The sequence below is a fragment of the Garra rufa genome, chromosome 21 (assembly GCF_049309525.1).
Source record: "Garra rufa chromosome 21, GarRuf1.0, whole genome shotgun sequence".
NCBI lineage: Eukaryota > Metazoa > Chordata > Actinopteri > Cypriniformes > Cyprinidae > Garra > Garra rufa.
In genome coordinates this window covers 12521894-12765686 of record NC_133381.1, presented here as the reverse complement: position 1 = coordinate 12765686, position 243793 = coordinate 12521894, and the positions used below count along the sequence as shown (strand labels likewise).

Here is a 243793-nt window from a genome sequence, read left to right as displayed (position 1 = left end):
TAGTTAATATTCAATTTTATGGCAACCTGCCTGTTTTGCAGATGGAAATTGAACGGGGAAGGAGAATTGTAAAGATCCGACCCCTCACTTCCCATAAAATGGGGTGACAGAACTCACAGGATTCATTTTAAGAGGCACAGAGTACAAAATATCAGAAGGCTGGGACGGGAATATTGTTCCCGCACCTAGTGAAGTACACCCTGAGAGGCTGGGTTAAATTTAATGTAGTTTGTAAGGCTAGCACACAATAGAAATGTGTGCTTCTCTATTACATGGTGCAGCCTCAGTCCAAATGAATCGATGCAACATCAAAACTCATCATCAAACCCAAGTGTCAACCATTTGGAGGTTACTCTGTCTTTTCAACAGACAAGGCCAAATGGTGTTCTCCAAATTGCTAACAATTATCTATTGGAGAGTCAATGTGAACACTGGACTGTCAAAGCTTTAAATTAAAAGCCAAAAGGAGGGGAAAAAAACTCACTGGGTTGTGAATACATGTTGTTTTATGGGAGATCTAGGTGTGTGTATTCTTCACAGAAACCGTTTCCAGACTCTTATCTTGTGGCTCCTGTGGAGCTGCAGATGTTTGCCAAACCATAGTTGATAACATTTTCAAAGTCCTTGAAGCTGATATGACCATCAGAATCCTGATCTGCAAGCCTGTAAAATTGAATAAATGAACAACAAATAAATTTGTTAATGTTCACGTATAAACAAATAACAATAGCAGAGTAAGATGGAGGAAGATGCCTCTATTAAGAACAGTATCCAAACTATCTTATGTGTTTAGCATGTACAAGATGATAATGTATGATACATTATGTTATTAAAGAAAAAAGAAGTTAGGTAAAAGTCTATATTTCTCATTAAAAGTATGCAATGGTAGCATAAATTCAGATTACATGATGCCACTCAATTGGACTATACACTTTAAAGGGTTCTTCAAGCGATGCAGTCAAAGGTCATTTAAAGAACCACCTCTTTCTTACCTTTTTATAATCTGAAGAACCTTCTTTCGCACAAAGAAAACCTTTTGTGAAACAGAAAGGTTCTTGAGATGTTAATGGCTGTTTATGGAACCATTCTATGGCATCATGAAGCACCTTTATTTTTAAGAGTGTAGATTACAATAAATTATGGAGTTGTTTGAGTTTTAAACGTGCATCTAATGCAAAATAATTATTCATTAATAACTTGATGAATTATAATAATTAAATTAAATAATTAAAACACCTACAACAACTTACCAGTGGTGACAATATTTTTTTAGTATTATATATGTAACATATAATTAATCATGCAATATTCAGCATTAAGTTAATTCACAGATATAATTTTAGATAGAATAAATGAAATAATGGTGTTCAAAAGATTAAAGATTGAGTGAAAGGAGCAAAACTGCAATTTAGATCTTCAACCCGTTGTCTCCCATTGAAGACCACTATATAGAAAAAAATCCTGGAATGTTTTCCTCAAAAACCTTAATTTATTTTCGACTGAAGAAAGAAAGACATGAACATCTTGGATAACATGGGGGTGAATAAATTAGCAGGACATTTTTATTCTGGTTAAATTAACGAATCATTTAATATTTAGACTATGGTCATCTTACTCTTCTCTATATCTTCCACCATCTTACCCTACAACTTTTTAAGTCAAATCAATACAAGACATTTAACAGCATCCTGTAGATAAAGAAAACATGTAGGATCTGATTAGTTTGTACATTTGAAAAGCATTCAGTCTAAAGCTGAATTTCTGAAGGGATTCATAAAAGAAGGAGTGAGGGCAAAGTGCTCTGTAAAATTAAGCCAGAAGTCTGAAAAGCTATTGAATATCTGTCAGTGTCTGATATAAACTTAAACTGAATAGGAGGAGAGTAAGGCCCTGATCACACCGAACGCGTTTTTGCAGTTGGAGGCGCCTCTTTTGAATGGTTTTCTGTTGGCAGTGAGCGTTCTGCGCGCTGCTTATGCGCCCCGGGCGCCTCGCGTTTTCGCCGCCTGCTGCGCCTCGTGTTTTTGCAGGAGCGCTCTGAGCGCCTGAAGTTGAAAAAAAATCAACTCTGAGCGGAAAAACGCCCAACGTCATTCGCGTTCTTTTCCATTGTCCAATCGAATGAATGGAGAGGCGGGCCTTCTGTTGTGGTAACGAAAGTTTACCGTTGCTTAAAAAGTCCGGAGACTGCAAGAAATGGAGGAGAAACCTTTGGTGTCTGTCGTGGGTAACCCGGAGCTGTATTTTTTAGGGTTTCTGCCAGTATGACAGTTTACTTAACAGCAAAAAACTAAGATTTTAGAGCGCTCGTGCTATAATCCTTTGGTTTGACTGACAGGACAGCTGTTTTGGTCATTGCTTAGCAACATAAAAAAATGCAGCACACTGCTCTTTTATTAAAAGTCACCAAAAAAGGCAGTGCTGTGCGCCTCGCGTTTTTAGAACTAAAAGACGCGTTCGGTGTGATCGGGGCCTAAGTAATATGCAATGCTTCAGCGCTCTCACTCAAATTTGACATGACATCCTTTCTTTGATCTATATCCCAGGCACTTCATCACTAACACGGCCCGCAATAGTATTCCGTTTGAAATGGACTAATGCTGTTGATGCAATCTGATAATCCATAAAAGTGATAACAAATGAGTTGCATGAACGTCTTCTGGTTTAGCAGGTGTAGTCAAGTAGTGTTCATTTTGTCTTTTTTAATTTAGTCTTAGTCCTGTGTCAAATGTGACCTTGGATCACAAAACAAGTCATAAGGGTAAATTTTTTTAAACAGAGAATTATACATCATCTAAACAAAACATCTTCATGAAACATGATCTTTACTTAATATCCTAATGATTTTTGGCATAAAAGATCATTTTGACCCAATGTATGTTTGGACAAATATACCTGTGCTACTTATGACTGGTTTTGTGGTCCAGGGTCACAAATGTACTTTTTAGTTATCATATTTAGTCAACCTTGTTTAGATGGCTAAATGTCTGAGCAGTTTAGTACTTTAGTGAAAGTATTTTCGCTCAAAATTGTAATTGTAATGATTGTTGTCATTTGAGAAATTTATTTTTGCATTTTAGGTATTTCACTTTCACCAATAAGCACAAATCAATAGAATGTGGATTGTACCTCATATATGGTACTGATTTATTATAGACTATATTTTTTAAATTAATATGCAATCTGAAAAACTGGTATAATAAACAATAATTCCAAATTGCAAAAATGTTTCTTTGTTGAAACAACAGTCATTAAGCAAGTGCATTTATTCAGCAATCACAATTGCAAACAATATAGTCAAGATCTCATGACAGTACACAAACTGGCTAAATGACACTTTCATTTAAGCCAAACATCTCACGTGGAGATCACTAAACTCCAGCGTACTTGTTTGTCAGTGTCATTAAGCAAAACACCCAGTGGAAGACGTATTGTTTTCACAAAGCTCCTCTGATTTAAGGATTTAAACTCTTGATATCTGGCAACCGCACACATGAAAGCTTGCATAGTAGAGGCATGTACAGCAATCCGCAATAATAGAGGATTTGAACTTACGTCACAGTTTGGTCAGTTACCCAGACATGTGGCCATATTATATGTAAACAATAGCATGGATTGCATGGTTAATGTAGAATACGTTGTTTTGCTAATTTATGCCATCTAAACCATAGAAAAAATGTGTGGAAGCTGCTAAATCACATAGAGAAAGTCTTAGTAAGCAGGAAAGGGCTTAAAAAAAGACAAACTGAAGTTAATAGGTGGTAAAGATATGTACGAGCAGTATTAATTAAATTATTAGCCTAATATTTTACCTACCTGACCAGAAATTATAAGAACAAACACAAATGTTGTCAAGATTCTTGCCCTGGAAATCCTGATTCAGTTTGGCCAACCACAAACGCCTTTTGTTCCTCAGAAAGTTTTTGCACTCTTCTCCTTGATTTGTTAAAACTTTCGGCAGTCTATAGAACTCCAAATGTTTTTCCCAGTCCGACCGATTAGTACAGCCCAAAACACGACAATAATTGACCATTTTCAGCTGTGAAAAAACAGCAAAATTTGCGAGTTCCATTCAATTCAGTGGCACTGTTTACGTTCAGAGCCGCCAACATGGCCACTTGAACATGCATTGTAAAAACACTCTACATTTTTTATCTACATTCTACATTGTCACAGTTATCATTAATTGACCTTATTGTCATCTTGTCATTGTCTCATTTTAGTCATGGGAAAAAAGGTCATCAATTAACATTTTTTGCCACAGTTTTAGTTAACGAAATGAACACTATAGTCTATATGGGCCAACAAAGTTTAATAACTGTAAAGGCGGTTAATGTATCTCAGCTCTCAGATGTGAAATTGACTGATGTTCACTCTAACCTTCCAAGTAAGTGATGTCTGATTGACTTGAGTGAGTCTATGTCGGCCTTATTTCACTTCCTGGTGGTTGTCGTTCCCTGGACAGGTGGTGGATATGTGGAGAGCGGCTCATTTTCAGCTGACTGAGTCTTTTATCAGTCCTGAGGGGGAAGTCATGTGGCAGTAAGAGAAGCCTTGACTATAACTAAAGGTCTTATACCAAAGCCATGAATTTCAGGAAGTTCCAGCTTAAAAATTAAATAAGCTTTTCCAGCTGGAACGGTTACCAAAAAGTGACTGATACTCACAGTAAAAGCAAAGACAATGACGCACAAAAAAACAAGTACCATGGTTATAGCCTCGCACACATTTGTCTTTAAGTGCCAGTGTCCAATGACTGTCTCATCAGTCTGTGTCTTGGTTTGATGCTGCAACCAAGTGACTTGCAATTGTCCAGATCTATCACACACTTACAGCTTCAGAGAGCAAAGCGCTCCTCTTCTCTCTCAATGTAAGCGCACATTTCACATTGGCGAATGAGTCATTCGTGACATAACGAGCAGATAAAGACGGTGTGAGCAAATTGAATCGTGTCCGAGGAGCAGAGGAGGACATTACAGAGCAACGGGCTGACCATTTCTTCCTCTCAGTGCTCACTTCCTGTTTCAGAGATGAAATTAAAACAGTTATTCTGCAGGAGAGAGCTCCTTATTTCCTGCTTTTTGGCCATCCCTGGTTCAGCTGTTTATAGTCTACAGTGTATCACGCAAGTCTCCGAGCGCAGAATCAGATTGCAATCACGTAAAACTCATTAAGCGGATGTTTTTACCAAGACCGAGATTAATGCGGATAAAAACCGCCACAGGAAAACTGCTCCTCCAATTGCAGATGAGGAAGAGCAAACAGCAAACATAAGGGTAGAGATATAGAGGGAGCTGGAATTTTCCTGCTTCTCTCTCACTGGGGTGATTTCTCTATTACTCTCAACAGCAGACTGATCGTGTGCAAACACAGCAGATGTGAGGGAAATTTGGTAGCAACAGGGAGGAGAATTAAAACAACATTAAGCATCCAGCAACTGGAAAATCACACTTCCCTTTTCCATGCCGGTGACTCCCGTTCAAATGGAAGTGTAGCACGCATCTAATTAGATTCTAATGAAGTCCTCCCCATGGAGGAGGACCGTTGAGACATCAAGCATGCCCCTCTCCTGAGCCAGAAAGAAAGATGGCAAAGAGTGAGAACGACTGCCTCAAACTTCACATAGCTTTTGAACACCTGTGCTACTTTCACTGATTAAACGAATAAGGCAACATATCTCTCTTGCTAGCCCGCAATCAGGAGGTTGCAATTAAAGTGTGACAAGGTTGAGCATAATCACGTGTGAAGAGGATTGCGTGGACTGACAATCTAATTTATGTAGCAAAGCGGACCGATTTCTGCATTGCCATGTTTGATTGAGTGATGTGATATTAGAACTAAGGCTTTGCATCAAACAGACTGACAGGTTGTCATATGAGAGGGCACAGTGCTGGACATGGAGGGACCGTATAGTCTTCATGGTCTTTATCTCAGCGAGAAGAGACACATGAGTGATATTTTAGCTGTCCCTTCTTTCATGCGCTGCTAGTTGTAGTTAACGTAGCAGTGTCAATCAAAGCAGGTCCGTGTTGCAAAGCCCTTTCGGTGGAGTTTGTTGTTTGAATGAATGTACCAATTCTACAGCTGTGTAATGATATAGACTTTCTGATATAATCTGATTTTGATTCAATTCTCATTTCAATTTAATTCTGAATCAGTTGGGTAAGACTGTGTCCTAACCACACGCAACGCGACAAGAATCCAACGACAAGCAGTTTGGCTGCCAACACCAGATGTGGCAAAATCGCTAAAATATCACAGCCATTCAGAAGCGCAGAAGCACACAGCACTCCAAACGAAATTACAAGTTTATAATCTAATTCATATTTACATCAATAAAACTACATACTGAGTGACTGATCCCATCTTAGTCATGGAAAACACTTGTTAGTTCACACTGAGTTTGCAGTTTTAAAGGCACATATGTATGTTTTCGCTGCTAGAGGTTGCATATTCAAAACAAACAAAAAACAAAGGCATAATTTGATGACGGCTTTGGAATGTGGAATCATGGGAGTTGTCTTCATCCCCACAGTCTATAAAGTTTCTAAAATTTTAAATATGGATATTTTTCATACACAAATGCATCGATTCGCTTCAGAAGGCCTTTACTAACCCCTGGAGCTGCATGGAGTACTTTTTATGACGGATGGAACCACTTTATTGGACTTTAAATTCAACAGCCATTCACTGCCATTATGAAGTTTGGAGGAGCCAGGACATTTCTTCAATATTTATCTGGAAGAAGAAAGTCATATACACTTGGGATGGTTTGAGGGTGAGTAAATCATGGGGTATTTTCATTTTTGGGTGAACTATGCCTTTAAGCTTCCAACGCTGGTTGTTTCAACAGGGTTTTCTCTCAAAAGGTAGCCAACTACTCTAAAGAAGGGCTTGTTGGTCTCTAAACGGGTCTGCCGTTCCATGTGCACAGGTGTCTTCCTCCTCAGGCTCTTAACTGCTTGGGTGCTTATTAGCCTTCAGCCAGATATGAGGAATATCTTGGGGGCTGAGCGGCGATGAAGACTCATCGAAGCATGCAGATCCTCTAATTACCACATTGTCGTAGCTCGAATACCGTCGTAATCAGAATAATGGCGCATGGCTCGGGGATGTTGTTCTTATTACCACGCAGTGTGGCAGCTGTATCTGTGAACGCTCAGCTAATCAACTCAGCTGAGAATCTGCCAAGTCATCCGCCCAGGCCACAACTCCTACGAAACACTCACCGTGTGTGATCTGTGCCGCTTCTGATAACGCACCACAGAGGGGCGAGATGGAACCTGAGCGTAGCGGGCACGACGAGCCAGTCTTCTTAGTCACACAGGATTTGTGTTGGGACAGAAATCAGCATGGAATTGTGAGCGAGTGGGCAAGATTTGCTCGGCAGCAATGTGTTGGACGGCCATAAGTGAGATAAATATTGCCTAGACGATTCGTTTGTCTCACACCTCCGTGCCAGGATTCCCTGTGGAGGACACTGCAGCCTTCCCGGGAGATGGAAAGAGGCGGGTGATGACATCATCAGCATGGCCCACAGGAACAGGTGTATTCTTCTGATTGGTGTTCAGATGTTCTTTTTTTTCCTCTCTTTATTTATTTAATTTTGGAACAAGAGAAGATGGGGAGGAGAAGCATGGCAGACCGCGAGCGCTACTCTGTCACTGTCAAGAAAACGCACACTTTGCTCCGGTACTGACGCTGCATAAACCTGAAGGAAAAGATGCTCTATTGGCCTAACTTTTCTCTACACCAGCACAGTTTTTATTCTAAGACACAGAACAATATGAAAAGTGCTACGACAGGAGTTTTCAAACTTTGATGCAAACGACCCCAACATAAGTCATCTGTATAAGCATGAAAAGACACTGAAATTTTCAGTTTAATTCATTGCATTTGTACACCGCTTTTTACAATGAGTATCATTTCATAGCTTTTAGTACAGATTTGGCTTTTAAATCTACAACAGAATACAATAATCATGATTAGTCTCATGATTAATCATGATTAATTAATTACATTAACACACAATTTGACATTATATATAGTTTAGGTCAAAAGTTTACACCCCCCTTTCAGAATCTGCAAAATGTTAATTATTTTACCAAAATAAGAGGGATCATACAAAATGCATGTTATTGTTTATTTAGTACTGACATGAATACGATATTTTACATAAAAGATGTTTACATATATAGTTCACAAAGGAAATTTATAAATATAAATATATAAATATAATTGTTGGAAATAATTCAAATACACAAAAATGCTGGAAAACCAAAGGATTTGCGGGACCTGAAGAATTTTTTCTGAACAACAGCAGGCAGTTTAACTATTCTGGACAAACAAGGGACTCATGAACAACTATCAGTAAACAAAAAAAACACAGCTGTGGATCATTCAGGTAAGAACACAGTATTAAGAATCAAGTGTATGTAAACTTTTAAACTGGTTCATTTTTTATAAATTCAACTATTATTTTCTCTTGTAGACTATATGTAAACATCTTTTATGTAAAATATATCTCATTCATGTCAGTACTAAATAAACAATAACATGCATTTGTATGACCCCTCTTATTTTGGTAAAATAATTTACATTTTGCAGATTCTGAAAGGGGATGTAAACTTTTGACCTCAACTGTTTTTTTGTTTTGTTTTACAGTTTGTAGCTTTTTAAAATTATGGTTGAACCACTGATGTCACATGGACTATTTTACTAATGTCCTTCAGAAAGCTCTCGGATTTCACCAAAAATATCTTAATTTGTGTTCCAAAATTCTAACAGGTTTGAAACAACATGAGGGTGAGTAATAAATGACAGAATTTTAATTTGTGGGTGAAGTATCCCTTTAAAGTATCAGTAGATAATTGTCATCTTCTCTAACACATTGTTTCAACATCCAAAAAGGAGAAAACTTAGACATAATCAGGTTCTACTTCAAATAAATCAAGTGACAGATCTTTGGATATGCATATGGCACAGTAGCTCAACAAGCAATCAAAGATGCATGCCACTGTAGAAAAGAAAACCTTCTGCTCTTTCATGCCGGTGGGTTGGGAAAGAGCCACTGCACTGCTGAGATGTGCTCTGATTGTGTCTTAATTGGGACACATCATGGATCCTACGACTGTTTCATTTCATTTTCTCTTCTTTTGTCCTAATAAGAGTGCACAAAGAGGGGTGGAGCTGGGATCCTGAAGCGCTGCATTTTCACCTGTGATAAATGGAGACCTGCTGCACCGTGGGAGAGATGTTACGGCCACGGCTCAATTTTATATTAACAAAATCACTTCCATTAAAACCACTGCACATTGCTGTCATGGCAACTGCTGAAAGTATCAATGGGAGTTGTGAAATGTGCAGCAGAAATTTCTTCCCCGCCTGTGGCCCCCAGACGTGATATTGATGCCGCTGTCAGGGGCGGCTGGCTTCCAGCTCCACAGCTACCTGTCGAGCCTACAAACAAGATGCGGGTTAATTCTGGCAGCGTACGACAAGAATCTACACATCTCGTCCCCATGCATACACACATAATCCCTCAAGCTGCTTAAGCACGTATAGCTCATATGTACCAAAGCAATGTTTTTTTAGACAATACAGACGATTAGCGAAGCTGGAGTGTTTGAGTTATTGAGTGTGTAATATTGCAAGCCACGACCTGTACAGACAGGAAGATGAAAACCTATTTTATCTGTATATGTACATACCAGGGCTCAACAATAAAGATGGGCCATAATGAATAGGCCAACCCCATTTTTATGCCTTGCAAATGTATGCACATTGACATGATTATTATTTTATACTTTCAAAATTTCTTGAAATTATTAAGCAGGGCTCGACATTAACGCTTGTCCGCTTGTCCGGGACAAGTGGATTTTGTTAAAGGGCAAGTGAAGGAGAATTTTACTTTTCCGACCGGACAAGTAACCTGATTAAAACATCAATAACAAACAATAACTAGCGTAGCACCGAAACTTTGGTGAGAATGATTCTGATTGTATTACTTACAGTGTAAACAGTGACTGAAAACGGACAGTATCAGGTATGAAGCTCGTGCAGCCTATCTGAATCATGGAAAATTTAAAACTAATAGCCGCAACAGCATACACAAAGAAACAAACATAGCCTACTGCGATACAAAAAAAGATAAATATTGTATAACATATTATATAGGTAAGCACCATTACGATTGCAAACGTGACAATGATTTTATACAACAGTAGTTCAATAAACTAGTAGTTAATATTAACTGACTTACATTTTAGACACATCACTGACCGTATTTGTTAACGAAATATTTATAAGACACAGCAGAACAGTCGCGAATCTGAGAAACACACAGTGCTGTTTCAATACTGAATGATTTAGCATTTAATTTAATGAATCGGGTTTGTCAGAGAACGAACTGGTTGAATCCGTGACTCACTCATTAAGACAGTGACTTACTGCCACCTATTGGTGGTTCAGTTTCATATTTAAAAGTATGGCATTTTTTCAACATTTTAGATTTATATGTTAAAAAAAGTACATTAATCTTATAACATTATTTATGTATTTGCAATTTTACTGTGTAAATGCATTTTTGGAACCTCTTATCTTCATTAAACAGTCTAAGTAAATACATTTAAATAGCATTTTCGATGCTGGGTTTTTCCTATGCAGTGGAAAGATGGAGTTTGTTGATGCTGATTTAATATGAATGGTAACCATACAGAGTCTTGTTATTCAAATTGAATGTATTGATAAAATTTCAGAATTTAATGTAAATGATGATGCATTTAATAAGGTTAGGAAAATAAAGTTAAAAAGTGTCCTAGAAATCAATTAAAGGCAAATATCACAAATATTCTGATTAAAGCAAGACCTTATAGAGCAGCGATGAGACTATTGCTTCAGAATAGATTAATTTACGGCAAAAAAAGGCTCTTTTTTTGCCTCGGACAAGTACATTTTTTACTCGAACAAGTAAATGTCTGATTTACTTGTCCGAAGGGCAAGCACATGTCAAACCTTAATGTCAAGCCCTGTTAAGTTATACATACAGTCAAACCAAAATTCATTCAGACACCTTTAACATTTTTCACATTATCACAGTTTATTTGCTATAGTTTAGAAAATGTTAATAAAATATGACAAGAACTCAGAGTAAAATCTTGATAATGTCAGATAACTTTGATAGAAAGGTAAGTAATGGATTACAATCAACCAAACAAAAAACTGTTAGTATGACAATATTTACACAACTATCAATACTTTTTTGACCAATTACCCAGCAATACTTAATTTTACACAGTCTGTGGTGTAAAAAGGTCACATTAGCAATTAAAGAAAAAAACACTTACACAAAACATAGTCAGGTCAAAGTGTCTGAATAATTTTTGGTCCCAAATTTATATGAGTTTTACTGGTAGTCCACTATGAAGAATTTTGGGGTATAATATGTCACAGTTGACTTTATTTTGCTATCCTCACTTGCATAAATGAAATATAGTGTCCTGCACCCACTAGTACAAAAACATTAAAAAATGATATCTGGTGTAGGGGTGGGCGATATGGTAAAAATATCATATCACGATTTTTTCAAGAAATATCACGATTCACGATTTTATCACGATTCTTTGTCATGTTGGTTTTACTTTTTTACAAGTTGTCTGAGTAGTACAGCCAAATAAATTTTTCTATTTTAAAACCAAAACCTTACAAAGTAACAAAATATAAAATAAAAAGAATGGCAGATATTTAAGCCAAAGTGGGCGAAGACAAAAAATCTTTGTCATTATTTTCTTTGTTTTTAAAAAATAAGAACAAAGATAAGCTACATGTTACAAATACACATAAAACAAACAGTGCTTTAATTTTCAGGTACAGTCCATGTATTTATCAGTAGCATTCAAGAAATTTAATTAACAAATATAAAAATAAAACACTATATACATTATATACATAAATTATACATAGAAGCAACATTTAAAGCAACTGTATTGAAGTTCTTCAGTCAAGAGCAGTGAGTGATTTTCCTTTGTGTTTTGTTTTATTAGTGTATCATCACCCAAAAATGACAATTCTGTCATCATTTACTCACTCTCGCATTTTTTTAAGCATAAAACATGCTGAACATAAAACTTATTTTGAATAATGTGGGTAACCAAACAGTTGCTGGGTCCCCAGTTACTTCCATATATTTTATTTATTTATTTTAAGTCAGTAGGGACCAGCTACTGTTACCCACATTCTTCAAAATATCTTCTTTTGTGTTAAGCACAAGAAAAAAAAATTAATAGAGCTTTAGGACATGTGAGTGACAACATTTTTGGGTGTTCTGTCCCTTTAATGACAATCGACAGCATGTTTAGCTCTGTCGCAGAGCTGCACGCATCTATACAGACGCGCATCCGTTTTTCTCTTAACTGTTTACTTTCACTTTAGACAACCGACTGTGTTTATATGTAATCCTTGCGTGGTTTTGACAGTATAAGCAAATTAAACGCCAAAGATAGCTCAGTTTAGTAATCAGGTGCTGTTTGACAGGCTTTTAGCGCACGTGCTTCAGGTTTACGCGCTCATGAAGCGCATGCCAGAACAGCGCGCGGACCAAATGGCGTTATTTTACCGGCAAGACTTTGAAGCACATTCAAATAATGTACTTTTGTGATCGCGAATATGAATGAATAAGTGCAGTGTCCCGTGAGTGAATGTACAGTATATTAAGACGGAGGCACACTGTAGCACGATACTACGATATTTATTCAAAAGCAGATCGTGGAGACATTTTAATCGTCCACGATCAAAAATCGTCATATCGCACACCCCTAATCTGGTGTCTGAATAATTTTTGGTTTGACTATATATATATATCATTAACAATGCGATCAATATTCTATTTATTAAAGCCAAGTAATCTCATTCATTTAGTGTTTTTAAGCATTTTACATTTATTCCAAAATAATAACTAAAGTCAGTAACAATTTAATATATTTTATTTGTGAAAGTATGTCCAACTATTCTTTTTAATAGTTAACTTTTAACTATTTTTTATTTTTTATTATTTTTCATATTTAAAGCTCGGTAAACATTGGTCACAGACAGATATTTAATTTCAATTTCACCAAGCTGGTAACTCATAAAACAATCCCACAGATCAATTTTTCATACCATTTTAAGACTTATTTTGACATTAAGTGGTTATATCTAAGTGTTTTGAAGAATTTTGATTTGTATTTATATGTATTTTTTTGTTTTGTTTTTATAATTGTCCTGCCTGAACCATTATTTCAGGTCAGGATCTGAATCAGTTTGCTCAAAAAAAAAAAAAAAAAAAAATTGCGAACCCGCTCCAAAGTCCCGATCTAAATCAAATTATTTGCGAACCCTCTGAAGTCCCAACCTAAATCAAAAGATTCATGATTTGAAGTCATGAATTGAATCAAATTATTTGTGATATGTGCTCCGAAGTACCAATCTGAATCAAATAACTCACAATATGCGATTTGAAGTCCTGATCTGAATCAAATGATTCACGATCCGACTGGATCGAATTGAAACAATGAATCATTTTGCAAAACAATGGTTTAACTGATTCAGAGTTTAGGAAAGCTAATCACTACACATGCTTTTTAAAATCATTACAAACAATTTCGAAATTTCGTTTTTTTGCTAGTGAATCGCTTGAAATGAATGATCGAAGTGACTCACTCAATTTATTCGGTTAATCTGTTCCTCTTTTCACGTCTTGAGCCATGTTTCCACGACACTGTTAGTACTACTACTTAGCTTGCTAGTTTTATGACAATAAAATAAGCAAAAAACATGTTTTTTGAATTATCGCATTTTGCGTGAAAAGATATGTACTTACTAAAAAAATTAAACACTTATTTCATAGATACCTCTATGCACCTCTTTACTTTTGTTAAATTAGTCTTCCCATTAAAGTAATTATACTGTTCATTGAGACTGATTCGCAAACGCAGAATGCACATGAACACAAGAGGCTGAACAAGAAGTCATATCGCATTCACATGACTTTCCCCTATTCATTCTCAATTACCCCCCACCAAACTCGCGGCACGTTTTAGGGGGTCTGTTAAAACTCAATGGGCTCATGGGAGGCGAGAGATGTGGACTCCTGTTGTAATTTTACATGCTGGTGTCACTTTTGGTAAGTGTTTCTTTGGAAAAACAAGTGATTTATACACTTTTTATTGTTATATTTTGTAATATTGGCATTGTTTTATACACAAGCAGGCATGCTGTACAAGTAGAAATCTAAACTACTGGCCTGACCAGACCTAATCCTTTCTGTCGAGAGTGGTTGCACAGAATACACTCAAAACACAGCATGCAACAGCTATATTTCCATCTGAATTTCTCTATTTGTCCCTCTTCTCTACAGCACAGGTGGTCTGCAAACACCAGTCGCCAGGGAAGAAAGAGAGCAGCGCTAGCAGGGACAGTCTATTCTTAACAATCCGACAGGAGTGCACTGAAAACTAAGCTGTTGTTCCAGTAGTCCCACACACCCAGAGAGAGCGCGCATGCCAAACACCACTCACGGCCTGTCAGATGAGCAGTCTCTTTCTCTTTTGCTCACACGCATCTAGCCAACACAACAGAAAAGCACTGCACACACACCCACCGAAAACCAATCACCTCTCTGTGCACCCGACATTAGGATATAAAGCACTAAAATATCTAAAGGAGAATGCCACAGCTTGATTCATGCCATGCTTAAAATCCTGACACGTTTTCAGCACAAAGCCATGAAGGCGAAACTAGGCTGTAAAGGCACAGCTTGCGGCTGTAAATTAGAATGTGCTTACAGAGAGAAGAGATTGATGACTACGTAGTGTGCATCTTGTGACTCGCTCACTTAGTTAATAGGGCGTCGCTGTGACTTTCCACATCTGCACTCATCCCGGGCACAGCGGCTTCTTAAACGGAATTAAAAGAGATGTCCGTGTGACATCCTTAAAAAGCTTGTTGACCAATTGGTTGAGGAGGCAATTTCCTCAGCGAGCTTTACAGGTGGTAAATGGCTTACGTAACTGGGATTGAAAGTCACGACGACGGGGCTTTGTGGAGCATGCAGAGGAAAACGAGAGGAGCCGTGTTGTTTGTTCCAAGGCTATGGATTTCTAATAAATGTTTACCGCTCACTTTGGCCCCAAAACTCTCAACAACAATCCGTTTTAGTCACGGGAAGGGGAAAGTCAATTTATTTAAATCCAGCTCTTATCCTGAAAACTCATCCTGGCTTCAAACCCGTCCCAAGCCACTGGCTCCATTTGGCATCGCTGTCATTTCCAGCCGTCTTCTTAATAACTCCTTGACTTAACCCACTTCCCGACGCAGGGGCCCTCGTATTCAATCATCGTCTGCTCCAGGAGAGACCAATCCTCTGTTTATATTACTCCACAATTTATCCCACTTTAAAAGACTGCTCGGAGAGCGAGAAAGGAAAAGAGAGAAGGCACTGGAGGCTCTTTACAATAAGCCTGATTCATCGTGAAAATTTTCTCATTGTTTAATCAGCCAGCGTAATGAGAGAGAGTCGCAGTCTATTCAGACGTCTATTGACTCTTCTGCTCTATTCAAACACTTTTGCTGCTTTAGTTGTCTCTGCACTTCATAAGCTTTTCCAGAAAAGCCTCTAAATGGAATGTGAGTCAGAGAAACCGGCATTTTCTGACAAGTGAAGACACATTCGGGACAACAAAACGAACAAGGCTGCCGAACGTAGAACCTGCTCTGGTACAAATGAATCCATTGAATCGCTGCCAGTATTGTTCGTATTGTCGAGCTTGGAACACAAACCACGTACGACAGAAAGCGGGCAAAACGCAGGCTCACTGGGTAATCAATCCATTTCTGTGTCTCTGCAGAGACTTGAGCAGACATCTCCTGCACCTACTACCATTTAGGCCAACAACCAGGGTATCAGGCAGGCAAAGACATGGTCCTGGTTCTCGTGCTGGAGATGCAGCTGGAACTGGCCCGAGTTTCCGCTGCCTTGAAAGTTATGTCATAACGCAAATGTGCTTAAAAGCATATTTTAATTTAGTGCCTTTATGTTGGGGAAGGGAAAAACAAAGTGGATGGAGACACTGTGCAACACTTTTATGTACATTCTGTACATAAAGTCAGGATGTTGGTCACTTTAAAACACACTGTATGCCTCAACACGTTTAAAGTGTATGTTTAACTACTAGGGCTGACACAAATTTCACAAGATCTGATTCCGATTCAATATCGATTATTTTGGATATACAGTCAAGCCCAAAATTATTCATACCCCTGGCAAATTCTGACTTAAAATTACTTTTATTCAACCAGCAAGTTTTTATTTTTGACCGGAAATGACACAGGCTTCTCCTAAAAGATAATGAGACGATGTACAAGAGGAATCATCGTGGAAAAAAATATTTCTCAGCTTTTATTAACATTTGAACAAAAAGTGGCATGTCCAAACTTATTCATACCCTTTGCAAACTGTCACAGTCTATGGGAAAATCCAAAGTTCTATACCATTCTAAATAGTCCAAGCTGTTCTAAAGCATCCTAATTACCCTGATTCATTGGGATCAGCTGTTTTAATCAACTCAAAAGGTGAAAAACAGAAGGGCTGTATCCGAAATCGCCCCCTACACCCTCAAATAGGGCACTTTTTGAGGGGACAGCCATTTTAAGTGGCGTTCGAAAACCATAGTGGACGTTCTCGAGTGCACTCATTCAATCCCACAATGCATTGCAAAAACGAGTGTACAACCGATATACACTCAATGGCTGTGTCCAAATTCAGGGTCTGCATCCTCCTTAGGATCCTTCCTACCCGGTTTAAGGAGGAGGGGTCCTCCGAAGACCGCAAAACCTGGAAGTAGGTGTCTGTGAATTTGGACAGCCTACCCTTCTTTCAGTTCCCTCCCTTACCCGTTGCTCATATTCGGTCGCCTAGCAACCGTGACAGTGCTAAGCAAGAAGTAAGGTTATCTGTACTGCACAAAACCAAAGTCCCTTTACGGCAAGTCATGTCACTCGGCGGCCATCTTTGAAACGCCTCTTGGGCATTCAAGTGCAGCTCCTATCTGTTTGAATGGGGAAACATCAAATTCTCCAAAACTGTTCACCAAGCTTACGATTAAATTTCATATTTTAAATCTCCAACGAAATCCAACAAGAACTGCCTCATAAATATGGTTCGTTGAGCTCCAATAGCGTTAAAAAACGCTTATTTTTCCTGCTAAATGAGCCAGTGCGCATGCGCAGTACTGAGCGCACGTCTTAGAGCACCGATCGTTTCTATAGCAACCGGGACTTCTAACGGCAGCTGCAGTGACGCGCTGACTTTACTAATCAACGATTGGCTCTTTCATTAAGAAGGCGGGGCTTCGCGGCCATAATGAGCGTTGCATACGAGTGACATGTCTTGGGTATTCTATAGTCTTTGACAAAACAAAAGAACTGCTAAAAGCGTTAAAAACAGCTTCAATCACTAACAAGAAATTAGCTGTGTGTAAGGGGATATTCACACAGGCAGTAAGAAAGAAGCTAGTTTACGAAAGTGACATACAAATGTAAAAAAATAAGCTTAACGCTAAAACCAAAGGCCTAACTAGACAACCGCTGTAACAAAATATTTTTTGAAACGCCAGTTTTTTTTAAACTTACATCATTACCGTTCGCTTTGTCCGCTATTATTTGAAAATTCTGGAAGGAATTCTGCCGAAAGGAATTATGGGATAGGTAGGACAGGAAAGGATCCACCAGACCCATCCTTCCAATTCGGGGAAAAGGAGGACGTATTTGTGGGCCGCATTTGAAGGATCCTACGAATTTGGACAGCCTTTGTCGCAGCGCTGTGACGTAACATCCTTCAAATGAGTCCTCCGAAGGATGTAGACCCTGAATTTGGACACAGCCAATGTCTAGAGATAACCCATAATGCACTGTGAGAGTCGAGCGCCGATGAAATTCCCGCGTCTCACCAGAAGATGGCGCCCGCAGCTGAATCATCCATCCATTCATTTTACAACACGCTCGTCCACAACGTAATACAGCGTACAACACAGGTACAAGTTAGTTGTAAATTGATTATTACATTGTTTAACTAGGGTTTATACATAATTTCCATGACAGAGTTCAAGATAAATCCTTCAATCTTACTACTGGAACTGCCTGTTTCAAATGATTATTACACAGCAAGCAAACCATGCAAAAGTGGCAATCCTTCCGGTGCACTTAGTGTCCGAATTCACTCACTCGTTTTCATTCACTCCTTCAAGTGAACTGTATGAGTGGACTAATGTAGGGAATAGTGCGATAATGTAGGATAATGTAGGGTATAGGGGGCGATTTCGGATACAGCCAAGCTCTCTGCTGTTGGTTTGTGGACATGGCTAAAACAAAGGAGCTCACTGAGGACCTGCGGCTGCGCATTGTGGCTGCTCACAAAGGGCTATAAGACCATATCTAAATGTTTTGAAGTTTCAGTGGCTACAGTGCAAAGTATTATTAAAAAATACAAGACATTCAGCACTGTGAAAAATCTCAGAGGACGTGGTCGGAAGCCAAAAGTGACACCTGTGCTGGCCAGGAGGATAGTGAGAGAGGTCAAAAAGAATCCAAGGATCACCACAAAGGCCATCCTGATGAATCTGGGCTCTGCTGGTGGCAACATCTCAAGGCAGACAGTCCAACGGACACTGCACACCGCTGGGTTCCATGGACGCAGACCAAGCAGGACACCACTTCTCCAGTTAAGGCACACAAACCTGGCCTTTGCAAATGCTCATCTGGACAAAGAAGAAGACTTCTGGTCTTCTGTTTTATGGTCAGATGAAACAAAAACTTAATTGTTTGGCCACAATGATGTAGCCTTCATTTGGTGTAAAAAAAGGAGAAGCCTTCAACCCTAAGAACACCATCCCCACTGTCAAACATGGTGGCGGGAAACTAATTTTTGGGGGTGTTTTTCAGCCGGTGGACCAGGGAACCTAATCACGGTAAACGGCTCCATGAAAAAGGAGCAATACATCAAAATTCTCAACAACAACATCAGGCAGTCTGCAGAGGAAAAAAAAAAGGAAAAAAATCGAAAAAAAAAATCTTGGGATTCTTCGGATTTAGGAATCAATATCGTTTCGTAAAAATGAGAATCAATATTTTTTACCAGCTCTAGTAAATACTGCACAGTAGCTTTGATTTGGGTTTGTGTTGGATTTGGATTGTGTTCCTGAGTTCCTGAATTTTAATAGAGGTAACAAAAAAGATGCAGAACTGCAATTTGAATTTTAATCTAAAAGAAAATAAAACGAAAGAAATTTATAGAATTAAAAATAAGATGAAAATGTGTAACTAGAGTAATACAGATCGAAAAGACAAACATTGAATACTGAGTTTGAAAGTTTAAAACTTTAAAAGTTCAAAGGCCTTAGAAGACACAGAAGAGAGAAACCAGACAGATGAAGGGACAGAAAGACAGATACAGTATATACAGTAAATGAACCCTGTTGACTGTTGTGAGCCATCTTGTTTTGTATCCATTTTACCACATTGCATACACAAACTTTCAAATCCACACCAATACCGGCACCCTGACGGTGGAAAAGCGGCAAGTGTGCACTCTTGAAGACAAAAAAGCAGAACTCCTGCTACCGAATTACCATAATATCAAAAGTCGATTTTTGCTCATGTCTACAGAAGGAGACACGGTTACAAATCAAGTGTAAAATTTTTGGGTTATACAGCAGGACTTTAAAGCTCAGCGGAGAGAGTGGGCGTGGAGTATCTGGGCCCAGTCAGGTACAGATGAGAAATCCAGAGGAGAAATGAGGTTCCATATGAGGAAGCCCTGCTGGGGATGAAATGACCCTAGTATTGAGGAGGTAAGGATGGCAGCTTTCCATGTGCGTCGCTCTCGCTGCTGATTAGTAGGACTGATGCTCTCCTGCGTGAGCCGGCCTGTGGACTGATGGGACATCACCAGGGTTCCACATCGTCTCCATTAACACTTCATCTCACTCACCTGAGGGGAGCCGAAATATGAAATCAAAATATAAAGAGCAGAGACGAGAGAGAATCTCAGAGCAGACAAAACATGCACAGTCAAACTCCTCCACTCGCCCATGTACAGTTTATCCCCCCCCCACACACACACACGTTCTGTGGTTGGAACTCCGAATACATGCTCTCCAACAGTGCTCCGGTTACATATTCAGATCAAACGCTTCACAGTACTCTCCAGCTGAAGAAAGCGCACTGATCCTCCAAGCTTCCAGTGCTCTTGTGTTCTTGTTGGATGTTCCTCTGTGCTTTGTGACTGAAAAAGAGAGTGCTTTCTTTGTGTCTTAAAATATGCCTCGGCTGCTTCTATAGCAAGTCGCGATTTCTTTTGTCAGACGCAACTGAATGAAAGACCTTTATCTTTTTGGGAGGGGCGGGGGGCCCGTCGAGACGCGTCACACGCGACTTTGTCAAAATCAGTGGAAATGTGGCGCGCTGTTGGGAATTTGTGTTTTTAATTTGATTTCTCTTTGCTGTCTAGACGCTGCTGCAAAGACGGTACAGTCGTAGCATTTCCTGACTCTCTACGGAGGCATATGCCACTTTTTATCGTGCCAGGGCTGACTAGAGATGCACACTACAGAAATTCATTTTAGGGTCATTTTAGAGGGCCTATCTGAAGCATCATATTGACAACAGCCAATCACATTACATTTGCGGTGCTGCATGAACGCGATTGGCTAGCATCTGCACTAGGGTATTTGCATAAGGTGATCTGATTGGCTGACACCTGCGCTGGTGCTTGAAAAGTTAAAAAACTTTCAACTTCTGCTGCAAGCAATGCCAGTGGCATGACACATGGGATCCACAATTCAGTTAGGCAACACATGACGTCACCCATTCAAGGTATTAAGGTGTTAACGCCGACGCCTTGTGAGAATGCACCGTAAGGAGTTTTTGTATAATCGAACTGATTGAAAACATTAAAACTAGATGCCTAGGGCCCTATGAATTCAGTTTTATTTATTTATTTCAAATTTTTCTTCAGTATAGTGCCTTGCGTAAATGCACCTTAAGGAGTTTTTGTATAATCAAACTGATTAAGAGTGAAAACATTTTTTAACTAGATGCCTAGGGCCCTATGAATTCAGTTTTATTTATTTATTTATTTATTTTTAAATTTCCCCCGGGTTTTTATTGTTTTTATTTTTCTAGAGTGGTTTAATGATTAATGATTACATTTAAAACATATTAATGCATGTCTAATTCATCTAACAAAAAGCATGTCCAATTAATTGAAATTATGAAATGTTTAACCAAATGTGAATTTTTAAGGCCCTTTTGAAATACGCTTTATTTATTTTTTTTACCAAACTCAGTTTTTTCCATGAATTATTTGAATTCCATTTGAATGGTTTCATCTAATTTTAATAATTAAAAGTATATCTAATTAATTTTTTTTTAAATATTGTATTAATTTTATTTCCCCCAAAAAATACATTTTCTGGTAAATATTCCTTAAAAAATAATATTTGAATAATAGTAGTAATATCATTACAATAAGTAATACATTTCTGTCACAATTTCTTCAAGTTAAACCAAACTTATTTTGACAGGTTGCTGTGAAGACCTTTAAAGGAGAAGTTCACTTCCAGAACAAAAATGCACATATAATGTCACCCCTTGTCATCAAAGATGCTCATGTCTTTCTTTCTTTGGTCGCAAAAAATTATGTATTTTGAGGAAAATATTTCAGAATTTTTCTCCATACAATGGACTTATATGGTGCCCCAAGTCTGAACTTCCAAAATGCAGTTTAAATGTGGCTTGTTGGCAAACAATCCCAAACGCTGTTGTAAACAATCCCAGCCGAGGAAGAAGGGTCTTATCTAGCTAAACAATTGGTTATTTTAATTTAATTATTTTCAATTTAAATACTTTTTAACCTCAAACACTCATCTTGTCTTGCTCTCCCTGAACTCTGTGTATTCTGGGATAAGACAGTTAGGGTATGTCGAAAAACTCCCATCGTATTTTCTCCCTCAACTTTAAAAATCATTTCAAAATCACCCTACATCGCTACAGAAGTACCAACCCAGTCTTTACAAAGTGGACATGTAAAAACACCCTTAACAAAAAAGGTAAAACAGCAATGTAGGACGATTTTGAAGTTGAGGGAGAAATGAGATGGGAGTTTTCGACATGCTCTAACTGTCCTGAACCAGGGGAAAAAAAAAAAAAAGAGTTCAAGGAGAGCAAGACAAGGTGAGCGTTTAACATTAAAAAGTATATACATTTTTTTTTTTTAAAGAAAATAAGCCACATTTAAACTGCATTTTAGAAGTTCAAACTAGGGGTACCATTAAAGTCCACTACATGAAGAAAAATCCTGAAATGTCTTCCTCAAAAAACATAATTTCTTTACGACTGAAGAAAGAAAGACATGAATATCTTGGATGACGGGGTGAGCACATTATATGTAATTTTTTGTTCTAGAGGTGAACTTCTTGAAGTTTCTGTATGATATGACGATAGTTTTTTTCTCAAATGAAACTGTAAAATGTTCATGAAGTCACTCTCAGAGCAGTTGTAGAGATTGTCTATGTGTATACTGAGGCGGCAGAGGCTGAATACACCGCATCACGTGCACTTCAGTATTTGTGTCGTAAATTAAATAGTATGTCCTTTTTTGCAGCATAATATTTACAGACACTAGTCTATATCGTGTTTTGATTTAAGTGTATTGGCCTACTTTTGATTTATTTGTCCAAAACGTGGCAAATTGCGTGACATTCCAAAGTTATACAGTAAATTCTATTTTCGTGACTGAATTCCACGATTTTTTTTCCACGATCATTGCGAAAAACACAGGGCCCTAGATGTCTTAGAAAACCACAGTCTGAACAACAAAAAACTAAGCTCTAAGAGAGTTGCGGGAGGTCCTTTGCAACCCTCGTTATGGACATCCCAGGCTACAGAGAGTGCCGCCGTAGCCATAAGAAACCCCCCGTGGGATGCGTACAATTGCAAATCATGCTAAACATAATTTGCGGGTTGTTTTGGCCCTGAGGACGAATGCACTCATAATTCATGCTATTGTCCATACAGACGCATTCGTTTGATGTTTCTCCGATATCTCTTACTCACCCCCTCTCAAAAAGTCAACACATGCTTGGGAGGAAATTCAAATGTGGAGCACTGCAGCAAATGTCAGGAACAATGTAAGCCTTTGAGATCAGCAATGTGAGTGGGGGTTTGTCAGGGAGGAAAGCCAATGATGGTCTCAGATATAGATGCTGATAGACCCTAGGGCTTCTCGGCATGGACGTGAGGGGTATACAATAAAGCATAGACAGCTGTAAAGTCGCTATAAGAGGATACAAAGAATTAGATGAAAATCCAAGCAATTATATCAATGCAGTAATGAATTAACTTCACGAAGAATACATCTTTAATCAAACAAGAGCAGTCTGTATGGATTTTAAATGAGGTCACAGACATAAAAAGATGTTTATGACAGTCAAGAGTGAAGTAAAAACAAGGCATATCAGGGAGATAAACACTTGCTGCTTTAAAATGGAAAACTGAAGGGAAAAGCGTGTTTTTTGCAAATCCTCTGCTATGAGAACTCATTGTGCCGGGTGACTGATGGTAATTAGTTGAAATTAGGTTGCAAGCTGGGCCACAGTATATCAGAGCAATGCTGTTCTTTTTTCCCTTCCTCTAATTTGTTTACAGTCTTTAAGCCTCTTGAGTGAGCTCTGGATTTTTTTTTATATATATATAAAAGACTGGAACTAAAAAATAAACAATATAAAAATGCAATTTAGGGCTGCAACAAACAATTATTTTGACAATTGATTATTCTGCAGATTATCACCTGGATTATTCAGACCTTGTTTAATGTGGATCTTCAAACAATATGCAAAAACAAAGACTATACGTAATATATAAAACACATTGTATGCAAATACGGCTGAAATATAAAAATCTGCAAAAAAAAAACTGTTAGCTTAACAGTTTAAAGAACCTATTTATAAACTATACTATAGTAAACTATTAACACACTGATTTAGAATAAAATTATTTACACTGAAATTATTGTTTCATGTCATAAATGACATAAAAGCTTAATTATGGTTAATTTAAAAATATTTTTAAAAACATGACATCCAACCATTCTGTCTTGGCCAAATTGATTGTCCTACTGCAAATACAAAATTCTAGACATTATTACTTAAAGTTGTTGCACTGGATCTGGAAAGAACATACACTACCAGTCAAAAGTTTTTGAACAGAATGCTTTTTTGAAGTTATCTCTCCTGCTCAACAAGCCTGCATTTATTTGACCCAAAGTACAGCAAAAATGGTACAATTTTGAAATATTTTTACTATTTAAAATATCTGTTTTCCATTTGAATATATTTTAAAATGTAATTTATTCCTGTGATTTCAAAGCAGCTGAATTTTTAGCATCATTACACCAGTCACATGATCCTTCAGAAATCATTCTAATATTCAGATTTGCTGTTATATTATTATTATTATGTTGAAAACAGCTCAGTAATATTTTAGATAAATGCTGATCTTTAGATTTTTCTATTCCTCAACGAATTCTGAAAAAAAAAAAAAAATGTACTCAACTGTTTTAAATATTGATAATTACAACAACAACAACAACAATAATAATAATAATAATAGTAAATGTTTGACAGGAGTAATGATGCTGAAAATTTAGCTTTGATCATAGGAATAAATTACATTTTATAATATATCCAAATAGAAAACAGTTATTTTAAATAGTAAAAATATTTTAAACTTTTACTGTTATTGCTGTACTTTGCTGTACTGAGCATAGTTTCCACAACTCTCCAAAAAGTGCTAGATTTTACAAATCAGACTTATTGGCAAGAAAATACATTACAACATATTCAAATGACTCTCCAGAAGGGAAAAAAACACTGCTGAGCTGGGCGAAGCTCCAGAGAAATTAAAAGTCTGTGGCAACACGATCTTTAAATGGAGGTCAGAAGAGAGAATCTATATCTATGAAATGAGCATCTGTTCAAAATCAAAGCAGATAGGACAGTCCTCATCATAACAGTAAGGTGGACATATTGGCATAAAGATCACAAATGAGAATAAGACTGAGAATGCATTATACATAATTAATGAGAGCTATGCTTTGTTCCCATCAGAGATCTTTTTAAGAAAGGTTCACCTAAAAATGAAAATTCTGTCATTAATTACTCACCCTTATGACCAGGGCCATAAAGCGCTCAGATTTCATTAAAAATATCTTAATTTGTGTTCCGAAGACGAACGAAGGTCGTAATGTAAGGTGAGTAATTTTATGACAGAATTTTCTAATTTAACTGAGTAAGATCATGGGATATATGTACAAAAAGAAAAAGTGACTAAGGTTTGTAAAAAGAAAAAGTTTGTATGTGTCTATGCATTATGCCTCCGAGGTTAAGACTTCAATCGTTCACAGTATCTCTACCTGAACGTTACCTGTTCACAGCTGGCCTGTTGCATCCCGATAGATTGAATTTTTCAGAGGGACAATGTAATCACTTCTACCTGAGGTTGCCTTATCATACATCAAACACAGATAAGAGCAATGACAAGCATTTCTAATGAATGAGCTCTCAAAAACGCTATGACTGGGGGGAACTGACTGACTATGATGGACGACTAGAGTGAGAGGCTTTTAGAGGTTTCTACCATTTTATGCTGACTTTCCCAGCAGCCAGCTTTACTGTGAGACTTACAAGATATAAAATCAACAGCCTACTTGAGTAAAAAAAGTAGAGAGAGAGGTGTTGTGCTTGTCTATAAAGAGGACCATTCAGTTGGTCCTGACAGTGAAGGCACAGTAGAGATAGAAGACTGGGAGCTTGTGCATATGGCATTGAATGATGGGATAGATTCCACATTCCGTCTGATTGCACGAAAATTGAGATGCACTGCAAAGATAGCTACGCTACGGCTGTGACGAACAGATGTCAGAATGTGAGTCATCACTTCATCAAATGAAGTCTACAAAATGCATCTGTGAATCATTCAGGGATGTGCAAAACTACACATTTTCAGCGAGTTGCTGAACTACTAGTGAACTAACTGGTCTTAAAAAGCACAGAATGCTTATTAAAAACTGCTACTACAAATTCAAAAAGCATAAATAAATTATATACATTTTTTCAGAGAAAGCATATATATGCTGACCAGAATTAGGTGCAAACACAAAGTAGATATGTTCCATAATTTTGAGGCAAATGTGTTCAAAATTCTGCAAATCTATGTGCAACTTCAAAGAATGTCTCTACCGAGGACCATTTTTCTATAAATAAACACTTTTTTGTGAGTTATTCCATAACATTTAGTTTTTATATGCGTACCACTGTTCAGAACTGTGCTAGCTAACCACGAGCTGATTAGCATCTATGAGCTAGGTTCAAAAGTCTAAATCTAAAATTGTCACTACCGTAACAGTCACAACCAAAACATTTGGTGACGTTTCGGTAGTGACATCTTTGTTTTTTTGGGTGTTATCCCATAAAATTGCCACTACCGAAACAGTCACAACCAAAACATGTCATCATTGTTTCTGTAGTGACAAAAGGGAACACATAATCTTTTATTTGGGGTAAATAAACTAAATTTTAGTACGGTTATGCAATTTTTTTGTATTTTAGAATGTTTTAGTATTGTTTTAGTATGTGAGTTAAAATTCTGTAATGTGATGTGGTCGCTACCGAAAATGTGAATGTTTTGTCAAAAGTAAGATGTTATGATAGTTTTTGGTTTAATGTATATTTAAACTAATCATTTCTTAAGTTTGAAATCAGTATGATCAACTTTTTGCCTTTTAAAAAGAAAAATTGGATTTAAAACACAACAAATCTCATGAATCACACTTGAAATATTATTAAAATTGTAATTGTTATTGATTTACCTATGAAAGCTTTTTAATAAAATAGAAAAAATATATATATTTACAGGTCAATATAACACTTCTTATTAAATTATATATCACTCTTTCGGTAGTGGCAAATTTGGGGAGAGGACAAATATTCAAAAACGTTCTGAAAATACAATATGAGAATTAACTGCACAGTTACTGGAAATGTGTACCTTGGATATTATACAATTTGCATACAACTCTGACTTTAAATTATAATTCTGTAGAATGGCGATTATTTAAAACTGAAAACTTCTTGTTCTTGCTGTGACAGTAGAAGTTCTACCATAAATAGATGTCACATCAAGCCTTATTTCAAGCCTAGCAAACATTCAGTGTTAGACACAATAAGCTGTGATAAAACTTTGACGTGTTGTTTCACAGAGAGGAATTACACCAACAGACGCTCGAGCTGATCAGAGATCTGCTGAACATGCCAAGTGAGCCGCTCAGCCCGCGTTTACTTAACCACAGCTTTCTTCTCAGAAGTATTTACATTTTCTGCACAAATGGAAATCCAGATATTGCGCTGAAGGGTAAACAGCCCCTGCTAGAGAAAAACACGGGTGATTGAGCCCTTGTCTGATTTGATTACAGGTTTTATACATCAACTACAACGGGAGGACCAGTCAGTACAGAGTGCTCACAAGTCTGCCGCTTCGCAGAGCAAAAGCTGAGGGATCCTGTGCTGCAATTCATTCATTAGCATGCTAATTACATCCATTCACAAATGAAAATACCCACAAATGCCCACTGCCTTGTCAGAGACGGAACGCATAAATCCATTAACTGCAGCGTTCGGTGACGTGCCGCCTCCTACATATCTCTTACGTGATCTGCTACACTACCACTCCCATCCACACTGATCTAAGTTTACTGCTGTATGATGTGGTAATATTTGCCAACAAATTGGCTTTGCAAACTTGACAGAATATGATTAGCACTCAGCGTGAATGGGGCTGGTGCTTCGCTGAACACCATCAAATTTCTGCTGACAAGCAAACATTATGAAAGCATTTAAATGCTATTTTAATTTTGGGGCTTTTTTCTTTGTTATTACTCAAGCATTTTTATTGTGAGCATAATATAAATTAACTTTGGAGATTTAAAAAAAAACTATATTAAATGAACTGTAGAGCAAAGCTATTTCTGGCGAAATTTGATCATAAATCCTTTTCCTTAAAAAGAGCGGTCCAAAAAACAGCAATGTGGCTCTTCAGTGGTTTATATCAGCACTTTAGGTTCAGAAATGTACCTTTTTATGTTTATGTTCACATTGCTCTTTTCTATACAGTGAAAGTGAATGGACAAAAGGACTATCTTTAATAATTTTATGGTACGCTTACTATGTTTTTTGTCATTTTTAGAAGCCAACACACCCATCGCCACTAAATTACATTGCATGAAAAAAATATTCTAGCTAACAGTAATAAATAGGGCAGAGTTTTGACACAAATTTCATGAGTCAATTCTGATTTACAAGCTTGAATTTTGATTCGATTTCCATTTTGACTTGATGCAATATTGATTATTTTGGATATGCACTCTTAAAAAGGTGTTTCAAAAAGGTGCTTTGAAAGGTTCTTCAAGCGATGCCATAGAAGAACCATTTTTGGTTCCACAAAGAACCATTCAGTCAAAGGTTCTTTAAAGAACCATCTCTTTCTTACTTTTTTATAATCTGAAGAACCTTCTTTCGCCACAAAGAACCTTTTGTGAGACAGAAAGGTTCTTCAGATGCTTAAGGTTCTTTATGGAACCATTTAGACAAAAAAAGGTTCTTCTATGGCATCGTGAAGCACTTTTTTTATTTTTAAGAGTGTATATCAGGAACAGTACATGTCAAATTTTCCTTCCAACTAATGCTGAATAATACAGTCAAACTAAAAATTATTCAGACACTAGATATCATTTTTGACATTTTTCTACTAGTTGGTGCAGGACACTATAGTTCATTTAAGCAAGTCAGGATAGCAAAATAAAGTAAACTTTGACATATTATACCCAAAAACTCTTCATACAGTGGACTACCAGTAAAATTGATAAAAATTTGATTTGACACTTTGACATGACCATGTTTTATTATATAACTTTCAAAGTTATCTGACATTATCAAGATGCATTTGTTCTGACACAGTTTGAGTTATTGTCATATTTTATTACCATTTTCTAAACTATAGCGAACAAACTGTGATAATGAGAGAAATGTAGAAGGTGTCTGAATAAATTTTGGTGTGACTGTATATATAGTCAGTAATAGTCAGTTGGTACTACATTACTATAATATTGAATGTTTGTATGCAAACGCTTAAATTACACTCAATGAAGTTTTTATAATAATAAAGTTACAATTATGCAATTATATTTCTACTCAAATTTGTTTTTTGAAACAAATAATTAAATGGTGGCTGTCATAAAAACTTAAAAAAAAAATTATTTAAACATAAATTAAACATATAAGAACAGTAGAAAATTACAATGGATACGTTATATGGTGCTTATTTATGCAGTTTATGGTCACCGAAAAAGTTTTTTTCTGAGGTAAATTTGAGATTACATGATATTGTTTACAGGCTGTCTTCGCACAGTTGAAACACTGAATACATAAGACAGGATATGGATTTCGGTAAGTTGTACTTTTAAGTTTATTCATGTTTATTTCATGTTGAAACTTATTAAAATGTAGGAGATGATCAATTGACATTTGCTTATTGAACTGAGGCGCTACAGCGATCCGTCACGCCACATTAAATAGCATCAAAACAACATTTACTGTTTTGAAACTATAATAATATACAGAATTTGAAATCTGAGACTTTCATATCAAAAGGTATAAAGCACAAAGCTTATTGCATTTTATTGAATGGGAGGCGCGCTATAATGTTTTGCTCGGTAACTGAAAACAGGCTAGACTAATCAATTCTTAGGATTTAAGAATCAATATCATTTCGTAAAAATTTTAATCGATTAATATCGAGAAATCTATATTTTTTACCCAGCCCGTGTAATAAACGATGACAGATTGACAGATTTTTCCTATTTGGATGAACTATTCCCATTCCATATGTTTTATTAAACATGCTATAGGTATAGTCTAGGTATAGTCTGCTTATACTTTTCAGCTTTTTGCCATTTTGGTGAATGAGACAGACAGCTGACAAGAGTAATAGTGCGAAAAGAGAAGAGCCAGAATCTAACCTAGGTTACCTTTGCATCAGCACCACCATTCAACAAACTCCCCGGCCTCTGAATGGACATCATATGTCGACAAAGTAAAAGCGAAGCCCTCAAACATTCAGAGTGGATGGTTTTATAAACTTCCACTGAAGAATAAAAACATCTCTGTGAACTTAAAAAGGGTCATCAGACTGTGAAATCTCTTTCTGGCTCTACTTGGAACCTGTATTTTTAAGAGTGCAGGCTATAATTGTCCCTATCGTACTCTTAATAGCCTCTATTTATAGGCCTCTAACCTAAGAAATATAGCTAACGGATAAATAATAGCATCCAATACCAGTGTGCGGTGTCCTCTGACCTCTTTCATCTGTTCAGATCTCTTGTACCATCTACAGAGAGCCCCTAAAATGGTTCAGGTGTTTACTTCAAATTGCCTGTGACACAGGCAATGCAGTCCGCAGGCAAATGTGTAATGCATTCAAGTTGTAAAACACACTGCCCTCAGGCAAACACACAGTTTTCAAAGGCTTTTGATTAGCAGGTAACTGATGAGGACACTTCTCTCTAATCGTAGAAATGTTTCTGCTGGGATGGAAAAGCTAGTTAGAGAGACAGGCTAGATATTAAGAGATAAAAACTCAAGTATCTGCTTAAAACACAATGCCTTGATGTGACTTGATGTGAACAATCAGCAAATGTGACCCTGGACCAAAAAAACAGTCTTAAGTAGCACGGGTATATTTGTAGCAATAGTTAAAAATACACTGTATGGGTCAAAATGTTTCTTTCATGCCAAAAATGATTAGGATATTAAGTAAAGATCATGTTCTATGAATAATTGTGTACATTTCCTACCATAAATATATCAAAACTTAATTATTGGTAATATGCATTGCTAAGAACTTCATCTGGACAACTTCAAAGGCTATTTTCTCAATATTTTGATATTTTTGCACTCTCAGATTCCAGATTTTCAAATAGAGGCATCTCAGCCAAATATTGTCCTATCCTAACAAACATCCATACATCAATAGAAAGCATATTTATTTAGCTTTCAGATGATGTATTAATTACCAAAGCCAATTTTTTTTTTTTTTACATGATTAATACTATGAAATTCATAAATAAGTTACTAAATCTTTACTAAACCATATGCAACTCATATACAACTATTACAGAAGGCTCAAACGCTCAGATGCTCCAGAAGGAAAAATGATGCATTAAGAGCCAGGGGTGTAAACTTTTGATGTGTAGATTTTTCTTTTTTGACTAAATATCAGATATTTTCATTAAGTACTAGCTACAGAAGATACTTTCATCTTTCCCAGAAGACAAAATAGGGGTGTGCGATATGACGATTTTTGATCGTGGACGATTAAAATGTCTCCACGATCTGCTTTTGAATAAATATCGTAGTATCGTGCTACAGTGTGCCTCCGTCTTAATATACTGTACATTCACTCACGGGACACTGCACTTATTCATATTCGCGATCACAAAAGTACATTATTTGAATGTGCTTCAAAGTCTTGCCGGTAAAATAACGCCATTTGGTCCGCGCGCTGTTCTGGCATGCGCTTCATGAGCGCGTAAACCTGAAGCACGTGCGCTAAAAGCCTGTCAAACAGCACCTGATTTTTATTAAACTGAGCTATCTTTGGCGTTTAATTTGCTTATACTGTCAAAAACACGCAAGGATTACATATAAACACAGTCGGTTGTCTAAAGTGAAAGTAAACAGTTAAGAGAAAAACGGATGCGCGTCTGTATAGATGCGTGCAGCTCTGCGACAGAGCTAAACATGCTGTCGATCGTCATTAAAGGGACAGTACACCCAAAAATGTTGACACCCAAAAATGTCCTAAATCTCTATTAATTTTTTTTTCTTGTGCTTAACACAAAAGAAGATATTTTGAAGAATGTGGGTAACAGTAGCTGGTCCCCACTGACTTAAAATAAATAAATAAAATATATGGAAGTAACTGGGGACCCAGCAACTGTTTGGTTACCCACATTATTCAAAATAAGTTTTATGTTCAGCATGTTTTATGCTTAAAAAAATGCGAGAGTGAGTAAATGATGACAGAATTGTCATTTTTGGGTGATGATACACTAATAAAACAAAACACAAAGGAAAATCACTTACTGCTCTTGACTGAAGAACTTCAATACAGTTGCTTTAAATGTTGCTTCTATGTATAATTTATGTATATAATGTATATAGTGTTTTATTTTTATATTTGTTAATTAAATTTCTTGAATGCTACTGATAAATACATGGACTGTACCTGAAAATTAAAGCACTGTTTGTTTTATTTGTATAGTATGTGTATTTGTAACATGTAGCTTATCTTTGTTCTTATTTTTTAAAAACAAAGAAAATAATGACAAAGATTTTTTGTCTTCACCCACTTTGGCTTAAATATCTGCCATTCTTTTTATTTTATATTTTGTTACCTTGTAAGGTTTTGGTTTTAAAATAGAAAAATTAATTTGGCTGTACTACTCAGACAACTTGTAAAAAAGTAAAACCAACATGACAAAGAATCGTGATAAAATCGTGAATCGTGATATTTCTTGAAAAAATCGTGATATGATATTTTTACCATATCGCCCACCCCTAAGACGAAATAAGTTTACCCTGATCTTCAAATTCCAAAAGTTTTCACCCCCTGGCTTTTAAAGGTCCACTGAAGTGCCTCGAAACACGCAGCGTTATTCTATGTGGTGACGTACTTTTAACTGAAACAAAAACATATCACGCAGCCCCGCCCACTTATTTTGAATAGCCAATAGCGTTCCATTACTATCTGCTCGGGCCAGAGCCGTTAAGCCCGCATTTGTAGCTTATGACAGCCACAGACTAATAAATTACCCCACAGATTCAATATGAAACTCTTGCTAAAACAAAATAGTGATCATAATCATGCTAAAGGCTGTGTAGTTTAATGCATGCCATCCGTACATATGAGCGCATATGATCTGCTCCGGGTTAATGCGTCTCTGTGTAGGGGGGGGGACAATACGGACTCTAGAGAGCATTTGATTGGACAGAACGTTTGATGAGAAACTGAAGTGCACGGTGATATCATCCAAATCCTTGATTCATATTGGCGGAAGTGACGAGACTGTAAGTTTTGAATGCCCATATCTTGTAAACGCGAATTTTGTCGTTGTTTTGAAGCACACTAGCTTATAAATAATCTTAAGGCTAATATATTCATACTAAAAGACAAAAAAATTTAATTTTGATTTCAGGGGGACTTTAATGCATTGTGTTTCCTTCTGAAGCATCAGTGAGCATTTGAACCTTCTGTAATAGTTGCATATGTGTCCCTCAGTTGTCCTCAGTGTGAAAAGATGGATCTCAAAATCATACCAAAGCCACATTTCAATTTTTTTTTAATAATTAATAATATGAAATTCAACAAGATCATATTTATATATCACAAAACAAACAGCAAAGTCTAAGAAAATACTGTTTCTGGCCTTCTCATGCCTCATCTTACTGTCCTGTAAGACATATTAATGTAAAATGATGAGGTTTACTGGCAATGCTTCAGCATGTGTAATATCTTGTAGCTCAGCAAGGAGCTGAAGGAAGCTTGTGTGCTGTGAAGTGTCCTGAAATGTGATGGAGCTGACATCAGCGGCATCACTAACATTGTTAATATTGCTAACGCAGAGTTCGGCTAGGCTTGAGAGCCCTCGAGCATCACTGACCTTGACCCTGCTGAACAGCCGGCTTCCAGCAGCAGATGACAATTTCCCCTGTACTCTGCCCAAGGGGTCTACCGGCTCCATTAAGCCGGCACATCTGTAACAAAGCTCTAATCACTTCAGTAGAGGTATCTAGTGGCATCCTGGACATGATTATAAGATCAGGAGCGCTGAGAGATTGTAATCATTTAATCCTCTCAGAACACAGAGCTGTCTGATTTCTACAGCTCTCCAGTGTTTCCTATTATAGAATTCATTACTGGGAGGGGGGAAAACAATTTAGACCTGAAAACCACAAAAAACACGAAGCCTTCTTCATCTTATCTGGTCCTAAAACAAACATTTCGAGGGAACATCGGCGGGAACATCTGTGCATATTTGATCAGGCAAAGCAATAAAACTTCATATTGATTTGATTATGAATTGGCATAGAGGAAAATCCTGTCGTCAAGTCATGCAGAAACAGACTGTTCTCTTTTAGTGGAGGCAGAGCATTGTATCTCTCTCCATAACTCACTGTGCCATCAACTCCCAATGACAGGGTGGAAACGAAGCCCTTTGCACTGAGAGCCATCTGCCCTTGTGTACAATGACACAATGGGGAAGCACAGATCTGTGAAAAACACACAAACACTCCCTCTCTCTTTTCAGAAAAGTACTAAACACAGAAGGACTCAGGTACTGGTGCCAGGGATGCAGTAGAAACAGACGTTTTCTCTTCTGCAACTGCAACAGCTATGCATAACAACTATGCATACCAGTTTGTTACTAGTCGTAGTGTAAATGAAAACTAATAATACATATATAACGTATACATATACTACTAATAATAACTTTATACATTGGTTTACAGCTAAACTACTTTCGAAGCTACTATTAGAGCTATTTACAAACATCAAAAAGCTCATGTTGTAGCTCACAGATTTCATTCTTTTCATATATGATGTTTATGACAATCATAATCATTTACAGTTGATGTTAAAAGTTTACATACACCTTGCAGAATCTGCAAAATGTTAATTATGCTTATGGTATTTTTTCATTAGTACTGACCTAAATAAGACATTTCACATAAAAACCTTTACATATAGTCCACAAGAGAAAATAAGTTGAATTAATAAAAAATAACCCCGTTCAAAAGTTTACATACACTTCATTCTTAATATTGTGTTCTTACCTAAATGATCCACAGCTGTGTTTTTTTGTTTAGTGAGCTGTTCATGAGTCCCTTGTTTGTCCCGAGCAGTTAAACTGCCTGCTGTTTTTCAGAAAAAATCCTTCAGGTCCCAAAATTATTTGGTTTTTCAGCATTTTTGTGTATTTTAACACTTTTCAACAAACAAGGTATGGTTTTTGTGATCCATCATTCACACTGAGGACAATTAAGCTACTCAGATGCAATTATTACACGAGTTTCAAACGCTCTCTGACGCTCCAGATGGAAAAATGTTGCATTGAGAGTCAAGGGTGTAAACTGTTGAGCAGAATGAAGATGTGCAGATTTTTCTTATTTTTCTTAAACATCATATTTTTTCATTTAGTACTAGCTACAAAAATACTTAAATGTTTCCCAGAAGGCAAAATAAGTTACATTTACCCTGATCTTCAAATTCAAAAAGTTTTCACCCCCAGCTCTTAATGCATTGTGTTTTCATTTTGGAGCATCAGTGAGCATTTGAACCTTCTGCAATTGCTGCATATGAGTCCCTCAGTTGTCCTCAGTGTGAAAAGATAGATCTCAAAATCATACAGTTATTGACTGAAAGGGTTCAAATCCACAAAAATGCTGAAAAACCAAAGAATTTGTGGTACCTGAAGGATTTTTCTAAAGAAAGGCAGGCAGTTTAACTGTTCAGGACAAACAAGGGACTCATGAATAACTGTCACTAAACAAACAAAAAAAAAAAAAAACAGATCAGATTAAGAATAAAGTGCATGTAAACTTTTGAATGGGGTCATTTTTATAAATTCAACTATTATTTTCTCTTGTGGACTATATGTAAATGTCTTTCATGTGAAATATCTTATTCAGGTCATTATTAAATAAAAAACTTGCATTTTCTATGATCCCTCCTATTTTGGTCCAATATTTAACAATTTGCAGATTCTGCAAGGTGTATATAAACTTCTATTCTGTATATCTATTCAGGATGAAATAATCCTAACAGCAATCTTAAGTGCATTGCCCTGTCATTTGTGCAAGTTTTAACAAAAAATATCAATTAAAATAAATATTTATACAAAAAAAAAGAAAAATTGACAATTATTTATGTATTGCCACTTTAAAAACTTCTATTGAATATTTACATAACATTTAAAAATCAACTTAAAAATGCAAGAAAATACAAAAGAAGCTTTTAAATAAACCAAGATGGCAAGATGAGATTTTATACAACTTGGCTGTCTATGCGGTAGAAACAAAAACTATTTTTGAAATTGGTGCTACAAAACTAGAGAAAACAGAAAATATCTACGGTGTTCACTTTTGCCAAAAAACTGTCAACATCCATAATGCACTTTGGATTTTTGCGCCATGCAAGAAAAATACAAAATAGGTTTTTAAATAAACCACATTTCTATTGGCAAGATGGGCTTTTATAAAACTTGGCTGACTATACAGTAGAAACGCAATTTTTGAAATTGGAGCTACATGACTAGAGAAAACAGAGAAAAATGACTATGATGTTTACTTTGGCCAAAAAACGTCAACTTTGAAATTTTGCACCATTCCCCTGTCAATCCAACTGTCTCTGGTCCATAATACAAAAATGCAGAAGTTTGATCTGTAATTTTAATAAAAGCGCAGGAGCTGTCAAAAGTCTGCCGGATAATGCAAAATGACATGTTTTGCGTCATCCAGTGGATTTTTGCTGACAAATCAACAGGGATATCTGGGTGCAGGTACTGTAACATTGAGAAAGAGTAGGCATTGTTCAACACAAATCTGGTTAAAAATTGGCAAACTAATCCTTTAGAACCAAATTAGGTGGACAATTACAAACTAACAAGTAGTTAAGTCTTTATTATAAACCTTACATACTAATTTAAAGAGATAGTTCACCTAAAAATGAAAATTACATAGTCATTTAACCAACTTTAGATGCTTTTGGCAGTGTGGGCAGGTGCCAAATCCTGCTCAGGGTTCAACGCTAAGGATTTTTTCTACTGGCCCAATCGGGCCAGTGGTTCAGATTTTTACTTGCCCTGCCAAAATTTTCACTGGCCCAACCAATAAAAAATAAAAAAGTTAATAGTTATTTCTTAGCCACATTTTAACCAATGTGTCAAAAGCCAAATATAACTATATATTTCCTTAAATACAATTGACAATTTAAAAAAAATTATAATTGTGATGTAACTAAATTTATGCACAACAGTATGTCCAGGTTGATGTTCCCAGATCAGCAGTTAACTATACATAAATGGAGGATTCCTATTTATGGAATGTTGTTGCAAAGAATAAAATTAAACAATATTAGTAAATAGTGTTATTAAGCAGAATTTATGTTAAAAGTTTTTTTTTTACCTTTGTTTTTACCTTTTCATATGTTTAATTAGGCTCAGAGGTGCCATGAGTGCAATCAAATTCATAAATTCATGTTATAAAATTTTGAATACAGAGATCTGCCAGCAGGTGGCGGCAAGAGACTGATTTAATTACTGAATCATATTCATTTGATTCGTTTGAACGGATGGTTCATTCAGGAATAAAGCAAGTGACTCTTTATAAATAGGAAATTGAATCATTTCACTAGATTTGTTTAAAAACGCACGTTCATTCATAAACGAAACACTGTGTTTGAGTGGAGATGCGCAGCGGCTCAGTTGTGACTTGTTTCAGACTACTTTTGACGACGAAACAGAGCAAAATCAGGCAATAGTGTTATAGTCAGACAATGTAAGTCACTTAATAATAACTTCTTGTTTATTTAACTGTTGTATTAAATCAGTACCTCATTTACAAACTCAAAAACTATTAAAAGATGTCACTCATCTTAGTTTGCGATATCACAAAGCTCTATTATAATCAACGGCGCTCTGTATTACTAACTGCAAAATCAATCTCTTATTTACACTCTCTCTACACTTTGTTTATGAAAGGATTCGTGAGAAATGTCTGTGATGCATTACTCAACGTTGCAAAAACACGTAGAAACCTTTGAAGCTCTGCTGAGCGCGAACACAAATATGCTGATCGGGTCAGTCGCACATGGTGCTCCTAAATATTTTTTTTCACAGTCACACGTAGTAATTTTTAGTCGCAAATGCGAGTTAGAAACAGACGTTTTCTTTTTAGCTTCATAATTTGATGTTGCCGCCATGTTGCCGTCTCTTCGCTGTACTGGTTGTTACCAGGTTACGGAAAAAAAAAACAGTGCTTACAACATCCTATCAGATAAGAGGAACCGAAAAGCACAACATCACAGAGAAGGTAGCATTTAAAGGCTTAAAAACACAAGCTGTTTCTCAATTCTAAGACTGTATTTGCACGAATTTGACAAACAGTCGCAGGCAAATTAAACATAGTGACAAGTCAGCACTGGCCCAATCGGGCCATCGGGCAGTCCTTATTGTCGAGCCCTGCTGCTTGATAATGAAATCAGCCTCTTTTAAAAGCTGGTCAGCAGAAGGAAGCATGAAGTGCTCTAAAATGTCTTGGTAAATCTGTGCAGTTTTCAAAAAACAAAGCGGACCAACACCAGCACCATTGCACCCCAAGTCATCACAGACTGTGGAAACTTCACACTGGACTTCCAGCAACTTGGGCTATGAGCTTCTCCACCCTTCCTCCAGACTCTAGGACCTTGGTTTCGAAATGAAACACAAAACAGAAAAATCTGAAAAGAGGACTTTGGACCACTGGGCAACAGTCCATTTCTTCTTCTCCTTAGCCCAGGTAAGACACCTCGGACGTTGTCTGTGGTTTAGGAGTGGCTTAACAAGAGGAAATCGACAACCTGTCTGTGTGTGGTGGCTCTTAATGCCTTGACCCTAGCCTCAGTCCATTCCTTGTGAAGTTCACCCAAATTCTTGAATCGATTTTGCTTGACAAGCCTCTCAAGGCTACGGTTCTCTCGGATGGTTTTGAACCTTTTTCTTTCACAGTTTTTCCTTCCACTCAACTTTCTGTTAACATGCTTGGATACAGCACTCTGTGAACAGCCAGCTTCTTTGGCAATGAATGTTTGTGGCTTACCCTCCTTGCGAAGAGTGTCAATGATTGTCTTCTGGACAACTGTCAGATCAGCAGTCTTCCCCATGATTGTGTAGCCTAGTGAACCAAACTGAGAGACCATTTTGAACGCTCAGGAAACCTTTGCAGGTGTTTTGAGTTGATTAGCTGATTGGCATGTCACCATATTCTAATTCGTTGAGATAGTAAATTGGTGGGGTTTTGTTAAATGTGGGCCAAAATCATCACAATTAAAAGAACCAAAGACTTAAACTACTTCAGTCTGTGCACTGAATTTATTTAATACACAAGTTTCACAATTTGTTTATTGAAGTAAATGAACTTTTCCACGATATTCAAATTTATTGAGATGCACCTGTATATGACTTCCTTCAACACAAACAGAGTTACATTAAAAAATGTCCTAGCTCTTCCCAGCTTTAAAATGGCAGTGAATGGCTGCTGAGATTTTGAAGTCCAATAAAGTGCATCCCTCTATTATAAAAAGTACTCCACATAGCTCTGGAGGGTTAATAAAGGCATTCTGAAGTGAACTGATGCATCTGTGTAAGAAAAAAATCCATATTTAAAAAACTATACAAACAGTAATCTCTACTGTACACACGTTCACGAGAGAGTGACATTCCAGCAAATGACGTAGACGAACACAGTGGCGAATACGAAAATGCAAAAGACAGACTAAAACAATACACCGGTCACAAATAAGAAGTACAAAACGAGGATATGTAAAGAACAATGTCAAAGGATTTTAATATGATAAGCCAAGAGGAAACTGGTTTTCTTTTGCTGTAAACAAAACTTGGTTCTCTCAAGACTAGCATATTCTCACAGGAGCTTACGCTACGTCCTACATCATCTGCAGAAATCCCACTTTCTCGTAAACATGTGCACGACATTTAGCAGAAGCTAGAGATTATGGCCTAAAAAGTTTTAAATCTGTATATTTTACTTACACAAATGCATTGATTCATTTCAGAGAAGTACTTTTAATGATGGATGGATGCACTTCATTGGATTTCAAAATCTCAACAGCCATTCACTGCCATTATAAAGCTTGAAAGAGCCAGGACATTTTTTTAATATAACTCAGACTGTTTTTGTCTGAACGACGAAAGTCATACACCTAGAATGGTTTGAGGGTGAGTAAACCACGCGTTAATTTTCATTTTTGGGTGAACTATCCTCTTAAACACCGGTACAATCTTACCCTAGACAGCAGAGCTTACAGGCTCACAGTGGCTTTGACCACCCTGAAATTGGAGTCCAAGTGTCCCAGCATTGAGGCAGAAGGCTAAGCACTAAGTGCAGGGCCTTGTGTCTGGGAGCAGGAGCCAATTGATCCCCCACTAGCCACGTACCACCAGGGAAACGATCTGAAGGGGATACGTGGAGCTCAAAGTGTGCTGATGTTTTTAGACAGCCCCATCAGCCTGTCACTCTCCTTAATGCGCCTACCACCACACACCAGCTTACACCAACACCGCTGTGGCAGTCAGCCCACACAGCACAGCACGAGAGGATCCTGACTTCACCCTCACGTTCAAAGAGATGTCTGAAGAGAAGCCGGCTCGGTTTCCGCTCAAAGACAGTGAGACAGAACACACCGTGTCTTTCCATCCCTCTACCCACCGCACAAAACAAGGGAGGGAGTTAACTCAAATGTCAACACCAACTAGGAGCATTTGTTACTGGTTTACCTGAGAAAATTTAAGGGAAAGAAACTCCTGCTATTGTTTAGGCCACGTCCTGCCGGCTCGAAGCATGTAGCGGGCAGTGATGCTCTCTTTCTGTGTCGCCGGCAATGCAGAAAATATGCCAGTCAGGCAGACGCCACGGAAATGGAAAACGAGCTCATCCCTCCTCTGTGATAACCGGTGGCCCTGTTCAAGGCTCCCTCGCTGTATAATCTGTCTCTGATCTCCTGACTGAAGTCTGCCTGTTAGATAGGAAGGCCCGCGTGACCACTCCATCTCAACATGTGAGGAACCTGTGGAGGGCCTGGGAATTAAAAAAAACAACCATACCATACTTCTGCATTCCTTGACGGGCCCCTGCTTCAATTTTGATCTCAACAGCCTATATGATGAAAAATGGACTAGTCGAAGAGTGTTACGACATAAAAGTCCAATATGGATGAGGAAGAGATCCGAGGGGCAGCCTTGGTTTTCGCTCCGGGTATTTCAGGTCTTTCCACGGACATCCGACACGCCCTTTGGCTGTCTGAGGGGGAACGGTTTGCTCTTAAAGAGTGTCTCACATCCTGAAGGTTACACATGTCTCTTTCACAGCCTCTAAGTGACAGAGATGTTTACCTCAGATGCTGAAAGGATTCCTTATCTTAAAGGCCACTGTAAATAGTACTGTGCTCAGGCGGATGAAATCCACTGCAACAAACTTGACAGGAATAAACGATTCGCCCTTTTCTTTTCTTGAAGGTAAAACTAGTCATAGTTGTAGGCAACGTATCAAATATCTGACAGTTATATCACCTATATTTATAAAAGTTATATAATGGCTCATCTTATAAAACAGACAGCTCAGGCAAGGTTGGTTGAGTTACATTTGAAGTTGTTTTTGTTACCTGTGCATCTCTTGAATTATACCTGAATTAGACTAATGATACATATTACTCAGTAGAAGAACGGTTTAATGTATTTTTAATATTCATAAATAAACATTAGCATGTTATAATTATTATTGCCACCATTTCACAAAAGCAACAAGCCACTTGATGCTGTGTGTTACAGTAAATTTACCACAATTAGTGAAGAAACTTTATTTATATTGCATTTTATTCAACACAGATTTCAAAGCAGCTTTCCAGGTTCAAGACACTTATGCTACACAACAACCCTGTAACTTAGGAGTGACCCTGGACCACAAAACTAGTCTTAAGTAGCACAGGTATATTTGTAGCAAAAGCTAAAAATACATTGTATGGGTCAAAATTATACTTTTTTAATGCCAAAAAGTCATTAGGATATTAAGTAAAGATGATGTTGCATGAAGATATTTTATAAATTTCCTACTGTAAATATATCAAAACTTTTTGATTAGAAATATGCATTGCTCAGAACTTCATTTGGACAGCTTTAAAGGGGATTTCCTCAATATTTAGATTTTTTTGCACCCTCAGATTCCAGATTTTCAAATAGTTGTATCTCAGCCAAATATATATATATATATATATATATATATATATATATATATATATATATATATATATATATATATGTATATACAAATAATTTAAATATATATTTATATTATTTACACTGAAGAATATGCAGTATTTCATACATTTGATTATTTTATACCATGTATGTAGCATTTATTTATTTGTTGTAGTGTAGTCCTATTGCTTATAATTATTTTTTAATTTTTTTTTTAAGACTGTTTACTTGTCTTTAGTGAGGTTTTTTTTTTTTTTGCCTAGTACTAGTGTTTTAGTGATACTGACACTGGTGACTAGACTTTTATCAAAGACCTAATTTAAAGCAACAACAAAAAAAATCGTGATATATATGTATCGTTACAATTAAATTACTCATATGTTACCCTGGACCACAAAACCAGTCATAAGGGGCATGTTGAATACATAAGCTTTCCATTGCTATATGGTTTGTTATGATAGGACAATATTTGACCAAGATACAACTATTTGAAATAGTCTGAAATATGAGGGTGCAAAAAAATCTAAATATTGAGAAAATTGCTTTTAAAGTTGTCTAACTGAAGTTCTTAGCAAAGCATATTACCAATCAAAAATTAAGTTTTGATATATTTACGGTAGGAAATTTACAAAATGTCTTCATGGACTTAATATCCTAATGATTTTTGGCATAAAAGAAAAATCGATTATTTTGACACATATCATGATAAAGGATTTTAGTCCCTACCTGTAACCATGGTATCACTATAATTTCCAGTCTGAAGAGTTAATGTACAACATTTACAATAAAAGAAAGAAGATTACAATATCCACAGTACTACTGTATAAAAATGACTTAATATCTTCTTAGATATCTTATATCTTAAACTACCAATCAAACTCTTGTCCCTATGTGACATACAGGTATAGAGACATACACTTACAGAGACGTACACTACTGCACATTTTGAGCTTTGATATAAAAAAAGGAAGATGTGTTTACTGTGAATACTAAGCACTCTCACCGCTGAAGGTGTACTTGCTTCTTTTTCTCAGATAAAAATACATTTTGCTGCGCTATGTGGGGCTATTTATAAATTCCGGGCAAATGACTACACGTACGAGCTACTGATGAACTTGTTCCATTTCCTCTTGTTCTTTTTCTCCTCAAGCGAGAAAACAAACCCCGGTTCCGTGCAACCTCTGTGGTGAAGGTAGCAAGTGAGCTGTGTGTGCCAGGAGAGTAGTAAACCCATTACAGCTGAGGACTCACACTGAAGTTGTGGTGCTGGAGGCGCACAGTTCCTGGTGTGTGTCTTGTAAACCAGTCCTCTCACTGAACCCTCTACGACACACTTGCCTCCCCCTCCTGTTCACACACACACCAGCAGCACTTCCACTGGGACCCCTGTCTTTATTATCACAGCCCGGCAGCTTACTGTTTCCATGGCTCTGCAAGATGGATTAATCACACCATTTAATGTGTTTATTTCCCCCTGTCCAGGAGGCACAGGACTTGTGTGGAGGAGGTAGGCCTGTTATAACCGGCTATGTGCCGTCTTTAATTGGCGTGAGAGGGGACATGCTGCGCCGTGGCCCAGAGTGGGACGCACCCATAAAAGGTGCACTGCATAAGGGCACCTGGGATCCAAGGTACACTCTCACACACACATACACACACACCTCGTCTTCTACTCCTAAATCGCATCCATTGATGTGCTAAATAAAAATCCCCCCAAAATAAGCACAGCAGTGGAATGTCATACCAACAAATGGCTGGAGGTCTGTTTCCAAGACAACAGCTAAGAATGCCCACGGAGCACATGTGAGAGAGCTCACTATGAATAATTTCTACTTTGACTTCCTTTGAAGGCATTACAGTAAGGGCTACACCTTTATATGAGCTTGAGTACCCATTTGAAACACTGAAATAAACACATAGCTGTATAATATAATATAATAAAATATGTGATAAAATATATAACAAATACTCACAAAATGCACATAAATGCATACGTCTAAAAAAAAATATGTTTTTTGAGGGACAAAAAAATCAGAAATAACAAACGATCAGTTAATTTCTAAAAAAAAAATAAAAAACGAGCATTTGAGGTTAAGTATATAAATTGTACATTTCTTTTTTAGATATTACACGCTCCATAGCGTGGAATGCCGCGTGATTCGTAAATTTGTGGATGAATAAATCAAAAGTTAGGGTGACCATACATCCTCTTTTTCCCGGACATGTCCTCTTTTTGGACTTAAAAATTCAATGCATTGTGTGCAAGGGATGTGCACGAGTACTCGATTAATCGATTACTCGAACCAGTGTTAATTTCGTTGACGAAGACTATGACGACTATTTCGTCAACGAACATTTTTTACAGACGAAAACTAAATAAAAACTAAATAAAAAGTCAGATATGATGACGAAGACGATGACGAAATTTAACTGACACTTTAGTCAACGAATAAAAACGAGAGGAAAATGTTGGGGTGGGACGATTGGAGAAGAGATCCAATAAGAACTACCCTTTTGTTTTGTGGGGAAATCCAATCAGAGCGAATCTTTTGAGGGCAGGTTGATCTAAGTTGGCAAAGCCATTTTCAAAAGCAGCGGTTTTCAAGTTATGAGGACGTTTGTTATACATTATATTAGTTATACTTTATACTTGGTTACACAGACTTGGTTACAAAGCTTTGGTTAATTTAAGTTGACTTTTCTCGTTAGCAACACGCTAACGTTTTGTGCACGCAATCCGAGGGCAGCGGTATGTCTCATGAACAGACAGACAGACAGAAGTGTCAGAGCTTGGTCTAGGACGAAAACGAAGAATTGACATCTGGTCAAACTTCACATATGACAACAAGGACAACAAGAGAGTCTTTAAACCATGTGGAGTAAAAATCGCTGGGAAAAACACCACCAATTTGAACATAATTCAGGGACAATGCATATCTTTTTCAGGAAGCATGTATAGGCCTATTGTTCAGGGAGAGCAGGTCTTATGGTTATTTTTTGTGGAAAAAAAAAAACTCATGTTTTTGACATTTAATAAAATAAATGTTTTTTTTATTACAACAATTAGATATGTGCCTGTATTCTCTATATGCTTCCATATATTGTAATGTACTTACAATTACGTGAATTATGAAGAAAAATCTGCTAATATTTAGTCTATTAAAACTAGACTAAGACTAAAAGACTAAAGACTAAACTAAGACTAAAACTCTTATGATATTTAGTCAACTAAACTAGACTAAGACTAAAAGATTTCACATGACTAAAATAGGACTAAAACTAAATGGTGTATTATTCCAAAGACTAAGACTAAGACTAAATCAGAATTTGCTGTCAAAATTAACACTGACTCGAACCCATCAGTGACGATCGAGCATGAAAATGACGATCGATTGGCTCCAAAAATGCATTTAAAAAAAAAATTAAACTACTTTCATTCTTTCTGATTGGTTATGCTGGTATTTGGGCGGTAGTCTGATATTTGATTGGTTATGGCTGTGAGAAGTTGCGGTCTAGAGACAAGACCGGAGCACAGAGCGAAAATGCCTTCTAAAGCACCCAGCGATGTCTGGCAACACTTTGAAAAACTTAACGCAGTGCCACACTCGTCTACAACTCCACAACGAGTTCGATGCGTTACCATCTTGCACATAAACACAAAAAAGCAGATGATTCCGATGCCACTACCAGCAGTCAGATGAGCATAAGAGATTTCACCATCAGACAGAAATGTGACAAAGGCAGGGCAGAGAAGGTGACGCAGCTAATAGCAGAAATGACAGCAGAAGACTTGTTGCCTATTAGTTTTGTTGAAGGTGAAGGTTTTAAACGTTTAATGAATTACGTTGAGCCCCACTATACTGTCCTATCGCGCAAAACGGTCACTGCAAGGATTGATGCTCTATACCCGGGGTCGTTCATGCGGACCGTGAAAGCTTTTGACATAATTAAATAAAAAAAATGCCGTAAGCTAATTTCTAATAACAAAATTTATATCAAGCACACCAGGGTCAGCGTTTGGGTGCAATCTTCCGCGCAGTGATGAGAGCAGAGCTCGGCGCATTGCGTACAGACAGATGTAGCTTTCAGTGAGTGAAAATGGAAAACACATTATGTTGGGGTTACGTCGCAAAATATTGTAAATATATCTTTTTATACTGCATTTTTATACATATTTATGTTTTAAACTATGAAGGTGAGCCAATGGATATTACACAAGCAAAACAAAAACTGCGTAATATGTTAAAGTGGAAGTAAAAACAGCGCTTTCAGCATCTGACGTGCATATTCTCTCAGAGACAATGATACACGAATATACTTCATATGCTGATAATAATTTACTTCCCTAATATTTCTCTTGTGCACCGAACATAGTAGGAAAAAAAATAAAAAGAAATGTATTTTGTGTAGGCTTAAGGGTTGTTTAAAATAAAGCTCTTAATTTTCATTGATGACTGAAGTATTGTTAGGGGTTGAGAAAGTCTTAATTATGATTTCAGGTTGTCTTAAATGTGGGGACTAAAAGACAAGAATTGCGATGAAACGTTATAAGGCTATCCATTGAATAAATATGAGCGCTGCACCTTTCAAAGTCAGCTGTGGCGCTGCTTTGTGTATCATTCTAGCGCCTGCTGGAAGAGAATGATCTGCCATTTTAAATCAGCTTGTACATCTACTGTTGTCAAAAAGACCAATGTAAACAAATCAATCCATGTTTTAAGCAGCAAACATGTAGAGTTGTAAATGTGAGCTGATGGATCGACAAGATAATGTTATACAAATTTAAACAATTAAGGCAGTAAAATATATGTTAATTAGATGTAGAAAAAGCGCTTCAGCTTCACCTCATGCTGTTATTTCTTGTACATGTTTACTGTAGACTGTGACGCAAACGCCCCGCCCCTTGCTTAAACTCCACCCCCGATTAATCGAGTACTCGTTTCTCAAACCTGTGGATTACTCGAAATGAAATATGATCGGAAATGCCCATCCCTATTGTGTGCATTTTTGTATTAAAGCCTTGCTTGGGACTGTTTTCTTAATCCTGCTCCCGCAAACATTCTAATATTGAATATAATTTTTGCGCATCACAGAGTCGCTATCAATATGCAGAGTATTTAGATAGCTTTAGATGCAGCTCGTGTTGGATGTAGGGTTGCCAAATCCGCATTTTTTAAACGGAACTGGGATGATTTTAAATTTTACCCCCCTCCCTCCTCTTACTCTTGTATTACTTTTGTTGTTGTTTTTTTGCACACAAAAAGTATTCTTGTAGCTTCATAACATTACCACTGATGTCACATGGACTATTTTAACAATGTCCTTAATACCTTTCAGGGCCATGAAACCCTTCAGTTATATTGCAGGGTCAGAACGCTAATGGATTTCATTAAAAATCTCTTAATTTGTGTTCCGATGAACGAAGGTCCTACAGGTTTGGGATGATATAAGGGTGAGTAATTAATGACAGAATTGTAATTTTTAGGAGAACTATCCCTTTAGATGTTCAGGCTGTTCATGCAGCAGAAAGCAACTTCAGTGTGAGCTGTGCTTCATACATTGCTACACTATTGACAAACAACTGACCTATTTGTCCTTGAAAATTTAGCTGGTTTAGGTTAATGTGACCATAACTTTGCTTCTTACAAACCCCAGTACGCAACCTAAAGGTGACAGTGATTAAATATCACTAGCGAAAGCACAAGTTATTCCTGAAAGTTATTGCAATGCAAGGACAAAGAGAAACGTTTTACTTCTTAATGCTGAAAACTAGACAGCTAAACCGTAATAATGCCAAAAATTGGAAATAATTTTTCATCCCAGTTTGAAAACCCCTGAGCACTCACAAAATAATTTGCTAATTTCATTTTGAACTGTTCTGTTTTGTTGAATTATTACATAAATGCATACAAATAATCTAAATGCTTTTACAGTATTTCTATGTTTGTTCACAGAGCGTGTGACAGTAAACAGCACAGGCTCCAATAGAAGCTCTGTTTTTGACTCTCTGATGTTTCCTCGCCGCTCTGTGCTCTCAGGTCTGAACAACCCTGCTCTCTCCTTCTGCTCACGTCTGAACAAGGTAATTATACCTGCAGGTGTCTGATAGCTTTATTCATGGGACAATCCTTCCAGTTATCCTCTTTGATCAGTGGGAGAAAAAGCACTTTTGGGCTGTCATCTTCATCTCCAAAGCATACTCGCTCTCATGCTACGCTTGCCGATGATGAGAGAGACATCAGTGTGGCAGCTCAGGGGGCCGAGTATAATCTGAATCTGACTGGAAGCTCTTAGAGAAACACAGGAAGTGCCTCCAACGTGAACTCCAACGTCGCCAAACTTAATTTTAAAATCTCTCCCTGTTAGAAAACCAGGGCGGTATGTACAGGTAGAACCAAAAAATCCTATCTTTAATTCACAGACATCAAGCTATTTTGGTGTCATGTTGACCCAAAGAACAGAAACATGACCAAAGTCATTTTTTCAACCAAATATTTTCTGATTCAGTCTGTCTGACAACTGTAACATGAGTTGAAACCATCTTTTACTCATGTAATGTAGAAAAGATCCACTCAATTATTCACAATCAGAATGTTTTGGCTAGTCGGTCTTGGCAGACGGACCAATTCCCATTCCAGTTGCGAAATGTAGCTTGTCATGAAAAAGGACCCAGTGGAACCACGGCAGAGAGTCAATCATCCCTTTTCCGCAAGAGACGCCACAGCCAAAACAGGAAGTGATGCAATCCCGGACACAAAATACCCATTCGACCTGTATCTATACTGCAGCACAGCTGCCCCTGATCATCATCCCAGAGTTGTTTTCTTGCCAAAACAACCAACTAGCATTATCTGGAGTAAGTATTCATCGCCGCTACTGACAGACACAAACAGAATCCTCAGCTTTGCTTTTCAATCTCTACGGTAAGTCAGACAAGACTTACGTAATGTGTGTCACACAAACACGCCGCCTCAAATCCCGGCTGCAAAAACTTTAATGGCCTATGCCTTTGAAGACAGACCTTCCATGCGGTGGTTGTTTAATAATAAAAACGTGACAGCGGAAAGGCTTTGGAGAAAGCGAGAGAGACGATCCCGCTATTCCCATGAGCCTCAGTTTAGAATCTCTGACAGCCAATCACAAGACTAGAAGCTTAGGGCACAGACATGCTTCTAGTTCTCTAAACTAACAGACTGTTTGAGTGAAAAGGCTGCAGCTACATACAAGACAGTGAATTCATGTCTCAGAAATGTAATAAAAATCATCACAAATAGCATAAGTTGATTTGTGTCCTCTAACCAGCAGTCCACAGTGACCCTCAGGGCATTATGGGTTGCCATTTCTGCATTGATCAGTCAGAAAACTGCCTGTGGAGATCAAAGGTACTCTTTTGCGCCTATGAAGATTGGTTTTGAAGGACTTTCTGTTGAACAAGTACATTTTTGCAGGGTGCTGGGGTGAAAATATAACAGGGGTCCAAACAACAACTCCTTTGACTTTCGTGGGTTTTTATATCTACAAAAGAAAGTCAGTCATACAGGTTTATTTATGATTTTTGGAGAAATGCCTAGTTCTTTCATGAAACTCTAAATGGCGCAGGCTTATGGGTCGTTAAAGTAACTGATGATATTCACACCGTTAAATAACTTGGCACAAGCTGAATGGTTAACATGGCGTACACAGCAAAAGAGCTTGCTGCTTTACATGTAAATTGCTGGTTAGTTCCACCTCCCCAGCTCCACCTGTATAGATCTGCTACAGGTTATTTTATAAGCTATTTGTGCAGCAGCATGTCTTAAATATTCACAGCACCATGTCGGCATATGCTTGGCAGTAGCAAGTTCCTGTACTTGCTTGCAGCAGCAATAATCTACAAATACAGCAATAACCAACAGCAGCAGCAATTCAGCAGCAGTGTAGAAGATCTATTCCACCAAGATTAAATACATTAGCACTGTAATATCCATTACCATGCTAAAATCTTCAAAGAGACATCATGACAGAACTATTCATTTAAAGGTCCACTTAAGTGCTTTAAATCATGCAGCGTTATTCTATGTGCTGATGCAATTTCAACTGAAACAGAAAGACAGGGCAGGACATATCAAGCAGTCCCACCCCTTTTTTTTTAAATAGCCAATAATGTTTTGTATACATCATAGCTTGGGCCAGAGCCATTGAGCTCAGTAAAGCCGCATTTGACAGCATATGACAGCCACAGTCTCATCCATTTCGCTATAAAATATAGCATTCTGTGTAGAATTCAAATGGGTCCAATACGGGTCTGCACCAACTCAGGTGCACATGATTTGCACCGTGCTACTGTGTCTCTGGACCGCAGCAGACAGTGATGCAAAACCAGACTTCTTTCGCCCCAATGTAAAGCATATTTACACTCTATGAATCGTTCCCTATCCCCTATACAGCGCACCCAAATGTGCTATTCACCGTACAGAAAGTACTAATTCTGTAAACAAGTGACCAATCTTAGCCACAGCTTCAGCATCTATTCATAGTGTAGGAGGCGGCACTTTTCGGATTCTAGAGAGCATTTAATTGGACAGAAAGCTTAATAAGAAGCTGAAGTGCAGGGTGATGTCATCAAAATCATTGATTCATATTGGTGGAAGTGAAAAACTATGTTTTGAATGCTTTTATCTTGTAAATGCAAATTTTGTCATTGTTTTTGTCTAACATACTCATAATACAAGTAAAAAAACATTAAGCTTGAAAAAAAAAAAAACAGGAAAATTAGCTCTTTTAGAAGTCTGCTTGACTTTGAGAGACAGTTCTTATATGCTTACTGCCTCTACACTCCCAATAGTTGAAAGAAACGATTCATTCAAATAAGAATAATGGACCATGTCAACTGAAGCCCTATACTCATGCCTCTATTAAACATAATGAGATCCAAGACATCCGAGAGAAGTTCAAGGAAACTCCTCCACTTGATAACAGAACTATACACAGAGGGAGGAAAGGAAATGTACGATGGAATAAGTCCTAAACAAAGACTTCTTATATTATAAAAATCTGCCTGTTTTCTCTAACTGAAGGGAGGCGGATATTAAAAACAAGACCTATGCTTGGCATATCACCGTAAGAGCTTTTGAACAGCCATTCACTTTAAGTGCAGACACAAATGCCATTCCTTAAAATTATTCTTACTTTTACAATAACAACTCCTCCAAATAACCAACATGGTAAAAGTAATTTATACAAGTGGACACTCTTTCAAAGATCAGTCTAGAGGGGAATGCTTTCATAATGTAGTGGAGTGTTTTGCTAAACATTTTTATCTTCATTACCTTTTTAAGTCCATTCGCAAATCACAACTGTTCAGCAGAATGCAATGCAGCAATATTTCATATAAGGCTGGAAAATCTGTCACTCTGACAAAACTATTTGTGAATGCATCACGGCGGCATAATTCTGTTGCACTCTGCTAAAACAAGCCCTGTTGTCTTTGACGTACAACATATTGGAGAACCAACAGTTTAAAGCCTGCAGTGTACTTTATAAATGATGACTATAAAGAGAAATGTACGATTGCCAACATAATTGGTCGCTTTCACAGATATTGCAGCTCTGTTGCCTCTACCCATGTTGCTTCACAGGGCAAGCTATTCATTACAACAGAGTAGGGGTTTTCAACAGGGGGGTCCACAGCAATACTGCAGGGGCTCTGATAATTATTGTTTGGTGAAAAAAAGTGTTAATTGAGAACAAGTAATCAAAGCTAAAGAATCAAGCATTCAGACACATACAATTTTAGGGCAGTCACTAATGATTGTTCTGGTAATCGGACGATTATTCTGACGATTAATCAAGTAATCGGATAATTATAATTCATTTTTGGAGGTAATATGCTGAGATGGAGTCTGAGATTCTTAACACATGTAAATGATAACAGTTTATGTGGAGCAAAATTTACTGTGAACGGAGCGCTATGAGACACACGTACATAACACACGCATTTACTGTAAATGAAGTGCATATTTTAAAACTGCAACGCATATATTTATTTAATTTAATGGTAGCATTTGTGTATTCAGTCAAATACTGCATTTCATGGATTCTCAAATTGCAAATTGGATTTTTAAAAATTGAGTATTCAAATTGAATCAAGGAACTGTGATAGCCCTATACCATTTTATATCCCATCTTTCTATTTGCCTAAAATAGGTGACCAATTCCCTTCTGAAGCAGTTGTGAAATGCCTATCTATGCATAAAAGAACATAACATGAGCATAGCACAACATAGCAGCAACATGAACAGGGGTTATATAAGGTCCTTATGGGAGGTGAATGCGGGACCAACACAAGTGCTGCAGTGAGCTTCCTTCCATCCCTGCAATCCCATCCCATCAGCATCAAACACATACACACAGCCAACACACAGTAAACGGCCAGGATTTACTTAATGCCCCTGGCTCAGAATGGCTTGGAGCTTGGGCACTTCCTGTATCCTCTCATCCTGGAGAGAATTTGCTTGTCCTGTGGCTTCAGCCCAATTCAACATCCTGATTTAGTACCAAGAGAAGCATAAGCATCGATAAAGAGCAGCTTATGGTGTTTGAGACAGAACTGGCTCCCACTGCTTCCTCTTCCACAAAGGGAATGAGAATATTGACACGGAAGTATCCAAATAGATGATTCCTTTATTCAATTTTGCCCGTGTCAGTTAACCGGCAAAAAACCTGAAGTAGTGATTTCCACAGATAAGAATCCACACAAACTGTTACCATTTACATGTGTGGAGTGTCTCAAACTTTATCTCTGCATATTGTTGTTTGGGTTTATTATAACGTTCATCTGGGAACACAACATGCACCATTTCATCAGATTTGTAAGGTTAATCATTTATAAACTATTTATGTACTATATTTAAAATGCATTTATTTTATACTAAGTATAGTTCAAGTCTTTTAACATATTTACTGATATATCACTTAAGACTTACTGATATAAAATTGTAATTAAACTTTATTTGGAGTACTACTTGTGCACAATGCACATTTCTTAATATTAAGCCTAAAATATATTTAATGTCACTATTAATGAGGATTGTATGATCTATGAATAATATCTGTCTTAAATGCAAAATATTTAAAGTGTAACTAAGGTATACTTGCAATAGTTCCACTTTAGCACAATCAAATATACATCAGTATATCTTTAGTTGGACTTCAGCACCACTATTAAAGTGCATTAAAGGTATTCTTCAGCGACAATATCAAGTTGCTTTGAACAAGATTGAATCATAGTATAGTTGCATGTAACCAAATAAAATACGGAAAAATACGACGTTTTACCTGCGAAATCGGTCATAAATCACACAGTTTACAACACCTGGACGGAAATTACCAAAAATATTTCCGGAAACTGCCGAGGCATTCTTCGGTACTGTGACGTCACTATAAGGACAACTCCAAACAAAGCAAAATGGCGGACAGCGACAGCAGCCTATCAAGCGATAGAAATAGTTATATTTCCGAGTCGTTTACAGAAGATGAGCTGTCTGATATTGAAGAAAATGCACAGCCATATCAGTTTGAACCAATATTGAGAAGAAATGAGCAAGATCGCGGCGATAGACGGCCTGAATTGCCAGAGGAACAAGTGGAAATCCGACGAGGCAACTCGAATTGGTACGTAAATTTACCGGTAAATTTCAATATTGTTAATGCGTTTTTCTCACTTGCCGAACATTAACTTGATAGCAAGTTCATTGTCGAAACATCAACTGCAATCGTGATCAGTTATAAAAGCGTACCTCGTTTGGTAGTTACGTTAAATAGAAGTAGAAGGTGTATCACCGTGATTGAAAGTTTTCGTTCATTTTTATATTTAGTTTTACTTTTACTCACTTCTTATTTGAATGCCATATCAGTAACGTATTGTATTGGAACAAAATTTTATTTACAACTGCTTGTAAGACAGCATCCAAAACTATGATGGATTTCACAACTACAGTGATTCAATGGTTTGTATGATTTTGATTTGTACTGCATCCGGGTTCAGGGCAGGCTTACACGGCAAACCCAGCAACCACTTCATTCTTGTCGATGAAGAGAATGACTCTAACGTGAAATGCATAGAGCAGACTAACTGGGTTGTCGCCATCTTTGGCCCGTTCCACTCGGCTCTTGTGGTCTGAATTCCATGAATCCAGAGTCTTCTTTGGGCCATGTTCTTAGGAAAAGTATGGAGACTAACATCATTACTCTTCCTATTGGCGCATCCGCCAACACAGCAATGCGAATTGCTCATTTCACGTCCAAAATATCAAAAAAATGTCGACTAAGTATCTCGCGTTCGTTATCTTGTGTAATCAAAACAAAGATGGAGTCCTTATAGTGACGTCACACAACCGTTACTTACGAATGAGACCGAGCGTAGCCGATGGCGAAAATCGATTGGTGAAGGTGCAATACCGGGCTCTGATTAGTCTGTAAAAATAGTCTTTTCAGACGTCAAATTTCGGTAAAAAGCGACAAATGGTTAAAATCAACGATTATCTAACAAAAAACAACGAAAAAACGGTACCTTATTTTTTCACTGAAGCTTACCTTTAAGTACAAAATCAGTTGTTCCAATTTAGCAGGCTTTAAATACACTAGTTTAGTAAACTAAAAGTACAAATTTAGGGTATTTTTATTAAGTACATAACATGTAAATGTATTTGTAGTATACTTTGCATGAAATAAATGTATTTTAAATACATTTTAGTATATTTATTTTTCACTAGGGAATACATCAATATCTTTCTCAATATGCTAACTGTTCATCGTGCTTTCAAAATAAGACAAATTTAAACCCTCGCTCTGAGTTTATGTGAACATTAAGTTTTGATGTTCACATATTCAAGAAATTACAGTAGTGTTAGCAACTATGATGTAAAAAAAATGGTCAAATATTAAAGAATAAGTTGCCATTTGAATTCAATGTTGTTTAGTCAGTATTAAACAATGATTAGATTGCACAGTAAAGTGTAAAAACAATCATCAGGCTGCAGTCATGTTATATAATGTACATTAGCTCTAAAATAATCGTTAGTAACAGCCCTATATCCAAAGTATGAACCCTGTGATGAAGTGTCACAAGCAAAAAAGAGCACAGACAACATCAATCCTGGTAAAAAGGGCTACAGTGACCTTGCGCTCATATCAGGAAATAAACCTCGATAGATTGTGTGATTTGAGCTCGGTTGGAATGTACCCTCGATAGACGAGAGATCATTTTCTTTGATAGCCTTAATTAATTCATTGATTTACTCAGCGCTCCAGAAGCTCCTTAAATCACTCCTTAGATTATGATCTCACCGGTAGACATCAAACGCGTGAAATTTGATGTCTTATGTGCAGTAACGGATATGCCTGCAGGTGGAAATTAAATGAATAACATTCAAAAGCATATTAAACACAGAAAGGTGCCATTTAAAAAGAGAGAGAAAAAGTCACGCTTGTTTGCTACAATGCTTCTGACTAAAGGTAAGTTTTTAAAGCGATTTTCGTCACGCGTGCTTATCGGCCATCTTCGGGGAGTGCCACCAATGTTACCTCAACTCCTTGAACACCTCCTCTCGCTTGCTCATACTTTCTGAGGCGGGTTCTGACGGACGTATCAACCCATCTTTATTAGCCTAGACCCCGGGAGAGAGAGTAATGGGCACAGCCCAGCAGCGTGCTGCTATCTCTCTCAGACAGCAGACTGTGGCCCCCTCCGTGGCCCTATTTAAAAGGCACTTATATTTTCGCTTCAAGGAACGCAGTTTTCCACTATGGCAGGAGATCCTTCATAGCCGCACACACACCCAAAGTAGGAGGAGAAAAAAAAAGTGGAGGGGAACACTTGCTCATTAGAATTCCAACAAGGTGGATGATTGCCAGTGGAGACTAATGTAATTGTCATGGCAACTACACAATGTACAAAGATCCCAGTGGAATTACTCTGATTCTCCCCTTCCCCCTTTCCTTAAAAGCCATTGGTTTAAAAAGAAACCGAAGACGTTTCGTTTGGAAATCTCAGATGAACTGACAAGCTCTAAATAATTTCATAGCAAGGAAAAAAAACAAAACCATCAGGTTTCAGACAACAATCAATTATATATGGCTGTCACATTATATACAGAAACGGTACGTACACGAAAATTAAATGGCTAAAAGAGCACGTCTTTAAGACAGACATGGAACAATACAAAAAGAAATGGATTTTCTGCATTTACACAGGGTGTATGTTTAGCCTCCCTCTGCAAGTGAAGCCAGCCAGACGTATGCAGAGGCTGGAGGAACAGCCACAAGCAGAGGGCACCGCTCTCCTCACCCATTCGCCCACTCCAAGGGGAACCAATGTGATTACTGCATTACCCTCTGGCAACCCTGCTTGAATTCTGAGTCTGCCTTTAACCAGCTCGCTAGTTTAAAGACAGAGAGAGAACAAGACAGAGCAGATAAAGGGTCAACAAAGGAAAATCTGAAATGAAAAGCATTTAAGCATTTTTTTTGTCTCACTCCTAATCACCGTTCTGCATCTGTGCATGGCTGATGAAGTTTTTAGTACAGAGGAGAAAATAATGCAAGCCCTGATACAGGCTTTGCCCTTTTTCAGCAATTTGTTATTTCAATGAAAACTGAAATTAAATTAAACAATTCCACCTCCCAAAATATTGGGTATATTGCACTCTCAAACGGTCGTGAGAGAGTTTGCTTGATATGTGTGAAGGAATAACATTAACGTCTCCAAAAGCCACTCTTCAGCTCACCATTAGCAGCTTTCTGAGTGTCCAGCACAGAGCTGAATCGGCAGCGTTATTGTGCCTTCATTAAGCTTATTGTGTCAGCAGGAAAAGAGAAAAAAAGGAGCTATTTTAAGGGATTTATGCACTCTGTGCTTCTATGGGCGGGCAGTGAAACTCCAGGCCAGCAATACCTCCTTTCAGAGCGCTACAAAGGAAATGTAATTACCTTGATATGGTGGCAAAGGGAAAGGGCAAACTCTCAATATGCAGTAAATGCACTCATGCTGAGACCAGGCAGGGCTAATTTGCTACTGATCTGTAGGAGTTTTTCCTCATTTCTCCCCCCGCCACCTATTTCTCTCTCTCTCTTCACCACTCTTGGGGAAAAAAAAAAATTGCATGAAGGAGTCGTGACCCTATTCCTACATGTGGCTGGTCTCCTCAGCACTGGAGCCACCTAAACAGGCCGGTATTAAAGACCGGAGGCATGAGGCATGCATATTTAAAAACAGAGGTATGAAAATCTTTTTTTTTTTTTTTTAGAGGAAGAGTGAAAGCGAGATACTCTCTGTAACCTCTTGGTTGGCCTTGGGCGTTCACGTTGTGGGGTAATTTGCATGAATATTTTTTAAAGGCACATAAAAAGCACTCAATGGTTAATAAGACGAAACTCCTAGAGAAGTTTAATTTGGGAATGCTAATTAATTCACTTTTTCATTAGCCTCCATTTCAGATTAGGGAGACTCTGAAGACAGAAGCAGGGAACACAACGTTTTTGGAGAGTACGAGTAAACCGGCACTCATTGCTGCAATTGAAGGAGAGATGCAATTACATTTTTCACTGATAAAGGCAAGTGGTTTCATTATTCTACAGGCTTTTCTTTTTGTTTTACTTAATTTCAAAGTAAAACTGACAAATTTGTCATAAGAAGCCACTATTTTAACTGACACCCTGTATATACTAGGACTGGGTACACATTTTGACTTTCAATTGACATACAACCAGAGCTGCCCCTGTCGACTAACCGTTAGCTTGGTCGACCAAAATTTTATTAGTTGCCAAGTCAGAGAAAAAAAATCTACAGGAAGTGGCAGACAGATCCGTAACGGACAGATCGTTAACGGCTTGTCTGTGTGGTAATATAGTGCATCGAGCAGGATATCCAAACACTATCATTCATCGACCTCAAATATGGCTTTTTATCTGAAATATGTAAGTTAGTAGCAACTTTACATGGTCGCCCAATCTAATGTTAACCTAAAAAAACGTGTGGAAGCTGAATAGTAGCGCTGATGGAGGCGCCGGTGCAGTCACTTGCTCTTAAAATACTCCGTCATTTTTGATCATACAGATAAAAGTAATACATCTTTTGAATCTGTAAGCACTCTATGTTTATTTGTGTGAACTCAGAATAACAACAAAACGTTGCGCTTTTGTAAAATAATTAAAGCATACAGGATGTGCTTTCTGCCGTCTCGGTCTCTGTGAATTTAAGCACAAAACTTCGAAACTCTGTGTATACTTGCCTTACAGACATGAATTGGTTCATTTAAAAGTAGACATTTCACTCTTTTCAAATAGAAAAAAATATTCTCAGATTATGTAATCCATATGAAACATATACAAGTGCATCCACTACTGCAGAGACCACAATTTAGTGTCGCGAACTTCTCTTAAACTAAAAAAGAAACCACTAGTTTATCAATAAATTATTAAAACATAAATGCAGTCTCCTTGCTGTATTTCCCTGACACATTCATAATTATTATTATTATTCATAATTATCTGCCTGTGCGCTGTGGCATATAGGCTATGTAGGTATTTAAAGGCTCATTATTATGATTTATATGGTTTATTAATAAACGTGCGACTAATAGTCGACTAATGCTTAAAATGAACGACTACTAGTTGACTAGAAAACTCATACTTCGAGGGCAGCCCTACATACAACATAATCAGTGTAGTCTGATTCACAAACAGCGCTTACAAGATTATTACATTAAATCAAAAATAAATAAATCAATAAACGTAGTTAAACCAATGAAGTCAAATTCTCCAAACAAATGACTCTGAGTCCATTATGATGACTTCGATGCAGTATATACTAGGGCTGGGTCCAAACAAAAAAATTGTGATGTTCAATCAACTTTTCTTTGTTGATTAAAAAAAATACCATATGCAATGGTTGCCTGATTCCTTAAAGGGAACATAAGATGCAAAATTTACTTCTAAATGGTGTTTTCAAATAAATGTGTCTTAGCAGTGTGTGGACAACCACCCAAAAATGATAAAAATCCATTCATTCCTTTCTTTAATCCCCAAAAGATCTAAACAAATGAATTACCAGTTTGAACTGGTCTAAATTAAAACACTGCCCATATAATTTACAGCATTAGAAGAATAAATGGACATTATTACCCAAATATACCAGAAATAAATCTGAATCAAAACCAGAACTGAATCTAACTTATAAACCAGTAATCAAATCAAATCTGGAAATGTATATTGATACCCCACCTTACTATTCACAACTAAACAGAACTTACTAAAATTTAACACATTATGCTTGCTGAGACAGTGGCAGATCCTCAAACAGGTGTGCTGGTTCAGATTCCTGTGCTGGAGGCGAATAAAACAAAAGATTTCTGTTTTAGCAACCAACATAACACCCTTTAGCACCTGCCTGCTCCAAGGGCATTTTCCCCAACTTCAGTTCGTCCTGTATAGTCACAAGAAAGAGGAAGATATATGTGAAGTGATCAGGTTTAATGTATGTACAGTAACTCAGTCGACAAATGCACATAAAAGCTCCACTAAATGAGAATGAAAGGATGTACAGTGCAAAATGGGCTTTTCCTGTAGACTTATTAGTAAGGACAAATCTGTCAGCACAACACGGCTAAAGCTGGGACATCAGAGAGGAGAACAATGAGAAACCTGAGATTCCTCAGCGGGCGAGAGAACGAGAGCGATGTGGAGGGGGAGGAGGATAAAGTGAATAAGAGGGAAAAAACGCTGCATTCTTGTAACTCAAGAACTGTAAGAATGTGTGTGCAGCAGGTATTTATGGAAAGGTGATGGCAGATAGTTGCTCTGGAAACGGCAACAACAAAAGCGGAAAGCAGAGAGTAGCGAAAGAAGAAGAAGGAAAAAAAGAAAAACAACCGCAGGCAGCGCTCAAGGTGTGATGGCACCAGCTCTGCGTACCACGTCGTCATGGCAACAAGCAGCGGGGAGAAATGGCGGTGTTAACATTCATTCAGAGAGGCAGCACATGTCCATCAATCTCTAGCACATAAAGAGGCAACAGCACGTCTGCTAATGGTGTGAAGCCTGCAGGGCGCTCCATTGTTCTGCTATAATTATGCCAAAAAGGACAGGAAAAGGGTGTTGCTCTTTTCTTCACAAAGGGGTCGCAACACAAACACAGATTCAAAAGAGAGGCTTCAGTTCATCTCCAGGTATAAAAGAAGAGCAAACCTGACAACACGCACACACGTACTTGCACACACACGGGGCACCCCATGCACCTTCTGAAAGAGACACCAAAAGCGGACGTTCCCGCTTATCACTTTGTTGCGATAATCTTTTCTAAACACAGCCCTGGGCTTGCAGATAAACTCCAAACACAACATTCAAGGTGAGCTCTCTCTCTCTCTCTTCCTTGGAATTCCATTTTTTTCCATTCGGTCCGTTTGCTGCCACACTCTGTCAGCGGTGGCAGGATGACGGGGCGGAGGAGAACCGGAGGAGGTGGAGAGAGGAAAACAAGATGGCACAGCGGCGTGAAGGTTATGACTTTGAACGTGCGCTAGCTGGGGACCGGAGCGCGCACACACCGGCACGCAAAGACACAAATACACACACACAGAGTGCTCTGAGCGTTCCTGTTTGTTCCAGGTGCTTCTCTACTTGTGCTAAGTCAAATATCTACATGGCTTTTCATAGCGGGAGATATGCATCAACTGGTGAAGGTCAACACCTGAGAGGGCGAAAAGGGAATCACCAGCATTTGGCTTAGCCAAACAGAGCTAAAACAAGTAGTCTGCATTAGGGGTGGGCAATATACCGGTAGGGTTGGGTATCGTTTGAATTTTATCGATTCCGATTCTGATTCTGCTTATCGATTCCGATTCTTATCGATTCCAAATTCCCATTCTAATAAGATAAAAAAATCTATTAAAAAGTTTTGAGTCAAACATTTAGATGTCAAACATATTTATTCTGTCTTTTGCCTATGGTTTTACCAAAAAAATATCACTAGACTAATATAAATTTCAAACATTAAATTGGTGAAGACAAGTAATAAAATAGGAACAAACAAATCAATTAGCAATAGCATAAATAAATAAAACCGAACAAATGTCAGGTACAGAAATTAAAATCAAAAGGTTTAAAAACACTGCAGTTTTCTTTTCATAAATAAAATATTGATTAATCCTCACTAAATTTATAAAAGATATTCAGTCAATGATTTTCTTTGACCAAAATTGACCATATGCACGGAGCGTTCTTTAGAACTTCCACATAATGATAAGCTAGCTCATAAACTTCAGCTGAAGCTTATTTTATATGTGTTATATATAGGTGGAAAAATAATAATTGCAACATCGTAAATCATGACAGTGGCATGAACATTCACTTTCATATTATTAAACAACATATAATTTAAATGCCGAGCATGGTAATCCCAGGAGAGTACCTGCATAGTTGTACATTTAAATGCTGACAGCTTATCATAACGTGTTTAGGCTAACGTTAGCTAGCTAGCTATACTTCATTTCAAGGACACAGTATAAAGAATAGTGTAATAAATTGTAGTACTTTTACCGCACTGAAGTATATAGTATAGCAAGTGCAGAAAGTCATTAAAATAAATAAATAAATAACCACTTTCTAAAAGATATATTCAACACAACCAAAAATTACGGAATTGAAAAATTTAGTTGTTGGACTGCCAATCAGACTACACTTCTAAATAAATAAATAAGTTTTCCATTAATGTATGATTTGTTAGGATATGACAATATTAGAAAATCTAGAATCTGAGGATGCAAAAAAAATCCAAATATTGAGGAAATTGTCTTTAGTTTTCCAAATGAAGTTCTTAGCAATGCATATTACTAATCAAAAATTAAGTTTTAATATATTTACGGTAGGAAATTTACAAAATATCTTCATGGAACATCTTTACTTACTATCCTAATGATTTTTTGCATTAAAAAATTTTATAATTTTGACCCATACAATGTATTTTGGCTATTGCTACAAATATAACCGTGGCTACTTAAGACTGGTTTTGTGGTCCAGGATCACATATTAAGAAGATTGGGTTCATAAAAAATGAACATTGTGAAGAAAAACAGTGGTTTTGGCATTTTAAGAATATCTAGATGTTCTAATAAAGATGTGATTAATGGCATAACAGATTAATATTGGATCATTACATTAGTCGATTATCAAAATTATCATTAGCTACAGTCCTAATGCCAAATGAGTGAATGTCAAAAGTGGCTAGATACAAATCGAATGTCTAAAGTCACGCTACATGATTTCTCGTGACATAAGCCCTTAGCACTTTGGTTCTGACACCACTGCGGCATTTAATTAAAAAAAACAAATGCCACAATGCCTCCTGCACTCATAAGTCACCCTGCCAATGCAGTGCTGGCATGTCATTGCAATCATAGCAGCACAGTGACTCACTGAGGATCTGAGGTTATCAACTCCTAGTAAGTCAGCTGAGCTTAAGGTCAGAGGGACACAGTATCTGTGCTGTCAGTGATCACGGTTTGTGTGGTGTGAGAGGGTGTCCGTATATTAACCGGCTTTGCAGGACAACCGCGTTGCTCTCAACAGTAGCTGCAACTCGCAGCAGTGGCCAACTGCAGAGGATGAGTCACATCAAACAAAGCACTAAATCTGTCCAAAAAGCAAACAAACACACGTTTGCGCACAAGGAGACGTGTGTCGCATCTCCGAGCTCTTGAGCCCTCAAACAAAGGATGAAAGAGATTAATTGCCCCCATCTCAGAACTGCGTATGGTATCCACGTCACCTCTTCAAAAGGAGTAGAAAGTGAGAAGAGAGACTCAGCTGAGGGCTGATAATAATGTGTCACTATGACTGCACACGCAGGGACAAGCTGAAACCTCCAGATACATCATAGTACGAAAGTAATGCGGAGATCTAAGTGGGAGATTGTCGAATGTCATATTGGCTTTGGGATCCGACGATAGCTCTGGGTCTAGTGATAACTGTTTGAAATGGGTGTGAACACACAGCATGCACAGCACGCACAGACTCGGAATCCCACCTGTTCAGAGCAGTTTTGAGCGAGACGGTGAAGATGAGGTGCACAGAGACGCGTGGCGCAGCCATGGGGCCTGAACAGGGGCTGAGAAGCTCCACAGGGAGGAACTGTTTTCACCCTAATGAGCAGCCAGATCTCAACACCGCAAGCCTCCAGACTCTCAGACCTGTGCTACTCTCACATGAGACTGTATCAAACATTTTCACTCACACTGGAGGGGTTCGAGTAACAAAGCTCTGGCCAAACGCAGAGCTTGTTGCTGAGGCTGAAGTGGGAGGCCTGCTCTGAGCGATGGGTGCAAAAATCTCTTTCTGACTACACATTCATGGCGTAATTACATCCATCTGCCTTTGTAATCTACTTTGGAAAAGAAAATCAAGACGGAAGATGATGGAAAGATGAACGATTGAGAGGAGGATCAGAGAACCCTCTGAATGATGCATCTACAGAGAGGCCACGGGTCTGAACTCTTACCGGAAAGCCTCCAGCACAGTCCTCTCCGGCAGACGAGGGGCAACTCGCTTGAAGGCGCTTTTGAAGTCATCCAGCTTCAAGAAGCCACGACCTGTAGAGAGCACAAACCCAGAGCAAGAGTTAACAAGAGTAATACTTTAAAACATCAAAAAGTCGTTCACTGCGGGGCCGGGTGTGTTATTAAAGTCCCGCACTTGCATGAGATCAAGCAAAGAGGATGAGATAAGCACACCTGGGAGCGCACTCTCATTATTTTTGCTTATCTTAAGGAATAAAATCAGCTTTCTCTGCTCGTTCCACCCACTAAACGGCTGGTGGATAAAGCTGAAAGTATACTTCCCTTGTCCGCATTCTGCTCTGGATCGCTGACTTACTGCGTGACATAATTTTCGTCATCAGTACAGTCTGCTGAGGTTCACACACACTGTCCGCATACAGTCCAGATTTTGCGTCTGTGAGGACTTGTTCGCAGACAACAGTGATGGACTGGGCGATATGGCAAAACTAAAATCTTTTTTCAGAATGATTCAAGATTTTACAAGAAAAATCCTAAATATTTCTTACACAAAAAAGACACTTAGTTTTAGAGGTTACCTCAAAAAGTCAAGACAACTCAAATTCAAAATGACTAAAAGTTTAACACCAGTGGTTGGCTGTTATTAACACTGTTTCGCAGTGTAACGCATTACAAGTAACGCAAGTTACGTAATCAGATTACTTTTTTTAAGTAACTAGTAAAGTAACGCATTACTTTTATCTGAGTTACTTTTTCAAAAATGTTTTCCCATTTATTCACTGACACCTCTCCAGTCCACGTGTTGAGAGAGAAACTAGCACATCTTTCAGCATGAGGGTTGTTAATTTCACTTTTGGTGTTAAAGGGCCCTTACAGTTTTTGTTTTTAAAAAATAAATAAACAACCCCAGCCCATGTGACAAAAGTAACGCAAAAGTAACGTAATGCATTACTTGGCATAAAAAGTTACTTTTTCATGGAGTAACGCAATATACAACATACAGCAGTAGCACAACAAGCAGTAGCAGTAGGACTTGTTTGACGGTTGCACTGGTGTCTCCTGTCTCTTGTAGCGTCTGGTGCATTAAATTCCATTCTAAAATTGGGTGCTCGAGTTAAAAGTTTAATTCACATCTCATAATCTTCTAATTTTCTATTTTTATTCTGTGAATAGCCACTTAGAACTATGAATATGATCTACTTTTTTTCTCTTAACTGTAGCCACTGGCGTATCGTCAGTGTGTCTAATTCTAATACTTGCTAACATTTTTATTCAAAACTGTGAATAAAAAAAGAAATGAACATTTTTTATTTAATCGATAAAATCAGAAAAACTGAACAGCCCTACAACAGCTAGGGCTGCACAATAAATCAAAATTAAATAGCAATTGCGATTAAGCAAAAGCTGTGATTGTCATGCACATTAAGGGCTGCACGATATTGAGAAAAAATTACATTGCGATATATTTTTTTCCTGCGATATATATTGCGATGTGTACAAATTCATTTATGTTCATCAGGTGTTTTGAACTGCTTAAAAATCAAATAATATTTCAAGAATAATTGGGGAAATTTTGTAAGCATTTTCAAAGAATAAAAAAAGGTAAAAGTATAATCAAAACCCTGAAATAAAATACTTTTTAAAGCTTATTTTGGATTGTTTCATAAAGTTTGACTCACCTTATTCACTGTCAATTCAGACAAATCAAGGCTCTAATATGTTATGAAATTAATAATGAATGTTGCTTACCCTGATGAAAGGGAACTCATTTTGAGAATGAAGAGAGGACACTTCATTATCACATTAAGGAATTAACATTAGTGACAAAATAAGTAATTTAACATTGTATTCAACAACTTCTTTTTTGAAAACAGATTAGTAAATATATTTTGTCACAAAATTTGGAAAAAAAATGTCAGAAGATTCTTTTTTTTCTTTTTTTAGTTTTAGTTTTGCATACTTTGTTTAGCCAAAGTAAAACAAGTGTCGCTCATCAGCTAACAAAAAAGATTAAACTTTTCCACAACTCTATAAAAAAATTGGCTTCTTTCTCAGAACTGTTGCATAAAGTAATTTGGCATCACCAATTTGGTGCTTCTGTATGCATTACTTTACTCATTGAAGCGGTTGTTGCTGCATAATATTCCACTTGTGCCTTGCATTTGTTGTACAGCTCTGGGATGGCAATTTGAGAAAAATAAGTGTGTGACGGCATAACATAACGCTTGTCAAGCGAACGGATCATGTTTGTAAAACCTTGCTTGGTGACCGTGTTTATTGGTACCATGTCTTTCGCAAGGTGAAATGTAATAGCATCAGTGGCATCTTTCTGTCGCTTAGAGCCCTTCTAGTAAGGCGTCACACTGGCAAACGCATCCGAAATAGTTTTTTGCTTTGGACGGCAATCTGATCTGGTTTTGCATTCGTCATACACAGTGCTTTGTGGTGCCGACTTAAATGGTCAAACAAATTCGTAGTGTTTCCGCGAGTTGTGGCAACAACTGCCAGGCACTCCCGACAAAGCACCTGTTTTTGGTCAGCATCATCGTTTTTGTATCCAGAATACTTCCATATGACCGACGTCGCGTTTCTTTTTGCGACCAAATCTTCCATTTCGGCGCTCATTTCGTCGTGCGCACCAAAGAGTATGTGCGCACGCAGAGACTGCATTCATGAAGTAGGTGAAGCAATGTGTGCTTTGTAGTTTTTAAAGAACCCTTAAATATGAGTTAATTACTTTATATTAGACAAATATAGATCCGTGAATAGAAAGTTTAAAAATATAGAAAGTAATTTTTTAAATCAGACACACATAATTATATTTTTATTTTGCCCAGCATCGTGACTGCCGCGATATGACTATCATGTATGCGTACATCGCGATGACGATGCTGAAATGATGTATCGTGCAGCCCTAATGCACATCTCATCAGGAATACACGGTTCTGTGATCAGTAGTAAATCTCCATCCGAAGGCTAGAGGGTGCTCTTGCATGGAAACTCCAAATACGCCCGAAGAAAAAAAACAGGAAATCACGATCGCTGCAGCTGAATAAACAGAAGATTTAACTGCTTTCATTGATTCAACATGACTAATAAACACACGCCTACAATAATATGTTTTATCTGAGTTCTTCTTATTATAATTTTCCTTATAATGAAGTATATAATAATGCAATACCTTTATCACTGCTTAGAATACTATGAAATATGTTGCGTGCATTATTATGTTTAAGAAGCTACATCATCTCACAGATGGATTTATTTGAAACACTCGACTGAAGTTATGACGTGAGTTTGGGGTAAAAACATGTTATTAAATGTGGTATTTTTCCGTGCTTTCAGACATAGCAGCATTCACTACAGAGTCATAGTTCACTGAAAAGCTATGCAAAAAGCTGCCATTATCGCAGAACAATAGCTTCAATTTCATTATCACGTGATTAAATCGTCTGCATTAATGAGGGCTATATTACGTAGCTTGTCAGTGAACTACAGCTCTGCAGTAAATGATACTCCATCTGAAAGCACGTGCTGGAGATTTACTACTGATTACACAACCAGTTTTACTGACAAAATGCGCATGATAATCACCTTCGATTAATCGTGCAGCCCTATCTGAGCACTTGAAATAAAATGCAAGGGTCAACAACAAGGACTGCTCATTGGCCCAGGACCAGCGTCAAAGACGCTCAGGACAGTTGACGATTTGTCACTGGCCCAATTGGCCTACTTGTGCATTGTCACAAAAGTTTATAATTTGAACACGTTTTTTAGCCTTGCTTATTAAAAAATTAAAGCAACCTGGAATGGTTCACTAGACATGGCCATCCAAGCTCATGATCAAAGGAAAGCCTTGCACACTCAACTGTCACAAGTCGGCGTGGAAAATGAAGTATACCTAAGTATACCGTTTTTTTGCCTGGTATTGTGAGAGCGAGAAGTAAGACCGACTGAGATCTCAGAGTGTCTCCGGGAGCCTCTTCCTGAGAGCTCAAAGGAACAGCTTGTTGTGCCTTCTTCTCAGCGGCTGGCACGCAGGACTTTGATTTGCAGGAAATGGCTCCCCTGAGGAAGTTTAGAGCGCTCGCATCCAAAGTCAGAGCTGAGAGTGGAATCTGTTTAGCGTGTCTGCTGAATTGATGAGAGGCACAGCGGCGCACTGAGCGGGGGGATTATGGGGGGTGGCGGTCACGGAGCACTGTGACATGCATGTCAACACGCCAGACCCGACAACACCAGCTCACCAACCATAACCAAACACTGCCCTCCACAGCCACGACAATAGGGATGAGAGTCGGACACCTGCGGAAACCACAGGACCTGTGCAAAACTAGAAAAATACCAAATGTCAGATGTAAAAGGGTTTGAAGGTGCATAATTGCATGATTTATTAGCTGAACGCGGAAGAAAACAAATGTTTTGACGACAAAGCACGAGCAGGAATCAGCAGGGAGCTCAGCTCACTTTCACACCGGGTGAGAACGGGAGGGTTTCCAACTACACCGAGCATGCTCTGTCACCGGGCAGGCTGCCACCTCAGCTCTGAATGGGAGCGACGCACTTCAGCGCGCTTTAGCTTCCAGCGCGTCCCCATTGAAGATGAGGACGGGGGTGACGGCGCAGATGAAACAGTCAAACATCTCATCCAGCGCAAACTGTTCAGCCGCAGATAGGAAAGGACTTGCCCCTGTTGGCAGTCTGACAGGAACATCAGGCAGAGAAAGCCAGGACAGAGGGTTTAAGCTTAGCTGGCAGAGGAACAAAGACAATCAATCTGGGAACTGCTGGAATTATTAAGACACTTTGCTAGCATGTAAGCTCTGCTGGAGCACACCTGCCTGATAGTTGTCCTTCAAGTTTCCAGCTGCGATGTTCATTCACAACAGTTTAAACAGAAGCCAATTTCATTTTCAAAAGATGCAAAGAGCATTTTATAGCACTATCATTCATCAGTGCTGATATGCACTGTTAAAAGATCAGTTCACTTCCAAAATAAAAACTTACTCACCCCTTTGCCATCCAAGATATTAATGTCTTTCTTTCTTCAGACGTAAAGAAATTATATTTTTTGAGGAAAACATTTCAGGAATGTTCTCCATATAGTGGACTTCAATGGTGCTCACGAGTTTGAACTTCCAAAATGCAGTTAATGCAGCTTCAAAGGGCTCTAAACGATCACAGCCGTGGAAGAAGCGTTTTCGAGACAAATTGACAATTTATATACTTTTTCACCTCAAATGCTCATCTTGTCTTGTTTCTGCGATGTGCATCGTACTCTGTGTAATCCGGGTCAATACAGTTAGGGTATGTTGAAAAACTCCCATCTCATTTTCTCCTCCAACTTCAAAATTGTCCTACATCGCTGTTTTACCTTTTTTTGTAAAGGGCGTTTGATCATCTTTGCACGTTCACTTTGTAAACAATGGGTCTGTACTTCTGCAGCAATGTAGAATGATTTTGAAGTTGGAGGAGTAAATGAGATGGCAGTTTTTTGAGGTTAAAAAAGTATATAAATTGTTAGTTTGTTTAAAAGTTGAGGATTGTTTCGCTAGATAAGACCCTTCTTCCTTGGTTGGGATCCTTTAGAGCCCTTTGAAGCTGCATTTAAACTGCATTTTGTAAGTTGAAACTCGCAGGCACCATAGAAGTCCACTATATGGAGATAAATCCTGAAATGTTTTCCTCAAGAAATTTAATTTCTATGTGACTGAAGAAAGAAAGACATGGATCTTGAATGACAAGGAGGTGAGTAAATTATCTGTAAATTTTTGTTGTGGAAGTGAACTACTCCTTTAAGGCCAGAATCACAACAAGTTGGCTGAGTCAAGAGTAAGTCAGAATCAGACTTGCAATCTCGGTTCTAAAATTAGCTAATTTTCAGGTCGCTCAGAATTCGTACAAGGGTTGACTGAACTCGCTCACAGCAATTTGGTCCTTGAGATGAATTTGATGGTTCATTAACATTCACAATTCTAATTAAAAGCCAACTGTATTTTTTAAATGCCTACTACTTATTGCTGGAGACTATTTTAGGTCCTAGGAGGATGTAAAAATGCTCCAAAGCCTGAACAGGAGGCTCGCAGGAAGTCTGAGATATTTCAAAGCAGTCTGAGAAAGCAAATGAGATACCAAAAAGATAAACAGAAAGTGAATGAGAGAGTCAGCTTCTTGCAATAACGGGTCCATCGAACATCTTCTGAGGAGTCAGCCTTTACACGTATAAATATTCTGCTCAAACACACCAGTTTTCCTCTTAAATGGCAGGTCAGCAGGGTTAATGAAATAAGATCCCTCGACCATTCTGAGCAGATTCAATCAAGGTCAGCTGATATCCTCCTCATGTGGTCACTCCTAACTTACTCAGTGAAATTATTTCAGTAACAAAATTAATTAGTTAATTATACATTTGCCTCTCATTGGAATATCCTACAAACAGTTCCAGGGAGAGCGAAATGATCCACGGAGACCGTAAGACCCATTTTACTGTTTTCTACCCAACCTTGAAGTCTAAAACATTGGTTCAGACGCTTCATTTCATAGTATTACTTCATATAGCGCAGAAAAATACAGCAGCTAAAGATGAAGGGAACTTTTGTATTTGACTTTCTACTTTATCAAGCATTAACTGTTTAAAATCAGATCTCAGTTGACGTTAAATCACAAAAAATATTTCTTCTTTTTCAACAAATGTCTACTAGGGGGAAAAAAACTACCAGGATGGAGTGATATCCATTGCAAAAAAAAGACACATGGCGCCCTCTACTGCAATAATATGAAAACACTTCCCAGCCTCAACAAGTCTATTAAAACTGCAGTCATAAACACAGTAATTGGGATTGCTACCACCATCGCTTTAGACATTTGCAAAAAAATACAGCTGACAAAAGCACCGACCTTTGTTTAAAAAATTAAAAATTAAAAAGTTATTACTTATTCAAGGCGACTCAAGATATACATTTTGCGACTATGTTTGTTTCTTGTCTGGCAATAGAAACACTACACACTCTATGATGCCCTATTAGCTGGGTTACAGGAACTAAAAACCCCACAAACTACCAAGTCTAAGTACTTCCACAACTAATTTGGTCAATAAATGAACTGTGCAGAAACTAAATTTCCAATTTAACTTTGTGGTATAGGCTGTAATATTAATGGTTTCAGTAGGAAAGGCTGTCATTAATTACTCACCCTCATATTATTCCAAACACGTAAGACCTTTGTTCATCCTCAGAACTCAAATTAAGATATTCTTGATAAAATCCAAGAACTATCTGACCCTGCATAGACAGCAATGCAACTGACACGTTCAAGGCCAAGAAAGGTAGAAAAGACATTGTTAAAATAGAAAGCCCTCAGATTTCATTAAAAGTATAGTAGGGTGAACTGTACTTGCACAGAAGACAATCCCAAAAATAAAGATCATGAAGTCTGCAAGCAGATATATCACCAGTATAATTTTGAACCAACTCAAATGTATTGAAGCAAAAGTGTTAAACATGCAGAACGCAGAGAAAAAGAGAGGAGGAACATACAGTGTACATCAAATGCAGTGAAGATCTGCCTTGTCTTCTCATATGGATCTTCTGCTGACATCTTCCTCCCCATGAGATACACAAACCGCTCCAGCGGGACCCCTATTTCAGAGAAAGTGAAAAAGAGGGAGAGAAAGAATACTGGGTTTATTACAAAGCTCTCGTCTGAAGTGCATGCTCTTCCTTTACATGGCAGTCATCTGAAAACACTGTGTTTAAAGGAGTAATATCTTTTCCTCTTGCCTGCAGGGTAGTCATTTTTTCTCTGAGTGCTGTTATTGAGATGAAAAAGGTAGGCTGGGGAGTTCTAGACAGCATTCTCGCGAAACACCAAACATACAAAGGGAGCTTGGCGAGGAGATCTGGGTGGGCTACGCTGACAGTGATGGCAGAGAAACTGGGGGATAAAGCTCTTTTGGGAAAAGCATAAATTAATTAAGAGATCCAAGGACAGATGTGATGGCTCCACTGCACTTCGAGTCATGCCAAAACACACGCTGTAATATGTCCTTTGAGAATCTCACACCAAGTGATAAAAGAATACTACACGAACACAGAAATGACTGTTTTCTAAAAACAAGTAGTAAGCAGATTTGTACTTTTATTTTAGTTTTGCTATGTGGTTACAACCGTGTTCTAGATGGGTTTTAGAGGGTTGCTAGTTGGTTGCATGTCAAAAAAACTCCCAACATCAAGTTTCTATGATATTCTGGTCTCTAGATATGGCTCGCCTCCCCCCTTCCCTCATTTTTTGTCTGAAAATCATGTCTGATTGCTTAGAAAAAAGTAATAGCACACCTCTTCTCAAGCTGCATGATTTGAGTTATCATATCTACAGCACAAATGGTGAAGTACAAGATACACAATGATGTTTCAAAAAATGTTGAAACGAAATGGTTTAAATCCCTTATCCTAAGCAATAGTAGTAGTAATGCTTGCCTCAGCAAGCACCACTAATAACTAAAACATGCAATCACATTTTCTTAAAGTCACGACATGACAGAAGTAGTGACAGATCTTTTTAATCGGTACTGTAATGTGCGCCCATGTGAAATGGATTATCAAAAATCTAAACTATTGAAAATGCATGAATGCATTATTCACAATAAGATCAATAACATGCATTTAGAAAATAGACAGGGGAAATTTTCATTTCATGTTGACTTTAATGTGTGCTGCCAAATTTTGATAGAATTAGGACAACTCTGGCCTGCAGAGATTTTAAACACTGCATAAGCGATATCTGTTTCTGTTATCATCACATAGTCATGAAAATCTATTACATACAGTGGTGGCCAAAATTATTAGAACACTAGTGTTTTCACCAGCTAAAAATTATTTTAAGCCAGTTATTTCTATCTTTTGCTGTAGTGTGTCTGTAATATTAGTTTACATTTCCAAACATTCATTTTGCCATTAACTGTAATAATCCAGTGAGTTTTTTGTTTGCACAAGGATTCTGACAACAGCCAGTGGAGACACAGAGATCTGATCTCAGCATCATCCAGTCTGTGTGAAAAGACATGAAGAAACAACAAACAGAGACAGACTAAATCTTGAAGAACTGTGGTAATGTCTCCAAGATGCTTCAAGAAACTGCAAAGCTACAGCACTGTTAAAAGTTTTAGGCACTTTTTTAAAATGCTGAATGAGGATATTGTTAAAAACTCTATAAATCAATTTCTTTACCAACTTTTAACTAAATTAAATCAACATTTGGCATGACCATCCTTTGCGTTTAAAGCAGCTTTTGCCCTAGGTGCACTTGCACAACTTTTTCAGGTAGGTCTCTTAAAGAGTCTTGGAGACGTTGCCTACAGTACAGTTCTTCTGAATTTAGTCTGTCTCAGTTTGTTCTGTCTCTTCATGTCATTCCAGACAGACTGGATGATGATCCGATCTCTGTGTGGAGCACTGGCTGTTGTCAGACTTCTTGTACAAATAAAAATCTCACTGGATTATTATAATTAATGGCAAAATGAATGTTTAGTAATGTAAACTGATATTTCCTATTGACACACTACAGCAACATATAGAAATAACTGACTTAAAATCGTTTTTTAGCTGGTGAAGATACACATGTTCTAACACTTTTGGTCACCACTGTATTTGAATGAAATTATAAAGGTATTAGATGCACAAAACATTTACCTAGTTCAGTATTATTACCCCACTCTCTCTCACAAATAAAAAACATGCGCAAAGGTTTAACTCAGACAGCAGGTTTGTCAACAAATGAAAGACGAAGAGCTGTGCAGACCTCTTTAAAATCTCTCTGTCCCTCCTGTCTTTAAACAATGCTCATGAAGGAAGCCAGATCAGAGCTGACTGACATTCACTGCGATACAGAGCCAATCAGTCCAGGATGTCAACTGGGTGGTCCCTTTCTTAATTTCTTCCTCTCTATGATCTTCACTACCTTGGGGTCTTTCTACGCTCTTCTTTCTTCAATTGGTTTTCTTCGCACCGCCCTCCTCTTCCCTCTGATCCTCACATCTTCTCTCCTCTTTTGCGTGACTCATTCAGCAGAACAGACCACTGCCTGACTTACCCACACACACAGGAAAATGTGCAACAGTGTTCTCGCCTAGAGCTCCTATTTAAAATCATAGACATCTCTGATTTGATGTGCTCTTTCCTTCCTTTTCACTTCGGACTCTCTCTGAGCCATTTCAGCCCAGGGTAGAAGCTAAATACATCATTGCATGGATGTTGAATGTTGCAAACATCTTAAATATAAGTTTAATAATCTAGAGATATAAGATCTAATCTAATGTGCCGTTCTGGTTAGTCAAGCATTTGACAGGGTTTTCAAAGCATGGGTCATCATAATCAAATATTTGTTATAAAAAGCCTGGGAAGAGCCCCTGTTTACATTTGCATGAATCTGACTGCTGTTCAATATTTAGGGCTTGGACATTTTCTGAGTTTCCCTTTAGTACTCTCAACAAATGCTGGCTATTTATGCAGATAATAAACTAATACTCTGATCTATATTGATTATGCACTTTTGTGGCAACAGATAATTGGTGAATAATAAATTAATTTAAAAGGTGAGTTTAAGCCTTGCATTGTATCCCTATATCACAAAAAAGGGCCAAAAATAAACCTGTGCTATTAAATACCTATCAGTTACCATTGTGGACGGATTTCTGAATCAACATCTCACATCCCAAAGCTTTCATGCTTCTGTGTTAAAAATAGAGGCACTAGAAATTGCAATTAGGAGATTGCTAGCTGTGTGACCTTTCCTCCGTTTCTCGCTTATATTGCTGGTGAAAAACGAAAGAGAGTGAGATAAAGAGAAGGACAGAGGCATAGGGGTGAGTGGACTAGACAAGTGGCAGTAGTATTGTGAACACCGTGTAGTACTGAAGCCTTAAGTGGCCTCTTTTCCGTGCGATGAGCCTGCCAAAGCATTTCACTACCGAGTCTAGTCAAGCCTCCCACATCACCACCAGCAACCCTCTCCTCCCGACCATCACTAATTTAGTAATCACATGAAATTCAAAAGAGGGGCAATTTAATTCACCATTTGCTCTGAGCAAGATTTAATGGTGGAATATTTCATCACACAAAGCATGCCACTTTAACTAGATTATCTTATGCTTTCCCACAGGGCAGCATACAAAAGCAATTTGCTTGTGGGATAAAACAAGAAACAAATTACTTACTAATCTAGGTCTTCAACCATTTAATGTCTCCCTCAAAATGCTGTCCTGCCAAACCCCCATTTTCCTCAGTGTTTCTGTCTGTCAAAAGGGCCTGTAGAAATCCTGTATGCATTTCACGGCAACATTATTTACCGCTGTTTGTCAGGATTTCATTACTGGCAATGTGTAAAAAGATTACACAGTATCTACGTCAAGCTCCTTTTCCTTTCACTTTGCCTGAGCGGTATAAAATGTGGTTTTCCACATAGAAAAATAAATCAGGAGCGAAATTGTGCATATCATTTTGGACTGCACATCAGTGTGGGTTGAGCGTCTACTTAAGGTGAAGGTGAATCGCAAAACACTAAAATAGGCAGCATTGAGCTGGCATGTCTACAACTGTACAGGGAACTGTGATGCAGTAATTCAATTACCTGGACAATCCTTAATAGTGCCATTCTCCATCAAAATATCTGTTTCTGACTGCAAGAGAAAATGAAAAGCTACTGTTAAATTATAATGAAAAATATACAAACAAATAGGCCTATCGCAATAATCGACATTTCAACTTATCGCACAATATCTGTACATGACTTCAATAACTTTTGGTGACGCAATATATGGCCCATTATATTTACATATAAATTAATGTCACCATGTTTTTTGCATTCCACTTGCGCCTGTGTCTTTTGCAGCTTTTTGTACATAATGTAGTGTTATAGTCATGAGATGCTAGTTAAATTTTTCAAAAAAGTTTCATCTGCAGATATGGCCTTGTTGGGGATCTGTGCCTTTTGTGCGTACAGTACAGACATCTGACTGCTAAGTAGGGGTTGTGTTTTTCAGCAATAGTGTGCACCCATAATTTACAGAGAAAAGAAGGTCAGGGAAAAATCTACATATTAGTTCTTTGTGCATTTTTTTCTTTTTTCTACTTGGTACTTTGCACTTTTTGTTAGAAAATGTTTATTTACTATTTATATTTAAGATTTTTAAGGTATATAATATTTTGATAGTTATAATTTCCATGATCTAAATATTCTTAAGAATTAAAAGTCTGGCGTCATTTGAAAGTGTGTAGGCCTTCTTGCATTATTATGCTGTTATATTATGATTATATGGCAATAAATGGTCTTAATATGACAATAATATTGCTTGTCGCAATTATTTCTAGGGCAATACACAACAAAAATTTGTTATTGTGACAGGCCTACTAACGAAATACAAAAACATTAAGCAAAACTCTTAATAGCTTTTTTTTTTTTATCAATGTCCCATCAATGTTACACTGTAGATAAATAAATACATAAAACTGAAATATATGCTCCTATATATAAGTATTCTAACCATGTTTTCATTCAGTAAAATTGTTTACCTGACTGTGGCCTTTCTTCCAGTAAAATGGATCAACTGACAGGTTTTTGTAATCGAAAAAGGCAGCAAATGCGTTGCGCTTGCGCAATGCACACATTTGTAAATGTTTCTGGTACATTTTGCTTTGTAACTTTGTTCTATTCATTATTCGTTTACTGTCATATTAAAGTAACTCACGTTTCGTTGCAGCCAAAAAACTCTCACTATCAGCTCACTCATTACGTTCGGACAAGTTTACTTGTAGCATCAGCTCACTTACAAATTGATGTCGTCTGAAGGAGATGGTAAGCTTTGGCGATTTCAAAACGGCATTTTTGCGCACACTTGAATTGTACTGCGAAAAGAGACTCGAATGGTCGTTCCAAACCGAAGTTATCATCTGAATCCCCTCAGGAAAGCCTATTTTACAATTACGAGGTATTAATGAAGAGTACACGCACTGGTTACTTCGAGGGAAAACTGTAACTTTACCCTTTTTAATCATGTGATGTGATCTTGGGTGTGGCGTCCTCGCGAATCGCGAATCATGAATCATTTTGGAAACTGGGGATTGATTTCAGTCGAATCATTAGAACCTGTTGTGTGATTTGGTTTAAGTTCAACCAATTTATTGCGAAGATCCGAAATTTCCGAATCTAAAGAATGATTCGTTCAGGGAATCGAATATCGCTAGTGAACATCCCAGAACAGAATTTTTGAATTTCAGAACCCAGCGGGTCTTAAAGAGACAGTAAAATATATATTTGGTAATATAAAGCAAGTGATTCTGATTCAGTACCTTTGATGGCTTGTATCCAAAAAGCATGACAACCGCTATCTTAAGATCTTCTCTGGACAAGAAACCTTTCTTACCCACATCACACTGATGGAAAACCTAAAGAACAAAGACATGGATATTACATTCAGAGTTGATCTGCAATCTTTATTAAAAAGTATAACCCCAGCTGTGGCAAAATTAGAAGAAACATAAGTTTCATATGAAACAGGAGAGGAATCGGACCGAATGTTTATAGGACTAAAAAAAAAGAATCTGTGTTTAACACTGAATGCAGATGAAAAAAAAATCTGTGACTAGAGGTTGCTTGTTCAGTGTGTGAGAATATGGCTGCCATTCATGCACATTACTGTGAGAATGGTGGGGTTAAGGAGGTGTTGAAATGCTGTGGTGAAATAGACCAGTCAAATCATTGGTACTGTAAAGCAGATTCATTTATTTTTTAAAAAGGCTTTAATGTTACCCAAATTCATTTTGATGATGTTGAACCTCTCTCTCCTAACATTCTAGAAACAATTTTAGTCTGATCTGAACAGTTACAAATATACAGCATAGTCATCAAATCTGACAAGGCACTATTAGAGGTTACCGAAATGCTTTCTATTTCACAGAAAATGCCTTTACTGTTACCCAGATTCACCCTGGTGATGTCTAAATTTGTCTCTTATTTATTTTAAAATTAATTTTGTTCTAATATGAACAACTACAGACATAGAGCACAGTCATCAAATCTAACAAGGCAGCATAACAACTTACCAAAATCTGTTACCCTAAACTATTTTACACAAAATGGCTTTAATGTTAAATTCGTTCGATTTTTAACCTCCTCTATTTAAAAAACCTAGAAAACATATTGCTCTAATTTGAACAAAAAGATACAGCAGGGTGACAGAGTTCGGCAGGGCACCATAACAGGTTACCAAAATCTGTTACCCCTCTCTCTCTTTTACACAGGAACGTTTTAATTTTTTTACAAAGCCCCCTGGTGATGTCTGAACTTCTCTTTCCTGTATTGTACTTTTCTGCTTTTTCCTGTGATGAGAACGACAGCAGGAACACTAAATCTGACAAAGCAGCATAACGGGTTACTGAGATCTGTTACCCCCCTCTAAATTAATTTTGGTCATGTCTAACGTTCTCAACATCGTAGAATATTGCTCTAATGTAGAAAAACTAAATGGAAAGTGCACATACACAGAAATTAATTTTATTCCATCTTAAGATCTAAAATACTACATTCACCTACCTGCTAATAGTTATAAAGTGCACCAAACAGCTCACAATAACACAAAATGCTCAATATGAATTTAGTACAATATTAAAATGAAAGGTTAAAGTTTCAAAGGATCACTGCTTTGCATTCAAATACAGTGTAAATAAAGACAAGCAGACAAAAACAAAATGTTTGAAATAAATGAGAATTTGGTGAACATTGGAGACGTTTTTATTTATATTTGTATGTATTTTATTTAACATAATTTCCAAAGCAGCTGACAAACAGTAAACAAACAAACTAAAATGTAAATTATATATCATGTAGCCTACATAATATGAATTAACAGTTTAAATTCAGTGGCATCAGGATGGACTAGATCGTTTCGTTAATGGTTCAGTTAACAATCAAAAAAGTAAAACGCAAACATGTTTTACAGCACCGCTCATTCGGCGCGTCCGTTTCCTCAAGGAACTTCAGCCTGCTCCCTGTCGCGTTCACAAATCGCGATAACGTGCACGAGCGCCATGCGCGTTCTCGCACAAACATATAATGAACAGCGACCTCTAGTCATGGATTTCTCTAGTAGGTCGCTCGGTAGGTTGCCGATTTCGGCACAACACTTTTTATGTCCAGACAATATTATGCAGATTACTTCTTTGCAAAGAATGTTGATGATTCATGAGGTTGTTATTTACAATAAACAACACATGATACATTGCAGTTAGTGATTTAGCTGCCCTTCTCCAAAGTATCTCTCAGAGCCCGGATAGCTCAGTCGGTAGAGCATCAGACTTTTAATCTGAGGGTCCAGGGTTCAAGTCCCTGTTCGGGCGGTATATTTTTCCGCTTTGTAGGTAGAGAAACGTTTATACTCGTTTGCTTCTGTAATGTTTAAAAGTCTCATATTTACTTTTCTTTTCACATCTAACGTATTAGCTAAATGCCACAATACCAAGCTATTTAAATAACGCAGTCTAGATCCATCCAAATCTCGTTCACTTGCACAGAAGAACAAGTGTGATGTTCTGTCGTATTTGAACTACTTACATTGAGCACAATATTGTCATACTGTAAATACCGTATATGTCAATTTAGGATCCACACCAGAATCTGTTTGAAGCAAAGCTGTTTCACAAGCGTCCTGACATCGTTCAACAATATTAACAGAAACATTAATTCAGATCTTACCAACTCAATTGTGTTCCTTTCGGCATTGCTTATTTCTCTTTCACTCCTAAAGCTTCTTCCAGTTGTGAATATTTGCATTCTGATAACCTAGATATAAAAATCTGAAGGCTGCTAGAAAGTTGTAGATGTTTGCATAGAAACCGTATGGATGTGAGGGATTGGTTGTCTCTGCAGAGTAGTTCAGTTTAAGCCCGCAGTACCAGAGACGCTGACTGGTTAGAAACGTTAATTTTCAAAATAAAAGTCTAGTGTAAAAAGGTATTCATTGCAAGTATGAACATAACATGACATGTTAACGTAACATGAACATATTTCACCCCAAAAGCAAATTCATGTGTGAGGAAAAATAGTATTCTGCTTAAAGAAAAGGCATGTTTTAGGACAATTAAAGATGCATTTTGACATTATTTTCATGACAATTTAGCACCACCGTCCTCTTTACTGTAATGCATAAGATACAAACACAGTATACACTATTATTCCATATTTAACATTTTTTTGATGATAATTATTTTATCTATTATTATTTAATGAATTTTGCTTGTCATTTCTTTTAAAATAGCTAAATAAAACTATGTAATGACATGTGAATTCACCTGTCTGTAAATATTAAATTTATATAACTTCACGATCAATCAAAAGTTTTTGGACAGTAAGATTTTGAATGTTTTTTAAAGAAATCTCTTCTGCTCACCAAGCCTGCATTTACTATTTATGGTAAATATTTATAATAATATGTATATTTCAGCCACATACGTTTTTGTTGGTGAAAACTATACATATGAAGTCGAAATTATGACATAAATCAAAATGAATAAATTAAAGTCGAAAATTATATATTTGTTTAATGTTGAGAATTAGCGACTTTTATTTTGAAGAGTGTTGTGGCGTATCTCCGCAGTTGCTACATGTTGAATTTACAGAGAGAGCGAGTGCATGCCGAATCAAAACACAACGAACTGTTGTAGTGCTGTTATGATATGAGTTTCACATGGACAAGGGTCTAGCAGTTTTTTAGCTGTATTTATGCAGCAGTTATCTGCATATCACCTTGTAGCCGGAACAGTTTTACAATTATCTTTCTGTAGCCTGTAACGTTACATTTCATCTTCCCGCCTCCTTGTAAGTCTACGTTTATTTACGTTGAACCCCACTGGTGTTCTTATGCAGACAGTCTAGTAAAGCTCTACGATGTATCATGTGCTTATGTAAGCATTTGTCTCTAGTACAAACTCCCTCTATCTACTTGACTGTTCAAAATACCATTTCAGACACTGTTGTATACATTATATAGTATGAAAGTTTACAGTATAGTTTACTGTGTGGAGTTATAAAAAAATAAAATAATACTGTGATCCACAGCTGAACAAAAATGTCCCAGGACAGTCAACATGGCAAGTGGACCATATCAGATAGTGAAGACGATGACAACATTATTCCTCCGACACCTCAGAAGGATTTAAACAAACCAAGCATTAAACCTGATTTAGAAAGAAAACCTGATAAGATCGCCACTTTCTTCAAGCAAGAGCCTAAGCTGAGTCCAAAACGCAATGAGGACTTGCATCCTGTGAAAGAACCGTCCGCTCCCTTAATGGGATCTGAAGCCAGGAAAGCTGCACATGTGAATCAAGCCAAGCCTGTAAAATATGAAAGCAATCCTTCACCCTCTGTAAAGAGAAAGAGAGAAACAGAGGAGGCAGGCTGGAACCTCTCAAGCAGTGATGATGAAGCTCCACCACCTGCCCCAAAAAATGAGCCCAAGAAGTCTAACGTAAGTCCTAAGAAGAAAAAGACTGAAGACAAGCGTCCTCCGAGTCCTCATGGCACTAATTATTATAAAGAAGAGCCAGCTGATTTCTTTGAGACCAATTTGTTGTCTATGAATGACATGTATCGTTTTTACTTAAACAAAGTCACTGGGATACCAAAAAAGTTCAACACTGGAGCGCTGCATATCAAAGGTATATAAAGAGTTTGTCTACTTAAGTTCTGATACATAATATTTGCAGTTGGAGTCAAAAGTTTACACAAGAAAACTTATACCAAAATGTTAATTATTTTACCAAAATATGAGGGATCATGCAAAATTTAGTACTGATCTGAATAAGATATTTCACAGATTTCATATTTCAAGTCCTTCAGGTCCCATAGATTCTTTGGTTTTTAAGCATTTTTGTGTATTTGAAGCCTTTCCAACAATGACTGTATGAGATACATCTTTTCACACTGAGGACAACTGAGGGACTCATATGAAACTATTGCAGAAAGTTGAAACACTCACTGATGCTTCAGAAGGAAACATGATGCACCCTGATATTCAAATTCAAAATGTTTTCACCCCCTGGCTCTTAATGCATCCTTTTTCCTTCTGTAATAGTTGCATGTGAGTCCCTCAGTTGTCCTCAGTGTGAAAAGATGGATCTCAAAAATTATACAGTCATTGTTGGAAAGGGTTCAAATGCACAAAAAATCAGAAAAACCAAAGATTCTGTGGGACCTGAGAACTTTTCTGAAGAACAGCAGGCAGTTTAACTGTTCAGGACAAACAAGGGACTCATGAACAACTATAACTAAACAAAAAAAACAGCTGTGGATCATTCAGATAACAACACAGTATTAAGAATCAAGGGGATGTAAACTTTTGAACAGGGTCATTTTTCAACTATTATTATAAATTCAACTATTATTTTCTCTTGTGGACTATATGTAAACATCTTTTATGTGCAATATATTTTCCAGGTAAGTACTAAATTAAAAAATGACATGCATTTTGTATGATCCCTCTTATTTTGGTAAAATAATTAATATTTTGCATTCTGCAGGGTGTATGTAAACTTTTTTTAAACTTTAGACTTCAACTGTATTTCTAATCATCTTCTAATAATCTGTTTTCCTCTTCTGTCCTATTATCAGAGATACTTTCTCCCATGTTTGGAACGCTAAAAGAGTCTGTGCAGGTATTGTGTTAATAAATTAAGTTGCAACTAAGTAGTCTACTGCCATCCATACAAAATATAATGTTTTTATCCTGATCAACATGTTTCTTCTTTTGTAGTTTAATTACTGTTTTGACATTCCATGGATGGTGGAGCAGTATCCACCTGAATTCAGGTAGGATGCAATCCTTTATACTATGAATTTAATGTGGAATTGCACACTGTAAGAGCTACACAAAACACTGAATACATGCCAGTGAGTATTTATGCTGTTTGTTTTGTTGTTTTTAGGGACAAACCAGTCATACTCGTTCATGGAGAAAAAAGAGAGTCCAAGGCTCGGTTAATCGAGCAAGCCAAACCATATCCAAATATACGTTTCTGCCAGGTTGTGTAATTTTTGCAATAACCTACTTTTTCCACTAGAGGGAAGCATTAAACTTAATGGTAGTCTGAGGTTCTCTAAGAAATTGTTTCTCAGTAAATGTGTATGTTTGAAAGATACTTAAAAAACAAACGTAACTATTATGTTTAAAAAGAAATATAAATGTTTCTTGTTGTATTGAACTCTCTCTTGATTTTTGACAGGCCAAATTAGACATTGCATTTGGCACACATCATACGTGAGTGTTTTATTTTTTCTCTACATAATTTTATTGAGAATAAGACTTAAAGGGCTAGTTCACCCAGAAATGAAAATTCTGTCATTATTTACTCACCCATGTCTTTCCATAACTGTAAGACCGTCATTCATCTTTGGAACACAAATCAAGATCTTTTTCTGATGAAATCCGAGAGCTTTCTGACTATGCATAGACAGCAACGCAACTACTGCGTTCAAGGCCCAGAAAGGTAGTAAGGATTTTGTTTGAAATAGTCCATGTGACATTAGTAATTTAACCGTAATGCTATGAAGCTATGAGAATACTTTTTGTGCACAAAGAAAACAAAAATATCAACTTTATTTTTTCTCTTCCACGTGAATCGACATGAGAGTTTTACAGCATAAGGGTGAGCAATTAATTAAATAATTTTAGGGGTTTCTAGTAAAAAATCATGTAGACAAACAGGTGCAAAACAGGTGCATTGAGCCAAAAAACTAGCACTTAGCCATGTGACCATGTGATAAGCTTTCTCAGTAGAATAAGTCATACCGAAAAGTTCAGTGACTTTTAATGTGTCACTGTCATAGGATGCCACCAATTAAATGTTTAGAGCTGTACTGGCCTCCACAAAAAGCCCAGACCTGAGCCATTGAACTCCTTTGGAATAAACTGAAATGCCAGCTATAAGCCACATCCCATCAGTACAATCACAGAATATGGATAAAGCAATTTGCTCAGTCAAGAGAACATCTGACATGTACAAGAAAACCTTCCCAGATAAGTGAGAATTTCCCAACATGTTAATGCTCATGGTTATAAAATAAAATCTGCAAAATTATACATAATATATGCAGTTGTTGAAGTCAAAAGCTTACACACACATTGCAGAATCTGCAAAATGTTAATTATTTTACCAAAATGTGAGGTATCATACAAAATGCGTGTTATTTTTTTAAATTTTTTTAGTACTGGCCTGAATAAGATATTTCACAGAAAAGTCCTTCAGGTCCCACAGATTCTTTGGTTTTTGTGTATTTTTATGAACCCTTTCCAACAATGACTGTATGATTTTGAGATCCATCTTTTCACACTGAAGGACTCATATTCAACTATTAAAGAAGGTTCAAATGCTCACTGATGCTCCAATAGGAAAAATGATGCATTAAGTGCTGGGGAGTGAAAACATTTTGAATTGGAGGATCAGGGTAAATTTAACTTACTTTATCTTCTGGAAAATATAAAACATATAAGTATCTTTTGTACTATCACTAAACAAAAAAAAAAAACATAGCTGTTGATCATTCAGGTAACAACACAGTTGTTTATGAAAACTTTTGAATGGGGTCATTTTTATAAATGCAACTATTATTTTCTCTTGTGCACTATATGTAAACGTCTTTTATGTGAAATATCTTTTTCAGGTCAGTACTAAATGAACAATAGCATGCATTTTGTATGATCTCGCTTATTCTGGTAAAATAATTAACATTTTGCAGATTCTGAAAGGGGGATGTAAACTTTTGACCTCAACTGTATGGCGTGGTATAAGTAGTGGCTCGGTTTTTAAGTAACAATGCAACAGTACTCGTGTTGTAGCTCACTTATATAACTTCATTAGTATCTTGATCAGGATTTAGGTTTTATAAGCAGTCAGTAGCATAATGCATAGGGAATGCAGCACTCCTCGAGTTACTCAAGTATTAACGTCCTCACAGTTCGTGCCGACGTGCAGATTATCAGCTGAGCATCTGTTGTGATGAGTTGAAATTAGATGTTAAACAGGCGCAGTATTGCATTTTAATGTGATGTATTCCTAGAGTACTGTTTTCTCTCACAAGAATCTTTCATGTTTTATTCAACAGCGAAAGACATAACAGGATTGAACATTTTTGACTCCTGAGGAGCGAGTTAAATGGCTTGTCTTATTTCATATGAATTCAACAAAAAAAAGGAAGCAAAAGAACAAAAAGATTGGCAGTATAATCCTTCTCGAACACCTTTGTCAAGTCTCTGTGTGCTAATTTGCCTTTAAATGAGTTCTAAACGTCCTCTCTGAAGAACACAGAGAGCTATTTTCTTATTTTATTAAGTGAAATAATACGTTTTCAGACAAAGAACAGCATAGAATTGATTTTGCATTCCAATACGTGGGGTTCTTGTTATAATTAATACAACACAAAAGCTGAAGCGTAATAAATGTCATACAAAAACGCAAAAGGCATGGTAAAATCGATGTTATTGTGCAGGGAGGTAATATTGAGTCTTTGGTAAATGTGCCATAGGGTTTAATGGTAGTGTTTTGATGGGCATAAATGAAAGAAAAAGATTGTCATTATGTAAGATCAGTCATATTAAAATCATAGTTTCCTTTTGCAGGAAAATGATGCTGCTTTGGTACGAGGAGGGATTCAGAGTCATCATTCTTACCTCAAACCTCATCCGAGCCGATTGGTACCAGAAGACACAGGGGTAAGATGGTCCACTGTGGAAGGGGAGAGGCTAATGCACACTCACACAGATTTAGCAGCGCTCGTGTGAATGAATGGTCAGAATGGAAAAGTTATAGCTGAGTCAGTTTAGAAACAAGCTGTTTATGTTGTGCTCTCTTCTGTAGTTGCTCATTTTCTGAATACACCAACATTTGTTTCATATCTGAAGTGAAAGTCGTGCGTTCGCGAGTCCTAATGACACATTTGTCTGTTGCTATGACAACACACTGAGCAGACACTTAGAGTAAATTGAAATTAAGCTGATGTATCCTAAATAGGAGCATTGAGCTCTGCAAATCCGAATAAACCAATCATGTTGTTATAGACTCCTCTCTCTCTGACCTGAAATGGTCTGTTTAAATTAGCTACATGGACTAATTGCTTAAATGAAGCAGCGTTTTATGAAAGCTGTCCATTAATAAAGATATTCTCCATGGTGTCGTATTCATACCGGCAGAAGCTGGCAGGCAGGTCAGAGCGATGGCCAATGAATTAGCAATTGCGTTCGGTTATTAGGTTCGATTTTATTAGCGGTGTATCATGTACAGAATACCATTAAGGAGACAAAAGCTCCAGAGTCATAAGGTTAGACTGACAGTTAGGTTATCACCCACACTAAGCTGTGGATTAGTGAGAAGAAAATTAAATCTGTAAATTAAGCAATTAATATTTAAACCCTCTGCCATACATATATTCAGACAATCTGACACTGTACAGTATATTGGCACATTCACTCAACCTGTAGTGCAAGATCAGTGTCAGCTCACTCGAGGCTTAAGTGCTGTTGGCACTATGGCCTGGTGCTTGTTATATTGTACTGTCATGTCGTTCCAAACCCGTAAGTTCTTTGTTCATATTTCAGACACAAATTTCAGACACGCTTTCTGACCCTCCATAGACAGCAACTGACACATTCAAGGCCCAGAAAGGTAGTAAGGACATTGTTAAAATAGTCCATGTGACATCAGTGATTCAACTGTAATTTTACGAAGCTATGAGAATATGTTTTGTGTGCAAGGAAAACAAAAATAACAACTTGATTTAACAATTTCTTCTCTTCCGTGTCAGTCTTCCAAGTCAGTCATGCATGTGTCATGCAGTGTTAATTTTGACAGCAAGTTTTGATTTAGTCTTAGTTATAGTCTTTTGATTAAAAATGCCATTTAGTTTTAGTCATACACTATATTGCCAAAAGTATTGGGACACCCACTTCTACTGAACAGATATGACTACTACAAATCTTAATGTTTAAGGATATAATGTTATTCTCTGACCTTGAGCCAAAAACTCATCACCAAACACCAATGACTTGTACATACACTATATGGACAAGAGTATTGGGACACCCCTTCTTAAGAACAGAAAAAGGCACTTCCAAAACTGGCAACAAAGATGGAAACATAAATCATGTATTTAAAATGACTGTACCTACATGTACAAGTCATTGGTGTTTGGTGATGACTTTTTGGCTCAAGGTTTGCATTTAAAGTCACACCAGAGGTGTTCAGTTGGGATTAGGACTTGGCTTTCTGCAGACCAGTCAAGTTCTTCCACACTGACTGAATCAATCATTTATTTTTAAAGATAAAATAGAAAAGTGACCAGTCCAAACTGTTGCTATAAAATTCCCCAGAATATCATTATACGTTAAAACATTAAGATTTGTACTCATGGAAATTACTGAAGTAGTCAAACCTGTTAATTAGAAGGGGGTGTCCCAATACTTTTGGCAATATAGTGTATTTTAGTCATTATAAATGATAAATTTATTAATTTGTAATTAAATTATGAATTGTTTTAGTTCTAGTCTAGTTTTAGCTATCTAAATATAATTTTAGTCAACTAAATCTACAGAAGATTTAGTCAGCTAAAATCTAATGGGCTTATTTAGTGTAAGCATTTATTAAGCATTTCTCTAAAATTACCAAACTCATTGTATAGGTTTGATATTAAGGTTTTTATCATGATAAACATCATGATAGTGTCATGATATTCAAATTAAATGAAAGACATGGTCTTCTTTCCAATAAAATTCCAATGGTTATATAGGCTAATTATTGCATTCTTGCATTCTTTATAACAATTTGTTTACTACATTCTTCATTCTTTCAATCAGACATATTTTTTTTAATATAAATAAATTAAGATTAAATATTATTTGGGCTACTAAAGTGATTCAGTCAAGAGCAGTGAGTAATTTTCTGTCTTTTTTTGTTGCTTGGTTAACATCAATACCACAGACAATAGCAACTAAATTAGGCTGCTGTCCCTTTAAAACCGAATGCGCGGATGCAATGTGCTGATACATGTCCAATATTTTCACAACTGTTTACATTCACCTAACACATAACCTAGTCAAAACTCGTCAAAAGGGACAATTCAACATAATTTTGTAGGTATTTCTCCATTCATGAGACGAGAAAGAGTACTTGTGGGCTGTGTGAGAGGCGCTGCTTCGGTGTCTGTGCTCAGAAAACCGGATCAAATTGAGTTCTCTTTTGGATCGTATGTCTGCTCTTACTCCCAGATATTGACATTTTTGAATGTTTTATGAGAAACGTATGCTAGCTTATGTCCTTCCAGATAGATCTATTGGCTATGTTACACTTCAAATGTATGCATTTAAACTCCTAACCTCGCAACATAATCGGCCCTCCCTAACATAGATTTTGTCATTCAAAAGGAGATTTTTTTTGTTTGCTATCTCGTTTTTGTCAGTGAAAAAATGTTGTTGACAAAAATTTAAAAATGAAAATTATTTGTCAACAAAATTAACACTGGTGTAATGATATTTTCGTAAATGTACGTAGAACACTGACACAGAAGAGAAAAAATTGTTGAATAAAGTCATTTTTGTTTTCTTTTCACACAAAAAGTATTCTTGTAGCATCATAACATTACGGTTAAACCACTGATGTCAAATGGACTATTTTAACATTGTCCTTACTACCTTTCTGGTCCTTGAACGTGTCAGTTGCATTGCTGTCTATGCAGGGTCAGAAAGTCTTGGACTTTATCAAAAATATCTTCATTTGTGTTCTGAAGATGTATGAAGGTCTTAAGGGTTTGGAATGACATTAGGGTGAATAATTAATAACAGATTTTTAATTTTTGGTTGAACTATCCCTTAAGTAAGAGTGCTCCTTATCAACAATAATTGATGTACCTGGTGCATATGTCTATAGAAATTCCAAATGCACTAATTTTTGTGATATTGTACTAACAATTTTCAATTTTGATTCTAGCCCTAGTTATTAACAAAAATATACATTTGCTACTTGTAGCGCTACCTAGTCTCAGGAGGATGTGTAATGAGCGAGGTTGGGACGTTGGTGGAATGGTTGCAAGGTCTGCTTTTCTCATGAAAATTGCAAAGCTTTTGAACAGCAGCAAGTTTTTCCTCTCCCACGATAGTAAGGTATAGTTCAGCTGTTTGAATTGGCTGGGTAAATGCTAGATGCAGTTGTCTGAAGGCCAGAGTATTTCGTCAATGTATGTAGAATGCACTCTCTTCTCCTCGCATTCACTTTGCCAACCTGTCTCTATCCGATTCAGACCGCAGTGAAGCACAATGAATATCATTACAGGGCTGACGTGTCTCCCCATCTAGTTCTGTCTGATCCCAGGTATCCTTTCTATATTGCAGCCCAAGCTATATTCTCATTATTATTCACACAGTCGAAGGTTCTTCCTCTCAAGTCTCTTTTGAAGGGCTTTTCTGCTGCCTTTATTGTAATGGCTCCAATCTGAATCCATATTGATTTGTTCTCCTAGAGCCTTATGGGAATATGCCATAACCAGTCTGTCAAGATGAGTCCCCACACTCCTCCAATCATGAGTTATTGGACTTCTGTAAGAGAAGTCTAGCATGTTGAAGACTTCTTCTGCATGTATGAGGGCACTTGTAAAATGCAGAAGTCTTACTACTATTAATGGGTCTCTGTTGATCTTATAAAAGTTAAAATGTTAACTAGCAATTAAGAATAGGTTCACTGGATTAATTGTATGGAGAGACATATTTTTGCATTTACTCCATTGCTTTTGTTCTCGGCAGCAATGCTCCTACTGAATCTTCAATGCTATTGCAAAAGAAATCATATTTTAAACATTTAAGTGTGAGTTTTTGGTCTGTATTGAATGTGATGCAATAAAAAGATGGAGTGATATCAAACAACATCCTTCTATTGAGTTGTTTTTGCAGGATATGCGCAAAAACAAACAAGTGCAGTCTGATTTCCAAACAAATTACTCTTATGAATCAATTATTTTTTAATGAACTTTGCTGAAATTACCATTTGTGGATCTGACAATCTTGTGTGTGATCTTTGTAACATTTAATGATTCGTGCCCTTCATTAGTAAATATGCTGCTTGTATCTCTATGACAGGATGTGGATGAGTCCTCTGTACCCCAGGTTACCGGAGGGAAGTCCGGGAACAGCGGGAGAGTCTCCAACCAACTTCAAAAGCGACCTGCTGGAATACCTGGAAGCATACCGGGCTCCCGAACTCGCTGAGTGGATTGACCGCATCAAACAGCATGATCTGTCAGAAACAAGGTGAGAATCTTAACAAGTGAAAGAGCCATTATTTAAATTAGAATGATGAAGTGATATCAGACAAGCAAAAAGCAAAGCAAACGTTTGACTGACTGCGAAAGGCATCCACAATGCTGCTTATTCTTGCAGAAACCATCCATTTTGAGACTGTCTGATTGACATGTAAATCAACCAGTTTGATTGGTTTTTTGTGCCTTTTAGTTGTGGGTTTATTTAAATGGATGACACCAGCTTAAATGTTTTTTTTGCTCTCTAGAATAAATGATGTTTTTGAAAGCTCACCAAGACAACCGTTTTCTATTTTAATATATTTTTTTAAATATAATTTTTTCCTGTGATGGCAAAGCTGAATTTTCAGCAGCCATTACTTCAGTCTTCAGTGTCATGTGATTCTTCAGAAATCATTTTAATATGCCGATTTGGTGCTTAAGAAGCTTTTCTTATTATTAGCAATTTTGAAAACAGTTGTGCTGGTTAACATTTATGTAGGAAGCAGTATACTTTTTTCAGAATTCATTCTTGAATCCTGAATGGAAGATTATTTTCTTGGGGGGGAAATCCTACTGACCGGAATGGTCGTAGGTAGTATACAAATTAAAACACAAAAAGCAGAGTCAAGTTTGTAGACTTTGTGAGCAGAATATCTGTCTATCCAAATGGAATTATTTCTCACATACACTCAGGGGCGCCGCTAAGGGGGGGAAAGTTAGGACAATTCTAAGGGCCCACGCCATTTAGGGGCCCCCAGAGATCTGCTTTTGTGTGGTGGGGGGGCCCAACCTCATATTTTGTCATAGGGACCAAAATTGCGAGCGGCGCCCCTGCATACACTGCCATTCAAAGGTTTGAAATCAGTAAGATTTTTAATGTTTTTTAAAGAAGTTTCTTATGCTTCTCAAAGCTGCATTTAAATCATTCTAATATGCTGATTGATTATCAGTGTTGAAAACTTGTGCTGCTTAATATTTTCTTGGAACCTGTGATGCTTTTTTCAGAATTCTTTAATAAATAAAAAGGTGGAAATGACAGTATTTATTTAAAATGTAAATTTTTATTCTTTCCTTTTTTTTTTAAAGAAATCAATACTTTTATTCAGCAAGGATGAGTTAAATTAATAAAAAATAGCAAAAACTTTTGATATTGTTAGAATTTTTTGTTGTTGTTGTTTTATTGTTTTATTTTTTTTGAAGGATCATGACACTGAAGACTGGAGTGATGGCTGATGAAAATTTAGTTAAATCACAGGAATAAATTATATTTTACAATATTTTAAAATATTAAATCGTTATTTTAAACTGCAATAATATTTCACATTATTACTGATTTTGTTTTTCTTTGTTTTGATTAAGTAAACACAGCTAGGATGAGCATAAGAGAATTAAAAAAAAAAAAAAAAATCTTACTGGTCCCAATGATATAATTCTGCTCATATCTAGTTTATTTGTGTTTGATTTCTAAAGAGACTTAGCAAATCTGTCAAGTTTGGTTCCACATATATGATTTGATTACTTTGACTAATTGTGCAAAATTACGCAAACAAATCTCATCTCCATCATTTATATGGTGATTAGTATTATAGATAATATTATCTTAATTAAAAAATACATAAAAAATGTATTTAAAAACAAAAACAAAAAAATATCTATTGCTTTTTAAATCACACAAATTCTTATGTATGTTTTCTTGTATAGAGTATATCTCATTGGTTCAACTCCAGGAAGATATCAAGGACCTGCCATGGAGAAGTGGGGCCATCTACGATTGAGAAAAGTAATGTTTTACTGTGATTACACAATCTTTTTGTGTGATTCAAGTTCTTTTTCCTTCAAAGGCTATAGTTCTTCTCTGCCCTAGACTTAAGAACAATTGATGTTCATGAAAAAGCACTGTACGCCTACAGGATGCCTTGGAGACGTACTCTTCATGCCTTTATTTATTGAGGGAGTTCAGATAACACAGATAACGCAGATAATGCAAAGCGAGGTGTTGGATTGGTCTTGGGAAGATTCAGCAACTGAGCCAGGAGAAATAAGTTTCTCTACTCTAAGTCACTCTGCTTTGATATGACTGACTTGCACAAAGCACTCTCTTTACACCTTCATAAGGCTTATTTAACAACAAAAATACGTCACAGACTGTTCAGAAAAGATTGCTGACAGCAGAGCAAAACAATACTAATGCACATAATAACATGCAACCGACCATATAATCATGCATACTTAGGACTGTTAGGATAAATAGGCTCATCGAGCGGTAAAAACACTTCCAGTATCTTCTGTTGTTGACGTCAAAGGCCATGTGTCCAATTTTGTTGCTTGTTAATTCATTTGTCACTTGATAAAAGCAAGCCAAATTAGACACATGCAAATATTGACGTAGTGTGACATCCACTCATTGTTTTTGTTTCTCTCAGCTGCTCAGCAAGCACACAGAGCCCGTGCAGAATGAAGAGCGATGGCACGTGGTCGGCCAGTTCTCCAGTATTGGCTCCATGGGACCTGATAAGACTAAATGGTTGGCAACTGAGTTCCAGCGCACTCTGACCACACTGGGGAAGGCAGGGAAATCATTAGCCAGTCCAGAAACACAGATGCTCCTGGTGAGTGTTTCGAACAGCCCCCGCAGAGCATGCTGAAACGGTGAAAGGATCTGCTCGTTTCGCTGCCGTACCCTCTTTGGATTGCGAACGACGTGGCCAGATGGATGCTACAATAAACACAGTTGCATATTCTCCTACCAGCTTGCTTATCTATCAGGATAAATGAGCCCTCATTTGTGTCTCCATTTTAATTAGGTTAGAATCAAGGAGGGACGGCGGAGCGCACATGTGCGTCTGCCTGTTTCTGCGTGTTCCTTTCAGTATATAATTCCTCTGAGCTATGAAATTTGAAATTTGTTGACATCCCGCGTGTTTAATTAGCAATTAGTATTCATAGCGTGTTCCCATTTGCAATACTTGAATTCCAATTTTGCAAAAAAGGAAACGAGGGCACGAGCTGTTAGAGACAATAGTTACAAGAAGAATTCAAATCCATCCTGTTATTTGCATAACAATATCTGCTCAGATGGAGGGATAGAAGATTGATTTTCGTCTGATGCAACTATTGTTAAATGTCAGTCGAAAAGGCAAGGCGCCACACGGAGAGTCTTCAGCACAGAGAAAGATGGCAGATAGTACCATCAAGCCTTAAATGGCACTGTGTCATCTCTAAAGACCGAAGGCTCTTACAATTAGCAGGCTTCAGAATGTCTTTTAAACTATTGAGGTGATTCAGTTCCGTAACTGTTAAGGAAGGGTGAAATTACTCAGAAAATCTAAATGTAGACATATAAAGAACACAAAGATACTTTTCCTTTCAGATTATATCTGTATTGTCTGAGTCATACAGTTTAGTTCTGTCTAGTTCCTTAGTTTTCTATAGGTCAGTGAGTTTAGATAGATGGATGGATGGATGGATGGATGGATGGATAGCCTACAGTTTAAAAGTTTGGGGATTGCAAGAAATTATTCTAAAGAAACATTTCTTCGTACTATCAGTTGTGCTACTTTTGTGAAAACCGCATTATGTTTTTTTCAGGGTTCTTTGATAATGGAAAGTTCAAAAGAACAGCTTTTATTTGAAATAGAATTTTTAACAATGTAAAAGTCTGTTACTTTTGATCAATAGAATCCATCCTTGAATCACTAAATAATTAATTTCCTAAAAAAAAAAAAAAAAGATTTTACTGAACCAAAACTTTTGGACAACAGTGTAAATAAATTAATACACTGCAAAAATGGCTTATCTTGCTTAGTAGTTTTGTCTTTTTTCTAGTCATAATGTCTAAAAATGCTTAAATCAAGATGCATAAGATATTTGTGACCCTGGACCACAAAACCAGTCTTAAGAACCACAGGTATATTTGTAGCAATAGACAAAAATACATTGCATGGGTCAAAATGATTGTTTTTTATGCAAAATCATTAGGATATTAGGATATCTTTACTTATATTTTTATAAGTAAAGATCATGTTTCATGAAGATATTTTGTAAATTTCTTACCATGAATATATCAAAACTTAATTTTTGATTAGTAATATGCATTGCTAAGGACTTCATTTGGACAACTTTAAAAGGTGATTTTCTCAGTATTTAGATTTTTCTTTACATCCTCAAATGTTAGATTTTCACATAGTTCTACGCCAAATATTGTCTTATCCTAACAAAGCACGTCAATGGAAAGCTTAATTATTGAGCTATTAGATGATGTATAAATCTCAATTTCAAAAAAATGACCCTTATGACTGGTTTTGTGGTCCAGGGTCACATTTAGTCTTAATTCCTGGGGGAATTTTTTTTAACCCTTATGTGTTGTTAGGGACGTTTTCGTCCACTGAGGGGTGCTGTTGAGTCTTAATTTGGCCACAACTTTTTCTCTGTTAAAGCAAATGGAATGATTTTTGGTGACTAATCTTATTTTGATACATATTTTGGGAAAATGCTTTGAAATTTTTCAAAAACTCAACAGTACACTGTGGGCAAATTTACTACCCTTTCGTTATGTTTCGTGGCTGAAAACAGCCACTACTTTAAACTGCTGTAAAAATGTATCAGATAAATATTTTTTCAAATTTTTTTGCATAAATCTATTAATCAACCTCAGTCCTGCTCAAAAATACTAAATGTTTAAAAAAAATTCAGGATTTTAACTCTTTAATTGCCAAATTCCTAAATGATGTCACTGATTTGGGAAAAAAAAAAACACAAGATTACTAATTTTAAATATAAAAGGTAATTGTGGCCTGGATTTTTTTTTACCTTTTTAACAGTCTTGGACATGTGAAAGATTAGTAAGAAGATTGGCTTTCATGCATTGTTAGTTTTGGCGCAGCATCAGATTTTCTTTTTTTCTCCCTCATTTATTGTTTGTGGCTGTTTTTGCCCCATTGACTTCCATTATAACCACATTTTTTGATTGCAAAGCCATGACACCATATAATGCTGAATTCTTGATTGTTTGTGGTTTTCCCTGTTGGGAAGGGGTCAAATTTGTAAATTGTGCTGTTGATTATCAGTTGGCCCCATTAACCCTTTAGATAGGCCTTTGCAAAAAAAAGCTTAGTTTTACATAGAGTTCTATGGAGTTTAACGGCATATCATAGTGTGCGTGTGTGTATGTGTGTCTAAGTGTGTTTGAGTGTGTGAAAGTGTGTGAAAGTGAGTGAAAGTGTGTGAAAGTGTGAGAGAGACCTTTGTGCACCTTGATACCCCTGAGAAAATCAAAATAAGCACCTCAGCTCTGAGAACAACATGGAGTAAACAAAAATAAAGAAAGTATATTTATGTATTTGTTTACCATATAGTTCTGAGAGCTGAAGTGCTTTTTTTTTATTTTCTGAGATGTATCAAGGTGCACAGAGGTCTCTCTCACACTCACAGACACTCACACACACTCTCATACACTTTCACACACTTTCACACACTCACACACGCTCACAAACACATACACACACGCACACTATGATATGCCGTTAAACTCCATAGAACTCTATGTAAAACTAAGCTTTTTTTTGCAAAGGCCTATCTAAAGGGTTAATGGGGCCAACTGATAATCAACAGTACAATTTACAAATTTGACCCCTTCCCAACAGGGAAAACCACAAACAATCAAGAATTCAGCATTATATGGTGTCATGGCTTTGCAATCAAAAAATGTGGTTATAATGGAAGTCAATGGGGCAAAAACAGCCACAAACAATAAATGAGGGAGAAAAAAAGAAAATCTGATGCTGCGCCAAAACTAACAATGCATGAAAGCCAATGTTCTTACTAATCTTTCACATGTCCAAGACTGTTAAAAAGGTAAAAAACAAACCAGGCCACAATTACCTTTTATATTGAAAATTAGTAATTTTGTGTTTTTTCTTTTCCAAAATCAGTGACATCATTTAGGAATTTGGCAATTAAAGAGTTAAAATCCTGAATTGTTTTTAAACATTTAGTATTTTTGAGCAGGACTGAGGTTGATTAATAGATTTATGCAAAAAAATTTGAAAAAAATATTTATCTGATACATTTTTACAGCAGTTTAAAGTAGTGGCTGTTTTCAGCCACGAAACATAACGAAAGGTTGTAAATTGAAACAATGCACAAGGGTTAATTTGGCTTAAAATTAAAATGATCTGCCAGTGGGGTAAGAAACATACTCTTAAAACAAGATTTTTCTTACACCACTGGCAGATCATTTTACTTATTTCAAGCAAAATACACTTAATTTAGACACCCCCCCCCCCCCCAGAAAACAAGATTAAATATCTCACATCACTTTGCTCATCTAGTGAATGCATCTTGATTTAAGAATTTCTAGTTATTTTGACTATAAACAAGACACTAATACTAAGTACCAATGATTTATCAATTTGAGCAGATTAAACATTTAATCAAATTGACACAATTGACAATAAAATGTAATGAGTCCTTAAAATGTTCTGTCATTTCTAGGTTTATCCGTCTGTGGACAATGTGAGAACCAGTTTAGAGGGCTATCCAGGTATCATTCATTCTTTTATTCTTCAAAAAAGGAAATTCCTACCACGTCCACAATCGTTATATGACAACTGACTGTTCTTATCCCTGCAGCTGGGGGATCATTACCTTACAGCATACAGACAGCTCAAAGACAGCTCTGGCTTCACTCGTACTTCCAGTAAGTTTTCCTATCTCTGTGAACCCCCCCCCCCCCCCCACCTCAAGCACACACACATTTTAACAATATACTCATCAATATTCAGCCTGAAATGACCGTTTTTAAATGTTACCATAAATATTTTCCTGAAAAGGCTCCTCAGCAATGCTCCAGACCTCGTGATCTAAACAGCTGCCTTTCCCCAAGAGTTGTCTGACCCTTAAATTGCTCCTTAGAAATTTCGATTGGGTTCTTATCCCATCTCTCCCATCATTTTAACACATTATCACCATAAATATGCTATTTTACTGGTTGCCTCAATTTTGCTAAGTGATCAGAGATCGCCTATTGCGATGTAGATTCAATCTCAGTCCCTCTCTGGAGTGTGCACTCTACACTTCTTCTCAGTGTATTTAAATGAGTCCATGTAGACTTCTGTATTCATGCTTGAATGCTGACAGCAATCAGACAGAAACCTATCTTCTTCGGCTGCACAGTACGCCCTAAAGCATCATATCTCTGCACCTGCGAATGGCATGAAATGCTTCTTTGGGTGTTTTTGCACCTATAGGTATATCAGCAGGTGTTTTTCCATTTTCTTTCTCTTCTTTCCTTACTTTGTCAATCTTTCCCTTTTAAACAGTGGCTGGCATGCTGATGTTACTGGTAGGAGCAATGCAATGCCCCACATTAAAACCTATATGAGGGTTTCACCGGACTTCACACAGCTGGCCTGGTTCCTTGTCACAAGGTTAGAATGATAAATTAACTTTCTTACTAAACTGTATTCATTTTAGGCCAATTAGACAGTCAGCATTTCAGATATAAGTAGCTAATTAAGTTTATATTAATATTTTGAATAAGCATTTATTTTTACATTTTCAGCTTATATACATTTTTAATCATTTCTATGTGCTTTTGTCATTTTTATTTATTTATTTTTAATACTACTGTTTAGGTTTAATTCATTTTAAACCTAAGCTTTAACTTTTAAACCTAAGTTTTTAACTTTTAAGTTAAAACAGCTCTATCTTTTCTAGTTTTTCGCTTAGTTTACATTTTACATGTATCAAATTCGTTTTTCTTTTTTTTAATTAATAAAAATATTTGTAGTAGTTTTTGTGATTGATAATAACCTTGGTTGAATGCAATTTAAAAGCTCCAGATTTTAGAGGGAAAAAATAGGTTGTACAATAACAATATTTTGTGTTTACAGATTACAATCCAGATTGCAATTCTGATACTACACAATGCACTTCTACATTAATAGGCAATATAATCTAATCATCATGTTAAATACTTGTTTTATTGAGTTTTTTTTTTTTTTTTTTTTGTCATTTTGTTATTTAATATTAGGCTGTTTTAGCAATTAGATTATGAAGTGTTTATCGTACAGTTGAACTCAAAAGTTTTCATACACCTTGCAGAACCTGCAAAATGTAAATTTTACCAAAATAAGAGGGATCATACAAAATGCATGTTATTTTTTTATTTAGTACTGACCTGAATGAGATATTTCACATAAAAGATGTTTATATATAGTCCACAATAGAAGTAGTTCTTAATACTATATTGTTACCTGAATGATCCACAGCTTTTTTTTTTTTTGTGATAGTTGTTTATGAGTCTTTGTTTGTCCTGAACTGTTAAACTGCCCATTTTTCTTTATAAATAATACTTCAGGTCCCACAAATTCTTTATTTTTTATGTATTTTTGTGTATTTGAACCCTTTCCAACAATAACTGTATGATTTTGAGATCCATCTTTTCACACTGAGGACAACTGAGGGACTCATGCAACTATTACAGAAGGAAACACGATGCCGGGGGTGAAAACTTTTGACCAGAATAAAGAGATGTGTAAATTTTTCTTAGTTTGCCTAAATATCATATTTTTTTCACTTAGTACTGCCCTTCAGAAGCTACAGATGATATTTGCATGTTTCCCAGAAGACAACATAAGTTCAATTTACCCTGATCTTCAAATTCAAAAAGTTCAAAGGTTCTTAATGCATCATGCTTCCTTCTGAAGCATCAGTGAGCATTTGAACCTTCTGTAACGGTTGCATATGAGTCCCTCAGTTGTCCTCAGTGTGAAAAGACAGATTTCAAAATCATGCAGTCCTGAACAGTCTTTTAACACATGATGTTCCTGTGGCTGTAGCATTGAAGCCCAGATGATTTTCATCTCAATTGTATGTCAGTTCAGATCGCAATTTGGTCAGTCATCACCTAATTGATCATTTCTACTAAAGAACAAGAGCTGTCTGGAAGGAAATCATTTTAGACATAATTGCATCAACATTGAAATCAGTTTGTGGTTACTCATAGGTTCAATCAATGACGCATACAGTGTATGTGATTGTGTTAGTCTGTTACAACAAACACCAAAACACGTCTTTATTGCCTTGAATGTGTCATGTTAATGCCGAGCTGGATGAGATCAGCACCATTTCTGCTCTTTTGTTCTTCAGAGAGCTGTTCATAGCTGCCAAAATAATGCTCTTGGCAGACAAGGCTTGTTTTTCTCTGATCCCTGGCAGATTTGTGTCTTCTGTGCTGCATTGATAGTGTTCCACTCAAAGGATCCCTTAGGCCCCGTAAATGTACATTTACACAACATAAGCCTGATATGTTTGTTTATTTAAGATTATGCCATCCCGTTTCAGTGGCCGTTTCTTAGCTGCAAAATCATAACCACTTTCCTGTTTCTTCAGTCTGGAAGGTTATGTGATGTTAGTTAGCACTACTGACTCTGGACCTTTAACAAGTTTCCTTGAACCGCTCACACAGCAGTGCTTTTACAGATAATCACAACCCTTTAGGGCAGTCGGTCAATTGAAGTGGTAAAGACTTTGTCTTGATGGTGAAGTGGTGTGGACAAGAGCCAGGTGGGTTATAAAACGCAATGACGTGGTAAAAGAACACTCTTCTCTTTGATTATCTTTCAAATTAGATCCAGGAATAGCATGTTAAGTTCAGCAGCTGAAAGCTTGTATTTTGTCTCTTTTGCCATAGAAAGTTAATCACTGAGGAGATGTTCTGGTTTTAAAACCCAGAAGATCCACCTCTGTTATACCAGCAGACAAAGATATTCTTTATTCAAATCTTTCAACACATAATGTTCCTGTGGCATTGAAGCCCACATGATTTTCATCCCAGCATGAATGGCCACTGTTCCTTCAGCATTTCTCAAAGCACTGGCTTTAATCGTGGTTGAAATGCGCAGGGAGACCAAGGGAGATCGTGAGCAGTGTCTGTAGGTCAGTTGTGGCCGGCGATGAGTTATTCATAGACCTTTTTATGAAGATTAAAGCCTGCAGTGGATGCAAAGCCTTCAGGCATAGCCTGTCATTCTTAAACTTTCAAATCCAAAATGCATTAATTATTCAGTGATTGCAGTCTGAAAAAAATCTCCTCAACAATATCCTTTAGCTTTGACATGTTTAATGCTAACACTTCTAGTTTAGGTGACATTTACATGATTGCTTGACTTTGAAACATGGTTGAAACTTCGTCTTCTGCTATCCTCCGCAGTGCCAATTTATCAAAAGCTGCCTGGGGCGGCCTGGAGAAGAACAACACTCAGATTATGGTTCGCTCCTACGAACTGGGAGTCCTCTACCTGCCTTCAGCCTTTGTGAGTATTGTGACTCAACACTGAGATCTTGCCTTTTCGAATACCTGTGCATTTCTGACCTTCTGCTAAATCCAATTAAAACCAGCTTCTGTGGCTGGATGGTCTCTAGTTAATCACAGACGGGTTTACCAAAATAAGAGGGATCATACAAAATACATGTTGATGTTTATTTAGTTCTGACCTGAATAAGATATTTCACATAAAAGATGTTTACATATAGTCCACAAGAAAAAAAAGTTACATTTATAAAAATTACCCTGTTCAAAAGTTTAAATCCCCTTGAGTCTTAACACCCTGTTGTTACCTGAATGATCCACAGGTGTTTTTTTTTTTGTGATAGTTGTTCATGCATCCCTTGTTTGTCCTGAACAGTTAAACTGCCTGCTGTTCTTCAGAAAAATCATTTAGTTCTCACAAATTCTTTGGTTTTCCAGCATTTTTGTGTATTTGAACCCTTTCCAACAATGTGTGATTTTGAGATCAATCTTTTTACACTGAGGACAACTTTGGATCAATCACTCTCTGATGCTCCAGAAGGAAAAAACATGCATTAAGAACAATGTATTTTGAATGTAAAGATCAGGGTAAATGTAACTTATTTTGTCTTCTGAGAAACATGTAACTATTTTCCTCAGAAGAGCAGTAATAAATGAAAAAATATGATATTTAGGCAAAATAAGAAAAATGTTCAAAAGTTTTCACCCCTGAATCGTGAGCGTTTGAACCTTCTGTAATAATTGCATATGAGTCCCTCAGTTGTCCTCCATGTGAAAAGATGTCAAAATCATCAAAGAAAACTTCAGAATGACAATGGCACTCTTGTCAATTAAAAAGCCTTTATTATCAGATGGCTACATCCAAGGAATCATCCAAAAAAAAAAAAACGTTGGAGAGTTTTTAGATTGTTGTGTAGCCATCTGATAATAAAGGTTTTCAATTATCAAGAGTGCCATTGTCATTCTGAAATTTTCTTTGATGGACTGATAAACCCTAGACCAGAGAGCACCTTGACCTTACAGCACTTAAACCCTGAGATGCACTCTCTATTACTTGACATTGTTTGATCATACAGTCATTGTTGGAAAGTGTTCAAATACACAAAAATGCTGGAAAACCAAAGAATTTGTGGGACCTGAAGGATTTTTCTGAAGAACAGCAGGCAGTTTAACTGTTCAGGACAAACAAGGGACTCAACTGAACAGATTCTGAAAGAATGTAACTGTAACTTTTAGCAAAATTAGCGTTACTATTTTTACTACTGGTTGATGAGTCAAGCACTTTAGCCTTTTTCCAGCAGAGTGTCAGTTTAATAAAGTAAGATCCCCAAGAGAGGGAACTTCAAGAGAATGAGCTGAACAGAGACAAAAAGACATCTGTAGTGTCTCTGAGCATACTTTTAAAGTACTCTAAGTGTGTAAATACTACACATAATGTCTTTGAGTAGATCTCTTATTTTTCCATATGTAGAGAGAGAGCTTTTGTGTAGCGCTCACATACTCGCAGGGTAATTTGTCCTTGTTGTCAGGGTAGGTCTTAGAATTACTTCAAAAGTTGCTAAGCAACAGTATGGTTCAGTTCTCTTGCCGTGGGAAAAAAAGAGTGGGGAAAAGCACGAGTTTGAAAGAGGATAGTGAAAGGTTGTGCTCTCTTATTCAAAAGGGATGTGTTGTGTCTTTTTTTCCTGTGGCCTGAAGCCTCTTTGTTTTAGTTGAACACAGTCTTGTTTATGTCATGGTTAGTTCTTGCTAGAGGTCATTTTTGGTCTGTTACATTATAATGGATCCATAATTAGCTTTTTTTTTTTTTTAGATTGTCTGGTATTTTTCGCTAAACATGTTTTTAGGACATTATGTTTGCATTCAGTGCACATTATCATATTTGGTTGCTTGCTTAAGTTACAAATTAGGCTTGTTGCTTGTTAACTGTTAAAGTTATTTTTACATCTGTAGAGGTCATGCTCCATAATTTTCATAATGAGCCACGTTTTTTGTTTATCTCAGTGTGGTGCTTTAATTAAAGATTTCTTGTTTAAGAAAGTCTGTTCAGGATCACTGAAGTACAAATTACATTTTGTTTTTGCTCTTAACAAAACACCTTTGACAGCATGTTTGCAAGTTTTCAGTACAGCATCACGTCTCAGTCACACTGTGTTTCCAACGCCAATCAGAATGGTTATTAGGGAGCCAAACTTGCCCTTTTCCATTTTTACCACCGACAAAGCTGGTTGACTTAACAAAGTATGTTCCTGAAGTAAGTCGCAGTTGATGAGTCATGCTTTCCTTTATACACAATTTCATAATTTTGTATTTTTCTGATGTAGTATTCACGTATTACTAGCTCCTCTAAGCAGTCAAGGCCATTACAGAAATTTAGAAGGAAATGAATGTTCTGTATATGTACTAAGATTGAGATGCACCTAATTGCACTATGAATTGAAACTAAAAATTAACCATGTTGTGAAGCTAACCATATTATAAGGCTATAAATAAGCAGAAATGATGTTTTTCACTATATCAATGTACAGTCAAACCAAAATTTATTCAGACACCTTCAACATTTCTCACATTATCACAGTTTATTCACTATAGTTTCGAAAATGCTAATAAAATATGACAAGAACTCAGAGTTTCTCTTCTCTTGAACATCTGTTAGACTGTCGTGCAAATGAATTAGGTTGAATAGCTGTCAGCTGTTAAATTTAAGTACACAATTTATATAATACCAATTTAGGTTAACCAATTACCAAGCAATGCTTATTTTGTTCAGTCTGTCGTGTAAAAAGGTCGCATGAGCAATTAAAGAAAAACACTTTATCATCATTATCATCATTATCACATTATCATCCCAAATTTTTCTCAGTTTAACTGGTAATCCACTGTGTGTAGAATTCTTGGGTACAATATGTCACAGTTTACTTTATTTTGCTATCCTCACTTACATAAATGAACTACAGTGTCCTGCACCCACTAGTAAAAAAATACAAAATTATATCTGGTGTCTGAATAATTTTTAGTTTTTTTACTGTTTAGAAATTCATGGCATTCGGTTTAGTGAATTCATTTTTGGTTTGTTTGCTTTCACAATCTGTTGGATGAGATGAAAAGATATTCTGTGGTAGTCAATAACCCTTAATATTCCTGGTTAACCACTTAAGCTCTGACCTAGTTGGATGTTTACTGTTTGGCATCCTCTTGAACCACCCAATTCTCTACTTGTTTTTAACTGCAACCAAAAACAGCTGTGGCTACACAGAACAGCTGGATTCAATAGACATGAAGATGCAAGTGCAAAGCAGCATAAGAACAAGGGATGTAAGTAATGAGAAAAATAGTGCTACAGTGATTAAATATGCTTAAACTCTGTCAATATGTCTGCCTGCTGCTGATTGAGCAGAGATGTAGATAAATCACTCAATTATTAACTCATCCTAATTTTACTCCAGACCACATTAACCTCAATGATGCCTGTGTTCAACCGCCAAGACGTGTTTATTAGTTACACAAACACAATTTATCTGTGTTATTTGTGACAGCTGGGATTCAACTAGAAGTTTGAAGGTTATTAATGATTTTTTGTTGATTGTATGTGTGTAAATATATATTCAGTTAAAAGTCAAAAGTTTACATACACCTTGCAGAATCTGCAAAATCTTAAGAGGGATCATTTAAAATGCATGTTATTTTTTATTTAGTACTGACCTGAATAAGATATTTTACATAAATGAAATTTTTATAGTCCACAAGAGAAAATAATAGTTGAATTTATAAAAATGACCCCATTCAAAAGTTTGCATACACTTGATTCTTAATACTGTGTTGATCTCAACATCATACAGTCCTTGTTGGAAAGGGTTCAAATGCACAAAAATGCTGAAAAAACAATTTTTTTCTGAAGAACAGCAGGCAGTTTAAATGTTCAGGACAAACAAGGGACTCATGAACAACTATCACTAAACAAAAAAACAGCTGTGGATCATTCAGGTAACAACACAGTATTAAGAACCAAGTGTATGTAAACTTTTAAACTGGGTCATTCTTATGTGTAAACTTCTTTTATGTGAAATATCTTATTCAGGTCAGATCTAAATAAAAATAATATGCATTTTGTATGAGTTTTATTTTATTATAACAGGATGTCTGATGATAAAATATAGGATGTCAGTACTGGTTGGTCTTATCAGGGTAAAGTAGCCTTTAGAAAAAGGGAGTTTAGAGGAAAGCAGTTATTATATGTAATTAATCTCAATGATTAACAGCCACAATGTTGGTTTGATTGCTTCTATTGTCCTCATTTGTAAGTTGTTTTGGATAAAAGCATCAGCTAAACTATTTAATGTTAATGTAAATGTAAATGTATGTAAAAAGCTTGCTAAACTTCCCACTTTATATATTGAGTTTCTAGGTCGCTTCCTGTTTTTGCTTCACAAATAGCAGCACCTGCTGCATCTCTTTGGGTTTTGTGAAAGCTTTAGCTGTCTGAGTCTGGGTGATATATTCCCCACTGCCCTTTAAATCTATCCAGCCCCCTCCATCATCATGCCCACCACACAAATGAGAGTTTAGCTTCCCTCAGAACAGCCCTGCTCCCCTCTGGCTTTTTCCACAGAAAAAAGGATGAGTAAATGCACACGTTCTCATTAGAGCTTGACGAGCACTTTTGTCATTTGTTGTCTCCATCATCTGAGTTTATGGGAGTCACCTCATATCGCCAATCTATTCATATTAAAATAAATAGGACTTTGAATGGGTTTGGTCTGTTTTTGGAACAATGTGATTAATGCACTTTTTAAATAAAAGTTCTGTTGTTGTTTTTTTGCCATACACTACTTTTGAACAGTAAGTTTGAACATTTAGAATGTTGCAAAAGATTCTATTTCAGATAAATGCTGTTATTCTAAACTTTCTATTCATCAAAGAAACCTGAAAAAATCAACTCAGCTGTTTTCAACACAATAATAATAATAATAAGTGTTTTGTTTGAGCAGCAAATCAGAATATTAGAATGATTTCAGGATCATGTGACTGGAGTAATGATGCTAAAAACTCAGCTTTGAAATCACAGGAATAAATTACGTTTAAAAAAATATTAAAATAGAAAACAGTTATTATAAATAGTAAACATTTCAAAATTCTACTGTTTTTGCTTTACTTTGGATTAAATAAATGCAGGCTTGGCGAGCAGAAGAGACTTCTTTAAAAAACTTTAAAAATCTTACTGTTCAAAAACTTTTGACTCGTAGTGTATATTTCAGAAAACTGTTATTTTGTAGGATGCTAGTTAATTCTTAACTAAATCTTTAGCCATTAGGGATGGACAGGATAGCCAACTAGTCATCTGACAACCACCTGGTCAATTAGTGGCTATTTATTTAAAATAATAAATAATACTTTTTTCTTATAATAAAATAATTTTTAACTTGCAGTTTCTGCAGTTAAAAATAATTAAGAGATGCAGCCTCACCTGCAGTGTTATATTTAGCTTATTTATATGTTGAATATCAAACTGCATGAATACATCTGCTTTTTCTTTGTCTGTTTAGAATATGAGCACATTTCCTGTGGAGAAGAATGTGTTTCCGGCCTCCAGCTCCTCCAAAGGCTTCCCAGTGCCTTTTGACCTCCCACCACAGCGTTACTCAAGCAAAGGTGAGTCTGAACATTTACATTTACATTTGCATTTATTCATTTAGCAGACGCTTTTATCCAAAGCGACTTACAATTGGGAATACAACAAGTGATTCATCCTAAGGAGGCAGATCAACATAGGAAGTGCTCAAAAATACCATATATCTCAGGCATTGTTAGATGAGTGCTGGATAGAAAGGGAAGATCAAAAAAGATTTTTATTTTTATTTTATTTTTTTTTGAGTCAAATAGTGTCGAAAAACATTGCATCATTCCCCAAAAGTGGCTCAACTAAGATTCACTGTAGTTCCAACCTTCATTAAAATGTCAGAGATGTTCTTCTGAACTCTGAACAACCACACATATTTAAAGTGACAGCTTTACACTTCAATGAGGCATTTGCATGAAAGTTTAAAGGTTTGTTTAATGCCTAAAAAGTACACTGAATCATCGCTTGAAGAAAGGTTAACCTTTACTTTGAAATTCAGAGTTCAAATGATAGCTCAGGAAACACTCTGTAGATATTAATTGCACAACACAAATTGTAAAACCGCAAAAAAAAAAAAAAAAAGCTTGCAGGGCAGGCCAGTGTCCTGGCTAAACAAATAAAGCATTTTGATACAAGTGCCTAATTTGCAAACACTTATTCGTTGCTATATTGCTTATATTCTGCTTAATTATAGCAGCCCTTCGCATAATGAATAAGTGTGTTTTTCGAGTGTGCATCACTGTATGTGATGAGCAAGGTGTTCAAAGACAGCTACTCATGATGGCAAAGTGCACATTTTAATTGCTGACAGCGGTGAAGCACAAGGGGTGTGCATGACACAATTAATGGCCATTTCATTTGCTGCACAGTGGTGTGCTCTGAGCCATCAAAAAGGATTAATAATGAGGAAACATGACATTTACTGCCACCTGAATTATCTCATGTTCTCATTCAATAAAGCATTTATCGGAAATTAAAAAATAAAATATTCATTGATATTTATTCGTCTGGCTAGTCGATTAATGAGGTCAATATAAAAATATCCCTGTTTCAAATAAATGCTTTTCTTTTTCTGTTCATGTATGAGTTTATGTATGTATGTAATTCAGGGGTGTTTCCTCCAAGGAAGCAAGAGAGGCAGTGTCATTTATACAAAATATACCATTAAAAAGTGTATAAATCACTCGCTTTTCTAAAGAAACACTGTCCAACAGCGACACCAGCAGTAGGGATGCTCATATTGACCGTTTAACCGTTAACCGACAGTAAGAATTTTAACCGATTATTACTATCAGTTAAACGGTTTAAAAGGGTTTTTTTCTATTCTTTTTTTTTTTTTTTTTTTTTTTTTACGTTTGCTGCATGGTGAAAGAAATAATGCTATTTGTAAGTTATCTGTTTACTCACGTGCGCATGTCGACACGTGCAGTGTGGCTGTACAGACATATTTCGCTTCACCTTTACTTAGTAAACAGATGTAGTATATGCAACTCAATGGCAAGTGGCGTTATTGGGTTATTAGAGAGTGAATCCGTGAGTGAATGTATTCAAATTCTGAATGAATTTTTAGTCTAGAAAGTGCGCAATAGGCGCTCCCGTTACAATCACTGGAAAGCTATCACTCATCCTAGAGTAGTTCATCGCAATCTCATAAAGTTATTAAAAAGTAATAAAATAACCTTTACACTGCACAATTAATCTCTTATTTATATAATGCCAACACTTTCTTTGTTTTAATAAGAGAGTTCGCGAAAGTGTAGTTTCAGCAAAACTGAAACCGGCACTTTGGTTGGTGAGTGGATTGTAACATAGCCTCCTCTGATTGGCCACAGTGATAATCAAATCAACATACATGTCTGTGATTGGCTATTGCTGAACGCTGTAAAACACGCGCTTCTCCACACGCATATGACAGTGGATGGAAGTCCCGAACCGCAAATTGAAAGGGTTTTTGTGATGGTGTTTTTTTTGCGGATCTAAGAGTTAACAGGCAGCGGTCCTGCCTATCCGTACAGCATGTGGACATGTTAAAAACTAGGCACACTGAGGTATCGGCTGGCCTGCTATATATTTTTATGTCCGACGAGAAGAATAAGACCGGTACAGTTAAATAAAAGGATTCAGTGTGTTTTAGTTTTGTCATCTTAATTAGGTAGTTATTTAATTTATACATATTTAGTGTAGGCCTATTTATATCCTATTGTTTTTTTTTCATTCAGATTTTCTCTGTTCAGAAGCGCTGCTGATGCGTGATAATTTAAGTATATGTCAATACAGTTTTTGTTGTTGCTCTGTATGCTGCTGTTTGCACGTTAAAATAAAACATTTGCTTGTATTTTTAATGTATCGTCACATATACTCGTGCGTTTTATTTTTATTTTAAACTAATTTATTATTCTAATTTTATCAGTTAACGGTTAATGTTCGGATAACGAGCAGCGGTTGTCGGTCAGGAAAATTAACCGAAATGAGCATCCCTAACCAGCAGGGAAAGTTACAGCGGGAGTCCACGTCTCTCTCGTCTCCCCTCAGCCCATTGAGTTTTAACAGACCCCCTAATGCGTGCAGTGAGTTTGGTTGGGGGTAATTGAGAATTAATGGTAAAAAGTCATGTGAGAGGAGGCAATGTCTCCATCGTAATATGATTATATATGACTGGTTATACTTAAGGTGCTTAAAGTGCTTGAAGTACTTGAATTTGACTTTTTGAAATTTAAGGCCTGGAAAACCCTTGAAAATAGCAATATTCCAAAAGAGGTACTTGAAAAGTGCCTAAATTATTAAAAGACAGTATATCTAAGAAATAAGTGTTTAATTTAGTCAATAAAGGGGTCATATGTTGTTGCTAAAAAGAGCATTATTTTGTGTACTTGTTGTTATGCACTGTGTTTATGCAGTTTGAGGTTCAAAAAACATTATTTTCCACATACTGTACATTATTGCTGCTCCTCTATGCCCCGCCTTTCTGAAACTCATCGTTGATGGAAACTGCGGTGTTCTCTGATTGGCCAGCTATCTGGTGCATTGTGATTGGCCTAATACCTCAAGTGTGTGATGGAAATGTTACGTCCCTTACCATGCTGTTTCTTGGCACGACAAGACAGAAACAATAAAACCCATTATAAACAAGCCATTTGTTGCATCCAGTGGGGATCCAATAACTACTGATTATAATGACTCATGCTGTCTTTTTACGTGTCGCGTTGTGTCGCGTAAACATAACACCATGTCTGCATTAGAGATCGTAGAACGAGAAACAAGCACTACTCTACACTGCTTAAAACTCGCGTTTGAATAGTCAGTAATAAATTCTTTAAATATGAAAATGTACTTACAGGCCGTTAGTCAGAAGCGCAGACTGTCCTTGCAACATTGGGATTGCCCCACTTTATAGCGTTAACCCTTTATGTACAGGTGACATTGTAAGCTGCTCTCCCAGGTTCAGGAAACAGTCCTCCGCGAAATGTGCATCACCCAGTCGAATATTTGCGTTGTACTGTTCTGGAACAGTGTTGTAAATATATTAACCACTAATTTGTAGTTGTGTCCTCATTTTGAAGGCCAAACAAACTGCTTTCGCAATGAAACACACTGCATCTATACAACAAGGCGGCTGCAACACTACTACAGCTAGTAAAAGCTACGCTTTTCTTGCCATATACATATGGGCGGTGTTATGCTAATCTAATACTCACCCTGTGACCTGTGTTTGAACGAGCCATTTTAGGGAGGTGTGGCTGAGTCTTAACTCCTAAAATATATATCTTTTTGGATTTGAGACTTTAAGCTTTGTAGCCTTACAGATCTTATCTATGCATAAACAGCTTGTAAAAGCAGCAAAGGAAAACAAGAAACCACATCATATGACTCCTATAAGTACATCTTTTAATGCAAAATTCACACATTTCAGTTAATGTCAGAAAACAATCTAGCTAAGCCAGCAGTAGTACTGACAGTGTCGTGCAAACATGGCTGAAGACACGAAAAGAGGAACAGACAAACCAAATCAATTGAGTAATTTACACTGGAACCGCTCCAATTGAATGAAGTTCTGATCTAAGTCAAATGATTCACGATCTGTGCTCCGAGTCCTGATCTGAAATGATATGGTTCTTCAGAGCATGGATCACAAATCATTTGATTTAGATCGGTACTTCAGTGCGGGTTTGCAAATTATTTTTTTCATATTAGGATCGCAGCGATTTCTTTTTCATTTCTTTTTTCTGATGTTTTTTTTTTTTTTTTTTACAGTACAAAATATCAAACTATTAAAGCAGTACAGTTATAAAAAAAAAATACACAAATACAAATTTCCTTATTAAAAATGTAACTATTATTTTACTATGGTAAAAGTGTAGCATACTTTGTAATACTTTAGTAGTTATGCTAAGTAATTTTCTGTGTCTGTGACCAATGTTTATAGATCTTTGATGACTTGTGATGAGAAATTCAAAAATAGTTCATTTTTTATGTTAGTTTGTATATATATAATTATATATTTAAAAAATTGAGATAAATTTACATTTAATTTTTAAAAAGACAAAAAAGGATGTTACTTAACAGCTTCCCATGTGCCAATATGAGAAGCCTGCCATTTTTTGTAAATAAGCGTTTTGGTCATGAGTCAAGTATATGGCAGTAAAACTGTGCCTTGTTTTGACTGACAGCATAATTGCAGATGAACCCAAACTATAGCCTGCAGGACATGCTGATGACACTAAATTAACTCATTATCATCTGCTCGGTAATTACAGTGTTTTGTGATTCAGACTTCTGTGCAAGTACACAAATTCAGAGGCTGGAATCCTACAGGGATATTTCAGCATTTTTACATTCAACTCATACAGCTTTGCTGCTGTCAAAAGAAAAGGATATTTCACATTAAAGTCCCCCTGAAATCAAAATTAAAGTTTTTTGGCTTTTAGTTTGAATATATTAGCCTTAAGATTATCTATAGGCTAGTGTGCTTCAAAACAATGACAAAATTCGCATTTACAAGATATGGGCATTCAAAACTTACAGTCTTGTCACTTCCGCCAATATGAATCAACGATTTTGATGATATCACCGTGCACTTCAGTTTCTCATCAAACGTTCTGTCCAATCAAATGCTCTCTAGAGTCCGTATTGTCCCGCCCCCTACACAGAGACGCAATACACGGAGCAGATCATATGCGCTCATATGTGCGATTGGCATGCATTAAACTACACAGCCTCAGCATGATTATGATCACTATTTTGTTTTAGCAAGAGATTTATTGAATCTGTGGGGTAATTTATTAGACTGTGGCTGTCATAAGCTACAAATGCGGCTTTACCGAGCTCACGGCTCTGGCCCGAGCAGATATTAATGGAACGCTATTGGCTATTCAAAATAAGTGGGCGGAGCTGGGCGATATGTTTTTGTTTCAGTTAAAAGTACGTCACCACATAGAATAACGCTGCGTGTTTCAAGGCACTTCAGTGGACCTTTAACATTAGTGTAATAACAGGGTGTAAAACATTGAAAATTCTGTTAAACCGTGTTGCATAATTACTATCAGGGTTATAAAACACATATTTCAGTCCAAATCCAGTTCTAGTGAAAATATAGCATGTCATTCCATACTTATCTCCATTTCTTAACCCAAGCTCATAGGAAAGGGTGCAAGAAATATCATTCCTTTGTTGGAAGTGCCATGATATTTAACTGTGACTTGCGGGGCAAACTTGAAATTATAGGTTCTGAATTATGGTCGTAGGTACCGCAGTTTTGCAGAGAAAAATAAAGCACCTGATGTTGTCATGGCACCTGATGTTGAAAATAGAGCATACTCGAAAGCACGAACATATGATTGTCCTATGTTTTGAGATTGCTTATGTGATTATTTATATATATTTCTGGGTGTGCATCATCTGACATGCTACTGATAACATCAGAAATCACTAGTACTTATGTCAGTCTCTGTCAAAGACCATTTGATTGCTCAGCCCTATAATTGCAGAGAAAATCCAGCTGTCATTGGCACTGCATTCTTAGTAAATGAAAATAACAGCACTATGGGCCCTGCCCCTGACACGTCAGTTTGACGACCTTTAATCTTAGTGAGAAAATGGAGGCGGCAATCGATGGTATTATTGAAACCAAGGGTGTCATCAGTTTATGAACTGAGGCAGAAGCCCTCTGTGGTTGCCATAGCAGCGGAGGTCTTTTGATAACAGTGGTTTCACAGCCATGAAGTGGGATGAGTGGGCGTGGCCTACAGATCAAGAGAAAAATGGGCGTCTTTCAGCATGTTTAGTGAGCGGGGGTTCTGCACTGATTATGTTGCATCAGTGTGATTTCAGTGTGTTTAAAGCAGTTTGTTTTTTAGTTTGTTTTTCATGAGTCCCTTGTTTGTCCTGAACAGTTGAACTGCCTGCTGTTCTTCAGAAAAATCCTTCAGGTCCCACAAATTCTTTTCACACTGAGGACTAATGAGGGACTCATGAAACTATTACAGAAGGTTCAAATGTTCACTGATGATTCAGAAGGAAAAACAGTGCATTAAGAGGATAAAAATCTGGGTAAATTTAACTTATTGTGTCTTCTGGGAAACATGTTAGTATCCTATACTATAAGTTAGTATTGAAGGGCAGTACTAAATGAAAAAAAAAATTCTTCTGTTCAAACATTTACACCCCTGGCTCTTAACGCATCGTGTTTCCTTCTGAAGCATCACCGAGCCTTTGAACCTTCTATAATAGTTGCATTTGAGTCCCTCAGTTGTCCTCAGTGTGAAAAGATGGATCTCAAAATGATACAGTCCTTGTTGGAAAGGGTTCAAATACACAGAAATGCTGAAAAACCAAAGAATTTGTGGCACCTGAAGGAGTTTTTCTGAAGAACAGTAGGCAGTTTAACTGTTCAGGACAAACAAGGGACTATCACTAAACAAAAATAAAAACAGCTGTGGATCATTCAGGTAGCAACACAGTATTGAGAATCAAGTGTATGTAAACTTTTGAACAGGGTCATTTTTATAAATTCAACTATTATTTTCTCTTGTGAACTATATGTAAACATCTTTTAAGTGAAATGTCTTATTCAGGTCAGTACTAAATAAAAAATAACCCTCTTAATATCCCTCTTATTTTGGTAAAATAATTAACATTTTGCTGTTTCTGCAAGGTGTATGTAAACTTTCGACTTCAACTGTATATTACTATTCAAAGGTTTGTTTTTAAAAAACAGAAATTAAAAAACAATATTTTCCACAAAAATATTAAGCTATAACTATTTTCATCATTGAAAATAATAAATGTTTCTTGAGTGTCAAATCAGAATATTAGAATGGTTTCTGAAGGAAATACTAAATAAATTCAGCTTTTCGATCACAGGACTAAAATGCACTTTAAAATGTTTAAAAACAGTTATTTTAAAGGAGACCTATTATGCCCCTTTTTACAATATGTAAAATAAGGCTATGTTCACACTTGGCATCTTTTTTGACAAGAAAAAGTTGACAAGGGCGCTTTTTAAGTTTAAAAAAAATCTGGAAGCGTTGCAGCCGAGGGCCTCTTTTGTTGCTATAACAGCTGCAACAGTAGGCTATGTGTTGCAGAAATGTTAAGAAAAGAGAAAGCTGGCTTTTTTCTTTGTCTTTTTTTTGCATTTTTTTTTTTGCATTTTTGCCTTTTATTTACTGTATGAAATGAGAGAGAGAGAGAGAGAGGGGGACGGGTATTGGGAAAGATCTGCGAGCCGGGACTCAGATAAGGGATGCCCAAAGTGCAACAGTGCTACTGTACATGTTGATGTACAGCTAAAGAAACTACGCTGGACGAAAGTTTGAAGTTAACAGTGAGGAGAATGTCGGTTCACAACAATAAACTGGCACCTCAGGTCTATCTACTCGCTTGTCATTGGTCAGCTGTCAAAAAGGCGCTTGACTTGACTTGGTGTTTTCTTCAGAAAAGTTAATTTTTTTTCAACTTGCAAAGACGCTCTGAGCTGCAGAAAAAGAAGCCTATGGTGGCATTTAAAAAAAACGCTTAGGACTGAAAATACGGTTTACTCCATAGGATTATAATGTAAAACTGATGCTCGCAGTCTCAAAAAAGACGCCAAGCGCCAACCTCAGATACTCTGCTTAAAAAACTTCTGGCTTTGATTATCATGTCTAGCACACTGAAATCATGCTTTTTAAAGCCATATTAGTTTAAACTTCTTGTATACGGCTTTCTGAGCTCACAGACAGCAGCTTTCACTCGGCATGTGAGTACTAAACTAAGTTCTCTTTCATGTCTTATTGCACTTAAACTTTCAGTTACACACAAGTTTATGTTAAAAACATAAATGAGTTACAAAAAGCTGTTATGTTTGTGAAGGTAAAACTAATTACATGTTTATATTAGTCTTGTCTCCTCTGAGGCTGAAATGGAACACAATTTCATAATCAGAATCTGATTCTGAAATAGTGTTCTGTGCTCGTCTGTGCACTGCAGCCAAAGACAGAACACTAACTTTTGCCATGGTGTTAAAAAATGGTACGCTTGCGAAAACTAAATGACGATGCCATGGGTGGAAACATGCAGATTAAGGGGCAGTAATATTATAATAAGATCCGCTTCCTACATCACAGGGGGAGCGAAATCTGCTTGGAAGGAAAAGCTTACCAAAACAAAATACTGTTTTGTCCCTTTTTAACATTTTCTGTGTTGGTAGATAGACCGGAGACACAATTTTAGCACTTAAACAGTGTAAAACCCATTTTTCATGATATGTCTCCTTTAAATTGTAACATTATTTCACAATATTAATGTTTGTGCAGTATTTTTAAATCAAATAAATGCAACTTTGGTAAGCGTAAGACTTCTTTCAAATATATTTAAAAAAATCTTACTGACTTTTGAAATGTAGTGTATGCTTTGCATAATATGCCCAGAATTTATATTTTAATTTATATTTAATTTTTGATTATAACACCTTATTCCAAGATTGCATTTGTAGGATTCCAAGAGACATACTGAACTGCATTCATGACTGACTGATGTATTTTTTATTATATATTTTATAATAGAAAATATATTATGCATATTTTAGTGTTATGAAATGAGTGCAAGTGGAGGACAGAACAGCGTCTGTGATTCTCCAGTCGTCCTTTTAAAAGGTCACGGCCAGGACAGATGGCACTCATTGAAAGCTCAGATGAAAGTTATTTCCACCAAGGCCTTTCGTAGTGTCTCGCTTCTATCAGTACGCAAATGCTTAATAGAGGCACTTCATTTCCTACAGATGATTGCTTATCCAATCAAATCAAATGCGTTGTGTCAGTGTCCTTGTTGATACTCATTCAAGTGATATTCATTTCCCCACTGGATCTGTTCCAATGTCATTGGTTTGCGTAATTGTGTGTGTAACAATTAACTGTAATGGAGTCACACAAGCGTTTCTGCCTCTTCAAGTCACCCAAAGCTTTACTATTGTGTACCCCCCACCATACAGCAGACTACATAATACCCAGAAGACCATTTTAGACCTATAATTAAAGCTTTTAGGAAACAGACAGATAACCCTGGGCTTTACAAAGCAAATGTGCAATTGTACACTTCTCTGCATGCACCATGGCAACAGCTCTTCCATTCCTGACCTTCTTCTCATAAAAGAAAATACATAAAAATGTTCAGGTAAATAGACTTTCTTTTGCATTTTTGCATAGCTGTTTGCTTGGAAGTAATCTGGTCTCGAGTGTTTTTGCTTGCCAGAGCACCAGCATGGGGTTGAATTAATAGTAATTTGTAATTAGTCATTTTGATTGTAAGCTCCAAACTAATATGTTTAAAAATCTAGAAGCGAACGCTTTAGGAAAACACTTTTGAGGACTTGTTAAGATGATGTCCAGATTGTACTGCACCCCGAAATCAAAGAAAATAAATGAGATGTTATGTTTTTAAGAAAAATTGGACCTGTTTTACAACTATTACATTTTTTATAGCAAATTATATATAGGCAAATTTCAATGCTAATACTCAATATTGTAATGCAAATAAAATCCCATTCTCATTATTTCTATTCCAAAAATAAATATTTAAATGTATTATCTATATTAGGCTAGTATGATTTATCTTTTTTTCTGATTATAAATCACTGTTGAGATAAAAAAAAAACTCAAAAGTGAAATGTTCTTACATATTAAATTATTAAGGATTTGGGAGGAAAACATGCTTCTTATCATAAAATCTCAGGGGGAAAGTGTTTTCTTTATGCAGAGTACAATATCTGTGATATCTCCAAATATATTTTCAATTTAAATGTTGAGTAAATATACTAATTTTAAAGTATTTCTTGGAGTGTTATTTATGGAAGCCCGTTTCTGCCACTGAAAAAAAAATGGGTAATTGCGACTTTTTATTTCACAATTCTGACTTTTTTTCTTACAATTGCGAGTTTGCATTTTGCAATTCTGACTTTTTTTCTCACAATTATGAGATATAAACTCACAATTGCAAGTTGTAAAGTCAGGATTATAAGATTTATATAAGTTTATATCTCGTTTATATCTCGCAGTTGTGAGTTTATATCTGTATTTTTTTCTCCCTTAAAATTGGACTATTTTGAGAGTCAGGATTGCGATATATAAACTCAATTCTGACTTTTTTTTTCTCAGAATTCTGAATTTATAACATGTAATTGCAAGTTAAGTCAGAATTGTGAAATATAAACTTCCAATTCTGAGAACATATCAGTATTTTTTCTCCCTTAAAATTAGTCTTTATGACTTACAGACTTGCAATATACAAAAATAGTCAGAACTGAGTTTCTCACAATTCTTACTTTATTACTCATGATTGCAAGTTTATATCTCACAATTCTGACTTTATAACACGCAATTGTGAGTTTATATCTCACAATTCCAAGACAAAAATTGAGTTTGTGTCATGCAATTCAGGAAAAAAAATTTTTTTTTTTAAATTAAATAAAAATGGGTAATTGCGAGTTTGCATCTTGCAATTCTGACTTTTTTCTCAGAATTGCATGATATAAACTGGCAATTGCAAGTTATAAAGTCAGAACTGCAAGACATTAACTCACAATTTTAAGAAAATCAGGATTGCGATATATAAACTCAATTCTAACTTTTTTTCTCAGAATTGCGATTTTGCATCTTGCAGTTGTGACTTTTTTTCAGTATAGCGAGTTTATACCTCGCTATTGTGACTTTTTTTCTCTGAATTCTGAATGCTAGTTAAGTCAGAATTGTGAGATATAAACTCGCAATTCTGGGAACATATCAGTATTTTTTCTCCCTTAAAATTGGACTTTAGAACTCACAATTGCGACTTTATATCACAATTCTGAGAAAAATAAGTCAGAACTGCAAGTTACAAACTCGCAATTGCAAGAAAAATTGTCAGAACTGTGAATTTTTATCTCACAATTCGTACTTTTTTTCTTGTGATTGCAAGTAATTCTGACTCATAATTCTGACTTTATAACACGCAGTTGCGAGTTTATATCTCTCAATTCCGAGACAAAAAAGTCAGAATTGGGAGTTTGTATCATGCGATTCAGAGGAAAAAGTCAGACTTGTGAGATAAAAAGTCGCAATTACTTTTTCATTTTTTATTCAGTGGCGGAAACGTATGGAAGCCTGTTTCCACCACTAAATAAAATTTAAAAAAGGTTATTGCAACTTAACTCACAATTCTGACTTTATTTCTCAGAGTTGCAAGTTTATATCTCACAATTCTGAGAAATAAAGTCAGAATTGCGTGATATAAACTAGCAATTCTGAGAAATAAAGTCAGAATTGCGAGATGTAAACTCCCAATTGCGAGAAAAAAAGTCAGAATTGTGAGATTAAAAGTCGTATTTTATTTTGTCTATAAGGAGTTTTAAAATATGATTGCTCTTATGAAGAGGGGACCAGTGATCATGGTTTCTTTAATAAGAGCATCCGTCATGCTCACTCTAACAGTTCATTTTGTCTGAGCCCCTGCTGTCAACACCTGTGATATTAATACAGACTGAATCCGGTGACAGACTGAAATGTATACCTCAAAGAGTACCTGCACTTCTATATTAAGACAAACTTAATACATTTCTATTTCTGACCTGACTGTTCCTGCTGCTTCTGCTCAGTGATGAGAAAAGGATAGTTTCATTTCTTCTAAATCAGCTCAGAACTTCTCATCACTCTCTGCTTGTCAAAACGGTCTCAGTCTCGGCTCACGACTAAAGAGGGAGGACCAGCCATTGTAAATTAGAATGGACCGCTTCTCAGTAGCTACTTGAGTCTAGTTCTTTAATTCAGCGAGGAGATCATTGAGTGCTGCTTAAGATCCGCTCATGTGCAAAAGCCATTAAAGAAATAGTTCACCCACAAAATACAAAGTCATCAGTTTATCCGGAATGTCCAAGCAGCAATTTTCCATCCAATGAAAGTGATTGTTATCCACAGCTTGGAAGTAGGTTTTCATTTTTAGGAGAACTCTTCTTTCCAAAAATATGAGGTTGTTCTTTATAAATGCTTTTTTAATGTGCAAGAACAGATCGGGTCAGAAGTGTGTCATTCTTGTTAATTTTCAGTAATCATTTTGGTAAATTGCACACCTTTTGATGCACCCATTCTGCCAAAAAGACAAACCGTAGATGGTTTTGATGATTAGTTTTGCTTCACTTCCTCTTCACGTTTATTGGTGCTGTTCCAGGCAACAATTAAGCCTGGATGTGAATGTTTGTGTAGCCCTACCGCTGTGTGTTCCTGCTGTTAGATGAAAAAACTGTCATTATTGAAAGTTCTTGAAATTGGTGCGCTAATTAAATAATTTATTAGTTCGTGCTACAGCAATCATCGCTATTATTATTGCTCATATTCGGGCTTAGGGATCTGAACAAACCCCTAAGTTCAAGTATTAAATTTCAATGCGTAATTCATCCTGCACCACTTGTTCATTTAGTTCGACTTGATTTACTAAAATAACTAAAAGTAAAACTGAAAAAATAAATAAATAAAACTATATAGATGTTTAAAACAAACTAAAAATTTTCAGTGAGGAAAAAAGGTTTTGATCCACTGCTGATTTTGTATGTTTACCCACTGACTAAACAATGATCAGTCTATAATTTTAATGGTTTTAATGGAGACTAAAAATCTAGAAAAACACATTTTAAAAAAGTTATGAATTGATTTGCATTTTAATGAGTGAACTAAGTATTTGATCCCATATCAATCAGCAAGATTTCTGGCTCACAGGTCACAAACTGAGATTAGGAGCACTCTCTTAAAGGTAGTTCTCCTAATCTCAGTTTGTTGTCTGTATAAAAGACACCTGTCCTCAGAAGCAATCAATCAGATTCCAAACTCTCCACTATGGTCAAGACCAAAGAGCTGTCCAAGGATGTTAGGGACAAGATTGTAGACCTATACAAGGCTGGAATAGGCTACAAGACCATCGCCAAGCAGACTGATGAGAAGGTGACAACAGATGGTGCGATTATTCACAAATGGAAGAAACACAAAATAACTGTCAGTCTCCCTTGGTCTGGGGCTCCATGCAAGATCTCACCTTGTGGAGTTTTACTGATTATGAGAATGGTGAGGAATCAGCCCAGAACTACATGGAAGGATCTTGTCAATGATCTCAAGGCAGCTGGGACCATAGTCACCAAGAAAACCTTTGGTAACACACTACGCCGTGAAAGACTGAAATCCTGCAACGCCCGCAAGTTCCCCCTGTACATGTACACATGTACACATGTACAGGCCCAATGAACATATGAATGATTCAGAGGAGAACTGGGTGAAAGTGTTGTGGTCAGATGAGACCAAACTCAAGGAGGAGGAGGAATGCTGCCTATGATCCAAAGAACACCATCCCCACCATCAAACATGGAAGTGGAAGCATTATGCTTTGGGGGTGTTTTTCTGCTAAGGAGACAGGACAGCTGCACCGCATCAAATGGGACAATGGACGGGGCCGCGTACCATCAGAGACAGAGCATTGAAAATGGGTATTCCAGCATGACAGAGACCCAAAACACATGGCCAAGGCAACAAAAGAGTAGCTCAAGAAGAAGCACATTAAGGTCCTGGAGTGGCCTAGCCAGTCTCTAGAACTTGATCCTATAGAAATTATGTGAGGGAGTTGAAGGTTCAAGTAGCCAAACGGCAGCCTCGAAACCTTAATGAATTGGAGAGGATTTGCAAATAGGAGTGGGACAGAATCCGTCCTGAGTTGTGTGCAAACCTGGTGGCCAACTAGAAACGTCTGACCACAGTGATAGCCAACAAGGGTTTTGCCACCAAGTACGAAGTCATGTTTTGCGAAGGGATCAAATTCTTATTTCACTCATTAAAATGCAAATCAATTTATAACTTTTTTGAAATGCATTTTAGTTTTTTGTTTTTTGTTATTCTGTCTCTCACTTTTCAAATAAACCTACCGTTACAATTATAGACTGATTATTTCTTTGTCAGTGGGCAAACGTACAAAATCAGCAAGGGATCAAATATTGTTTTCCCTCACTGTATAAAGCTTGGGAGAGCCATGACATATTTTAATATAACTCAGATAATTGTATTTATCTGAAAGAAGAAAGTCATATACATCTAGAATGGATTGAGGGTGAGTAAATCATAGGGTAATATTCATTTTTGGGTAAACTATCCCTTTAATCTACACATAAAATATCTATTTATTTAAATAATTTTATTTGGTGCTGCACTCTTTCTTTCACCTGGCTTTCTATGAGAAGTGGCTTTCTTATATTTTTCTGTAGGTAGGGTATAAATTGCAATATTCTCATATTACAGGTATTATATCTAAGCAGTTTAACAATGAACTGTTTGACTCATTCACCACCATGTTGTGTTTCATGTTCTTTTTAGAGGTATTTTGACTGCTGGGTTGCTTTTGTGATTGAACCCAGTTGTGTCAGCTGGTTACCATGGATACTGCTGTTCTACAGTCTTTTCTAGAAGTGTGTATCGTATAATTCATTATTAAGTAAGCTGCACAGTTTGTCCACAATCCTTTATATTGATACAGTAGTTTTGCCACAGGTGAGCATATATCTCAGGGCAGATCAGCCTTCAGGGGAAAGGTCAGAACCTTCTCTCCATATCGGGAATCTTTATTGGCCCAAGGCAAATACATAATTCTGCATCATCTTAAAGCATCATGAACTCGGCCTGGAGCAGGTCAGACTCAGGCACGGTAACTCTCTAGAGTTTTCATTAATAGATTCAATTGTGTTTAAGTTGTGTTTTCTCTTCTCCTTGCAGATAAACCATGGATCTGGAATATTCCGTACACTCAAGCCCCAGACACTCATGGAAATATATGGGTACCTTCTTGAGCAGTTTGAGGTGCTCCTCTGCATAAGACAGAATTAACATGGAAATCAGACCATTGTCGTCTCACTCAACTTCTGGTCTGTTCAGGTTCACCCTTATGAGGATTTAGTCACCTTAATGATACACTTTGACCTTTAACAGCAATGGTAGATTTAACCGTGTGCACCTTTAAAGAAATTCACTTCCAGAATTAAAGTTCCCTGACAGTTTACTCGGGTCCATGTCATATAAGATGTTATGTCTCTTTCTTAAGTCGAACAGAAATTAAGGTTTTTGAGAAAACATTCAGGATTGTTCTCCAAATTGTGGACGGGTTAAAGGTCTAAATTGCAGTTTCAATGCAGCTTCAAAGGGCTCTACATGATCCCAGCCAAAGAAATAAGGATCTTATCTTGCAAAACAATTGGTCAAAATGCTTGTCTTGCACTGGCTTAACCTCATGTATTATGTAGTCACACACACGTGATGTAAGCAGGAGAACCGATCGAGTGTTTACAAAGCGAATGTGCAAAGAAAGTCAAACTCCCTTTACAAATTAAAGGTAAAACGACGCCGGATGATTTTGAAATTGGAGGAGAAAAAGATGACGTTTTTCACCCTACTCTACCTTTTTTAACTAAAGCACAGACGAAGAAGAACTAATCACACTCAACATTTCCAAAGATGCACATCGCAGAGTTAGTGCAAGACAAGCATTTGTGGTTAAAAAGTATATAATTTTTTGTTTAGAAAATTACCAATCGTTTTCCTAGATAAAACCCTTATATCTCAGCTGGGATTGTGTAAAGCCCTTTAAAGCTGCATTGAAACTGCAATTTAGACCTTCAACACACTGATCCCCATTGAAGTCCAATATATGGAGAAAAATCCTGAAATGTTTCCCTCAAAAAAAACTGTAGTTTCTACTGAAGAAACATCTTGGATGACATGGGAGGTGAGTAAATTTTTCAGGAAAATTTTATTCTGGAAGTCTAACTTCTTTAATCCTATTTTGTAATCATAGATACTGTAGAGATGTTTAGTTATGATTTAATTGTAAACATTTTGTAAAAAGGCTAAATAAAATGCATTTTACAAGTGGAAAGCCTTGAACTAAATTTTTCACTAGCAGTGTGCTTCTATAACTTGTGGAAAGAACTCATGTTTATATTGAAGTCCAATAATGTATGTTGAAAATAGCAACCAAATGATGTTTTTATTCAGCAAAACAACCATTGTCAAGGGCTTTGACCTAGTCATGTTGATTCAGAAACCTCAGAAGCAGGTAACAGGTACCATTTATTTTCTTTTTAAAAAATCAGTTTTTCACATCCATTATACGAGCCAGATTTGCCGTATAACCAGTAGAGTTCAGATAAAAAGAGGACTAAGTGAAATGGTGAAAACATCTCAAATTGGTCTTCTTTAAAAGTTTGATTATGGACATGTCCTCTGAAATGAATTCTGGGCGAGCTCCAAGGGCGGATTGATTTTTTCATTGCCGGCTACAGTGATGCAGTAATGTGTTTGAGGAGGACTCTGCTCCCCCGGCATCAGTGATATATTGAATGTGTTCAAAATACAGAACAATCGGTGCTGTTTTCTACTCGTCCTGAAATTGTCATGTTGCCTAGCAACATTGGAAAAGTTAACTCTACCTTGATACCGGAATTCCCTGTGGCCCCAATCATTTTCTTTTTCCTAAATTTTGATTTTGTGCATTATTTTAAGATTCCCTTGGACTTTAGTTCAGCACGGCTGTAGTTAAAAGTTACAGCTTGTGGAATTTTTATTGCAGATTGTAATGAAAATGAAATATTCAATCTGAATTATGTATCTCTCTCTTCTGCACAGCTATCTGACATTTGTTGAAACCGCTTTAGACTTCAGATCAGATAAATATTAGAGAGATCTCCTCCATTCTAAAAAGGTCTTTTAGTATTGATCTCGGATCATTAGAGTAATTCCTAAAAGAGCAGTCTGGCCGAAACAACGAGGATCATTATGTTTACCATTCGAAATGAGTGATGATTATGATTACATCCCTGCAATTACTAATAATTGTCCCCATGTTGCAAAACCTGTTTAGGTACAGTATGAGTATATATTGGAAGTTCACACAGGTGTCCTAGCAAAGTTAACCACAACTATGGACATGTTCCACTAACATGGACATCATTTAAGATCAGTCCAACTATTTATTTTCTTTTAATTGGAAAGTCTGCTTGCGATTGTTTTCTTTAACTATGAACTGCATTTAGACTGCTGCATTTTGCAGTTCAAAATTTCTAAAGTAACTCGATTTATGATGCAGTTTAATTTTAATGTCCTGAATGTCAGTCTAAGGTATGCATCAGGCTATCAGCTAAGTATAAATCTACATTTCACAGGAGCATTTTATATTGTCTGACCACTGATCAAGTTGCAAGCGCAATTAGGCGCAATTAGGCTTTACAGTGTTGGAAAGTAACTAGCTACATGTAACAGAGTCACGTAATTTATTACAAAATAAATGTAACTGTAAAAAAGGGGGTTACATCTGAATGTTTTCACACACATAAATATGTGACCCTGGACCACAAAACCAGTCATAAGGTTAAATTTAAATTTTACAAAACTGAGATATATACATCATATGAAAGCTCAATAAATAAGCTTTCTATTGATGTATAGTTTGTTAGGATAGGACAATATTTGGCCGAGATACATCTATTTGAAAATCTGGAATCTGAGGGTGCAAAAAATCAAAATACTGAGAAAATCACCTTTAAAGTTGTCCAAATTAAGTTCTTAACCATGCATATTACTAATCAAAAATGACATTTTGATAGGTTTACAGTAGGAATTTTACAAAAAATCTTAATGTAACATGATCTTTACTTAATTTCCTAATGATTTTTGACATAAAAGAAAAATCAATAATTTTGACCCATACAATGTATTTTTGGCTATTGCTACAAATATACCCCAGCGACTTAAGACTGGTTTTGTGGTCCAGGGTCACATATTTGATTGATTTCTTTTCCAAATTGCATTGAATGCTCTAAAATATGACACACCAATGTTTCAGAAGTTTAGGACACGTTTAATTGATAACTGTTTTTTTTTTTTTTTTTTTTTTGGGGTTTATGTGTATGCTTTATTTTTTAAGACTGACAAGGCATTGTTAGATGCCAGTGTTTCCTGTTATAGCTATTAACATACATCTTTTAATGATCTTAAATCAGTATTTAACCCCAAAACGATTTTAAATAAAAAAAAACATGCTAATGTCTGATTTTGAGGTGGCTGTGCTTTAAAATTATATTTTTATAATCTTAATTCAACAGACAGACAGTAATCAGTGTTGAGTACTACTGTAAAGTTAACCCTGCCTGCTTCAAGTGTTTGAAAATGATTAACCGTTAAAAACATTTATAAGAATTGTAGAAAAGTAATCATAAATTAATCAAATGTAAATTATGTAAATACATTACTTTAATAAACATGTAAACATGTAAATGTAAACATGAATTAATATAAGCAAAAAGCAATAGTATCCAACTTATTTTTTAAATGCCAAAGAACACCCTTAAAAATAAAGGTGCTTCAAGATGCCATATAGTCTAAAAGGTTCTTTGTTCTTCAGATTTTAAAAAGGTAAGAAAGAGATGGTTCTTTAAAGAACCTTTGACTAAATGTTTTTTCTGTGGCATTGTTGTGAAGAACCTTTTAAAGCATCTTTATTTTTAAGAGTGTAAGTTGTTTAATGGTAATGTGTGAGACTTAAGGTTCATAAGCCGCTGTAGGGAAATAACAAGAAGAATAACGAAGTGCAGTAAATGGTAAAACTGTTTGCACTACAAACCATTGCGTTCATAATTAAGAACAATAATTAAAATAATACGGTAAGACACACCAGTTTGCAATATAAATCCGCAAAACGAGCTGTATTGTAGGCTACAGCTTAAAATAACTAGACGCTGATGACACCAAAAGCCAGACACATTGAACATACAAATGTCCATACTCGCTCTTATGGGAAAAAATTAGGTGGAAAAATAGTACTGTGATACAACACAAGTAGTAATGTGCCATAGAATTTAATGGCAAGATCAGCAAATTTGTTACCAGTGGAATCTATCTTCAATGGGATAGGATTGTAGCAACTAAATAGGTACTAGTGACTGCAGTAATTGGGAAAAAAAATACTATTCAGTATTAGGTTCTTATTAGTTACAATGTTAGTAAAACAAGCACTGGCGGCATAAATAGATGCGTTAGTTTTAGAGTGTAATTGTTAAAATGGCTTGCCATATGCGTCGAGTTTCGTGCAGTCGCGGGGAGCTTGCGCTTCTTGTGAGGTTTGTCTACTAAACTTGAGACACATCGTGAAAATCTCCTGAGAGTTCTTCCGAGTTTAGCCTGTGCAAATTGTTTTTAAAGCTTTGTAAAGTAGTTCTAGCTTGTGCTCAAATTCAACCGTTGTATCCAATATTGTAAGATCTTGTCCATAGCTCATGCTTGCAGCCACCTGATGGACGTACTAGCGACTGAAGTAACGTTAGATTGAAAGAAGGCTTTTCGAAGATACCTAGTGAGATTCATCATATGAGAGGAGCTGAACTACTAGATCCACCCACAATCTCATCTCATCAGGATTTCAGCTTGCACTAAAATCATTCTCAGAGGATGGTATGAGCATCTCTCATCATCATTGCTCATATGCTGTGCATTTTGTGTACATGCAGCCCAAGAATAATGGAAGACGAGGAAGTTTCTTACAGTTGCATGCCCACCACCGTGAAATGTAAGATGTGGAGACTTTATTACCAGTCCTGTCCAGCAGTAGTCACATAATGGCATGTAGAGGATCGTGCTGCTGTGGCTGTGGACCTGTGAATGAAGATAATGCGAGGTTCATAATGTTGCTGCTCCTCATCATCCTCTACCTCCTGTGCGGAGCCGCGGTCTTTTCAGCTCTGGAGCATCCCAAGGAGAAACAGGCGAAGGAAAAGTGGGCTCAGAGGTTCGAGCTTTTCAGCCAAAAGTACAATCTAAACAAAAGTGATCTGGAGAAGTTCTTGAGACATTATGAAGAGGCGAACATGGCAGGAATACGGGTGGACACCCTCAGACCACGCTGGGATTTTACCGGAGCCTTTTACTTTGTAGGAACTGTCGTTTCCACCATCGGTAAGAATGACAAACATTTGAAATATAAGCAAATGTTCTTAAATGTATTCGGTATATTATATTAATATATCGAAGTTCACTTTAAATATTTATATTTACAATATATTAACAACTAATCTTCAAAAACGAATCGTATGTTAATATGGTAATACCATATTAACTTAAGTGTGTGTGTGTGTGTGTGTGTGTGTGTGTGTGTGTGTGTGTGTGTGTGTGTGTGTGTGTGTGTGTGTGTGTGTGTGTGTGTGTGTGTGCCTGGTATTTATCACGTTGTGGGGACCAAATGTCCCCACAAGGATAGGAATACCAGTAAATTTTGACCTTGTGGGGACATTTCTCAGGTCCCCATGAGGAAACAGGTTTATAAATCATGCACAATGAGTTTTTTTGAGGAAGTAAAAGTTTGCACAATCTCCTGTGAGGGCTAGGTTTAGGTGTAGGGTAGGGTTAAGAAATAGAAAAATACGGTTTGTACAGTATCAAAACCATTACGCCTATGGAATGTCCCCATAAACATGTAAACCAGTGTGTGTGTGTGTGTGTGTGTGTGTGTGTGTGTGTGTGTGTGTGTGTGTGTGTGTGTGTGTGTGTGTGTGTGTGTGTGTGTGTGTGTGTGACACTAGTCACACTTTTAAATTCAGTGAATATAGAAGTATAAAGTCTTGACTAAAAAAGATACCGCCTGTTACAACCTTTCAGTAAAGTCTAAACAGTTTAATAATAAACTGTGTACGTTTTTAATATTTCAAATAGTCCAGTTCTCTCTTATCATTGATCCTGCATGAATGTATGTCAGAGTAGTTTTGTCAAATTAATTTGTTTACCTGAAAAACTACTGCAAAAATTATGACATAATCCACACACAAAAAAAAACTAAATTAAGAGAGGTTTGAGTTAAAAACATAACACAATATAACAGACATTTATGTAAATTGACTTTAAAATGATATAGTTACTCATACAGCCCTTCCACTACAGTATATGTGATACAGCTGTTTATTATTTATGTATCTATTGACTGATGCAAGTAAACCAGAGGAATTGTGTATTTAATTTTTTGTGGATATGTGTGTAAATATGTCAGGATATTTATTATTAAAAAATGAATACACTGAATTTAGTTTAAATATATGCATGAACAATGACGTACAGTGTTGCAAACTGTTACATTGTGCAGCAGGAGATACAATATATATATATATATATATATATATATATATATAATGTGTGTGTGTGTGTGTGTGTGTGTGTGTGTGTGTGTGTGTGTGTGTGTGTGTGTGTGTGTGTGTGTATATTGGACTATTGATGGTCACTTCTCTGCAAGTAGAGTAGTTATATTTAAAGATCTTGAAGTAAATATATAGCTTTTGAAAACTTCATTACATGCCTTCCTCTGTTTTGTATACATTTCATATATATGGACTATTCTACAGAATTGGTTCAACGTCAGAGTTGGAAATGACTTTTAAAAAAGGTGTCTTTTTCCACAAATGTTGTATAAGTAGTGTAATATCCAAGGTATACATTTCTAGTAATTGTGCAGTTAATTCTCATATTGTATATTCTGTAAGTTTTGGAATATTTGCCCTCTCTCCCAAATTTGTCACTACCGAAACACAATAATATATAATTTAATAAGAAGGGTTATATTTGAAAATTAAGATTTTGCTTACACCTTCTTGTAAATATATATATTTTTTTACTATTTTATTAAGTTTTCAGAGGTAAATCAATAATAATTACAGTTTTAACAATATTTCAAGTGTGATATATGAGATTTGTTGTATTTTGAATCCAAATTTTCTTTGTAAAAGGCAAAAAGTTGATCATTTTGATTTCAAAGTTAAGGCTTAATTAGTTTTAATATACATCGAACCAAACACTATCATAACATCTTAGTTAATAATTTAGTACACTTTATTTTGGACAAAACACTTTTATGTTTCGGTAGTGACAGCAATGTTTTGGTAGCAACCACATCACATTAAGGAATTTTAACCCGCATAGCTCTACTAAAACATACTAGAAATTGGCATAACTGTACTAAAATGATGTTTTTTTCCCAAATAAAGGATTATGTGTTCCCTTTTGTCACTACCAAACGAGTCACAACCAAAACATGTCAATGTTTCGGTAGTGACAATTTTAGAAAATAACACCCCCCCCCCCCCCTAAAAAAACAAGGATGTCACTACTAAAACTTCACCAAACGTTTCAGTAGTGACAATTTCAGATACTTTTGAACCTAGCTCAAAGATGCTAATCAGCACACGGTTGTCTAGCACAGTTCTGAACAGTTGTAGACATATAAAAACTAAATGATATGGAATAACTCTCAAAAAAGTGTGCTTAATCGCAGAAAAAATGGGTGTACAGTACTGACGTTCCTTAAAGTTACAGTTACACACTGATTTTAAAAACAATTTACTTCAAAATGATAGAACCTATCTACTCACACCTTGTAGCTATGAGAGAGGGACACAGGAATATTTCCTGATCATAAATTTAGGGATGTAGTTAAAATCAGTCTCAGGCAATGGCCATTTCAAGTTAATAAATATTGACATTTAGGTCTTTTCTAAGACTTAATAAAGATGCTGTTTATCTACATTGAGCACTACAGGTAATGCAATCAAAATGTGTTTACAGAATTTCCCAGTTCCCTTGCCTGTATTCCTCACTAATTCCAAGAAAATTTCCCAAAGGGCAACCAACAAGCACACAACTGTTAGTATTCCAAGCGATTCCAACCCGCAGACCTTTGCTTAGTTTGGTTTCATTGCATCTCTTTGATGATAAAGTCTTCAGACCTGAGTTGAGGATGTGAATAAGCTTGTCTAATGTTGTCCTCCTCAATAGTGGCTTTCATGTGCAAGGGGAAAAACATATGTGAGAAGAGTAATGCAATCCACTTGTTATTTGCATTTCAATTAAGGGAAAGGTGGGAGATGTTTCAGTATCTGTCACCAATAGCAACACTTTGTTCTCCAGCTCTGAGGAAGAAGATGAAGGAAATAGTTTTGGCCAATCGAACTCAATAATCGAACAGCCAGTGGCAAAAGCTGTTTATTCCGGTATATCTGGGTGTAAATGAACGTGTCTTTCTTTCATATTTCCCACAGGGTTTGGAATGACCACACCAGCCACAGTCGGTGGCAAAATCTTCCTGATCTTTTATGGCCTCATTGGCTGTGCAGCCACCATTTTATTTTTTAATCTCTTCTTGGAGAGAATAATAACAGTGCTTGCTTTTGTTCTCAAATCCTGCCATGAAGTCCAACGGCGACGGAAAGGAGTATTACCTCACGACAGCAGGCAAGACTCGAGCAATGCGAGGCTTAATCGAGAAGACAGTCTCGCAGGATGGAAGCCCTCAGTATATTGTGTGATGCTGATCCTTTGTGTGGCAGCAATAATTATTTCTTGTTGTGCTTCGGCTATGTATTCCTCAGTCGAGGGATGGGGATATTTGGATTCGCTCTACTTCTGCTTTGTGGCATTCAGCACTATTGGTTTCGGGGATATGGTCAGCAGCCAGCGGGCCAGCTACGAAAACCAAACCGTTTATCGAATCGGCAATTTCTTTTTTATTTTAATGGGCGTTTGCTGCATCTACTCACTATTCAACGTCATCTCCATTGTTATCAAGCAGGTGCTCAACTGGCTCTTGAAAAAGCTTGAGATACCATGTCGTCACTGCCCCGGGAGGTCTCTCCGGCCTCGTAGAAACGCAGTCATGCCGGGCCACGTCCGAACACGCGTTCGCAACATATCCATAGACACGGATGCAGTGAATGACAGCGAGACGGATGGACGCAGGATGTCTGGAGAGATGATCTCCATGAGAGACTTCCTGGCGGCTAATAAGGTCAACTTGGCGATCATGCAGAAACAACTGTCTGAGACTGCCAACGGCCATCCTAGGCCATGCGGGTCAACAAATAGGCACAATGGATTCTCCGGTGGGGTGGGAGCCCTTGGCATAATGAATAATAGGCTTGCAGAAACCAGTGTGGACAGATAAATATATCCTTTACAAACAAAACAACAAAATGGCTTTATGAGAAGCCAGACTGCACTGCCCATAGTTTAGCTACTATTACTTTTATAATACAGATGTAGGCTCTTATGTGTGTTGAATGCTGTAGTTGAACTATCCATTGCTGCTCTAAAGGGAAAGAGAATGGAAAAACAAAGCTCAGGTCTGTTTCTAAGATTGATGTACTGAGAGGCTTTGCTGCTGAGTTTTGACTCAAACTCTCAAACTTGACTTATGATTGCAGTTGTTGTTGTTTTTTCTTCTTCTTTTTTTTTGTGATTGGAGGATGTTGCAATCAGGTTGAGCACTTTGTAAAAGAAAAGAAATGCACAGATGCCATGCTGGTAGATCTACAGTGGGGTCCAAAGTATGAGACCACTAGTTTGAATGAATATTTTGCAGTCTTTTACTGAAATAAATATATGTTAGATTATGATCATCAGAATTTGAATAAAATAAAGATCTTATAGGATCTTATAATCATCTGAAAGCTGATTAAATAAGCTTTCCATTGATGTATGGTTTGTTAGGATGGGATTTGTTGTTAGGATATTTGGCCGAGTATCAACTATTTGAAAATCTGGAATCTGAGGGTGTTAAAAAATCGAAATACTGAGAAAATCACCTTTAAAGTTGTCTAAATGAAGTTCTTAGCAATGCTTATTACTAATAAAAAATTAAGTGTTGATATAATTATGGTAGGAAATGTACTAAATATCTTCATGAAACATGATCTTTACTTACTATCCTAATGATTTTTTGGCATAAAAGAAAAATCTATAATTTTGACCCATACAATGTATTTTTGGCTCTTGCTACAAATATACCTATGCTACTTAAGACTGGTTTTGTGATCCAGGGTCACATATTTAATTAGTGACCTAGAAATAGTTCTCAATCTTAAGTATGAAATATATTTAATATAACATATACACCACCATTCAAAAATTTTGAATAAAAAAAAGCATAATAATAATTTAGCAAGGATGCACTAAATTTACAGTAAGAACATTTATAAACTTACAAAATATTTCTATTTAAAAAAAAAAATTCTTTTGAACCTCAATATATCAAGAATCCTTAAAGCATTTATCATGGTTTTCACAAAAAGCTTAAGCAGCACAACTTTTTGTAATTTTTAATAATGTTTCCTAAGTACCATATCAGGCAACGTTTTCACAAGATGCGAAATATGTATCAATATGTCCACTGAGTGGCACTGAAAGAGTGTTCAGCAGGGTTGCCAGGTTTTCACAACAAAACCCACCCAATTGTTATTCAAAACTAGCCCAATCACATTTTGAGGGGGATCCCCGCATTTGCGGGGTAAAATGCACATTTTTTGGTGGGGTTCTCCTGGTTAAATTTGCATTCCAGTGGATAAATATCATGGTTTTGGGGTCGCTTCAACCGGCGGGCATGAAAAACAACCCACTGCAACAGTGTTAAAGTAGCCCAATTCTGAGGGAAAACTGTGGACTTGGCAACACTGGTGTTAGTTTTTTCTTCCCTGTAACAGATGAACGTACATATGGTACGTTTTATGTGATGTTGGTTTTGTTTGTCACCACAGTTCTGATTTCAAATGTCCATTGAGTGGCGCTATAACTCTTATGCTCTGTGGCGTTTTAAAATAACGGTAACAGGTATGTTTTCGTCATGAGATCAGGTAGATTTCAGCATATTAGAATGGTTTCTAAATAAATTTGGGAAAAAATCAGCTTTACCTTGACTATAAAAAATAAAAATACATTTTAAACTACATCCATCTTATTCTTCAACACAGAACCCCAATACTGTAATATTTATCCCCTGGAATGTGATTGGGCTACTCTTGGGCTAGTTTTGAGTAGCAATTGGGCAGGTTTTGTTGTGAAAACCTGGCAACCCTGACTTTCGGTTCATTAGCCGCTATAGGGAATTAACAAGAAGAATAACAATGTGCACTGTTTGTAATACAAACCTGTGTGTTTATAATTAGGATAATACATTAAAATAATATAGTAAGACACACCAATTTGCAATATCAAGCTGCAATTTGAGCTGTTTTGTACAGCTAAAAAAAGCTGGACGTGGATGAGGCCGGAAACCAGACCCATAAAATTTACAAATGGCCATGCCCACTCTACAGGAAAAATATGTTGGATTGAAAGAGAAAAGAGTTATTTTTAAGTGTAATAATATTTCACATTTTGCTGTTTTTACTTTATTATCAGATAAATTCACCTTTGGTGATCTTAAAACAACAAGAAATTAAACATGCATGCATATCTGGGGGTATCTGAGGGTTTTCATTGTGGTGTCAGACTTATGGACTCCTCTTTCTGTCACTTCTGTCAACTTCTGACATGTTCTAGTGGAGCATTTCTTTTTAGGTTCTTCTAAGGGATCTAAGTGTTAGATGCAAATTACATTCATTCACCAGTAGCTTAACTGTCCTCTTCACTGTGCAGGCATGTAGATATAGGCATGAGGCATCACATGCCATCTGTTTCATGACATTATACTGCAGATACTTCAGTGTCTATAGCAGCTGTATAGAATTCATGACTCAACAGCCTATTGATTGCTTGAATTGCTTATCAGGTATTTCAGATGAACTGTAACGAATGTTTCTTGCACAACTAGAGGCGCACAGAACAAAACGGGCCATGTCGTTTTGAACTGTTCATGAAATATGTGCAATGCCAAAATGGGTATGATGCAGGACATCAGATCATTTTCTCCAGCACTTTGTATTTTGAACTTTGAAACCTGGTTTCTAATAAAATGAATGACTGTATGTAGAGATGTACCGCATGATGAATTAATAAAATACGTTTTGCCAGAATTGCTGGGAAGTCTTGTAAATGTGAGTGTGTGATGTGTGTGTTATCATTTTTAACAACATGTATCTTTAAGTTATGTTACTATATGTATCTTTTATTTACTTAATTTAATTTACTCTTTGTGATCCACCTTATTTTTCAGTGAGGAAGTAGTCCATTTTTTGTGAATGTGCGAGACTTCCGGTTGATTAGCGCTGTTTACACTATAAACCGGTGTGTTCATAATTAAGATAATACATTAAAATATTATGGTAAGAGACACTATTTTGTAATAACAAGCTGTTTTGTACAGCTTAAATTTACAAATGGCCGCGCCCACTCTTACGCAAAATAAGGTGGATACATTTGGTCATATTTCTTCTGATAAATCAATCGCAATCAAATATTATCTACTGTTTCGCTGGCGCCCAAGACAACGCTGTATATCGCCGTTCGTGGCGTAATATTCAATGCAATCCACAACTGAGACGCAAGATTAATTTAAGCGCGATTTAATTTGAAACAAGTGCGAGCGAATTCGAAGAGTAATACAAGGCGCTACTTTCATGTCTTTCGTATTAGCCTACTCCGCGGATACGCTCGCTCTCGTTTCATATAAATTAAATATGTATTTGATCTCATTTATGAACGTGGGAGCACATTCCGCTGGACTTATAGAACCTCTCAGGATGCGCTACCCCTCTATCAGAGCAGCTTAATTAAATCAGAGAGAGGAATCTGACTACTGCAAACAACAGTTGAACTTGTGCTTTTTGGTTGAATGAAACTGCTCTGATAGAGGGGTAGCGCATCCTGACAGGTTCAATCAGGCCAGCGGAATGTGCTACCACCTACATACATGAGGTCAAATTCATCATTAACCCTCTGGTGCTCTTCGTTTAGCAGTCACACGTGTGCTCTTCGCGGTCAGAAGTGACCGGACACCTGTAACGCATCCTGTAATTTTTTCAGTAAAACCATTCCAATTCATTTTTGTTTAATAATATTTTTTCTTTTTTCTTTTGAATTTTGAGAGGGTTTGGTGGTAATAATGAATATTTATGCTGTAATTAATATCCATTTTTTGCCATTGAGAATAATAAAAAATTTTAATTTAATTTTTTTTTAAAAAAAATTTTAATGAATGCAGTATTTCAGGTTGAAATAGAGACTCAGCCATTCAACACTAATTTTTGAAGGCAGATTAGCGCCATCTGTTGGTAAAAAACGAGAAAAACATCTGTAATGGCAGGTGTAACTTGATGCCTGTATAGTAAGCTACAAAGCAGCTTGTGAATTGCCTAGTTGTTTTTAGACAATTGATTCAGCATTTTTATTAGGTGGAATAGTTGAACATACATTTAAACAATCTCAAAGACTATTTATTATCCAGTTTGGGATAGTTTTTTGTTATAAATATGATTTGAAGTGTTAATTTTTTGTATATGCAAGAGAGTGTGTGTCTTTTGCACTCTGGATATGTAATTTTTTTATACATATATTTTTATTTTATTTTACATCTTCTCAATTTGCTGTGTTTCAGTTCATTTGTGCATGTGTGTGTGGATGTGTCAGAAAGAGACAGAAAAATTCTGTACATTTTTGTATTTTTGTCGATTTCCCATTCATTTCCTGATGTCGGTCATTTTTGACCAAAGAGCACAAGTTTTTTTTTTTTTGGAATCGTGCCCTCATTTTTTATGTGTGTCCATAAAAGTCACTGAATTTGGTAGTGTTCTCATGAAGCTGTGATTTTTAACAAAAAATCAAAACCGTTTTGGTCAAAAGTGACCGAATAGAGGTGAGTATATTTGTGTGTGTGTGTGTGTGTGTGTGTGTGTGTGTCTGTCTGTGAATGGGTGTGTTTTAGAGTGTCACCCCTTCATTGCTGTGTACTTTTTTCAGCATTGTGGAGGATTTGTAGATTGTACACACAAAAATTCTCTGAATATTTGTATTTTTGTCAATTTCCCATTCATTTCCAATGGTCGGTCATTTTAGACCGAAGAGCACAAGTTTTTATTTTATTATTAGTTTTTTTTAATCGTGCCCTAATTTTTTATGTGTGTTCACATTCCAAATGCCATAAAAGTCAATGAATTTGGTACTGTTCTGTTGAAGCTGTGATTTTTTGAAAAATTCTAAACCGAAAATGTTTTGGTCAAAAGTGACCGAATAGAGGTGTGTATATTAATGTGTGTGTGTGTGTGTGTGCGTGTGTGTGTGAATGGGTGTGTTTATGAATGGGTGTGTTTTAGAGTGTCACCCCTTCACTGCTGTGTACTTTTTTTCAGCATTGTGGAGGATTTGTAGATTGTACACACAAAAATTCTCTGAATATTTGTATTTTTGTCGATTTCCCATTCATTTCCTATGGTCGGTCATTTTAGACCGAAGAGCACAAGTGTGACTATTTTTTTTACGACCACTTAGCCTGCTTGAATCATGCCCTCAATTTTTTTTTGTGTTGACATTCCAAATGGCATAAAAGTCACCGAGTTTCATGTCATTCCGATTAAGCAGTGATTTTTAAAAATTCAAAACAGAAAATTTTTCGGTCAGAAGTGACCGAAGAGCACCAGAGGGTTAAGGTAGGGAATTAATGACCACAGAAAGTCAGGAGGCCAGTTTAATGCCTCAAGCGAAGGACGCTCCTTTTTACAGCTGCCGGATTAAGGTTTCATCAAACATTTGCTCCTTTTCACGGCCTGGAATCTGCCTCATTGAATTAGGACTTTTTTACCCATAAGTACATATCAGGGAAAGAGCCCCCCTGCTGGCCAGACTAGTTTTTCACAAAGGTAGCGCATCCTGCCATGCTCTATAAGGCCGGCGGAATGCGCTACCAACTCCATAAATGAGGTCAAATTCATCATTAAGGAGGGGAATTCATGACCACTAAGGGTCAGGAGGCCAGTTTATTGCCTCATCCGAAAGATGTTTCTTTTTACAAGGGCCGGATTAAGGTTTCATAAGAACATTTGCTCCTTTTCACGGCCTGGAATCTGCCTCGTTGTATTAGGACGTTTGATCCCATAGGTACATGTCAGGGAAAGAGCCCCCCCTGCTGGCCAGACTAGTTTTTCACAAAGGTAGCGCATCCTGGAGGCTCTATAAGGCCAGCAGATTGCGCTACCACCTCCATAAATGAGGTCAAATTCATCATTAAGGTAGGGAATTAATGACCACAGAAAGTCAGGAGGCCTGTTTAATGCCTCATCCGAAGGACACTCATTTTTACATGAGGCGGTTTAATGCTTCATCAAAAACCTTACACCGCAGAAATCATTTTTGTATATTTGGACTTTTGGAACCTAAAGTACATGTCAGGGAATGAGCAACCCTGCTGGCTGTACTAAACATATCCCCTGCAGGAAGCTAGTTTTCCACAAAGGGTCTCACATCCATGCACAGAGCAGGATTGGGCCTGCTTAGCTTTAGAGAGCAACCAGAATCTGACTACTGCAAACAACATTAGAACTTGTTCTGTTTGGTTGAATGAAACTGCTCTGATAGAGGGGTAGCGCATCCTGACAGGTTCCATCAGGCCAGCGGAATGGGCTACCACCTACATACATGAGGTCAAATTCATCATTAAGGTAGGGAATTAATGACCACAGAAAGTCAGGAGGCCTGTTTAATGCCTCATCCGAAAGATGTTTCTTTTTACAAGGGCCGGATTAAGGTTTCATAAAAACATTTGCTCCTTTTCAAGGCCCAGAATCTGCCTTGTTGTATTAGGGCTTTTGATCCCATAGGTACATGACAGAGAAAGAGCACCCCCTGCTGGCCAGACTATTTTTTCACAAAGGTAGCGCATCCTGACAGGCTCTATAAGGCCGGCAGATTGCGCTACCACCTCCATAAATGAGGTCAAATTCATCATTAAGGTAGGGAATTAATGACCACAGAAAGTCAGGAGGCCTGTTTAATGCCTCATCCGAAAGATGTTTCTTTTTACAAGGGCCGGATTAAGGTTTCATAAAAACATTTGCTCCTTTTCAAGGCCCAGAATCTGCCTCGTTGTATTAGGGCTTTTGATCCCATAGGTACATGACAGAGAAAGAGCACCCCCTGCTGGCCAGACTATTTTTTCACAAAGGTAGCGCATCCTGACAGGGTCTATAAGGCCGGCAGATTGCGCTACCACCTCCATAAATGAGGTCAAATTCGTCATTAAGGTAGGGAATTAATGACCACAGAAAGTCAGGAGGCCTGTTTAATGCCTCATCCGAAAGATGTTTCTTTTTACAAGGGCCGGATTAAGGTTTCATAAAAACATTTGCTCCTTTTCACGGCCTGGAATCTGCCTCGTTGTATTAGGACGTTTGATCCCATAGGTACATGTCAGGGAAAGAGCCCCCCCTGCTGGCCAGACTAGTTTTTCACAAAGGTAGCGCATCCTGACAGGCTCTATAAGGCCAGCAGATTGCGCTACCACCTCCATAAATGAGGTCAAATTCATCATTAAGGTAGGGAATTAATGACCACAGAAAGTCAGGAGGCCTGTTTAATGCCTCATCCAAAGGACACTCATTTTTACATGGGGCGGTTTAATGCTTCATCAAAAACCTTACACCGCAGAAATCAATTTTGTATATTTGGACTTTTGGAACCTAAAGTACATGTCAGGGAATGAGCAACCCCTGCTGGCTGGACTAAAATTATCTCCCACAGGAAGCTAGTTTTCCACAAAGGGTCTCCCATACATGCACAGAGCAGGATTGGGCCTGCTTAGCTTTAGAGAGCAACCAGAATCTGACTACTGCAAACAACACTTGAACTTGTTCTGTTTGGTTGAATGAAACTGCTCTGATAGATGGGTAGCGCATCCTGACAGGTTCCATCAGGCCAGCGGAATGTGCTACCACCTACATACATGAGGTCAAATTCATCATTAAGGTAGGGAATTAATGACCACAGAAAGTCAGGAGGCCAGTTTAATGCCTCATGCGAAGGACACTCCTTTTTACAGGTGCCGGATTAAGGTTTCATAAGAACATTTGCTCCTTTTCACGGCCTGGAATCTGCCTCGTTGTATTAGGACGTTTGATCCCATAGGTACATGTCAGAGAAAGAGCCCCCCCCTGCTGGCCAGACTAGTTTTTCACAAAGGTAGCGCATCCTGGAGGCTCTATAAGGCCGGCAGATTGCGCTACCACCTCCATAAATGAGGTCAAATTCATCATTAAGGTAGGGAATTAATGACCACAGAAAGTCAGGAGGCCTGTTTAATGCCTCATCCAAAGGACACTCATTTTTACATGGGGCGGTTTAATGCTTCATCAAAAACCTTACACCGCAGAAATCAGTTTTGTATATTTGGACTTTTGGAACCTAAAGTACATGTCAGGGAATGAGCAACCCCTGCTGGCTGGACTAAAAATATCTCCCACAGGAAGCTAGTTTTCCACAAAGGGTCTCCCATATATGCACAGAGCAGGATTGGGCCTGCTTAGCTTTAGAGAGCAACCAGAATCTGACTACTGCAAACAACATTTGAACTTGTTTTGGTTGGTTGAATGAAACTGCTCTGATAGATGGGTAGCGCATCCTGACAGGTTCCATCAGGCCAGCGGAATGTGCTACCACCTACATACATGAGGTCAAATTCATCATTAAGGTAGGGAATTAATGACCACAGAAAGTCAGGAGGCCAGTTTAATGCCTCATGCGAAGGACAGTCCTTTTTACAGGTGCCGGATTAAGGTTTCATAAGAACATTTGCTCCTTTTCACGGCCTGGAATCTGCCTCGTTGTATTAGGACGTTTGATCCCATAGGTACATGTCAGAGAAAGAGCCCCCCCTGCTGGCCAGACTAGTTTTTCACAAAGGTAGCGCATCCTGGAGGCTCTATAAGGCCGGCAGATTGCGCTACCACCTCCATAAATGAGGTCAAATTCATCATTAAGGTAGGGAATTAATGACCACAGAAAGTCAGGAGGCCTGTTTAATGCCTCATCCGAAAGATGTTTCTTTTTACAAGGGCCGGATTAAGGTTTCATAAAAACATTTGCTCCTTTTCAAGGCCCAGAATCTGCCTTGTTGTATTAGGGCTTTTGATCCCATAGGTACATGACAGAGAAAGAGCACCCCCTGCTGGCCAGACTATTTTTTCACAAAGGTAGCGCATCCTGACAGGTTCTATAAGGCCGGCAGATTGCGCTACCACCTCCATAAATGAGGTCAAATTCATCATTAAGGTAGGGAATTAATGACCACAGAAAGTCAGGAGGCCTGTTTAATTCCTCATCCGAAAGATGTTTCTTTTTACAAGGGCCGGATTAAGGTTTCATAAAAACATTTGCTCCTTTTCAAGGCCCAGAATCTGCCTTGTTGTATTAGGGCTTTTGATCCCATAGGTACATGACAGAGAAAGAGCACCCCCTGCTGGCCAGACTATTTTTTCACAAAGGTAGCGCATCCTGACAGGCTCTATAAGGCCGGCAGATTGCGCTACCACCTCCATAAATGAGGTCAAATTCATCATTAAGGTAGGGAATTAATGACCACAGAAAGTCAGGAGGCCTGTTTAATGCCTCATCCGAAAGATGTTTCTTTTTACAAGAGCCGGATTAAGGTTTCATAAAAACATTTGCTCCTTTTCAAGGCCCAGAATCTGCCTCGTTGTATTAGGGCTTTTGATCCCATAGGTACATGACAGAGAAAGAGCACCCCCTGCTGGCCAGACTATTTTTTCACAAAGGTAGCGCATCCTGACAGGCTCTATAAGGCCGGCAGATTGCGCTACCACCTCCATAAATGAGGACAAATTCATCATTAAGGTAGGGAATTACTGACCACAGAAAGTCAGGAGGCCTGTTTAATGCCTCATCCGAAGGACACTCATTTTTACATGAGGCGGTTTAATGCTTCATCAAAAACCTTACACCGCAGAAATCATTTTTATATATTTGGACTTTTGGAACCTAACGTACATGTCAGGGAATGAGCAACCCCTGCTGGCTGTACTAAAAATATCCCCCGCAGGAAGCTAGTTTTCCACAAAGGGTCTTCCATCCATGCACAGAGCAGGATTGGGCCTGCTTAGCTTCAGAGAGCAACCAGAATCTGACTACTGCAAACAACATTTGAACTTGTTCTGTTTGGTTGAATGAAACTGCTCTGATAGAGGGGTAGCGCATCCTGACAGGTTCCATCAGGCCAGCGGAATGTGCTACCACCTACATACATGAGGTCAAATTCCTCATTAAGGTAGGGAATTAATGACCACAGAAAGTCAGGAGGCCAGTTTAATGCCTCATGCGAAGGACACTCCTTTTTACAGGTGCCGGATTAAGGTTTCATAAGAACATTTGCTCCTTTTCACGGCCTGGAATCTGCCTCGTTGTATTAGGACGTTTGATCCCATAGGTACATGTCAGGGAAAGAGCCCCCCCCTGCTGGCCAGACTAGTTTTTCACAAAGGTAGCGCATCCTGGAGGCTCTATAAGGCCAGCAGATTGCGCTACCACCTCCATAAATGAGGTCAAATTCATCATTAAGGTAGGGAATTAATGACCACAGAAAGTCAGGAGGCCTGTTTAATGCCTCATCCAAAGGACACTCATTTTTACATGGGGTGGTTTAATGCTTCATCAAAAACCTTACACCGCAGAAATCAGTTTTATATATTTGGACTTTTGGAACCTAAAGTACATGTCAGGGAATGAGCAACCCCTGCTGGCTGGACTAAAATTATCTCCCACAGGAAGCTAGTTTTCCACAAAGGGTCTCCTATACATGCACAGAGCAGGATTGGGCCTGCTTAGCTTTAGAGAGCAAGCAGAATCTGACTACTGCAAACAACATTTGAACTTGTTCTGCTTGGTTGAATGAAACTGCTCTGATAGAGGGGTAGCGCATCCTGACAGGTTCCATCAGGCCAGCGGAATGTGCTACCACCTATATACATGAGGTCAAATTCATCATTAAGGTAGGGAATTAATGACCACAGAAAGTCAGGAGGCCAGTTTAATGCCTCATGCGAAGGACACTCCTTTTTACAGGTGCCGGATTAAGGTTTCATAAGAACATTTGCTCCTTTTCACGGCCTGGAATCTGCCTCGTTGTATTAGGACGTTTGATCCCATAGGTACATGTCAGGGAAAGAGCCCCCCCCTGCTGGCCAGACTAGTTTTTCACAAAGGTAGCGCATCCTGGAGGCTCTATAAGGCCGGCAGATTGCGCTACCACCTCCATAAATGAGGTCAAATTCATCATTAAGGTAGGGAATTAATGACCACAGAAAGTCAGGAGGCCTGTTTAATGCCTCATCCGAAAGATGTTTCTTTTTACAAGGGCCGGATTAAGGTTTCATAAAAACATTTGCTCCTTTTCAAGGCCCAGAATCTGCCTCGTTGTATTAGGGCTTTTGATCCCATAGGTACATGACAGAGAAAGAGCACCCCCTGCTGGCCAGACTATTTTTTCACAAAGGTAGCGCATCCTGACAGGCTCTATAAGGCCGGCAGATTGCGCTACCACCTCCATAAATGAGGACAAATTCATCATTAAGGTAGGGAATTACTGACCACAGAAAGTCAGGAGGCCTGTTTAATGCCTCATCCGAAGGACACTCATTTTTACATGAGGCGGTTTAATGCTTCATCAAAAACCTTACACCGCAGAAATCATTTTTATATATTTGGACTTTTGGAACCTAACGTACATGTCAGGGAATGAGCAACCCCTGCTGGCTGTACTAAAAATATCCCCCGCAGGAAGCTAGTTTTCCACAAAGGGTCTTCCATCCATGCACAGAGCAGGATTGGGCCTGCTTAGCTTCAGAGAGCAACCAGAATCTGACTACTGCAAACAACATTTGAACTTGTTCTGTTTGGTTGAATGAAACTGCTCTGATAGAGGGGTAGCGCATCCTGACAGGTTCCATCAGGCCAGCGGAATGTGCTACCACCTACATACATGAGGTCAAATTCCTCATGAAGGTAGGGAATTAATGACCACAGAAAGTCAGGAGGCCAGTTTAATGCCTCATGCGAAGGACACTCCTTTTTACAGGTGCCGGATTAAGGTTTCATAAGAACATTTGCTCCTTTTCACGGCCTGGAATCTGCCTCGTTGTATTAGGACGTTTGATCCCATAGGTACATGTCAGGGAAAGAGCCCCCCCTGCTGGCCAGACTAGTTTTTCACAAAGGTAGCGCATCCTGGAGGCTCTATAAGGCCAGCAGATTGCGCTACCACCTCCATAAATGAGGTCAAATTCATCATTAAGGTAGGGAATTAATGACCACAGAAAGTCAGGAGGCCTGTTTAATGCCTCATCCAAAGGACACTCATTTTTACATGGGGCGGTTTAATGCTTCATCAAAAACCTTACACCGCAGAAATCAGTTTTGTATATTTGGACTTTTGGAACCTAAAGTACATGTCAGGGAATGAGCAACCCCTGCTGGCTGGACTAAAAATATCTCCCACAGGAAGCTAGTTTTCCACAAAGGGTCTCCCATACATGCACAGAGCAGGATTGGGCCTGCTTAGCTTTAGAGAGCAACCAGAATCTGACTACTGCAAACAACATTTGAACTTGTTCTGTTTGGTTGAATGAAACTGCTCTGATAGATGGGTAGCGCATCCTGACAGGTTCCATCAGGCCAGCGGAATGTGCTACCACCTACATACATGAGGTCAAATTCATCATTAAGGTAGGGAATTAATGACCACAGAAAGTCAGGAGGCCAGTTTAATGCCTCATGCGAAGGACAGTCCTTTTTACAGGTGCCGGATTAAGGTTTCATAAGAACATTTGCTCCTTTTCACGGCCTGGAATCTGCCTCGTTGTATTAGGACGTTTGATCCCATAGGTACATGTCAGAGAAAGAGCCCCCCCTGCTGGCCAGACTAGTTTTTCACAAAGGTAGCGCATCCTGGAGGCTCTATAAGGCCGGCAGATTGCGCTACCACCTCCATAAATGAGGTCAAATTCATCATTAAGGTAGGGAATTAATGACCACAGAAAGTCAGGAGGCCTGTTTAATGCCTCATCCGAAAGATGTTTCTTTTTACAAGGGCCGGATTAAGGTTTCATAAAAACATTTGCTCCTTTTCAAGGCCCAGAATCTGCCTTGTTGTATTAGGACTTTTGATCCCATAGGTACATGACAGAGAAAGAGCACCCCCTGCTGGCCAGACTATTTTTTCACAAAGGTAGCGCATCCTGACAGGTTCTATAAGGCCGGCAGATTGCGCTACCACCTCCATAAATGAGGTCAAATTCATCATTAATGTAGGGAATTAATGACCACAGAAAGTCAGGAGGCCAGTTTAATGCCTCATGCGAAGGACACTCCTTTTTACAGGTGCCGGATTAAGGTTTCATAAAAACATTTGCTGCTTTTCACAGCCTGGAAACTGCCTCGTTGTATTAGGACGTTTGATCCCATAGGTACATGTCAGGGAAAGAGCCCCCCCTGCTGGCCAGACTAGTTTTTTACAAAGGTAGCGCATCCTGCCATGCTCTATAAGGCCTGCGGAATGCGCTACCACCTCCATAAATGAGGTCAAATTCATCATTAAGGAGGGGAATTCATGACCACTAAAGGTCAGGAGGCCAGTTTATTGCCTCATCCGAAAGATGTTTCTTTTTACAAGGGCCGGATTAAGGTTTCATAAAAACATTTGCTCCTTTTCAAGGCCCAGAATCTGCCTCGTTGTATTAGGGCTTTTGATCCCATAGATACATGACAGAGAAAGAGCACCCCCTGCTGGCCAGACTATTTTTTCACAAAGGTAGCCATCCTGACAGGCTCTATAAGGCCGGCAGATTGCGCTACCACCTCCATAAATGAGGTCAAATTCATCATTAAGGTAGGGAATTAATGACCACAGAAAGTCAGGAGGCCTGTTTAATGCCTCATCCGAAGGACACTCATTTTTACATGGGGCGGTTTAATGCTTCATCAAAAACCTTACACCGCAGAAATCATTTTTGTATATTTGGACTTTTGGAACCTAAAGTACATGTCAGGGAATGAGCAACCCCTGCTGGCTGGACTAAAAATATCTCCCGCAGGAAGCTACTTTGCCACAAAGGGTCTCCTATCCATGCACAGAGCAGGATTGGGCCTGCTTAGCTTTAGAAAGCAACCAGAATCTGACTACTGCAAACAACATTTGAACTTTTCTGTTTGGTTGAATGAAACTGCTCTGATAGAAGGGTAGCGCATCCTGACAGGTTCCATCAGGCCAGCGGAATGTGCTACCACCTACATACATGAGGTCAAATTCATCATTAAGGTAGGGAATTAATGACCACAGAAAGTCAGGAGGCCAGTTTAATGCCTCATGCGAAGGACACTCCTTTTTACAGGTGCCGGATTAAGGTTTCATAAGAACATTTGCTCCTTTTCACGGCCTGGAATCTGCCTCGTTGTATTAGGACGTTTGATCCCATAGGTACATGTCAGAGAAAGAGCCCCCCCTGCTGGCCCGACTAGTTTTTCACAAAGGTAGCGCATCCTGGAGGCTCTATAAGGCCGGCAGATTGCGCTACCACCTCCATAAATGAGGTCAAATTCATCATTAAGGTAGGGAATTAATGACCACAGAAAGTCAGGAGGCCTGTTTAATGCCTCATCCGAAAGATGTTTCTTTTTACAAGGGCCGGATTAAGGTTTCATAAAAACATTTGCTCCTTTTCAAGGCCCAGAATCTGCCTCGTTGTATTAGGGCTTTTGATCCCATAGATACATGACAGAGAAAGAGCACCCCCTGCTGGCCAGACTATTTTTTCACAAAGGTAGCCATCCTGACAGGCTCTATAAGGCCGGCAGATTGCGCTACCACCTCCATAAATGAGGTCAAATTCATCATTAAGGTAGGGAATTAATGACCACAGAAAGTCAGGAGGCCTGTTTAATGCCTCATCCGAAGGACACTCATTTTTACATGGGGCGGTTTAATGCTTCATCAAAAACCTTACACCGCAGAAATCATTTTTGTATATTTGGACTTTTGGAACCTAAAGTACATGTCAGGGAATGAGCAACCCCTGCTGGCTGGACTAAAAATATCTCCCGCAGGAAGCTACTTTGCCACAAAGGGTCTCCTATCCATGCACAGAGCAGGATTGGGCCTGCTTAGCTTTAGAAAGCAACCAGAATCTGACTACTGCAAACAACATTTGAACTTTTCTGTTTGGTTGAATGAAACTGCTCTGATAGAAGGGTAGCGCATCCTGACAGGTTCCATCAGGCCAGCGGAATGTGCTACCACCTACATACATGAGGTCAAATTCATCATTAAGGTAGGGAATTAATGACCACAGAAAGTCAGGAGGCCAGTTTAATGCCTCATGCGAAGGACACTCCTTTTTACAGGTGCCGGATTAAGGTTTCATAAGAACATTTGCTCCTTTTCACGGCCTGGAATCTGCCTCGTTGTATTAGGACGTTTGATCCCATAGGTACATGTCAGAGAAAGAGCCCCCCCTGCTGGCCCGACTAGTTTTTCACAAAGGTAGCGCATCCTGGAGGCTCTATAAGGCCGGCAGATTGCGCTACCACCTCCATAAATGAGGTCAAATTCATCATTAAGGTAGGGAATTAATGACCACAGAAAGTCAGGAGGCCTGTTTAATGCCTCATCCGAAAGATGTTTCTTTTTACAAGGGCCGGATTAAGGTTTCATAAAAACATTTGCTCCTTTTCAAGGCCCAGAATCTGCCTTGTTGTATTAGGGCTTTTGATCCCATAGGTACATGATAGAGAAAGAGCACCCCCTGCTGGCCAGACTATTTTTTCACAAAGGTAGCGCATCCTGACAGGTTCTATAAGGCCGGCAGATTGCGCTACCACCTCCATAAATGAGGTCAAATTCATCATTAAGGTAGGGAATTAATGACCACAGAAAGTCAGGAGGCCTGCTTAATTCCTCATCCGAAAGATGTTTCTTTTTACAAGGGCCGGATTAAGGTTTCATAAAAACATTTGCTCCTTTTCAAGGCCCAGAATCTGCCTTGTTGTATTAGGGCTTTTGATCCCATAGGTACATGACAGAGAAAGAGCACCCCCTGCTGGCCAGACTATTTTTTCACAAAGGTAGCGCATCCTAACAGGCTCTATAAGGCCGGCAGATTGCGCTACCACCTCCATAAATGAGGTCAAATTCATCATTAAGGTAGGGAATTAATGACCACAGAAAGTCAGGAGGCCTGTTTAATGCCTCATCCAAAGGACACTCATTTTTACATGGGGCGGTTTAATGCTTCATCAAAAACCTTACACCGCAGAAATCAGTTTTGTATATTTGGACTTTTGGAACCTAAAGTACATGTCAGGGAATGAGCAACCCCTGCTGGCTGGACTAAAAATATCTCCCACAGGAAGCTAGTTTTCCACAAAGGGTCTCCCATACATGCACAGAGCAGGATTGGGCCTGCTTAGCTTTAGAGAGCAACCAGAATCTGACTACTGCAAACAACATTTGAACTTGTTTTGGTTGGTTGAATGAAACTGCTCTGATAGATGGGTAGCGCATCCTGACAGGTTCCATCAGGCCAGCGGAATGTGCTACCACCTACATACATGAGGTCAAATTCATCATTAAGGTAGGGAATTAATGACCACAGAAAGTCAGGAGGCCAGTTTAATGCCTCATGCGAAGGACAGTCCTTTTTACAGGTGCCGGATTAAGGTTTCATAAGAACATTTGCTCCTTTTCACGGCCTGGAATCTGCCTCGTTGTATTAGGACGTTTGATCCCATAGGTACATGTCAGAGAAAGAGCCCCCCGTGCTGGCCAGACTAGTTTTTCACAAAGGTAGCGCATCCTGGAGGCTCTATAAGGCCGGCAGATTGCGCTACCACCTCCATAAATGAGGTCAAATTCATCATTAAGGTAGGGAATTAATGACCACAGAAAGTCAGGAGGCCTGTTTAATGCCTCATCCGAAAGATGTTTCTTTTTACAAGGGCCGGATTAAGGTTTCATAAAAACATTTGCTCCTTTTCAAGGCCCAGAATCTGCCTTGTTGTATTAGGGCTTTTGATCCCATAGGTACATGACAGAGAAAGAGCACCCCCTGCTGGCCAGACTATTTTTTCACAAAGGTAGACTATTTTTTCACAAAGGTAGCGCATCCTGACAGGTTCTATAAGGCCGGCAGATTGCGCTACCACCTCCATAAATGAGGTCAAATTCATCATTAAGGTAGGGAATTAATGACCACAGAAAGTCAGGAGGCCTGTTTAATTCCTCATCCGAAAGATGTTTCTTTTTACAAGGGCCGGATTAAGGTTTCATAAAAACATTTGCTCCTTTTCAAGGCCCAGAATCTGCCTTGTTGTATTAGGGCTTTTGATCCCATAGGTACATGACAGAGAAAGAGCACCCCCTGCTGGCCAGACTATTTTTTCACAAAGGTAGCGCATCCTGACAGGCTCTATAAGGCCGGCAGATTGCGCTACCACCTCCATAAATGAGGTCAAATTCATCATTAAGGTAGGGAATTAATGACCACAGAAAGTCAGGAGGCCTGTTTAATGCCTCATCCGAAGGACACTCATTTTTACATGAGGCGGTTTAATGCTTCATCAAAAACCTTACACCGCAGAAATCATTTTTGTATATTTGGACTTTTGGAACCTAAAGTACATGTCAGGGAATGAGTAACCCCTGCTGGCTGTACTAAAAATATCCCCCGTAGGAAGCTAGTTTTCCACAAAGGGTCCCCCATCCATGCACAGAGCAGGATTGGGCCTGCTTAGCTTTAGAGAGCAACCAGAATCTGACTACTGCAAACAACATTTGAACTTGTTCTGTTTGGTTGAATGAAACTGCTCTGATAGAGGGGTAGCGCATCCTGACAGGTTCCATCAGGCCAGCGGAATGTGCTACCACCTACATACATGAGGTCAAATTCATCATTAAGGTAGGGAATTAATGACCACAGAAAGTCAGGAGGCCAGTTTAATGCCTCATGCGAAGGACAGTCCTTTTTACAGGTGCCGGATTAAGGTTTCATAAGAACATTTGCTCCTTTTCACGGCCTGGAATCTGCCTCGTTGTATTAGGACGTTTGATCCCATAGGTACATGTCAGAGAAAGAGCCCCCCCTGCTTGCCAGACTAGTTTTTCACAAAGGTAGCGCATCCTGGAGGCTCTATAAGGCCGGCAGATTGCGCTACCACCTCCATAAATGAGGTCAAATTCATCATTAAGGTAGGGAATTAATGACCACAGAAAGTCAGGAGGCCTGTTTAATGCCTCATCCGAAAGATGTTTCTTTTTACAAGGGCCGGATTAAGGTTTCATAAAAACATTTGCTCCTTTTCAAGGCCCAGAATCTGCCTTGTTGTATTAGGGCTTTTGATCCCATAGGTACATGACAGAGAAAGAGCACCCCCTGCTGGCCAGACTATTTTTTCACAAAGGTAGCGCATCCTGACAGGCTCTATAAGGCCGGCAGATTGCGCTACCACCTCCATAAATGAGGTCAAATTCATCATTAAGGTAGGGAATTAATGACCACAGAAAGTCAGGAGGCCTGTTTAATTCCTCATCCGAAAGATGTTTCTTTTTACAAGGGCCGGATTAAGGTTTCATAAAAACATTTGCTCCTTTTCAAGGCCCAGAATCTGCCTTTTTGTATTAGGGCTTTTGATCCCATAGGTACATGACAGAGAAAGAGCACCCCCTGCTGGCCAGACTATTTTTTCACAAAGGTAGCGCATCCTGACAGGCTCTATAAGGCCGGCAGATTGCGCTACCACCTCCATAAATGAGGTCAAATTCATCATTAAGGTAGGGAATTAATGACCACAGAAAGTCAGGAGGCCTGTTTAATGCCTCATCCGAAGGACACTCATTTTTACATGAGGCGGTTTAATGCTTCATCAAAAACCTTACACCGCAGAAATCATTTTTGTATATTTGGACTTTTGGAACCTAAAGTACATGTCAGGGAATGAGCAACCCCTGCTGGCTGTACTAAAAATATCCCCCGTAGGAAGCTAGTTTTCCACAAAGGGTCCCCCATCCATGCACAGAGCAGGATTGGGCCTGCTTAGCTTTAGAGAGCAACCAGAATCTGACTACTGCAAACAACATTTGAACTTGTTCTGTTTGGTTGAATGAAACTGCTCTGATAGAGGGGTAGCGCATCCTGACAGGTTCCATCAGGCCAGCGGAATGTGCTACCACCTACATACATGAGGTCAAATTCATCATTAAGGTAGGGAATTAATGACCACAGAAAGTCAGGAGGCCAGTTTAATGCCTAATGCGAAGGACAGTCCTTTTTACAGGTGCCGGATTAAGGTTTCATAAGAACATTTGCTCCTTTTCACGGCCTGGAATCTGCCTCGTTGTATTAGGACGTTTGATCCCATAGGTACATGTCAGAGAAAGAGCCCCCCCTGCTGGCCAGACTAGTTTTTCACAAAGGTAGCGCATCCTGGAGGCTCTATAAGGCCGGCAGATTGCGCTACCACCTCCATAAATGAGGTCAAATTCATCATTAAGGTAGGGAATTAATGACCACAGAAAGTCAGGAGGCCTGTTTAATGCCTCATCCAAAGGACACTCATTTTTACATGGGGCGGTTTAATGCTTCATCAAAAACCTTACACCGCAGAAATCAGTTTTGTATATTTGGACTTTTGGAACCTAAAGTACATGTCAGGGAATGAGCAACCCCTGCTGGCTGGACTAAAAATATCTCCCACAGGAAGCTAGTTTTCCACAAAGGGTCTCCCATACATGCACAGAGCAGGATTGGGCCTGCTTAGCTTTAGAGAGCAACCAGAATCTGACTACTGCAAACAACATTTGAACTTGTTCTGGTTGGTTGAATGAAACTGCTCTGATAGATGGGTAGCGCATCCTGACAGGTTCCATCAGGCCAGCGGAATGTGCTACCACCTACATACATGAGGTCAAATTCATCATTAAGGTAGGGAATTAATGACCACAGAAAGTCAGGAGGCCAGTTTAATGCCTCATGCGAAGGACAGTCCTTTTTACAGGTGCCGGATTAAGGTTTCATAAGAACATTTGCTCCTTTTCACGGCCTGGAATCTGCCTCGTTGTATTAGGACGTTTGATCCCATAGGTACATGTCAGAGAAAGAGCCCCCCCTGCTGGCCAGACTAGTTTTTCACAAAGGTAGCGCATCCTGGAGGCTCTATAAGGCCAGCAGATTGCGCTACCACCTCCATAAATGAGGTCAAATTCATCATTAAGGTAGGGAATTAATGACCACAGAAAGTCAGGAGGCCTGTTTAATGCCTCATCCAAAAGATGTTTCTTTTTACAAGGGCCGGATTAAGGTTTCATAAAAACATTTGCTCCTTTTCAAGGCCCAGAATCTGCCTTGTTGTATTAGGGCTTTTGATCCCATAGGTACATGACAGAGAAAGAGCACCCCCTGCTGGCCAGACTATTTTTTCACAAAGGTAGCGCATCCTGACAGGTTCTATAAGGCCGGCAGATTGCGCTACCACCTCCATAAATTAGGTCAAATTCATCATTAAGGTAGGGAATTAATGACCACAGAAAGTCAGGAGGCCTGTTTAATTCCTCATCCGAAAGATGTTTCTTTTTACAAGGGCCGGATTAAGGTTTCATAAAAACATTTGCTCCTTTTCAAGGCCCAGAATCTGCCTTGTTGTATTAGGGCTTTTGATCCCATAGGTACATGACAGAGAAAGAGCACCCCCTGCTGGCCAGACTATTTTTTCACAAAGGTAGCGCATCCTGACAGGCTCTATAAGGCCGGCAGATTGCGCTACCACCTCCATAAATGAGGTCAAATTCATCATTAAGGTAGGGAATTAATGACCACAGAAAGTCAGGAGGCCTGTTTAATGCCTCATCCGAAGGACACTCATTTTTACATGAGGCGGTTTAATGCTTCATCAAAAACCTTACACCGCAGAAATCATTTTTGTATATTTGGACTTTTGGAACCTAAAGTACATGTCAGGGAATGAGTAACCCCTGCTGGCTGTACTAAAAAAATCCCCTGTAGGAAGCTAGTTTTCCACAAAGGGTCCCCCATCCATGCACAGAGCAGGATTGGGCCTGCTTAGCTTTAGAGAGCAACCAGAATCTGACTACTGCAAACAACATTTGAACTTGTTCTGTTTGGTTGAATGAAACTGCTCTGATAGAGGGGTAGCGCATCCTGACAGGTTCCATCAGGCCAGCGGAATGTGCTACCACCTACATACATGAGGTCAAATTCATCATTAAGGTAGGGAATTAATGACCACAGAAAGTCAGGAGGCCAGTTTAATGCCTCATGCGAAGGACAGTCCTTATTACAGGTGCCGGATTAAGGTTTCATCAAACATTTGCTCCTTTTCACGGCCTGGAATCTGCCTCGTTGTATTAGGACGTTTGATCCCATAGGTACATGTCAGGGAAAGAGCCCCCCCTGCTGGCCAGACTAGTTTTTCACAAAGGTAGCGCATCCTGGAGGCTCTATAAGGCCGGCAGATTGCGCTACCACCTCCATAAATGAGGTCAAATTCATCATTAAGGTAGGGAATTAATGACCACAGAAAGTCAGGAGGCCTGTTTAATGCCTCATCCGAAAGATGTTTCTTTTTACAAGGGCCGGATTAAGGTTTCATAAAAACATTTGCTCCTTTTCAAGGCCCAGAATCTGCCTTGTTGTATTAGGGCTTTTGATCCCATAGGTACATGACAGAGAAAGAGCACCCCCTGCTGGCCAGACTATTTTTTCACAAAGGTAGCGCATCCTGACAGGTTCTATAAGGCCGGCAGATTGCGCTACCACCTCCATAAATTAGGTCAAATTCATCATTAAGGTAGGGAATTAATGACCACAGAAAGTCAGGAGGCCTGTTTAATTCCTCATCCGAAAGATGTTTCTTTTTACAAGGGCCGGATTAAGGTTTCATAAAAACATTTGCTCCTTTTCAAGGCCCAGAATCTGCCTTGTTGTATTAGGGCTTTTGATCCCATAGGTACATGACAGAGAAAGAGCACCCCCTGCTGGCCAGACTATTTTTTCACAAAGGTAGCGCATCCTGACAGGCTCTATAAGGCCGGCAGATTGCGCTACCACCTCCATAAATGAGGTCAAATTCATCATTAAGGTAGGGAATTAATGACCACAGAAAGTCAGGAGGCCTGTTTAATGCCTCATCCGAAGGACACTCATTTTTACATGAGGCGGTTTAATGCTTCATCAAAAACCTTACACCGCAGAAATCATTTTTGTATATTTGGACTTTTGGAACCTAAAGTACATGTCAGGGAATGAGTAACCCCTGCTGGCTGTACTAAAAAAATCCCCTGTAGGAAGCTAGTTTTCCACAAAGGGTCCCCCATCCATGCACAGAGCAGGATTGGGCCTGCTTAGCTTTAGAGAGCAACCAGAATCTGACTACTGCAAACAACATTTGAACTTGTTCTGTTTGGTTGAATGAAACTGCTCTGATAGAGGGGTAGCGCATCCTGACAGGTTCCATCAGGCCAGCGGAATGTGCTACCACCTACATACATGAGGTCAAATTCATCATTAAGGTAGGGAATTAATGACCACAGAAAGTCAGGAGGCCAGTTTAATGCCTCATGCGAAGGACAGTCCTTATTACAGGTGCCGGATTAAGGTTTCATCAAACATTTGCTCCTTTTCACGGCCTGGAATCTGCCTCGTTGTATTAGGACGTTTGATCCCATAGGTACATGTCAGGGAAAGAGCCCCCCCTGCTGGCCAGACTAGTTTTTCACAAAGGTAGCGCATCCTGGAGGCTCTATAAGGCCGGCAGATTGCGCTACCACCTCCATAAATGAGGTCAAATTCATCATTAAGGTAGGGAATTAATGACCACAGAAAGTCAGGAGGCCTGTTTAATGCCTCATCCGAAAGATGTTTCTTTTTACAAGGGCCGGATTAAGGTTTCATAAAAACATTTGCTCCTTTTCAAGGCCCAGAATCTGCCTTGTTGTATTAGGGCTTTTGATCCCATAGGTACATGACAGAGAAAGAGCACCCCCTGCTGGCAAGACTATTTTTTCACAAAGGTAGCGCATCCTGACAGGCTCTATAAGGCCGGCAGATTGCGCTACCACCTCCATAAATGAGGTCAAATTCATCATTAAGGTAGGGAATTAATGACCACAGAAAGTCAGGAGGCCTGTTTAATGCCTCATCCGAAAGATGTTTCTTTTTACAAGGGCCTGATTAAGGTTTCATAAAAACATTTGCTCCTTTTCAAGGCCCAGAATCTGCCTCGTTGTATTAGGGCTTTTGATCCCATAGGTACATGACAGAGAAAGAGCACCCCCTGCTGGCCAGACTATTTTTTCACAAAGGTAGCGCATCCTGACAGGCTCTATAAGGCCGGCAGATTGCGCTACCACCTCCATAAATGAGGACAAATTCATCATTAAGGTAGGGAATTACTGACCACAGAAAGTCAGGAGGCCTGTTTAATGCCTCATCCGAAGGACACTCATTTTTACATGAGGCGGTTTAATGCTTCATCAAAAACCTTACACCGCAGAAATCATTTTTGTATATTTGGACTTTTGGAACCTAACGTACATGTCAGGGAATGAGCAACCCCTGCTGGCTGTACTAAAAATATCCCCGGCAGGAAGCTAGTTTTCCACAAAGGGTCTTCCATCCATGCACAGAGCAGGATTGGGCCTGCTTAGCTTCAGAGAGCAACCAGAATCTGACTACTGCAAACAACATTTGAACTTGTTCTGTTTGGTTGAATGAAACTGCTCTGATAGAGGGGTAGCGCATCCTGACAGGTTCCATCAGGCCAGCGGAATGTGCTACCACCTACATACATGAGGTCAAATTCATCATTAAGGTAGGGAATTAATGACCACAGAAAGTCAGGAGGCCAGTTTAATGCCTCATGCGAAGGACAGTCCTTATTACAGGTGCCGGATTAAGGTTTCATCAAACATTTGCTCCTTTTCACGGCCTGGAATCTGCCTCGTTGTATTAGGACGTTTGATCCCATAGGTACATGTCAGGGAAAGAGCCCCCCCTGCTGGCCAGACTAGTTTTTCACAAAGGTAGCGCATCCTGGAGGCTCTATAAGGCCGGCAGATTGCGCTACCACCTCCATAAATGAGGTCAAATTCATCATTAAGGTAGGGAATTAATGACCACAGAAAGTCAGGAGGCCTGTTTAATGCCTCATCCGAAAGATGTTTCTTTTTACAAGGGCCGGATTAAGGTTTCATAAAAACATTTGCTCCTTTTCAAGGCCCAGAATCTGCCTTGTTGTATTAGGGCTTTTGATCCCATAGGTACATGACAGAGAAAGAGCACCCCCTGCTGGCCAGACTATTTTTTCACAAAGGTAGCGCATCCTGACAGGTTCTATAAGGCCGGCAGATTGCGCTACCACCTCCATAAATTAGGTCAAATTCATCATTAAGGTAGGGAATTAATGACCACAGAAAGTCAGGAGGCCTGTTTAATTCCTCATCCGAAAGATGTTTCTTTTTACAAGGGCCGGATTAAGGTTTCATAAAAACATTTGCTCCTTTTCAAGGCCCAGAATCTGCCTTGTTGTATTAGGGCTTTTGATCCCATAGGTACATGACAGAGAAAGAGCACCCCCTGCTGGCCAGACTATTTTTTCACAAAGGTAGCGCATCCTGACAGGCTCTATAAGGCCGGCAGATTGCGCTACCACCTCCATAAATGAGGTCAAATTCATCATTAAGGTAGGGAATTAATGACCACAGAAAGTCAGGAGGCCTGTTTAATGCCTCATCCGAAGGACACTCATTTTTACATGAGGCGGTTTAATGCTTCATCAAAAACCTTACACCGCAGAAATCATTTTTGTATATTTGGACTTTTGGAACCTAAAGTACATGTCAGGGAATGAGCAACCCCTGCTGGCTGGACTAAAAATATCTCCCACAGGAAGCTAGTTTTCCACAAAGGGTCTCCCATACATGCACAGAGCAGGATTGGGCCTGCTTAGCTTTAGAGAGCAACCAGAATCTGACTACTGCAAACAACATTTGAACTTGTTCTGTTTGGTTGAATGAAACTGCTCTGATAGATGGGTAGCGCATCCTGACAGGTTCCATCAGGCCAGCGGAATGTGCTACCACCTACATACATGAGGTCAAATTCATCATTAAGGTAGGGAATTAATGACCACAGAAAGTCAGGAGGCCAGTTTAATGCCTCATGCGAAGGACACTCCTTTTTACAGGTGCCGGATTAATTTTTCATAAGAACATTTGCTCCTTTTCACGGCCTGGAATCTGCCTCGTTGTATTAGGACGTTTGATCCCATAGGTACATGTCAGAGAAAGAGCCCCCCCTGCTGGCCAGACTAGTTTTTCACAAAGGTAGCGCATCCTGGAGGCTCTATAAGGCCGGCAGATTGCGCTACCACCTCCATAAATGAGGTCAAATTCATCATTAAGGTAGGGAATTAATGACCACAGAAAGTCAGGAGGCCTGTTTAATGCCTCATCCGAAAGATGTTTCTTTTTACAGGTGCCGGATTAAGGTTTCATAAAAACATTTGCTCCTTTTCAAGGCCCAGAATCTGCCTTGTTGTATTAGGGCTTTTGATCCCATAGGTACATGACAGAGAAAGAGCACCCCCTGCTGGCCAGACTATTTTTTCACAAAGGTAGCGCATCCTGACAGGTTCTATAAGGCCGGCAGATTGCGCTACCACCTCCATAAATGAGGTCAAATTCATCATTAAGGTAGGGAATTAATGACCACAGAAAGTCAGGAGGCCAGTTTAATGCCTCATGCGAAGGACACTCCTTTTTACAGGTGCCGGATTAAGGTTTCATAAAAACATTTGCTGCTTTTCACAGCCTGGAAACTGCCTCGTTGTATTAGGACGTTTGATCCCATAGGTACATGTCAGGGAAAGAGCCCCCCCTGCTGGCCAGACTAGTTTTTTACAAAGGTAGCGCATCCTGCCATGCTCTATAAGGCCGGCGGAATGCGCTACCACCTCCATAAATGAGGTCAAATTCATCATTAAGGAGGGGAATTCATGACCACTAAAGGTCAGGAGGCCAGTTTATTGCCTCATCCGAAAGATGTTTCTTTTTACAAGGGCCGGATTAAGGTTTCATAAAAACATTTGCTCCTTTTCAAGGCCCAGAATCTGCCTCGTTGTATTAGGGCTTTTGATCCCATAGGTACATGACAGAGAAAGAGCACCCCCTGCTGGCCAGACTATTTTTTCACAAAGGTAGCCATCCTGACAGGCTCTATAAGGCCGGCAGATTGCGCTACCACCTCCATAAATGAGGTCAAATTCATCATTAAGGTAGGGAATTAATGACCACAGAAAGTCAGGAGGCCTGTTTAATGCCTCATCCGAAGGACACTCATTTTTACATGAGGCGGTTTAATGCTTCATCAAAAACCTTACACCGCAGAAATCATTTTTGTATATTTGGACTTTTGGAACCTAAAGTACATGTCAGGGAATGAGCAACCCCTGCTGGCTGGACTAAAAATATCTCCCACAGGAAGCTAGTTTTCCACAAAGGGTCTCCCATACATGCACAGAGCAGGATTGGGCCTGCTTAGCTTTAGAGAGCAACCAGAATCTGACTACTGCAAACAACATTTGAACTTGTTCTGGTTGGTTGAATGAAACTGCTCTGATAGATGGGTAGCGCATCCTGACAGGTTCCATCAGGCCAGCGGAATGTGCTACCACCTACATACATGAGGTCAAATTCATCATTAAGGTAGGGAATTAATGACCACAGAAAGTCAGGAGGCCAGTTTAATGCCTCATGCGAAGGACAGTCCTTTTTACAGGTGCCGGATTAAGGTTTCATAAGAACATTTGCTCCTTTTCACGGCCTGGAATCTGCCTCGTTGTATTAGGACGTTTGATCCCATAGGTACATGTCAGAGAAAGAGCCCCCCCTGCTGGCCAGACTAGTTTTTCACAAAGGTAGCGCATCCTGGAGGCTCTATAAGGCCGGCAGATTGCGCTACCACCTCCATAAATGAGGTCAAATTCATCATTAAGGTAGGGAATTAATGACCACAGAAAGTCAGGAGGCCTGTTTAATGCCTCATCCGAAAGATGTTTCTTTTTACAAGGGCCGGATTAAGGTTTCATAAAAACATTTGCTCCTTTTCAAGGCCCAGAATCTGCCTTGTTGTATTAGGGCTTTTGATCCCATAGGTACATGACAGAGAAAGAGCACCCCCTGCTGGCCAGACTATTTTTTCACAAAGGTAGCGCATCCTGACAGGTTCTATAAGGCCGGCAGATTGCGCTACCACCTCCATAAATTAGGTCAAATTCATCATTAAGGTAGGGAATTAATGACCACAGAAAGTCAGGAGGCCTGTTTAATTCCTCATCCGAAAGATGTTTCTTTTTACAAGGGCCGGATTAAGGTTTCATAAAAACATTTGCTCCTTTTCAAGGCCCAGAATCTGCCTTGTTGTATTAGGGCTTTTGATCCCATAGGTACATGACAGAGAAAGAGCACCCCCTGCTGGCCAGACTATTTTTTCACAAAGGTAGCGCATCCTGACAGGCTCTATAAGGCCGGCAGATTGCGCTACCACCTCCATAAATGAGGTCAAATTCATCATTAAGGTAGGGAATTAATGACCACAGAAAGTCAGGAGGCCTGTTTAATGCCTCATCCGAAGGACACTCATTTTTACATGAGGCGGTTTAATGCTTCATCAAAAACCTTACACCGCAGAAATCATTTTTGTATATTTGGACTTTTGGAACCTAAAGTACATGTCAGGGAATGAGTAACCCCTGCTGGCTGTACAAAAAAAAATCCCCTGTAGGAAGCTAGTTTTCCACAAAGGGTCCCCCATCCATGCACAGAGCAGGATTGGGCCTGCTTAGCTTTAGAGAGCAACCAGAATCTGACTACTGCAAACAACATTTGAACTTGTTCTGTTTGGTTGAATGAAACTGCTCTGATAGAGGGGTAGCGCATCCTGACAGGTTCCATCAGGCCAGCGGAATGTGCTACCACCTACATACATGAGGTCAAATTCATCATTAAGGTAGGGAATTAATGACCACAGAAAGTCAGGAGGCCAGTTTAATGCCTCATGCGAAGGACAGTCCTTATTACAGGTGCCGGATTAAGGTTTCATCAAACATTTGCTCCTTTTCACGGCCTGGAATCTGCCTCGTTGTATTAGGACGTTTGATCCCATAGGTACATGTCAGGGAAAGAGCCCCCCCTGCTGGCCAGACTAGTTTTTCACAAAGGTAGCGCATCCTGGAGGCTCTATAAGGCCGGCAGATTGCGCTACCACCTCCATAAATGAGGTCAAATTCATCATTAAGGTAGGGAATTAATGACCACAGAAAGTCAGGAGGCCTGTTTAATGCCTCATCCGAAAGATGTTTCTTTTTACAAGGGCCGGATTAAGGTTTCATAAAAACATTTGCTCCTTTTCAAGGCCCAGAATCTGCCTTGTTGTATTAGGGCTTTTGATCCCATAGGTACATGACAGAGAAAGAGCACCCCCTGCTGGCCAGACTATTTTTTCACAAAGGTAGACTATTTTTTCACAAAGGTAGCGCATCCTGACAGGTTCTATAAGGCCGGCAGATTGCGCTACCACCTCCATAAATGAGGTCAAATTCATCATTAAGGTAGGGAATTAATGACCACAGAAAGTCAGGAGGCCTGTTTAATTCCTCATCCGAAAGATGTTTCTTTTTACAAGGGCCGGATTAAGGTTTCATAAAAACATTTGCTCCTTTTCAAGGCCCAGAATCTGCCTTGTTGTATTAGGGCTTTTGATCCCATAGGTACATGACAGAGAAAGAGCACCCCCTGCTGGCCAGACTATTTTTTCACAAAGGTAGCGCATCCTGACAGGCTCTATAAGGCCGGCAGATTGCGCTACCACCTCCATAAATGAGGTCAAATTCATCATTAAGGTAGGGAATTAATGACCACAGAAAGTCAGGAGGCCTGTTTAATGCCTCATCCGAAGGACACTCATTTTTACATGAGGCGGTTTAATGCTTCATCAAAAACCTTACACCGCAGAAATCATTTTTGTATATTTGGACTTTTGGAACCTAAAGTACATGTCAGGGAATGAGTAACCCCTGCTGGCTGTACTAAAAATATCCCCCGTAGGAAGCTAGTTTTCCACAAAGGGTCCCCCATCCATGCACAGAGCAGGATTGGGCCTGCTTAGCTTTAGAGAGCAACCAGAATCTGACTACTGCAAACAACATTTGAACTTGTTCTGTTTGGTTGAATGAAACTGCTCTGATAGAGGGGTAGCGCATCCTGACAGGTTCCATCAGGCCAGCGGAATGTGCTACCACCTACATACATGAGGTCAAATTCATCATTAAGGTAGGGAATTAATGACCACAGAAAGTCAGGAGGCCAGTTTAATGCCTCATGCGAAGGACAGTCCTTTTTACAGGTGCCGGATTAAGGTTTCATAAGAACATTTGCTCCTTTTCACGGCCTGGAATCTGCCTCGTTGTATTAGGACGTTTGATCCCATAGGTACATGTCAGAGAAAGAGCCCCCCCTGCTTGCCAGACTAGTTTTTCACAAAGGTAGCGCATCCTGGAGGCTCTATAAGGCCGGCAGATTGCGCTACCACCTCCATAAATGAGGTCAAATTCATCATTAAGGTAGGGAATTAATGACCACAGAAAGTCAGGAGGCCTGTTTAATGCCTCATCCGAAAGATGTTTCTTTTTACAAGGGCCGGATTAAGGTTTCATAAAAACATTTGCTCCTTTTCAAGGCCCAGAATCTGCCTTGTTGTATTAGGGCTTTTGATCCCATAGGTACATGACAGAGAAAGAGCACCCCCTGCTGGCCAGACTATTTTTTCACAAAGGTAGCGCATCCTGACAGGCTCTATAAGGCCGGCAGATTGCGCTACCACCTCCATAAATGAGGTCAAATTCATCATTAAGGTAGGGAATTAATGACCACAGAAAGTCAGGAGGCCTGTTTAATTCCTCATCCGAAAGATGTTTCTTTTTACAAGGGCCGGATTAAGGTTTCATAAAAACATTTGCTCCTTTTCAAGGCCCAGAATCTGCCTTTTTGTATTAGGGCTTTTGATCCCATAGGTACATGACAGAGAAAGAGCACCCCCTGCTGGCCAGACTATTTTTTCACAAAGGTAGCGCATCCTGACAGGCTCTATAAGGCCGGCAGATTGCGCTACCACCTCCATAAATGAGGTCAAATTCATCATTAAGGTAGGGAATTAATGACCACAGAAAGTCAGGAGGCCTGTTTAATGCCTCATCCGAAGGACACTCATTTTTACATGAGGCGGTTTAATGCTTCATCAAAAACCTTACACCGCAGAAATCATTTTTGTATATTTGGACTTTTGGAACCTAAAGTACATGTCAGGGAATGAGCAACCCCTGCTGGCTGTACTAAAAATATCCCCCGTAGGAAGCTAGTTTTCCACAAAGGGTCCCCCATCCATGCACAGAGCAGGATTGGGCCTGCTTAGCTTTAGAGAGCAACCAGAATCTGACTACTGCAAACAACATTTGAACTTGTTCTGTTTGGTTGAATGAAACTGCTCTGATAGAGGGGTAGCGCATCCTGACAGGTTCCATCAGGCCAGCGGAATGTGCTACCACCTACATACATGAGGTCAAATTCATCATTAAGGTAGGGAATTAATGACCACAGAAAGTCAGGAGGCCAGTTTAATGCCTAATGCGAAGGACAGTCCTTTTTACAGGTGCCGGATTAAGGTTTCATAAGAACATTTGCTCCTTTTCACGGCCTGGAATCTGCCTCGTTGTATTAGGACGTTTGATCCCATAGGTACATGTCAGAGAAAGAGCCCCCCCTGCTGGCCAGACTAGTTTTTCACAAAGGTAGCGCATCCTGGAGGCTCTATAAGGCCGGCAGATTGCGCTACCACCTCCATAAATGAGGTCAAATTCATCATTAAGGTAGGGAATTAATGACCACAGAAAGTCAGGAGGCCTGTTTAATGCCTCATCCAAAGGACACTCATTTTTACATGGGGCGGTTTAATGCTTCATCAAAAACCTTACACCGCAGAAATCAGTTTTGTATATTTGGACTTTTGGAACCTAAAGTACATGTCAGGGAATGAGCAACCCCTGCTGGCTGGACTAAAAATATCTCCCACAGGAAGCTCGTTTTCCACAAAGGGTCTCCCATACATGCACAGAGCAGGATTGGGCCTGCTTAGCTTTAGAGAGCAACCAGAATCTGACTACTGCAAACAACATTTGAACTTGTTCTGGTTGGTTGAATGAAACTGCTCTGATAGATGGGTAGCGCATCCTGACAGGTTCCATCAGGCCAGCGGAATGTGCTACCACCTACATACATGAGGTCAAATTCATCATTAAGGTAGGGAATTAATGACCACAGAAAGTCAGGAGGCCAGTTTAATGCCTCATGCGAAGGACAGTCCTTTTTACAGGTGCCGGATTAAGGTTTCATAAGAACATTTGCTCCTTTTCACGGCCTGGAATCTGCCTCGTTGTATTAGGACGTTTGATCCCATAGGTACATGTCAGAGAAAGAGCCCCCCCTGCTGGCCAGACTAGTTTTTCACAAAGGTAGCGCATCCTGGAGGCTCTATAAGGCCAGCAGATTGCGCTACCACCTCCATAAATGAGGTCAAATTCATCATTAAGGTAGGGAATTAATGACCACAGAAAGTCAGGAGGCCTGTTTAATGCCTCATCCGAAAGATGTTTCTTTTTACAAGGGCCGGATTAAGGTTTCATAAAAACATTTGCTCCTTTTCAAGGCCCAGAATCTGCCTTGTTGTATTAGGGCTTTTGATCCCATAGGTACATGACAGAGAAAGAGCACCCCCTGCTGGCCAGACTATTTTTTCACAAAGGTAGCGCATCCTGACAGGTTCTATAAGGCCGGCAGATTGCGCTACCACCTCCATAAATTAGGTCAAATTCATCATTAAGGTAGGGAATTAATGACCACAGAAAGTCAGGAGGCCTGTTTAATTCCTCATCCGAAAGATGTTTCTTTTTACAAGGGCCGGATTAAGGTTTCATAAAAACATTTGCTCCTTTTCAAGGCCCAGAATCTGCCTTGTTGTATTAGGGCTTTTGATCCCATAGGTACATGACAGAGAAAGAGCACCCCCTGCTGGCCAGACTATTTTTTCACAAAGGTAGCGCATCCTGACAGGCTCTATAAGGCCGGCAGATTGCGCTACCACCTCCATAAATGAGGTCAAATTCATCATTAAGGTAGGGAATTAATGACCACAGAAAGTCAGGAGGCCTGTTTAATGCCTCATCCGAAGGACACTCATTTTTACATGAGGCGGTTTAATGCTTCATCAAAAACCTTACACCGCAGAAATCATTTTTGTATATTTGGACTTTTGGAACCTAAAGTACATGTCAGGGAATGAGTAACCCCTGCTGGCTGTACTAAAAAAATCCCCTGTAGGAAGCTAGTTTTCCACAAAGGGTCCCCCATCCATGCACAGAGCAGGATTGGGCCTGCTTAGCTTTAGAGAGCAACCAGAATCTGACTACTGCAAACAACATTTGAACTTGTTCTGTTTGGTTGAATGAAACTGCTCTGATAGAGGGGTAGCGCATCCTGACAGGTTCCATCAGGCCAGCGGAATGTGCTACCACCTACATACATGAGGTCAAATTCATCATTAAGGTAGGGAATTAATGACCACAGAAAGTCAGGAGGCCAGTTTAATGCCTCATGCGAAGGACAGTCCTTATTACAGGTGCCGGATTAAGGTTTCATCAAACATTTGCTCCTTTTCACGGCCTGGAATCTGCCTCGTTGTATTAGGACGTTTGATCCCATAGGTACATGTCAGGGAAAGAGCCCCCCCTGCTGGCCAGACTAGTTTTTCACAAAGGTAGCGCATCCTGGAGGCTCTATAAGGCCGGCAGATTGCGCTACCACCTCCATAAATGAGGTCAAATTCATCATTAAGGTAGGGAATTAATGACCACAGAAAGTCAGGAGGCCTGTTTAATGCCTCATCCGAAAGATGTTTCTTTTTACAAGGGCCGGATTAAGGTTTCATAAAAACATTTGCTCCTTTTCAAGGCCCAGAATCTGCCTTGTTGTATTAGGGCTTTTGATCCCATAGGTACATGACAGAGAAAGAGCACCCCCTGCTGGCCAGACTATTTTTTCACAAAGGTAGCGCATCCTGACAGGTTCTATAAGGCCGGCAGATTGCGCTACCACCTCCATAAATTAGGTCAAATTCATCATTAAGGTAGGGAATTAATGACCACAGAAAGTCAGGAGGCCTGTTTAATTCCTCATCCGAAAGATGTTTCTTTTTACAAGGGCCGGATTAAGGTTTCATAAAAACATTTGCTCCTTTTCAAGGCCCAGAATCTGCCTTGTTGTATTAGGGCTTTTGATCCCATAGGTACATGACAGAGAAAGAGCACCCCCTGCTGGCCAGACTATTTTTTCACAAAGGTAGCGCATCCTGACAGGCTCTATAAGGCCGGCAGATTGCGCTACCACCTCCATAAATGAGGTCAAATTCATCATTAAGGTAGGGAATTAATGACCACAGAAAGTCAGGAGGCCTGTTTAATGCCTCATCCGAAGGACACTCATTTTTACATGAGGCGGTTTAATGCTTCATCAAAAACCTTACACCGCAGAAATCATTTTTGTATATTTGGACTTTTGGAACCTAAAGTACATGTCAGGGAATGAGTAACCCCTGCTGGCTGTACTAAAAAAATCCCCTGTAGGAAGCTAGTTTTCCACAAAGGGTCCCCCATCCATGCACAGAGCAGGATTGGGCCTGCTTAGCTTTAGAGAGCAACCAGAATCTGACTACTGCAAACAACATTTGAACTTGTTCTGTTTGGTTGAATGAAACTGCTCTGATAGAGGGGTAGCGCATCCTGACAGGTTCCATCAGGCCAGCGGAATGTGCTACCACCTACATACATGAGGTCAAATTCATCATTAAGGTAGGGAATTAATGACCACAGAAAGTCAGGAGGCCAGTTTAATGCCTCATGCGAAGGACAGTCCTTATTACAGGTGCCGGATTAAGGTTTCATCAAACATTTGCTCCTTTTCACGGCCTGGAATCTGCCTCGTTGTATTAGGACGTTTGATCCCATAGGTACATGTCAGGGAAAGAGCCCCCCCTGCTGGCCAGACTAGTTTTTCACAAAGGTAGCGCATCCTGGAGGCTCTATAAGGCCGGCAGATTGCGCTACCACCTCCATAAATGAGGTCAAATTCATCATTAAGGTAGGGAATTAATGACCACAGAAAGTCAGGAGGCCTGTTTAATGCCTCATCCGAAAGATGTTTCTTTTTACAAGGGCCGGATTAAGGTTTCATAAAAACATTTGCTCCTTTTCAAGGCCCAGAATCTGCCTTGTTGTATTAGGGCTTTTGATCCCATAGGTACATGACAGAGAAAGAGCACCCCCTGCTGGCAAGACTATTTTTTCACAAAGGTAGCGCATCCTGACAGGCTCTATAAGGCCGGCAGATTGCACTACCACCTCCATAAGTGAGGTGAAATTCATCATAAAGGTAGGGAATTAATGACCACAGAAAGTCAGGAGGCCTGTTTAATGCCTCATCCGAAGGACACTCATTTTTACATGGGGCGGTTTAATGCTTCATCAAAAACCTTACACCGCAGAAATCAGTTTTGTATATTTGGACTTTTGGAACCTAAAGTACATGTCAGGGAATGAGCAACCCCTGCTGGCTGGACTAAAAATATCTCCCACAGGAAGCTAGTTTTCCACAAAGGGTCTCCCATACATGCACAGAGCAGGATTGGGCCTGCTTAGCTTTAGAGAGCAACCAGAATCTGACTACTGCAAACAACATTTGAACTTGTTCTGGTTGGTTGAATGAAACTGCTCTGATAGATGGGTAGCGCATCCTGACAGGTTCCATCAGGCCAGCGGAATGTGCTACCACCTACATACATGAGGTCAAATTCATCATTAAGGTAGGGAATTAATGACCACAGAAAGTCAGGAGGCCAGTTTAATGCCTCATGCGAAGGACAGTCCTTTTTACAGGTGCCGGATTAAGGTTTCATAAGAACATTTGCTCCTTTTCACGGCCTGGAATCTGCCTCGTTGTATTAGGACGTTTGATCCCATAGGTACATGTCAGAGAAAGAGCCCCCCCTGCTGGCCAGACTAGTTTTTCACAAAGGTAGCGCATCCTGGAGGCTCTATAAGGCCGGCAGATTGCGCTACCACCTCCATAAATGAGGTCAAATTCATCATTAAGGTAGGGAATTAATGACCACAGAAAGTCAGGAGGCCTGTTTAATGCCTCATCCGAAAGATGTTTCTTTTTACAAGGGCCGGATTAAGGTTTCATAAAAACATTTGCTCCTTTTCAAGGCCCAGAATCTGCCTTGTTGTATTAGGGCTTTTGATCCCATAGGTACATGACAGAGAAAGAGCACCCCCTGCTGGCCAGACTATTTTTTCACAAAGGTAGCGCATCCTGACAGGTTCTATAAGGCCGGCAGATTGCGCTACCACCTCCATAAATTAGGTCAAATTCATCATTAAGGTAGGGAATTAATGACCACAGAAAGTCAGGAGGCCTGTTTAATTCCTCATCCGAAAGATGTTTCTTTTTACAAGGGCCGGATTAAGGTTTCATAAAAACATTTGCTCCTTTTCAAGGCCCAGAATCTGCCTTGTTGTATTAGGGCTTTTGATCCCATAGGTACATGACAGAGAAAGAGCACCCCCTGCTGGCCAGACTATTTTTTCACAAAGGTAGCGCATCCTGACAGGCTCTATAAGGCCGGCAGATTGCGCTACCACCTCCATAAATGAGGTCAAATTCATCATTAAGGTAGGGAATTAATGACCACAGAAAGTCAGGAGGCCTGTTTAATGCCTCATCCGAAGGACACTCATTTTTACATGAGGCGGTTTAATGCTTCATCAAAAACCTTACACCGCAGAAATCATTTTTGTATATTTGGACTTTTGGAACCTAAAGTACATGTCAGGGAATGAGTAACCCCTGCTGGCTGTACAAAAAAAAATCCCCTGTAGGAAGCTAGTTTTCCACAAAGGGTCCCCCATCCATGCACAGAGCAGGATTGGGCCTGCTTAGCTTTAGAGAGCAACCAGAATCTGACTACTGCAAACAACATTTGAACTTGTTCTGTTTGGTTGAATGAAACTGCTCTGATAGAGGGGTAGCGCATCCTGACAGGTTCCATCAGGCCAGCGGAATGTGCTACCACCTACATACATGAGGTCAAATTCATCATTAAGGTAGGGAATTAATGACCACAGAAAGTCAGGAGGCCAGTTTAATGCCTCATGCGAAGGACAGTCCTTATTACAGGTGCCGGATTAAGGTTTCATCAAACATTTGCTCCTTTTCACGGCCTGGAATCTGCCTCGTTGTATTAGGACGTTTGATCCCATAGGTACATGTCAGGGAAAGAGCCCCCCCTGCTGGCCAGACTAGTTTTTCACAAAGGTAGCGCATCCTGGAGGCTCTATAAGGCCGGCAGATTGCGCTACCACCTCCATAAATGAGGTCAAATTCATCATTAAGGTAGGGAATTAATGACCACAGAAAGTCAGGAGGCCTGTTTAATGCCTCATCCGAAAGATGTTTCTTTTTACAAGGGCCGGATTAAGGTTTCATAAAAACATTTGCTCCTTTTCAAGGCCCAGAATCTGCCTTGTTGTATTAGGGCTTTTGATCCCATAGGTACATGACAGAGAAAGAGCACCCCCTGCTGGCCAGACTATTTTTTCACAAAGGTAGACTATTTTTTCACAAAGGTAGCGCATCCTGACAGGTTCTATAAGGCCGGCAGATTGCGCTACCACCTCCATAAATGAGGTCAAATTCATCATTAAGGTAGGGAATTAATGACCACAGAAAGTCAGGAGGCCTGTTTAATTCCTCATCCGAAAGATGTTTCTTTTTACAAGGGCCGGATTAAGGTTTCATAAAAACATTTGCTCCTTTTCAAGGCCCAGAATCTGCCTTGTTGTATTAGGGCTTTTGATCCCATAGGTACATGACAGAGAAAGAGCACCCCCTGCTGGCCAGACTATTTTTTCACAAAGGTAGCGCATCCTGACAGGCTCTATAAGGCCGGCAGATTGCGCTACCACCTCCATAAATGAGGTCAAATTCATCATTAAGGTAGGGAATTAATGACCACAGAAAGTCAGGAGGCCTGTTTAATGCCTCATCCGAAGGACACTCATTTTTACATGAGGCGGTTTAATGCTTCATCAAAAACCTTACACCGCAGAAATCATTTTTGTATATTTGGACTTTTGGAACCTAAAGTACATGTCAGGGAATGAGTAACCCCTGCTGGCTGTACTAAAAATATCCCCCGTAGGAAGCTAGTTTTCCACAAAGGGTCCCCCATCCATGCACAGAGCAGGATTGGGCCTGCTTAGCTTTAGAGAGCAACCAGAATCTGACTACTGCAAACAACATTTGAACTTGTTCTGTTTGGTTGAATGAAACTGCTCTGATAGAGGGGTAGCGCATCCTGACAGGTTCCATCAGGCCAGCGGAATGTGCTACCACCTACATACATGAGGTCAAATTCATCATTAAGGTAGGGAATTAATGACCACAGAAAGTCAGGAGGCCAGTTTAATGCCTCATGCGAAGGACAGTCCTTTTTACAGGTGCCGGATTAAGGTTTCATAAGAACATTTGCTCCTTTTCACGGCCTGGAATCTGCCTCGTTGTATTAGGACGTTTGATCCCATAGGTACATGTCAGAGAAAGAGCCCCCCCTGCTTGCCAGACTAGTTTTTCACAAAGGTAGCGCATCCTGGAGGCTCTATAAGGCCGGCAGATTGCGCTACCACCTCCATAAATGAGGTCAAATTCATCATTAAGGTAGGGAATTAATGACCACAGAAAGTCAGGAGGCCTGTTTAATGCCTCATCCGAAAGATGTTTCTTTTTACAAGGGCCGGATTAAGGTTTCATAAAAACATTTGCTCCTTTTCAAGGCCCAGAATCTGCCTTGTTGTATTAGGGCTTTTGATCCCATAGGTACATGACAGAGAAAGAGCACCCCCTGCTGGCCAGACTATTTTTTCACAAAGGTAGCGCATCCTGACAGGCTCTATAAGGCCGGCAGATTGCGCTACCACCTCCATAAATGAGGTCAAATTCATCATTAAGGTAGGGAATTAATGACCACAGAAAGTCAGGAGGCCTGTTTAATTCCTCATCCGAAAGATGTTTCTTTTTACAAGGGCCGGATTAAGGTTTCATAAAAACATTTGCTCCTTTTCAAGGCCCAGAATCTGCCTTTTTGTATTAGGGCTTTTGATCCCATAGGTACATGACAGAGAAAGAGCACCCCCTGCTGGCCAGACTATTTTTTCACAAAGGTAGCGCATCCTGACAGGCTCTATAAGGCCGGCAGATTGCGCTACCACCTCCATAAATGAGGTCAAATTCATCATTAAGGTAGGGAATTAATGACCACAGAAAGTCAGGAGGCCTGTTTAATGCCTCATCCGAAGGACACTCATTTTTACATGAGGCGGTTTAATGCTTCATCAAAAACCTTACACCGCAGAAATCATTTTTGTATATTTGGACTTTTGGAACCTAAAGTACATGTCAGGGAATGAGCAACCCCTGCTGGCTGTACTAAAAATATCCCCCGTAGGAAGCTAGTTTTCCACAAAGGGTCCCCCATCCATGCACAGAGCAGGATTGGGCCTGCTTAGCTTTAGAGAGCAACCAGAATCTGACTACTGCAAACAACATTTGAACTTGTTCTGTTTGGTTGAATGAAACTGCTCTGATAGAGGGGTAGCGCATCCTGACAGGTTCCATCAGGCCAGCGGAATGTGCTACCACCTACATACATGAGGTCAAATTCATCATTAAGGTAGGGAATTAATGACCACAGAAAGTCAGGAGGCCAGTTTAATGCCTAATGCGAAGGACAGTCCTTTTTACAGGTGCCGGATTAAGGTTTCATAAGAACATTTGCTCCTTTTCACGGCCTGGAATCTGCCTCGTTGTATTAGGACGTTTGATCCCATAGGTACATGTCAGAGAAAGAGCCCCCCCTGCTGGCCAGACTAGTTTTTCACAAAGGTAGCGCATCCTGGAGGCTCTATAAGGCCGGCAGATTGCGCTACCACCTCCATAAATGAGGTCAAATTCATCATTAAGGTAGGGAATTAATGACCACAGAAAGTCAGGAGGCCTGTTTAATGCCTCATCCAAAGGACACTCATTTTTACATGGGGCGGTTTAATGCTTCATCAAAAACCTTACACCGCAGAAATCAGTTTTGTATATTTGGACTTTTGGAACCTAAAGTACATGTCAGGGAATGAGCAACCCCTGCTGGCTGGACTAAAAATATCTCCCACAGGAAGCTCGTTTTCCACAAAGGGTCTCCCATACATGCACAGAGCAGGATTGGGCCTGCTTAGCTTTAGAGAGCAACCAGAATCTGACTACTGCAAACAACATTTGAACTTGTTCTGGTTGGTTGAATGAAACTGCTCTGATAGATGGGTAGCGCATCCTGACAGGTTCCATCAGGCCAGCGGAATGTGCTACCACCTACATACATGAGGTCAAATTCATCATTAAGGTAGGGAATTAATGACCACAGAAAGTCAGGAGGCCAGTTTAATGCCTCATGCGAAGGACAGTCCTTTTTACAGGTGCCGGATTAAGGTTTCATAAGAACATTTGCTCCTTTTCACGGCCTGGAATCTGCCTCGTTGTATTAGGACGTTTGATCCCATAGGTACATGTCAGAGAAAGAGCCCCCCCTGCTGGCCAGACTAGTTTTTCACAAAGGTAGCGCATCCTGGAGGCTCTATAAGGCCAGCAGATTGCGCTACCACCTCCATAAATGAGGTCAAATTCATCATTAAGGTAGGGAATTAATGACCACAGAAAGTCAGGAGGCCTGTTTAATGCCTCATCCGAAAGATGTTTCTTTTTACAAGGGCCGGATTAAGGTTTCATAAAAACATTTGCTCCTTTTCAAGGCCCAGAATCTGCCTTGTTGTATTAGGGCTTTTGATCCCATAGGTACATGACAGAGAAAGAGCACCCCCTGCTGGCCAGACTATTTTTTCACAAAGGTAGCGCATCCTGACAGGTTCTATAAGGCCGGCAGATTGCGCTACCACCTCCATAAATTAGGTCAAATTCATCATTAAGGTAGGGAATTAATGACCACAGAAAGTCAGGAGGCCTGTTTAATTCCTCATCCGAAAGATGTTTCTTTTTACAAGGGCCGGATTAAGGTTTCATAAAAACATTTGCTCCTTTTCAAGGCCCAGAATCTGCCTTGTTGTATTAGGGCTTTTGATCCCATAGGTACATGACAGAGAAAGAGCACCCCCTGCTGGCCAGACTATTTTTTCACAAAGGTAGCGCATCCTGACAGGCTCTATAAGGCCGGCAGATTGCGCTACCACCTCCATAAATGAGGTCAAATTCATCATTAAGGTAGGGAATTAATGACCACAGAAAGTCAGGAGGCCTGTTTAATGCCTCATCCGAAGGACACTCATTTTTACATGAGGCGGTTTAATGCTTCATCAAAAACCTTACACCGCAGAAATCATTTTTGTATATTTGGACTTTTGGAACCTAAAGTACATGTCAGGGAATGAGTAACCCCTGCTGGCTGTACTAAAAAAATCCCCTGTAGGAAGCTAGTTTTCCAAAAAGGGTCCCCCATCCATGCACAGAGCAGGATTGGGCCTGCTTAGCTTTAGAGAGCAACCAGAATCTGACTACTGCAAACAACATTTGAACTTGTTCTGTTTGGTTGAATGAAACTGCTCTGATAGAGGGGTAGCGCATCCTGACAGGTTCCATCAGGCCAGCGGAATGTGCTACCACCTACATACATGAGGTCAAATTCATCATTAAGGTAGGGAATTAATGACCACAGAAAGTCAGGAGGCCAGTTTAATGCCTCATGCGAAGGACAGTCCTTATTACAGGTGCCGGATTAAGGTTTCATCAAACATTTGCTCCTTTTCACGGCCTGGAATCTGCCTCGTTGTATTAGGACGTTTGATCCCATAGGTACATGTCAGGGAAAGAGCCCCCCCTGCTGGCCAGACTAGTTTTTCACAAAGGTAGCGCATCCTGGAGGCTCTATAAGGCCGGCAGATTGCGCTACCACCTCCATAAATGAGGTCAAATTCATCATTAAGGTAGGGAATTAATGACCACAGAAAGTCAGGAGGCCTGTTTAATGCCTCATCCGAAAGATGTTTCTTTTTACAAGGGCCGGATTAAGGTTTCATAAAAACATTTGCTCCTTTTCAAGGCCCAGAATCTGCCTTGTTGTATTAGGGCTTTTGATCCCATAGGTACATGACAGAGAAAGAGCACCCCCTGCTGGCCAGACTATTTTTTCACAAAGGTAGCGCATCCTGACAGGTTCTATAAGGCCGGCAGATTGCGCTACCACCTCCATAAATTAGGTCAAATTCATCATTAAGGTAGGGAATTAATGACCACAGAAAGTCAGGAGGCCTGTTTAATTCCTCATCCGAAAGATGTTTCTTTTTACAAGGGCCGGATTAAGGTTTCATAAAAACATTTGCTCCTTTTCAAGGCCCAGAATCTGCCTTGTTGTATTAGGGCTTTTGATCCCATAGGTACATGACAGAGAAAGAGCACCCCCTGCTGGCCAGACTATTTTTTCACAAAGGTAGCGCATCCTGACAGGCTCTATAAGGCCGGCAGATTGCGCTACCACCTCCATAAATGAGGTCAAATTCATCATTAAGGTAGGGAATTAATGACCACAGAAAGTCAGGAGGCCTGTTTAATGCCTCATCCGAAGGACACTCATTTTTACATGAGGCGGTTTAATGCTTCATCAAAAACCTTACACCGCAGAAATCATTTTTGTATATTTGGACTTTTGGAACCTAAAGTACATGTCAGGGAATGAGTAACCCCTGCTGGCTGTACTAAAAAAATCCCCTGTAGGAAGCTAGTTTTCCACAAAGGGTCCCCCATCCATGCACAGAGCAGGATTGGGCCTGCTTAGCTTTAGAGAGCAACCAGAATCTGACTACTGCAAACAACATTTGAACTTGTTCTGTTTGGTTGAATGAAACTGCTCTGATAGAGGGGTAGCGCATCCTGACAGGTTCCATCAGGCCAGCGGAATGTGCTACCACCTACATACATGAGGTCAAATTCATCATTAAGGTAGGGAATTAATGACCACAGAAAGTCAGGAGGCCAGTTTAATGCCTCATGCGAAGGACAGTCCTTATTACAGGTGCCGGATTAAGGTTTCATCAAACATTTGCTCCTTTTCACGGCCTGGAATCTGCCTCGTTGTATTAGGACGTTTGATCCCATAGGTACATGTCAGGGAAAGAGCCCCCCCTGCTGGCCAGACTAGTTTTTCACAAAGGTAGCGCATCCTGGAGGCTCTATAAGGCCGGCAGATTGCGCTACCACCTCCATAAATGAGGTCAAATTCATCATTAAGGTAGGGAATTAATGACCACAGAAAGTCAGGAGGCCTGTTTAATGCCTCATCCGAAAGATGTTTCTTTTTACAAGGGCCGGATTAAGGTTTCATAAAAACATTTGCTCCTTTTCAAGGCCCAGAATCTGCCTTGTTGTATTAGGGCTTTTGATCCCATAGGTACATGACAGAGAAAGAGCACCCCCTGCTGGCAAGACTATTTTTTCACAAAGGTAGCGCATCCTGACAGGCTCTATAAGGCCGGCAGATTGCGCTACCACCTCCATAAATGAGGTCAAATTCATCATTAAGGTAGGGAATTAATGACCACAGAAAGTCAGGAGGCCTGTTTAATGCCTCATCCGAAAGATGTTTCTTTTTACAAGGGCCTGATTAAGGTTTCATAAAAACATTTGCTCCTTTTCAAGGCCCAGAATCTGCCTCGTTGTATTAGGGCTTTTGATCCCATAGGTACATGACAGAGAAAGAGCACCCCCTGCTGGCCAGACTATTTTTTCACAAAGGTAGCGCATCCTGACAGGCTCTATAAGGCCGGCAGATTGCGCTACCACCTCCATAAATGAGGACAAATTCATCATTAAGGTAGGGAATTACTGACCACAGAAAGTCAGGAGGCCTGTTTAATGCCTCATCCGAAGGACACTCATTTTTACATGAGGCGGTTTAATGCTTCATCAAAAACCTTACACCGCAGAAATCATTTTTGTATATTTGGACTTTTGGAACCTAAAGTACATGTCAGGGAATGAGTAACCCCTGCTGGCTGTACTAAAAAAATCCCCTGTAGGAAGCTAGTTTTCCACAAAGGGTCCCCCATCCATGCACAGAGCAGGATTGGGCCTGCTTAGCTTTAGAGAGCAACCAGAATCTGACTACTGCAAACAACATTTGAACTTGTTCTGTTTGGTTGAATGAAACTGCTCTGATAGAGGGGTAGCGCATCCTGACAGGTTCCATCAGGCCAGCGGAATGTGCTACCACCTACATACATGAGGTCAAATTCATCATTAAGGTAGGGAATTAATGACCACAGAAAGTCAGGAGGCCAGTTTAATGCCTCATGCGAAGGACAGTCCTTATTACAGGTGCCGGATTAAGGTTTCATCAAACATTTGCTCCTTTTCACGGCCTGGAATCTGCCTCGTTGTATTAGGACGTTTGATCCCATAGGTACATGTCAGGGAAAGAGCCCCCCCTGCTGGCCAGACTAGTTTTTCACAAAGGTAGCGCATCCTGGAGGCTCTATAAGGCCGGCAGATTGCGCTACCACCTCCATAAATGAGGTCAAATTCATCATTAAGGTAGGGAATTAATGACCACAGAAAGTCAGGAGGCCTGTTTAATGCCTCATCCGAAAGATGTTTCTTTTTACAAGGGCCGGATTAAGGTTTCATAAAAACATTTGCTCCTTTTCAAGGCCCAGAATCTGCCTTGTTGTATTAGGGCTTTTGATCCCATAGGTACATGACAGAGAAAGAGCACCCCCTGCTGGCCAGACTATTTTTTCACAAAGGTAGCGCATCCTGACAGGTTCTATAAGGCCGGCAGATTGCGCTACCACCTCCATAAATTAGGTCAAATTCATCATTAAGGTAGGGAATTAATGACCACAGAAAGTCAGGAGGCCTGTTTAATTCCTCATCCGAAAGATGTTTCTTTTTACAAGGGCCGGATTAAGGTTTCATAAAAACATTTGCTCCTTTTCAAGGCCCAGAATCTGCCTTGTTGTATTAGGGCTTTTGATCCCATAGGTACATGACAGAGAAAGAGCACCCCCTGCTGGCCAGACTATTTTTTCACAAAGGTAGCGCATCCTGACAGGCTCTATAAGGCCGGCAGATTGCGCTACCACCTCCATAAATGAGGTCAAATTCATCATTAAGGTAGGGAATTAATGACCACAGAAAGTCAGGAGGCCTGTTTAATGCCTCATCCGAAGGACACTCATTTTTACATGAGGCGGTTTAATGCTTCATCAAAAACCTTACACCGCAGAAATCATTTTTGTATATTTGGACTTTTGGAACCTAAAGTACATGTCAGGGAATGAGTAACCCCTGCTGGCTGTACTAAAAAAATCCCCTGTAGGAAGCTAGTTTTCCACAAAGGGTCCCCCATCCATGCACAGAGCAGGATTGGGCCTGCTTAGCTTTAGAGAGCAACCAGAATCTGACTACTGCAAACAACATTTGAACTTGTTCTGTTTGGTTGAATGAAACTGCTCTGATAGAGGGGTAGCGCATCCTGACAGGTTCCATCAGGCCAGCGGAATGTGCTACCACCTACATACATGAGGTCAAATTCATCATTAAGGTAGGGAATTAATGACCACAGAAAGTCAGGAGGCCAGTTTAATGCCTCATGCGAAGGACAGTCCTTATTACAGGTGCCGGATTAAGGTTTCATCAAACATTTGCTCCTTTTCACGGCCTGGAATCTGCCTCGTTGTATTAGGACGTTTGATCCCATAGGTACATGTCAGGGAAAGAGCCCCCCCTGCTGGCCAGACTAGTTTTTCACAAAGGTAGCGCATCCTGGAGGCTCTATAAGGCCGGCAGATTGCGCTACCACCTCCATAAATGAGGTCAAATTCATCATTAAGGTAGGGAATTAATGACCACAGAAAGTCAGGAGGCCTGTTTAATGCCTCATCCGAAAGATGTTTCTTTTTACAAGGGCCGGATTAAGGTTTCATAAAAACATTTGCTCCTTTTCAAGGCCCAGAATCTGCCTTGTTGTATTAGGGCTTTTGATCCCATAGGTACATGACAGAGAAAGAGCACCCCCTGCTGGCCAGACTATTTTTTCACAAAGGTAGCGCATCCTGACAGGTTCTATAAGGCCGGCAGATTGCGCTACCACCTCCATAAATTAGGTCAAATTCATCATTAAGGTAGGGAATTAATGACCACAGAAAGTCAGGAGGCCTGTTTAATTCCTCATCCGAAAGATGTTTCTTTTTACAAGGGCCGGATTAAGGTTTCATAAAAACATTTGCTCCTTTTCAAGGCCCAGAATCTGCCTTGTTGTATTAGGGCTTTTGATCCCATAGGTACATGACAGAGAAAGAGCACCCCCTGCTGGCCAGACTATTTTTTCACAAAGGTAGCGCATCCTGACAGGCTCTATAAGGCCGGCAGATTGCGCTACCACCTCCATAAATGAGGTCAAATTCATCATTAAGGTAGGGAATTAATGACCACAGAAAGTCAGGAGGCCTGTTTAATGCCTCATCCGAAGGACACTCATTTTTACATGAGGCGGTTTAATGCTTCATCAAAAACCTTACACCGCAGAAATCATTTTTGTATATTTGGACTTTTGGAACCTAAAGTACATGTCAGGGAATGAGCAACCCCTGCTGGCTGGACTAAAAATATCTCCCACAGGAAGCTAGTTTTCCACAAAGGGTCTCCCATACATGCACAGAGCAGGATTGGGCCTGCTTAGCTTTAGAGAGCAACCAGAATCTGACTACTGCAAACAACATTTGAACTTGTTCTGTTTGGTTGAATGAAACTGCTCTGATAGATGGGTAGCGCATCCTGACAGGTTCCATCAGGCCAGCGGAATGTGCTACCACCTACATACATGAGGTCAAATTCATCATTAAGGTAGGGAATTAATGACCACAGAAAGTCAGGAGGCCAGTTTAATGCCTCATGCGAAGGACACTCCTTTTTACAGGTGCCGGATTAATTTTTCATAAGAACATTTGCTCCTTTTCACGGCCTGGAATCTGCCTCGTTGTATTAGGACGTTTGATCCCATAGGTACATGTCAGAGAAAGAGCCCCCCCTGCTGGCCAGACTAGTTTTTCACAAAGGTAGCGCATCCTGGAGGCTCTATAAGGCCGGCAGATTGCGCTACCACCTCCATAAATGAGGTCAAATTCATCATTAAGGTAGGGAATTAATGACCACAGAAAGTCAGGAGGCCTGTTTAATGCCTCATCCGAAAGATGTTTCTTTTTACAAGGGCCGGATTAAGGTTTCATAAAAACATTTGCTCCTTTTCAAGGCCCAGAATCTGCCTTGTTGTATTAGGGCTTTTGATCCCATAGGTACATGACAGAGAAAGAGCACCCCCTGCTGGCCAGACTATTTTTTCACAAAGGTAGCGCATCCTGACAGGTTCTATAAGGCCGGCAGATTGCGCTACCACCTCCATAAATGAGGTCAAATTCATCATTAAGGTAGGGAATTAATGACCACAGAAAGTCAGGAGGCCAGTTTAATGCCTCATGCGAAGGACACTCCTTTTTACAGGTGCCGGATTAAGGTTTCATAAAAACATTTGCTGCTTTTCACAGCCTGGAAACTGCCTCGTTGTATTAGGACGTTTGATCCCATAGGTACATGTCAGGGAAAGAGCCCCCCCTGCTGGCCAGACTAGTTTTTTACAAAGGTAGCGCATCCTGCCATGCTCTATAAGGCCGGCGGAATGCGCTACCACCTCCATAAATGAGGTCAAATTCATCATTAAGGAGGGGAATTCATGACCACTAAAGGTCAGGAGGCCAGTTTATTGCCTCATCCGAAAGATGTTTCTTTTTACAAGGGCCGGATTAAGGTTTCATAAAAACATTTGCTCCTTTTCAAGGCCCAGAATCTGCCTCGTTGTATTAGGGCTTTTGATCCCATAGGTACATGACAGAGAAAGAGCACCCCCTGCTGGCCAGACTATTTTTTCACAAAGGTAGCCATCCTGACAGGCTCTATAAGGCCGGCAGATTGCGCTACCACCTCCATAAATGAGGTCAAATTCATCATTAAGGTAGGGAATTAATGACCACAGAAAGTCAGGAGGCCTGTTTAATGCCTCATCCGAAGGACACTCATTTTTACATGAGGCGGTTTAATGCTTCATCAAAAACCTTACACCGCAGAAATCATTTTTGTATATTTGGACTTTTGGAACCTAAAGTACATGTCAGGGAATGAGCAACCCCTGCTGGCTGGACTAAAAATATCTCCCACAGGAAGCTAGTTTTCCACAAAGGGTCTCCCATACATGCACAGAGCAGGATTGGGCCTGCTTAGCTTTAGAGAGCAACCAGAATCTGACTACTGCAAACAACATTTGAACTTGTTCTGGTTGGTTGAATGAAACTGCTCTGATAGATGGGTAGCGCATCCTGACAGGTTCCATCAGGCCAGCGGAATGTGCTACCACCTACATACATGAGGTCAAATTCATCATTAAGGTAGGGAATTAATGACCACAGAAAGTCAGGAGGCCAGTTTAATGCCTCATGCGAAGGACAGTCCTTTTTACAGGTGCCGGATTAAGGTTTCATAAGAACATTTGCTCCTTTTCACGGCCTGGAATCTGCCTCGTTGTATTAGGACGTTTGATCCCATAGGTACATGTCAGAGAAAGAGCCCCCCCTGCTGGCCAGACTAGTTTTTCACAAAGGTAGCGCATCCTGGAGGCTCTATAAGGCCGGCAGATTGCGCTACCACCTCCATAAATGAGGTCAAATTCATCATTAAGGTAGGGAATTAATGACCACAGAAAGTCAGGAGGCCTGTTTAATGCCTCATCCGAAAGATGTTTCTTTTTACAAGGGCCGGATTAAGGTTTCATAAAAACATTTGCTCCTTTTCAAGGCCCAGAATCTGCCTTGTTGTATTAGGGCTTTTGATCCCATAGGTACATGACAGAGAAAGAGCACCCCCTGCTGGCCAGACTATTTTTTCACAAAGGTAGCGCATCCTGACAGGTTCTATAAGGCCGGCAGATTGCGCTACCACCTCCATAAATTAGGTCAAATTCATCATTAAGGTAGGGAATTAATGACCACAGAAAGTCAGGAGGCCTGTTTAATTCCTCATCCGAAAGATGTTTCTTTTTACAAGGGCCGGATTAAGGTTTCATAAAAACATTTGCTCCTTTTCAAGGCCCAGAATCTGCCTTGTTGTATTAGGGCTTTTGATCCCATAGGTACATGACAGAGAAAGAGCACCCCCTGCTGGCCAGACTATTTTTTCACAAAGGTAGCGCATCCTGACAGGCTCTATAAGGCCGGCAGATTGCGCTACCACCTCCATAAATGAGGTCAAATTCATCATTAAGGTAGGGAATTAATGACCACAGAAAGTCAGGAGGCCTGTTTAATGCCTCATCCGAAAGATGTTTCTTTTTACAAGGGCCGGATTAAGGTTTCATAAAAACATTTGCTCCTTTTCAAGGCCCAGAATCTGCCTTGTTGTATTAGGGCTTTTGATCCCATAGGTACATGACAGAGAAAGAGCACCCCCTGCTGGCCAGACTATTTTTTCACAAAGGTAGCGCATCCTGACAGGTTCTATAAGGCCGGCAGATTGCGCTACCACCTCCATAAATTAGGTCAAATTCATCATTAAGGTAGGGAATTAATGACCACAGAAAGTCAGGAGGCCTGTTTAATTCCTCATCCGAAAGATGTTTCTTTTTACAAGGGCCGGATTAAGGTTTCATAAAAACATTTGCTCCTTTTCAAGGCCCAGAATCTGCCTTGTTGTATTAGGGCTTTTGATCCCATAGGTACATGACAGAGAAAGAGCACCCCCTGCTGGCCAGACTATTTTTTCACAAAGGTAGCGCATCCTGACAGGCTCTATAAGGCCGGCAGATTGCGCTACCACCTCCATAAATGAGGTCAAATTCATCATTAAGGTAGGGAATTAATGACCACAGAAAGTCAGGAGGCCTGTTTAATGCCTCATCCGAAGGACACTCATTTTTACATGAGGCGGTTTAATGCTTCATCAAAAACCTTACACCGCAGAAATCATTTTTGTATATTTGGACTTTTGGAACCTAAAGTACATGTCAGGGAATGAGTAACCCCTGCTGGCTGTACTAAAAAAATCCCCTGTAGGAAGCTAGTTTTCCACAAAGGGTCCCCCATCCATGCACAGAGCAGGATTGGGCCTGCTTAGCTTTAGAGAGCAACCAGAATCTGACTACTGCAAACAACATTTGAACTTGTTCTGTTTGGTTGAATGAAACTGCTCTGATAGAGGGGTAGCGCATCCTGACAGGTTCCATCAGGCCAGCGGAATGTGCTACCACCTACATACATGAGGTCAAATTCATCATTAAGGTAGGGAATTAATGACCACAGAAAGTCAGGAGGCCAGTTTAATGCCTCATGCGAAGGACAGTCCTTATTACAGGTGCCGGATTAAGGTTTCATCAAACATTTGCTCCTTTTCACGGCCTGGAATCTGCCTCGTTGTATTAGGACGTTTGATCCCATAGGTACATGTCAGGGAAAGAGCCCCCCCTGCTGGCCAGACTAGTTTTTCACAAAGGTAGCGCATCCTGGAGGCTCTATAAGGCCGGCAGATTGCGCTACCACCTCCATAAATGAGGTCAAATTCATCATTAAGGTAGGGAATTAATGACCACAGAAAGTCAGGAGGCCTGTTTAATGCCTCATCCGAAAGATGTTTCTTTTTACAAGGGCCGGATTAAGGTTTCATAAAAACATTTGCTCCTTTTCAAGGCCCAGAATCTGCCTTGTTGTATTAGGGCTTTTGATCCCATAGGTACATGACAGAGAAAGAGCACCCCCTGCTGGCAAGACTATTTTTTCACAAAGGTAGCGCATCCTGACAGGCTCTATAAGGCCGGCAGATTGCGCTACCACCTCCATAAATGAGGTCAAATTCATCATTAAGGTAGGGAATTAATGACCACAGAAAGTCAGGAGGCCTGTTTAATGCCTCATCCGAAAGATGTTTCTTTTTACAAGGGCCTGATTAAGGTTTCATAAAAACATTTGCTCCTTTTCAAGGCCCAGAATCTGCCTCGTTGTATTAGGGCTTTTGATCCCATAGGTACATGACAGAGAAAGAGCACCCCCTGCTGGCCAGACTATTTTTTCACAAAGGTAGCGCATCCTGACAGGCTCTATAAGGCCGGCAGATTGCGCTACCACCTCCATAAATGAGGACAAATTCATCATTAAGGTAGGGAATTACTGACCACAGAAAGTCAGGAGGCCTGTTTAATGCCTCATCCGAAGGACACTCATTTTTACATGAGGCGGTTTAATGCTTCATCAAAAACCTTACACCGCAGAAATCATTTTTGTATATTTGGACTTTTGGAACCTAAAGTACATGTCAGGGAATGAGTAACCCCTGCTGGCTGTACTAAAAAAATCCCCTGTAGGAAGCTAGTTTTCCACAAAGGGTCCCCCATCCATGCACAGAGCAGGATTGGGCCTGCTTAGCTTTAGAGAGCAACCAGAATCTGACTACTGCAAACAACATTTGAACTTGTTCTGTTTGGTTGAATGAAACTGCTCTGATAGAGGGGTAGCGCATCCTGACAGGTTCCATCAGGCCAGCGGAATGTGCTACCACCTACATACATGAGGTCAAATTCATCATTAAGGTAGGGAATTAATGACCACAGAAAGTCAGGAGGCCAGTTTAATGCCTCATGCGAAGGACAGTCCTTATTACAGGTGCCGGATTAAGGTTTCATCAAACATTTGCTCCTTTTCACGGCCTGGAATCTGCCTCGTTGTATTAGGACGTTTGATCCCATAGGTACATGTCAGGGAAAGAGCCCCCCCTGCTGGCCAGACTAGTTTTTCACAAAGGTAGCGCATCCTGGAGGCTCTATAAGGCCGGCAGATTGCGCTACCACCTCCATAAATGAGGTCAAATTCATCATTAAGGTAGGGAATTAATGACCACAGAAAGTCAGGAGGCCTGTTTAATGCCTCATCCGAAAGATGTTTCTTTTTACAAGGGCCGGATTAAGGTTTCATAAAAACATTTGCTCCTTTTCAAGGCCCAGAATCTGCCTTGTTGTATTAGGGCTTTTGATCCCATGGGTACATGACAGAGAAAGAGCACCCCCTGCTGGCCAGACTATTTTTTCACAAAGGTAGCGCATCCTGACAGGTTCTATAAGGCCGGCAGATTGCGCTACCACCTCCATAAATTAGGTCAAATTCATAATTAAGGTAGGGAATTAATGACCACAGAAAGTCAGGAGGCCTGTTTAATTCCTCATCCGAAAGATGTTTCTTTTTACAAGGGCCGGATTAAGGTTTCATAAAAACATTTGCTCCTTTTCAAGGCCCAGAATCTGCCTTGTTGTATTAGGGCTTTTGATCCCATAGGTACATGACAGAGAAAGAGCACCCCCTGCTGGCCAGACTATTTTTTCACAAAGGTAGCGCATCCTGACAGGCTCTATAAGGCCGGCAGATTGCGCTACCACCTCCATAAATGAGGTCAAATTCATCATTAAGGTAGGGAATTAATGACCACAGAAAGTCAGGAGGCCTGTTTAATGCCTCATCCGAAGGACACTCATTTTTACATGAGGCGGTTTAATGCTTCATCAAAAACCTTACACCGCAGAAATCATTTTTGTATATTTGGACTTTTGGAACCTAAAGTACATGTCAGGGAATGAGTAACCCCTGCTGGCTGTACTAAAAAAATCCCCTGTAGGAAGCTAGTTTTCCACAAAGGGTCCCCCATCCATGCACAGAGCAGGATTGGGCCTGCTTAGCTTTAGAGAGCAACCAGAATCTGACTACTGCAAACAACATTTGAACTTGTTCTGTTTGGTTGAATGAAACTGCTCTGATAGAGGGGTAGCGCATCCTGACAGGTTCCATCAGGCCAGCGGAATGTGCTACCACCTACATACATGAGGTCAAATTCATCATTAAGGTAGGGAATTAATGACCACAGAAAGTCAGGAGGCCAGTTTAATGCCTCATGCGAAGGACAGTCCTTATTACAGGTGCCGGATTAAGGTTTCATCAAACATTTGCTCCTTTTCACGGCCTGGAATCTGCCTCGTTGTATTAGGACGTTTGATCCCATAGGTACATGTCAGGGAAAGAGCCCCCCCTGCTGGCCAGACTAGTTTTTCACAAAGGTAGCGCATCCTGGAGGCTCTATAAGGCCGGCAGATTGCGCTACCACCTCCATAAATGAGGTCAAATTCATCATTAAGGTAGGGAATTAATGACCACAGAAAGTCAGGAGGCCTGTTTAATGCCTCATCCGAAAGATGTTTCTTTTTACAAGGGCCGGATTAAGGTTTCATAAAAACATTTGCTCCTTTTCAAGGCCCAGAATCTGCCTTGTTGTATTAGGGCTTTTGATCCCATAGGTACATGACAGAGAAAGAGCACCCCCTGCTGGCCAGACTATTTTTTCACAAAGGTAGCGCATCCTGACAGGTTCTATAAGGCCGGCAGATTGCGCTACCACCTCCATAAATGAGGTCAAATTCATCATTAAGGTAGGGAATTAATGACCACAGAAAGTCAGGAGGCCTGTTTAATTCCTCATCCGAAAGATGTTTCTTTTTACAAGGGCCGGATTAAGGTTTCATAAAAACATTTGCTCCTTTTCAAGGCCCAGAATCTGCCTTGTTGTATTAGGGCTTTTGATCCCATAGGTACATGACAGAGAAAGAGCACCCCCTGCTGGCCAGACTATTTTTTCACAAAGGTAGCGCATCCTGACAGGCTCTATAAGGCCGGCAGATTGCGCTACCACCTCCATAAATGAGGTCAAATTCATCATTAAGGTAGGGAATTAATGACCACAGAAAGTCAGGAGGCCTGTTTAATGCCTCATCCGAAGGACACTCATTTTTACATGAGGCGGTTTAATGCTTCATCAAAAACCTTACACCGCAGAAATCATTTTTGTATATTTGGACTTTTGGAACCTAAAGTACATGTCAGGGAATGAGCAACCCCTGCTGGCTGGACTAAAAATATCTCCCACAGGAAGCTAGTTTTCCACAAAGGGTCTCCCATACATGCACAGAGCAGGATTGGGCCTGCTTAGCTTTAGAGAGCAACCAGAATCTGACTACTGCAAACAACATTTGAACTTGTTCTGTTTGGTTGAATGAAACTGCTCTGATAGATGGGTAGCGCATCCTGACAGGTTCCATCAGGCCAGCGGAATGTGCTACCACCTACATACATGAGGTCAAATTCATCATTAAGGTAGGGAATTAATGACCACAGAAAGTCAGGAGGCCAGTTTAATGCCTCATGCGAAGGACACTCCTTTTTACAGGTGCCGGATTAATTTTTCATAAGAACATTTGCTCCTTTTCACGGCCTGGAATCTGCCTCGTTGTATTAGGACGTTTGATCCCATAGGTACATGTCAGAGAAAGAGCCCCCCCTGCTGGCCAGACTAGTTTTTCACAAAGGTAGCGCATCCTGGAGGCTCTATAAGGCCGGCAGATTGCGCTACCACCTCCATAAATGAGGTCAAATTCATCATTAAGGTAGGGAATTAATGACCACAGAAAGTCAGGAGGCCTGTTTAATGCCTCATCCGAAAGATGTTTCTTTTTACAAGGGCCGGATTAAGGTTTCATAAAAACATTTGCTCCTTTTCAAGGCCCAGAATCTGCCTTGTTGTATTAGGGCTTTTGATCCCATAGGTACATGACAGAGAAAGAGCACCCCCTGCTGGCCAGACTATTTTTTCACAAAGGTAGCGCATCCTGACAGGTTCTATAAGGCCGGCAGATTGCGCTACCACCTCCATAAATGAGGTCAAATTCATCATTAAGGTAGGGAATTAATGACCACAGAAAGTCAGGAGGCCAGTTTAATGCCTCATGCGAAGGACACTCCTTTTTACAGGTGCCGGATTAAGGTTTCATAAAAACATTTGCTGCTTTTCACAGCCTGGAAACTGCCTCGTTGTATTAGGACGTTTGATCCCATAGGTACATGTCAGGGAAAGAGCCCCCCCTGCTGGCCAGACTAGTTTTTTACAAAGGTAGCGCATCCTGCCATGCTCTATAAGGCCGGCGGAATGCGCTACCACCTCCATAAATGAGGTCAAATTCATCATTAAGGAGGGGAATTCATGACCACTAAAGGTCAGGAGGCCAGTTTATTGCCTCATCCGAAAGATGTTTCTTTTTACAAGGGCCGGATTAAGGTTTCATAAAAACATTTGCTCCTTTTCAAGGCCCAGAATCTGCCTCGTTGTATTAGGGCTTTTGATCCCATAGGTACATGACAGAGAAAGAGCACCCCCTGCTGGCCAGACTATTTTTTCACAAAGGTAGCCATCCTGACAGGCTCTATAAGGCCGGCAGATTGCGCTACCACCTCCATAAATGAGGTCAAATTCATCATTAAGGTAGGGAATTAATGACCACAGAAAGTCAGGAGGCCTGTTTAATGCCTCATCCGAAGGACACTCATTTTTACATGAGGCGGTTTAATGCTTCATCAAAAACCTTACACCGCAGAAATCATTTTTGTATATTTGGACTTTTGGAACCTAAAGTACATGTCAGGGAATGAGCAACCCCTGCTGGCTGGACTAAAAATATCTCCCACAGGAAGCTAGTTTTCCACAAAGGGTCTCCCATACATGCACAGAGCAGGATTGGGCCTGCTTAGCTTTAGAGAGCAACCAGAATCTGACTACTGCAAACAACATTTGAACTTGTTCTGGTTGGTTGAATGAAACTGCTCTGATAGATGGGTAGCGCATCCTGACAGGTTCCATCAGGCCAGCGGAATGTGCTACCACCTACATACATGAGGTCAAATTCATCATTAAGGTAGGGAATTAATGACCACAGAAAGTCAGGAGGCCAGTTTAATGCCTCATGCGAAGGACAGTCCTTTTTACAGGTGCCGGATTAAGGTTTCATAAGAACATTTGCTCCTTTTCACGGCCTGGAATCTGCCTCGTTGTATTAGGACGTTTGATCCCATAGGTACATGTCAGAGAAAGAGCCCCCCCTGCTGGCCAGACTAGTTTTTCACAAAGGTAGCGCATCCTGGAGGCTCTATAAGGCCGGCAGATTGCGCTACCACCTCCATAAATGAGGTCAAATTCATCATTAAGGTAGGGAATTAATGACCACAGAAAGTCAGGAGGCCTGTTTAATGCCTCATCCGAAAGATGTTTCTTTTTACAAGGGCCGGATTAAGGTTTCATAAAAACATTTGCTCCTTTTCAAGGCCCAGAATCTGCCTTGTTGTATTAGGGCTTTTGATCCCATAGGTACATGACAGAGAAAGAGCACCCCCTGCTGGCCAGACTATTTTTTCACAAAGGTAGCGCATCCTGACAGGTTCTATAAGGCCGGCAGATTGCGCTACCACCTCCATAAATTAGGTCAAATTCATCATTAAGGTAGGGAATTAATGACCACAGAAAGTCAGGAGGCCTGTTTAATTCCTCATCCGAAAGATGTTTCTTTTTACAAGGGCCGGATTAAGGTTTCATAAAAACATTTGCTCCTTTTCAAGGCCCAGAATCTGCCTTGTTGTATTAGGGCTTTTGATCCCATAGGTACATGACAGAGAAAGAGCACCCCCTGCTGGCCAGACTATTTTTTCACAAAGGTAGCGCATCCTGACAGGCTCTATAAGGCCGGCAGATTGCGCTACCACCTCCATAAATGAGGTCAAATTCATCATTAAGGTAGGGAATTAATGACCACAGAAAGTCAGGAGGCCTGTTTAATGCCTCATCCGAAGGACACTCATTTTTACATGAGGCGGTTTAATGCTTCATCAAAAACCTTACACCGCAGAAATCATTTTTGTATATTTGGACTTTTGGAACCTAAAGTACATGTCAGGGAATGAGTAACCCCTGCTGGCTGTACAAAAAAAAATCCCCTGTATGAAGCTAGTTTTCCACAAAGGGTCCCCCATCCATGCACAGAGCAGGATTGGGCCTGCTTAGCTTTAGAGAGCAACCAGAATCTGACTACTGCAAACAACATTTGAACTTGTTCTGTTTGGTTGAATGAAACTGCTCTGATAGAGGGGTAGCGCATCCTGACAGGTTCCATCAGGCCAGCGGAATGTGCTACCACCTACATACATGAGGTCAAATTCATCATTAAGGTAGGGAATTAATGACCACAGAAAGTCAGGAGGCCAGTTTAATGCCTCATGCGAAGGACAGTCCTTATTACAGGTGCCGGATTAAGGTTTCATCAAACATTTGCTCCTTTTCACGGCCTGGAATCTGCCTCGTTGTATTAGGACGTTTGATCCCATAGGTACATGTCAGGGAAAGAGCCCCCCCTGCTGGCCAGACTAGTTTTTCACAAAGGTAGCGCATCCTGGAGGCTCTATAAGGCCGGCAGATTGCGCTACCACCTCCATAAATGAGGTCAAATTCATCATTAAGGTAGGGAATTAATGACCACAGAAAGTCAGGAGGCCTGTTTAATGCCTCATCCGAAAGATGTTTCTTTTTACAAGGGCCGGATTAAGGTTTCATAAAAACATTTGCTCCTTTTCAAGGCCCAGAATCTGCCTTGTTGTATTAGGGCTTTTGATCCCATAGGTACATGACAGAGAAAGAGCACCCCCTGCTGGCAAGACTATTTTTTCACAAAGGTAGCGCATCCTGACAGGCTCTATAAGGCCGGCAGATTGCGCTACCACCTCCATAAATGAGGTCAAATTCATCATTAAGGTAGGGAATTAATGACCACAGAAAGTCAGGAGGCCTGTTTAATGCCTCATCCGAAAGATGTTTCTTTTTACAAGGGCCTGATTAAGGTTTCATAAAAACATTTGCTCCTTTTCAAGGCCCAGAATCTGCCTCGTTGTATTAGGGCTTTTGATCCCATAGGTACATGACAGAGAAAGAGCACCCCCTGCTGGCCAGACTATTTTTTCACAAAGGTAGCGCATCCTGACAGGCTCTATAAGGCCGGCAGATTGCGCTACCACCTCCATAAATGAGGACAAATTCATCATTAAGGTAGGGAATTACTGACCACAGAAAGTCAGGAGGCCTGTTTAATGCCTCATCCGAAGGACACTCATTTTTACATGAGGCGGTTTAATGCTTCATCAAAAACCTTACACCGCAGAAATCATTTTTGTATATTTGGACTTTTGGAACCTAACGTACATGTCAGGGAATGAGCAACCCCTGCTGGCTGTACTAAAAATATCCCCGGCAGGAAGCTAGTTTTCCACAAAGGGTCTTCCATCCATGCACAGAGCAGGATTGGGCCTGCTTAGCTTCAGAGAGCAACCAGAATCTGACTACTGCAAACAACATTTGAACTTGTTCTGTTTGGTTGAATGAAACTGCTCTGATAGAGGGGTAGCGCATCCTGACAGGTTCCATCAGGCCAGCGGAATGTGCTACCACCTACATACATGAGGTCAAATTCATCATTAAGGTAGGGAATTAATGACCACAGAAAGTCAGGAGGCCAGTTTAATGCCTCATGCGAAGGACAGTCCTTATTACAGGTGCCGGATTAAGGTTTCATCAAACATTTGCTCCTTTTCACGGCCTGGAATCTGCCTCGTTGTATTAGGACGTTTGATCCCATAGGTACATGTCAGGGAAAGAGCCCCCCCTGCTGGCCAGACTAGTTTTTCACAAAGGTAGCGCATCCTGGAGGCTCTATAAGGCCGGCAGATTGCGCTACCACCTCCATAAATGAGGTCAAATTCATCATTAAGGTAGGGAATTAATGACCACAGAAAGTCAGGAGGCCTGTTTAATGCCTCATCCGAAAGATGTTTCTTTTTACAAGGGCCGGATTAAGGTTTCATAAAAACATTTGCTCCTTTTCAAGGCCCAGAATCTGCCTTGTTGTATTAGGGCTTTTGATCCCATAGGTACATGACAGAGAAAGAGCACCCCCTGCTGGCCAGACTATTTTTTCACAAAGGTAGCGCATCCTGACAGGTTCTATAAGGCCGGCAGATTGCGCTACCACCTCCATAAATTAGGTCAAATTCATCATTAAGGTAGGGAATTAATGACCACAGAAAGTCAGGAGGCCTGTTTAATTCCTCATCCGAAAGATGTTTCTTTTTACAAGGGCCGGATTAAGGTTTCATAAAAACATTTGCTCCTTTTCAAGGCCCAGAATCTGCCTTGTTGTATTAGGGCTTTTGATCCCATAGGTACATGACAGAGAAAGAGCACCCCCTGCTGGCCAGACTATTTTTTCACAAAGGTAGCGCATCCTGACAGGCTCTATAAGGCCGGCAGATTGCGCTACCACCTCCATAAATGAGGTCAAATTCATCATTAAGGTAGGGAATTAATGACCACAGAAAGTCAGGAGGCCTGTTTAATGCCTCATCCGAAGGACACTCATTTTTACATGAGGCGGTTTAATGCTTCATCAAAAACCTTACACCGCAGAAATCATTTTTGTATATTTGGACTTTTGGAACCTAAAGTACATGTCAGGGAATGAGTAACCCCTGCTGGCTGTACTAAAAAAATCCCCTGTAGGAAGCTAGTTTTCCACAAAGGGTCCCCCATCCATGCACAGAGCAGGATTGGGCCTGCTTAGCTTTAGAGAGCAACCAGAATCTGACTACTGCAAACAACATTTGAACTTGTTCTGTTTGGTTGAATGAAACTGCTCTGATAGAGGGGTAGCGCATCCTGACAGGTTCCATCAGGCCAGCGGAATGTGCTACCACCTACATACATGAGGTCAAATTCATCATTAAGGTAGGGAATTAATGACCACAGAAAGTCAGGAGGCCAGTTTAATGCCTCATGCGAAGGACAGTCCTTATTACAGGTGCCGGATTAAGGTTTCATCAAACATTTGCTCCTTTTCACGGCCTGGAATCTGCCTCGTTGTATTAGGACGTTTGATCCCATAGGTACATGTCAGGGAAAGAGCCCCCCCTGCTGGCCAGACTAGTTTTTCACAAAGGTAGCGCATCCTGGAGGCTCTATAAGGCCGGCAGATTGCGCTACCACCTCCATAAATGAGGTCAAATTCATCATTAAGGTAGGGAATTAATGACCACAGAAAGTCAGGAGGCCTGTTTAATGCCTCATCCGAAAGATGTTTCTTTTTACAAGGGCCGGATTAAGGTTTCATAAAAACATTTGCTCCTTTTCAAGGCCCAGAATCTGCCTTGTTGTATTAGGGCTTTTGATCCCATAGGTACATGACAGAGAAAGAGCACCCCCTGCTGGCCAGACTATTTTTTCACAAAGGTAGCGCATCCTGACAGGTTCTATAAGGCCGGCAGATTGCGCTACCACCTCCATAAATGAGGTCAAATTCATCATTAAGGTAGGGAATTAATGACCACAGAAAGTCAGGAGGCCTGTTTAATTCCTCATCCGAAAGATGTTTCTTTTTACAAGGGCCGGATTAAGGTTTCATAAAAACATTTGCTCCTTTTCAAGGCCCAGAATCTGCCTTGTTGTATTAGGGCTTTTGATCCCATAGGTACATGACAGAGAAAGAGCACCCCCTGCTGGCCAGACTATTTTTTCACAAAGGTAGCGCATCCTGACAGGCTCTATAAGGCCGGCAGATTGCGCTACCACCTCCATAAATGAGGTCAAATTCATCATTAAGGTAGGGAATTAATGACCACAGAAAGTCAGGAGGCCTGTTTAATGCCTCATCCGAAGGACACTCATTTTTACATGAGGCGGTTTAATGCTTCATCAAAAACCTTACACCGCAGAAATCATTTTTGTATATTTGGACTTTTGGAACCTAAAGTACATGTCAGGGAATGAGCAACCCCTGCTGGCTGGACTAAAAATATCTCCCACAGGAAGCTAGTTTTCCACAAAGGGTCTCCCATACATGCACAGAGCAGGATTGGGCCTGCTTAGCTTTAGAGAGCAACCAGAATCTGACTACTGCAAACAACATTTGAACTTGTTCTGTTTGGTTGAATGAAACTGCTCTGATAGATGGGTAGCGCATCCTGACAGGTTCCATCAGGCCAGCGGAATGTGCTACCACCTACATACATGAGGTCAAATTCATCATTAAGGTAGGGAATTAATGACCACAGAAAGTCAGGAGGCCAGTTTAATGCCTCATGCGAAGGACACTCCTTTTTACAGGTGCCGGATTAATTTTTCATAAGAACATTTGCTCCTTTTCACGGCCTGGAATCTGCCTCGTTGTATTAGGACGTTTGATCCCATAGGTACATGTCAGAGAAAGAGCCCCCCCTGCTGGCCAGACTAGTTTTTCACAAAGGTAGCGCATCCTGGAGGCTCTATAAGGCCGGCAGATTGCGCTACCACCTCCATAAATGAGGTCAAATTCATCATTAAGGTAGGGAATTAATGACCACAGAAAGTCAGGAGGCCTGTTTAATGCCTCATCCGAAAGATGTTTCTTTTTACAAGGGCCGGATTAAGGTTTCATAAAAACATTTGCTCCTTTTCAAGGCCCAGAATCTGCCTTGTTGTATTAGGGCTTTTGATCCCATAGGTACATGACAGAGAAAGAGCACCCCCTGCTGGCCAGACTATTTTTTCACAAAGGTAGCGCATCCTGACAGGTTCTATAAGGCCGGCAGATTGCGCTACCACCTCCATAAATGAGGTCAAATTCATCATTAAGGTAGGGAATTAATGACCACAGAAAGTCAGGAGGCCAGTTTAATGCCTCATGCGAAGGACACTCCTTTTTACAGGTGCCGGATTAAGGTTTCATAAAAACATTTGCTGCTTTTCACAGCCTGGAAACTGCCTCGTTGTATTAGGACGTTTGATCCCATAGGTACATGTCAGGGAAAGAGCCCCCCCTGCTGGCCAGACTAGTTTTTTACAAAGGTAGCGCATCCTGCCATGCTCTATAAGGCCGGCGGAATGCGCTACCACCTCCATAAATGAGGTCAAATTCATCATTAAGGAGGGGAATTCATGACCACTAAAGGTCAGGAGGCCAGTTTATTGCCTCATCCGAAAGATGTTTCTTTTTACAAGGGCCGGATTAAGGTTTCATAAAAACATTTGCTCCTTTTCAAGGCCCAGAATCTGCCTCGTTGTATTAGGGCTTTTGATCCCATAGGTACATGACAGAGAAAGAGCACCCCCTGCTGGCCAGACTATTTTTTCACAAAGGTAGCCATCCTGACAGGCTCTATAAGGCCGGCAGATTGCGCTACCACCTCCATAAATGAGGTCAAATTCATCATTAAGGTAGGGAATTAATGACCACAGAAAGTCAGGAGGCCTGTTTAATGCCTCATCCGAAGGACACTCATTTTTACATGAGGCGGTTTAATGCTTCATCAAAAACCTTACACCGCAGAAATCATTTTTGTATATTTGGACTTTTGGAACCTAAAGTACATGTCAGGGAATGAGCAACCCCTGCTGGCTGGACTAAAAATATCTCCCACAGGAAGCTAGTTTTCCACAAAGGGTCTCCCATACATGCACAGAGCAGGATTGGGCCTGCTTAGCTTTAGAGAGCAACCAGAATCTGACTACTGCAAACAACATTTGAACTTGTTCTGGTTGGTTGAATGAAACTGCTCTGATAGATGGGTAGCGCATCCTGACAGGTTCCATCAGGCCAGCGGAATGTGCTACCACCTACATACATGAGGTCAAATTCATCATTAAGGTAGGGAATTAATGACCACAGAAAGTCAGGAGGCCAGTTTAATGCCTCATGCGAAGGACAGTCCTTTTTACAGGTGCCGGATTAAGGTTTCATAAGAACATTTGCTCCTTTTCACGGCCTGGAATCTGCCTCGTTGTATTAGGACGTTTGATCCCATAGGTACATGTCAGAGAAAGAGCCCCCCCTGCTGGCCAGACTAGTTTTTCACAAAGGTAGCGCATCCTGGAGGCTCTATAAGGCCGGCAGATTGCGCTACCACCTCCATAAATGAGGTCAAATTCATCATTAAGGTAGGGAATTAATGACCACAGAAAGTCAGGAGGCCTGTTTAATGCCTCATCCGAAAGATGTTTCTTTTTACAAGGGCCGGATTAAGGTTTCATAAAAACATTTGCTCCTTTTCAAGGCCCAGAATCTGCCTTGTTGTATTAGGGCTTTTGATCCCATAGGTACAAGACAGAGAAAGAGCACCCCCTGCTGGCCAGACTATTTTTTCACAAAGGTAGCGCATCCTGACAGGTTCTATAAGGCCGGCAGATTGCGCTACCACCTCCATAAATTAGGTCAAATTCATCATTAAGGTAGGGAATTAATGACCACAGAAAGTCAGGAGGCCTGTTTAATTCCTCATCCGAAAGATGTTTCTTTTTACAAGGGCCGGATTAAGGTTTCATAAAAACATTTGCTCCTTTTCAAGGCCCAGAATCTGCCTTGTTGTATTAGGGCTTTTGATCCCATAGGTACATGACAGAGAAAGAGCACCCCCTGCTGGCCAGACTATTTTTTCACAAAGGTAGCGCATCCTGACAGGCTCTATAAGGCCGGCAGATTGCGCTACCACCTCCATAAATGAGGTCAAATTCATCATTAAGGTAGGGAATTAATGACCACAGAAAGTCAGGAGGCCTGTTTAATGCCTCATCCGAAGGACACTCATTTTTACATGAGGCGGTTTAATGCTTCATCAAAAACCTTACACCGCAGAAATCATTTTTGTATATTTGGACTTTTGGAACCTAAAGTACATGTCAGGGAATGAGTAACCCCTGCTGGCTGTACAAAAAAAAATCCCCTGTAGGAAGCTAGTTTTCCACAAAGGGTCCCCCATCCATGCACAGATCAGGATTGGGCCTGCTTAGCTTTAGAGAGCAACCAGAATCTGACTACTGCAAACAACATTTGAACTTGTTCTGTTTGGTTGAATGAAACTGCTCTGATAGAGGGGTAGCGCATCCTGACAGGTTCCATCAGGCCAGCGGAATGTGCTACCACCTACATACATGAGGTCAAATTCATCATTAAGGTAGGGAATTAATGACCACAGAAAGTCAGGAGGCCAGTTTAATGCCTCATGCGAAGGACAGTCCTTATTACAGGTGCCGGATTAAGGTTTCATCAAACATTTGCTCCTTTTCACGGCCTGGAATCTGCCTCGTTGTATTAGGACGTTTGATCCCATAGGTACATGTCAGGGAAAGAGCCCCCCCTGCTGGCCAGACTAGTTTTTCACAAAGGTAGCGCATCCTGGAGGCTCTATAAGGCCGGCAGATTGCGCTACCACCTCCATAAATGAGGTCAAATTCATCATTAAGGTAGGGAATTAATGACCACAGAAAGTCAGGAGGCCTGTTTAATGCCTCATCCGAAAGATGTTTCTTTTTACAAGGGCCGGATTAAGGTTTCATAAAAACATTTGCTCCTTTTCAAGGCCCAGAATCTGCCTTGTTGTATTAGGGCTTTTGATCCCATAGGTACATGACAGAGAAAGAGCACCCCCTGCTGGCAAGACTATTTTTTCACAAAGGTAGCGCATCCTGACAGGCTCTATAAGGCCGGCAGATTGCGCTACCACCTCCATAAATGAGGTCAAATTCATCATTAAGGTAGGGAATTAATGACCACAGAAAGTCAGGAGGCCTGTTTAATGCCTCATCCGAAAGATGTTTCTTTTTACAAGGGCCTGATTAAGGTTTCATAAAAACATTTGCTCCTTTTCAAGGCCCAGAATCTGCCTCGTTGTATTAGGGCTTTTGATCCCATAGGTACATGACAGAGAAAGAGCACCCCCTGCTGGCCAGACTATTTTTTCACAAAGGTAGCGCATCCTGACAGGCTCTATAAGGCCGGCAGATTGCGCTACCACCTCCATAAATGAGGACAAATTCATCATTAAGGTAGGGAATTACTGACCACAGAAAGTCAGGAGGCCTGTTTAATGCCTCATCCGAAGGACACTCATTTTTACATGAGGCGGTTTAATGCTTCATCAAAAACCTTACACCGCAGAAATCATTTTTGTATATTTGGACTTTTGGAACCTAACGTACATGTCAGGGAATGAGCAACCCCTGCTGGCTGTACTAAAAATATCCCCGGCAGGAAGCTAGTTTTCCACAAAGGGTCTTCCATCCATGCACAGAGCAGGATTGGGCCTGCTTAGCTTCAGAGAGCAACCAGAATCTGACTACTGCAAACAACATTTGAACTTGTTCTGTTTGGTTGAATGAAACTGCTCTGATAGAGGGGTAGCGCATCCTGACAGGTTCCATCAGGCCAGCGGAATGTGCTACAACCTACATACATGAGGTCAAATTCATCATTAAGGTAGGGAATTAATGACCACAGAAAGTCAGGAGGCCAGTTTAATGCCTCATGCGAAGGACACTCCTTTTTACAGGTGCCGGATTAAGGTTTCATAAGAACATTTGCTCCTTTTCACGGCCTGGAATCTGCCTCGTTGTATTAGGACGTTTGATCCCATAGGTACATGTCAGGGAAAGAGCCCCCCCTGCTGGCCAGACTAGTTTTTCACAAAGGTAGCGCATCCTGGAGGCTCTATAAGGCCAGCAGATTGCGCTACCACCTCCATAAATGAGGTCAAATTCATCATTAAGGTAGGGAATTAATGACCACAGAAAGTCAGGAGGCCTGTTTAATGCCTCATCCGAAAGATGTTTCTTTTTACAAGGGCCGGATTAAGGTTTCATAAAAACATTTGCTCCTTTTCAAGGCCCAGAATCTGCCTTGTTGTATTAGGGCTTTTGATCCCATAGGTACATGACAGAGAAAGAGCACCCCCTGCTGGCCAGACTATTTTTTCACAAAGGTAGCGCATCCTGACAGGTTCTATAAGGCCGGCAGATTGCGCTACCACCTCCATAAATGAGGTCAAATTCATCATTAAGGTAGGGAATTAATGACCACAGAAAGTCAGGAGGCCTGTTTAATTCCTCATCCGAAAGATGTTTCTTTTTACAAGGGCCGGATTAAGGTTTCATAAAAACATTTGCTCCTTTTCAAGGCCCAGAATCTGCCTTTTTGTATTAGGGCTTTTGATCCCATAGGTACATGACAGAGAAAGAGCACCCCCTGCTGGCCAGACTATTTTTTCACAAAGGTAGCGCATCCTGACAGGCTCTATAAGGCCGGCAGATTGCGCTACCACCTCCATAAATGAGGTCAAATTCATCATTAAGGTAGGGAATTAATGACCACAGAAAGTCAGGAGGCCTGTTTAATGCCTCATCCGAAGGACACTCATTTTTACATGAGGCGGTTTAATGCTTCATCAAAAACCTTACACCGCAGAAATCATTTTTGTATATTTGGACTTTTGGAACCTAAAGTACATGTCAGGGAATGAGCAACCCCTGCTGGCTGGACTAAAAATATCTCCCACAGGAAGCTAGTTTTCCACAAAGGGTCTCCCATACATGCACAGAGCAGTATTGGGCCTGCTTAGCTTTAGAGAACAACCAGAATCTGACTACTGCAAACAACATTTGAACTTGTTCTGTTTGGTTGAATGAAACTGCTCTGATAGATGGGTAGCGCATCCTGACAGGTTCCATCAGGCCAGCGGAATGTGCTACCACCTACATACATGAGGTCAAATTCATCATTAAGGTAGGGAATTAATGACCACAGAAAGTCAGGAGGCCAGTTTAATGCCTCATGCGAAGGACACTCCTTTTTACAGGTGCCGGATTAATTTTTCATAAGAACATTTGCTCCTTTTCACGGCCTGGAATCTGCCTCGTTGTATTAGGACGTTTGATCCCATAGGTACATGTCAGAGAAAGAGCCCCCCCTGCTGGCCAGACTAGTTTTTCACAAAGGTAGCGCATCCTGGAGGCTCTATAAGGCCGGCAGATTGCGCTACCACCTCCATAAATGAGGTCAAATTCATCATTAAGGTAGGGAATTAATGACCACAGAAAGTCAGGAGGCCTGTTTAATGCCTCATCCGAAAGATGTTTCTTTTTACAAGGGCCGGATTAAGGTTTCATAAAAACATTTGCTCCTTTTCAAGGCCCAGAATCTGCCTTGTTGTATTAGGGCTTTTGATCCCATAGGTACATGACAGAGAAAGAGCACCCCCTGCTGGCCAGACTATTTTTTCACAAAGGTAGCGCATCCTGACAGGTTCTATAAGGCCGGCAGATTGCGCTACCACCTCCATAAATGAGGTCAAATTCATCATTAAGGTAGGGAATTAATGACCACAGAAAGTCAGGAGGCCAGTTTAATGCCTCATGCGAAGGACACTCCTTTTTACAGGTGCCGGATTAAGGTTTCATAAAAACATTTGCTGCTTTTCACAGCCTGGAAACTGCCTCGTTGTATTAGGACGTTTGATCCCATAGGTACATGTCAGGGAAAGAGCCCCCCCTGCTGGCCAGACTAGTTTTTTACAAAGGTAGCGCATCCTGCCATGCTCTATAAGGCCGGCGGAATGCGCTACCACCTCCATAAATGAGGTCAAATTCATCATTAAGGAGGGGAATTCATGACCACTAAAGGTCAGGAGGCCAGTTTATTGCCTCATCCGAAAGATGTTTCTTTTTACAAGGGCCGGATTAAGGTTTCATAAAAACATTTGCTCCTTTTCAAGGCCCAGAATCTGCCTCGTTGTATTAGGGCTTTTGATCCCATAGGTACATGACAGAGAAAGAGCACCCCCTGCTGGCCAGACTATTTTTTCACAAAGGTAGCCATCCTGACAGGCTCTATAAGGCCGGCAGATTGCGCTACCACCTCCATAAATGAGGTCAAATTCATCATTAAGGTAGGGAATTAATGACCACAGAAAGTCAGGAGGCCTGTTTAATGCCTCATCCGAAGGACACTCATTTTTACATGAGGCGGTTTAATGCTTCATCAAAAACCTTACACCGCAGAAATCATTTTTGTATATTTGGACTTTTGGAACCTAAAGTACATGTCAGGGAATGAGCAACCCCTGCTGGCTGGACTAAAAATATCTCCCACAGGAAGCTAGTTTTCCACAAAGGGTCTCCCATACATGCACAGAGCAGGATTGGGCCTGCTTAGCTTTAGAGAGCAACCAGAATCTGACTACTGCAAACAACATTTGAACTTGTTCTGGTTGGTTGAATGAAACTGCTCTGATAGATGGGTAGCGCATCCTGACAGGTTCCATCAGGCCAGCGGAATGTGCTACCACCTACATACATGAGGTCAAATTCATCATTAAGGTAGGGAATTAATGACCACAGAAAGTCAGGAGGCCAGTTTAATGCCTCATGCGAAGGACAGTCCTTTTTACAGGTGCCGGATTAAGGTTTCATAAGAACATTTGCTCCTTTTCACGGCCTGGAATCTGCCTCGTTGTATTAGGACGTTTGATCCCATAGGTACATGTCAGAGAAAGAGCCCCCCCTGCTGGCCAGACTAGTTTTTCACAAAGGTAGCGCATCCTGGAGGCTCTATAAGGCCGGCAGATTGCGCTACCACCTCCATAAATGAGGTCAAATTCATCATTAAGGTAGGGAATTAATGACCACAGAAAGTCAGGAGGCCTGTTTAATGCCTCATCCGAAAGATGTTTCTTTTTACAAGGGCCGGATTAAGGTTTCATAAAAACATTTGCTCCTTTTCAAGGCCCAGAATCTGCCTTGTTGTATTAGGGCTTTTGATCCCATAGGTACAAGACAGAGAAAGAGCACCCCCTGCTGGCCAGACTATTTTTTCACAAAGGTAGCGCATCCTGACAGGTTCTATAAGGCCGGCAGATTGCGCTACCACCTCCATAAATTAGGTCAAATTCATCATTAAGGTAGGGAATTAATGACCACAGAAAGTCAGGAGGCCTGTTTAATTCCTCATCCGAAAGATGTTTCTTTTTACAAGGGCCGGATTAAGGTTTCATAAAAACATTTGCTCCTTTTCAAGGCCCAGAATCTGCCTTGTTGTATTAGGGCTTTTGATCCCATAGGTACATGACAGAGAAAGAGCACCCCCTGCTGGCCAGACTATTTTTTCACAAAGGTAGCGCATCCTGACAGGCTCTATAAGGCCGGCAGATTGCGCTACCACCTCCATAAATGAGGTCAAATTCATCATTAAGGTAGGGAATTAATGACCACAGAAAGTCAGGAGGCCTGTTTAATGCCTCATCCGAAGGACACTCATTTTTACATGAGGCGGTTTAATGCTTCATCAAAAACCTTACACCGCAGAAATCATTTTTGTATATTTGGACTTTTGGAACCTAAAGTACATGTCAGGGAATGAGTAACCCCTGCTGGCTGTACAAAAAAAAATCCCCTGTAGGAAGCTAGTTTTCCACAAAGGGTCCCCCATCCATGCACAGATCAGGATTGGGCCTGCTTAGCTTTAGAGAGCAACCAGAATCTGACTACTGCAAACAACATTTGAACTTGTTCTGTTTGGTTGAATGAAACTGCTCTGATAGAGGGGTAGCGCATCCTGACAGGTTCCATCAGGCCAGCGGAATGTGCTACCACCTACATACATGAGGTCAAATTCATCATTAAGGTAGGGAATTAATGACCACAGAAAGTCAGGAGGCCAGTTTAATGCCTCATGCGAAGGACAGTCCTTATTACAGGTGCCGGATTAAGGTTTCATCAAACATTTGCTCCTTTTCACGGCCTGGAATCTGCCTCGTTGTATTAGGACGTTTGATCCCATAGGTACATGTCAGGGAAAGAGCCCCCCCTGCTGGCCAGACTAGTTTTTCACAAAGGTAGCGCATCCTGGAGGCTCTATAAGGCCGGCAGATTGCGCTACCACCTCCATAAATGAGGTCAAATTCATCATTAAGGTAGGGAATTAATGACCACAGAAAGTCAGGAGGCCTGTTTAATGCCTCATCCGAAAGATGTTTCTTTTTACAAGGGCCGGATTAAGGTTTCATAAAAACATTTGCTCCTTTTCAAGGCCCAGAATCTGCCTTGTTGTATTAGGGCTTTTGATCCCATAGGTACATGACAGAGAAAGAGCACCCCCTGCTGGCAAGACTATTTTTTCACAAAGGTAGCGCATCCTGACAGGCTCTATAAGGCCGGCAGATTGCGCTACCACCTCCATAAATGAGGTCAAATTCATCATTAAGGTAGGGAATTAATGACCACAGAAAGTCAGGAGGCCTGTTTAATGCCTCATCCGAAAGATGTTTCTTTTTACAAGGGCCTGATTAAGGTTTCATAAAAACATTTGCTCCTTTTCAAGGCCCAGAATCTGCCTCGTTGTATTAGGGCTTTTGATCCCATAGGTACATGACAGAGAAAGAGCACCCCCTGCTGGCCAGACTATTTTTTCACAAAGGTAGCGCATCCTGACAGGCTCTATAAGGCCGGCAGATTGCGCTACCACCTCCATAAATGAGGACAAATTCATCATTAAGGTAGGGAATTACTGACCACAGAAAGTCAGGAGGCCTGTTTAATGCCTCATCCGAAGGACACTCATTTTTACATGAGGCGGTTTAATGCTTCATCAAAAACCTTACACCGCAGAAATCATTTTTGTATATTTGGACTTTTGGAACCTAACGTACATGTCAGGGAATGAGCAACCCCTGCTGGCTGTACTAAAAATATCCCCGGCAGGAAGCTAGTTTTCCACAAAGGGTCTTCCATCCATGCACAGAGCAGGATTGGGCCTGCTTAGCTTCAGAGAGCAACCAGAATCTGACTACTGCAAACAACATTTGAACTTGTTCTGTTTGGTTGAATGAAACTGCTCTGATAGAGGGGTAGCGCATCCTGACAGGTTCCATCAGGCCAGCGGAATGTGCTACAACCTACATACATGAGGTCAAATTCATCATTAAGGTAGGGAATTAATGACCACAGAAAGTCAGGAGGCCAGTTTAATGCCTCATGCGAAGGACACTCCTTTTTACAGGTGCCGGATTAAGGTTTCATAAGAACATTTGCTCCTTTTCACGGCCTGGAATCTGCCTCGTTGTATTAGGACGTTTGATCCCATAGGTACATGTCAGGGAAAGAGCCCCCCCTGCTGGCCAGACTAGTTTTTCACAAAGGTAGCGCATCCTGGAGGCTCTATAAGGCCAGCAGATTGCGCTACCACCTCCATAAATGAGGTCAAATTCATCATTAAGGTAGGGAATTAATGACCACAGAAAGTCAGGAGGCCTGTTTAATGCCTCATCCGAAAGATGTTTCTTTTTACAAGGGCCGGATTAAGGTTTCATAAAAACATTTGCTCCTTTTCAAGGCCCAGAATCTGCCTTGTTGTATTAGGGCTTTTGATCCCATAGGTACATGACAGAGAAAGAGCACCCCCTGCTGGCCAGACTATTTTTTCACAAAGGTAGCGCATCCTGACAGGTTCTATAAGGCCGGCAGATTGCGCTACCACCTCCATAAATGAGGTCAAATTCATCATTAAGGTAGGGAATTAATGACCACAGAAAGTCAGGAGGCCTGTTTAATTCCTCATCCGAAAGATGTTTCTTTTTACAAGGGCCGGATTAAGGTTTCATAAAAACATTTGCTCCTTTTCAAGGCCCAGAATCTGCCTTTTTGTATTAGGGCTTTTGATCCCATAGGTACATGACAGAGAAAGAGCACCCCCTGCTGGCCAGACTATTTTTTCACAAAGGTAGCGCATCCTGACAGGCTCTATAAGGCCGGCAGATTGCGCTACCACCTCCATAAATGAGGTCAAATTCATCATTAAGGTAGGGAATTAATGACCACAGAAAGTCAGGAGGCCTGTTTAATGCCTCATCCGAAGGACACTCATTTTTACATGAGGCGGTTTAATGCTTCATCAAAAACCTTACACCGCAGAAATCATTTTTGTATATTTGGACTTTTGGAACCTAAAGTACATGTCAGGGAATGAGCAACCCCTGCTGGCTGGACTAAAAATATCTCCCACAGGAAGCTAGTTTTCCACAAAGGGTCTCCCATACATGCACAGAGCAGTATTGGGCCTGCTTAGCTTTAGAGAACAACCAGAATCTGACTACTGCAAACAACATTTGAACTTGTTCTGTTTGGTTGAATGAAACTGCTCTGATAGATGGGTAGCGCATCCTGACAGGTTCCATCAGGCCAGCGGAATGTGCTACCACCTACATACATGAGGTCAAATTCATCATTAAGGTAGGGAATTAATGACCACAGAAAGTCAGGAGGCCAGTTTAATGCCTCATGCGAAGGACACTCCTTTTTACAGGTGCCGGATTAATTTTTCATAAGAACATTTGCTCCTTTTCACGGCCTGGAATCTGCCTCGTTGTATTAGGACGTTTGATCCCATAGGTACATGTCAGAGAAAGAGCCCCCCCTGCTGGCCAGACTAGTTTTTCACAAAGGTAGCGCATCCTGGAGGCTCTATAAGGCCGGCAGATTGCGCTACCACCTCCATAAATGAGGTCAAATTCATCATTAAGGTAGGGAATTAATGACCACAGAAAGTCAGGAGGCCTGTTTAATGCCTCATCCGAAAGATGTTTCTTTTTACAAGGGCCGGATTAAGGTTTCATAAAAACATTTGCTCCTTTTCAAGGCCCAGAATCTGCCTTGTTGTATTAGGGCTTTTGATCCCATAGGTACATGACAGAGAAAGAGCACCCCCTGCTGGCCAGACTATTTTTTCACAAAGGTAGCGCATCCTGACAGGTTCTATAAGGCCGGCAGATTGCGCTACCACCTCCATAAATGAGGTCAAATTCATCATTAAGGTAGGGAATTAATGACCACAGAAAGTCAGGAGGCCAGTTTAATGCCTCATGCGAAGGACACTCCTTTTTACAGGTGCCGGATTAAGGTTTCATAAAAACATTTGCTGCTTTTCACAGCCTGGAAACTGCCTCGTTGTATTAGGACGTTTGATCCCATAGGTACATGTCAGGGAAAGAGCCCCCCCTGCTGGCCAGACTAGTTTTTTACAAAGGTAGCGCATCCTGCCATGCTCTATAAGGCCGGCGGAATGCGCTACCACCTCCATAAATGAGGTCAAATTCATCATTAAGGAGGGGAATTCATGACCACTAAAGGTCAGGAGGCCAGTTTATTGCCTCATCCGAAAGATGTTTCTTTTTACAAGGGCCGGATTAAGGTTTCATAAAAACATTTGCTCCTTTTCAAGGCCCAGAATCTGCCTCGTTGTATTAGGGCTTTTGATCCCATAGGTACATGACAGAGAAAGAGCACCCCCTGCTGGCCAGACTATTTTTTCACAAAGGTAGCCATCCTGACAGGCTCTATAAGGCCGGCAGATTGCGCTACCACCTCCATAAATGAGGTCAAATTCATCATTAAGGTAGGGAATTAATGACCACAGAAAGTCAGGAGGCCTGTTTAATGCCTCATCCGAAGGACACTCATTTTTACATGAGGCGGTTTAATGCTTCATCAAAAACCTTACACCGCAGAAATCATTTTTGTATATTTGGACTTTTGGAACCTAAAGTACATGTCAGGGAATGAGCAACCCCTGCTGGCTGGACTAAAAATATCTCCCACAGGAAGCTAGTTTTCCACAAAGGGTCTCCCATACATGCACAGAGCAGGATTGGGCCTGCTTAGCTTTAGAGAGCAACCAGAATCTGACTACTGCAAACAACATTTGAACTTGTTCTGGTTGGTTGAATGAAACTGCTCTGATAGATGGGTAGCGCATCCTGACAGGTTCCATCAGGCCAGCGGAATGTGCTACCACCTACATACATGAGGTCAAATTCATCATTAAGGTAGGGAATTAATGACCACAGAAAGTCAGGAGGCCAGTTTAATGCCTCATGCGAAGGACAGTCCTTTTTACAGGTGCCGGATTAAGGTTTCATAAGAACATTTGCTCCTTTTCACGGCCTGGAATCTGCCTCGTTGTATTAGGACGTTTGATCCCATAGGTACATGTCAGAGAAAGAGCCCCCCCTGCTGGCCAGACTAGTTTTTCACAAAGGTAGCGCATCCTGGAGGCTCTATAAGGCCGGCAGATTGCGCTACCACCTCCATAAATGAGGTCAAATTCATCATTAAGGTAGGGAATTAATGACCACAGAAAGTCAGGAGGCCTGTTTAATGCCTCATCCGAAAGATGTTTCTTTTTACAAGGGCCGGATTAAGGTTTCATAAAAACATTTGCTCCTTTTCAAGGCCCAGAATCTGCCTTGTTGTATTAGGGCTTTTGATCCCATAGGTACATGACAGAGAAAGAGCACCCCCTGCTGGCCAGACTATTTTTTCACAAAGGTAGCGCATCCTGACAGGTTCTATAAGGCCGGCAGATTGCGCTACCACCTCCATAAATTAGGTCAAATTCATCATTAAGGTAGGGAATTAATGACCACAGAAAGTCAGGAGGCCTGTTTAATTCCTCATCCGAAAGATGTTTCTTTTTACAAGGGCCGGATTAAGGTTTCATAAAAACATTTGCTCCTTTTCAAGGCCCAGAATCTGCCTTGTTGTATTAGGGCTTTTGATCCCATAGGTACATGACAGAGAAAGAGCACCCCCTGCTGGCCAGACTATTTTTTCACAAAGGTAGCGCATCCTGACAGGCTCTATAAGGCCGGCAGATTGCGCTACCACCTCCATAAATGAGGTCAAATTCATCATTAAGGTAGGGAATTAATGACCACAGAAAGTCAGGAGGCCTGTTTAATGCCTCATCCGAAGGACACTCATTTTTACATGAGGCGGTTTAATGCTTCATCAAAAACCTTACACCGCAGAAATCATTTTTGTATATTTGGACTTTTGGAACCTAAAGTACATGTCAGGGAATGAGTAACCCCTGCTGGCTGTACAAAAAAAAATCCCCTGTAGGAAGCTAGTTTTCCACAAAGTGTCCCCCATCCATGCACAGATCAGGATTGGGCCTGCTTAGCTTTAGAGAGCAACCAGAATCTGACTACTGCAAACAACATTTGAACTTGTTCTGTTTGGTTGAATGAAACTGCTCTGATAGAGGGGTAGCGCATCCTGACAGGTTCCATCAGGCCAGCGGAATGTGCTACCACCTACATACATGAGGTCAAATTCATCATTAAGGTAGGGAATTAATGACCACAGAAAGTCAGGAGGCCAGTTTAATGCCTCATGCGAAGGACAGTCCTTATTACAGGTGCCGGATTAAGGTTTCATCAAACATTTGCTCCTTTTCACGGCCTGGAATCTGCCTCGTTGTATTAGGACGTTTGATCCCATAGGTACATGTCAGGGAAAGAGCCCCCCCTGCTGGCCAGACTAGTTTTTCACAAAGGTAGCGCATCCTGGAGGCTCTATAAGGCCGGCAGATTGCGCTACCACCTCCATAAATGAGGTCAAATTCATCATTAAGGTAGGGAATTAATGACCACAGAAAGTCAGGAGGCCTGTTTAATGCCTCATCCGAAAGATGTTTCTTTTTACAAGGGCCGGATTAAGGTTTCATAAAAACATTTGCTCCTTTTCAAGGCCCAGAATCTGCCTTGTTGTATTAGGGCTTTTGATCCCATAGGTACATGACAGAGAAAGAGCACCCCCTGCTGGCAAGACTATTTTTTCACAAAGGTAGCGCATCCTGACAGGCTCTATAAGGCCGGCAGATTGCGCTACCACCTCCATAAATGAGGTCAAATTCATCATTAAGGTAGGGAATTAATGACCACAGAAAGTCAGGAGGCCTGTTTAATGCCTCATCCGAAAGATGTTTCTTTTTACAAGGGCCTGATTAAGGTTTCATAAAAACATTTGCTCCTTTTCAAGGCCCAGAATCTGCCTCGTTGTATTAGGGCTTTTGATCCCATAGGTACATGACAGAGAAAGAGCACCCCCTGCTGGCCAGACTATTTTTTCACAAAGGTAGCGCATCCTGACAGGCTCTATAAGGCCGGCAGATTGCGCTACCACCTCCATAAATGAGGACAAATTCATCATTAAGGTAGGGAATTACTGACCACAGAAAGTCAGGAGGCCTGTTTAATGCCTCATCCGAAGGACACTCATTTTTACATGAGGCGGTTTAATGCTTCATCAAAAACCTTACACCGCAGAAATCATTTTTGTATATTTGGACTTTTGGAACCTAACGTACATGTCAGGGAATGAGCAACCCCTGCTGGCTGTACTAAAAATATCCCCGGCAGGAAGCTAGTTTTCCACAAAGGGTCTTCCATCCATGCACAGAGCAGGATTGGGCCTGCTTAGCTTCAGAGAGCAACCAGAATCTGACTACTGCAAACAACATTTGAACTTGTTCTGTTTGGTTGAATGAAACTGCTCTGATAGAGGGGTAGCGCATCCTGACAGGTTCCATCAGGCCAGCGGAATGTGCTACAACCTACATACATGAGGTCAAATTCATCATTAAGGTAGGGAATTAATGACCACAGAAAGTCAGGAGGCCAGTTTAATGCCTCATGCGAAGGACACTCCTTTTTACAGGTGCCGGATTAAGGTTTCATAAGAACATTTGCTCCTTTTCACGGCCTGGAATCTGCCTCGTTGTATTAGGACGTTTGATCCCATAGGTACATGTCAGGGAAAGAGCCCCCCCTGCTGGCCAGACTAGTTTTTCACAAAGGTAGCGCATCCTGGAGGCTCTATAAGGCCAGCAGATTGCGCTACCACCTCCATAAATGAGGTCAAATTCATCATTAAGGTAGGGAATTAATGACCACAGAAAGTCAGGAGGCCTGTTTAATGCCTCATCCGAAAGATGTTTCTTTTTACAAGGGCCGGATTAAGGTTTCATAAAAACATTTGCTCCTTTTCAAGGCCCAGAATCTGCCTTGTTGTATTAGGGCTTTTGATCCCATAGGTACATGACAGAGAAAGAGCACCCCCTGCTGGCCAGACTATTTTTTCACAAAGGTAGCGCATCCTGACAGGTTCTATAAGGCCGGCAGATTGCGCTACCACCTCCATAAATGAGGTCAAATTCATCATTAAGGTAGGGAATTAATGACCACAGAAAGTCAGGAGGCCTGTTTAATTCCTCATCCGAAAGATGTTTCTTTTTACAAGGGCCGGATTAAGGTTTCATAAAAACATTTGCTCCTTTTCAAGGCCCAGAATCTGCCTTTTTGTATTAGGGCTTTTGATCCCATAGGTACATGACAGAGAAAGAGCACCCCCTGCTGGCCAGACTATTTTTTCACAAAGGTAGCGCATCCTGACAGGCTCTATAAGGCCGGCAGATTGCGCTACCACCTCCATAAATGAGGTCAAATTCATCATTAAGGTAGGGAATTAATGACCACAGAAAGTCAGGAGGCCTGTTTAATGCCTCATCCGAAGGACACTCATTTTTACATGAGGCGGTTTAATGCTTCATCAAAAACCTTACACCGCAGAAATCATTTTTGTATATTTGGACTTTTGGAACCTAAAGTACATGTCAGGGAATGAGCAACCCCTGCTGGCTGGACTAAAAATATCTCCCACAGGAAGCTAGTTTTCCACAAAGGGTCTCCCATACATGCACAGAGCAGTATTGGGCCTGCTTAGCTTTAGAGAACAACCAGAATCTGACTACTGCAAACAACATTTGAACTTGTTCTGTTTGGTTGAATGAAACTGCTCTGATAGAGGGGTAGCGCATCCTGACAGGTTCCATCAGGCCAGCGGAATGTGCTACCACCTACATACATGAGGTCAAATTCATCATTAAGGTAGGAAATTAATGACCACAGAAAGTCAGGAGGCCAGTTTAATGCCTCAAGCGAAGGACGCTCCTTTTTACAGCTGCCGGATTAAGGTTTCATCAAACATTTGCTCCTTTTCACGGCCTGGAATCTGCCTCGTTGTATTAGGACGTTTGATCCCATAGGTACATGTCAGGGAAAGAGCCCCCCCTGCTGGCCAGACTAGTTTTTCACAAAGGTAGCGCATCCTGGAGGCTCTATAAGGCCGGCAGATTGCGCTACCACCTCCATAAATGAGGTCAAATTCATCATTAAGGTAGGGAATTAATGACCACAGAAAGTCAGGAGGCCTGTTTAATGCCTCATCCGAAAGATGTTTCTTTTTACAAGGGCCGGATTAAGGTTTCATAAAAACATTTGCTCCTTTTCAAGGCCCAGAATCTGCCTTGTTGTATTAGGGCTTTTGATCCCATAGGTACATGACAGAGAAAGAGCACCCCCTGCTGGCCAGACTATTTTTTCACAAAGGTAGCGCATCCTGACAGGTTCTATAAGGCCGGCAGATTGCGCTACCACCTCCATAAATGAGGTCAAATTCATCATTAAGGTAGGGAATTAATGACCACAGAAAGTCAGGAGGCCAGTTTAATGCCTCATGCGAAGGACACTCCTTTTTACAGGTGCCGGATTAAGGTTTCATAAAAACATTTGCTGCTTTTCACAGCCTGGAAACTGCCTCGTTGTATTAGGACGTTTGATCCCATAGGTACATGTCAGGGAAAGAGCCCCCCCTGCTGGCCAGACTAGTTTTTTACAAAGGTAGCGCATCCTGCCATGCTCTATAAGGCCGGCGGAATGCGCTACCACCTCCATAAATGAGGTCAAATTCATCATTAAGGAGGGGAATTCATGACCACTAAAGGTCAAGAGGCCAGTTTATTGCCTCATCCGAAAGATGTTTCTTTTTACAAGGGCCGGATTAAGGTTTCATAAAAACATTTGCTCCTTTTCAAGGCCCAGAATCTGCCTCGTTGTATTAGGGCTTTTGATCCCATAGGTACATGACAGAGAAAGAGCACCCCCTGCTGGCCAGACTATTTTTTCACAAAGGTAGCCATCCTGACAGGCTCTATAAGGCCAGCAGATTGCGCTACCACCTCCATAAATGAGGTCAAATTCATCATTAAGGTAGGGAATTAATGACCACAGAAAGTCAGGAGGCCTGTTTAATGCCTCATCCGAAGGACACTCATTTTTACATGAGGCGGTTTAATGCTTCATCAAAAACCTTACACCGCAGAAATCATTTTTGTATATTTGGACTTTTGGAACCTAAAGTACATGTCAGGGAATGAGCAACCCCTGCTGGCTGTACTAAAAATATCCCCCGTAGCAAGCTAGTTTTCCACAAAGGGTCCCCCATCCATGCACAGAGCAGGATTGGGCCTGCTTAGCTTTAGAGAGCAACCAGAATCTGACTACTGCAAACAACATTTGAACTTGTTCTGTTTGGTTGAATGAAACTGCTCTGATAGAGGGGTAGCGCATCCTGACAGGTTCCATCAGGCCAGCGGAATGTGCTACCACCTACATACATGAGGTCAAATTCATCATTAAGGTAGGGAATTAATGACCACAGAAAGTCAGGAGGCCAGTTTAATGCCTAATGCGAAGGACAGTCCTTTTTACAGGTGCCGGATTAAGGTTTCATAAGAACATTTGCTCCTTTTCACGGCCTGGAATCTGCCTCGTTGTATTAGGACGTTTGATCCCATAGGTACATGTCAGAGAAAGAGCCCCCCCTGCTGGCCAGACTAGTTTTTCACAAAGGTAGCGCATCCTGGAGGCTCTATAAGGCCGGCAGATTGCGCTACCACCTCCATAAATGAGGTCAAATTCATCATTAAGGTAGGGAATTAATGACCACAGAAAGTCAGGAGGCCTGTTTAATGCCTCATCCAAAGGACACTCATTTTTACATGGGGCGGTTTAATGCTTCATCAAAAACCTTACACCGCAGAAATCAGTTTTGTATATTTGGACTTTTGGAACCTAAAGTACATGTCAGGGAATGAGCAACCCCTGCTGGCTGGACTAAAAATATCTCCCACAGGAAGCTAGTTTTCCACAAAGGGTCTCCCATACATGCACAGAGCAGGATTGGGCCTGCTTAGCTTTAGAAAGCAACCAGAATCTGACTACTGCAAACAACATTTGAACTTGTTCTGGTTGGTTGAATGAAACTGCTCTGATAGATGGGTAGCGCATCCTGACAGGTTCCATCAGGCCAGCGGAATGTGCTACCACCTACATACATGAGGTCAAATTCATCATTAAGGTAGGGAATTAATGACCACAGAAAGTCAGGAGGCCAGTTTAATGCCTCATGCGAAGGACAGTCCTTTTTACAGGTGCCGGATTAAGGTTTCATAAGAACATTTGCTCCTTTTCACGGCCTGGAATCTGCCTCGTTGTATTAGGACGTTTGATCCCATAGGTACATGTCAGAGAAAGAGCCCCCCCTGCTGGCCAGACTAGTTTTTCACAAAGGTAGCGCATCCTGGAGGCTCTATAAGGCCGGCAGATTGCGCTACCACCTCCATAAATGAGGTCAAATTCATCATTAAGGTAGGGAATTAATGACCACAGAAAGTCAGGAGGCCTGTTTAATGCCTCATCCGAAAGATGTTTCTTTTTACAAGGGCCGGATTAAGGTTTCATAAAAACATTTGCTCCTTTTCAAGGCCCAGAATCTGCCTTGTTGTATTAGGGCTTTTGATCCCATAGGTACATGACAGAGAAAGAGCACCCCCTGCTGGCCAGACTATTTTTTCACAAAGGTAGCGCATCCTGACAGGTTCTATAAGGCCGGCAGATTGCGCTACCACCTCCATAAATTAGGTCAAATTCATCATTAAGGTAGGGAATTAATGACCACAGAAAGTCAGGAGGCCTGTTTAATTCCTCATCCGAAAGATGTTTCTTTTTACAAGGGCCGGATTAAGGTTTCATAAAAACATTTGCTCCTTTTCAAGGCCCAGAATCTGCCTTGTTGTATTAGGGCTTTTGATCCCATAGGTACATGACAGAGAAAGAGCACCCCCTGCTGGCCAGACTATTTTTTCACAAAGGTAGCGCATCCTGACAGGCTCTATAAGGCCGGCAGATTGCGCTACCACCTCCATAAATGAGGTCAAATTCATCATTAAGGTAGGGAATTAATGACCACAGAAAGTCAGGAGGCCTGTTTAATGCCTCATCCGAAGGACACTCATTTTTACATGAGGCGGTTTAATGCTTCATCAAAAACCTTACACCGCAGAAATCATTTTTGTATATTTGGACTTTTGGAACCTAAAGTACATGTCAGGGAATGAGTAACCCCTGCTGGCTGTACTAAAAAAATCCCCTGTAGGAAGCTAGTTTTCCACAAAGGGTCCCCCATCCATGCACAGAGCAGGATTGGGCCTGCTTAGCTTTAGAGAGCAACCAGAATCTGACTACTGCAAACAACATTTGAACTTGTTCTGTTTGGTTGAATGAAACTGCTCTGATAGAGGGGTAGCGCATCCTGACAGGTTCCATCAGGCCAGCGGAATGTGCTACCACCTACATACATGAGGTCAAATTCATCATTAAGGTAGGGAATTAATGACCACAGAAAGTCAGGAGGCCAGTTTAATGCCTCATGCGAAGGACAGTCCTTATTACAGGTGCCGGATTAAGGTTTCATCAAACATTTGCTCCTTTTCACGGCCTGGAATCTGCCTCGTTGTATTAGGACGTTTGATCCCATAGGTACATGTCAGGGAAAGAGCCCCCCCTGCTGGCCAGACTAGTTTTTCACAAAGGTAGCGCATCCTGGAGGCTCTATAAGGCCGGCAGATTGCGCTACCACCTCCATAAATGAGGTCAAATTCATCATTAAGGTAGGGAATTAATGACCACAGAAAGTCAGGAGGCCTGTTTAATGCCTCATCCGAAAGATGTTTCTTTTTACAAGGGCCGGATTAAGGTTTCATAAAAACATTTGCTCCTTTTCAAGGCCCAGAATCTGCCTTGTTGTATTAGGGCTTTTGATCCCATAGGTACATGACAGAGAAAGAGCACCCCCTGCTGGCCAGACTATTTTTTCACAAAGGTAGCGCATCCTGACAGGTTCTATAAGGCCGGCAGATTGCGCTACCACCTCCATAAATGAGGTCAAATTCATCATTAAGGTAGGGAATTAATGACCACAGAAAGTCAGGAGGCCTGTTTAATTCCTCATCCGAAAGATGTTTCTTTTTACAAGGGCCGGATTAAGGTTTCATAAAAACATTTGCTCCTTTTCAAGGCCCAGAATCTGCCTTTTTGTATTAGGGCTTTTGATCCCATAGGTACATGACAGAGAAAGAGCACCCCCTGCTGGCCAGACTATTTTTTCACAAAGGTAGCGCATCCTGACAGGCTCTATAAGGCCGGCAGATTGCGCTACCACCTCCATAAATGAGGTCAAATTCATCATTAAGGTAGGGAATTAATGACCACAGAAAGTCAGGAGGCCTGTTTAATGCCTCATCCGAAGGACACTCATTTTTACATGAGGCGGTTTAATGCTTCATCAAAAACCTTACACCGCAGAAATCATTTTTGTATATTTGGACTTTTGGAACCTAAAGTACATGTCAGGGAATGAGCAACCCCTGCTGGCTGGACTAAAAATATCTCCCACAGGAAGCTAGTTTTCCACAAAGGGTCTCCCATACATGCACAGAGCAGTATTGGGCCTGCTTAGCTTTAGAGAACAACCAGAATCTGACTACTGCAAACAACATTTGAACTTGTTCTGTTTGGTTGAATGAAACTGCTCTGATAGAGGGGTAGCGCATCCTGACAGGTTCCATCAGGCCAGCGGAATGTGCTACCACCTACATACATGAGGTCAAATTCATCATTAAGGTAGGAAATTAATGACCACAGAAAGTCAGGAGGCCAGTTTAATGCCTCAAGCGAAGGACGCTCCTTTTTACAGCTGCCGGATTAAGGTTTCATCAAACATTTGCTCCTTTTCACGGCCTGGAATCTGCCTCGTTGTATTAGGACGTTTGATCCCATAGGTACATGTCAGGGAAAGAGCCCCCCCTGCTGGCCAGACTAGTTTTTCACAAAGGTAGCGCATCCTGGAGGCTCTATAAGGCCGGCAGATTGCGCTACCACCTCCATAAATGAGGTCAAATTCATCATTAAGGTAGGGAATTAATGACCACAGAAAGTCAGGAGGCCTGTTTAATGCCTCATCCGAAAGATGTTTCTTTTTACAAGGGCCGGATTAAGGTTTCATAAAAACATTTGCTCCTTTTCAAGGCCCAGAATCTGCCTTGTTGTATTAGGGCTTTTGATCCCATAGGTACATGACAGAGAAAGAGCACCCCCTGCTGGCCAGACTATTTTTTCACAAAGGTAGCGCATCCTGACAGGTTCTATAAGGCCGGCAGATTGCGCTACCACCTCCATAAATGAGGTCAAATTCATCATTAAGGTAGGGAATTAATGACCACAGAAAGTCAGGAGGCCAGTTTAATGCCTCATGCGAAGGACACTCCTTTTTACAGGTGCCGGATTAAGGTTTCATAAAAACATTTGCTGCTTTTCACAGCCTGGAAACTGCCTCGTTGTATTAGGACGTTTGATCCCATAGGTACATGTCAGGGAAAGAGCCCCCCCTGCTGGCCAGACTAGTTTTTTACAAAGGTAGCGCATCCTGCCATGCTCTATAAGGCCGGCGGAATGCGCTACCACCTCCATAAATGAGGTCAAATTCATCATTAAGGAGGGGAATTCATGACCACTAAAGGTCAAGAGGCCAGTTTATTGCCTCATCCGAAAGATGTTTCTTTTTACAAGGGCCGGATTAAGGTTTCATAAAAACATTTGCTCCTTTTCAAGGCCCAGAATCTGCCTCGTTGTATTAGGGCTTTTGATCCCATAGGTACATGACAGAGAAAGAGCACCCCCTGCTGGCCAGACTATTTTTTCACAAAGGTAGCCATCCTGACAGGCTCTATAAGGCCAGCAGATTGCGCTACCACCTCCATAAATGAGGTCAAATTCATCATTAAGGTAGGGAATTAATGACCACAGAAAGTCAGGAGGCCTGTTTAATGCCTCATCCGAAGGACACTCATTTTTACATGAGGCGGTTTAATGCTTCATCAAAAACCTTACACCGCAGAAATCATTTTTGTATATTTGGACTTTTGGAACCTAAAGTACATGTCAGGGAATGAGCAACCCCTGCTGGCTGTACTAAAAATATCCCCCGTAGCAAGCTAGTTTTCCACAAAGGGTCCCCCATCCATGCACAGAGCAGGATTGGGCCTGCTTAGCTTTAGAGAGCAACCAGAATCTGACTACTGCAAACAACATTTGAACTTGTTCTGTTTGGTTGAATGAAACTGCTCTGATAGAGGGGTAGCGCATCCTGACAGGTTCCATCAGGCCAGCGGAATGTGCTACCACCTACATACATGAGGTCAAATTCATCATTAAGGTAGGGAATTAATGACCACAGAAAGTCAGGAGGCCAGTTTAATGCCTAATGCGAAGGACAGTCCTTTTTACAGGTGCCGGATTAAGGTTTCATAAGAACATTTGCTCCTTTTCACGGCCTGGAATCTGCCTCGTTGTATTAGGACGTTTGATCCCATAGGTACATGTCAGAGAAAGAGCCCCCCCTGCTGGCCAGACTAGTTTTTCACAAAGGTAGCGCATCCTGGAGGCTCTATAAGGCCGGCAGATTGCGCTACCACCTCCATAAATGAGGTCAAATTCATCATTAAGGTAGGGAATTAATGACCACAGAAAGTCAGGAGGCCTGTTTAATGCCTCATCCAAAGGACACTCATTTTTACATGGGGCGGTTTAATGCTTCATCAAAAACCTTACACCGCAGAAATCAGTTTTGTATATTTGGACTTTTGGAACCTAAAGTACATGTCAGGGAATGAGCAACCCCTGCTGGCTGGACTAAAAATATCTCCCACAGGAAGCTAGTTTTCCACAAAGGGTCTCCCATACATGCACAGAGCAGGATTGGGCCTGCTTAGCTTTAGAAAGCAACCAGAATCTGACTACTGCAAACAACATTTGAACTTGTTCTGGTTGGTTGAATGAAACTGCTCTGATAGATGGGTAGCGCATCCTGACAGGTTCCATCAGGCCAGCGGAATGTGCTACCACCTACATACATGAGGTCAAATTCATCATTAAGGTAGGGAATTAATGACCACAGAAAGTCAGGAGGCCAGTTTAATGCCTCATGCGAAGGACAGTCCTTTTTACAGGTGCCGGATTAAGGTTTCATAAGAACATTTGCTCCTTTTCACGGCCTGGAATCTGCCTCGTTGTATTAGGACGTTTGATCCCATAGGTACATGTCAGAGAAAGAGCCCCCCCTGCTGGCCAGACTAGTTTTTCACAAAGGTAGCGCATCCTGGAGGCTCTATAAGGCCGGCAGATTGCGCTACCACCTCCATAAATGAGGTCAAATTCATCATTAAGGTAGGGAATTAATGACCACAGAAAGTCAGGAGGCCTGTTTAATGCCTCATCCGAAAGATGTTTCTTTTTACAAGGGCCGGATTAAGGTTTCATAAAAACATTTGCTCCTTTTCAAGGCCCAGAATCTGCCTTGTTGTATTAGGGCTTTTGATCCCATAGGTACATGACAGAGAAAGAGCACCCCCTGCTGGCCAGACTATTTTTTCACAAAGGTAGCGCATCCTGACAGGTTCTATAAGGCCGGCAGATTGCGCTACCACCTCCATAAATTAGGTCAAATTCATCATTAAGGTAGGGAATTAATGACCACAGAAAGTCAGGAGGCCTGTTTAATTCCTCATCCGAAAGATGTTTCTTTTTACAAGGGCCGGATTAAGGTTTCATAAAAACATTTGCTCCTTTTCAAGGCCCAGAATCTGCCTTGTTGTATTAGGGCTTTTGATCCCATAGGTACATGACAGAGAAAGAGCACCCCCTGCTGGCCAGACTATTTTTTCACAAAGGTAGCGCATCCTGACAGGCTCTATAAGGCCGGCAGATTGCGCTACCACCTCCATAAATGAGGTCAAATTCATCATTAAGGTAGGGAATTAATGACCACAGAAAGTCAGGAGGCCTGTTTAATGCCTCATCCGAAGGACACTCATTTTTACATGAGGCGGTTTAATGCTTCATCAAAAACCTTACACCGCAGAAATCATTTTTGTATATTTGGACTTTTGGAACCTAAAGTACATGTCAGGGAATGAGTAACCCCTGCTGGCTGTACTAAAAAAATCCCCTGTAGGAAGCTAGTTTTCCACAAAGGGTCCCCCATCCATGCACAGAGCAGGATTGGGCCTGCTTAGCTTTAGAGAGCAACCAGAATCTGACTACTGCAAACAACATTTGAACTTGTTCTGTTTGGTTGAATGAAACTGCTCTGATAGAGGGGTAGCGCATCCTGACAGGTTCCATCAGGCCAGCGGAATGTGCTACCACCTACATACATGAGGTCAAATTCATCATTAAGGTAGGGAATTAATGACCACAGAAAGTCAGGAGGCCAGTTTAATGCCTCATGCGAAGGACAGTCCTTATTACAGGTGCCGGATTAAGGTTTCATCAAACATTTGCTCCTTTTCACGGCCTGGAATCTGCCTCGTTGTATTAGGACGTTTGATCCCATAGGTACATGTCAGGGAAAGAGCCCCCCCTGCTGGCCAGACTAGTTTTTCACAAAGGTAGCGCATCCTGGAGGCTCTATAAGGCCGGCAGATTGCGCTACCACCTCCATAAATGAGGTCAAATTCATCATTAAGGTAGGGAATTAATGACCACAGAAAGTCAGGAGGCCTGTTTAATGCCTCATCCGAAAGATGTTTCTTTTTACAAGGGCCGGATTAAGGTTTCATAAAAACATTTGCTCCTTTTCAAGGCCCAGAATCTGCCTTGTTGTATTAGGGCTTTTGATCCCATAGGTACATGACAGAGAAAGAGCACCCCCTGCTGGCCAGACTATTTTTTCACAAAGGTAGCGCATCCTGACAGGTTCTATAAGGCCGGCAGATTGCGCTACCACCTCCATAAATTAGGTCAAATTCATCATTAAGGTAGGGAATTAATGACCACAGAAAGTCAGGAGGCCTGTTTAATTCCTCATCCGAAAGATGTTTCTTTTTACAAGGGCCGGATTAAGGTTTCATAAAAACATTTGCTCCTTTTCAAGGCCCAGAATCTGCCTTGTTGTATTAGGGCTTTTGATCCCATAGGTACATGACAGAGAAAGAGCACCCCCTGCTGGCCAGACTATTTTTTCACAAAGGTAGCGCATCCTGACAGGCTCTATAAGGCCGGCAGATTGCGCTACCACCTCCATAAATGAGGTCAAATTCATCATTAAGGTAGGGAATTAATGACCACAGAAAGTCAGGAGGCCTGTTTAATGCCTCATCCGAAGGACACTCATTTTTACATGAGGCGGTTTAATGCTTCATCAAAAACCTTACACCGCAGAAATCATTTTTGTATATTTGGACTTTTGGAACCTAAAGTACATGTCAGGGAATGAGCAACCCCTGCTGGCTGGACTAAAAATATCTCCCACAGGAAGCTAGTTTTCCACAAAGGGTCTCCCATACATGCACAGAGCAGGATTGGGCCTGCTTAGCTTTAGAGAGCAACCAGAATCTGACTACTGCAAACAACATTTGAACTTGTTCTGTTTGGTTGAATGAAACTGCTCTGATAGATGGGTAGCGCATCCTGACAGGTTCCATCAGGCCAGCGGAATGTGCTACCACCTACATACATGAGGTCAAATTCATCATTAAGGTAGGGAATTAATGACCACAGAAAGTCAGGAGGCCAGTTTAATGCCTCATGCGAAGGACACTCCTTTTTACAGGTGCCGGATTAATTTTTCATAAGAACATTTGCTCCTTTTCACGGCCTGGAATCTGCCTCGTTGTATTAGGACGTTTGATCCCATAGGTACATGTCAGAGAAAGAGCCCCCCCTGCTGGCCAGACTAGTTTTTCACAAAGGTAGCGCATCCTGGAGGCTCTATAAGGCCGGCAGATTGCGCTACCACCTCCATAAATGAGGTCAAATTCATCATTAAGGTAGGGAATTAATGACCACAGAAAGTCAGGAGGCCTGTTTAATGCCTCATCCGAAAGATGTTTCTTTTTACAAGGGCCGGATTAAGGTTTCATAAAAACATTTGCTCCTTTTCAAGGCCCAGAATCTGCCTTGTTGTATTAGGGCTTTTGATCCCATAGGTACATGACAGAGAAAGAGCACCCCCTGCTGGCCAGACTATTTTTTCACAAAGGTAGCGCATCCTGACAGGTTCTATAAGGCCGGCAGATTGCGCTACCACCTCCATAAATGAGGTCAAATTCATCATTAAGGTAGGGAATTAATGACCACAGAAAGTCAGGAGGCCAGTTTAATGCCTCATGCGAAGGACACTCCTTTTTACAGGTGCCGGATTAAGGTTTCATAAAAACATTTGCTGCTTTTCACAGCCTGGAAACTGCCTCGTTGTATTAGGACGTTTGATCCCATAGGTACATGTCAGGGAAAGAGCCCCCCCTGCTGGCCAGACTAGTTTTTTACAAAGGTAGCGCATCCTGCCATGCTCTATAAGGCCGGCGGAATGCGCTACCACCTCCATAAATGAGGTCAAATTCATCATTAAGGAGGGGAATTCATGACCACTAAAGGTCAGGAGGCCAGTTTATTGCCTCATCCGAAAGATGTTTCTTTTTACAAGGGCCGGATTAAGGTTTCATAAAAACATTTGCTCCTTTTCAAGGCCCAGAATCTGCCTCGTTGTATTAGGGCTTTTGATCCCATAGGTACATGACAGAGAAAGAGCACCCCCTGCTGGCCAGACTATTTTTTCACAAAGGTAGCCATCCTGACAGGCTCTATAAGGCCGGCAGATTGCGCTACCACCTCCATAAATGAGGTCAAATTCATCATTAAGGTAGGGAATTAATGACCACAGAAAGTCAGGAGGCCTGTTTAATGCCTCATCCGAAGGACACTCATTTTTACATGAGGCGGTTTAATGCTTCATCAAAAACCTTACACCGCAGAAATCATTTTTGTATATTTGGACTTTTGGAACCTAAAGTACATGTCAGGGAATGAGCAACCCCTGCTGGCTGGACTAAAAATATCTCCCACAGGAAGCTAGTTTTCCACAAAGGGTCTCCCATACATGCACAGAGCAGGATTGGGCCTGCTTAGCTTTAGAGAGCAACCAGAATCTGACTACTGCAAACAACATTTGAACTTGTTCTGGTTGGTTGAATGAAACTGCTCTGATAGATGGGTAGCGCATCCTGACAGGTTCCATCAGGCCAGCGGAATGTGCTACCACCTACATACATGAGGTCAAATTCATCATTAAGGTAGGGAATTAATGACCACAGAAAGTCAGGAGGCCAGTTTAATGCCTCATGCGAAGGACAGTCCTTTTTACAGGTGCCGGATTAAGGTTTCATAAGAACATTTGCTCCTTTTCACGGCCTGGAATCTGCCTCGTTGTATTAGGACGTTTGATCCCATAGGTACATGTCAGAGAAAGAGCCCCCCCTGCTGGCCAGACTAGTTTTTCACAAAGGTAGCGCATCCTGGAGGCTCTATAAGGCCGGCAGATTGCGCTACCACCTCCATAAATGAGGTCAAATTCATCATTAAGGTAGGGAATTAATGACCACAGAAAGTCAGGAGGCCTGTTTAATGCCTCATCCGAAAGATGTTTCTTTTTACAAGGGCCGGATTAAGGTTTCATAAAAACATTTGCTCCTTTTCAAGGCCCAGAATCTGCCTTGTTGTATTAGGGCTTTTGATCCCATAGGTACATGACAGAGAAAGAGCACCCCCTGCTGGCCAGACTATTTTTTCACAAAGGTAGCGCATCCTGACAGGTTCTATAAGGCCGGCAGATTGCGCTACCACCTCCATAAATTAGGTCAAATTCATCATTAAGGTAGGGAATTAATGACCACAGAAAGTCAGGAGGCCTGTTTAATTCCTCATCCGAAAGATGTTTCTTTTTACAAGGGCCGGATTAAGGTTTCATAAAAACATTTGCTCCTTTTCAAGGCCCAGAATCTGCCTTGTTGTATTAGGGCTTTTGATCCCATAGGTACATGACAGAGAAAGAGCACCCCCTGCTGGCCAGACTATTTTTTCACAAAGGTAGCGCATCCTGACAGGCTCTATAAGGCCGGCAGATTGCGCTACCACCTCCATAAATGAGGTCAAATTCATCATTAAGGTAGGGAATTAATGACCACAGAAAGTCAGGAGGCCTGTTTAATGCCTCATCCGAAGGACACTCATTTTTACATGAGGCGGTTTAATGCTTCATCAAAAACCTTACACCGCAGAAATCATTTTTGTATATTTGGACTTTTGGAACCTAAAGTACATGTCAGGGAATGAGTAACCCCTGCTGGCTGTACAAAAAAAAATCCCCTGTAGGAAGCTAGTTTTCCACAAAGGGTCCCCCATCCATGCACAGATCAGGATTGGGCCTGCTTAGCTTTAGAGAGCAACCAGAATCTGACTACTGCAAACAACATTTGAACTTGTTCTGTTTGGTTGAATGAAACTGCTCTGATAGAGGGGTAGCGCATCCTGACAGGTTCCATCAGGCCAGCGGAATGTGCTACCACCTACATACATGAGGTCAAATTCATCATTAAGGTAGGGAATTAATGACCACAGAAAGTCAGGAGGCCAGTTTAATGCCTCATGCGAAGGACAGTCCTTATTACAGGTGCCGGATTAAGGTTTCATCAAACATTTGCTCCTTTTCACGGCCTGGAATCTGCCTCGTTGTATTAGGACGTTTGATCCCATAGGTACATGTCAGGGAAAGAGCCCCCCCTGCTGGCCAGACTAGTTTTTCACAAAGGTAGCGCATCCTGGAGGCTCTATAAGGCCGGCAGATTGCGCTACCACCTCCATAAATGAGGTCAAATTCATCATTAAGGTAGGGAATTAATGACCACAGAAAGTCAGGAGGCCTGTTTAATGCCTCATCCGAAAGATGTTTCTTTTTACAAGGGCCGGATTAAGGTTTCATAAAAACATTTGCTCCTTTTCAAGGCCCAGAATCTGCCTTGTTGTATTAGGGCTTTTGATCCCATAGGTACATGACAGAGAAAGAGCACCCCCTGCTGGCAAGACTATTTTTTCACAAAGGTAGCGCATCCTGACAGGCTCTATAAGGCCGGCAGATTGCGCTACCACCTCCATAAATGAGGTCAAATTCATCATTAAGGTAGGGAATTAATGACCACAGAAAGTCAGGAGGCCTGTTTAATGCCTCATCCGAAAGATGTTTCTTTTTACAAGGGCCTGATTAAGGTTTCATAAAAACATTTGCTCCTTTTCAAGGCCCAGAATCTGCCTCGTTGTATTAGGGCTTTTGATCCCATAGGTACATGACAGAGAAAGAGCACCCCCTGCTGGCCAGACTATTTTTTCACAAAGGTAGCGCATCCTGACAGGCTCTATAAGGCCGGCAGATTGCGCTACCACCTCCATAAATGAGGACAAATTCATCATTAAGGTAGGGAATTACTGACCACAGAAAGTCAGGAGGCCTGTTTAATGCCTCATCCGAAGGACACTCATTTTTACATGAGGCGGTTTAATGCTTCATCAAAAACCTTACACCGCAGAAATCATTTTTGTATATTTGGACTTTTGGAACCTAACGTACATGTCAGGGAATGAGCAACCCCTGCTGGCTGTACTAAAAATATCCCCGGCAGGAAGCTAGTTTTCCACAAAGGGTCTTCCATCCATGCACAGAGCAGGATTGGGCCTGCTTAGCTTCAGAGAGCAACCAGAATCTGACTACTGCAAACAACATTTGAACTTGTTCTGTTTGGTTGAATGAAACTGCTCTGATAGAGGGGTAGCGCATCCTGACAGGTTCCATCAGGCCAGCGGAATGTGCTACAACCTACATACATGAGGTCAAATTCATCATTAAGGTAGGGAATTAATGACCACAGAAAGTCAGGAGGCCAGTTTAATGCCTCATGCGAAGGACACTCCTTTTTACAGGTGCCGGATTAAGGTTTCATAAGAACATTTGCTCCTTTTCACGGCCTGGAATCTGCCTCGTTGTATTAGGACGTTTGATCCCATAGGTACATGTCAGGGAAAGAGCCCCCCCTGCTGGCCAGACTAGTTTTTCACAAAGGTAGCGCATCCTGGAGGCTCTATAAGGCCAGCAGATTGCGCTACCACCTCCATAAATGAGGTCAAATTCATCATTAAGGTAGGGAATTAATGACCACAGAAAGTCAGGAGGCCTGTTTAATGCCTCATCCGAAAGATGTTTCTTTTTACAAGGGCCGGATTAAGGTTTCATAAAAACATTTGCTCCTTTTCAAGGCCCAGAATCTGCCTTGTTGTATTAGGGCTTTTGATCCCATAGGTACATGACAGAGAAAGAGCACCCCCTGCTGGCCAGACTATTTTTTCACAAAGGTAGCGCATCCTGACAGGTTCTATAAGGCCGGCAGATTGCGCTACCACCTCCATAAATGAGGTCAAATTCATCATTAAGGTAGGGAATTAATGACCACAGAAAGTCAAGAGGCCTGTTTAATTCCTCATCCGAAAGATGTTTCTTTTTACAAGGGCCGGATTAAGGTTTCATAAAAACATTTGCTCCTTTTCAAGGCCCAGAATCTGCCTTTTTGTATTAGGGCTTTTGATCCCATAGGTACATGACAGAGAAAGAGCACCCCCTGCTGGCCAGACTATTTTTTCACAAAGGTAGCGCATCCTGACAGGCTCTATAAGGCCGGCAGATTGCGCTACCACCTCCATAAATGAGGTCAAATTCATCATTAAGGTAGGGAATTAATGACCACAGAAAGTCAGGAGGCCTGTTTAATGCCTCATCCGAAGGACACTCATTTTTACATGAGGCGGTTTAATGCTTCATCAAAAACCTTACACCGCAGAAATCATTTTTGTATATTTGGACTTTTGGAACCTAAAGTACATGTCAGGGAATGAGCAACCCCTGCTGGCTGGACTAAAAATATCTCCCACAGGAAGCTAGTTTTCCACAAAGGGTCTCCCATACATGCACAGAGCAGTATTGGGCCTGCTTAGCTTTAGAGAACAACCAGAATCTGACTACTGCAAACAACATTTGAACTTGTTCTGTTTGGTTGAATGAAACTGCTCTGATAGATGGGTAGCGCATCCTGACAGGTTCCATCAGGCCAGCGGAATGTGCTACCACCTACATACATGAGGTCAAATTCATCATTAAGGTAGGGAATTAATGACCACAGAAAGTCAGGAGGCCAGTTTAATGCCTCATGCGAAGGACACTCCTTTTTACAGGTGCCGGATTAATTTTTCATAAGAACATTTGCTCCTTTTCACGGCCTGGAATCTGCCTCGTTGTATTAGGACGTTTGATCCCATAGGTACATGTCAGAGAAAGAGCCCCCCCTGCTGGCCAGACTAGTTTTTCACAAAGGTAGCGCATCCTGGAGGCTCTATAAGGCCGGCAGATTGCGCTACCACCTCCATAAATGAGGTCAAATTCATCATTAAGGTAGGGAATTAATGACCACAGAAAGTCAGGAGGCCTGTTTAATGCCTCATCCGAAAGATGTTTCTTTTTACAAGGGCCGGATTAAGGTTTCATAAAAACATTTGCTCCTTTTCAAGGCCCAGAATCTGCCTTGTTGTATTAGGGCTTTTGATCCCATAGGTACATGACAGAGAAAGAGCACCCCCTGCTGGCCAGACTATTTTTTCACAAAGGTAGCGCATCCTGACAGGTTCTATAAGGCCGGCAGATTGCGCTACCACCTCCATAAATGAGGTCAAATTCATCATTAAGGTAGGGAATTAATGACCACAGAAAGTCAGGAGGCCAGTTTAATGCCTCATGCGAAGGACACTCCTTTTTACAGGTGCCGGATTAAGGTTTCATAAAAACATTTGCTGCTTTTCACAGCCTGGAAACTGCCTCGTTGTATTAGGACGTTTGATCCCATAGGTACATGTCAGGGAAAGAGCCCCCCCTGCTGGCCAGACTAGTTTTTTACAAAGGTAGCGCATCCTGCCATGCTCTATAAGGCCGGCGGAATGCGCTACCACCTCCATAAATGAGGTCAAATTCATCATTAAGGAGGGGAATTCATGACCACTAAAGGTCAGGAGGCCAGTTTATTGCCTCATCCGAAAGATGTTTCTTTTTACAAGGGCCGGATTAAGGTTTCATAAAAACATTTGCTCCTTTTCAAGGCCCAGAATCTGCCTCGTTGTATTAGGGCTTTTGATCCCATAGGTACATGACAGAGAAAGAGCACCCCCTGCTGGCCAGACTATTTTTTCACAAAGGTAGCCATCCTGACAGGCTCTATAAGGCCGGCAGATTGCGCTACCACCTCCATAAATGAGGTCAAATTCATCATTAAGGTAGGGAATTAATGACCACAGAAAGTCAGGAGGCCTGTTTAATGCCTCATCCGAAGGACACTCATTTTTACATGAGGCGGTTTAATGCTTCATCAAAAACCTTACACCGCAGAAATCATTTTTGTATATTTGGACTTTTGGAACCTAAAGTACATGTCAGGGAATGAGCAACCCCTGCTGGCTGGACTAAAAATATCTCCCACAGGAAGCTAGTTTTCCACAAAGGGTCTCCCATACATGCACAGAGCAGGATTGGGCCTGCTTAGCTTTAGAGAGCAACCAGAATCTGACTACTGCAAACAACATTTGAACTTGTTCTGGTTGGTTGAATGAAACTGCTCTGATAGATGGGTAGCGCATCCTGACAGGTTCCATCAGGCCAGCGGAATGTGCTACCACCTACATACATGAGGTCAAATTCATCATTAAGGTAGGGAATTAATGACCACAGAAAGTCAGGAGGCCAGTTTAATGCCTCATGCGAAGGACAGTCCTTTTTACAGGTGCCGGATTAAGGTTTCATAAGAACATTTGCTCCTTTTCACGGCCTGGAATCTGCCTCGTTGTATTAGGACGTTTGATCCCATAGGTACATGTCAGAGAAAGAGCCCCCCCTGCTGGCCAGACTAGTTTTTCACAAAGGTAGCGCATCCTGGAGGCTCTATAAGGCCGGCAGATTGCGCTACCACCTCCATAAATGAGGTCAAATTCATCATTAAGGTAGGGAATTAATGACCACAGAAAGTCAGGAGGCCTGTTTAATGCCTCATCCGAAAGATGTTTCTTTTTACAAGGGCCGGATTAAGGTTTCATAAAAACATTTGCTCCTTTTCAAGGCCCAGAATCTGCCTTGTTGTATTAGGGCTTTTGATCCCATAGGTACATGACAGAGAAAGAGCACCCCCTGCTGGCCAGACTATTTTTTCACAAAGGTAGCGCATCCTGACAGGTTCTATAAGGCCGGCAGATTGCGCTACCACCTCCATAAATTAGGTCAAATTCATCATTAAGGTAGGGAATTAATGACCACAGAAAGTCAGGAGGCCTGTTTAATTCCTCATCCGAAAGATGTTTCTTTTTACAAGGGCCGGATTAAGGTTTCATAAAAACATTTGCTCCTTTTCAAGGCCCAGAATCTGCCTTGTTGTATTAGGGCTTTTGATCCCATAGGTACATGACAGAGAAAGAGCACCCCCTGCTGGCCAGACTATTTTTTCACAAAGGTAGCGCATCCTGACAGGCTCTATAAGGCCGGCAGATTGCGCTACCACCTCCATAAATGAGGTCAAATTCATCATTAAGGTAGGGAATTAATGACCACAGAAAGTCAGGAGGCCTGTTTAATGCCTCATCCGAAGGACACTCATTTTTACATGAGGCGGTTTAATGCTTCATCAAAAACCTTACACCGCAGAAATCATTTTTGTATATTTGGACTTTTGGAACCTAAAGTACATGTCAGGGAATGAGTAACCCCTGCTGGCTGTACAAAAAAAAATCCCCTGTAGGAAGCTAGTTTTCCACAAAGTGTCCCCCATCCATGCACAGATCAGGATTGGGCCTGCTTAGCTTTAGAGAGCAACCAGAATCTGACTACTGCAAACAACATTTGAACTTGTTCTGTTTGGTTGAATGAAACTGCTCTGATAGAGGGGTAGCGCATCCTGACAGGTTCCATCAGGCCAGCGGAATGTGCTACCACCTACATACATGAGGTCAAATTCATCATTAAGGTAGGGAATTAATGACCACAGAAAGTCAGGAGGCCAGTTTAATGCCTCATGCGAAGGACAGTCCTTATTACAGGTGCCGGATTAAGGTTTCATCAAACATTTGCTCCTTTTCACGGCCTGGAATCTGCCTCGTTGTATTAGGACGTTTGATCCCATAGGTACATGTCAGGGAAAGAGCCCCCCCTGCTGGCCAGACTAGTTTTTCACAAAGGTAGCGCATCCTGGAGGCTCTATAAGGCCGGCAGATTGCGCTACCACCTCCATAAATGAGGTCAAATTCATCATTAAGGTAGGGAATTAATGACCACAGAAAGTCAGGAGGCCTGTTTAATGCCTCATCCGAAAGATGTTTCTTTTTACAAGGGCCGGATTAAGGTTTCATAAAAACATTTGCTCCTTTTCAAGGCCCAGAATCTGCCTTGTTGTATTAGGGCTTTTGATCCCATAGGTACATGACAGAGAAAGAGCACCCCCTGCTGGCAAGACTATTTTTTCACAAAGGTAGCGCATCCTGACAGGCTCTATAAGGCCGGCAGATTGCGCTACCACCTCCATAAATGAGGTCAAATTCATCATTAAGGTAGGGAATTAATGACCACAGAAAGTCAGGAGGCCTGTTTAATGCCTCATCCGAAAGATGTTTCTTTTTACAAGGGCCTGATTAAGGTTTCATAAAAACATTTGCTCCTTTTCAAGGCCCAGAATCTGCCTCGTTGTATTAGGGCTTTTGATCCCATAGGTACATGACAGAGAAAGAGCACCCCCTGCTGGCCAGACTATTTTTTCACAAAGGTAGCGCATCCTGACAGGCTCTATAAGGCCGGCAGATTGCGCTACCACCTCCATAAATGAGGACAAATTCATCATTAAGGTAGGGAATTACTGACCACAGAAAGTCAGGAGGCCTGTTTAATGCCTCATCCGAAGGACACTCATTTTTACATGAGGCGGTTTAATGCTTCATCAAAAACCTTACACCGCAGAAATCATTTTTGTATATTTGGACTTTTGGAACCTAACGTACATGTCAGGGAATGAGCAACCCCTGCTGGCTGTACTAAAAATATCCCCGGCAGGAAGCTAGTTTTCCACAAAGGGTCTTCCATCCATGCACAGAGCAGGATTGGGCCTGCTTAGCTTCAGAGAGCAACCAGAATCTGACTACTGCAAACAACATTTGAACTTGTTCTGTTTGGTTGAATGAAACTGCTCTGATAGAGGGGTAGCGCATCCTGACAGGTTCCATCAGGCCAGCGGAATGTGCTACAACCTACATACATGAGGTCAAATTCATCATTAAGGTAGGGAATTAATGACCACAGAAAGTCAGGAGGCCAGTTTAATGCCTCATGCGAAGGACACTCCTTTTTACAGGTGCCGGATTAAGGTTTCATAAGAACATTTGCTCCTTTTCACGGCCTGGAATCTGCCTCGTTGTATTAGGACGTTTGATCCCATAGGTACATGTCAGGGAAAGAGCCCCCCCTGCTGGCCAGACTAGTTTTTCACAAAGGTAGCGCATCCTGGAGGCTCTATAAGGCCAGCAGATTGCGCTACCACCTCCATAAATGAGGTCAAATTCATCATTAAGGTAGGGAATTAATGACCACAGAAAGTCAGGAGGCCTGTTTAATGCCTCATCCGAAAGATGTTTCTTTTTACAAGGGCCGGATTAAGGTTTCATAAAAACATTTGCTCCTTTTCAAGGCCCAGAATCTGCCTTGTTGTATTAGGGCTTTTGATCCCATAGGTACATGACAGAGAAAGAGCACCCCCTGCTGGCCAGACTATTTTTTCACAAAGGTAGCGCATCCTGACAGGTTCTATAAGGCCGGCAGATTGCGCTACCACCTCCATAAATGAGGTCAAATTCATCATTAAGGTAGGGAATTAATGACCACAGAAAGTCAGGAGGCCTGTTTAATTCCTCATCCGAAAGATGTTTCTTTTTACAAGGGCCGGATTAAGGTTTCATAAAAACATTTGCTCCTTTTCAAGGCCCAGAATCTGCCTTTTTGTATTAGGGCTTTTGATCCCATAGGTACATGACAGAGAAAGAGCACCCCCTGCTGGCCAGACTATTTTTTCACAAAGGTAGCGCATCCTGACAGGCTCTATAAGGCCGGCAGATTGCGCTACCACCTCCATAAATGAGGTCAAATTCATCATTAAGGTAGGGAATTAATGACCACAGAAAGTCAGGAGGCCTGTTTAATGCCTCATCCGAAGGACACTCATTTTTACATGAGGCGGTTTAATGCTTCATCAAAAACCTTACACCGCAGAAATCATTTTTGTATATTTGGACTTTTGGAACCTAAAGTACATGTCAGGGAATGAGCAACCCCTGCTGGCTGGACTAAAAATATCTCCCACAGGAAGCTAGTTTTCCACAAAGGGTCTCCCATACATGCACAGAGCAGTATTGGGCCTGCTTAGCTTTAGAGAACAACCAGAATCTGACTACTGCAAACAACATTTGAACTTGTTCTGTTTGGTTGAATGAAACTGCTCTGATAGAGGGGTAGCGCATCCTGACAGGTTCCATCAGGCCAGCGGAATGTGCTACCACCTACATACATGAGGTCAAATTCATCATTAAGGTAGGAAATTAATGACCACAGAAAGTCAGGAGGCCAGTTTAATGCCTCAAGCGAAGGACGCTCCTTTTTACAGCTGCCGGATTAAGGTTTCATCAAACATTTGCTCCTTTTCACGGCCTGGAATCTGCCTCGTTGTATTAGGACGTTTGATCCCATAGGTACATGTCAGGGAAAGAGCCCCCCCTGCTGGCCAGACTAGTTTTTCACAAAGGTAGCGCATCCTGGAGGCTCTATAAGGCCGGCAGATTGCGCTACCACCTCCATAAATGAGGTCAAATTCATCATTAAGGTAGGGAATTAATGACCACAGAAAGTCAGGAGGCCTGTTTAATGCCTCATCCGAAAGATGTTTCTTTTTACAAGGGCCGGATTAAGGTTTCATAAAAACATTTGCTCCTTTTCAAGGCCCAGAATCTGCCTTGTTGTATTAGGGCTTTTGATCCCATAGGTACATGACAGAGAAAGAGCACCCCCTGCTGGCCAGACTATTTTTTCACAAAGGTAGCGCATCCTGACAGGTTCTATAAGGCCGGCAGATTGCGCTACCACCTCCATAAATGAGGTCAAATTCATCATTAAGGTAGGGAATTAATGACCACAGAAAGTCAGGAGGCCAGTTTAATGCCTCATGCGAAGGACACTCCTTTTTACAGGTGCCGGATTAAGGTTTCATAAAAACATTTGCTGCTTTTCACAGCCTGGAAACTGCCTCGTTGTATTAGGACGTTTGATCCCATAGGTACATGTCAGGGAAAGAGCCCCCCCTGCTGGCCAGACTAGTTTTTTACAAAGGTAGCGCATCCTGCCATGCTCTATAAGGCCGGCGGAATGCGCTACCACCTCCATAAATGAGGTCAAATTCATCATTAAGGAGGGGAATTCATGACCACTAAAGGTCAAGAGGCCAGTTTATTGCCTCATCCGAAAGATGTTTCTTTTTACAAGGGCCGGATTAAGGTTTCATAAAAACATTTGCTCCTTTTCAAGGCCCAGAATCTGCCTCGTTGTATTAGGGCTTTTGATCCCATAGGTACATGACAGAGAAAGAGCACCCCCTGCTGGCCAGACTATTTTTTCACAAAGGTAGCCATCCTGACAGGCTCTATAAGGCCAGCAGATTGCGCTACCACCTCCATAAATGAGGTCAAATTCATCATTAAGGTAGGGAATTAATGACCACAGAAAGTCAGGAGGCCTGTTTAATGCCTCATCCGAAGGACACTCATTTTTACATGAGGCGGTTTAATGCTTCATCAAAAACCTTACACCGCAGAAATCATTTTTGTATATTTGGACTTTTGGAACCTAAAGTACATGTCAGGGAATGAGCAACCCCTGCTGGCTGTACTAAAAATATCCCCCGTAGCAAGCTAGTTTTCCACAAAGGGTCCCCCATCCATGCACAGAGCAGGATTGGGCCTGCTTAGCTTTAGAGAGCAACCAGAATCTGACTACTGCAAACAACATTTGAACTTGTTCTGTTTGGTTGAATGAAACTGCTCTGATAGAGGGGTAGCGCATCCTGACAGGTTCCATCAGGCCAGCGGAATGTGCTACCACCTACATACATGAGGTCAAATTCATCATTAAGGTAGGGAATTAATGACCACAGAAAGTCAGGAGGCCAGTTTAATGCCTAATGCGAAGGACAGTCCTTTTTACAGGTGCCGGATTAAGGTTTCATAAGAACATTTGCTCCTTTTCACGGCCTGGAATCTGCCTTGTTGTATTAGGACGTTTGATCCCATAGGTACATGTCAGAGAAAGAGCCCCCCCTGCTGGCCAGACTAGTTTTTCACAAAGGTAGCGCATCCTGGAGGCTCTATAAGGCCGGCAGATTGCGCTACCACCTCCATAAATGAGGTCAAATTCATCATTAAGGTAGGGAATTAATGACCACAGAAAGTCAGGAGGCCTGTTTAATGCCTCATCCAAAGGACACTCATTTTTACATGGGGCGGTTTAATGCTTCATCAAAAACCTTACACCGCAGAAATCAGTTTTGTATATTTGGACTTTTGGAACCTAAAGTACATGTCAGGGAATGAGCAACCCCTGCTGGCTGGACTAAAAATATCTCCCACAGGAAGCTAGTTTTCCACAAAGGGTCTCCCATACATGCACAGAGCAGGATTGGGCCTGCTTAGCTTTAGAAAGCAACCAGAATCTGACTACTGCAAACAACATTTGAACTTGTTCTGGTTGGTTGAATGAAACTGCTCTGATAGATGGGTAGCGCATCCTGACAGGTTCCATCAGGCCAGCGGAATGTGCTACCACCTACATACATGAGGTCAAATTCATCATTAAGGTAGGGAATTAATGACCACAGAAAGTCAGGAGGCCAGTTTAATGCCTCATGCGAAGGACAGTCCTTTTTACAGGTGCCGGATTAAGGTTTCATAAGAACATTTGCTCCTTTTCACGGCCTGGAATCTGCCTCGTTGTATTAGGACGTTTGATCCCATAGGTACATGTCAGAGAAAGAGCCCCCCCTGCTGGCCAGACTAGTTTTTCACAAAGGTAGCGCATCCTGGAGGCTCTATAAGGCCGGCAGATTGCGCTACCACCTCCATAAATGAGGTCAAATTCATCATTAAGGTAGGGAATTAATGACCACAGAAAGTCAGGAGGCCTGTTTAATGCCTCATCCGAAAGATGTTTCTTTTTACAAGGGCCGGATTAAGGTTTCATAAAAACATTTGCTCCTTTTCAAGGCCCAGAATCTGCCTTGTTGTATTAGGGCTTTTGATCCCATAGGTACATGACAGAGAAAGAGCACCCCCTGCTGGCCAGACTATTTTTTCACAAAGGTAGCGCATCCTGACAGGTTCTATAAGGCCGGCAGATTGCGCTACCACCTCCATAAATTAGGTCAAATTCATCATTAAGGTAGGGAATTAATGACCACAGAAAGTCAGGAGGCCTGTTTAATTCCTCATCCGAAAGATGTTTCTTTTTACAAGGGCCGGATTAAGGTTTCATAAAAACATTTGCTCCTTTTCAAGGCCCAGAATCTGCCTTGTTGTATTAGGGCTTTTGATCCCATAGGTACATGACAGAGAAAGAGCACCCCCTGCTGGCCAGACTATTTTTTCACAAAGGTAGCGCATCCTGACAGGCTCTATAAGGCCGGCAGATTGCGCTACCACCTCCATAAATGAGGTCAAATTCATCATTAAGGTAGGGAATTAATGACCACAGAAAGTCAGGAGGCCTGTTTAATGCCTCATCCGAAGGACACTCATTTTTACATGAGGCGGTTTAATGCTTCATCAAAAACCTTACACCGCAGAAATCATTTTTGTATATTTGGACTTTTGGAACCTAAAGTACATGTCAGGGAATGAGTAACCCCTGCTGGCTGTACTAAAAAAATCCCCTGTAGGAAGCTAGTTTTCCACAAAGGGTCCCCCATCCATGCACAGAGCAGGATTGGGCCTGCTTAGCTTTAGAGAGCAACCAGAATCTGACTACTGCAAACAACATTTGAACTTGTTCTGTTTGGTTGAATGAAACTGCTCTGATAGAGGGGTAGCGCATCCTGACAGGTTCCATCAGGCCAGCGGAATGTGCTACCACCTACATACATGAGGTCAAATTCATCATTAAGGTAGGGAATTAATGACCACAGAAAGTCAGGAGGCCAGTTTAATGCCTCATGCGAAGGACAGTCCTTATTACAGGTGCCGGATTAAGGTTTCATCAAACATTTGCTCCTTTTCACGGCCTGGAATCTGCCTCGTTGTATTAGGACGTTTGATCCCATAGGTACATGTCAGGGAAAGAGCCCCCCCTGCTGGCCAGACTAGTTTTTCACAAAGGTAGCGCATCCTGGAGGCTCTATAAGGCCGGCAGATTGCGCTACCACCTCCATAAATGAGGTCAAATTCATCATTAAGGTAGGGAATTAATGACCACAGAAAGTCAGGAGGCCTGTTTAATGCCTCATCCGAAAGATGTTTCTTTTTACAAGGGCCGGATTAAGGTTTCATAAAAACATTTGCTCCTTTTCAAGGCCCAGAATCTGCCTTGTTGTATTAGGGCTTTTGATCCCATAGGTACATGACAGAGAAAGAGCACCCCCTGCTGGCAAGACTATTTTTTCACAAAGGTAGCGCATCCTGACAGGCTCTATAAGGCCGGCAGATTGCGCTACCACCTCCATAAATGAGGTCAAATTCATCATTAAGGTAGGGAATTAATGACCACAGAAAGTCAGGAGGCCTGTTTAATGCCTCATCCAAAAGATGTTTCTTTTTACAAGGGCCTGATTAAGGTTTCATAAAAACATTTGCTCCTTTTCAAGGCCCAGAATCTGCCTCGTTGTATTAGGGCTTTTGATCCCATAGGTACATGACAGAGAAAGAGCACCCCCTGCTGGCCAGACTATTTTTTCACAAAGGTAGCGCATCCTGACAGGCTCTATAAGGCCGGCAGATTGCGCTACCACCTCCATAAATGAGGACAAATTCATCATTAAGGTAGGGAATTACTGACCACAGAAAGTCAGGAGGCCTGTTTAATGCCTCATCCGAAGGACACTCATTTTTACATGAGGCGGTTTAATGCTTCATCAAAAACCTTACACCGCAGAAATCATTTTTGTATATTTGGACTTTTGGAACCTAACGTACATGTCAGGGAATGAGCAACCCCTGCTGGCTGTACTAAAAATATCCCCGGCAGGAAGCTAGTTTTCCACAAAGGGTCTTCCATCCATGCACAGAGCAGGATTGGGCCTGCTTAGCTTCAGAGAGCAACCAGAATCTGACTACTGCAAACAACATTTGAACTTGTTCTGTTTGGTTGAATGAAACTGCTCTGATAGAGGGGTAGCGCATCCTGACAGGTTCCATCAGGCCAGCGGAATGTGCTACCACCTACATACATGAGGTCAAATTCATCATTAAGGTAGGGAATTAATGACCACAGAAAGTCAGGAGGCCAGTTTAATGCCTCATGCGAAGGACAGTCCTTATTACAGGTGCCGGATTAAGGTTTCATCAAACATTTGCTCCTTTTCACGGCCTGGAATCTGCCTCGTTGTATTAGGACGTTTGATCCCATAGGTACATGTCAGGGAAAGAGCCCCCCCTGCTGGCCAGACTAGTTTTTCACAAAGGTAGCGCATCCTGGAGGCTCTATAAGGCCGGCAGATTGCGCTACCACCTCCATAAATGAGGTCAAATTCATCATTAAGGTAGGGAATTAATGACCACAGAAAGTCAGGAGGCCTGTTTAATGCCTCATCCGAAAGATGTTTCTTTTTACAAGGGCCGGATTAAGGTTTCATAAAAACATTTGCTCCTTTTCAAGGCCCAGAATCTGCCTTGTTGTATTAGGGCTTTTGATCCCATAGGTACATGACAGAGAAAGAGCACCCCCTGCTGGCCAGACTATTTTTTCACAAAGGTAGCGCATCCTGACAGGTTCTATAAGGCCGGCAGATTGCGCTACCACCTCCATAAATTAGGTCAAATTCATCATTAAGGTAGGGAATTAATGACCACAGAAAGTCAGGAGGCCTGTTTAATTCCTCATCCGAAAGATGTTTCTTTTTACAAGGGCCGGATTAAGGTTTCATAAAAACATTTGCTCCTTTTCAAGGCCCAGAATCTGCCTTGTTGTATTAGGGCTTTTGATCCCATAGGTACATGACAGAGAAAGAGCACCCCCTGCTGGCCAGACTATTTTTTCACAAAGGTAGCGCATCCTGACAGGCTCTATAAGGCCGGCAGATTGCGCTACCACCTCCATAAATGAGGTCAAATTCATCATTAAGGTAGGGAATTAATGACCACAGAAAGTCAGGAGGCCTGTTTAATGCCTCATCCGAAGGACACTCATTTTTACATGAGGCGGTTTAATGCTTCATCAAAAACCTTACACCGCAGAAATCATTTTTGTATATTTGGACTTTTGGAACCTAAAGTACATGTCAGGGAATGAGTAACCCCTGCTGGCTGTACTAAAAAAATCCCCTGTAGGAAGCTAGTTTTCCACAAAGGGTCCCCCATCCATGCACAGAGCAGGATTGGGCCTGCTTAGCTTTAGAGAGCAACCAGAATCTGACTACTGCAAACAACATTTGAACTTGTTCTGTTTGGTTGAATGAAACTGCTCTGATAGAGGGGTAGCGCATCCTGACAGGTTCCATCAGGCCAGCGGAATGTGCTACCACCTACATACATGAGGTCAAATTCATCATTAAGGTAGGGAATTAATGACCACAGAAAGTCAGGAGGCCAGTTTAATGCCTCATGCGAAGGACAGTCCTTATTACAGGTGCCGGATTAAGGTTTCATCAAACATTTGCTCCTTTTCACGGCCTGGAATCTGCCTCGTTGTATTAGGACGTTTGATCCCATAGGTACATGTCAGGGAAAGAGCCCCCCCTGCTGGCCAGACTAGTTTTTCACAAAGGTAGCGCATCCTGGAGGCTCTATAAGGCCGGCAGATTGCGCTACCACCTCCATAAATGAGGTCAAATTCATCATTAAGGTAGGGAATTAATGACCACAGAAAGTCAGGAGGCCTGTTTAATGCCTCATCCGAAAGATGTTTCTTTTTACAAGGGCCGGATTAAGGTTTCATAAAAACATTTGCTCCTTTTCAAGGCCCAGAATCTGCCTTGTTGTATTAGGGCTTTTGATCCCATAGGTACATGACAGAGAAAGAGCACCCCCTGCTGGCCAGACTATTTTTTCACAAAGGTAGCGCATCCTGACAGGTTCTATAAGGCCGGCAGATTGCGCTACCACCTCCATAAATTAGGTCAAATTCATCATTAAGGTAGGGAATTAATGACCACAGAAAGTCAGGAGGCCTGTTTAATTCCTCATCCGAAAGATGTTTCTTTTTACAAGGGCCGGATTAAGGTTTCATAAAAACATTTGCTCCTTTTCAAGGCCCAGAATCTGCCTTGTTGTATTAGGGCTTTTGATCCCATAGGTACATGACAGAGAAAGAGCACCCCCTGCTGGCCAGACTATTTTTTCACAAAGGTAGCGCATCCTGACAGGCTCTATAAGGCCGGCAGATTGCGCTACCACCTCCATAAATGAGGTCAAATTCATCATTAAGGTAGGGAATTAATGACCACAGAAAGTCAGGAGGCCTGTTTAATGCCTCATCCGAAGGACACTCATTTTTACATGAGGCGGTTTAATGCTTCATCAAAAACCTTACACCGCAGAAATCATTTTTGTATATTTGGACTTTTGGAACCTAAAGTACATGTCAGGGAATGAGTAACCCCTGCTGGCTGTACTAAAAAAATCCCCTGTAGGAAGCTAGTTTTCCACAAAGGGTCCCCCATCCATGCACAGAGCAGGATTGGGCCTGCTTAGCTTTAGAGAGCAACCAGAATCTGACTACTGCAAACAACATTTGAACTTGTTCTGTTTGGTTGAATGAAACTGCTCTGATAGAGGGGTAGCGCATCCTGACAGGTTCCATCAGGCCAGCGGAATGTGCTACCACCTACATACATGAGGTCAAATTCATCATTAAGGTAGGGAATTAATGACCACAGAAAGTCAGGAGGCCAGTTTAATGCCTCATGCGAAGGACAGTCCTTATTACAGGTGCCGGATTAAGGTTTCATCAAACATTTGCTCCTTTTCACGGCCTGGAATCTGCCTCGTTGTATTAGGACGTTTGATCCCATAGGTACATGTCAGGGAAAGAGCCCCCCCTGCTGGCCAGACTAGTTTTTCACAAAGGTAGCGCATCCTGGAGGCTCTATAAGGCCGGCAGATTGCGCTACCACCTCCATAAATGAGGTCAAATTCATCATTAAGGTAGGGAATTAATGACCACAGAAAGTCAGGAGGCCTGTTTAATGCCTCATCCGAAAGATGTTTCTTTTTACAAGGGCCGGATTAAGGTTTCATAAAAACATTTGCTCCTTTTCAAGGCCCAGAATCTGCCTTGTTGTATTAGGGCTTTTGATCCCATAGGTACATGACAGAGAAAGAGCACCCCCTGCTGGCCAGACTATTTTTTCACAAAGGTAGCGCATCCTGACAGGTTCTATAAGGCCGGCAGATTGCGCTACCACCTCCATAAATTAGGTCAAATTCATCATTAAGGTAGGGAATTAATGACCACAGAAAGTCAGGAGGCCTGTTTAATTCCTCATCCGAAAGATGTTTCTTTTTACAAGGGCCGGATTAAGGTTTCATAAAAACATTTGCTCCTTTTCAAGGCCCAGAATCTGCCTTGTTGTATTAGGGCTTTTGATCCCATAGGTACATGACAGAGAAAGAGCACCCCCTGCTGGCCAGACTATTTTTTCACAAAGGTAGCGCATCCTGACAGGCTCTATAAGGCCGGCAGATTGCGCTACCACCTCCATAAATGAGGTCAAATTCATCATTAAGGTAGGGAATTAATGACCACAGAAAGTCAGGAGGCCTGTTTAATGCCTCATCCGAAGGACACTCATTTTTACATGAGGCGGTTTAATGCTTCATCAAAAACCTTACACCGCAGAAATCATTTTTGTATATTTGGACTTTTGGAACCTAAAGTACATGTCAGGGAATGAGTAACCCCTGCTGGCTGTACTAAAAAAATCCCCTGTAGGAAGCTAGTTTTCCACAAAGGGTCCCCCATCCATGCACAGAGCAGGATTGGGCCTGCTTAGCTTTAGAGAGCAACCAGAATCTGACTACTGCAAACAACATTTGAACTTGTTCTGTTTGGTTGAATGAAACTGCTCTGATAGAGGGGTAGCGCATCCTGACAGGTTCCATCAGGCCAGCGGAATGTGCTACCACCTACATACATGAGGTCAAATTCATCATTAAGGTAGGGAATTAATGACCACAGAAAGTCAGGAGGCCAGTTTAATGCCTCATGCGAAGGACAGTCCTTATTACAGGTGCCGGATTAAGGTTTCATCAAACATTTGCTCCTTTTCACGGCCTGGAATCTGCCTCGTTGTATTAGGACGTTTGATCCCATAGGTACATGTCAGGGAAAGAGCCCCCCCTGCTGGCCAGACTAGTTTTTCACAAAGGTAGCGCATCCTGGAGGCTCTATAAGGCCGGCAGATTGCGCTACCACCTCCATAAATGAGGTCAAATTCATCATTAAGGTAGGGAATTAATGACCACAGAAAGTCAGGAGGCCTGTTTAATGCCTCATCCGAAAGATGTTTCTTTTTACAAGGGCCGGATTAAGGTTTCATAAAAACATTTGCTCCTTTTCAAGGCCCAGAATCTGCCTTGTTGTATTAGGGCTTTTGATCCCATAGGTACATGACAGAGAAAGAGCACCCCCTGCTGGCCAGACTATTTTTTCACAAAGGTAGCGCATCCTGACAGGTTCTATAAGGCCGGCAGATTGCGCTACCACCTCCATAAATTAGGTCAAATTCATCATTAAGGTAGGGAATTAATGACCACAGAAAGTCAGGAGGCCTGTTTAATTCCTCATCCGAAAGATGTTTCTTTTTACAAGGGCCGGATTAAGGTTTCATAAAAACATTTGCTCCTTTTCAAGGCCCAGAATCTGCCTTGTTGTATTAGGGCTTTTGATCCCATAGGTACATGACAGAGAAAGAGCACCCCCTGCTGGCCAGACTATTTTTTCACAAAGGTAGCGCATCCTGACAGGCTCTATAAGGCCGGCAGATTGCGCTACCACCTCCATAAATGAGGTCAAATTCATCATTAAGGTAGGGAATTAATGACCACAGAAAGTCAGGAGGCCTGTTTAATGCCTCATCCGAAGGACACTCATTTTTACATGAGGCGGTTTAATGCTTCATCAAAAACCTTACACCGCAGAAATCATTTTTGTATATTTGGACTTTTGGAACCTAAAGTACATGTCAGGGAATGAGTAACCCCTGCTGGCTGTACTAAAAAAATCCCCTGTAGGAAGCTAGTTTTCCACAAAGGGTCCCCCATCCATGCACAGAGCAGGATTGGGCCTGCTTAGCTTTAGAGAGCAACCAGAATCTGACTACTGCAAACAACATTTGAACTTGTTCTGTTTGGTTGAATGAAACTGCTCTGATAGAGGGGTAGCGCATCCTGACAGGTTCCATCAGGCCAGCGGAATGTGCTACCACCTACATACATGAGGTCAAATTCATCATTAAGGTAGGGAATTAATGACCACAGAAAGTCAGGAGGCCAGTTTAATGCCTCATGCGAAGGACAGTCCTTATTACAGGTGCCGGATTAAGGTTTCATCAAACATTTGCTCCTTTTCACGGCCTGGAATCTGCCTCGTTGTATTAGGACGTTTGATCCCATAGGTACATGTCAGGGAAAGAGCCCCCCCTGCTGGCCAGACTAGTTTTTCACAAAGGTAGCGCATCCTGGAGGCTCTATAAGGCCGGCAGATTGCGCTACCACCTCCATAAATGAGGTCAAATTCATCATTAAGGTAGGGAATTAATGACCACAGAAAGTCAGGAGGCCTGTTTAATGCCTCATCCGAAAGATGTTTCTTTTTACAAGGGCCGGATTAAGGTTTCATAAAAACATTTGCTCCTTTTCAAGGCCCAGAATCTGCCTTGTTGTATTAGGGCTTTTGATCCCATAGGTACATGACAGAGAAAGAGCACCCCCTGCTGGCCAGACTATTTTTTCACAAAGGTAGCGCATCCTGACAGGTTCTATAAGGCCGGCAGATTGCGCTACCACCTCCATAAATTAGGTCAAATTCATCATTAAGGTAGGGAATTAATGACCACAGAAAGTCAGGAGGCCTGTTTAATTCCTCATCCGAAAGATGTTTCTTTTTACAAGGGCCGGATTAAGGTTTCATAAAAACATTTGCTCCTTTTCAAGGCCCAGAATCTGCCTTGTTGTATTAGGGCTTTTGATCCCATAGGTACATGACAGAGAAAGAGCACCCCCTGCTGGCCAGACTATTTTTTCACAAAGGTAGCGCATCCTGACAGGCTCTATAAGGCCGGCAGATTGCGCTACCACCTCCATAAATGAGGTCAAATTCATCATTAAGGTAGGGAATTAATGACCACAGAAAGTCAGGAGGCCTGTTTAATGCCTCATCCGAAGGACACTCATTTTTACATGAGGCGGTTTAATGCTTCATCAAAAACCTTACACCGCAGAAATCATTTTTGTATATTTGGACTTTTGGAACCTAAAGTACATGTCAGGGAATGAGTAACCCCTGCTGGCTGTACTAAAAAAATCCCCTGTAGGAAGCTAGTTTTCCACAAAGGGTCCCCCATCCATGCACAGAGCAGGATTGGGCCTGCTTAGCTTTAGAGAGCAACCAGAATCTGACTACTGCAAACAACATTTGAACTTGTTCTGTTTGGTTGAATGAAACTGCTCTGATAGAGGGGTAGCGCATCCTGACAGGTTCCATCAGGCCAGCGGAATGTGCTACCACCTACATACATGAGGTCAAATTCATCATTAAGGTAGGGAATTAATGACCACAGAAAGTCAGGAGGCCAGTTTAATGCCTCATGCGAAGGACAGTCCTTATTACAGGTGCCGGATTAAGGTTTCATCAAACATTTGCTCCTTTTCAAGGCCCAGAATCTGCCTCGTTGTATTAGGGCTTTTGATCCCATAGGTACATGACAGAGAAAGAGCACCCCCTGCTGGCCAGACTATTTTTTCACAAAGGTAGCCATCCTGACAGGCTCTATAAGGCCAGCAGATTGCGCTACCACCTCCATAAATGAGGTCAAATTCATCATTAAGGTAGGGAATTAATGACCACAGAAAGTCAGGAGGCCTGTTTAATGCCTCATCCGAAGGACACTCATTTTTACATGAGGCGGTTTAATGCTTCATCAAAAACCTTACACCGCAGAAATCATTTTTGTATATTTGGACTTTTGGAACCTAAAGTACATGTCAGGGAATGAGCAACCCCTGCTGGCTGTACTAAAAATATCCCCCGTAGCAAGCTAGTTTTCCACAAAGGGTCCCCCATCCATGCACAGAGCAGGATTGGGCCTGCTTAGCTTTAGAGAGCAACCAGAATCTGACTACTGCAAACAACATTTGAACTTGTTCTGTTTGGTTGAATGAAACTGCTCTGATAGAGGGGTAGCGCATCCTGACAGGTTCCATCAGGCCAGCGGAATGTGCTACCACCTACATACATGAGGTCAAATTCATCATTAAGGTAGGGAATTAATGACCACAGAAAGTCAGGAGGCCAGTTTAATGCCTAATGCGAAGGACAGTCCTTTTTACAGGTGCCGGATTAAGGTTTCATAAGAACATTTGCTCCTTTTCACGGCCTGGAATCTGCCTTGTTGTATTAGGACGTTTGATCCCATAGGTACATGTCAGAGAAAGAGCCCCCCCTGCTGGCCAGACTAGTTTTTCACAAAGGTAGCGCATCCTGGAGGCTCTATAAGGCCGGCAGATTGCGCTACCACCTCCATAAATGAGGTCAAATTCATCATTAAGGTAGGGAATTAATGACCACAGAAAGTCAGGAGGCCTGTTTAATGCCTCATCCAAAGGACACTCATTTTTACATGGGGCGGTTTAATGCTTCATCAAAAACCTTACACCGCAGAAATCAGTTTTGTATATTTGGACTTTTGGAACCTAAAGTACATGTCAGGGAATGAGCAACCCCTGCTGGCTGGACTAAAAATATCTCCCACAGGAAGCTAGTTTTCCACAAAGGGTCTCCCATACATGCACAGAGCAGGATTGGGCCTGCTTAGCTTTAGAAAGCAACCAGAATCTGACTACTGCAAACAACATTTGAACTTGTTCTGGTTGGTTGAATGAAACTGCTCTGATAGATGGGTAGCGCATCCTGACAGGTTCCATCAGGCCAGCGGAATGTGCTACCACCTACATACATGAGGTCAAATTCATCATTAAGGTAGGGAATTAATGACCACAGAAAGTCAGGAGGCCAGTTTAATGCCTCATGCGAAGGACAGTCCTTTTTACAGGTGCCGGATTAAGGTTTCATAAGAACATTTGCTCCTTTTCACGGCCTGGAATCTGCCTCGTTGTATTAGGACGTTTGATCCCATAGGTACATGTCAGAGAAAGAGCCCCCCCTGCTGGCCAGACTAGTTTTTCACAAAGGTAGCGCATCCTGGAGGCTCTATAAGGCCGGCAGATTGCGCTACCACCTCCATAAATGAGGTCAAATTCATCATTAAGGTAGGGAATTAATGACCACAGAAAGTCAGGAGGCCTGTTTAATGCCTCATCCGAAAGATGTTTCTTTTTACAAGGGCCGGATTAAGGTTTCATAAAAACATTTGCTCCTTTTCAAGGCCCAGAATCTGCCTTGTTGTATTAGGGCTTTTGATCCCATAGGTACATGACAGAGAAAGAGCACCCCCTGCTGGCCAGACTATTTTTTCACAAAGGTAGCGCATCCTGACAGGTTCTATAAGGCCGGCAGATTGCGCTACCACCTCCATAAATTAGGTCAAATTCATCATTAAGGTAGGGAATTAATGACCACAGAAAGTCAGGAGGCCTGTTTAATTCCTCATCCGAAAGATGTTTCTTTTTACAAGGGCCGGATTAAGGTTTCATAAAAACATTTGCTCCTTTTCAAGGCCCAGAATCTGCCTTGTTGTATTAGGGCTTTTGATCCCATAGGTACATGACAGAGAAAGAGCACCCCCTGCTGGCCAGACTATTTTTTCACAAAGGTAGCGCATCCTGACAGGCTCTATAAGGCCGGCAGATTGCGCTACCACCTCCATAAATGAGGTCAAATTCATCATTAAGGTAGGGAATTAATGACCACAGAAAGTCAGGAGGCCTGTTTAATGCCTCATCCGAAGGACACTCATTTTTACATGAGGCGGTTTAATGCTTCATCAAAAACCTTACACCGCAGAAATCATTTTTGTATATTTGGACTTTTGGAACCTAAAGTACATGTCAGGGAATGAGTAACCCCTGCTGGCTGTACTAAAAAAATCCCCTGTAGGAAGCTAGTTTTCCACAAAGGGTCCCCCATCCATGCACAGAGCAGGATTGGGCCTGCTTAGCTTTAGAGAGCAACCAGAATCTGACTACTGCAAACAACATTTGAACTTGTTCTGTTTGGTTGAATGAAACTGCTCTGATAGAGGGGTAGCGCATCCTGACAGGTTCCATCAGGCCAGCGGAATGTGCTACCACCTACATACATGAGGTCAAATTCATCATTAAGGTAGGGAATTAATGACCACAGAAAGTCAGGAGGCCAGTTTAATGCCTCATGCGAAGGACAGTCCTTATTACAGGTGCCGGATTAAGGTTTCATCAAACATTTGCTCCTTTTCACGGCCTGGAATCTGCCTCGTTGTATTAGGACGTTTGATCCCATAGGTACATGTCAGGGAAAGAGCCCCCCCTGCTGGCCAGACTAGTTTTTCACAAAGGTAGCGCATCCTGGAGGCTCTATAAGGCCGGCAGATTGCGCTACCACCTCCATAAATGAGGTCAAATTCATCATTAAGGTAGGGAATTAATGACCACAGAAAGTCAGGAGGCCTGTTTAATGCCTCATCCGAAAGATGTTTCTTTTTACAAGGGCCGGATTAAGGTTTCATAAAAACATTTGCTCCTTTTCAAGGCCCAGAATCTGCCTTGTTGTATTAGGGCTTTTGATCCCATAGGTACATGACAGAGAAAGAGCACCCCCTGCTGGCAAGACTATTTTTTCACAAAGGTAGCGCATCCTGACAGGCTCTATAAGGCCGGCAGATTGCGCTACCACCTCCATAAATGAGGTCAAATTCATCATTAAGGTAGGGAATTAATGACCACAGAAAGTCAGGAGGCCTGTTTAATGCCTCATCCAAAAGATGTTTCTTTTTACAAGGGCCTGATTAAGGTTTCATAAAAACATTTGCTCCTTTTCAAGGCCCAGAATCTGCCTCGTTGTATTAGGGCTTTTGATCCCATAGGTACATGACAGAGAAAGAGCACCCCCTGCTGGCCAGACTATTTTTTCACAAAGGTAGCGCATCCTGACAGGCTCTATAAGGCCGGCAGATTGCGCTACCACCTCCATAAATGAGGACAAATTCATCATTAAGGTAGGGAATTACTGACCACAGAAAGTCAGGAGGCCTGTTTAATGCCTCATCCGAAGGACACTCATTTTTACATGAGGCGGTTTAATGCTTCATCAAAAACCTTACACCGCAGAAATCATTTTTGTATATTTGGACTTTTGGAACCTAACGTACATGTCAGGGAATGAGCAACCCCTGCTGGCTGTACTAAAAATATCCCCGGCAGGAAGCTAGTTTTCCACAAAGGGTCTTCCATCCATGCACAGAGCAGGATTGGGCCTGCTTAGCTTCAGAGAGCAACCAGAATCTGACTACTGCAAACAACATTTGAACTTGTTCTGTTTGGTTGAATGAAACTGCTCTGATAGAGGGGTAGCGCATCCTGACAGGTTCCATCAGGCCAGCGGAATGTGCTACCACCTACATACATGAGGTCAAATTCATCATTAAGGTAGGGAATTAATGACCACAGAAAGTCAGGAGGCCAGTTTAATGCCTCATGCGAAGGACAGTCCTTATTACAGGTGCCGGATTAAGGTTTCATCAAACATTTGCTCCTTTTCACGGCCTGGAATCTGCCTCGTTGTATTAGGACGTTTGATCCCATAGGTACATGTCAGGGAAAGAGCCCCCCCTGCTGGCCAGACTAGTTTTTCACAAAGGTAGCGCATCCTGGAGGCTCTATAAGGCCGGCAGATTGCGCTACCACCTCCATAAATGAGGTCAAATTCATCATTAAGGTAGGGAATTAATGACCACAGAAAGTCAGGAGGCCTGTTTAATGCCTCATCCGAAAGATGTTTCTTTTTACAAGGGCCGG

General features: G+C 40.3%; 3 protein-coding genes and 1 non-coding gene across 4 annotated transcripts; 3 read left to right on the top strand and 1 right to left on the bottom strand.

Moving 5' to 3' along the window:
* Nucleotides 1-488: 488 nt before the first annotated feature.
* efcab11 (EF-hand calcium binding domain 11) lies at nucleotides 489-79644 on the bottom strand. Its single transcript, XM_073827624.1, has 6 exons — nucleotides 79513-79644; nucleotides 77112-77207; nucleotides 75394-75442; nucleotides 71307-71408; nucleotides 63756-63846; nucleotides 489-663 (listed from the first exon to the last, which is right to left on the bottom strand). Exons 1-6 carry the CDS (start codon nucleotides 79588-79590, stop codon nucleotides 558-560), a joined length of 522 nt encoding a protein of 173 aa, XP_073683725.1. The 5' UTR covers nucleotides 79591-79644; the 3' UTR covers nucleotides 489-557.
* Nucleotides 79085-79157, top strand: trnak-uuu (transfer RNA lysine (anticodon UUU)). Its single transcript has one exon. It is a non-coding gene; the product is annotated as a tRNA-Lys (tRNA).
* Nucleotides 79645-80440: 796 nt separating the features above from the next.
* tdp1 (tyrosyl-DNA phosphodiesterase 1) lies at nucleotides 80441-122426 on the top strand. The gene is made up of 16 exons (XM_073826957.1): nucleotides 80441-80634; nucleotides 80875-81476; nucleotides 82429-82472; nucleotides 82571-82626; nucleotides 82743-82839; nucleotides 83040-83074; nucleotides 85433-85525; nucleotides 89933-90103; nucleotides 91795-91873; nucleotides 92517-92702; nucleotides 96586-96634; nucleotides 96724-96790; nucleotides 97413-97520; nucleotides 100307-100409; nucleotides 105949-106054; nucleotides 121271-122426. The coding sequence occupies exons 2-16, from the start codon at nucleotides 80885-80887 to the stop codon at nucleotides 121342-121344; spliced, it is 1860 nt and encodes a 619-aa protein (XP_073683058.1). The 5' UTR covers nucleotides 80441-80634; nucleotides 80875-80884; the 3' UTR covers nucleotides 121345-122426.
* Nucleotides 122427-125829: 3403 nt separating this feature from the next.
* Nucleotides 125830-133324, top strand: kcnk13a (potassium channel, subfamily K, member 13a). Its single transcript, XM_073827297.1, has 2 exons — nucleotides 125830-126496; nucleotides 129619-133324. Exons 1-2 carry the CDS (start codon nucleotides 126160-126162, stop codon nucleotides 130518-130520), a joined length of 1239 nt encoding a protein of 412 aa, XP_073683398.1. The 5' UTR covers nucleotides 125830-126159; the 3' UTR covers nucleotides 130521-133324.
* The last annotated feature ends 110469 nt before the right edge of the window (nucleotides 133325-243793 follow it).

Excerpts from the sequence above, each read along its gene's own strand:
- efcab11 (XM_073827624.1), bottom strand. The coding sequence starts at position 79,590 with ATGCAAATATTCACAACTGGAAGAAGCTTTAGGAGTGAAAGAGAAATA. Across the intron at positions 71,409-75,393 it reads CACTATTAAGGATTGTCCAG|GGGTCCCGCTGGAGCGGTTT; the intron begins GTAATTGAATTA and ends TCTCTGAAATAG. Across the intron at positions 63,847-71,306 it reads CACTGCATTTGATGTACACT|GTCGTGGCTTCTTGAAGCTG; the intron begins GTATGTTCCTCC and ends TGCTCTCTACAG.
- tdp1 (XM_073826957.1), top strand. The coding sequence starts at position 80,885 with ATGTCCCAGGACAGTCAACATGGCAAGTGGACCATATCAGATAGTGAA. Across the intron at positions 82,473-82,570 it reads CGCTAAAAGAGTCTGTGCAG|TTTAATTACTGTTTTGACAT; the intron begins GTATTGTGTTAA and ends CTTCTTTTGTAG. Across the intron at positions 97,521-100,306 it reads GCCTGGTTCCTTGTCACAAG|TGCCAATTTATCAAAAGCTG; the intron begins GTTAGAATGATA and ends TATCCTCCGCAG.
- kcnk13a (XM_073827297.1), top strand. The coding sequence starts at position 126,160 with ATGGCATGTAGAGGATCGTGCTGCTGTGGCTGTGGACCTGTGAATGAA. Across the intron at positions 126,497-129,618 it reads AACTGTCGTTTCCACCATCG|GGTTTGGAATGACCACACCA; the intron begins GTAAGAATGACA and ends TATTTCCCACAG.